The sequence below is a fragment of the Schistocerca nitens genome, chromosome 1, assembly GCF_023898315.1.
Source record: "Schistocerca nitens isolate TAMUIC-IGC-003100 chromosome 1, iqSchNite1.1, whole genome shotgun sequence".
NCBI classification, from domain to species: Eukaryota; Metazoa; Arthropoda; class Insecta; order Orthoptera; family Acrididae; genus Schistocerca; species Schistocerca nitens.
This window is the reverse complement of record NC_064614.1, coordinates 1,082,808,803-1,083,097,160: the sequence shown is the minus strand read 5'-3', so window position 1 is coordinate 1,083,097,160 and position 288,358 is coordinate 1,082,808,803. Positions and strand designations below refer to the sequence as shown.

At 40.0% G+C, this 288,358-nt stretch overlaps 3 protein-coding genes across 6 annotated transcripts; 1 reads left to right on the top strand and 2 right to left on the bottom strand.

The window, feature by feature from the left end:
• Positions 1–20,097: 20,097 nt before the first annotated feature.
• On the bottom strand, positions 20,098–20,880 carry LOC126228018 (uncharacterized). The gene has a single exon (XM_049942274.1). The coding sequence runs from the start codon at positions 20,878–20,880 to the stop codon at positions 20,098–20,100; it is 783 nt and encodes a 260-aa protein (XP_049798231.1).
• Positions 20,881–82,945: 62,065 nt separating this feature from the next.
• LOC126198471 (AT-rich interactive domain-containing protein 4B-like) lies at positions 82,946–241,977 on the bottom strand. 2 transcript variants are annotated; one of them, XM_049934821.1, is made up of 24 exons: positions 241,824–241,977; positions 229,449–229,556; positions 208,846–208,911; positions 176,744–176,837; positions 170,924–171,092; positions 163,568–163,789; positions 162,372–162,451; positions 162,058–162,173; positions 161,806–161,943; positions 160,998–161,122; positions 160,499–160,904; positions 156,725–156,898; positions 151,318–151,767; positions 142,004–142,239; positions 137,246–137,351; positions 130,735–130,887; positions 126,718–126,955; positions 120,693–122,920; positions 103,230–104,270; positions 94,095–94,474; positions 88,316–88,437; positions 86,525–86,911; positions 85,484–85,624; positions 82,946–83,839 (listed from the first exon to the last, which is right to left on the bottom strand). In XM_049934821.1, exons 1-24 carry the CDS (start codon positions 241,827–241,829, stop codon positions 83,805–83,807), a joined length of 7,221 nt encoding a protein of 2,406 aa, XP_049790778.1. In that variant the 5' UTR covers positions 241,830–241,977; the 3' UTR covers positions 82,946–83,804. The 2 variants fall into 2 exon arrangements, with proteins under 2 accessions (XP_049790778.1, XP_049790788.1); XM_049934831.1 differs by lacking the exon at positions 130,735–130,887.
• Positions 241,978–241,987: 10 nt separating this feature from the next.
• LOC126198478 (protein arginine N-methyltransferase 1) lies at positions 241,988–284,045 on the top strand. Of its 3 annotated transcripts, none has more exons than XM_049934853.1 (5): positions 241,988–242,139; positions 253,426–253,653; positions 257,562–257,732; positions 275,036–275,338; positions 283,150–284,045. In XM_049934853.1, the coding sequence occupies exons 2-5, from the start codon at positions 253,435–253,437 to the stop codon at positions 283,531–283,533; spliced, it is 1,077 nt and encodes a 358-aa protein (XP_049790810.1). In that variant the 5' UTR covers positions 241,988–242,139; positions 253,426–253,434; the 3' UTR covers positions 283,534–284,045. The 3 variants fall into 3 exon arrangements, with proteins under 3 accessions (XP_049790810.1, XP_049790800.1, XP_049790818.1); XM_049934843.1 differs by having other exon boundaries at positions 242,006–242,268; XM_049934861.1 differs by lacking the exon at positions 241,988–242,139 and adding an exon at positions 242,383–242,618.
• The last annotated feature ends 4,313 nt before the right edge of the window (positions 284,046–288,358 follow it).

Below are 288,358 nucleotides of genomic sequence, written 5' to 3'. Positions count from 1 at the left end.
GAGCTTAGAAAGAGGAAGAGGTGTTAGTATTGTGCCATGCATAGCTTGGGGGTAAGTATTTCTAGAAAGGAAAAAAAAAAAACCAGAAGGGAAAAAACATAACGTGAAGGTGTTATGTGGAATGTTGGATATTTTTTAATCGTTATTATTATTTATTTCTATAATATTTTCATCAAACCGCTACTCTGTTTTAGCTAAATAATCCTTCAATGTATAAAATGTATTGCATAACAAGTACTTTTTAGCTGCCTTTTTAAATAAGTTTATTTTTGCAATTTCTTTAAACTCCTTTGGTAATTTATTGTACAGTTTTATCCCTTGGTAGAAAATGCTGTTTTGAGTTTTATGTTTATTTTTTCTTGGTAAATGTAAGTTGAGTCTATCTCTTGTTGCATGGTCATGGACAGAGCTGTTTGTGCAGTAATTACGAATGTTATTTTTGATGTGTACAACTGACAGGTAAATGTATTCACATGGAGGCGTTAAAATCCCCAGTGTTCTGAACACATCTTTACAATGAGCTCGACTGCGGCACGGGAAGCCACTGTCCGTTCACCTTGAGGCTTTCTTTTTTCTTGTTGAGGTATTGTCATGCTTGTGTATTTCTATAGCTTCTCTGAACAAGCGGGTGTGATAGTTCTTGTCTACACCAAGAACTTCCTTGCCGGCGAATTTAACTATGTGATCTGTCTCACACAGCGCGTGCTCTGCCACGGCCGATTTCTCTACCCGCCCCAACCTGCAATGCCATTTATGTTCGGTGATCCTGTTGTTGATTGATCGTCCAGTCATTCCAACATTGACTTTTCTGCATGTACATGGTATGCGGTATATTCCCGACACTGCAAGTGGGCCCCTTTTCTTTTCCTCCTTTGCCGATCTGACACACTCTTTGATCTCCTTTGTCGGTTTATAAACGGTTTTGCCGGCCGGTGTGGCCGTGCGGTTCTAGGCGCTTCAGTCCGGAACCGCGTGACCGCTACGGTCGCAGGTTCGAATCCAGCCTCGGGCATGGATGTGTGATGTCCTTAGGTTAGTTAGGTTTAAGTAGTTCTAAGTTCTAGGGGACTGATGACCACAGATGTTAAGTCCCATAGTTCTCAGAGCCATTTGAACCACTTTTTATAAATGGTTTTACTCCGTGTTTGCGCAATATATGGCCGAGTCTGTCCGTTATACTGGGGATGCATGGCAGAAAGACTTACCAGACATTTCTTTTTCCAATGAACCGCTTCGCCGAGTGTTTGTCTCCGTCGCACTTGTACCCATTGCTCCTCAGATCGCTTTTCAGGTGTTGCATCTGGCGTCTGAGGTGCTGCGGCTCATATATTTGTCTTTCTCGCGTTAAGAGCGTATTAATCATACTTCTTTTATGGCTCTGGTGGTGATCTGAAAGTCTGTGCAGGTGTTGGTCCGTGTGTGATGATTTTCGATACACGCTGTGTCCGAGGTGTTCGCCATCCCTTGAGAACAGCATATCTAGAAGGGGTAGCTGTTTGTCCTTTTCTACCTCCATGATAAATTTTATATTTACATGGAGGATGTTCAAGTAGCTTAGGAAGTCATCGAGCTGTTCCTCACCACGGTTCCACACAACGAACGTGCCATCGACGTATCTGTACCACACCATAGGTTTACAACGTGCCAAGTCCAGTGCCTGTGCTTCAGAATGTTCCATTACGAAGTTGGTCACCACTAAACTGAGTGGACTATCCATGGCGACGCCTTTCAGCTGTTCGTAGAAGTTGCCATTCCTCATGAAATAGCCCGTGGCGAGACGCGCATGAAAGAGCTTTGTGAAGTCTCGCGGGAAAATGGAACCGATGTGCTCCAGAGAGTCACTGAGTGACAATTTGGTAAACAAAGAAACAACATCAAAGCTGACCAGGATGTCGTTTGGTCCAAGCTTTAGTTTCTTCAGCTTCTCAAAGAAATGTTCTGAGTCCTTTGAGTCCTTTGTGTATGTGTCAGTCTTTCCGACGTGCGGCTGGAGCAGAGAGGCCAAGAGTTTTGCCAGAAGTTCTTACAGTCGGTCTTACTGGAACATTATTTTTATAGATCTTTGGTAATCCACGCAGCCGAGGTGTTAGGGCCTCTGTGTTGCACAGGTTGCTCTGTATGCCCGCCGAGAGAGAAGACGCCCTATTTCAAAAAAAAAAAAAAAAAAAAAAAAAAAAAAAAAAAAAAAAAAATGGTTCAAATGGCTCTGAGCACTATGGGACTCAACTGCTGTGGTCATAAGTCCCCTAGAACTTAGAACTACTTAAACCTAACTAACCTAAGGACAGCACACAACACCCAGCCATCACGAGGCAGAGAAAATCCCTGACCCCGCCAGGAATCGAACCCGGGCGTGGGACGCCCTATTTAACCGATTCGTATGTTCTGCTGTGTCGGATCCGCCCGGATCTTCTGCTCATGATCTTCGGTTTTCATTACGACGGTCGCATTTCCCTTAGGCAGGCAGAACGAATATATTCTTGTCTGCATTAAGACTCTTAATAGTTTGTAATTCTTTCTTCAGGCTGCAAGCTGGTGCCGTATCCTGCCGGTTTCAGTGCGTGTTTCCTGAGCTCTTTTACAAGGAATGGTTTGAATGGCCGCTTCGGTATTAGCAATTATGCCTTCCATAGGTATAGTTTTCGGGATGATAGCGAAATTCCCTCCTTTTTGAAGAAGACACTGTTCCTCTTTGGTCAATAGTCTTCGGTAGAAATTCGTGCGTCTGTAAAAAGATTGATATGCGAAGTATAAAACAAGTTGCTCCGCCATACCTTAGTGAAAGAGCTCGCCGAGACATTGAGCAAACTGTGGTCTTACATGAAATCGCTAAGTGTGTCGAAGGCTTCTATCCAGTCATTCTTTGATTAGACTAGTGTAGCAATAGAATACACCAAAAGGAAAGCTGAAGTTTTAATTTTCGCGTTTAAGTAATCGTTCACGCAGGAGTATCGTACAAACATACTATCGTTTGACCGCCACACAGACTTCCCCCATGTGGAAGACATAGAAACAGGCAGCACTGGCGTATAGAAGTATTTGAAACAGCTGAAAACACATAGTCAACAGGTCAGGATGGAATACCAATTCATTTTTATAGAGAGTACTCTACGACAAGGGCTCACTTACGAAGTTTGTATTTATCACTTATCTCCCGCGCAGCGCAAAGTCCCGAGCGACTGGAAAAAGGCGCAGATGACTTCTGTATACGCGGAAAACTCATCTTGCCCTTTTCTCACATGATATCCTGCGAAACGTGTATGAAGGACAACAGGCAGATTCCATATTCCTAGATTTCCAGAATGCATTTGACACAGTACTCCACTGCAGATTGTTAACGAAGGACAAAGCGTACGGATTGGGTTCTCAGAAATGTGTGTGGCTCGAAGATTCTTAAGTAATAGAACCCAGTATTTTGACCTTGATAGCGAATGTATGTCAGAGACAATTGTGTGGAGTGTTCCGGGAAGCGTAATAAGACTTCTCCTCTTCCCTAAATACATAAATGATCTTGTAGTAACTGACAATTCGCAATTTTTCACAAACACAGCTTTTATTTATGTACGTTTACAAGGTTGCTGACTGAACAACAAAAGAAGGGTCACTATACCGGTGCCAGTAAAAGTCTCCTAATTGAGGCAAACAAAAGTTCACTTCTAATTTTCCACAAAGGTTCGTGGTAACACCCACACACTAGTAAAAGTCCAATTCAGAGACGAACACGTAATCTTCAGCGGTCGAAGTCCACAAGGTCGGCATCCGGAGTGAACTGAACTTCGGGGCTGGTTGTAGCCCCTAAATAGCTGTCTCCAGCCAATTAGGTTTTGGTGTAGTGTTACTTCCTGCAGGCCGTGGCTCGAGCTCTCCCTGCATGAAGTAATGCTCGGAATGTCTGTTTCCATTATCTTGTACACTCTTTGACATAAAACTCGACCGGCGGCCGGCCGCTTCAGAGGCTAAGTCCGCGCCGATCGCGACATGGGACAAAAAAACTGGCCAACTCGGTAATTCTCTAAGTCCGGTTATCTGCACAATCTGGCAACACTGTAGACTGCGGCACTTCCTGGACGAAAACTTGTCCCATGATAGAGAAACCCTAGGCTGATTACGCCTGTGGTGTAGCGGTAGCGTGCGTTGTTTCTGTTCATAATGTCAGTGGATCGAGAGCAGCTGCCATAAAATATTTTTATAGCCTCTTCTGTCCGAATTCTGAAGACGTGAATGTAATGGTAGCACAGATTCAATCTATTTCGCTTTCTGACACGCCGATATCAAAATTTTATCCATTAACGATTTTGCGGCAGATTTCCTGCAGACTGTCCTCCTCTGGACGCCATATGCGGCAAAGCTCCGGGATCCATTTGCTGCAAATGGAAAATAAAAGGTTGTAGTCAGCGGCTTCTACCGTGATTGGAACTGCTATGTCATATAGTACGATCACTGCAACACACAAGGGAACCTCTGAGCTAACGACACACTGGCGGCAAGAGACGGACTATAGTCACTGCGATGTTGCCTGAGCCTCAAAGCGCAACCTTAAACGCACAAACAGAGGAGGAGGAGATTACTGTTTTAACGTCCCGTCGACAACGATGTCATTAGAGACGGAGCACAAGCTCGGATTAGGGAAGGATGGGGAAGGAAATCGGCCGTGCCCTTTCTAAGCAACCATCCCGGCATTTGCCTGAAGCGATTTAGGGAAATCACTGAAAACCTAAATCAGGATGGCCGGGCGCGGGATTGCACCGTCGTCCTCCCGAATGCACACACAAACAGGTGTTACTTATGTGAAGAACGCCGTTCTTGGAGTCCAGAAATTAAATACACTTTCTAATTGTGTCATCTTACAGTGGATTATATCGTAAGAGTCTTCGATGTGGAAAACGAATGTCAAGTGAATTTAGCGAGGTAATGCCGGCCTACACCCGGAAGTAATGCACTATCAGAGTGTTGACAAAAACTTGCTACGACGCTGCCATTTCTTGGCTCTCTTACGAGGCAGCTCTTCAGCGAAATGCTTGCCGTGATTCTCCGATACGGTTCTTCAGAGTGGGGACGCGCGCGCACGTTTGGTTTTTATGCAGCGTTCTCCCCTGATGGTTTCTGACGTCGCCTTGTGGGCTATGTATACATTTGAGACATTCAATTATCATTAATCCAGAATGATACAAGTTTCAGCTTCCGGCGTGGAAGAAGGCTGTTGACGCCGACATTATGTCATTTCAACGTAGGGAAAGTAAAACGGGTCATTCAGTGTTTCTCATTCAACATAAAGCATGTGAGATAATTTTCCGTAACGTTCATAATCATCTAAAAATGCAAATGAAGTAAAAATACATCGGAAGCTTATTCGAATTGAATATTATGTAAGATACCAAACGCTTTGCACCTCGATGTCGAATTTGTCCACGTGCAATCTTTTGCAGCATACACATAGAATGTCATGATTACCACGAGAATGAAGAAATATGTTGGTAAGGAAGGAAGCAAGAAGAGACGCAGTCAACAAATATTCGATTCCTCATGGCATTCATTTCATTTGACGCGTAAGAAGAGGTAAAGCGGGATATTACTTTCGTTAACACGAAAGATATGCCGCACATATTGATAACGAGGAAGTCTACGTCTTCATGCGTTTCCTCCTTGAAATATGTATGCTCTCTTACAGGGTGTTTCAAAAATGACCGGTATATTTGAAACGGCAATAAAAACTAAACGAGCAGCGATAGAAATACACCGTTTGTTGCAATATGCTTGGGACAACAGTACATTTTCAGGCAGACAAACTTTCGAAATTACAGTAGTTACAATTTTCAACAACAGATGGCGCTGCGGTCTGGGAAACTCTATAGTACGATATTTTCCACATATCCACCATGCGTAGCAATAATATGGCGTAGTCTCTGAATGAAATTACCCGAAACCTTTGACAACGTGTCTGGCGGAATGGCTTCACATGCAGATGAGATGTACTGCTTCAGCTGTTCAATTGTTTCTGGATTCTGGCGGTACACCTGGTCTTTCAAGTGTCCCCACAGAAAGAAGTCACAGGGGTTCATGTCTGGCGAATAGGGAGGCCAATCCACGCCGCCTCCTGTATGTTTCGGATAGCCCAAAGCAATCACACGATCATCGAAATATTCATTCAGGAAATTAAAGACGTCGGCCGTGCGATGTGGCCGGGCATCATCTTGCATAAACCACGAGGTGTTCGCAGTGTCGTCTAAGGCAGTTTGTACCGCCACAAATTCGCGAAGAATGTCCAGATAGCGTGATGCAGTAATCGTTTCGGATCTGAAAAATGGGCCAATGATTCCTTTGGAAGAAATGGCGGCCCAGACCAGTACTTTTTGAGGATGCAGGGACGATGGGACTGCAACATGGGGCTTTTCGGTTCCCCATATGCGCCAGTTCTGTTTATTGACGAAGCCGTCCAGGTAAAAATAAGCTTCGTCAGTAAACCAAATGCTGCCCACATGCATATCGCCGTCATCAAACCTGTGCACTATATCGTTAGCGAATGTCTCTCGTGCAGCAATGGTAGCGGCGCTGAGGGGTTGCCGCGTTTGAATTTTGTATGGATAGAGGTGTAAACTCTGGCGCATGAGACGATACGTGGACGTTGGCGTCATTTGGACCGCAGCTGCAACACGGCGAGTTCAAACCCGAGGCCGCTGTTGGATCACCTGCTGCACTAGCTGCGCGTTGCCCGCTGTGGTTGCCGTACGCGGTCGCTCTACCTTTCAAGCACGTTCATCCCTCACGTTCCCAGTCCGTTGAAATTTTTCAAACAGATCCTTTATTGTACCGCTTTTCGGTCCTTTGGTTACATTAAACCTCCGTTGAAAACTTCGTCTTGTTGCAACAACACTGTGTTCTAGGCGGTGGAATTCCAACACCAGAAAAATCCTCTGTTCTAAGGAATAAACCATGTTGTCTACAGCACACTTGCACGTTGTGAACAGCACACGCTTACAGCAGAAAGACGACGTACCGAATGGCTCACCCACAGACTGCGTTGTCTTATATATCTTTCACATCACTTGCAGCGCCATCTGTTGTTGAAAATTGTAACTACTGTAATTTCGAAAGTTTGTCCGCCTGAAAATGTACTGTTGTCCCAAGCATATTGCAACAAACGGTGTATTTCTATCGCTGCTCGTTTAGTTTTTATTGCCGTTTCAAATATACCGGTCATTTTTGAAACACCCTGTATATACTAAGTAGCCTGATCATTGTTTCAGTAATGTTACCCTCTTGTTTGACCCCGTAATGATGAACAGATTCGAAATGCATGTCTCTGCATGAAAGTAGCTGTTCGAACCCGTCTTGGGTTGTTTTTTTGTGTTTTATTGCTTGGAATTCCTAAAGCAGACCACTGTGCCTTCCCCCCTCGTGGGTTAGGTCTCAAAACTAAACCGCTTTTTATCTAATGGCATAATTTATTCAGACAGCATCAGCACAAGACTATCAAACAAAGCCTTCCATTTACAGTTGCAACACTCTAACCAGCACTGACCGAAGTGTAATCCACGGTCATGGTCCGAAATTAGCAGCTGTCTGCTACTGTGGCAAAGTCCATACTACACTTTCGATTCCGCAGCACCATTTTATCTGGTAACATTGTGTAGTTGCAGGGTTGTGACAGCGTGTCTGTCCTCACACTGTCAACTTTATGTATCTCACTTCTCCTGTAGCGTTGATCACGAGGAGCCGAAGTAAATGAGTGTATTCTGCATGACGTAACATTCAGTATTCCCTTCTTTCATAGCCACTCTTCATGTGCATCGATACCAAATAGCAATGTGAAAACTCTTGCGAGTGAGAGAATGACAATAACAATCGTAACAAGAACAAGCAAATAATGAATGATGTTTATTCCAACGCAGAAGGAGAATGGCTTTAACTATAAAAATCTATTTCTATATCTATATCCATATCTATTGATCTTTGAGTTGGCACAATGCAAATATATTCTTAGCATTTAGCTACTGAATTTAGTTCTGGATGTTTGCAGAGAAAAGGAAAAGTCGGTACTTCTCGCTAGTGTAATATAATGTGAACCAGCAACTACCCTTTCCTTAGAACACGACTCAAGCAGGTCCCCAAGTAGGTACCAAGGCACTGCTGCATTCTGTTCCCTGACATTGCTCTGATGACTGTTAATACAGATAGTTCCGATTATGAAATACAAAACGTATTGCAGGTTAGTTCCTAGGATAGTAACATTAAATTTGCGTCGTAGACGGCACATGAACGTGACGACTATCCATATTACTCATCAATATAAAAAGACAATATTATGGGAATTTAGCAGGATTACTCAACATGAATTCTGAAATTGGGTGACTGTGCCGCACAGGTTCCAAACGTCGTCAAGAGTATACGATGTCCTAATCGCATTAGGAATATGAAGATCGTCTTCGACAGCTCGCAACTTTCACATTGCTTTCTCCACCCTACTCCAGACAGCCCTCGGTGGAGTTTCACTACGTTGCCGATGTAATGGAAGGCCTTCAAACCGACAACAGACCACATATTGAAAAATACAAGCGAATTCTCTTGCAGCGTAAGCTTACTGTAACTAATCTAAAAATTATTGGAGAGGAACATTGTCCTATTCAAAAAAAGTAAAATGTTACGCACTGTTGACGTCAAACGGACATTACCTATGTTCTGTCTTGCGTCCTACTCTTCTATAATATCAAGTGTACTATCAAAATGATTATATATAATGGATGATAATGTAATGCATTGATACCAGATGGTGGGTTCACAACAGTATTGATGCGAAAATAAAACAGAAGTTCGCAAAAGTGCAGTTGTGCATTTTCGTACGTTTTCACCTCGAGATGTACAGTCGTGCTCAAAAGTATCCGAACGACCTAAATTGCATTTCGCCTGATTCGCATGCAACCGGCATAACGCAGCTGTCTAGCAGGTCCTCTAATCGCTCCTTGGTACAGTCGTTTGACTATTGAAAATGGTTCCAACAAGTCACCACTAGAAAACACTGCCATGTATCGCAATAACCCAAGATGTAAAGTAATACCACGATACTACAAATATCAGGGAACACCTTATCACAGATAAGACTGTCCTTAAGGCTTGTAAGCTCACATTTATTACAATAAATGACATACCTGAAATGTTACCACTCTCATTATTACGTCAGATTGGTAATGCACGTAGTAAGTTCGTCGTATTCATGATTTCCTCTTCAAAGTAACATACCGTACTTATTATTTAACACAAAATGACATTAAAAATTTAAGTTATTCACGAGCAGCTAGTTGAGAATATGTATGAACTTCAAATGACACGACGAACCGTCTTGTTCCGCATATGGATTCAAACCCAGCTCATGCAGACTAAGCAAAGGTTTCGTGACTGACGGAAATAACAGTCATTCCTCATTAGGCATACAGAGAGTGATATACCTCGATTTTAGATAGTATCAGTTAGCAAATATCAACTTTAAATTGCATAACGCAAACGTTTTTAACGGACGCGAATTCCTACCCAGCATATATTGTTCCTGTTAACGAACTACGAGGGATGTTAAATATTGCTTCTTCACCAGTAACTTACTTGAAATGCCGTGAGGTAAAGCTTTGTGTTGGACACGGATTCGAACCCAGAACCTAATCGGATTGCTATCGAAGCACAGTCAAATGTGACAGATCGGATTTTCGCGGCAGTAGCTAGATGTTTTAACTGAAATGACGAGACGGAACATTAATTTTTTCCTTCCCAGGCACCAACCCGGCACCTATCGCTGTTATATTCTAGAGAAAACGAACGTTAAATGTGGGTTTGTTGCATCAGCAGTGACATGTGAGCATGTTTGAACTAGAAATAATATGACGAAGAGTTCAGCGCTCACTGGGAATAGAGCCCCACACATATCGTTGTTGACTACACACAAAGAGACGTCAGCTACCGAATTTTTCTCCACCAGCTGCTCAGAATAACATCATGAACTTACAGTCATCTCGCAAATAGTTCTGTGTCTCACTGGGAGTTAAAAACGTCAGGTATCGTTAGTGTTGACAACGAATGAAAATACATTAAAAATCAAAATTATTATCCACCAGCAGATAGGTGTTCTCATGCTAGAGCTTGATAATACATAATTAAATCTTTAGTGCCGGGCCAGGATTCGATCCCGTTGGGGAGATGTTGAGGAATCTGCAGTTTTGAACAAACAACAAATTGTAGCCGAGCTGTATTGTCACGAAGGGATCAAATTCCGCGTTAAGGGCGGTCTGAGTTGCATTCCCAGTTCAGAACCAATTTTATCGACATACAAAAGTTCAGATAAAAGATGGAATAAGTGTCCTGTGACCATACATAGCGTTTGTTTCGTCACTTGAAATAAATAACTTGTATAAGAAAGGTTATTGGTGATAGAGTTTCACTCCAGACTTTATTGTGGCTCAACCTACCGTCTACTTGGTAGAGAAGGAATATCATCTTTAATGTGAATTTTCAGACCACACTGCCATTATATCTTCTTCACTTGGTGTAGCCAGGAGAGAATGGAATCTGTCTCTCCCTATCTAAAATCATTGACAGCAGTGGGAATCGAACAGAGACCATAGGTATAACAACCTACCATCCGTCCAACAGTCCACGAAATCCTCTTCTCTGTGACTCATTTTTCTATCGTAACGCCGTAGCGCCACACTGGATGAGAATTCTGACACACAGGCTCCCTGTAGTAATTTGCAGCATGTCCAGTAAATTCATTTACTTGGTTGACCGAATCACCATGCAACTAGCTGCCTCGGCTACCCAGTGCATACATTCGACTCTATTTTGTAATCACCGAAATAAAATCACGTAACTGCCACCTATACAGAACTGCCAACAGTGTAGGATGCAGAAGTTTAAATAGGAAGTGTTCCTTTCCACTTGAGCTATTCTATTGCGCTATCTGTTTGTAGAAAACGTCGTTCAGTCCAAAAGAAAAGCTGTAACTGTTTGTCTCTCAGAAGTCAAGACCTGGCTATATGCATAATCTCACAGTGCTGTGGAATCCAAAAGTTCTGGAGGAATAGTTGTCGAGCTCTGGAGCTGTTGTAGCTACGTGTCAGCTAGTAGCGTAGATAAGATGTCGCGAGTTCGAATACATTCAGTGCTACATTTTTTAAAACGCAATTCTGCTGTCTGCTGAAGTTATCAATCTAATGGAACTTCGAACATAATTCCCTTCACTTCTCAACCCAAAGTAGTGGCATACGGAAAAAGGGCTAACTACTGTGACATTTTGTTCTATTCAGGTTTAATAGACACCAGGCAGCAAATGCATCTCGAAGATGTGTAGGGAGAGCGCATCGTGCCATAATATGTCAGAAAAGTATTTTCTACATTAGCTGTCGTGTGGTAGTGAGATTTTATTCTTCTTCAAACTTTGTTTGACAGCTTCAACTCAGAACAAGTTTTCTACATGCATGTAATCAATAAACTGCATGTGCATTGTCAGACTGTCATAGGTAACATCAGAGAAGTCACATATATCGTTGATGATTAATTTCTCTCTCATGTTTACTATTGTTTTAACAACACTAAAGGAAACCTTACGAAAATTGTGCACTGTATTATAAGAAATGAAATAAAACTAACCACGATAACCTTACGACGAAAGTCTGTTTTAATAAAACCGAGTATCTGTACACAAGCGTGCCTCTGTCGACACGAATTAGTAAAATACTACTCACTTAGATTTTGATTGGGTCTGTGCTTAATTGGTATGCTGAGGCATACTCAAGAGGTATGCAAATGTGGCATTTCATAAATATAGTTACGTATTTCTAGAAACCCAAAATTCGCTTGTCAGCAGCGGAAAGAGGCGTTACCTGTTGTGCAGCATTGTAAGTTTTTCAACAGTGCACTATGAGCCGAAAGTATTTTCTTGCGATTTCCTTATCGATGTTTGATCCGACTGCTTGTAGCTCTTTCACTGAAGGGATAAAAACGTTGCAATCAGTGAGACTGGAACTGCGAACCATAATAGACACTTTTTCACAGGTCAGCACGTTACCACAGAGCTGGCGAAGAGGTATGGGTCTGACCTTCCTCTTACGAGGGCAATAGTGCCTAGAACTCGTAAACCGCTTTTTAAAGGTCGAGATTAGTTGCGATTTCCACCTGCAACGACTTTCCTGGGCTGAAAACCGTAAATTTACAATCTTTTGTTACACTTCAAGCGATAATAACTCAGATTATTCAATGGAAATGACAGGTAAAATCAAGTGAACTTTGAGGCTTAATTCCGTGCACACCAGGAAGTAACTCGTCGATCACAGTGTTGCCAAACATACGTTGCCTTGTTGCCAAATCTCAGTTACAGTACCAGCAGGAGGAAGACGAACCGATATGATCCTACAGCGGGCTGGGAAGTGACCATAGCTGGTGTCTCCAAGTCGCGGCTGCTACGGCCTGGAATACGTGATGCGTCTGATTCGCTTTCTGTAACTAGGTTTAGGGACTGGAGCGTAGTTACTAATAATACTCAGAACTGACTGCTAACTAAGCATCATAAATCAGTAACTCTCATTGTTGTTTTTATATTTCTTTCGTAAGTGTACTCAAAACTAAGAAACTCATTCACAGGCGTTTTCGTGTCTGTGTTTGTGTGTGTGTGTGAGAGAGAGAGAGAGAGAGAAAGAGAGAGAGAGAGAAATAAAAAGGAATGAGAGAGAGTGTAAATAATTGTTGTAAAGAAACTGAATCATGGTATTTAAAGAAATCTTTTATTAAAATGACACGTTCCACATCATTACGAAATGTCGTATTCATGATGTATGGAACAAGAATTAATCTAATGTAATCTAATCTAATAATATCATATTGATGACTAGCCATGAAGAGTCATGAAGTACCGAAATTTTTTCAATACCAGTAACCAAATCTAAACTTGAAAATAAAAGCCGACAATTTTTGTAATAAACCGTGACTCCTATCAAGACCCTTTCGTCCCTGTTATCTAACCACGGAAGATGTCTGATATACCTCCGTTCTGAAGTAACAAAGTGTGCATGCATTTAAAGATGAAGTGCATGATGTGAAGTTCTGTGACGGAGATACGAACCCAACACGTAATCGGATTGTTAACTAAGAAAAATCAAATGTTACGTATCGGTTTTTCTTACGAGCCGCTAGGTGTCTGAATCTAAAATAAGGATACAAACTTTTGTGTCTAAGCGACAATCGAACTACACACCTACCGTGCATCCACGAATATAGCTTAAGTATCAGTTGCTTACTCATTAACAGTAAGATGTGTGCGTGTCTGACCAGAAATAACGACACCTGTTTCGATTGTTGGCAACACATGAACAGACATTAAAAATGCAAGTTAATTTTCACTAGCAGGTGGTTGTGCACTTGATAGAGCTTGAAATGAAATTATGAATATTTTTGTACTGGATCAGGGTTCAGACCCACATACTTACCTTTGGAGGAGACCTAGAGAAGATTGCAGACTTGGGGAAAGGAACGAAATGATTGAACTATACTGTTCCGAGAGATTCAGATCCTCGAAAGAGGAGATACGAATTCGAATCACAGTCCAGCACCAAATTTTTCAACGTCTCTAGTTTAATCAAGTACAAGTAAAATAAGAGCCTTGGCCCTTTAAATGGCTATGGGTTCATCAAATAAAATAAAATTTTCTGATGTAAGTAAGCTTACTGGCGACTGTATTTCTGTTTACCATGACTTCTGCTATGTCATTTCCCAACGTAAACCGGCTCTGCCCAGTTGGTAATGAAGGAACGTGATGTTTAATGCGGATTCTGGATTATAACGTCTTTCTCTTGAGGTTACCAGAGGTAAAATAAATCTGTTTGTGCCTCTTAAAAGTAAATGCCTGAACCCACGCATTGCACCTGTGACAGTTCGTTCCACCAGACCATTGTGGCCACATTTCCCAGCCCCTGGAGTGTGCTGTAACGGATGATGTGCTTAGCTTACAAAATTAGTCACGGTGGAAAAAATGTGAGTCTATTAGATGGTGAAGTAGAAGCAAGCTTCTGACGCAGAGATTATGCTATTCTCATGTCAGCAGGATGTAAAGACTCTTCTAGGCATCATAGGCTGGATGTGAAGCCATTTTGATTTTTCACAAATTCAGCAAATTTCTTAGTTCGAGAAAATCCACTGTGAAGTGTGAAGTTGCCGGATAAATCGATTATTACTGTTATTATTACTATCATTTTATTAATACCGCTGCTGGAACACAAGTGCTTGAAGATCATTTAAAGCCTTTTGGTCACTATAGAAGTAGTTTCCCAAGAACAGGTTCTTTCCCTGTCTACGGAATCCTTTTCATGTTAATATCAAACATCAGCAATTACTCGTAGATTACATTAAAACTAAAGTAATTGACGAAGACGTTACTTGATAACAAAAACGCGCTGCCTTTCTTCATTTACTTGCGCCTAGAAATGGCTATCGAGTACTGTCAAACCAAAAGGCAAGAGATCTTACTGCCTTCCGATATACGTCGCTGTCAGTTCTTCCACATGATTTGGTCTAAGAGATTTGCTGAATTTGTGAAAAATCAAAATGGCTTCACATCCAGCCTATGATGCCTAGAAGAGTCTTTACATCCTGCTGACATGAAAATAGCATAATCTCTGCATCAGAAGCTTGCTTCTACTTAACCATAAGCTATATTCGTGGATGCACAGTAGGTGTGCAGTTCGATTGTCGCTTAGACACAAAAGTTTGTATTCTTATTTTAGATTCAGACACCTAGCGGCTCGTAAGAAAAACTGATACGTAACATTTGATTTTTCTTAGTTAACAATCCGATTACGTGTTGGGTTCGTATCTCCGTCACAGAACTTCACATCATGCACTTCATCTTTAAATGCATGCACACTTTGTTACTTCAGAACGGAGGTATATCAGACATCTTCCGTGGTTAGATAACAGGGACGAAAGGGTCTTGATAGGAGTCACGGTTTATTACAAAAATTGTCGGCTTTTATTTTCAAGTTTAGATTTGGTTACTGGTATTGAAAAAATTTCGGTACTTCATGACTCTTCATGGCTAGTCATCAATATGATATTATTAGATTAGATTACATTAGATTAATTCTTGTTCCATACATCATGAATACGACATTTCGTAATGATGTGGAACGTGTCATTTTAATAAAAGATTTCTTTAAATACCATGATTCAGTTTCTTTACAACAATTATTTACACTCTCTCTCATTCCTTTTTATTTCTCTCTCTCTCTCTTTCTCTCTCTCTCTCTCTCTCACACACACACACAAACACAGACACGAAAACGCCTGTGAATGAGTTTCTTAGTTTTGAGTACACTTACGAAAGAAATATAAAAACAACAATGAGAGTTACTGATTTATGATGCTTAGTTAGCAGTCAGTTCTGAGTATTATTAGTAACTACGCTCCAGTCCCTAAACCTAGTTACAGAAAGCGAATCAGACGCATCACGTATTCCAGGCCGTAGCAGCCGCGACTTGGAGACACCAGCTATGGTCACTTCCCAGCCCGCTGTAGGATCATATCGGTTCGTCTTCCTCCTGCTGGTACTGTAACTGAGATTTGGCAACAAGGCAACGTATGTTTGGCAACACTGTGATCGACGAGTTACTTCCTGGTGTGCACGGAATTAAGCCTCAAAGTTCACTTGATTTTACCTGTCATTTCCATTGAATAATCTGAGTTATTATCGCTTGAAGTGTAACAAAAGATTGTAAATTTACGGTTTTCAGCCCAGGAAAGTCGTTGCAGGTGGAAATCGCAACTAATCTCGACCTTTAAAAAGCGGTTTACGAGTTCTAGGCACTATTGCCCTCGTAAGAGGAAGGTCAGACCCATACCTCTTCGCCAGCTCTGTGGTAACGTGCTGACCTGTGAAAAAGTGTCTATTATGGTTTGCAGTTCCAGTCTCACTGATTGCAACGTTTTTATCCCTTTTGTGAAAGAGCTACAAGCAGTCGGATCAAACATCGATAAGGAAATCGCAAGAAAATACTTTCGGCTCATAGTGCACTGTTGAAAAACTTACAATGCTGCACAACAGGTAACGCCTCTTTCCGCTGCTGACAAGCGAATTTTGGGTTTCTAGAAATACGTAACTATATTTATAAAATGCCACATTTGCATACCTCTTGAGTATGACACAGCATACCAATTAAGCACAGACCCAATCAAAATCTAAGTGAGTAGTATTTTACTAATTCGTGTCGACAGAGGCACGCTTGTGTACAGATACTCGGTTTTATTAAAACAGACTTTCGTCGTAAGGTTATCGTGGTTAGTTTTATTTCATTTCTTATAATACAGTGCACAATTTTCGTAAGGTTTCCTTTAGTGTTGTTAAAACAATAGTAAACATGAGAGAGAAATTAATCATCAACGATATATGCGACTTCTCTGATGTTACCTATGACAGTCTGACAATGCACATGCAGTTTATTGATTACATGCATGTAGAAAACTTGTTCTGAGTTGAAGCTGTCAAACAAAGTTTGAAGAAGAATAAAATCTCACTACCACACGACAGCTAATGTAGAAAATACTTTTCTGACATATTATGGCACGATGCGCTCTCCCTACACATCTTCGAGATGCATTTGCTGCCTGGTGTCTATTAAACCTGAATAGAACAAAATGTCACAGTAGTTAACCCTTTTTCCGTATGCCACTACTTTGGGTTGAGAAGTGAAGGGAATTATGTTCGAAGTTCCATTAGATTGATAACTTCAACAGACAGCAGAATTGCGTTTTAAAAAATGTAGCACTGAATGTATTCGAACTCGCGACATCTTATCTACGCTACTAGCTGACACGTAGCTACAACAGCTCCAGAGCTCGACAACTATTCCTCCAGAACTTTTGGATTCCACAGCACTGTGAGATTATGCATATAGCCAGGTCTTGACTTCTGAGAGACAAACAGTTACAGCTTTTCTTTTGGACTGAACGACGTTTTCTACAAACAGATAGCGCAATAGAATAGCTCAAGTGGAAAGGAACACTTCCTATTTAAACTTCTGCATCCTACACTGTTGGCAGTTCTGTATAGGTGGCAGTTACGTGATTTTATTTCGGTGATTACAAAATAGAGTCGAATGTATGCACTGGGTAGCCGAGGCAGCTAGTTGCATGGTGATTCGGTCAACCAAGTAAATGAATTTACTGGACATGCTGCAAATTACTACAGGGAGCCTGTGTGTCAGAATTCTCATCCAGTGTGGCGCTACGGCGTTACGATAGAAAAATGAGTCACAGAGAACAGGATTTCGTGGACTGTTGGACGGATGGTAGGTTGTTATACCTATGGTCTCTGTTCGATTCCCACTGCTGTCAATGATTTTAGATAGGGAGAGACAGATTCCATTCTCTCCTGGCTACACCAAGTGAAGAAGATATAATGGCAGTGTGGTCTGAAAATTCACATTAAAGATGATATTCCTTCTCTACCAAGTAGACGGTAGGTTGAGCCACAATAAAGTCTGGAGTGAAACTCTATCACCAATAACCTTTCTTATACAAGTTATTTATTTCAAGTGACGAAACAAACGCTATGTATGGTCACAGGACACTTATTCCATCTTTTATCTGAACTTTTGTATGTCGATAAAATTGGTTCTGAACTGGGAATGCAACTCAGACCGCCCTTAACGCGGAATTTGATCCCTTCGTGACAATACAGCTCGGCTACAATTTGTTGTTTGTTCAAAACTGCAGATTCCTCAACATCTCCCCAACGGGATCGAATCCTGGCCCGGCACTAAAGATTTAATTATGTATTATCAAGCTCTAGCATGAGAACACCTATCTGCTGGTGGATAATAATTTTGATTTTTAATGTATTTTCATTCGTTGTCAACACTAACGATACCTGACGTTTTTAACTCCCAGTGAGACACAGAACTATTTGCGAGATGACTGTAAGTTCATGATGTTATTCTGAGCAGCTGGTGGAGAAAAATTCGGTAGCTGACGTCTCTTTGTGTGTAGTCAACAACGATATGTGTGGGGCTCTATTCCCAGTGAGCGCTGAACTCTTCGTCATATTATTTCTAGTTCAAACATGCTCACATGTCACTGCTGATGCAACAAACCCACATTTAACGTTCGTTTTCTCTAGAATATAACAGCGATAGGTGCCGGGTTGGTGCCTGGGAAGGAAAAAATTAATGTTCCGTCTCGTCATTTCAGTTAAAACATCTAGCTACTGCCGCGAAAATCCGATCTGTCACATTTGACTGTGCTTCGATAGCAATCCGATTAGGTTCTGGGTTCGAATCCGTGTCCAACACAAAGCTTTACCTCACGGCATTTCAAGTAAGTTACTGGTGAAGAAGCAATATTTAACATCCCTCGTAGTTCGTTAACAGGAACAATATATGCTGGGTAGGAATTCGCGTCCGTTAAAAACGTTTGCGTTATGCAATTTAAAGTTGATATTTGCTAACTGATACTATCTAAAATCGAGGTATATCACTCTCTGTATGCCTAATGAGGAATGACTGTTATTTCCGTCAGTCACGAAACCTTTGCTTAGTCTGCATGAGCTGGGTTTGAATCCATATGCGGAACAAGACGGTTCGTCGTGTCATTTGAAGTTCATACATATTCTCAACTAGCTGCTCGTGAATAACTTAAATTTTTAATGTCATTTTGTGTTAAATAATAAGTACGGTATGTTACTTTGAAGAGGAAATCATGAATATGACGAACTTACTACGTGCATTACCAAACTGACGTAATAATGAGAGTGGTAACATTTCAGGTATGTCATTTATTGTAATAAATGTGAGCTTACAAGCCTTAAGGACAGTCTTATCTGTGATAAGGTGTTCCCTGATATTTGTAGTATCGTGGTATTACTTTACATCTTGGGTTATTGCGATACATGGCAGTGTTTTCTAGTGGTGACTTGTTGGAACCATTTTCAATAGTCAAACGACTGTACCAAGGAGCGATTAGAGGACCTGCTAGACAGCTGCGTTATGCCGGTTGCATGCGAATCAGGCGAAATGCAATTTAGGTCGTTCGGATACTTTTGAGCACGACTGTACATCTCGAGGTGAAAACGTACGAAAATGCACAACTGCACTTTTGCGAACTTCTGTTTTATTTTCGCATCAATACTGTTGTGAACCCACCATCTGGTATCAATGCATTACATTATCATCCATTATATATAATCATTTTGATAGTACACTTGATATTATAGAAGAGTAGGACGCAAGACAGAACATAGGTAATGTCCGTTTGACGTCAACAGTGCGTAACATTTTACTTTTTTTGAATAGGACAATGTTCCTCTCCAATAATTTTTAGATTAGTTACAGTAAGCTTACGCTGCAAGAGAATTCGCTTGTATTTTTCAATATGTGGTCTGTTGTCGGTTTGAAGGCCTTCCATTACATCGGCAACGTAGTGAAACTCCACCGAGGGCTGTCTGGAGTAGGGTGGAGAAAGCAATGTGAAAGTTGCGAGCTGTCGAAGACGATCTTCATATTCCTAATGCGATTAGGACATCATATACTCTTGACGACGTTTGGAACCTGTGCGGCACAGTCACCCAATTTCAGAATTCATGTTGAGTAATCCTGCTAAATTCCCATAATATTGTCTTTTTATATTGATGAGTAATATGGATAGTCGTCACGTTCATGTGCCGTCTACGACGCAAATTTAATGTTACTATCCTAGGAACTAACCTGCAATACGTTTTGTATTTCATAATCGGAACTATCTGTATTAACAGTCATCAGAGCAATGTCAGGAAACAGAATGCAGCAGTGCCTTGGTACCTACTTGTCGGTGAATGAAGACTCCTACGCCATCTGTTGGTGTTCTGTTAAGTCTGTACATTGTGCTGCCCTCTGCAGCGGATATATTTGATGAGTCAGTGCGCCGATTTTGGGACCTGGAGACAATCGGGATAACAAGAAATCAAGGACACAGTAAAACTTCTGCTCACACACACCTTTATTCTCACACGTCCATTTTACAGTTACCGTTGAAATATCGCTGCAGAGGGCAGCACAATGTACAGACTTAACAGAACACCAACAGATGGCGTAGGAGTCTTCATTCCCCGACATCCTCCCCACCCTGGTCCATCTCGATGGGGATGACCAGCTGGATCGGTCCACAGATCTTCATACCATCTGGCTGGCGGAGGATGATGCACCGTATTTTACTGTCTCTGCCATGCCGCACTTCTTCTACCACAGCCCTCTTCCACAAGTGCCGTGGTTTGCTGTCTTCTTGGAGCAGAACAACCTCTTCAATTCTCGGTTTCCTCTGGGAAGGGTATCCCTTCACCTCATGATATTGTCTTAGAAACAGGAGGTATTCTGTCTTCCACCTGCGCCAGATGTCATCATTGACCTTTTGTCTGAGTCGGAACTCCTTGGCAAGGTCCTTTCTAGTTGCTGGCTCTGGCCCAGATGGAATTGTTACTAATTTCCCACCATTTAGAAGGTGGGCTGGCGTCAATGCAGTGTCGCTCTCTCCTTGAGTGATGGGTCGTGAGTTTATTGCGGCTTCTATGCTGATCAAGGTGGTGTTTAAGCTCTCTTCATCTACCTGGGAGCGACCAAGAACTTTCCTCAGGCAGCGCTTGACTGAGCCTATCATGTGTTCCCACCAGCCTCCCCACCAAGCCGCACGTGGTGGTATGAATTTCCAAGTGATTCCATGGTGGGCACAGTAGAGCTGTACGTCAGTATGCTGCATGGTTTTGAAAAGCTCTGCCAGTTCTGAGTTGCCTGCATGGAATGTTGTAGCACTGTCTGAGTAGACAGTAACTGGCAGGCTCCTACGTCCTGCAAAGCGTTGCACGGCCATCAAAAATCTGTCAGTGGACATGTCAGTTGCAAGTTCAATATGAATGGCCCGTGTTGTTGCACATGTGAATAGGACCATGTAGGACCCTTTTGTTTGATGTCCAGATTTGACATATAATGGTCCGGCAAAATCAATGCTTGTTACTGCAAATGGTCTTGAAGGCTGAACTCTGTCCAGTGGTAGTGGGGCCTCCATCTCTTCATACCGGCGACTGTGTATTATCTTGCATGGTAGGCAAGAGTGAAGAACTCTCCTAACAGCTTGTCGTAAGGCGCGAAGACGCGCTTCAGCAGTTGTGCGGTTGCAGGAGAGAGGCATATCCTTCTTTAGAGGCAGAGATACAACTCTGCGGCCATATTCCACACAGTATGATTCTCGGAATTCCTGATAAATAGGGTGGTCCATGGGTTTTAATGCTCGCTCTTGATTTCCTGTTATCCCGATTGTCTCCAGGTCCCAAAATCGGCGCACTGACTCATCAGATATATCACTGCAGCTGCCCTGAATAAAGTTGACAGTTGCTCTGTTGATGGTGGTGCTAGATCTGTTTCCACCGAGAACATATCCAAAGATTGTTGGGAGAAGAACCAATGATGGTGATACCTTGATTGGTTGTTCCGAAGTCACGATTCTCCAGTAATAATCAGCTCCAAACAGGATCTCAATAGGTAGATCTTCAGTGTCTCCTTTAGGATCTGCGAGTGGTGTACCACCCCTCAAGGCCATATCTCCTACATCTTGTGGCACTGTTGGTTGCTGTGAAAAATTATTTGTGGTTTCAAAGGCTGTTACTGATATGCAGGAATTAGTGGAGCACCCCATCATATTAAACTGCACCTTCTTCCGCGAGAGTGATGAACTGTAACTGGATTCGAAAGTAGTTATCTCGAGAGTAGTGCTTCCAATGACACTTAGTTGGAGAGATTCGATCAGTGAATGGTGAATGAAACTCGATTGACTCCCTGTGTCCAGGATGGCACGTGTCTGTTTGCTCTTACCGGTGGGTCCTGTGATACTCACACGAGCAGTCTGCAGGTATGTGAAGTTAGAAGTCATAGTTTCAATTGTATTTACTGTTGTGATATGGCTACTGCAGATAGAAATGTGATGCTCCCCCTTACATTTCGCACAGGACGCCTTTCCCCGTTTGAAACACTGACTTCTGTTGTGGCCCCGTCTCAGGCACAGAAAGCAACGGTTCATTGTCTTGAGGGCGTCGATTCTTGCCTGCAAGCTTACAATCTTTTGGTAGTCTTGGCCCCAGTGCCCTCTTTCGCCGCAATACACACAGAAGGGCTCTGAATTCTGTTGTTTCTTCTTGTCCCTCTTCGTTTTAACCTTTACATGGAAGGCAGATGAAGTTGGTACGTAATTTTCGTGTGGTACAATATCTCCACGAATTTTGCGTGTGTTGATAGCTCCTTCCACCTCTTCATTTAAGAACTCCATAAGGTGGGTGAGGTTCCCTTCTTCAATCTTTTGCCTTCGGGCATGAACAAGCCAATTTTTTCAAAATTTCTTCAGGAAAGGCTCGAAGAAGTTTGGGTGCAAGCACTCTCCCATAAGAGTCCACATTTTCTCCTAGTGCTCGTAGTGCTTGGATGCGCTTATGGCACTCAATGTAGGTGGAACCTCTGGACTGCCTGAAGTCGAAGTGTTAAGATTCTCCAAGAAATCCAGGTGACTGGATAATTCTGTTCCTATCCCCATATTTGGATTTCAAAATTTGCTTAGTCTGCTCATATGTATCAGCTGTAACAGCAATGCCATCGACCAAGTCCTTAGGTTCCCCATCAAGGTAACATGCCTGTTCATTGTTGACACCATCGGATTCTCGTCTATGGAAGCTGTGAATTGCTCCCAAAATCGAGGCCAAGCTTCTATATCCCCTGAGAATGCGTGCAGTTTGATAGTAGGCAATTTTATGTCCATACAGGCGTATTGTTGAGCCGCTGACGTCACGTTTCTGTCTCCTGAGCGCGCTCCTCCTAGAAGGCCTTTCGCCTTTCGGAGGGCGCGTTTGCATTTATCAGTATATTCCTCACAAGCTTCCGTGTCGGCTTCGTATTCAGAGTCATCCAGCAAGTCCTGTATTGTATCGTTGAGTCGGGTCAACTCTTCTAATGTTTCTTGTAGGCGTTCCTGGAAGTGTTCTACTTCTTCTGCAGCTGTAGAAACATCGAAGGCGTTTATTTGCTGACGAAACGCGTCGCATTCGATCGCAAGGTCGTCCGCTTCCGGCGCAGCCTCCCCAAGTTCGTAGCTACTGCTTCTGCCATGGTGAGTTGGTGGTTTTGCCTTCTGTCGCGAGAGTGCGTTCAAGGACAAGACGCCCCGTCAGTTGGATGCTATCGCTAAGGGATGGCGCTGTCCTGGAGTGTAAACCGTTAGCAGCCCCTAGTGATGTTTGTAGTTCTCAAGAGATGGCGCGACCGTGAAGTTTTCAACTTCCGCGACCTTTAGTAGTGGTCGCTGTTGCTAACAGATGGCGCTGCAGTCTACCAATACTTTAGCAAGTCTCCTTTGTGCCTTGCAAATAATACACCAACTGCCCTCTATTGCTCTGCCACCAACAAACATGCACCAAGTAACATCACATACAAATCAATCGCCTTCAGTGTCCTTTGCTACAGTTTCAGAGAAATGCCGCAACTTATCTGTGTGAGCTGAACGTGGCGTGACGTGACCGGATTTTGAGATTGAAGTCGCTCAAAACCTTCTCCGCCGGCGTCGAGTCCTCCTTAATGTGTAGTAGCACTCTATCTCTTCGTGTTCTCCCGGGTTTCGGCACCAAAATGCTGCTACACACTAGTGAAATCAAGGACACAGTAAAACTTCTGCTCACACACATCTTTATTCTCACACGTCCATTTTACAGTTACCGTTGAAATATATCCGCTGCAGAGGGCAGCACAATGTACAGACTTAACAGAACACCAACAGATGGCGTAGGAGTCTTCATTTCCCGACACTACTTGGGGACCTGCTTGAGTCGTGTTCTAAGGAAAGGGTAGTTGCTGGTTCACATTATATTACACTAGCGAGAAGTACCGACTTTTCCTTTTCTCTGCAAACATCCAGAACTAAATTCAGTAGCTAAATGCTAAGAATATATTTGCATTGTGCCAACTCAAAGATCAATAGATATGGATATAGATATAGAAATAGATTTTTATAGTTAAAGCCATTCTCCTTCTGCGTTGGAATAAACATCATTCATTATTTGATTATTCTTGTTACGTTTGTTATTGTCAGTCTCTCACTCGCAAGAGTTTTTACATTCCTATTTGGTATCGATGCACATGAAGAGTGGCTATGAAAGAAGGGAATACTGAATGTTACGTCATGCAGAATACACTCATTTACTTTGGCTCCTCGTGATCAACGCTACAGGAGAAGTGAGATACATAAAGTTGACAGTGTGAGGACAGACACGCTGTCACAACCCTGCAACTACACAATGTTACCAGATAAAATGGTGCTGCGGAATCGAAAGTGTAGTATGGACTTTGCCACAGTAGCAGACAGCTGCTAGTTTCGGACCATGACCGTGGATTACACTTCGGTCAGTGCTGGTTCGAGTGTTGCAACTGTAAATGGAAGGCTTTGTTTGATAGTCTTGTGCTGATGCTGTCTGAATAAATTATGCCATAGATAAAAAGCGGTTTAGTTTTGAGACCTAACCCACGAGGGGGGAAGGCACAGTGGTCTGCTTCAGGAATTCCAAGCAATAAAACACAAAAAACAACCCAAGACGGGTTCGAACAGCTACTTTCATGCAGAGACATGCATTTCGAATCTGTTCATCATTACGGGGTCAAACAAGAGGGTAACATTACTGAAACAATGATCAGGCTACTTAGTATATAATAGAGCATACATATTTCAAGGAGGAAACGCATAAAGACGTAGACTTCCTCGTTATCAATATGTGCGGCATATCTTTCGTGTTAACGAAAGTAATATCCCGCTTTACCTCTTCTTACGTGTCAAATGAAATGAATGCCATGAGGAATCGAATATTTGTTGACTGCGTCTCTTCTTGCTTCCTTCCTTACCAACATATTTCTTCATTCTCGTGGTAATCATGACATTCTATGTGTATGCTGCAAAAGATTGCACGTGGACAAATTCGACATCGAGGTGCAAAGCGTTTGGTATCATACATTATATTCAATTCGAATAAGCTTCCGACGTATTTTTACTTCATTTGTATTTTTAGATGATTATGAACATTACCGAAAATTATCTCACATGCTTTATGTTGAATGAGAAACACTGAATGACCCGTTTTACTTTCCCTACGTTGAAATGACATAATGTCGGCGTCAACAGCCTTCTTCCACGCCGGAAGCTGAAACTTGTATCATTCTGGATTAATGATAATTGAATGTCTCAAATGTATACATAGCCCACAAGGCGACGTCAGAAACCATCAGGGGAGAACGCTGCATAAAAACCAAACGTGCGCGCGCGTCCCCACTCTGAAGAACCGTATCGGAGAATCACGGCAAGCATTTCGCTGAAGAGCTGCCTCGTAAGAGAGCCGAGAAATGGCAGCGTCGTAGCAAGTTTTTGTCAACACTCTGATAGTGCATTACTTCCGGGTGTAGGCCGGCATTACCTCGCTAAATTCACTTGACATTCGTTTTCCACATCGAAGACTCGTACGAAATAATCCACTGTAAGATGACACAATTAGAAAGTGTATTTAATTTCTGGACTCCAAGAACGGCGTTCTTCACATAAGTAACACCTGTTTGTGTGTGCATTCGGGAGGACGACGGTGCAATCCCGCGCCCGGCCATCCTGATTTAGGTTTTCAGTGATTTCCCTAAATCGCTTCAGGCAAATGCCGGGATGGTTCCTTAGAAAGGGCACGGCCGATTTCCTTCCCCATCCTTCCCTAATCCGAGCTTGTGCTCCGTCTCTAATGACATCGTTGTCGACGGGACGTTAAAACAGTAATCTCCTCCTCCTCTGTTTGTGCGTTTAAGGTTGCGCTTTGAGGCTCAGGCAACATCGCAGTGACTATAGTCCGTCTCTTGCCGCCAGTGTGTCGTTAGCTCAGAGGTTCCCTTGTGTGTTGCAGTGATCGTACTATATGACATAGCAGTTCCAATCACGGTAGAAGCCGCTGACTACAACCTTTTATTTTCCATTTTAATTAATGTAGTTGCAAACTGCTAGTAAAAATTCCTTGTACGAAATCTGAAGAATGCCTTTAAACATCAATCTTCGTCCGAATTCGACTTAGTAAATTAAGTTAATTTCATGGATGTCTGCTTTGCAAATGCCAAGGTGCTTCACTGTAAAATAGATCCTGAAAAGATTCAAACCGACTGTCAATGATATAAATTTGAGCTTTGTTCGTCATATAGGTCTAACATGTCAGAAGGTTGTTTATGAAGTGCACATGTTGATTAATATAGTTCCCCTCTTCTAAATTTTTGCAATAGCATTTAACTGTAGACGTTTTCTAACACCGGCGTTAGCAATTCCTTTCCGTTCTCTGAAACCTCCAGAACGACAAATTTTTCTGGTTTAAATCTGATGACCTTAACTATCACTTCCGATCAACATTAAATACTTCATGAACACATACATGGAACTCCAAATGTGCAGTGTTCCTGCACTGCTACAGAGCATGCATTGCAAGGTATTCACACAGTTTATCGCATAGACTTACCATAAGGAATGAAACAAGAACTGTAATACACTTTACACCACAGACGCTCACGCTGGCTTGACGAAAACATCCGAACATTGACCAAAAGTTGCACAAATAATGAGTTTGAAAGGAAAAGAAACGAGGTATGAAGCATTTATAAATTCATCGAATGTAGTGAGGTGGCTTAATTTCGTCCCAGTCTATAAAATTAATTTCGGGACATACTCAGTTCTTGCCGATTAATGTAATACGAGGGCCGTTCAGAAAGTAACCTCCGGTTGATTTAAAAAAATACACCAAGTTAAATAAAAATATTTTAATATATACATCTTACAACTTTATCTTTGCACTATTTTTCTACATAGTCTCCATAGCGATTGAGGCACTTATCGTATCTCTTCACAAGCTTTGAAATTCCTTCTGCATAAAAATCACCCACTTGTGCCTGGAGCCAGCCTGTGACCGCATCTTTGAGCTCTTCGTCGTCATCAAACCGCTGTGACCCGAGCCATTTCTTCAAATGCATGAAGAGGTGATAATCACTTGGCGCCAGGTCTGGGCTGTAAGGTGGATGGTTGATAACGTCCCACTTGAAGGGCTCAAGAAGGGCCGTTGTTCTGCGAGCAGAGTGAGGACGGGCGTTATCGTGCAAAAAAACGATACCGGAAGTCAGCATACCATGGCGTTTGTTCTGTATAGCCCGTCGTAACTTTTTTATTGTTTCACAGTACACGTCTTGATTAATGGTCGTACCACGTTCCATGAATTCAACCAACAACACCCCTTTGGCATCCCAAAACACCGTTGCCATGATGGTCTACCACTCCTCTCTTCATCATGAACGTTTTCTCGTCCACTTTTAAATAAATGTACCCATTCACGGACAACTCCTTCACTCATAACTCTTGGTCCGTACACGGCACAAAGCTCACGATGAATAGCTGCTGCAGAATATCCTTTGGCTGTAAAAAACCTTATGACAGCACGCACTTCACATTTGGCGGGGTTTTCTATTTCAGCACACATTTCAAACTGCCACAAAAACTAAACTAGCGCAGGTACGACGTTCACTCGACCACGGCTTGATGCCGACTGACCTGTTGAGTGCGTGAACGCACAGATGGCGTCGCTACTCCCCCCACAACCCGCACTGTGACCAATCGGAGGTTACTTTCTGAACCGCCATCGTATAATACCCACCTACTAATCAGGGCGTCTGTCTCCATTGCTTTTGAGCGTGAATGGAAATTGTAGAAATTTTCTGTGGAGCAACATTTAATAATAAAGCGTTTTAAATCATCAAAAGCGATGAGCGGGAGCAGGCGCTTTCGATAAAGAACGGGGGAGTGCAGCGCCGCTGCTGTCGCCACGGCCGCTTCCGGTAGCCAGCAAATGGATCCCGGAGCTTTGCCGCATACGGCGTCCAGAGGAGGACAGTCTGCAGGAAATCTGCCGCAAAATCGTTACTGGATAAAATTTTGATATCGGCGTGTCAGAAAGCGAAATAGATTGAATCTGTGCTACCATTACATTCACGTCTTCAGAATTCGGACAGAAGAGGCTATAAAAATATTTTATGGCAGCTGCTCTCGATCCACTGACATTATGAACAGAAACAACGCACGCTACCGCTACACCACAGGCGTAATCAGCCTAGGGTTTCTCTATCATGGGACAAGTTTTCGTCCAGGAAGTGCCGCAGTCTACAGTGTTGCCAGATTGTGCAGATAACCGGACTTAGAGAATTACCGAGTTGGCCAGTTTTTTTGTCCCATGTCGCGATCGGCGCGGACTTAGCCTCTGAAGCGGCCGGCCGCCGGTCGAGTTTTATGTCAAAGAGTGTACGTAAATAGCCGGTGTTAACCCTGGTGCTTTTAGTATGCCTTGTACATAGACAACCCTGTCGTCTGTGGTGTAATATGGGTTGCCGGCCCTCAGGGGCTGACGGACAGGATGAGCAACAGTTTGTGGCTGTTTGCTGATGATGCTGTGATGTAAGGGAAGATGTCGTCGTTGAGTGACTGTAGGCGTATACAGGACGACTTACACAGAATTTCTAGTTGGTTTGATGATTGGCAGCTTACTCAAAATGTAGAAAAATGTAAGTTGATGAAGTGAGTAGGAGAAACAATTCTGTAACGTTCGAATACAGCGTTAGTAGGATGCTGCTTGACGCAACCATGTCGATTAAATATCTAGGCGTAAACACTATAGAGGGATATGAAATGGAATGAGTTCTTTTTATTGGGAGAATTTTGGGAAAGTATAGCTCTTTCATAAAGAACGCTAGTGCGACCCATTCTTGGGTATGCTCGAGTGATTGGGATCCCCACCAGGTCGTACAAAAGGAAGACATCGAAGCATCGCAGAGGCGGGCTACTAGACTTGTTACTGGTAGGCCCGAACAACATGCGACGAAGATTCTTCATGAGCTTAAATGGGAATACCTGGAGGGAAGAGAACGTTCATTTCGCGGTTCTCTATTGAGAAACTTTAGATAACAGGCATTTGAAGTTGACTACAGAACGATTCTACTGCCGCCAACGTACATTTCGAGTAAGGACTACGAAGATAAGATAAGAGACATTAGAACTCGTGCCGGCCGCTGGTGGCCGAGCGGTTCTGGCGCTACAGTCTGGAACCGCGCAACCGCTACGGTCGCAGCTTCGAATCCTGCCTCGGGCATGGATGTGTGTGTTGTCCTTAGGTTAGTTAGGTTTAAGTAGTTCTAAGTTCTAGGGGACTTATGACCTCAGCAGTTGAGTCCCATAGTGCTCAGAGCCATTTGAACCATTAGAACTCGTACAGAGGCTTGTAGACAGCCGTTTCTCTCTCGTTCTATTTGCGAGTGGAACAGGAAAGGAAAATGGCTAGTAGTGGTACAAGCTACCATCCGCCACGCACCATACGGTGACTTGTGGAGTATGTATGTAGTTTTAGATTAAACAGTTGCCGAGCAATCACTGGAAGCAGTCGCATTCTTTAAATATCTGGGAGTATGTATACCAAGTAATTTAAAATGGAACCATCACAAGAAACTATGACACACAGATGCCAGACTGATTTATTGAAAGAAACATCCGGAAATGTAGTCCACCCACTAAGAACGTAAGATACAAATTTCTCGCTCTGCCGAATCTTGAATGTTACTCGTCAGTGTGTGATCCGTACATGATAGGACTGATAGATTGAATAGAGAAGACACAAAGAATGGTAGTGTTTTTCCTCATAAGTTCGTTTATTAAGGGCGAAACCGTCGCGGAGATGCCCATCCAATTGTAGAAGCAAACGCTCCAAAAGATGCGTTTTGCATCACGGTATGGAGCGAACTTTCCTGGGAATGTCAACCAATACACTATCTGATCAACTGAATGCGGACACCTCTTTGTAATGTGGAACTGACCACAGAATGATACGACAGCGGGATCCACCAGCATAAAAGGAGGCAGGGAGAATTGTGTTGCCAGCAGAGAAGCAGTAACAGCTGAATGTGTTGGTCAGGAGAGCCCGCTGGCTTCGAATGTTAAGTAGTCATTGGGTGTCACCTGAGCAACAAATCCGTCAGGGACGTTTCAAACCTTCTAAAGTTGCTAAAGTCGACTTTTGGTGATGTGAGTGTGACGTGTAAACGCGAAGGAAAGACTAAGCTTAACCAAGACCTGGCATATCTCATGTACCGTAGGATAGGGACCGTCGAGGATTGCGGAGGGTGTGCTGGGACAGAATGGTTTCGCCAGTTTTGGTCACGGACTTTATTTGGGGTTCCTTACACTCTATTAAAACCGCACGAGACAAATAAAAGATGGGAAAAGGAACATGCAAAAATTTGTAATTTTCTGTAGGTAATGTATGTCTTGTGTATTTGTGCAGATAGTAGAGTACCTTGTACAGCATGTACGGGAGATGGCGGCACTCGTTAGCCCAGTGCGCTAGAGCCAAAGACCATCGTGCACCAGCTGGCCGCTAGAAGAACGACCGACGGCTGTATATCGCTCATTGATAATTGTTAAGGAATAATGGTGGCGTCGTACATTTGTCAACGAAATGGTTCAGCTATGGTTTTATGCCCGAGGAAATGCAGTTACTATCGAGGAGCTTTGAGAAACGCTTAAGAGGAACTAAGTTTGTTTATATAGGGTCGGAAGGACCGTATACGTAATTGCCGTTCGTTCGCTAACTAGAGCTGATGCGGATAGCTACCGATATTAATTAATCGGATTTATTGTGCAGGTAGGAAGTTTCCCGCAGTTTTAGAAGTAGGACGAAAATCGGTGAAGGACTGCAGCAACAGGTATAGGGCTGGATATCAAAGACTGGAAATAATTTAATTTTATTGTGCTCCTCCATTTCTTTTGAAGAATTATCGCAGTGACGTATTCTTCACATTAGCTGAGTGAGGGTTTAAGCTTTGTAGTTGTATCGCGGTTAAGAATTTTCTGAGGATTGTGAAACGTGAACCGAAGAAGTATTTTTTGATTTCAGCGATCGGACAGAAGTTACCTGAGTCGGAGTTCCAGTTATGGTGTATTTGTAGCACGCCTATAAAATGAGTGCCGTGATTAATTATAAAAGTTGAAGGCTTTCTCTGAGGCATAGAGTAACGGCCGTGACTGCATTAGATGGATTTGGTATTTGAGGTGATATGTGAGTATGAGTTTGTGGATACTGAATTACAGCATTTTTGTGCGGGGTTCTCGATTATTGAAGAGATTTGAAGATTGTTACCGAAACTCTCAGACCTATGCTTTTTTTTGTTTTTGATAAAGTTAACCACACTTAGAGTTGCGATAGTAATATTTCGTGTTGATACAGATCCCCAACTGAATCATATTTAAGCGGAATTCCACTGCAAACATTATTCCTGTAGTTAGTAGACGAGTGACATTTTCAAGGATGTTTTATTAGTGGGATCGCGGATCGCTAACACATGAAATGGCTGAGAATTTGGCAATTTGCGTTTTAAATTGAGTTAAAAAGTGGTAGTAGCTCCTAGGATTTTTTTAATTTGTTTTATTACTTCTTTTCGTTTAGAGTGGGGATGTAGTTTTGTTTATCTCTCGATCACTTGTGGGCATTTGTCTCTGTACGTAATTAGTAAAGAGAAGGAAATAATCTATTATTTTGTTTAGAAGTCAAGACCTAGTCCCCAAGTTCTTCAGCCCGCAGTTACTAAATAATTTCTATTTGAGAGAAATCATTCATTATGACAGAAACAAGAGAGATCGTAAACTGTGGAATATTGACAAGTAAAAGAGAGCTGCCAAAGTATTTACGAGTTAAAGAATTTTCGATTCAAGACGGTTTAACTGATAAAATCATAATAAAGTAATTAGGTCTATAGTTTGTGTTTAAAAGGATGTAACAGTGAGTTATCTATTTAAAAGTGCAGAAAACGTTTATTTTTCCAGAATGAAATTTTCACTCGGCAGCGGAGTGTGCGCTGATATGAAACTTCCTGGCAGATTAAAACTGTGTGCACGACTGAGACTCGAACTCGGGACCTTTGCCTTTTGCAGGCAAGTGCTCTACCAACTGAGCCACCGAAGCACGACTCACGGCTGGCCTCACAGCTTTACTTCTGCCAGTATCTCGTCTCCTTCCTTCCAAACTTTACAGAAGCTCTCCTGCGAACCTTGCAGAACTAGCACTCCAGAAAGAAAGGATATTGCGGAGACATGGCTTAGCCACAGCCTGGGGGATGTTTCCATAATGAGATTTTCACTCTGCAGCGGAGTGTGCGCTAATATGAAACTTCCTGGCAGATTAAAACTGTGTGCCCGACCAAGACTCGAACTCGGGACCTTTGCCTTTCGCGGGCAAGTGCTCTACCAACTGAGCTACCGAAGCACGACTCACGCCTGGCCTCACAGCTTTACTTCTGTCAGTATCTCGTTAAAACTGTGTGCCCGACCGAGACTCGAACTCGGGACCTTTGCCTTTCGAGGGCAAGTGCTATACCAACTAAGCTTCCTACCTTACTGGCAGAAGTAAAGCTGTGAGGCCGGGCGTGAGTCGTGCTTCGGTAGCTCAGTTGGTAGAGCACTTGCCCGCGAAAGGCCAAGGTCCCGAGTTCGAGTTTCGGTCGGGAACACAGTTTTAATCTGCCAGGAAGTTTCAGGTTTATTTTTGTTCGAAAGTTTAAAGTTTACGAACGTAGCTTCATAACACAAAGCCATTGTTTATATTACTAACGGGCGTTGCCGCAGCAACAAAATAAGTTGCTGACTCTCTTTTCCAAGTTCGTCACGTAGGTTAAGGAGCGGTCTTGCGTTTTTATTACTAGTGTTGATTCTTTCTTACTCTAAGCGGTTACGAGTAAGAAAATTAAATTATTTCTGTTATAGGAACAGTTTTAGAGCGCTACGTCGTACATACGCGTTTACACAAAATAATTTCAGATTATTTTCGATAAATTTCTGATCTTTAATCGCTGGTATTACTGGACTGTGTACGACACACAATTGCATTTGTCCGTTATTGTGTTGGCGTCAGTACGGGAGGAACTACCTATTAAAAGTCATTGCAATAATAACACACAACGAAAATGTACGAGGGTAATCCCAAACGTAAGGTCTCCTATTTTTTATAAGTACATAGACCTGTTTAGTTCTACAATGGTTTACATCAGTTTACAGCTTGAACATTTAGCTAGTTTTCGACATAATCACCATTTCTGTCGATGCATTTTTGTAGACGCTGTGGCAGTTTTTGTACGCTCAAGTCATACCTGCTCGCCGCCATGCTGTTTAGAAATTTATGAACCTCTTCTTTCATCTCGTCGTCGGAGCTGAATCGCTGGGACCACAATTAACGCTGACAGGTACTGTGAGACGCTGAAAAAACTTAAACGGGCAATTCAGAACCGGAGAGGAGGAATGTTGAGCAAGGGCGTACACATTCTCCGTGACAACGCTAGCCCACACATCGCTCGGCAATCCGTTGCTCTCCTGCAACAGTTTCAGTGGAACATAATCACCCACCCACCCTATAGTCCTGACTTGGCGCCCAGAGACTATCATCTGTTCCTTAGGTTAAAAGAACATTTGGCCGGAAAGCGATTCAGCTCCGTCGACGAGGTGAAGAAGAGGTTCATAACTTTCTGAACAGCATGGCGGCGAGCTGGTATGACATGGGCATACAAAAACTGCCACAGCGTCTACAAAAATGCATCGACAGAAATGGTGATTATGTCGAAAAATAGCTACATGGTCAAGCTGTAAACTGATGTAAACCATTGCAGAAATATACAGGTCTATGTACTTATATGAAATAGGAGACCTTAATTTTGGGATTACCCTCGTACTTAAAAACTGTATCGATAACAATCTGTGCAAATACACTACTGGCCATTAAAATTGCTACACCAAGAAGAAATGCAGATGATAAACGGGTATTCATTGGACAAATATATTATACTAGAACTGACATGTGATTACATTTTCACGCAATTTGGGTGCATAGATCCTGAGAAATCAGTACCCAGAACAACCACCTCTGGCCGTAATAACGGCCTTCATATGCCTGGGCATTGAGTCAAACAGAGCTTGGATGGCGTGTACAGGTACAGCTCCCCATGCAGCTTCAACACGATACCACAGTTCATCAAGAGTAGTGACTGGTGTATTGTGACGAGCCAGTTGCTCGGCCACCATTGACCAGACGTTTTCAATTGGTGAGCAATCTGGAGAATGTGCTGGCCAGGGCAGCAGTCGAACATTTTCTGTATCCAGAAGGGCCCGTACAGGACCTGCAACATGCGGTCGTGCATTATCCTACTGAAATGTAGCGTTTCGCAGGGTTCGAAAGAAGGTTAGAGCCACGGGTCGTAACACATCTGAAATGTAACGTTCATTGTTCAAAGTGCCGTCAATGCGAACAAGAGGTGACCGAGACGTGTAACCAATGGCACCCCATACCATCACGCCAGGCGATACGCTAGTATGGCGATGACGAATACACGCTTCCAATGTGCATTCACCGCGATGTCGCCAAACGCGGATGCGACCATCATGATGCTGTAAACAGAACCTGGATTCATCCGAAAAAATGACGTTTTCCCATGCGTGCACCCAGGTTCGTCGTTGAGTACACCATCGCAGGCGCTCCTGTCTGTGATGCAGCGCCAAGGGTAACCGCAGCCATGGTCTCCGAGCTGATAGTCCATGCTGCTGCAAAACGTCGTCGAACTGTTCGTGTAGATGGTTGTTGTCTTGCAAACGTCCCCATCTGTTGACTCAGGGATCGAGACGTGGCTGCACGATCCGTTACAGCCATGCGGATAACATGCCTGTCATCGCGACTGCTAGTGATACGAGACCGTTGGGATCCAGCACCACCCACCGATTCCATATTCTGCTAACAGTCATTGGATCTCGACCAACGCGAGCAGCAGTGTCGCGATACAATAAACCGCAATCGCGATAGGCTACAATCTGACCTCTATCAAAATCGGAAACGTGATGGTACGCGTTTCTCCTCCTTACACGAGGCATCACAACAACGTTTCACCAGGCAACGCCGGTCAACTGCTGTTTGTGAATGAGAAATCGGTTGGAAACTTTCCTCATGTCAGCGCGTTGTAGGTGTCGCCACCGGCGACAACCTTGTGTGAATGCTCTGAAAAGCTAATCATTTGCATATCACAGCATCTTCTTCCTGTCGGTTAAATTTCGCGTCTGTAGCACGTCATCTTCGTGGTGTAGCAATTTTAATGGCCAGTAGTGTAGCTGCCGTTTGTGTGCTCAGTTGCAATTCTCCGGAACTTGAACTTCTGTCTAGAGAGAGTTTTACCGTTGCATTCCTTCACATTTTAAATCATAATTCTTAAGGCTGTTTAAAAAAATGTTCTCGGTTTCTTCTCTTATTGGTGCTGGATTGTGTCTGCTAGCAACAGGTCTGGTTACGTAAAGTTATAGGGGGCAATTCCGGCACAGTACAAGGGCGGTTGCAAAAATTCGCATTAAACAACGGAACGAATCACTCGTGAGTTCCAAAGTGCTACCAGCCATCCAGGTAGAACAATAACTGAGTTTTAGATAGTTAAAAGAGAATGTGGTACAATGATCAAGCTGTACTCAGTGCTAAGCGATACTTGAGCTGGTGTAAAGAGCGACACCACAGGAGTGTAGATGTCTGGAAGCGAGCTATCTTGAATGGCGAGTCGCATCATGCCCTGAGGCAATCCAGTGGTAGGCTTTGGGTTGACAAATGCCGGGAGAGCCTTACTTGCCAGTGAAGTGTACAGGAGATGATGTTATGGTCTGGGGCCTTTTTTTGGATGCGGTCCCGTTATATTGCTTAAAAACACTGAAGGCGGAAGGATAGGAAGACATTTTATAGCATCCTGTTATGTAGAACAGTTTGGAGACGATGACTGCTTGTTTCAGCATAACAATGCATAAAGCGGCATCTGTGAGGCAATGGTTTGTGGTCAATAGCATTCTCGAAATGAAATTTCAGCACAACAATGCGTAAAGCGGCATCTGTGAGGCAATGGTTTGTGATCAATAGCTTTCTCGAAATGAACTGGCCTGCTTAGAGTTCCGACCTGAAACCAGTGGACCGCATTTGGGATGAGTTATAACGTTGACTTCGCTACAGACCCCTGCGTCCAATATCACTACCTTATCTGGTTTCTAAACATGACGAAAAATGGATTGCCATTCCTCCACAGACATTCAGACACCTCACTGAAAGGGCCCCGAGACGAGTTCAGTCCATCATAATGGCAAAGGGTGGACATACCCCATATTAATGCCCACTAATAGGTGTCCAGATACTTTTGATCAGAGGGTGTATTTTGTTTACTTGTATGTGTACCTCGCGAGAAGACCATAATGCCTTCACAAAAGAAGCTGAAGTAAATATTACAGAATTCGAATCGAGAACAGCTGCCAACATGAGTAACGTAGAAGTAAATATCCTCGGAGTAGTGAAGCAACTTAAATCACTTAATAAAAGCAAGTCTTCTGGTCCAGACTGTATACCAATTAGGTTCCTTTCGGAGTATGCTGATGCATTAGCTTCATACTTAGCAATCATATACAACCGTTCGCTCGACGAAAGATCCGTACCCAAAGACTGGAAAGTTTCACAGGTCACACCAATTTTCAACAAAGGTAGTATGAGTAATCCACTAAATTACAGGCCCATATCGTTGATGTCGATATGCAGCAGGATTTTAGAACATATATTGTGTTCGAACATAATGAATTACCTCGAAGAAAACGGTCTACAGACACACAGTCAACATGGGTTTAGAAAACATCGTTCCTGTGAAACACAACTAGCTTTTTATTCACATAAAGTGCTGAGTGCTATTGACAAGAGATTTCAGATCGATTCCGTATTCCTGGATTTCCGGAAGGCTTTTGACACTGCACCACACAAGCGGCTCGTAGTGAAATTGCGTGCTTATGGAATATCGTTTCAGCTATGTGACTGGATCTGTGATTTCCTGTCAGAGAGTTGTAATTGACGGAAAGTCATCGAGTAAAACAGAAGTGATTTCTGGCGTTCCCCAAGGTAGTGTTATAGGCCCTTTGCTGTTCCTTATCTATATAAACGATTTGGGAGACAATCTGAGCAGCCGTCTTCGGTTATTTGCAGATGACGCTGTCGTTTATCGACTAATAAAGTCATCAGAAGATCAAAACAAACTGCAAAACGATTTAGAAGAAATATCGGAATGGTGCGAAAAGTGGCACTTGACCTTAAATAACGAAAAGTGTGAGGTCATCCACATGAGTGCTAAAAGGAACGCGTTAAACTTCGGTTACACGATAAATCAGTCTAATCTAAAAGCCGTAAATTCAACTAAATACCTAAAAAATGGCTCAAATGGCTCTGAGCACTATGGGACTCAACATCTTACGTCATAAGTCCCCTAGAACTTAGAACTACTTAAACCTAACTAACCTAAGGACATCATACACACCCATGCCCGAGGCAGGATTCGAACCTGCGACCGTATCAGTCCCGCGGTTCCGGACTGCAGCGCCAGAACCGCTAGACCACCGCGGCCGGCACAAAATACCTAGGTATTACAGATACGAACAACTTAAATTGGAAAGAACACATCGAAAATGTTGTGGGGAAGGCTGACCAAAGGCTGCGTTTTATTGGCAGGACACTAAGAAAATGTAACAGACCTACTAAGGAGCCTGCCTACACTACGCTTGTCCGTCCTCTTTTAGAATACTGCTGCTCGGTATGGGATCCGTACCCGGTAGGACTGACGGAGTACATCAAAAAAGTTCAAAGAAAGGCAGCAAGTTTTGTATTATCGCGAAATATGGGAGAGAGTGTCACAGAAATGATACGGGATTTAGGCTGGAAATCATTAAAAGAAAGGCGTTTTTCGTTGCGACGGAATCTTCTCACGAAATTCCAATCACCAACTTTCTCCTCCAAATGCGAAAATATTTTGTTGACACCGACCTGCATAGGGCGGAACGATCACCACGATAAAATAAGGGAAATCAGAGCTCGGACGGAAAGATATAGGCCTCATACTTTCCGCGCGCTATGCGAGATTGGAATAACAGAGAATTGTGAAGGTGGTTCGATGAACCCTCTGCCATACACTTAAATGTGATTTGTTGAGTATCCATGTAGATGTAGATGTAGATGTAGATATGTGTACCTCGCGAGAAGACCAAGAAGGTTAAATTAGAAAGGGAGCTTGCCAACATCATTCTTTCGGGACTGGAACAGGAAAGGGTGAAAATGCGAGTGATTCACAAACTATCCTTCGTCACACACCAAAAAGTGGCTTGAGAAGTCTAGACGCAAATGTAGGTTAAGATCGCTACGCTACGTCTACAGTGTTCATGCCGTCACTCTGTGAGATAGGTCGAATAGGTTTAGAATTTAGTTCAGGACATTGGTGCAACGTCTAGCATTAAGGATCTGCACGCCACTACGTCTCCAAAGTAGCCCGTCAAACAGTGGCAGTTAAAATTTATTTTCCCAGCGGGATTCGAATTAGCTACTTTTGAGCCGAGGGAATCCGCACGACAGTCCATTGGTGACCTCGGCGACGGCAGCGAGTTATACGTAACTTAATAACACTCTAGTGACCTTGTGTGAGCTGCATGAGCAAGCGGGACTAGAAATTGATCGCGAGACGTCGAGTAAACAGCACGCCACCCTAAAGCAGTTACCAGCTTCTGTTCAATACGCATGCTTTCTCGTATCCACAGTCTGCAATGTGTGCGCGAGTATGCTTTACAAGAGGCAATACTGATATGTGGCGCTCTCTCCACGTGCGCTGTGCAGAAGAGCACTCGAACGATAGATTAATGACCGTGGGATACGAACAGAGTAAAGGCTACAGAACACGACTGGATATCTACGACGGCATGCTGAAAAGTAATGCCTTCAAATTTTTATGTGACAACTCTTGAAGCCTTTTAAATAAAATAAACGTTATTAACATTCTACATCTTTATTCTCCATGTTTACACATTTGCATCCCTCTGCCGCTAAAAGGTTCTGAATTTTAGCGTGAAACATGACGGCGTGTAATGTAACTATGTCGTTGCGTGAGAATCAGTGTATTGTAATCGAGTTTCTAATTCGAAGAGTTCGTCCCCAGATGGAGCAGCTTCTCCTTCAGCATGACAATGCAGACCACACACGAGCGCTGCGACATCTGCAACAATCCGACCCCTTTGGATTAGATTAGATTAGATTCGTTTTTCGTTCCATAGATCGGTGCTGAGGAGATCCTCGTGGGTGTGGAACAGGTCAATCTTTTTTAAAGCTGAAATAACAATACTAATAGTATGAGTATATACAATACATCATTTGTTTCTATTAAAAAAATTCGTCAATGGATTAGAAGGAGTTCGCCACTAGTAAGTCTTTCAGGCTCCTTTTAAACTGATCGTTATTTGTAACTAAATTTTTTATGTTTGCTGGCAAATTATTGAAGATGAATGTTGCTGAGTAGTGGACCCCTTTTTGTACTAAAGTAAGTGCTTTTAAGTCCTTGTGCAGGTCATTTTTGTTCCTGGTATTGTATATATGAACTGAGTTGTTTGTCTGAAAAAAGAGATATATTATTTAGGACAAATTTCATTAAGGAGTAAATATACTGAGAGGCACTAGTTAGTATACCCAGTTCTTTGAAGAGGTTTCTACAGGATGTCCTTGAATTTAATCTGCAAATAATACGTATTACACGCTTTTGGACTCTGAAAACTTTTGTTTGACTTGAAGAGTTACCCCAAAATATTATACCACATTACATTATGGAATGAAAGTAGGCAAAGTATGCAAGCTTTTTCATTTTTATGTCACCTATGTCAGCTAACACCCGACTTGCAAATACAGATTTGTTAAGGCGTTTCTGCAGTTCTGTGGTGTGCTCCTCCCAACTGAATTTATAATCAAGTTGTAATCCCAGGAATTTAAGACTGTCAACCTCTTCTATCTGCTCTTCTTCATACTTTATGTATATGCTGGGTGGAAACCCCTTACAGGTTCTGAACTGCATATAGTGAGTCTTTTCGAAGTTTAATGTCAGTGAGTTGGCTTTAAACCATTTATTAATATCCATGAAAATATAATTAGCAGATCTTTCTAGAACTACACTCGACATACTATTTATTGCAATACTTGTGTCATCTGCAAACAAAGTGAACTCTGCTTCTGGCAGTGTAACTGATGAGAGATCATTAATGTACACAAGAAAAAACAATGACCCTAAGATGGATCCTTGTGGGACACCACATGTAATTTCTTCCCATTTTGATGATGACTGATGACTTAATTCACTAGTCCCTTGCACTGACAAAGGTAGGTTCACTGTCATTGATCATTCTCCATACAGACCCAAGTTGGCCCTTACGATTCTCAACTGTTTCCAAAACTTACAGAACACCTACGAGGACGTCACTTGGATAGTGATGAAGCTGTGTATGCAGGGGTGAGATTGTGGCTCTGTCAACAAAATCAGACATTTTATGGTGACGTTACCGGTATCAACAAACTGAGCTCTCATTGGGAGAAATGTGTTTGCCGCGAGGGTCATTATGTCGGGAAATAAATCTTAGACTGGTGCGTAAGTTCGTAGAATTTTTTCTTTGCAGTTGGTATTCCGGTTGCTATGAGTTTGGTTATCGGTTGGCTTTTTTTATTTGTAGTTCATTGTTGCTATTTGAGTTTGGATATTGTCTCTTTGTGCTAATGATAAATGGGAGGGGGGGGGGGGGGAGGTGATAAAAGGAATCTATCATGATAGAAATCTGGACAGGCAAACAAAAGATTAGTTGACACAAGTGCACTTTAAATAAATATATTTTACTCAGTTTGTTGCTGAAGAACTGGTACACTACTGACAACTTGTAGCAGCTGTGGCTAGGTATAACAGGGGGCATGACACGTCTATGCACACTGAAAGTTGGCCAGTAGAGCTAGGTATCAATGGCTCAGTGTAATGTTTCGCATCAACTGGCAACATGCCGAGTAACTCGATTGAACCATGCGAAGAACTGAGACAAAATGGGACACTGTATGTTTTATAGACTCGCAGTTCGAATACTGTGTTCATTATTCCTGAAAGCACAATTTCTAAGTTCTTATGTGACATGGTTACTAAAACACTCAGAATGTACACCTGAAAGTAAGACTTTCATCTCAACAGCCCTGTTTTGTTTTTGTTTTTAATCAGGTTTCTTAGAAACCACCAGTGCTTTAACTATTTCTGTACTTAATTTTGTAAACAATATTTGAAGCATTGTGCAGAACCAATCGTCACTCAGCAATACCTTCATTACTCTACAGTACTCCCTTGTCAACAGGTACCCCAAGGTATGGGGAAAAATCAGGAGGTCATGTTAAAAAATTCGTGTTAGCTGTGGGACTCAGACTTCTATTTTTGGAATACAGTTTTTCCACACATTGTAGCAACCCAGGCTGGCCAGAGCCACTAAAGGTCAGGGAGCCAAGCGGCTGTGTGGGAGTGATTTGGTGCTACCATCAGGGACACTGGCAACACAATGGTATCTGCAATGACATTTTATTGCCAGGATGAATACACAGAGTAACGTAACTGCCTCATACAGTCATGCAGAGTGCAAGCCTCATTGCACTCCGTGGAGAACTGCTGACATGCCTTGTCAGCGAATCACAGTGCTGGTGGCACAGGTCAGTGAGCAGCGGCCAGGGTATTGTCGTGTGGGTAGCACCAGGGAGAGGTGTAAGTATTGTCCATTACAGACGTTCTGCAGCTCGTGGCAGGTCAACACCTTAGCTCTCTTACAGATAGCCAGTCCGTCACTTAAGTGAGGGTAGGCAACTGTGCGGTCCAGGACGACAGTTGTCATGAAGTACAGGCCCTGGCCTCCCACCGAGGGATGACCGAGATGCAGCAGATGGACGGGCTGGAATGGTGGATGGTGTGGGGATGACACCTTGCAGATCATCCGTGCACGACCTTCAGTCGGTGGAAGACTGCAGTACACCAGACTTCTCCACATATACAATGTTCAAACAGGCTGCGACAATAGACCACAGCTGTGGCTTTCATCGAGTCAGCAATTAGGCAGCAGGCAGACCACTGTCGATGAGCTTGTTGTGGTTTCAATGAAACTCGATAAACTATCAGGGCTTTGATATGGTGACCTGGACAGAATAGCAACATGGCTGAATGTGTCCACAAGCCCAGAAAGCTCTGTTATTTAAGCAGCAGAGCCTGCACCTATGACACAGTGGCTGTAGGTGGATGAGCGGATTGGACTTGTCAGCTTTCCTTGTTTTGCTGTAGTGCCTCAATAGAATAATGCTGGCAAAAATACCTGTTCAGTTTAATAAAAAGAATTCGAAGTTCGACCACAATGATTTAAAGTTGGAAGTATGAAAAGTCAACCAGCATCATATTACTGCAGCAAGACGATAATGAATACAAATATGAATGTTGTTGTTGTTGTGGTCTTCAGTCCTGAGACTGGTTTGATGCAGCTCTCCATGCTACTCTATCCCGTGCAAGCTTCTTCATCTCCCAATACGTACTGCAGCCTACATCCTTCTGAATCTGTTTAGTGTATTCATCTCTTGGTCTCACTCTACGATTTTTACCCTCCACACTGCCCTCCAATACTAAATTGGTGATCCCTCGATGTCTCAGAACATGTCCTACCAACCGATCCCTTCTTCTAGTCAAGTTGTGCCACAAGCTCCTCTTCTCCCCAATTCTATTCAATACCTCCTCATTAGTTATGTGGTCTACCCATCTAATCTTCAGCATTCTTCTGTAGCACCACATTTCAAAGGCTTCTATTCTCTTCTCGTCCAAACTATTTATCGTCCATGTTTCATTTCCATACATGGCTACACTCCATACAAATACTTTCATTCCTTGCTATTGCCAGTCTACATTTCATATCCTCTCTACTTCGACCATCATCAGTTACTTTGCTCCCCAAATAGCAAAACTCCTTTACTACTTTAAGTGTCTCATTTCCTAATCTAATTCCCTCAGCATCATCCGACTTAATTCGACTTCATTCCATTATCCTCGTTTTGCTTTTGTTGATGTTCATCTTATATCCTCCCTTCAAGACACTGTCCATTCCGTTCAACTGCTCTTCCAAGTCCTTTGCTGTCTCTGAGAGAATTACAATGTCATCGTCGAACCTCAAAGTTTTTTTTTCTTCTCCATGGATTTTAATACCTACTCCGAATTTGTCTTTTGTTTCCTTTACTGCTTGCTCAATATACAGATTGAATAACATCGGGGAGAGGCTACAACCCTATCTCACTCCCTTCCCAACCACTGCTTCCCTTTCATGTCCCTCGACTCTTATAACTGCCATCTGGTTTCCGTACAAATTGTAAGTAGTCTTTCGCTCTCTGTATTTTACCCCTGCCACCTTCAGAATTTGAAAGAGATTATTCCAGTCAACATTGTCAAAAGCTTTCTCTAAGTCTACAAATGCTAGAAACATAGGTTTGCCTTTTCTTAATCTAGCTTCTAAGATAAGTTGTAGGGTCAGTATTGCCTCACGTGTTCCCATATTTCTACGGAATCCAAACTGATCTTCCCTGAGGTCGGCTTCTACCAGTTTTTCCATTCGTCTGTACAGAATTGGTGTTAGTATTTTGCAGCTGTGACTTATTTAACTGATAGTTCGGTAATTTTCACATCTGTCAACGCCTGCTTTCTTTGGGATTGGAATAATTATATTCTTCTTGAAGTCTGAGGGTATTTCGCCTGTCTCATACATTTTGCTCACCAGATAGTAAAGATTTTGTCAGGACTGGCTCTCCCAAGGCTGTCAGTAGTTCTAATGGACTGTTGTCTACTCCCGGGGCATTGTTTTGACTTACGTCTTTCAGTGCTCTATCAAATTCTTCACGCAGTATCATATCTCCTATTTCACCTTCATCTACGTCCTCTTCCATTCCCATAATATTGTCCTCAAGAAAAACACCTTTGTATAGTCCCTCTATAGACTCCTTCCACCTTTCTGCTTTTCCTTCTTTGCTTAGAACTGGGTTACCATCTGAGCCCTTGATATTCATACAAGTGGTTCTCTTTTCTCCAAAGGTCTCTTTAATTTTCCTGTAGGCAGTATCTATCTTACCCCTAGTGAGGTAAGCCTCTACATCCTTACATTTGTCCTCTAGCCATGCCTGCTTAGCCATTTTGCACTTCCTGTCAATCTCATTTTTGAGATGTTTGTATTCCTTTTTGCCTGCTTCATTTACTGCATTTTTATATTTTCTCCTTTCATCAATTAAATTCAGTATTTCTTCTGTCACCCAAGGATTTCTAGTAGCCATCGTCTTTTTACCTACTTGATCCTCTGCTGCCTTCACCACTTCATCCCTCAAAGCTATCCATTCTTCTTCTACTGTATTTCTTTCCCCCATTCTTGTCAATTGTTCCTTTGTGCTCTTCCTGAAACTCTCTACAACCTCCGGTTCTTTCAGTTTATCCAGGTCCCATCTCCTCAAATTCCCACCTTTTTGCAGTTTCTTCAGTTTTAATCTACAGTTCATAACCAATAGATTGTGGTTAGAGTCCACATCTGCCCCTGGAAATGTCTTACAATTTAAAACCTGGTTCCTAAATCTCTGTCTTACCATTATATAATCTATCTGAAACCTGTCAGTATTTCCAGGCTTCTTCCATGTATACAACCTGCTTTTATGATTCTTGAACCAAGTGTTAGCTATGATTAAGTTATCTAATTTATATTTGTTGCATGGTATCATTAAATGAAAAGCTTCCTCTACTGCACAAAATAGTTTTCTTACAATGCATGCAAACAGCTTAATAGCAGAAATCGCCATCATTAAGTGGGAGGCTTGGTGGCACAAGACTGCGCTAATATTAAGTTTGAATGCCTATGACATGTTTGTTCTGGATGGATGGGTAAATCTGCTTTGGGCTGTTCGATTTGAGCATTCCTTGCCTTCCTGTGGTGCCACAATAGTTAATCTGGACTGCTAAGATCGGGTCTTTCCGCAAAGTTTGATTATTGCAGCGGCGCTCGGGTGCATGGAGTTTGGAAGCATTACTTCATACTGCTCTGTAATGATGTATTGCAGTGTTTGCTCTTTTTCTTGTCTCGCTCGAAAGATGTGGGGTAACACTCACATAATGCCTTGCCTTCTGCTATATCGGCAGTGTGCCATGTTGATATTGCGATTGATTGACACATCAGCCCTTAGCAGGCCTCATTGGCTCTGAGCTCATCAGGTAAAAACTTAGAAAAAAAACCTCATAGGTTTGCACACTGAATACATTCTGGAGCGCAACAACATTAACAATATTAAGTTTGTCATCATATAAAACACTACAGTACCTGCTGTTCTCTTTGTCTTGGTGGATTAAATAGGTGGTTTTCAGTGTTGCTAGGAGCATCAATCTTATTTATAACATCAGTTTGCAACAACAACACAAAAAATTGTTGATACGCACAGATCACTTTCTGGTGAAAAAATCCTCTATATTGCGCTGTCGCAGAAAAGAACAAAAACGTTTGGTAACATCATGGCCAGTTAAACTCAAGGCTTCCATAAAACTAATGGTTATTTTAGATGTTGGCGGGAAGACAGAATTCTCCTCACTTTTTTCTGATGCCATTTCTTGCATCTCAGACGCAACTGTTTGTACATCAATTTCCACTGAAGCACACATGCCAACATCATCATCTGCGTGAACAACTTCCTCAAAAGTAACGTCTGGGTTCACAGCATCTTGAAGGAAATTCCACTTTTCAGGCCAATTGGTATTGTTGTTAACATTTAATTTGCCAGCAGGATTAGCATATGTAAGTCTCCTGGCTTTGCTTAAATAGTTCTGAATGTGTCGTGGTGACACAGATTCCCAGAATGCGATGACATGTTATTGCATCAAGCATACTCCAAGTTGTTGTTTCTATCTTCTTTTCAGCGACGCGATTTGTAGCTCTCACAAGTCACTTGCTATAAGACCTCTTCAGAGAATGCCTTGATCTAAAGGTCGAAGACAAATTTTTGCATTTGGGGAGGAGGGGGAGTAAATCTTTACATTGACTAAATTAAGATTGGGTGTTATGGGATGTACACCTGTTCAATGTTAGAAGAACATGTATATTATGAGCCAGCATTCGACAGTTGGAACGAAGAAGCCACTTCCAGAGTGATGAGTCGTCGGTCCAAGCTTACTTATGGTCAGAGAAGACGCCATGTAAAGTATCAATGTTAATTTTCCTAAAACTAAGTGGTTTCCTGTACTTACTGATCACCCAGGGACAGTCTTTATCAAAAACATTTGAATTACAGACAAATACAACAGTTAAGTAAGCATAGTGGCCCAGAGGGTACAGCACTGGACTTCAGCCCTAAATGACCCAGGTTCAATCCTGGTCCTGAACAGGAGTGAGGATTTTTCCTCATTCCAGTTCTTCCAAGATCCAGATCCACTCAGCTTGCTATCAAATGAGTACCAGGGATCTTTCCTGGGAGCTAAAGGCGACCAAGGTGCTGGGCTCACTATCTCTCTCTTCCTTCTGCTACGGTGAAGAAAAGGTATACTCAATCTACAGATAGACTAATAGCCCAGTCAAGGGCTTGAGCCACAGACTATGCAGATAATTTAAATGTTGCTTACTGTGTGCTCCAAAATGGTACTTGTCGTCTGTTACTTTGAGGGTATGGCTTATTGATTTATCGATTTCATTTACTTCGCGAAAGATTGTAAAGAAATCCAGTTTCTAATTCCGTTCATCCAGTGGTGTCGTCACGTAAACTGCACTTTACACTTCAATATACAATAATGTTCAGTCTGCAGCTGCAGGCAGATTATCCAGACTGCACTTGTATGATGCATACACACCATCTCACACTCACAGACCACGATTATCCAATATGAGTAATAAACTAGATTATAATGCATGAAAACCACTTTCGATATGCTGACCAAGGAGGCCACTGATGATGATTTTATCCTTAATTAGAACTTGTATTATTAATGTAATGAGCAGGAGCCATGCCCAACACTCTCATGCTCATGGTGGCCTCCTCCCCATGAGGTGGCCTCTCCTGCTCTCCATGACACTGGGTAGGGAGATATCTGTTGCCTTGCATCTCGGCCAGACCACGCAGTTGAAATTTTGTGTGACACTATGTATTGCTAACTATCACCACCAATGGCGCTCTCTTACTTGGCTGATGCCAATCCACATCACCAAGGTGTCATGCTGAAACTTCTGTGTCATCCAAAGTTATGTTCCTTCTCAATCCAACAATAGGCTGGCAACATATTGCAGAACATTATGAAATAGCAGGTACCCATTATCTGACATCACCACAAACCACTAATGATGAAACTAAATGTCTCCTTTGGAGATGGCACAGCCAACCAGCAGAATGACTGAAACATTGGATGTTTAAATTTTTTGTAATCTCATTTGCTTTTGACTGAATTTCACGCCCACTTAAAGTTACATTGGAAGTGTGCATATATTTGAACCATCCTAGAAGTAAAGTTTCAATATCTCCATAGCATGAAGTCGTTTACACTTGTTCAAAGAACCAAATGCAGTTACATTAAGATTTTTTTCATGATCTTGAGTACTGTCTTTAATGTAGATTTGGCAAGTCTGCCCTTTTGCTTCAGTACACCATAATCCTGCAGGATTTTTAGATTTACTTGCAGGTCAGGGTCAGTTCAAGAACATTTTTCTACTCAAGCAGCTTATCATTTGGCGCTCTTTCCTTCTTCCCTTGTACAGTTTCACCCCTGTGAGTTTTCACTACTAATTGTAATACCCACTGTATGCAAACCTGTTAGTGGGTGCCCTCTCAGCTTGGTGCCCCAAGCAGCCTCTTCTAATTTTGATGTATCTCGTAGATAAATCTTTCAGTTGTGGTGCCCCTCACTCCCCTCTCAGCCTGGCTCCACAAGCGATCTCTTCTATTTGCGATATCTCCTGTACAGAAATCTTACAGCTGCAGTACTTCTGGCATCCCTCTCAACTTGGTGCCCCAAACAGCCACTACTAACTGTGATACACACTGAATAGAATCTGACAGCTATGGCACTTCTGGTGATCTTCTTAGTTTAGCTCACCAAGTAATGCACTGTGGTACATAACATCAAAATATAGAATCCAATTTGAGGAACTATCAATGCTAAAGTTTGTTAATGGCCAAAACGAACTTCATAACAGATGTTCTTGACAAAATTTGAATTGTAAATTGCTGAAGAAGAAGTGCCATTCAAAAAATTCAAAACTTTGACATTTATTTTCTAGAGAAAACTTATACATCTACATCATACAAACAAAACTATACTTAGGAAGTATTACTCATAGAGCCTTTTTACCATATGCAATGCTTTTTTTCTTTTGAAGTACCAAATAGAGTAAAAAACAAGTGTACAGAGGTGACTTTTTCACTGTAAAAGGAGGGTAATTCAATAAAAAAAATTTTACCAATTCATGTTCTTATTTATTCATAGTGGAGGTTTCTTCTTTATCCAGGTATTGTAAAATCTAAATCATTTCTTGCTTTCAGAAGTCCGGCATTAAGGGCATTATCTGAAATTTTTGGGGTGGAGGGGATGATGATGAAGTCCCATGCTCCTTGACATAGTGTAGGGGAATGATACGGGAGACCTGCACGCCGTACTAGGCAAGGTCCTAGTGGAGGTGGTTTGCCATGGCCTTACTCCGATCATAATGGGGATGAATGATGAAGATGACACAACACCACCCAGTCATCTCGAGGCAGGTGAAAATCCCTGATCCCACCAGGAATTGAACCCGGGACCCCGTGCTCGGGAAGCGAGAACGCTACCACGAGACCACGAGCTGCAGACTGGTGAAGGGGAGGCTCTATTAATTTTTATAAGGACCCAATTTTCACTGTTTTAACTTCAGCCTAAAAATTTATAGACGTTACACAACAGTCAGACTCAGAATAGCTGCTAGCACTTGCAAGTATGGATAATTATACAGTCCATGAAACATATCAAGAAATCGGTACAGATAAATGGCCAAGAACAACATAAAAAATGATACAGTATATGTCCACTCTTCGTCATGTGGTGCACATCTAGTCAGTAGCCCAAATATATCAGGGGTGATGGTAAGAACAGCTGCTGCATTGTAGTGTCACAAGTCTTTGAGGTTCTGTGGTAGAAGTGGAACATAAACATTATCCTTGATGTAACACTACAAGTAATGATCATAATGCATCAAGTCTGATGACTGGGGTGGCCACTCAAGTACCGCCATGTCAGCAGCCACAACACAGCCTACACATTAACTGTCAACATCTGAGTCCTGTAATCCCCTACACAATTCGGAAACGTGGAGATGCATCAAGTTCTTGGAAGGTTAAATTCGTGCTATCTTTCTCTAGTTTGTTGAAAGAGGTGATACCATTGGCTGTTTCCTCATTGGAGAAAAAGGGTCCATAGACTGTCTTGTTGGACACAGTACACAACATCTTAACTTTCACGGTACTCCTGACATGTTAAAAGTTGAATGTGGTTTCTCTGTACCACGCATGTGTTTATTGTGTCAGCTGACCTTTCCAGGAAGACAAAATGCAGCTTTGTCATTGCAGATTAATTTTGTTATGCCCCGAGCCGGGGTCATGTTGTTGTCAGGAGGTCAAGCAAAGAGCAGGGATGAGTGATCACACAGATTGCCAGTGCGCTAATGAAACATTATTAGATTAATAATCATTTATTGGTGAGAGTTTTATAATCAGTCCATCTTCTTCCTGGCACTGCCCAGTAGCAGCGACTTGGCTGAGTTCACGCTGCTTGAAAGCACAAGTTGGTATGTCAGTGCCCAACAAAGAACATGGTGGGTGCAGGTCCTGGCATTGTCCATGGTAAATGCCACGGTTCGTAGGAGTGTGCTGCAGCTGCGCATCTCTGTGGTGCAGCCTGGCTGTGGACATCTGTTAGAGCCTCAGTGTTCTTGATGAGTGAAGCTGCATGTAGGATTGATCCCAGAATACTGCATAGCTCTATAGTCGGTTGTTAAGAGGGCATGAAAGTGGAAGACTCTACAGCAACACGAAAGACAGCCTGAGTGGCAGACTGAGCATACAAATGGTAAGGTGGTGCCTGTACTGCCCCGGTAATGGAGATTCAGGCAAACAGTGCCCAAGTTGAACAGCTTGAAAATAGGCATATCAGTTCTTCATCCAGGGAAAAAAGGCCTGACCCCCATCCTCTGTCAGTCACTGCTGTGGCTGGTAGGACTGCAGCTTGCACATCAGAAGCCCCTCCATGGCTAGATGGCTGTGGACTTGCAGCAGTGGACTCCAAGTTAGCGGCAGCTTGTACACACTTGTTGGATTCACCAGAAGCATCCTACAAACAGAGTTGGCCTTCTATCAGTATCCGTAATGCAGATGGAATGGCCTCACTCTGAGAATGAGCTTGAAGAAGTGGAGGTTTTATAGCAGGCAATGACATGATCCTGCCCTCCTACACTGTTGACCAAATGAGCTCTCATTTTCTTTGCCTGTCAGCACTCTCGACGGCTCTAAGGTTTCAGGGCATTACATTATATGCAGTTTGCATCCTGAAAGGCGTTCTTAGAGTAGCTCTAGGTGAGGTTACTACATTTAGCCTCATTAAGTAGGGCTTTCCACCTGCTTCGCACTGTTGTCAAAATACTGAATCAGGTGTTCTTGGCTTCCCTCTGGAATAGTCTGATAGAGCTCCTAGCTTATTTGCACTTCAGACCTTCCGTGTTGACACTTGATTACCATTGCATAGCCAGCAGACACGTCCCACTTAGCAACATCTCAGCCAGTTTCTAATAGGATTTTATTCCTGCATTCACTTACTGTTTTACTGTGCAACGTTCCCCCATCCTTTATAAAATTTGTCCAGAATTTTCATACCTTTCTACTATTATACATCCCTTACTAATCCATACTGCATGGAATATCCCTGCTATACAAAATCGAAGTCAGTCTCCAAATCATAATCCCCTTAAAATATTGCACTAATTGCTAATCAATTTCTTACACCTTCTTCCTAGTCTTAGGCCTATGATTCACTCTGACTACTCCACAGTACTGTCTGTCATATTACCAAACCAAGCAATAGGTAGCTCATGCATAGGTAACTCTGGGTGTCATATGGTTTTTTTCTTGTAGCAAAAGTGAATTACACAAATGACGACCAGAACCACTATAGTACTCGTAGCTGAAATACTTATGTTTATAGCCTGATTAAACTGTTTATTGTGATACTTCTGGGTGTGTTGTAACATCGGTTCTGCAGAAATCCACCCCTTCTGTGATGCTGTAAGTTGGTGCACTGAGTGAAGGATATTAAGGTTCAGGGTATCATTTAAAAAGTTAGGTTGTGGACTGGCAATATCCCTAACAGGTACTCTGAAGAAAACAGTCTGGCTACAACTATCTCGCCACCTAATTCCTGTAATTGTTTCTGTACCCTTTCAAGATATTCTTTATAGTCCGCTTTGTGCTTCTAGTGCACTGCATAAAATCTGTTGCTAATTCCTGTACCACTCTTGTGTTGTTTAGTACAGCTTGTTCCATGCCCATTGGCTGGATGTATGCCATTCCATCTTGCTCCTTATAATGTCTGCTACTGCTTTTACCTGACCTAATGTATTATTTAAATTACGAATATCTTCGTCTTCTGCTGTTCCAAACGCTGCCTTCAGAAGTTTTCCATTTGCATTTATCCATCCTGTGTTTCTCTTAATCAATGTCTTTGGCACCAGGTCAGTCACCTGCTTCAATTGTTTCCTCAGTTTCTTCTAACAGAGCTGCAATCTGCAGTATTGTTCCTCCATTTCTGCTAGAATTCCCTCTTTCCTTGCTTCTTTCTTAAATTACCCAAAAATATCTTCTAAACTTCACTGTTCATTTCTCATCTTCCACATTTCAGAATTAAACTGAGCAATCAATGTTGACTGGTTAACAAGACGTCATGTTGTCTTGAGAACACAGCTCAAGATTCACCACCTGTTCCCCTCTGTATGAGATGCTGGGGCAGCAAAATAACTGTATTCTTCTTGGCTGCCCATGCTGGTATGCCACCTGAGAGAAAGAAATTTCTCATCATTTTCCCTTCCTCCTTCCAACAACTTCAGTGCACAACAATTTACTACTGAATGCTACACAACATCACAACATGAACCCATTAATCTATCTAGCATAAACATGAACGAAACCTCCAGAACAAAATAAAATGAACCCCAATGGTTGAAACAAAGAAATAGTGTAGGGAAAAAAAAAAAAAAAAAAAAAAAAAAAAAAAAAAAAACTAAACACATGGTCTTAATGTATATGGTACTCTACATGAATGCTGAATAGTTTTAACTAATGGCTTCTTCATCTTCCTAGAGTTTTTATTCTGTATCAGCTGTGGTATTAGAACCTATGGCAAAGCATCCGCCACCCAATTGAAATTGTACTTTCACATTCACTGGTGAGGTCATCTCTACCCCTTAATATGGACTCTGGAACTTAGTTAAAACGTACAACCTCATGTGGTGAAATACCTGTACTACTGTGAATTTTTGAATTGTTGACTGTGAGATGACATATTGAAACACATGTCCCAATTATCATGTCAACTATTCACATAACGACTTAACATCACAATTGCACAGTGAACACATTCAGTACAGCCATTCATTTGCCGATGGAAAGGGCTAATGTGAAGTTTTCGGATATGAAGTAGGCAACACAACTGCTTCAAAAGAACTGACATAAAATTTGTAACCTGATCTTTAATTACAGTATTGAGAAAGTCAAATGTTAGTATTCAGTCACTAACCATCGCATTCATAACTGTGCTTGTTCAGTGGTCCAGAATTGCTGTCATTCGTATGAACTGGGGAAAATGATATATTATCATTAGAATATGCTTGTTACCAGCTCCTGTCCTGTTAAAAAGTCCAAGAATATCTTAACCAAGCATTTGAAAAATTTCTGCAATTGCATGCATCAGTGACTCAAATCTGCTCTTTGTGCACGTCACACAGTCTTTCATGTACTGCTTTCTGGTCCTCCACCAAAACTTTTCTGTTACATGTCTATCTGTCATTCCATATCCTCCATGACCCACCAACAAGTGATCTTGAGCCTGTTGCAACACCTGGTTTGTAAAAGATATAGGAACTACCACACACAGTCCACACTTTATACTTCTGCACAGCAAACTATCATGCAACACAAACTGTGGCTGTAACCTAAAAGCCCAACTGTCTCTGTCTGTTGCTTATGCTTTCTGCCATTCTGAGAAGCTTCTGCCTATTGCCTACAAAGCTCCATATTTTCTGCTTAGCTTGTCTGCTTTAGTATACAGTTTCCCTGTTTTATGCACTACCTCACAATTAAACTCGCCTAATTTCAATGCCCACCATGTTAATCAACTGGAAGTATCTTCCAATCCCCATACCTGCTTAAGGGAAGCATGATCTGTCATTACATCAAATGTTTGTCCATACAAATACTAGTGAAAGTAGATAACAATCTAAATAACAGCTAACATATCTTTTTCTACTGCTGAATAATTGCATTCCGCTTTATTCAACTGTCTCGATGCATAAGCCACTGTATGTTCCTTATTATCCATGATTTGGCTCAAAACACAACTAATTGCTATATTGCTTGCATAACAGGATAGGGTTAACTCTTGTTCAAAAATAGTAAATACCAACGTAGGACTGCTTACTAAAGCATACTTCGATTTCTTGAACATAATTAGACACTATAATGACCCCACAGATTTTACTCCTTTTCTTAATAGATGATTCAAGCACTTTGCAATTTTCACAGAATACCTCTTGAATTGCCATAATAATTACGGAGACCTATAACCGATTGTAACTGTTTTATAATCTGGGGTGATATAAAATCACAAACTGCTGATATTGAGTATGGATCAGTCTTTACTCCTTTCTGGCTAATTACATGTCCCAGATAGTTTACTTCTGTTTGAGGGACATGGCACTTATTGGCTATGAGTGTTAAGTGTGCTGTCCATAGTTTCAAGTGTTCTTCCACATCCTTTGAGAATAAGATTATGTCATCAAGACACACCATGCATTTCTTACATTCCAATGTGCAAAGCACTCCATCTAAGAGTCTCTAAAATGTATCCACTGCATTTTTGAGTCCAAACAGCATCCTACAATACTGGTAATGTCTCCATAGTTTGGAAAAAGCTGTCTTTGGCTGATCTTCTGTAACTACTTCAAGCTGGTGATAGCCACTCTTCAGATATGAGGGTTGCCCAGAAAGTAATGCACGACATTTTTTTTTTTTTCCCCTCAGCTGAAAACAATGCTATGAATGTGAAAAGGTATGTATGTATCATTTGAAGTCCCCTGAGTGAGAATACCAAGTTTCCATCACTTCTGACAATAGCGTAGTTGCAGGACAGTTTCAAAATGTCGTCTGTAGGTGACGTAAATTACAAGCAATATGCCGTCATTGAATTTCTCACTGCAGAGAAAGAAAATGTGGGGAATGTTCACAAACACTTGTGCAAAGTCTATGGAGCATCTGCTGTTGACAGAAGTCACTGTGCACAGAGGGTGAGGTCATCAGGAGGCAGTTTGGCGGAGCTTCACAATTTGTAGCAGTCAGGAGACCATTCATGGCTGTCACATCTGACATGCTGCAGCAGTCTTCCACTTGTTTGGGCCATTAAAGGGTGCCATTCATGGAAGATATTTTGAGGATGATGAGGATGTGATTCACACAGTGAAGCACTGACTCCGCCACCAGGACAAGGATTGGTACCAAAGGGGTGTACACACCCTTGTTTTGCAGTGGAGGAAGGCCGTAGAATGGGATGGAGATTACAGGGAAAAATAGGGTGTGTAGATAAAACACCATTCTTTTGTGTGTGTAATTCTCATTATGTTGAATAAAGACTTGCTGAAGAAGAAAAATGCAGTGAATTACTTTCTGGGCAACCCTCGCACACAGCCAAAAAGTATCTACACTGACACAATTCGTCAAATGTCTCTGTGATGTTTTGTGTTTAAGAAGTGATAACCACAATGGAATCTATATTTTTTAGTGCCATCCAAAGACTTTTTGAGTATAATGCCAATGTTTGCACTCCAGGGAATATCAGTATCCTCAATGATTCCATCAGATAACTGCTGGTCAATGAATTCCTCTATTAGCAGTTGTACTTGCTTTTGGACTCTTTATTATTTCTTGTTCCTTGTTGGTATCCTGTGTTGTGTAATTGGTGTTACCGGTAATGGACTCATTGTATTGAACAAATCCATGAATATTAGCAAGAAAGCTTCCGTGTCTTCGCTATCTTTCCATTGCATGTGTTTAATTTTATAACATAGTGCAGATTTATTAATGGTATGCTTATGGCTGCAGTCATCACCTGACCTAGCAATATCATCCTCTTACAAGACAATCAAGCTGGGCCCTTTGGTAGATACATCTCATCCACGCCAAAATTGTCTAAACTCACTGGAACCATAAATTCTGCATCTACATCTGTAATCGTACTACACTCCTGCAGACTGTACTTATCCAACTCTTTGTTGCACACTATGGTTCATCCACGCACAAAAATTCCTTCAATAAGTCCACATCTACACTAACCCAAGTCAATTTTCCTGTACCTGCTGGTACATTATCTAACAAATTAACTTTTAGTGTATGTGTATGCAGTTTAGCTGGCACTACCTGCATGACAGGTGCACCTTGCGATATTGTTTCACTAGCAGCTTTCTCCCCTAACAGACATAAAGTTCCAACAGGTTCGATCATACATCATAAAAGATCACTTTTTGTGCGATTTTTAATCAGAAAACCGAGCCCAAGAATTGCACAGTACCTCTTACCAATTTATGGGAACACCTCTATACAGGGTGTTACAAAAAGGTACGGCCAAACTTCCAGGAAACATTCCTCACACACAAAGAAAGAAAATATGTTATGTGGACATGTGTCTGGAAATGCTTACTTTCCATGTTAGAGCTCATTTTATTACTTCTCTTCAAATCACATTAATCATGGAATGGAAACACACAGCAACAGAACGTACCAGCGTGACTTCAAACACTTTGTTACAGGAAATGTTCAAAATGTCCTCCGGTAGCGAGGATACATGCATCCACCCTCCTTCGCATGGAATCCCTGATGCAGCCCTGGAGAATGGCGTATTGTATCACAGCCGTCCACAATATGAGCACGAAGAGTCTCTACATTTGGTACCGGGGTTGCCCCCATAAATGAAAGTGAAGAGGGTTGAGGTCAGGAGAGCGTGGAGGCCATGGAATTGGTCCGCCTCTACCAATCCATTGGTCACCAAATCTGTTGTTGAGAAGCGTACGAACACTTCGACTGAAATGTGCAGGAGCTCCATCGTGCATGAACCACATGTTGTGTCGTACTTGTAAAGGCACATGTTCTAGCAGCACAGGTAGAGTATCCCGTATGAAATCATGATAACGTGCTCCACGGAGCGTAGGTGGAAGAAACTAAAATGAGCTCTAACATGGAAATTAAGTGTTTCCGGACACATGTCCACATAACACCTTTTCTTTATTTGTGTGTGAGGAATGTTTCCTGAAAGTTTGGCTGTACCTTTTTGTAACACCCCGTACACTCCCTAAACTTTTCGGCTGCATTGCTAAAAATTATTCTGCTTCATTGTTCCCCAGTCAGTGTAATCTATATTCCGATAACTGAAGTGTCTTCCTACCCAAAATGTCCAGACTAACAACTGACACATTTGTACCCATCACTATCAAGAATTTATGATCATTATTCCCTGTTACACCAATCAAGCAACAATCTGTCCCTTCAGTCATCCTTGCAGAGTACTGTTTTTTGGGAATGATCTCCGACAGTCAAAGCACTCCTCTTTGCATTTAAAGAATGCTTTTTCTTATTGCGCTTCTCCTGCTTACTGTTTCCACAATCATGTACCTTATGTCCAACCTTACCACATTCATAGCACTGTCATTGGTGACATCACCTCTTTATGTGGATCATTTTTCCACATCTGTAGCATTTAAAACCAGAGGAGCAAACACCCCAGTCACTCCTTCTCTGAGTTGCAAGATCTATGTCTTGTGTGTGGCAATTCTGAAAGCAGAGGATAAATCACTAGGATTCTCCATTCTACCCTTTGTGACATATCCACACAATACCCCTCACAAATATGGACAAGGCGCTATTCTTTGCTTCCCGCAGAATTCTCTGCTTATATGTTAATTCATAAGTCAAGTCTATGAGTTCAGCTTACAAATCCTGTCAGAAAGTGCCTCTACACCTCTACTGATTCATTATCTTTCTGCATTAATCTCATGAGTTTTTCTCTGAAAAATCTAGGCCTATTTTGCCTATGATAGCATCAGTTTAGTCCTTTGGCCAGCTGATTAAACGTTTGTGCTTCAGCATGGGTTTCATGGTATATGCCATGCATCATCTGTTAACCATAACTTAGCCATAGAAAGACATGTTGCATCTCGCCAATTCCCTGCATCTGAGCTGCTTACTTGATATCATCCAGAAAAGCTGACACCTCCTCAGATGTTTTCTCAGAAAAAGGTGTAATGAGACTAGCTGCCATAGGGTCAATAGATGGAATATGTACACAACTATGGTCTTGGTATCCCTCCTTGTGCTTGTGTTATCCCAGTTGCTGCATGTAATGCTTCCAGTATCCTTTGCATTTCTTTGCTAGCCCAGCTCCATTCTATTTTATCCTGGAGTAATGCAGCTACCTGATTTTTCAACACTTCAATGGTTTCATTCAAAGTTAGGAAATGCATTTCTGGCCATTGTGCAACCTCCATTTTGAACTACACTTCAGAACAAGTGAGATCCCTTTATATCACCACAATATCAATAAGCAAAAATAACTAGACTGACATTTTCTTCGCATCATACGTAGTCCAGTGAGACTCAATCCTCTGCCATGGTTCATGGCCAAATCATCTACAGGTTTCACAAGTCCCAGGCACTTCCTTAGTATACAGTAATTCATGCCCTGATAAATTACATTACAAAACTGGCACCTAGTCAGACATAAATATCCTGCCCTACAGCTATGCCAGAATAGTGAAAGGTTTGCAGTCTCTTGTGGCCTGTACATTGTCACTTTCAAGCTACCAGATGTCAGTACCTCAGGTGCTCAATGTGTAGGACTGAAAGTTCTTCTGGCGCCTCGCTGCATATCAGAACCACTTACTGATGTGAATATAGTGTGCTAGAACCACTGCTGACACCAATGTCACATCTCAGCTCCACTTCTTGATGCTAGTGCTACGACCTGAGCCAGGGTCATGTTGTTATCAGGAGGTCAAGCAAAGAGCAGCAGTGAGTATCATGTGGAGTGCTGAGGCACTAATGAAACATCATTCAATTAACAATTATTTATTGGTGAGAGCTTTTCAATCACTCCATCTTCTTCCTGGCACTAACTAGCAGCAACCATCCTGAGACTGTGCTGCTTGAAAGCACGAGGTGGTACGTCAGTGCCCAATGAGGAACTTGCTCATCACAGGTCCTGGCATTCTCTGTGGTCAGTGTTGTGGCCCATAGGATGATGCCGTGGTCATGCATCTCTGCAGCCCAACGTGGCTATGGACATATGCCAGGACCTCAGGGCTCTTGGTGAGTAAAGCTGCACTTAGGCTCAGTCCCAGAATACTGCATACTCTTGCACTTGGTTGTCGAAATGGTGTGAAGGTGAAAGACTCTACAGCAATATTAAGCACAGTCTGAGAGGTGGTCCCAGGTTACAGTCTGCAAGGCAGTACTGCCCCAGTAGTGGTGATGCACGTTCCCAGCACTCAAATTGAACACCTTGCAGATGAGCAGATTGTTTCATCATCCACAGAAGATTGGCCCAGCTGCCATCCTCAGTCGGTCACAGTTGTGATTGTAGGCATCTGTTGAATTCCACAGAGCATCCTGCAACTTAACAGAGCTTGTCTTCCATCAGTATCTATGATGCAGATGGAATGGCCTCATTCTGAGAATGAGCTTGAGGAGAATAGAGGTTTTATAGCAGGTGATCCCAATCCTTCCCACTGGTGTCCAAATGTGCTCTCATCTTCTGAGTATGCCAGCGCTCTCGACTCCTCTAGTGTCACAGGCGATGAAACATGGGTTCATCATTTCAAACCAGAAACAAAAGTCAAATCCATGGAGTGGCACCACACCGCCTCTCCTCCACAGAAAAAGTTCAAAGCCACATCTTCAGCTGGTAAAGACATGGTGACAGTCTCCTGGGACTCTGAAGGGGTTATTCTGTTAGATGTCCTTCCCCATGGTGCAACAATCAACTTTAAAGTACATTGTACTACCTTCAAGAAATTGAAGAAATGACTTCAACAAGTTTATCACCACGAAAACACAAATGAGCTTCCCCTTCTCCATGACAATGCCAGGCCTCACACAAGTCTGCACACCCGAGAGGAGCTCAAAAAACTTAATTGGACTGTTCTTCCTTGTCCACCTCACAGCCTGTATCTCGCACCTTCCAACTTCCATCTATTTGGCCCAATTAAGAGTGCACTCCATGGAAAGCAGTATGTGGATGATGGGGAGGTTACTGATGCAGCAATACATTGGCTCCAACTTCGTCAGTAGAGTGGTACCATGTGGGCTACCAGGAAAAAATATGTTGCACTACTTATTGAATGCCCCTCATGGCTTTTCATACATATGCTACACCCCAGGTAGACAGTGCATGTGACTTCTACTCTTCAGGTGTGCTGATATTGACTTTCCATTCTAGCATGACTAACCCGTCAGACATTACTGCCCATGTACTGCTGTTGCTCCAGAATATGCAGCAGGCCATGCAAATGATGGTCGAGAAGGTGGCTGACATCAGCATGATGCCTCTGGAAATTTACAGCTGCCGGTCAAGCATTGATTACCTGTTGAAAGGATTACAGGCGACACCTCCACCATACAAATTGTGTAATATTAAGATCAAGCAAGGGCAAATTACATGGCCAGAATGAAGCTACATTTTCTGGCCCATGGTATCACATGTGACTCTCGGCAGTGTGAGTTCTTTTTGGAGTATGCGCACTACCCCGAGGTATAGTTCCATACATTTTCTTATGAACATTTGAAAGCTTGGCTCCTAGAATATTTCAGTTTTCAGGTGCACGTTGCAGCTGCTCATTACAAGTTTTTCGGTTGCCACAAGCACAATCTCAGTGGACAATCTTAATGGAAGCAGATAGCCAGGTGGCAGGGTCCGTCCAGATAATGTTGGTTCCAATGCGCCAACCCTCAATGTAAACGATTGTACACAGCATACCTAGTCTGGGAAATGATCCTCATCCACTCAACAGATGAAGGACTCTGAAATGACCTCCTGCATCTCAAAGATCCAATGTTGGATACATGCCTGTCCATTATTAGGGCCTTCTAATGACCTATTCTCTGAAATGACCTCCTGCAGCTCAAAGATCCAATGTTGGATACATGCCTGTCCATTATTAGGGCCTTCAAACAACCTCTTTGCAGGACCCCTCCCAAGTGCTGCCTGACCAACTCTCCTGGCTCAACCCCAATCATGGCATTTACATCAATCCAAGTCACCTGTCATGGGAAAATCTCCTATAGAAGTGCAGCACCCACAATGGCTGTCCTCTTGCAGCTATTGTTTGATAACCCGTTAGTGTCAATGTTGCTATTTCTGTTGAGCCAAATGCTCAACCTGCAGCAAAATGAGACACAAAACAGAGATCTGTCAGTCTTCTCTCAAGAGAAACTTAGATTGTCTCCGTCTGGACCCTCCAGATCCAGGTTTAGATGAGGTGAGATGTCTTGCACATCCAGGCCATGCTTCCAATTTCCAACAGACTCTAAACACTTAACAGGGACACCATTATCATTCCATGGTTTTCCATATTGATACAGGTTCTTCTACAACTATTGTTCAATGGGAGACTTATCATCAGTTGGGCCCCCCTCTGCTTCGGGCATTTTCCGAACAAATTTGAAGTTACAGCACTGATGCCATTGAAATTAAAGTCCAGTTTAATGCCGGTGTCCAGTACCAGGCAGCCAATCTCATTGCGAGCATCCTTGTAGTTACTGCAATGGAGGCCACGAACGTTTCTGGTTTAGACATTTTCAATGCCTTGGGTTTGGAAGTTCCTGACTCTGCAAACAGTATCCAGCCATCCATGGACAGCTTGTATGTATGAAACTTCTGCAACAAATATGAGTCTTGTTTTCTTTTCATGGGCTTCTACAGTGTCATTGGGTTTGAGGCTCATGTCACCCAACTCCCATCAGCTACACAACACTTCTTGAAGGCACACAACATCCCTTTCCTTTTGGACTTAGGGATAAGCTTCAGAAAGAGCTCAAAGGTCTGGAGATGAGGGCATAGTCTATAACAGTCAGTCATTGTGAAAAAAACCAAATGGATCACTCTGTCCACAGTTAATGCCAAGTCTGTCATCGATGCCTATCCTATCCTCCTAGTTGAAGACATCATGGCACACCTTGCTAGGGGCATTATCTTCACAAAGATTGTTTACCGCACATGTATCTTCAGCTCCCATTAGATGAGGCATCAAAAACATTTTAGTGACCAAAACCCCATTTGGTCTTTTCTGCTGTAACAGACTTACTTTTGACATCCCAGCACCTCAGCTATTTTTCAGTGATACTCAGAAAATCTGAAACAAGGTGTGTCCAGAACAGTCAACTATCAAGACAACATTATTGTTACGTGTAAAAATGTTCAAGATTTAGTGACCAGCCTACTCCAGCGGACCAGTCGCAAGTGCAACAGGGACAAATTCTGTGTTTTTGTACCAAATGTTGAATATTTAGTCCATGTTTCAAGTACATCGGGGATATGGCCCATACTATAATACATTCAACATGTCCAGAAACTTCAGGCCTCTGATGACATTAAACTACTCCAACTACTTCAGCGCACCTGAAGAGTAGAAGTCACATGCACTGTCTACCTGGGGTGTAGCATATGTATGAAAAGCCATGAGGGGCATTCAATAAGTAGTGCAACACATTTTTTTCTGGTAGCCCACATGGTACCACTCTACTGGACGAAGTCGGAGCCAATGTCTTGCTGCATCAGTAACCTCCCCATCATCCACATACTGCTTTCCATGGAGTGCATCCTTAATTGGGCCATATAGATGGAAGTTGGAAGGTGCGAGATACAGGTTGTGAGGTGGACAAGGAAGAACAGTCCAATTAAGTTTTCTGAGCTCCTCTCAGGTGTGCAGACTTGTGTGAGGCCTGGCATTGTCATGGAGAAGGAGAAGCTCATTTGTGTTTTCATGGTGATAAACTTGTTGAAGTCATTTCTTCAATTTCTTGAATGTACTTTAAAGTTGATTGTTGCACCATGAGGAAGGACATCTAACAGAATAATCCCTTCAGAGTCCTAGAAGACTGTCACCATGTCTTTACCAGCTGAAGTTGTGGCTTTGAACTTTTTTTGTGGAGGAGAGGCAGTGTGGTGCCACTCCACTGATTTGACTTTTGCTTCTGGTTTGAAATGACGAACCCGTGTTTCATCGCCTGTGACAATGTTCAACAAAAGTTTGTCATGAACAGTGTCATAATGTGCAAGCAATTCTGCAAAGATGGCCCTTGATTGCTCTTTATAGTCTTATGTTAGGTGGTGAGGAACCCAGCAGGCATACACCTTTGAGTACTCCAACAGGTGGGTGGGAGCACTACCAATGGAGAGGGCCAGTTAAGAAGTGAGACGTTTGTGACCTGTCAATCACCTCAAATGAGTGTGTTCACATATTCCAACAATGCAGGATTTACAGCTGTGTGTGGCCAGCCAACATGCAGGAGATCGGACAGGTTTGCACTACCTTGTTGCGGTGATGACAGACACCTCGCCCAGTGTCTCGTGCTTTCGTTCACTGCCTGATTTCCGACACATTCTACAAGTGCCTATGAATGTCTGCAATGCTCTGGTTTTCTGCCAAAAGAAACTCAATGACAGCTCTCTATTTGAAATGTAACTCCATTACAGATGCTATTTTTAAGGCTACATATCGCGCTAACACCCATCAGAACTTCATGAAACTATAGGGGCTGAAGCAGGAATATTTTGTGATATCCCACATCAAATGCCACATTTTTTTGACTGAAATACGCTGAGAAAAAAAAGTGTTGCATTACCTATTATATGCCTCTCAAAAGTTCACAGGGAAACACCTTGATGGCACTTGAACCGTCCCATACCAGACGCACAACAAGGACAGTGTCCAGGTAAATAATGCAGAATATGTTAACTAAACAACTTGTAAACAAAAACCTCTTCTTGGAATGAGTTATTTACAGGAATTGCTTGTGGTAGATTGTGGTTATCACTGACTTGACACAGATTTTTAATTGGGCACGTAGCTCCAATAAATCACAAAATCAAAGTCTGAGCTTTCTTTACAAAACAAAATAACAGTGATGCGGCATTCTCTGGTCCTGGCACAAAGGACTCGAAGGAAAGAACTGATCTGGCACAGCTTGGCGCTGGCCTAGATACCCTGGTGGCCCCAGGGTATCAGCTGGATCTATTTGAGGCCTCATGGCCCTGCGAAACAAAGCAGGTCTGTTGGGCTAGTGACCTCTGGTGGCACTCACTCTCCTGCCTTTCAACCTGGTGACAGCTTGAGGTCTTCTGTCTATCATCTGCAGGTGTGGCCCCTATGGCTTTGCTGTGTAGGCCACTCACATGATACTGGTGTGGGAGGGGTTGCTGGTAAGGAGTGAAAATGGTCCACACACAACAACACTGGCCTTTGGATAGGTTGCTTCAATGCTCAGGCAAATGACTTTATGAACTTTCTGTTGAAATTTCTTGGTGTTGAAGTGCATGATGTCCCTACACCAAAATTACCCCCTCACCATAATTTAGAGTGGAGTCTAGCTCTTAGTTATGACACATTCTAGCAACTTGGAATGTAGTGGCTTATTTGAGGGGCAGCCTTTGAGGTTTCAGTCAGGACGTACCATTTTGCAGTTTCTTAATTGATTTCAGGGACTCTTCAGGTTTCCCCAACACATTATGTACAAAGAAGAGTGATTGTTTACCTAATGTACCTTCCACATGTTTAAACATAATTAATACATTGTTTTCCAATGTTACCAACAGCACTTTCTCAACTCGTGTTGATCTTCTCAGGTGGACTACCTAGACCAGGTCCTTTGGGGTTTGAGTACTAATTACTGCCCAACAGGCCACCCAAACCAGTGGGACAGTAAGATGTAGTAAGTTTCTTGGCTGTACCATGAGTACCCAGACAGAGCTCTGCTTGCTTGAGGAAGTCTTATACAACTGCGGCAGTTTCCTTGAAGGTTGTCCACTAATGACTGTTTCGTCTCAACAGTAATCCGCCTCATTAGTGTGCAGTACATTTTGAGGGTACGTACTGTCCTCATGATCATGTTGTTTAAATGAAGATCCCCACTACCTGTTTATTCACAACATTAAGTCACATGGTGGTCAATGAAGCATGCCCAGAGCTTATAGTTACAGAGCACTGGTGGTATTTACCAGTTCCCAGCTCACAGTTCAGGGGCTCTGGGTTTACAAAACCCATACTCAGCCAATGAAGACTGAGCTCTCTGAAGTACTCACCATTTTGCACAACCCAGAAGGCAGATATGGTATAGAGAATCTCGTGAATGCAGCAAGCTTTAGTCGTGGTAGTAATAGTAGTAGGACCTATTAATACCAGTTCCCACAGAGGCAGATTCAGGATGAGAAGCTGTGTGGGGGGAGCAAGGCATGCCTACCCTCTGCAGTACTGGCACTACAAACAGCAGGTTGTGCATCTGCAAAAGTACGACGGTGGCTTGAAAAGTTCTCGGAACCACCACGAGAGGTCAGTGCTAACACAATGAGTTGTTCACATGACATATACTGGACTGTTGCCTGTAATCACTTGCCACATCAGTGCTCTAGGAAGAGAGCTGTGGCAATGAAGTGGCTCTGTTGTTGTTCTCACATAGTGATTTACGAAGATGGAAAAAATTGAGATTCGAGCAATGATTAAGCACCTAGTAAAGAAAGGTATGAAAGTAAAGGACATTCATGCCAATTTCCAGAATACACTGCGGGACTCTGCTACTTCATATTCAACTTTTGCCAAGTGGACAAATGAATTTAAATTTGATCAGGAGAGCTTAGATGGTGATCCGCGCAGTGGTTGGCCAAGATGTGTCAATACTCCAGAAATCATTGCAAAAGTGCACAAAATGGTGATGGAGGATTGCTGATTGAAAGAGTGTGAAATTTCTCATGCTTGCCAGATGTCATCTGAAAGGGTATATCACATTTTAACTGAAGAATTAGAAATGAAACAATTATCTGCAAGATGGGTGCCACGACTCTTGACGCTGGATCAAAAATGCGTGAGAATGAACATATCATAACAATGTTTGGCCCATTTTAGGAGAAATTAACTAGATTTTTTGCACCAGTTTGTGACCACAGATGTAACTTTGATGCAATACTGTACCCCAAAGACAAAACATGTCAAAGCAGTGGAAATATACTGATTCTCTGCCACCAATGAAAGCAAAGACAATTCCTTTGGTGGGAAAGGTCATGGAATCAGTCTTCCCCACTGGGCAAACAATTACTTAAGAATACCATGCTAAACTCCTGGACAAATTGCAACAAAAGATACGTGAAGAAAGGCCAGGTTTAGCAAGGAAGGAAGTCATCTTCCAATCAAGACAATGCGTGCCCACACATGTGCCATCGCCATGGCAGAATTACACGAAGTAAGTTATGAATTGTTGCCACACCCACCTTATTCACCTGATATGGCTCCGCCAGACTACCATCTCTTCCCAAAACTGAAAACTTTTCTTGGTGGACGAAGATTCATTTCAAATGAAGAAGTGATAGCTGGAGTTGACAACTATTTTGCAGTCCTGGAGGAAACTCATTTTCGAGATGGGATCAAGGCACTGGAACATCGTTGGACCAAGTGCATTAATCTACAAGGAGACTGCACTGAAAAATAAAAAAAAAAAGTTTCAATGATGTAAGTACTTTTTTTCTATTCTGTTCTGATAACTTTTTAAACCACCCTCAAAGAAGTCAAGAACGGAAGTAAAACTCACTTTAAATGTTGTTTGTAACTGAACCTGAACTCATCTTATACATGAACATGGCTAATAAATATTCTAGCTGCAGCAGTTAAGTACACTTATTGCGAGGAAAAGAAAAAATTAAATGAGTGTGAAGGCATTGTTGGCCAGGAGGGCCCATCTGGGGAAGTTCGGCCACCGAGTACAAGTCTTATTTCAGTTGTCGCCACATTGGGCGACTTGCATGCCAGTGATGAGGATGAAATGATGATGAGGACAACACAACACCCAGTCCACAAGTGGAGAAAATCTCCAACCCGGCTGGGAATCACTGCATGAAATAGAAATAAAATTTATGACACAATGAATGGCATACTGTTTTTTGCATTTATTGAAGCTGTCATACTTTTTTAAAAAAAAAATCCATTTGGCTATTCACTTTCACTGCCATGATCTTCCATTTATGTGTCTGATTTTTCCTCTATTACATCTCTGTAGCAGGGTTAATGATAATTTCATCGGCAATGGGGTGTATTGTAATATGAATGTGTTTCAAAATACAGTAATACAATAACCAGCAGTGGCCCCATGTAAAGCAATATGGTAGTAATGAAAGGTACAATGTAAAGTAATTCAGATGAAATAGAGGGCTCCCTTAAAGCAATCTCAAAATATCTTAAATGAAGACTCATGTTTTCTTCCCAGGCGTTTTCAGTGATTTGCCAGGATGTTTCCTGGAAACTGTTTGAACATACCAATGCTATTCATGGGAAGTATGTAGCTGCCCTCATGGAAGATTTTTAGATGGGGTAGAGTAATTCTTTCCAATACCTTTCCCTTTGCAGCATTCAATCGCTCACAATATAATTTTGCGAGCGTCGCTACCCAACACTGATTTCTTCATGAGATGGGCCAGGAATTGTCTCATCACTCATGTTGATAACATATTGCACAATAAGAAACACTCAGAACAGTGAAGCGCAAAAAAATAACAAAGCAGGCGACAATAGCTACCTCACACAATATGGTCTGCTACCCAATGTTGGCTGCTGCAAAAAACAAATCACAGTCGACCAAAGCACTCGAACGTTTACCAATTTCTACTGGTTGAGGACTAGAGTATGGTCTGCCAACTAAAAGTTAACACACCGTAATCGTAATAGTGGTAGTAGTAGTAGTAGTAGTAGTTGTTGTTGTTGTTGTTGTAACTGAACTATTAGCAGCTTGGTGACAAAGGTAACAGTAAAATTAATTAAAACAGATTGTACATAACAAAAACTTGTGGCTCTTTTCCAGGTACAGAAGAAGGACATCCAAGTGAGAATGGAAGAAGATCCCACATGAGTGGTGCATTGACAGTGGCATGTAGGTAGGCATCAAAACATTGCATTAATAGGAGTAAGAAACAGAACCAAAGAAAAGTATTATTTAAAATATAGTAGACTTACATTAACATAAACAAAGAAAAATGATATTTTAAATATAGTATACTTAGAGTAATATTTATTGTAGAAACCCACAGTAAAAATGTAAACTACTTGTTGTTACCAAAAAATGGGACTTAACTGAATAAACAAACAATAATAAAATTAATTTAAAAAATTAACTGAAAATCATGGGATCTTCTTCCTTTTCTTGTACCTTCGTCCAACATTTTTGCATGGTTGGCATGGTTACGGTTGGATTTGGCATGGTTAGTTTAAGGGGTGGCCGGATGGCCTTTCTGTTGACATCCCAGTACACAAATGATGAGGACAACACAAACACCCAGTCCCCAGGCACAGAAAATCCCCAGCCCGGCACGGAATTGAACCCAGGACCATGTGATCCAGAGGCAGCAATGCTAGCCACTAGACCATGAGCTGCAGACAGCTGAAGTAATGGAATACCTTCCAATATCGTGTCGGACCTCCTTCTGCCCAGTGTTGTGCAGCAACTCAGTGTGGTATGAACTCAACAAGTTGTTGTAAGTTCTCTGCAGCAATACTGAACCATGTTGCCTCTATAGCCATTCACATTGCGAAAGTGTTCTGGTGCAGAATTTTGTGCACGAACTGATCTCTCGATTATGTCCCATAAATGTTTGTGGGATTCATGTTGTGTGATCTGAGTGGCCAAATCATTTGCTCGAATTGTCCAGAATGTTCTTCAAACCAATTGCAAACAATTGTGCCCTGGTGACATGGCGCATTGTCATCCATTAAAATTCCATTGTTCTTTGGGAACATGAAGTCCATAAATGGCTGAAAATGGTCTCCAAGTAGACGAACATAACCATTTTGCAGTCAATGATTGGTTCAATTGAACCAGAGGACAAAGTCCATTCCATGTAAACACAGCCCACACCATTATGGAGCCACCACCAGCTTGAACACTGTCTTGTTGGCAACTTGGGTCCATGGCTTTGTGGGGTTAGCGCCACACTTGAACCCTACCATCAGCTCTTACCAACTGAAATCGGGACTCATTTGACCAGACCACGGCTGTCCGGTCATCTAAGGTCCAACTGATATGTTCATGAGTCCAGGAAAGGTGCTACAGTTTATGTCATGCTGCTAGCAAAGGCACTCATATTGGTCATCTGCTACCATAGGCCTTTAATGACAAAATATTGCTACAATGTCCTAACAGATACGTTCCTCGTATGTCCTACATTTATTTCTGCAGTTATTTCATGCAGTGTTCTTTGGCTGTTACCAAGTGTAGAAGTATGAAATTGGAATTTGCATATAGATGAGGCTATCTGTCAGTGTAGGGCCTGTGAGACTGCATCTGCAGTGCCATCTGCTTCCTGTAACAGCTGATGATGAATGTCAACACACAGTAACCCAAGTTCTATGCATCAATATCTTTTTCAAACCAGTGAACATGTCAAGTTTTGTGCCTACAAACTACGATTTGCGGGCAGCGTTTGTTTTCTGTTATCATTTGAAGAAAACTGCTGCAGAATCATATTGAATGCTTGCCGAAGCTTTCAGTGAACTTGCTCTTGGGAGAACATAGTGTTTGAGTGGTTCAAAAGTGGTGATTTTGATGTGAGAAACAATAAGTGCAGGAAACCACAAGAAAGTTCGAAGACAACAAATTGCAGGCCTTATTGGATGAAGACAATACTCAAACTCAACAGGAACTCACGGAACAATTGAATGTGATGCACAAAGCTTTTTCTCTTTGCTTGAAAGCTATGGTAAAGGTGCAGAAAGTGGGAAAATGGGTTCCGCATGAACTGAATGAAAGACCGCAAGTAAATTGAAAGACCACTTATGAAATGGTGCTTACCAGATACAAAAGAAAGTCGTTTCTACATCAAATAGTGACAGGTGATGAAAAAATTGATATATTTAGAGAATCCTAAGCATCATAAATCATGGGTGAAGCCAGACAAACCATCAACATCCACTGCAAGACCAAATCACTTTGGAAGGAAGACAGTGTGCCCTGTGTTTGGTGGGATTATCAGGGTGTCATCTATTATGAGCTGCTGAAACCGTTAATACTTATTGCTACCAACAGCAAATGATAAATTTAAATCACACATTACGTGAAAAATGACCGGAATATGGGAAAAGGTAACACAAAGTCATATTGCTCCATAATAATGCCCCACAACACACAGAAAAACGGGCCAGGGAAACGATTGAGGCATTCATTTGGGAAATACTAGGGCATGCGGCTTATTCTCCAGACTTGGCTCTGTCCGATTATGATTTACTTGCACCACTGGGACACACTCTCGCTGACCAACACTTCAGTTCATATGAAAATGGTTCGCTTCAAAAGAAGAACTGATTTTTGGTGTGGCATTCATAGCCTGCTGGAGAGGTGGGAGAAATGTATAAATAGCAATGGAGATTATTTTGAATAATATATTATTTATCTGTTTCAAACAACAGATGTGTAACTATTGCAACCAAATTCTGGTTTTATACTTCTACACATGTTAGCACTGACAACTCTATGAAAACCCACTGCTCTCAGTTGTTATGTGAAGGCCATCGGCCACTGCATTGTCCATGGTGAGAGGTAATGCCTGGAATTTCATATTTTTGGCACACATTTGATTTCAGAATATTGAATTCCCCAACGATTTGCAAAATGGAATGTCCCATGCGTCTAGCTTCAACTACGATCCTGCATTCAAAGTCTGTTAATTTCCATTGTACGGCAATAACCACATAGGAAATCTTTTCACAGCAATCACTTGAGTGCAAATGACAGCTCTGGCAATGCACAGCCTTTTTATACCTTGTGTCCATGATGCTACTGTCATCTATATATGAGCATATTGCTTTCCCTTTGCTCAGTGTACAGTCTTCAAGAGATTGTAAAACTGATCATGTCTCTACTAGGTGTAGTTCTTCTTGCAATTATCATGTTTCTAGCTGAGTATTAAAATTCTGAGCTCACATTGTGGCACCATTCTTGAGTAACCTTTGTAATTGGCCAATGAACTGAGGTGTGCTACCCTACATGTTTATATACATGGTAGTGAAGCGCATTTATAAAAATGGAAATAAGAAATAATCTTTGAAACAGAACTATTCCACTCATCTCATTCTTTTTACAAATTGTCACACAATTAAATACTGACTCAATTCTCACAGCATAACATATTGTTTGTAAATGTCACTCAGTTTAGCTTTAATTAATGATTGTCTGTGGTGAAAGCAGTGTATGATCTCATAAATGAAGTCTTGGAAGGGGTAACTACAAAAACTACCATGCTGGTATTGTCTGTGACCTTGCTAAATCCTTTGATTGTGTCGATCATAAAGTTCTTCTGTGTGGGAAACTAAAACGTTATGGTATTAATGGTGCCGCCCTTAACTGGGTGGGGTTTACCTGCATAACAGGAAAGAATCACACTGGCTAAATTTGCAACGAATTAACATAAACTCAAACTGGACGAACATAAAATTTGGGTTAACTCATGTTCCTAATCTGGATAAATGAGCTTTCAATTATTTTGAAGTACTATATAAAAACTATGATTCCTGGTGACACGAGAATAGCAATTACAAGGTGAAACTCGCCCACTCCCAGTACAGCCCTTATGATCTCTGGAAAATCTTACAACTAGTTCACAGAAAAAAATTAAGTCTTGATCTCACAATTAAGCAATTTCATATGAATGAAAGTGATATGCTAGTGCTGGAAATAAATATTAATGGTCTGATACTAAATGAAATACTGTGTTCAATTCTGTAACGTCCACCAGGAAAACAAACTACAGCCCGTTCAATGTGACAGTTAACTTGGGCTTTGAATGACTGCTTTATGCATCTGCCATGACTGATTTGTTTATGTTTCTATGGAAACACCTCAGTATTGCCACAGTTCCATGCCACTCTGGTTTCATTTTCAAGCAGTACCGATGTCCAACTTTGAGTTCAGTTTATTGATTTACATCACTAATTTCCTGAGAAAATTAGGTTATATATGAACTTACCATTCGCTGTTGCTTACACAAACAATCCAGCTCAGACAATTTCCTGTGTCTTCCAAAACTTCTTTGCACGTTGCAATGGTTGTACAGTAGTGAACTCCTGAGAAGCAAAGAATGCTAACAATGACACACTTTGGAATTGTTGCAAATAAACATAACAATAGAAAATCAAAGCAGAAATAAGTTGGGTAGGTTAAAATTTAACATTCCATTGATAACAAGAACAAGCTCTGATTGAAGGATGGAGAAGGAAAATGGCTATGTCTTCATGGGAGAAACTACCCAGTGTTTGCTTGGAGCTATTTAGGAAAACCACAGGAAACATAAATCTGGATGGCCAAGTAGGGATTTGAACCCTTCTCCTCCTGGACTGAAGACTAGTCCCTTAATTATTATGCCACTGCACTTGGTAAAAGTAGGAGGAAAAAATAGGAGTAAATGAATCTTCAGACAACCATTGTTGTAACAGCTTATGGGTTACAAACAGCAGTATGAAGTAATGTTTTGTGACACACCGACTCCCTTTGTTAATTGATTGGCGACTCCATAGTGTCCTGTGCACTACGACCAGATAATGGGTATACTTGAAAGGAGAGACAGCATTGGTCGTATATTTTTGTTTATTATCGCAAAATCGATTTTCTGTCACTTAGTGACCATCTTCAGTGCTGTAATATATAACTTAAATTAGTAAGCACTGGTGTCAATAAGCTTACGGCGATCACATAGATCGCTGTAAGCTTATTGACACCAGTGCTTACTAATTTAAGTTATATATTACAGCACTGAAGATGGTCACTAAGTGACAGAAAATCGATTTTGCAATAATAAACAAAAATATACTGTCTCTCCTTTCAAGTATATCCCTTTGTTAACATTAACTGAGTAAAGGAACTATTAAAGTATTTATTACAAATTGTTTTGGGAAATTGTGGATACCCAGAAGTGGTATCTTTTCAACTGCAGGCTCCTCTTGATTATCAAATCATAGCCTATCTGCCATCATACATCATTTGTTGGTGAAATTCTTTTTTATTTTATTTATAATGTGGTGCTGGCAAGCTCACCTTGTTGCAGATTGGAGAATGCAATGAAATAGGTGTTTGGAGAGGAAATATGGACAGAGCACTGGAAGAGACAACAAGGAGAACAATGTGGGTGTATATTAATGGGTGGAAGTATCAAAAGAACAATGTGGATATGAGGGAATAGAAGACATGGAGAGAGGAGTGGAGTCAAGTATGGGAGAGGGGTTTGCAGAGATTGAAGCCAGGAGGACTGTGGGACTGAAGGTTATTTTGTAAGGACAATTTCAATCTAGACAATTCAGTGAAAGTAGCATTGAGGAGGAGGATCGCACAGCTGGGTCTTTCAGCACAAAGCAGTGGTAGAACATGCTCCTGAGAAAAGCATTGTTAACTTCAGCAGCTGACACAATCATTGCCTTTTGGATCCTTCCTGTCAGTATCATCTACTCTAAATTGCAAAGATGATATTGTTCAACACTACGACCTTTGATCCCACAAACCAACTGAACTTAATCTCTGCTAGCTCAGTTCCACACCGACCTCCAGCCTTGTCTTAATATTCCCCTCTCCTTCTTTCAAGGTCAGGTTTATTTTTTAAGCAAGGATTCAGGGGTTTTACGTTACATAATCTGAAATTAATCTCCATGTACAAATGTAGTGCAACACTTGACTGATGACACTGTATGGAGGAGTGTTTGCTTTAACAGGCTATTACTGTTACATATGGCTATCATCGTCAAACATACACTACTGGCCATTAAAATTTCTACACCATGAAGATGACGTGCTACAGACGTGAAATTTAACCGACAGGAAGAAGATGCTGTGATATGCAGATGATTAGCTTTTCAGAGCATTCACACAAGGTTGGCACCGGTGGCGACACCTACAACGTGCTGACACGAGGAAAGTTTCCCACCGATTTCTCATACATAAACAGCAGTTGACCAGTGTTGCTTGGTGAAACATTGTTGTGATGCCTCGTGTAAGGAGGAGACATGCTTACCATCACGTTTCCGACTTTGATAAAGGTCGGATTGTAGCCTATCGCGATTGCGGTTTATGATATCGCGACACTGCTGCTCACGTTGGTCGAGAACCAATGACTGTCAGCAGAATATGCAATCGGTGGGTTCAGGAGGGTAATATGGAATGCCATGCTGGATCCCAATGGCCTCATATCACTAGCAGTCGAGATGACAGGCATCTTATCCGCATGGCTGTAACGGATCGTGCAGCCACGTCTCGATCCCTGAGTCAACAAATGGGGACGTTTGCAAGACAACCATCTGCACTAACAATTCTACGATGTTTGCAGCAGCATGGACTATCAGCTTGAAGACCATGGCTGCGGTTACCCTGGACGCTGCATCACAGACAGGAGCACCTGCGATGGTGTACTCAACGACAAACCTGGGTGCACGAAAGGCAAAACATCATTTTTTCGGATGAATCCAGGTTCTGTTTACAGCATCATGATGGTCACATCCGTTTTTGGTGACATCGCGGTGAACACACATTGGAAGCGTGTATTCGTTATCGCCATATTGGCGTATCACCCGGCATGATGGTATGGGGTGCCATTGATTACACGTTTCGGTCACCTCTTGTTCGCATTGACGGCACTTTGAACAGTGGACGTTACACTTCAGATGTGTTACGACCTGTGGCTCTACCCTTCATTCGATCCCTGCGAAACCCTACGTTTCAGCAGGATAATTCACGACCGCATGTTGCAGTTCCTGTACGGGCCTTTCTGGATACAGAAAATGTTCGACTGCTGCCCTGGCCAGCACATTCTCCAGATTGCTCACCAATTGAAAACGTCTGGTCAATGGTGGCCGAGCAACTGGCTCATCACAATACGCCAGTCACTACTCTTGATGAACTGTGGTATCATGTTGAAGCTGCATGGGTAGCTGTAACTGTACACGCCATCCAAGCTCTGTTTGACTCAATGCCCAGGCATATGAAGGTCGTTATTATGGCCAGAGGTGGTTGTTCTGGGTACTGATTTCTCAGGTTCTATGCACCCAAATTGCGTGAAAATGTAATCACATGTCAGTTCTAGTATAATATATTTGTCCAATGAATACCCGTTTATCGTCTACATTTCTTCTTGGTGTAGCAATTTTAATGACCAGTAGTGTATTTGCAAAAGCTCCCAGTATTTAACACCCATTGCAAGAGTATGCATTTGATCTAAATATACATGCCATCTAGACCAGGCATGGCAAAGTATAGCTTGCGTATCATTCTTCATTTCCCTTCCAACTCGACTCATGAGCTGCTGTCATTTCCTCACCACAGACGCAGCCACAGCCAATTGCAATGATGACAGTCAGTCGTCTCGTATTGCAAGCCCTGCCTACTCCCTATAAGCAAATGTAAATTCAAATTAGTTAAGTGATCTATAACATCTGTTAGAAATGTTAATGATGAAAATGAAAAGTAAGCCCTTCAGTTTATTTTCAAATTCCGAAGCATCCGATTTTATCTTTTTATTCAAAAACTTGAAATCTTCTAAGGGGGAAAAACTAAACTGTTTCCTACACTCCACCAATGATTTTTGGAATGCAGAATTCTATCTCCGCTATTGTGTTACCTTCTACCAAGAACTGCTTAAACTTTAGATGAAATTGTGATGCATTTCCTCAGCATGCTATGCATTCTAACACTTTTCTCACAGTGTTTCCTCATGAATAATTCAATGAAAAGTTAAAATATTTATTCCATTTTTTTATAACTGGCCAATGAAGCTATTTATGCTATGGATCACAGCTGCTACATTACCCCTACAAACTGCAAACCAATTTTGAAAACCACTAATTTTGTCAACATACTTTTTAACAGTGTTAAAAATATCCAAAGCGGCTGATCCTAGCAATAGAAGTAAAGGAATTAATTCTTTGTGCACAGAAAAGTAGTCTATTATTATGTGAATAAATATTAATTGTTGACCAAGGTCGGTCTGATCAGTACTCTCTGCCGGCAGTTTACAATTAAATTGTTTAGTTCCTTGCTATGACCCAAATAAGAAGTAGACCTTTTACAGTGTTAGGTTACAAAGCAGCTATTCTTAAAAATTAGCATCATTGTAACCAAACGCTTTTGCCATGCCTATTGCACAATGTTTCATGAGTACCATTATCGATGCATATCTGATCTCTTCTGAATATTAAGCATACCACACATGTGCAGTCAAACACTTTTTTCTAAGACTTGATTGTTCTGCGAACCTTTGTTTCAATTTTTTAACTTGTACACTAAAGCACATCATTCATCATGATGCTAACGTCTGAGTGTTCCTTCACTGCATGAAGAGAAATGTCAAGCAATATTACTACCTTTGTTTTGACTTAAGCACTTTTTCCACATTAAATGTTTGGATTTTTCATCAAAATTGTTTACCGAACTTAAAACTCCACTCATCATTGAAACACAGATTCTAGGTTTTTTTGTGACATTTACAAAAGCCGTAACAGCCACAATAATAACCAGAATTGAAACCAGAGTAATAGCCACAGTAGCAATTAAAACGACAGCCTGAGCAGTAGACAGATATTGAGAGCAAATTGGAATAAATTGCCAAGCGCAACCAATGCCTGTCAAGGTGCAAGAGCATACCAGTATGCTTTGAGGAAGTGGTCAAAGGAAGATGCTACCCCTTGTGACTGCAGATAAACAAGTACATCATATGCTGTGGCGTGGCCATGACCACACGGTGCAAATAGAGCTGGAGAGGGAAGCACGTGCTGGGAGGGAATGGCTTGTGAGCCATGCTTTGCCAGGCCTATCTTAGACAGTACGAAACATTAGCCTACGACATTTATATTGCCTTTGCATCATTATTTGCCATGTACTGTCTGCCTGCTGCTATAACCTAATAAACATTTCCCAAATAGTGCACACTAATACCAAACATTTGGACACCTTAACTCTTGCACTGAAATTTTCCATCTACGGCAAGAAACCATTTGACCTTTGAACATCAGATGGACAGAGTAAGAATATGGCCATGGCAACAATGGATGCTCCATCTCTAGCTGAGTTTATGAAGTGATTCTCCAGAGCTCATGCACTGTCCTCTAATTACATAGAGTAATTATATTGTAGCTGTCCAGAGCTATTCTCAAAGTGAGCTCTTGAGACTCCAAAAACATCTGAATTAATTGATACAGATTACCACTCAGTTGGTTCTAATACATGATAAACTTACCCATAAACAATGACAATTGCTCTTTGGCAGAACCCCAGCAACCAAACCCAACAAAACTCCAGTGGTAAATTCCTTCGTACATGTCATCTTTCTGCTGCAAAAATACAGCCAGTTTCATTGCTGCCTTCACTTTGCTTTTCTCTTAACAGAGTTAAATTATTACTGGAAAACTTCTAACTTGTTCACATTCTTTTGTGGTGGATGAAAAGACTCTTTACCTGGACTGAAGAGTAATTCCAAAATCTTTTTGTATACTTTTCATTTAATCACCACACAACTGTAAGTGTGCTTGGAAGTTCATGAAAGCATGGTCAGTGATGGTTCACTCTGAAGCATTATGTTAAACTGACTCCTTTTTCTACCTAATTTTTGAATATTTAATACCTGCTTAGCGCTGTGATCATAAAATACAAAACATCTGATTTATCAGACAATTCAAGACTTATTGCACATTATTTTGAAGTTGTTGTTATTAAGTTATAGCTACCCTTTCCTCTCTTCACACTATACTATTGCATCAAATCTTAATTTGCTCTACTCTTCTCTTTCTTCCTGAGATATAACTGTACTTAGCTATGTTTTATTTTTTAGGTGATGGCAACTTTCTCTTTATGGACAATCACATTATCTGTGGCAAGGTTTCAGCAGCTTTATAATTTCATACCACTGACATTTCGGATTTGCTTAATCAAATTCAAATTTTCAAAGTGATTGGTGTTAAAATGTACACCATGTACTTGAAGGTAACTTTTCATCTCTCACTGGGATCATACCCAATGTAATGAAGATTATTTTAATCTACAATTGACATGCTGCTTGGCAATCACTAATTTTGTAAAAATCAACTAAGTCTATTCCTTACAGTGCTCACAAAATAACGTTGCTCTTGGCAGAAGTCACATCCTATTAACTACTAAAACAACTTCTTACAGACTTCTTTCACAAAGGTAGCAACATGTTAGCTGTATATAACTAGGATTTTTCTTGGCAATGTGGCTTAAAAGAGGTAGCAATATATGTAAAACAATTATGTTTATTAACTTTTTTACTTTTGTGGCGATTTCCTGTAGATCATATACTTGTTCTCAGATTCTCTTCATTTGGCCTTCCTTGAATGTGAGAAGGACAAAGCCATCTTCTACACTCCTGGAAATTGAAATAAGAACACCGTGAATTCATTGTCCCAGGAAGGGGAAACTTTATTGACACATTCCTGGGGTCAGATACATCACATGATCACACTGACAGAACCACAGGCACATAGACACAGGCAACAGAGCATGCACAATGTCGGCACTAGTACAGTGTATATCCACCTTTCGCAGCAATGCAGGCTGCTATTCTCCCATGGAGACGATCGTAGAGATGCTGGATGTAGTCCTGTGGAACGGCTTGCCATGCCATTTCCACCTGGCGCCTCAGTTGGACCAGCGTTCGTGCTGGACGTGCAGACCGCGTGAGACGACGCTTCATCCAGTCCCAAACATGCTCAATGGGGGACAGATCCGGAGATCTTGCTGGCCAGGGTAGTTGACTTACACCTTCTAGAGCACGTTGGGTGGCACGGGATACATGCGGACGTGCATTGTCCTGTTGGAACAGCAAGTTCCCTTGCCGGTCTAGGAATGGTAGAACGATGGGTTCGATGACGGTTTGGATGTACCGTGCACTATTCAGTGTCCCCTCGACGATCACCAGTGGTGTACGGCCAGTGTAGGAGATCGCTCCCCACACCATGATGCCGGGTGTTGGCCCTGTGTGCCTCGGTCGTATGCAGTCCTGATTGTGGCGCTCACCTGCACGGCGCCAAACACGCATACGACCATCATTGGCACCAAGGCAGAAGCGACTCTCATCGCTGAAGACGACACGTCTCCATTCGTCCCTCCATTCACGCCTGTCGCGACACCACTGGAGGCGGGCTGCACGATGTTGGGGCGTGAGCGGAAGACGGCCTAACGGTGTGCGGGACCGTAGCCCAGCTTCATGGAGACGGTTGCGAATGGTCCTCGCCGATACCCCAGGAGTAACAGTGTCCCTAATTTGCTAGGAAGTGGCGGTGCGGTCCCCTACAGCACTGCGTAGGATCCCACGGTCTTGGCGTGCATCCGTGCGTCGCTGCGGTCCGGTCCCAGGTCGACGGGCACGTGCACCTTCCGCCGACCACTGGCGACAACATCGATGTACTGTGGAGACCTCACGCCCCACGTGTTGAGCAATTCGGCGGTACGTCCACCCGGCCTCCCGCATGCCCACTATACGCCCTCGCTCAAAGTCCGTCAACTGCACATACGGTTCACGTCCACGCTGTCGCGGCATGCTACCAGTGTTAAAGACTGCGATGGAGCTCCGTATGCCACGGCAAACTGGCTGACACTGACGGCGGCGGTGCACAAATGCTGCGCAGCTAGCGCCATTCGACGGCCAACACCGCGGTTCCTGGTGTGTCCGCTGTGCCGTGCGTGTGATCATTGCTTGTACAGCCCTCTCGCAGTGTCCGGAGCAAGTATGGTGGGTCTGACACACCGATGTCAATGTGTTCTTTTTTCCATTTCCAGGAGTGTATGTTGTAAACTGAAATGTTAGACTATTGGTGCACGAATGCTAAAAGCATTAGCTAATTTGTTTTCTTTTTTGAATTGACATAAATGAACAAATTTCTGCATTTCCTTGAGATCTTGAGGGATACATACCTGACAATCACATGTTGTTCTGAGAATAACATCTACCCCAACCTTCCCTCCCTCCTTTCATTGTCTCTGAGTGGTCTTATACTCACAACAAATTATTTATACATTGATGTCTAAAACACAAATGAGCTCAAAATTATGAAGGCTTCCTGCAACAGTATAGCAAGTACAAACACAAGGTGTCTAGTCACGTGTCAATACATGAACCATTCTGGAGGAGAACATAACAGACAAGGGAAAAAAAAGAAGTTTGTTGTGTTCCATTCTTTGATTACTGTGTATTTAATAGTCATGAATCTAGCTTACCATTGCAGAAAACACTTTGAAGAATTATTTCTAACTGGTACTGGTTTTATCTTATGCACATCACACAGTAAATGAGCAGGTCAAACGAGAAAATGTTCACAGCCTCTAACTATCAAAACAGTGTTAAAGCTAGTGTCAACAATGCCTAAACATTTTGAAAGTATCAAAGGCTGACTGTGAATGAACTGCCTATGCCAGCAACAACTGTTGTCCATTTGAAGGGGTGCTATGGGCCTGACAAACACCACAATTTGTTTTACTGTTCACCTCATCACTGCTGCAAACTAAAGTGTTTCCAAACAATGGAGAAAATAAATGGCCCATCAACATACACTTGGCCCTTGCTGCCCATCTGTTATTAATTTGCACCAGTTTCTTCCACTGTTGTATCAGCATTCTCTCCCACAGCCTTTCTTCACCACCTTTTATATTTATTTTATGCATTCTAACAGCAGTTCTCTCTCTTGTTGTTTTCCTTTCATTTCCATTTGCTCTGGCATTTCTTTTGATTATCTCTTCTTTGGCCAGTGATTAGCAGCAACTACACATTAATACTAAGGAATTTGAGGTTTTCATACTAGTCACTGTTACTTCCAACACCTTTAGATTTCTGAGATGATTTTCCTTACCTCTACACCGAAAAGGAAAAAAAAAAAAAAAAATCAATAAATAAATTCCTGGATTCTGTGAAGTGACAGTACATATTCCCTTGGAACTGCAAAACTTATCAATACTTTGAGTGGTTAAGGTTTTATACACAGGTGTAGAATCTTCCGGCACTTTAGAAAACAAACCAGGAGGTGGAGGTTGGGGGGAGGGGTGAAATGCTGTTAAGCAGCGTGCACACACAAATAGGAAAAGTAAAGTTAATGGTTTAAATTAATATACACAGTGTTGCCACAAGAAAAGCTCGGCTTTCACATATAATATTGGTCTCTTTTTTTTTTTTTTTCCTTCTTCTTCTTCTTCTTCCCATGTGGTCCACTTCACACATTAAACTAATATGCCACTAAAATTTTAAATGACAACATACATGTCTGGTCGTCTTCTAATTGTCTGGTTCTCAGTGTTAAGTTTTAAATGAAAATCAAATGCTCTGTGATTTAAGAAATTTAAAGTACATTCGCACATGTAACATAATTCATCTTGTGTAAAATGAAATTTACTTTGGAAGTAGCACTTTTCATACCAACATTCCCAATATTTTCCTGCAACCTGTTAGAATTCGTTTCAGCAGTTGTCAGAGCGCGCCAGAAAACATTACTGTGCATGCGCTGCTGAGTTCGGAAGCCCATATGTTCGTATGTTTATACCATAAGGTCTTCAATTATGTCACAAAAACAACAACATGACATCAGAGGATACCTCAAAAGCATCGGAACTTTGTAAACCATACTAAAATGCATAACTGAGCTCAAAGTACACATTTGTATGTCCAGGTTCATGACATAGTGGGCCCCAACATATTACGCTTTTCAGTGTGGTTTTTGGGATGCAAATTTTCTTGGAGTACCACTACTGTAGTATCTCGTGTTTGGTTCCTTATTATGGCATAATGCCATACGTGTCAGAAGATAAAAATGTGCACTTGAAATTCAGCAAACAGTTGATTCTAGCCAACAGTGTATCAAATAAACTGACAGTCTCTGCAGAAAAGATTAATAAAAGCCAACTTTTCTTCAGAAAATTAACAAAAATAACTTCACTGTTCTGCAAGGCAATACCTGACTGCTAAAAACTTTGAAACAAAATAAAAATCATAAAACCAAAACTAATAATATATTTTAGCCTTCCATAATTATTTGACTATTGTAATTCACTTTATAGCTCCCGGCCACAGAAATCCATTTTGTTTTCATTTGACGTGAGAGCTGTAAATGAAGAGGGAACTAGCAAACCCACTAAACTTAAACACGGGGCACGTGGAGACTACCCTTCTCCCCACTACAACTCCGTCTGCTCTGCACATACGTGAATCTGGCAGCTTAGGCACACAAGGAAAATTTTTCTGAGTAGCATCTGGCTGCTTGTTGCTACTACTGATACAGCTAACCGACACACTTCAAGTAGGCAGAAATGGGACTAGGTACTGCCATATGCGACTCAGCTGCGCATGTGGCTGAACCTGCTGGCAACTGCTCAAACAAACCTAATGTGAACTGCTGTGACATCGTGTTCATTGGAAGCAGTTTGTTGTTAGAAGTCTTGCATAGTCCTCGTTCTAAAGCCTTTGGCACATTTTTCTGTTGGCAGATGCTTGTGTGTGCATGATGTTTTGTTGTCATAAATGGCGCATTTCCTTTGCAACTTAAATTTCATTTTGGTTTTTTCCCTCCTCGTTTGTGTTTTATTGCTGCAGTATTGTTCTGCAATATGGGGCTAAAGTAAAATTGTTTGTTAAAGTATCAGTTCAAAGTACGTCTGTACTGCACAACACCAAACTGAGGACCAGATTCAATGGAAGCAGACAACACATAAATCAGAACCAATTACATAAATTATGGATTGAGTAATGATAACAACTCATTGAATAGTTGATGTTCTGAGTTGAAAAGAGGCTAAGTGAGAAAGAACATATAGGGAGGAGGATGGATGGATGGACAAATAATAGGGAGAAAAGATGTAGAACATGAGACAGCAGCAGAGGATGGATATGTGGAGATATAAATGTGACATGGGATAATCTTTTAATGAGCATATAAACAAAGCTGAAATCTTTTAACACGAACATAAACAAGACTGAAAATATTGCTAGCATTTCACACAAAGAACTCTTCAGAGCTAGAGTGTGCACATGAACATGCTTTCAGTAAGTTGCTACTTTCACTCCTTACAGTGTTTATATTTCACGAACTGTTCTTTCATTACCTTATTTGGAATTAAGTATGTAGCATGATCTAATAATCACATCAAAGCACCAGATGTAGAAGGTAGCAGGATGACCCAACAAGTGGGACTGTAATCTGGAGAACAGTGGGAGCAAAACTGTACAGAGCTGGCGAATGTAACCTGTTGGTTTTATTGTTTATACGACTATATGAAAAAAAAGTTCTTTACATGGTAGTTGTATTAGCTTTTTTTTCCAATATGGAGTGAATTATGACTGATCTCAATGGAAATATTCAGCTGCTTACAATAAAGTAAAAGTTTACACACATGAAATGTAAAAGTTGTTCTATTTCAAATTATAATGTCAATAAAACTACAGTACATGAATTGCTGCAATACTGTCAGTACATTCAAAAAGATAAAAGAAAGACAGAAAGAAAGATTGGAAGGAAGCAACAAAGACAAAACTGATACAAACAAGAATAAATTTTCACAAAATATTTGCTTAATTGTTAATTATTTTAAAAATAAAATATACTGTTATAATTACATGATACTGTACAAAGGTCATGATTCAAACTGTACACTGTAAAATAATGAACGTGAGATACGAAAGAACATTTAAAGGAACTGCAAATAAATACAATCATTTTTGTGCCATTCACAATGGAGAATTGTCAGCATTACATAAAAATATAAATATATGTATACATATATTTTCTTTTTCATATAAAAACTCTCTAACTTTCAACTTTTTCCCATTCACTCTTATCGGTGCCCGATGATTTTGCACTTAATTTAAAATTACAGACAGTAATGAATTCAGCATATAAAACTAAATCTGAGTGTAAACTTTACAATCTATTTTCTCTAACAAAGAGCTTGTTGGAAATGGTTTTCTTTCAGTTAAAAATATCATCATATAATACAACATACATTCACAACTGCAGCAATATGAGTAAAATATTGCTTTAATGGAACTCCACATCTCAACAGTTTAAAAAAAGAATCATTAATGGTTAGAGACATCAAAACATTAGTAAATGTTTGAGAAACTAACTTTGTACATTTGCCAAGAAAATATGTTTTTACTTTGTATAATGTCTATGTATAATATATACATACACAAAATAGAAAACTATTTCATTTCACTCGGGCAGTTCAGACTTGAAGAGCATTCCTGCTGTCGTCATGAGCAAGTGACTTCCTGTTTTGCAGCTTTTTCTGGAAAGAAAATTTCCAGTCATTCAATAAACTGTTAATCTGATTTGATAAGCAAAGAATGTAAAGTGTCCAGTTGTTGAGTGACGTACACAATTCCTATTCAGTAATGTAGCAACAACTTAATCCATTAGCAGCAGGGTGTTAATATTTATTTTAAGATGATGTCTTATTTACTACAAAAATAACATTGCTATTGTGACAAACTTTTTTACTCCACTTTCTGCTATTATTCCACCAACGTTATACTTTAATACATTTTTCCCACTGTCTGAGCAGCATTTAAGTTGCATGCAAACATTCCTCCACATCAACCCACACACATGATCACACAATGGAACTGATTTTTTCCCATTTCAAGGAAAAATAAAAACAAGAACTGTCTGCAGGTTGTTCTCTCTTGCCAGAATGATTTACAGACTCTGTGATCACTATATTGCGAAACTATCAAAGGTCAGAATAGAGTTACTCGGATGAACAATACAAACTCTCAAATGATTCATATAATGTGAAATACATTAATATCTACACTTCATGACACTGTACCCACCAAAATAAACAATGAAATTACTATTAATGCAGGTTCTCACTGCTCCATCAATATGCATTACATGAAACTCCATCGCGTGTAACCAAGTACTGTTAACAAGAAATAGTTTTTTTTTTTTTATTATAAAAACATCCCTTCTGTCTTCAACCAATGCTGAACCCATCTTCAATAGTTTGATGAGAGCTCATTTTGTCATTTTTGTAGGATCTGAATTATGCTGCAGACACTTTTTCAATAACTGATTCAAAGCAGCAGCAATGTAGAGATGAACAGGGCAGTTACTCAAGTCTCAAAATTTCTAAAGTATGATTTTTTATTTCCTGTAGCTCAATCACTGGAAAGGAGAATAGTTTAAGATAAATGAAGTTAAAAATCTGTTGATACAATTTCAGTAACATGAGGAGTTAAAAAATAAAAAATTGTCTGAAGTGTTTCAGCTTTCAACCCACCAACTGGACAATCTCTAGAAGGTACAGGTGGAAGGATCAAAATCTAAGTGAAAATAAATCTGCTTCACATCTTGTGGATTTTATTTCTTTTTGACGAATTATATTACAGGTATTGCAGTCAAATGTTTCAATTAATTAACCATCAAATTTCTTTAACAAATGTTGCTCCAGTTTACACTGATGTCATTGTTTTTGTGTGTGAAGTGTTTAGATCCAAAAATGTAAAAAAATAAAAGGCTGTTCCCTGCTGAAACATGTTAAGTACAGAGTTATTTATTATTCCAAAGAAAAAGTCACTTGAGACAACATGTAAAATTTCAAGGAGACAGAATGACATAATTGTAATTGTTGGAGATAAGTAGGAGCCAGCCATTCTGTCTCCGTGAAGTTTTACTTACTGATTTATTAACAGTTGAAGAAATTTATTGGCAGTAATTAAGAAACATTGTGGCAAACAGCAACTAAGTTTTGCATTTATTACATTATTAACACAAAATTGTATTTACAACATTAGAGTTTTATGTTTAAACGTTTTACAAAAGCAAATCCTACAACAAACTCTCTCAAATTACCTAAAAATATCTGATCAAAAGCAAACTGTTCATATTGGTATCTTTTGTATCAACCTGTATCTCAGCCAATACATACCTTCCCGTTCTCTTCGCCTCAGCTTCTTCCGCCGCCTATCAATACATGCCAGTTCTGCCTTTACATTCATATAGGTCTTCCGCAGCTCCTGAAGTTTTTGCTGAAGCAGAGCAATCCGCTGGGAACCATCCAATTCTGGAGCTATCAGAAAAGCGTAAATGAAATTTTACCTTTTAAATTTCCTCAAAAACTGAATACATCACATGCAACATTCTACTTTTAGCTGGACAAAGGACAGGGCAGTGTTACGAATATTTATGGAAATAGTGAACAATACTATACAACTTTTCAGCTTTGACCAGTGATGCTGTTATGAAAGGACCTATCCACAAGCACTGTATAGCCGCAATGGTGACAAGGGCAACATACAATCACGTTTACAACAATCTCATTATCATTACAATAGTTTTTGGGCAGGGACATTCTTGTTAATATCAACTTCAACTTCACACATATTAAAAACTTGAAAATACAAAACAAAGCAGGGAAGAAAGGAGTTTCATCAGAATGTAAACTTAACTATGGAGCGCAAAATGAGCGCACAAGATTGTCATACCACACACTTTGCCAATTCACAACCAAACAGACCGTCAGCTACTTTACATGTTACAGATCACTGTTACCCCAACCTTCATAAAAAGTGTGTCAACAGTAACTTCACTGTAACATCTGAATGGAAATATCATGAACTCCATCAAGCCCACAGAAATAAAAAAGGAGCTGACTCTTTACACATTTAGTTGAAAACTAAACATGAAAGGCTTTACACTTTTAGTACTTGCTGAAAATTTAACGATCTCATTCAGCAAATAATGAACAATGATGGATCAGTTAATGGTGCCCCTACCCAATGACAGACCACAAGGAACACAACGTATATTCTCGAGAGAACAAACAAAACTGAGTCCGCAAATGATGAAGTATTGACTAAAGGAAAAAGGATGCAAAAAGTCAACACAATTATGTGATTCAGATCATGAGTAGCTGAATTAGTTAACCAAACAAACAATGATCTAAATAAGCACTGCAAACATTACTTACCAAGTTCCACATAAAAGTTGTACTTTGAAGGGCGGGGGGAACGAGTAGCTGCAGTGCTGTCAGGAGCAATACCACTTGCTGAACTCTCTGAAAGCTCATCACTATCACTGCCACCATTAAGGTTGTTCCGTCTGTCTCTTTCACGATCACTTGCACTGCTATTACCACCTATCCAATCTGAAGAGACTGCAACTGAAATGCTGTGACGAGGACTGCGGCCTGCCCTTGGCCTCTTTGCGCTTGTCTCGCCACATTCAGAACGCTTTCTGCTTCTCCGGCGCTTTTTGCCACTTGTTGTGGTAGATTCAGCCACGGGAGAAGTACCAGCTGGCGTACGTGGTAACTGTTGCTGGCATTCACTTGGAACTTCTATGTTTAATAGCGAATCTGAAAATGGAACCATGAAACAATATTTTTACTTCCCAACTGCTAAAAAATAGAGTGAACAGGAAGACAAGAAAAACTGTTTCTAATCAATACCTTATAATTTAAGCTGTGTGTATTAATAATATGACTCCAAAGGAAAAGAGTATCAGTTATAAATTCTTCACTTAATATGTTTTCCTTTACAAAATTGCACTATCCATTCAAACAACACATGCACATGTGAATTTGTGCATAATGAAATTACTCTAGTAATTAATTTGTCACTCATGTAGTTGGATTTGACATTAGATTATCTTCATCCCTTGCTTGTAACTGGAAAAACGTATCCCATAAGCAGTCACTATCACATTCTGCACCTTACTGTTCCCCTTTTCGAGCAGCAGCAGCAGCAGAGAGAGAGAGAGAGAGAGAGAGAGAGAGAGAGAGAGAGAGAGAGAGAGAGGGGGGGGGGGATTTCGTTCATTGTCATCATCTGCAAAAAGAATATATATATAAAAACAAAGATGATGTGACTTACCAAATGAAAGTGCTGGCAGGTCGACAGACACACAAACGAACACAAACATACACACAAAATTCAAGCTTTCGCAACAAACTGTTGCCTCATCAGGAAAGAGGGAAGGAGAGGGAAAGACGAAAGGATGTGGGTTTCAAGGGAGAGGATAAGGAGTCATTCCAATCCCGGGAGCGGAAAGACTTACCTTAGGGGGAAAAAAGGACAGGTATACACTCGCACACACACACATATCCATCCACACATATACAGACACAAGCAGACATATTTAAAGTTTGTCTGCTTGTGTCTGTATATGTGTGGATGGATATGTGTGTGTGTGTGCGCGAGTGTATACCTGTCCTTTTTTCCCCCTAAGGTAAGTCTTTCCGCTCCCGGGATTGGAATGACTCCTTATCCTCTCCCTTAAAACCCACATCCTTTCGTCTTTCCCTCTCCTTCCCTCTTTCCTGATGAGGCAACAGTTTGTTGCGAAAGCTTGAATTTTGTGTGTGTGTTTGTGTGTCTGTCGACCTGCCAGCACTTTCATTTGGTAAGTCACATCATCTTTGTTTTTAGATATATTTTTCCTACGTGGAATGTTTCCCTCTATTATAACCATATATTATATATATTAAATACATGGCAGATTGAACCACATTCTTCCTCAGTACAAATATTCAGTATGTACAACGAACACGCACCCTCTGGAATTGTGCAACATATTACTTCCTCCCAAAAATGTTTCATGAAATTACCACAATGGGAAATTAGAGCTCATATGGAGATTTACTGACAATCATTCTTCCCATGTGCTGAGTAGGGAAGGATGGCTGGTAAAATACAGATGTAGGTGATGAGAAACCATTTATTTACAGACGGTAAAGGGAAAAAATGAGAAATAAACCTACCATCCTCACTGAAATGCTCTCCTTTTGTTCCATCAGCACAACTATCCAAATCAATTTCAAAAGAGTCTCTATGAGATTTAGAGCTGTCATTATCCAGATTTGGTGACAGCCCTCCTCTTTCACTGAAACAGAGAACAAACTGGTGTAAGAAATGAGGTTAATCATTACATCTTTAATTTTTATTTAAACCAATCACTTATACGAAAGGTGTAGGAAGGATAATTTTACACATTATCTAAATGTAAAGAGTACACTAACTGATGTAAATCACAAGAAAGAAAACTGTAAATGATAAATTTATGAAAGTTATTATTTGTCTTTTCGCAAATAAATCAGCTTCCTCTGACGCTTGAAAATAATTTGTTCAATCTATATTGTAAAAAGCGTCACCACTATTTAGGGCAGTATTTCAAAATCAAGCTGTACACAGTGCAAGATTATGTACAAACCTAACCTATACATAAAACAACTATATTCAATCAGTTTTGTTCTAAGTAGCAGTGAACTACTTAATACGATAACTTAATGGTTTGTATGTCTCCAAACATTTTATTTAAATAATGACCTTCAGATTAATTACCACATAATTTATATCAACTGCTCTATTTGTAAAGGAACCAGTAAGCCTGAGGTAGTATGTAACAAAGTGCCTATACTATAACATTTTGAACTGACTTTATGGATAGGCACTCAACATGTAAAATGAAGTGATTACATGATTACAATTATGTGGGGAATACTCCACACATACATCTCTGGGGCAACTGTATGAGCAATTAGTAACATTAGCAACCGCAATACAATGCACTTACTATTTGATGAGAACTTGTGAACAAAAATGCAACACAAAATGATTCTCTACTGAATTTATCTTGGTTAGGAAAAATTTAAAGTTGGGAAAACAACACAGGTAACAACAACACACAAGCCAAAATAATCTATTTTTGAAAATATTGCGTTATTGGATAGACAAAATCTACTCACCAAGTGACAGCATGAGAAAACATATATGAAGGTTAAAGAAATGTGCAACATTTTAGGAGTCAGTGGTTGCTCCTCGTGACAAAAGGGTTGAATGGCAAGGAAGAGGGATGAAGGCAACTGAATTGGAGAGGTTTAGGAAATGGGGAAAGTTCAGAAAAGTTGCCCAGAAGCCTGGGTCAAGGGGTACTTACTGGATAGTTGTCAAGGACTGCACTAAACGAGACTTGAAAAACTGACGGCTTAATAGTGGAAGATAGGCAAGACATAGATTACTGACAAAACGTCATGTAAGACTTACTAAGACAGGTCAGAAAACAGTGTTTCTGTTTCTGTCTCTCTCCAGCTGTCAACCACCGCTCCCCACCTACGAACGAACTTGGCCAACCTTCTTAACATGCCCCGGCCTTCACTATTGCCTCCCACAGCAATTAAAACTCATTGTTACAAGAACCAATCACAACAGTGCAATGTTCTCAACCTCCTGAATTATATGTATTATCCAAAGGTCTCACTTTCAGCAACAATCCTTCACTTAACCATGCTGCTTTGGTGAAAGACCTGCTTCGCTTCACATGTAACATCAACTGGAAACATCACTTTGCGGTCCAACCCCAAAACCTTTCCAACAGCAAACCTGACATTGAACCCAGCCTTGAACAGTTCTGATCATGATTCTAACTCGATCCAATATCATTACCTCAAAATCACACTTTACAACCTTCCAAGAATTCCTAACATCCAGCATTGCGTAACAACCCTTTCTCAGGTCCCTACAACATGACCCTAAACTTTCCTCTGCAGCAATCTAGGCTCTTTGTTCCCTGAAACTGGTGACTCCATTATCCTCCCAGCAGACCAACAGACAAGTGTCTACCATTGTAGTACTTGACCAACAGGAGTATGCAAGAGAGGATCTACCCAGCTGTCTGACACAACTACGTACAGCATCTGTCATCAAGATCCCATCCCTGTGATACAAACTGACCTACTGTCGCTCCTTAAAACCTCTGCTCCCTCACAAGGACTAAAACCTCAGTTCCTATAACTTCTTATCTCACACAAACCACACACCCATACCTTTTACCTTCTTCCTATGATCCACAAACCCAATCACCCTGGCTGTCCCACAGTTGCTGGCTTCAAGGCACTCACCAAACATATATCTACTTTACTTGATCAACACCTCCAACTTATAACACAGATCAACACCTGCAACTTATAGCACAAAGACATCATTCCCATATTAAAGAAATGAACCATTCCCTACATCATCTGAAATCTGTGCCCATCTCACTCCCACCACTCACCGTGCTTGTCACCACTGATGCCACCTCCTCCTATACCAACCCCCCCCCCCCCCCCACATACATGGTCTGTTTGTTGCTGGACATTACCTCAAGCAGTGCCCACCTGATTCCAAATCTAAGATTTCCTTCCTGTTCACCTTAATCAACTTTATACTTACAGGCAACTACTTTACTTTTGAGAGGCAGACAAACAAACATCTCTTATGGGTCACTTGAAGTGGTCTTTCCTGGGATCCATAAGCCTTCAGCTCCTTGTTTGGTTTAGATCAGGGCTGGCCATGGTGTGCCAAACTTCATGCATGCAGTGTGTGCAGACTGCATGCAGGCCAAGGCCCAGCCTGTCACTTGGCTTTGCTCGGTACTTTTCGGAAGTATCCGGGAACAGTGTGACATTTCATTTAGCATTGCACTGTGGTATTCTGCAGTCAGCATAACGCTCCAAGTTTGGCAGAACTGTGATGACAGTGCTGTTTACCCTTCACAATTTGTTCATGGTGGGAAGGATGTTCACAGAAAGAGGCAGTCTAGTGATCTACTGTCACAGACCTTTAAAATGAACGGGAATGACAGAAAAGAGGGATGAGAATTCTCTATTTGCATAAGGGATGTGTACTGTTTATTTGCTAGAAAACGACATTATAATACCACGTAGAAATAATTTAAATTTTTTATGACAATGAAAGAGCAAAACGATCAACACACGGGACTGATTGTTCTGTACACCAAGAAGCACTTTGTGCTAAATTTGCAGGCATGGGGCACTTGGAAGAAATTAGTGGTATGAATAGTAAAACTTCCGAAGTCATACACACTATGCCATTTTCAGTTGCAAAGGTTTTCAATGGAAATGAACAGAGTATGGGGACTTCATATACTACTGCAAAGTGCTTTTGTTAAGTCAAGGGGTAGGTCTGGAATGATTTTCAGATTTAAATCTCGCTATTGTTGAATTTAAGAAGGAAAAAGGCATGCATGAACAAAAATTAGAACATATGGAATGGGCTGCAGACTACGCATATTAAGCTGACTTGACTGTACACTGCCCACAGTAAGACATTGCATGGTTCACTTCTTCCTGATGTGATAGCGATGCGTTAAAAAGAAAAACAAAGACCACACACATTGTAGAAGGTACACATTCTGACAACGACAATCCAGTTCCCTTAACTCACTGGCATTGAAGAAAGTGCGAGCTTTGAAGAATTCACTGTGGCCTTGAAAAAATTACAACAATAGTTTTACAAAGTTTTGGGGGATACTGTCAGTTTTACACCTGTTTTCAAAACCATTTGCTGTTTCAGTTGAAAGCACTCCTGAGCATGTGCAGATGTAACTGACTGACCTGCAAGGTATTTCCAGTTTTAATTACAAATCTTTTTACATTAAAACTGTCAGCCTGTCTACATTGCTTTCCTCAGATAGTGTCTCCATAATGAGGCTGCGAAAGGGTTACATTATTTCGATCAATATATTTGTGTGAAAAACCGTTTTTCGATTATGAAACTAAATAAGTCATGATTATGTGGCAACTTGAGTGCAAAACTCTGTGAAATTGTCCGTATGCCAATAGTTTGTACCAGATAAGAATTACATTATTTCTTCTGCACACCGAAAATAAATAATTAATACTGGAAACTTTTTCCGTTTGTGATCTATGTTGTTGAGAAATATGAAATATAAAACCGAGTTTTAAGCAGTACAACTATACTGCCATTTAAATGCAGCATGTTTTCCTCTCTTCCCGCTCCTCACACTCAGACAGTGTGGCGTGGCAGTGAGGAAAATGTAATTTGAGGCTGAGTGCTTTGGCACTCAGGCCTCAGCAATTTCTCCAAATACTCTCCATCTCCTATAATTTGCCAGACCAATTTCCTTCGTCCGTCTTCCTTCCCCTTCAACCCTTCTATCAGAAGAAGCAGCCATTGGCTCCAAAAGCTTGAATATTTCTTTAACATTCATATACATTTCTCCTCCAGCTGCCTGGTGAGTAGACAACAATAATAGGTTCAAAGGGCAACGAACTGTTTAACCTTAGTGACTCCTGTCACAGAATAAATTAATACATGAAAACCAATAAATGTAATTACCATAGCAATAGTCAAGTAAGATGACAAGGACGACCATCTAGAACCCAAATCAGGAGCTTTAAACTCTCTGCATCTATTTAAAGTAATGTGCTGTATCAATTAGTAAAATGGTTGTTTTGTATTATTGTGTGAACGTATTTAACATGCCAGTTCACTCCGGAGACTAAACTCCAGTCAAAACTGGGGGTCTGGTTAAAGGTGAAAATACGTAAAAAGGGAGAATAATTCGATCTGTGGAAGTATTTATTGGGGGAGGGGGGGAGGGAGGGGGGGGAGAGAGGGAGAGAGAGAGAGAGGGGGGGGGGGGGGGAGAGAGAGAGAGAGAGAGAGAGAGAGAGAGAGAGAGAGAGATCCAAAGGATACGAAGGGTATAATCAGAATTATTTGGAAAAGGATAAATTAATGACAAGCTCTTATTGTACAACAGATCGGCACAAAAAGAAGTTTGTAATTACACAAGAATAAGGCAACTCTCACATCAGCAGATGTGCTGACAGAAGGACACTGGAGGGGTTTCAAAAAATACCAACACTTTTCTGAAAATTTTGGCTTTCCTGTTTCCTACCCTCACAAAGTAAGCTGAAGAAAGAAATTTATATCTGATGAAGAGGTGGCAATTGTAGCAAATTAGGTTTTAGAACAAATTCATTTTATGTGGCAATAACGAAACAGAAGCCTGCTAAACAAAAGTGCTGTGGACAATGAAGATTAAGCTGAGAAAGCATATTAAGAAATGTGCGTCTTATGTTGTCTAATGAACTTCTCACTTCAGTGTTGATTAGCCAGGAATGGATGTTCAGTACAGTCACTGAACATTAAGATTTATAAATTATTGTTGTATAAAATTAAGATTTATAAATTATTGTTGTATAAAATTAAGATTTATAAATTATTGTTGTATAAAATTAAGATTTATAAATTATTGTTGTATAAAATTAAGTTTTGCAATTTTATCTATTTTTGACTGAGGCATTGAGCTAGACATTTCTTTAACAACACTGATGAAAAAGAAGAAATTTACCAAATACTTAAATGCTTTGCTAAGCCTCAAACATTCATAGTGAGAAAAATAATTTAAATAGACCATGAGAATAAATTATTAGAAAGTGAGGTAAAGAGATACTTCCGGCAATTTACAGTAACACCCATGAATGGAGAAAGGAATACAGATACTTCATCACATGTGTCATCAACACAATCACAATAAACATTTACTTTTGGAGAGGAAAACACTTGAGATGAAATTAAATTCTGCTTGGATACTGAAATTAAATAGCCATATTCTACAGAGTAGCTTTTAGTGTAAACCTGGAATGAGGTGTGTGTTGTACAACAAAATAAAACACCAGCACTTTTCACCTCATTAAATCAAATCTTTAACAATTTATTTTCAAAACTTACTCAGATATTGTGGATAGACTGCTGTCAGGTGTGGTTGGAGGTGTATTATCCATGACAGGAGCAGCATCCCTCTTATTTCCAGAGACACCGGCAACTGGTGCTGGGTGAACCGGCAGAGATACTTCAGCTGATGGGGGCGGTGACGGTCGCGAATGACACCTCGACGGGCTGCTGGTGCGTGCTGGCCCAGGACTGGAGCCAGGAACACTGGCAAATGGCATCTCATCCACTGCAGCTATCTGGGAGTCCGTCTCCTCATCTTGTGTTGGCTGAACAGCTGCAGGAGATCCTGGTATAGTTTCCTGACACAACAAAGAGCCCAGGACCTGACAGTCACCTTCAACCTCACAATCTTCTGCGGCCTCTTCCAGTGCCTCTACCTGGAGGAAAATTTCATAGATTTGTGTAAGTCAATCAATGACTGCAAAATGCTACTCTACTACATTAACACGTGAAGTGACATGAGCCTGTTTATTGTACAGCAGAAGAACAGACCCGTTACACTGTATGGAGAACTTTAACCGATTCTCTTTTGCTGGTGGTACAGAACACTACAATAGTAGTTTGTGCCTCAAGGTGAAGATTTCTACTGATGTTATAATGAAATAGGATAGCTACATTCAAAACTTATTTCTCGGACGAATCAGTTGACAGTTATAGAATAAATCAGCAAGTAGTATGCATCTGACTTATTCATCATTAACCTGATGATTTTTCTCTATTACTCTGACAGCATACTATTTTCATTTATGAGCACCGTACACACATGACAGAAGGCCTGAAGGGTTATTACAGTAAGACCAAAATAATGTACAATCAGTATGTGAACGGCAAGTCAGACAATAACAGCTGACAAATTGTGTAGGTTACTTAGGGCAGAAAATCCTAAGAAATTTTGGTCTTATGTCAAAGCGGTAGGTGGATCAAAACAAAATGTCCAGACACACTGTGACCAAAATGGTACTGAAACAGAGGATGACATACTAAAGGCCGAAATACTAAATGTCTTTTTCCAAAGCTGTTTCACAGAGGAAGAGTGCACTGTAGTTCCTTCTCTAGATTGTCGCACAGATGACAGAATGGTAGATATCGAAATAGACGACAGAGGGATAGAGAAACAATTAAAATCGCTCAAAAGAGGAAAGGCCGCTGGACCTGATGGGATACCAGTTCGATTTTACACAGAGTACGCGAAGGAACTTGCCCCCCTTCTTGCAGCGGTGTACCGTAGGTCTCTAGGAGAGAGTAGCGTTCCAAAGGATTGGAAAAGGGCACAGGTCATCCCCACTTTTCAAGAAGGGACGTCGAACAGATGTGCACAACTATAGACCTATATCTCTAACGTCGATCAGTTGTAGAATTTTGGAACATGTATTATGTTCGAGTATAATGACTTTTCTGGAGACTAGAAATCTACTCTGTAGGAATCAGCATGGGTTTCGAAAAAGACGGCCGTGTGAAACCCAGCTCGCGCTATTCGTCCACGAGACTCAGAAGGCCATAGACACGGGTTCACAGATAGATGCCGTGCTTCTTGACTTCACAAGGCGTTCGATACAGTTCCCCACAGTCGTTTAATGAACAAAGTAAGAGCATATGGACTACCAGACCAATTGTGTGATTGGATTGAAGAGTTCCTAGATGACAGAATGCAGCATGTCATTCTCAATTAGAGAAGTCTTCCGAAGTAAGAGTGATTTCAGGTGTGCCGCAGGGGAGTGTCATAGGACCGTTGCTATTCGCAATATACATAAATGACCTTGTGGATGACATCGGAAGTTCACTGAGGCTTTTTGCAGATGATGCTGTGGTGTATCGAGAGGTTGTAACAATGGAAAATTGTACTGAAATGCAGGAGGATCTGCAGCGAATTGACGCAGGGTGCAGGGAATGGCAATTGAATCTCAATGTAGACAAGTGTAATGTGCTGCGACTATATAGAAAGATAGATCCCTCATCATTTAGCTACAAAATAGCAGGTCAGCAAATGGAAGCAGTTAATTCCATAAATTATCTGGGAGTACGCATTAGGAGTGATTTAAAATGGAATGATCATATAAAGGTGATCGTTGGTAAAGCAGATGCCAGACAGATTCATTGGATGAATCCTAAGGAAATGCAATCTGAAAACAAAGGAAGTAGGTTACAGTATGCTTGTTCACACACTGCTTGAATACTGCTCAGCAGTGTCGGATCCGTACCAGATAGGGTTGATAGAAGAGATAGAGAAGATCCAACGGAGAGCAGCGCGCTTCATTACAGGATCATTTAGTAATCGCGAAAGCGTTACAGAGATGATAGATACACTCCAGTGGAAGACTCTGCAGCAGAGACGCTCAGCAGCTTGGTACGGGCTTTTGTTACAGTTTCGAGAACATACCTTCACCGAAGAGTCAAGCAGTATATTGCTCCCTCCTACGTATATCTCGCAAAGAGACCATGAGGATAAAATCAGAGAGATTAGAGCCCACACAGAAGCATACCGACAATCCTTTTTTACATGAACAATATGAGACTGGAATAGAAGGGAGAAGCGATAGAGGTACTCAAGGTACCCTCCGCCACACACTGTCAGGTGGCTTGCGGAGTATGGATGTAGATGTAGATGTAGACATCTGGAAACTGAGTACCTACGAAAACTTAATACCACACCTGGAAGTAAACTTCCAGTACATTTATAACCAGCATGAAGTGCCAGTACTAACTTACAAAAGTGACACATTAATGCTAAATGTGCAAAAAGTACAAAACCTGAGGATAGCCCAAGGTAGGGGCCTGAAAATGTAGCATCTATTTTTGTCAGTATTAGCATCTATTTTGAGAAAAAAAAGCAACTGTTTTTCACAAACTTCGCATCCCTCTTTTTATGCACAAACTTCAACAGTTTTGCCAAAACGGTCTTTGCTTTTCTTCTTCTTCTGGCTCGTTTTATACTTTCGTCAACTGACTGTTCCTTTTGAGACGCAACCTTGACTCCATGGCCTGGTCAAAATATATTGATTGTTTTTGCCTTCCAATTGCTCTACATGTGGCCACTATAATGTGGCTGTTAGACATGAGCATAAACAAATGAGAATTTTGACCATTAGAGGGGAGAGGAGCGATGCAGAGGAACAAACCCAGAATTGCTCTTCCAAGCAATGGGCCTACACCCATGTTCCTTGCTTGTGCGAAAGCAGAACTGATACATGGTCATACAGTTCGCCAATACCTTCTGGTGTTGTGAGAGTCATACTACAAATTAGGAAAGAAAACAACAAGCTATGCATAACCCACAGCAAAATGGAGTGCACAAAGCATCTGGTAACAGATACCACACTATTGTTTGTCAAGGTTGGCAGTCATGAATGACATAGTCTATGCCCAACTTCTACCAGTATCTTATGGAACAATAGTTCAAAAACATCTACTTCCTAATATAAACCTGCAATGTTTTTCCGCACAACAGCAAACAATGATACATGTTTCTTTCTTCTAAAATGCTAGGTCCCATAGCTGAGTCCTCTGTGGCCATAGGCTTATGCAGGATGTATCTTCTAGAACATTCAATGGCCCATAGTTGATGCAGTGCCAGAACATATCTTATGACTATACTGACATGTCATGGCATTTGTGCATAGTTGCAATCTCTATCTTGCAAATGTGTTCTTACAAACGTTCTCTTTGAAAATCAAGTTTCACCTGATTATGTGCAATAACAGTAACTGAAAACTGGTAACTTTTTGGGTTCTATATCTCAATAAGTAGAAATGGAATCTTAGAGGATTGCTTTGTTGTCCGTCTGTCTGTCCATCCTACTGTCAAGAACCCTTTCTCTAAGAAATGGGTATAGGTATAAAGTTGAAATTTATGGCAGTCACACAATATGGCTTTAGCTGCAAAAACTGTGGTCATTGTGTGTGTGAAGGGGGGGGGGGGGCGTGGATAGGTGTGATATCTATTTCTTACAAAGCCCTTGTTGGCCGAAAGCTTACTCTGTAACAGTCTTTTTGTTGTGCCTATCTGCAACTCTCACATCTGCTATATTGTGAATAGAAACTGTCATTTTTATAATATTGTTACATTCCATCCTGATTTTCATTGTTTGAAATTTATGTCAGATACTAATGTTTATGGTCCCTTGGCAGTGTAAAAAATTTAAGCCCCTAAGGCAATGACATCAAAAGATATGACTATTTATGTCATATTTTGATACTCGCAAACTCACCCACCGAAACTCACAGGGTTATTCCGGTTGAATTACAACCATAAAATTAGGCAAAAATCAAGGTTTCATAGTACAAGTAAAGGGAAAAAATCCCAAATTTGTTAATTTGTAATTGTATCATACAAAAAATATTTCTTGCCATTTCTTGTCTGGCTGTTAAAGACCCCTTTTTCACCAGGAATGGGTACATGTACCAAGATGAACTTTCTGTGAAATACTAGAATCTATGGTCCATAATCAAAAGATACAATCATATGTCATTCTGACACTCGCAAACTCACTCATCAAAACTTATAGATGAACTATGTATGTACATGCTGGGCCTGGTGATCTAGTGGTAAAGCACGTGCCTGGAAATGGAGAAGTCATGATACTGAATCTGTTAAGACTATGGGTTTTTCAGTCTTCATTTTAATCTGGCCTTCACCTCTGAATGACTTTCCTGATTTAATGTTAAAACTGTAGTTCCCCATTACCTTCACGCCAGCAGTTCACCACAACAACATATGCGCCTACACAACTTGGGTGAGCTGTACCTGTGATAAATGATTTATTTTTCTATTGAGTGTGGCTGTGTGATCTTAATAGTACAAGCTAGTGTTTTGGTAATGCTGTGAGACTAAGCTAGTTCTTATTGGAAATCAGTGTTTAATATCCCCTCGACAATGCGGTCGTCAGTGGCAGAGCACAAACTCAGATTAGGGAAGGACGGAGAAGGAAAGCGGTCAAGCCCTTTCAAAGGAAGCAGTAAGGCAGGTAATAGTGATACTAAGATTTTGTAATTGCAATACTTTGCAAAGGTAATTACATACAGAAGTGAACAATGTGATCTAGTATGAAATAAGGTTAATGAGCAATTTTTTATATTAATGAATTGAAACAAAGAAATAATTTACGGAGCAGGAGTTTAACAGTATTAGTGAGCAAATCTCAGATACCCAGGCAAGGCTGAATGTATTACAGCAGACTAGGGATGCTAATGTAACTATTGGTTCCCAAACTACTTTTACTAGGTTGGAGAACTGAATAAATGACATAGTCGAGCAGAAGATACAAGAGCAAATTGACTCAACTGTCAGTAAACCTAATTCTAAAGGAGATTTGATAAAAAATTAAAGAGCAGGAACTAGAGAAAAAAATTGAGAACTGAACAAAAGGCTAGTTAAAGATAGTAACAGATTATCAGGAGATTTCAACTAACAAATAGGACAAATTTGTCCAAACAGTTTCCTGCATTTAAACCAGATGGTGACATACATCCAATCTACTTTGTAAGTGTGTTCTCCACATCTTTACCAAAGAGGTGGAAAGATTCCAAGAAAATATATTTTGAACTTAATTACTCAGTAGGTGACATGGCGGAATAAGGGAACCACTCATTCAAAAGACAATTTCCAGAAAAAAAAATCAAAAGAAAGTATTGATCACCTGGTACACAGGATACTAGAATTGCTTGATCCCAAATAATATAACAGAACATGCTGTAGTTATAAGAAATATTCTGAGGGCATTTAACTAGATCTAAATATTTAGATAAGCCATTAGGGGACACAATTGGTAAAAATTTTTATTAGGAGACTACCTTACTATGTGAGGAAAGAAATATGATATCAGGACCACTATCAATGATCTAACCTTTATATAAGGCCAGGATACATTTAATAAAGAATGGGGGAATTACACACAGTCAAAAAATCCCAGCGAAAGCAGTGAAGATAACTGTTACCCATCAAAAATTCAAAACAAAAGAAGAATGTAACTTCTGTCATGCAAATAAAAGGACCAACAATCAGAGAAACAACACGAGATATGGCAAATCAAACAATACCACAAATAATTTAGACAACCATAAATCCTCTAACATGTCTTTTTCTGGATCAGGTGTCTTCAAATGGATCTCACCCTATTCCAATGTCAGGAAACGAGAAACATCCTGATGTAAGGTCTAGGATCCAGGATGCAGCCATAGGCCCGTACACGGTGAGGCTAATTGCTTCCACCCACATCATACCGAAGCACACGTGGTTGTTGGAAGAAGGTAAAAATAAAATGTGAAGACCATATTAAACCAATGATAGTCGAGAATGCATTTGATAATAATGTAACTATTTATACAGATATTGCAGGTGAAGTTTTATTGATACACCAAGATTTCCTAGCAAAATTGTGACACAGGAATGCGAGGTCAATACTACTCTTAACTGGTATATATACAGTGGGGATTACCGGAAGTAAAGAAAAATTAATAAAGGAAGAAATGAATTCATTGATATCAACTAATAATTTTAAATTAGTGGTTCCTAATATAAATCTGAACATACTACTACGGGTAGACTGGTTACTTAAAATATTGTTAAGTATCGAAACTAATGAGCTGTACTGGACATGGGGAGATTCCGTGTATAGAGTAGAGAGTAATAAACAAACAATTAAGCCAAATTTATCAGCAGATAAGGTTCATTTACTAGCAACAGCTAAAGTAATGAATACTAATTGTAACCTGGAGAACTACGAGGAACTCTGAAAACAAATACAGGTAAAATCTTGGGAGTCAAATGTTCTAACAATTGAACAAACACAGGAATTGTATGATTTTTTATTACAATAATTACAGATGTTTCACCAGGTGTCAACCCATGAATGATCCATGATGATTATCCCTTTTAAAACCAAGATCAATGTGGATATGGGATGAGAGGACATCAGAAGTGTTTCAGAATACCAAGCAAGCTTTGATAGAAGCACCCATACTGAAACACCCAGTAATGCATTAACCATTCAAGTCTGCAACTGATGCATCGAAGTACGGGATAGCATGCGAATTACTTCAAGGTGAATAAGATCGACAAGTAGGAGAACACAATACAATCACTTTTTAAAGCAAGAGTTTATTTAAAAATGAATTAAAACTATACAGCAACAAAAGCATAAAAAATTAAATATAGTTATTCGTTATTTAAAGAAAGTAACCTCACAATATCTTTTAACTGAGTGCCAAATAATGCAAGGTACTTGGGCACAGCCCATCTCCAAGACAGAATGATGTCCACTTGCTGCTTGTTTTTAGACAATGTGCTTTGGAGGTATGTTCCAGCCATGAAAGAATGGCACTCACAATAAAAAGTAGTGTCATTGTAGAAGGAGAACAAATGAAGTAGTAAAACTGTCATTCTATCTTACATTCTCAGTCATTTTGCATGTCAAAATGTAATCTTGTTGTGGAAGATATCTGTATCCTAAAAGTGGTGATACGACTATAATATCTCTCTCTCTCAGAATAAGTAACTCAGTGCACAAAGAAGCTTAAATAAATTGGTGTTGAAAGAAGAAATATTGTCGGTCAATACATAAAAATTGAGCAGTATTCTAGCTTTCTTTAGCCTCAGGAACTGTGTGTGTGTGTGTGTGTGTGTGTGTGTGTGTGTGTGTGTGTCCATCTTTAGCAGCACTACTTCACAGATTTTATGTCTTTACATGAGATTTTCAATTTAAAAATTAATTTTTGAAATGAGGTTCGTTTTGATATCTTACTGAGCCTTAACTTAAGTCAGTCTTCCACCTTCTGTAGCAGTGGAACAAAGCTAGAATGAACAACAAGTTTTACATGCTAGAATTAAAAATTTATAACTACACAAAACTTACATGTCACCCTCATTCACAGCTTAATAATCTTTGGACTGCGAGTTGTTCTAAAGTATGATGTAAACTGCTTGATGAAGAGGTTGCTGACATTAATTTGCTTTCACTGGGGGGTATTCATGGAGGTACAGTTTAGTTTTTTGCGCCATGTGCAGAACATAAATGGGCTCAGTTAATAGATTGAAAAAATCTATAAGCTACATGAATATTGGATATACTGTAAAAAATACACAAGAAACCCGGTGTGCACACATTTACATTTTGGAAATTCTAAAACTTGGCAAGTTTAAATGTGTAGTTTAACAGGTACATATATCATTAGTGTAACTTTACCATATACATTATGGTGGTGGAGCAGTATGCCAGGTACACCCAGAGAGAAAGTGATGGACAAAATTGTGAAAGGCCTATGACAGCTAGTAGAGGAGTCAAACCTGATCCATATAACCGAAGAGCTGTCACTAGAGACAGCCAGTAAGATCTGACAGACAGTAAGATCGGCACATTCTTTTCATAGTCGATACAAGTTCGAAGATAAAGTACATTATCCTCCACAAGGATATAATTATTTGACTGTTGCTGCTTTGATATTCACAACTATTTTACTTTGAATTTTCTGAGCGAGAGTTGTGTGACATTAGCATCATTCAGCAAGGAATGAAATAAATTTAAAATAAGTGTTTTGCACTCAGAGAGGGTTTTACTAGTGGGCATAGCAACGAGAGTATTGGTAAACCTAATGCTGAGGTGAGGACATAATTGGCCACGCGAGTGATAGAGCGACAGAATACCATCACTTATCAGTAACATCATGTGTTAGGTCAAACATTTTCAGAATCACCAACATGGAACAAAGCTCTGAAATTTTCTTCACCAACACTAATTTACTTCTCAACACAGCAAGGGAGAATTCCTGAAATAGGGAGAGATGATTGCGAGGTTGCAGATGAGGTTAGAGGGAGTGGGGAACAATTTCTTACAGAAGAATTTTTGTTGTCTTCACTTAAAATTTCATTTTTGTTTGAATTAAAAGTATCACACTCCATTTAGGATAGTTGACATTAAATCTGAAACAATTGGCAACAGCTTGAATGATGTGCAATCAGTGTGTCTGAGCACAGGTTGTTGGGGGCATAAAAGGGTCTCCACTTATGTCTTGCACTTATTTGTAAGTGTTGATGAAGGTTCATCAAATTTATACAGTTAGCAAAGTTCAGCAGCCATGTACCAACACACAAAATATATTCTTCTACTGGAATAACAGAAAGAAAGAGTAGAAAGTGACTGACCTCCTCTGCAACTAATGGCGCAGCATTTTCTGGGAGTAAACATGTAGCAGGATCTGTGACAATACTGGGAGCCATCTGTTTATCTTGTTTGTGCACCAGGTCTGAAGCTTCTGACACTGGAGTAGTCACAGCATTGTCCGACATAGCCACAGGTGACGAAAAACTTGTATCTAACACTTCTTCTGTCCTTGCTTTTAAAAGAATAACATCTCTGGAATCACTATTACTTTCACCACAAACTACCACGTCTTGTTCTCTGGTCCTATTTTTTCGTAACTCTTCGTCTCCTGTTTCATCATTCTGGTGATGTAACTGTTGCTTTTGGTGTTTCTGTTGATCACTCTTTTCATTTTCATCACAATCATCCTCATCATCGCCATCTTCTTCCTCTTCCTCCTCTTCTTCTTCTTCCTCCTCCTCCATTATTTCTTCCTCTTCAACCTCTCTTTCTGCCTCCTCTCCATCCTCATCTTTCCTTTCATTTTCTTCCCACCCACATTTTTGTTCGTGTTTATTATCTTGCTGTTTCTGTGGCGAATGCAATTGCTTCTGCTGGTCTTGCTGGTCAACCTGCTCGTCATTTCCTTCCTCCTTGCTTACTTCACTGTTCTCCTCCTCTCGTTCCTGTTGTTGTTGTTGTTGTTGTTGTTGTTGCTGCTCCTGTTCATTTTCTTCTTCTTCCTCTTCTTCTTCTTCTTCATCTTCTTCCTCCTCTTCTTGAGAGTGCTGCTGCTGTTGCTCTTGTTCCTCCTCCTCATCCTCCTCCTCTTCCTCCTGCACTTGCTGTTGCACTAGTTCATCTTCATCTTCCAGCTCTCCCTCCTTTTGTGATAACAATATGATATCATCCTGCAATATCTTGGTATCATCTGATTTCACCAAAGCTTGCTGTTCAGCATAAGCAGCTTTATTACTGCAGTGGTCAAAGGAAGGAACTTCACTGCAGTCTTCACACTCAGCAAGATCTGTGTCAAGTCGACGCCTTTTTGGGCTCTCTGGCATTACTGCAGTGTCCAGAAGATCTGCTTCACCAACTTCAATCTGTTTCCAAACAGAAAGAAAAAAATTACAGGAAGAAGTCATTCAACACTTACGTTTGAAATCTAAAAATTATGCATCACAAACACTATATTTACCAATACAAGAAAAAACAACCTAGTACAATGGGATACACATTACGAACACAATATATCCATCAAAATAGACACAGTTTGAGCTTTTCATGTACAAAGACCTTCCTGGGGATGACACGACCCCTTCTGCAGGAATCAAAATGGCTTCAACAAACTGTGTTCATGTGAAAGTCAGCTTCCTCTGTCTATCCACAAGATCTTGACTGGAATACATAGCAGTAACTAAGTTGTTGACGTGTTTTTTTGACTTTCACACAGTATCTGATACAGTTCCAGACTATTAGCTACTGAATACAATATGAGTTAATGGAATACTGGGCCAGCTTTGAGTGAATTGAACAGTTCCTAGCAAATAGAAGTTAACACATCATACTCAAAACTGAGAAATGTGAAAATAGTTGATGCTGTTGTACAGAACGTTATGTTCACAAATTTTTCATAGCACAGAACAATCCTCTAAACAAGCAGCTTCTGCCAAACAACTAATTATTAATAATTCCATTAACAAATGCAGGAAGATTTACACAAGCTTTACACTAGGTGCTCGGACTGCCGGCTGGCCCTTTAAACAGCAACATGTGTAATGTAATGTATTTAAATGGACAGGAGTAAGTAGAGTGTTTTAATGAACAAGACCCATTCAAAATCTAAATGTAAGAATAGTGATACAAGACTGGTATACATGGGGAGGACCAGAAGGAAACTGATTCAACGACAACGATTGAAACATACAAAATCCTTGTTTTACTGATTTTATTATTGTTCCTTAGAGTGTGACCTATATTAGGTAGGATTGAAGATAAAGAGAAGAGTCAAACATGATAATTTAAACAGGCTGCATGTTTTGTCAGAGGTTTGTTTATTCAGTACAAGAGCATCTTGGAAATGCTAAATGAACAACAATGAGAGACAATACAAAAGTGTGCAGCAGTAATACCTGCAGCTGTATTTATTACTTATATTTATTTACAGCCAGTTGAAGTGACACGGTTCCCAGCACTCGCGTTAAGTCAGCTTGTATACACATGCCACACGACGACGACACCTTCCCATACACCGCAGCATCGTCAACAGATGAACATAAATTGCTGCTCAACCTGTCCATCAGATAATATATGTATATACAGAACAAGAGTGGTCCTATTACACTTCCCTGGGGCATTCCTGATAACAGCCTCATCTCTGATGAACATTCGCCACCAAGGGCAAGGTACTGGGTTCTATTACGTAAAAAGTCTTCAAGCAACTTGCATATCTGGGAACCTAAATTGTACACTTGGACTTCTATCAACAGTTTGCAGTGGTGCATTATGCCAAACACTTTTCCAGTAATTTAGAAATATAGCATCTGCCTATTACCCTTCAGCCATGGCTTATAGGGTATCACGTGAGATAAGGGCAAGCCGAGTTTTGCACGAGCGGTACTTTCTAAAACTGTGCTGATTTGTGGACAGAAGCTTTTCTGTCTCAAGCAAATTTATTATACTCAAACTCTGAATGTGTTCAAGAATTCTGCAGCAAACCCATGTTACGGATATTGGTCTGCAATTATGCAGGTCCATTCTTTAAATATAGAGGATAACCTGTGCTTTTTTCCAGCTGCTTTGGACTTTGCGCTTTGCGAAAGATTCACAATAAATCCAAGTAGGGGGAAAATGTCACAGAGTATTCTCTGTAAAACCAAATTGGTATTCCATCTGATCCTGGTAACTTACTTGTTTTCAGCTGTTTCAGTTACTTCTCTAGACCACAGATGCTTATTTCTATGTCCTACATGTGACAGTGTGTACAAAGTTTCAAAGGATGGATTGCATGATTCTTGTGTGTGAATGATTTCTTAAAAGCGAAATTTCAGTTTTCCTTCTGCTGTCTTCTATATCCATCCCAGACTGCTCGACAAATGACTGGGTAGAAGCCTTCCCTTAGTGATTTTATGTATGACCATAATTTTCTTGTGTTCTCGGCAACATCTTTCGCTACAATATAATGGTGGAAGTAGTTGTATGCTTCGCAAATGGATCTTTTTACAGATGCATGAATTTCTACTAACTTTTGCCTGACAACATTTGCGTGATCTCTTTTGAACCACACCAATCTGTTTCCTCAGCATTTTCCAAGTTTTATTATTACACCACAGAGGGTCCTATCTGTCCTTCACTCTCGAGTGGGTGCACCTATGTATAAAGTGCACCAACCATAAATAAAATTTGTTTTGCACCATTCCACTGTTGCTTCACAATTACAAGCCCATACCTATTCCTTGATCATTGCTTCCATTAACACAGTGATAAATTATGTTTTCATGCTGTCAAGTGAGCAGTAGAAATATAAAATAATGGAAGAAAAAATTTACAAATGACCTAGATTACGAGATAGCAGCACAACTGCACAATAAGGCAGTTGTCTATGAGGTAATTAGTAATCGAGTAAGCCAATGGCTAGGATCTGATGCAACTGCACTGCTTAATTTTTCGAGCTGGTCATTACTGTGGCCTGTCCACGGCAACAGAATGATATAATGAAAGTTTATTTCATTATTATTTACTTTAACAGTGCTTTAGCTCAGATTATGTAAGTTTATTTTATTGTTGTTTAATTAAACTAATATTAACACTTTGAGGACTGAGCGCGAGTGTGGACGCTCAACCGGCTGGTACTGAGCGATTTCACAGTTTTTCTGAATTTTCTACAGCAGATTCTATACCACAGAAAATAGATTGCTCTTTTGCATTTAAAAACTATGTCCATTCCCTTCAGAGTACTGCAAAGAAATAAACATTTACGTCAGTGACAAGGGTTGTATATTAATTTGAGAGTATGCTGTTTTCCCAGCGGGAAGGGGGGGGGGGGGGGAATATTAGGTTTCACGACCTCTAAGGTACAGAGGATTGAAGTTGTTAGTTTTAAATGAATAACTGTTGAAATATGAACTTTTATTTTATTTAATAATCACACAGTTACATTGGCTTTTGTATGAAATATTTTGAAACATTTTGGAAAACAAAGCCCTACGTCACAGGTTTCACAATAATATCGCGTGTCTTTCCTTGAAACTTTACCATATCTGGCCTGGCTTGTTTCTGCGCTTACTTTGCACCTTCTCTGGGGCCACTTAGACAATTTTGTGGGTGGAATTAATTTTGGAAAATGTCTTCCGCTTAGTCTGTTGATGGGTGAACTATTCTGAGAAGTGCACGAGTCTAAGAGGCCACCTTTGTGAACCAAGTTCTCTGCTAACTCTGTAATGTATTCAACCAGATGTTTGCTTGTATTCCGCGATGTTTTGTACAAAATGTATGAATTTACAGTCATGAGCATGAAAATGTGAAAGAAAACTTTTATCCACCACTTTATTTGTTTTCGTTCAAAAGGATAGTACGCCATTAGCTGTTCGCTATGATCCACACCAGATTTTTTTACTGTTGTAGTCCAAAACACAGTCTGGCTTCATTTTTTTCCACCATTCCAAATTTAGTTTTTACACTGAAATTTGTTGCTGTCATTTTATGCTTTGTTGTCAAAAGAAAAATGTCTCTGTTGACCTTCCATTTTACAAACAGTAAGTGATCTCATCTGCGAAACGGTTTCATTTTTTTTTTTTTCAATTTATGGCCAACAAGATCCCTTGGTAGTCCTTTACTATTTTTCTGCACAGTACCAACTGCCTTAGTTCTTCACCCCCCCCCCCCCCCCACCACACACACACACACACACACACACACACACACACACACACACACACACACAAATTATCCAGTAAATCAGGGCTGGTTTAAAAAGCGGTCCTTGTATAATGTGTGACCTTTATTATGAAACGAATGACACAATCTGTCTACAATGTGTAAAATGCTGTTATCGGCATTACACTGTTTCCAAGAATAAATTTCACAGTTCAGGACATAACCACTTTTACTTTCACATAGCATAAAAAATTTTACGCCACATTTATTAGGCTTATTTTTCATCCACACACTAAAACTCAGTCTACCACGAAAAGGGCAAATTCCTTCATCTATAGTAATATTTTCACCTGGCTTGTAAGCCTTTCCACTTTGGGTCACCCATCTGTCGAATATAGGTCTTACCTTATGAATAGGATCGTGACCTACCAGGTTTTTAGGAATATATGTTGCTTTATCTACGAGATGTAACATTCGTAGAATTGACAAAAATATCTCTCTTGGCAGACACTTTGCCGCAAATGAGGACTGCAACACGGGATTTGTTGACAAGTAGTCAGACAGTTTTGGTTTCTTGACTAGGCACATATACAAAATAATACCAAAAAATTTATACAGTTCACTGAGTTTCACTGTTGTCCACTTACGCCACACTGACTGAGGCTTCAGTTTTCCTGTAGCACTTAGTGTCTCTATTGTCATTCTAGCGTAGCAGTTGTCTCTCATTTGATTAGTCTCACCAGTTCTTCAACGAAAAAGCGCGTGAAACAATCAAACACTGAAGAATGTTGGTCAATCCCATCTTGAATCCCACAGGATTCAGAAAAAATAGGAAGCTGGGGAGTGATTGTATCGTCATCTGTCCACGGGCCAGAAGAATATGGCAAATTGCAATGACCAGTTGTGTTTGTTGTGACAACGATGTCAACAGCCTCATCTTCACGTCTTCCTGACGGTTCACCGTCCAAAGTATCGTTTTCATCTATAAGAAAATTCGTAAAAATTATCTTTTTTCTGACCAGGAATCAAACCACAGAATTACGGAAAATTCGGACAGTAAATAGCTTACCATCACTAATGTCAAAATCTGCAATTTCTTCATCTAATTCTGAACCACTATTGTTCAACAAAAACTGTATTTCTTCATCTCGCAAGGCCATGACGAAAATAAAACGCAAAGCTATCAGCCGACAACAATCTAAAGTTTCGAACTGCCGCGAGCCTGTTGTTAAGTCGAGCGTGAGTGCGGCAAAGCAAATGACTCAAAATATACTCCTGTACCATCTCCAACAGTGACATATGCTGCCATCTATAATTTTTTCTTGGTACTAGGATAACCAGAAAGTACTTTTAAACCTACAGAATATGAAAGTCCTGCGCTGGGAGTCGTTAACATCGCTGATAATCGGCCGACATAGGAGCTACGTCGCTCGTCTCGAAAGTGTTAAATAGTGATTTTGCTAATACATGTTTACCTTAGTAACAAAGACCGCCATTCTTTACATGTGTACAAAGTATACCGCGTACCTGCTCACTTTATGAAAAACAGTGCACCTGCCTGAGGGTTAATCCAATTGAAACTTCCTGGCATATCAAAACTGTGTGCAGGGCCAAGACTTGAACTCGGGACTTCTGCCTTATGTGGGCATTTGCTCTATTGACTTAGCTACCTAAGCACACCTAACAACCCATCCTCACAGCTTTACTTCACCCAGTACCTCGTTCTCCTACCTTGCTGGCCAAAGTAAAGTTGTGAGGACAGGAGGTTCCGAGTTGAGTCTTGGTCCAGCACACAATTTTAATCTGCCAGGAAGTTTCAATTCAGCGCACTCCGCTGCAGAGTGCAAATTTCGTTTTGTTTAATCCTTTACTTGGATCATATGTTTCCAGAGTCTGATTCACAATCAATTTGAACCTTGCCTATAATTCCTATAGGTCTGTCACATTGGGACTAAATTATGTCCATTCTCCATTATCTAAGTGGGTTGCTAAAAAACTGTATCATCCTTTTCTTGTGTAAATAGTCTCCTGGCCTTCTTGACAGATTTATTAATTTTAGTAACCATCGTTGCTGTGATGGGACCATGGTCTCTATACTGACATTATCAAAAAGGTCAGGCCTGTTTACAGCTATAACATCTAAATTATTTCCAATGTGTGGGTTATCTAGCAAATTGTTAAAGGCATTTACAGAAAACATTCAAGACTACTTCACGAGATTGTGTATCTACACCACCTGCAGTGAATACATAGCCTTCCCATTTTATCCTTGGTAGATTAAAATTGCCTCTAGATACTGTATGATTTGGGTATTCCCACATTACTGAGCTTCTGTTATGGTGGAATCATGTGGCCAGTAAAACCATCCCATAATTAAAAATTATTCCATTCTGTCTTGATGTGATGGTATAGCAACCTTCTATTGCTACTACTTTAGAAACTGTCATAGATTGCACAATTCTTAAGTTAATAAAGAATATTGCGTGCGTGACTTATGACTGTTCCTTAAATAGCTCCGATAATTAACTTGAATTTACCTAGGCCTAATACTTGTCTTCAGATAACTTCACAGTCATATTCAAATTTGACCTTGATAGACATATTACTGTTGACATCAATGAACACTCCCCCTCCTATATTTCTAATCTGTCTTTTTGATACATGTTCCTGTCCTCACTTAATATTACGGAGCTTTTTACTTCGGGTTTCAGCCAGCTCTCTGTTCTGAGAATAATTTGAGTGCAACAATTTTCCTGGAGGGCATTACGTTGAACACTTCAACAATTTACTGTTACAATTTTGATGGTCAAAGCGTGTCTACTTCATGTACGATCTGATTTCACTCGTGAGTCAGCCAGATGTCATCGTCACTTCAGCCATCTGCCTGTAGGAACTGAGGATGTCCTCAGTAATCAAGCAACAGGCATCATTGGTACTGACATGAGCAGGAAGTTCCAGACTATTGCACCCTGCACCCATGACAGCTGCAGGCAGGGCCTCCTGCACATCTCTGGTGAAGCCCTGGCAGGTACACCGAGTGCACAATGGAATTTTTTCTGGCCCTGGACGATGTTTCGCAAAGGGCTCCACAATGTGCCTAACACTGGAGCTCCCGATAATCATTTAACTGCTCCCCCTGCATGCCTGCGCAGACCCTGCTGAACGAGCAGACACCTGTCCACTCACAGAGTAAATGGGCAAGACCAGATAATCAGCCTCAACACTAACACCCTGTCTCAAGTGAAGTGACAGTGTAACAATCAACCACTAACCCTGCAGTGAGTGTGGATCCCCACATTGTATATGCTGGAATGGGCTTTGACAGCAGAGCCTGTAAGTGAAACAAGGGACACCTGAAGCTTCACCAACAGAGACCATCAGCTGACTGAGCTATGGTCAACAGTTATTGGCCATTCAAACAAACTGCGCTACAGACTGCACGAATGTACACTTTACCATTATTAAAACACAACACCATACCTCTCAAATACAAAAAAACACAATGAATTTAAGAACTAAACTTTGCAAGCACACAAAAACTAATAAAGAATTTAAAAATTAAACAATGAACAGAAATAGGAAAGCTAAGTATTGCACCAAGTCAGACTTTTTAGTGAATTCAATTTTCCAATGATTTCCTCTATTACCATAGTCAGGAGTTCTCTTCTAATAATAGGCCACAGGGCACTTTCATATTTAGTTGGCTGATTTATCTCATGGAGACATCATCAAGTCACAGAACTTTCATATGCTACAAGAGGTTATGTTGATGTCTACAATGGAGGTAAATTAGCAGTGATGCTGATTTGGTTAGAGGGTGGGTAACACTGCTTGTTTCTTTGTAGTGTTCCAACATTGTGTGTCCATTTCCATACACCACTAAAGAACTTAGTGACTGTTTTGGTGAAGTTAGTACCTGTATATCTTGATCTCAACGGCTTCTTTGGCAACAGAAACCCAGTAGCTAGACACATGGGGAAATAGTTTTGTTTCATTAAACATGATGATCCACTTTTTTATATTACTGTGTTTAGCAACAGTACATTTGTTGAAACAGAGATATTTAATGTAGTTTTCTGTGTACCATTCTAAAACCTTGTGTACTGACTGACCACCACATTCCCAAGAATTTTATATATAGGCCATTTTCCTTCTGTCCCCATTTCATTGGTGTACTTCATATTAGTGTGCATAATATTCACATGACCAATCTACAGTTGAAGAGCTTTAATCCCATGTGACCAGATCATACAGTGTTGTTGACATAACAAAATAAGGGAGATGAAGTAAAGGTACTTTAATTTGAAGTGTGTTCTTCAAAATGTTTCATAATGAAATTACACGCTGCCAGAGACAATGGAAAATACATGGCTATTCTGTCAGTCATTTCAAAAAATTTACCATGATAAAAAAATTAGTGGTCATCAGTGTATGCAGAAACAGTCTGATTATCTCATACAGGCAGCGGTTTGCCATGTCGAACGTCACAGTTGATTTCCCCACCACCAGAGATTGGTGGAACTAGCTACATGCTACGCCATGAGGCTGGTACCATCACCATGATGGCAGTGGGGGCCGGCCGGAGTGGCCGTGCGGTTCTGGGCGCTACAGCCTGGAACCGAGCGACCGCTACGGTCGCAGGTTCGAATCCTGCCTCGGGCATGGATGTGTGTGATGTCCTTAGGTTAGTTAGGTTTAATTAGTTCTAAGTTCTAGGCGACTGATGACCTCAGAAGTTAAGTCGCATAGTGCTCAGAGCCATTCTTTTGGGAGTGGGGACAAGAACGTGGCTTATCGCCTTGCACCAGTTTGGGGTGATGGCTGAGGTGTTTGTGACAGCGGGCTGGGACTGAAGCTGTTGGAGCTAGTCAGTTGGTGGAGTAACCTGAAGAACATGGTTCTGGTTGGAGCAACTCCCATGGGCCTAAATAAACTGGTGCGTGGGACAGTTACTGGATGAGACAATTGTCAGCATATGCGGAGCTTCTGTGTGGAGGACGACCTTGTGGATTGTACTTCCTGGGCGGATGCATAACAATTCTAGTGGAGGTGAACGAACAGCTTTGACAAGTCATAAGGAGCACTACCCGCGTGCTTTCACAACTAACGGTGGCATCCTGATAGTATTGTGATTGAGGTGATACACTGCATTATTCACAAACCGTACACCAAGTGAAAATTCCCTGCATGAAAGTCAGTGGGTGTTGTGTTATTAGCTGTTTGTTGTTTATGGCATGCAACAATGTTTGCTGTCATGCAGAGTAGGTATCATTGTGTCACTATATGCTGTAGGCATGATTTTGTGTATATTTCAGAAATTGGTTGTTTAGGCCTACCACTGTGAATGTAAATCAACTGGTTGCTCCAGTGGTTTTAAGAGTTTATTGTGTTACTCATTTTTGTGACTGAGCCTATGGCTCACTTTCATTGCATTAAGGTTTTGTTATTATTTTTATGTGAATATTTATTGAGTAAGAAGTTATTCAGACATAAGTGTGGGTAGTTTGGCATTGTTGTGGGTAGCTGGCAATTCAATTGTCTGGTGACAGTAGGTGTAGTTAGAGGTTACTTTTACGCAAAGCTAAGTTTTTGGACATAATAAGTTTTACAGTTTTTTTCTGGTTATGGCTGAATGCCAGATATTGTAAATTGTTATGATGGCACAAGACTGAATTTGTTCTGTACTTGTGTTTGTTCCATTATTTTTAACTGTTTTTTTTTTATCTACTTAAAGCTCTTTCAGGCTACAGAAAGATACATTTTGTTCTACTGTAATGGTTTACCATTTTGTTAACTGAAATTTGGATTCTTAATAACAAACTGAGCTCCACATCTGCACAACCCCCCAGCTTGAACCAGACACCATCTAAACCCCACAAAACATTTTGTTAGCAGAGTGTAGTTTCACTGTGCTAGTGAAGGCGCACTCTGATAGCATTAAATTACAGATAGTGGACTGTGTTTTGCTTTCTTGTGTGCTGTTTCAGCCATGGCGGTGAGGGATGTGCCGGACATGGCCTGGCTTAGAGAGAATGGGCTCTTGTATGACGTGGCAATGGAAGGGGAGGTGAGGAGTTTGGGGCAATACGGTGGTGGAGCTGTCCCAGTGGCTTTGGCAGGTCATGCATATGCTGATGCAGTTAACAGCGCAAAGACTTGTGTAGAACTGTCACTGTTGTTAGTTTGGCTCTCTCATAATTTGCACTTCTTGTGCAATTCTCGCAATGTGAATCACATTCATGGGACCAGGTGCAATGGTTACAAGCAAGAGCAATGCATTATAAGAATACAATTAATAATCTGTTAGGAATTGTTGGGGAAGAAAATAGATATGTGTTAAATGGGTGTATGGGAAGCTGACCACGTTAGAAGTAATAATTGCTGAATTATTATTAGTATATTCAGTGCAAAGAAGCCAAACCGTCTTGAATAAAGTGGTGGAAGATGATACGTAATGTTATTGTTTCACTGTCAGTAAAGACTAGTTTATTTAACTGTTTGGCACAGTGAATTTATTTGTGAGGATGTAATGCATTTTCAAAATGAGGTAGTCTCCTGTCAGTCTGAACTGTGTTGTTCCACCTGGCGAAGTACAGTAGTCGGGACAAGTTTGTCAGGGTTCAGTCTGGTGTACTTCTATTGATGCAGCACATGTTGTTGTACAGTCAAGTCTAGACAGTGAAAACAAGAGCAATGACTAAGATTTTAGTATGCGTTATGTATATAACTACCTCCTTGACACGTTTCGTTATGTTTTAAATGTGCCTAACTGTGAATGAATCTAATTTCAAGGTGCTTGACATGATAATGTCATATGTCTGTATCATTGCCTGGAATACTCCGGCCATGTGGGATTGTGTCTCTTTTTACTATTTCCAGACCTGATGTATGTTGTTTGTATGCTGGCTGGGAGGAGGCCCGACTTCAGGAGTGAGGGCAGGATTGTACTGTATCGAATGGGACAGTTGACAGTCGATTTTCTCAACAGCGGGGATTATTTCCAAGTGAAATGTCGTGCTCCTGCTGCTGGAGTGCACATGGTGTATGCACGTGATGGTCACGAGTGCCACCACTGTCGCACTGGGGACAGCTTCAGATGGAGGGAGACAGTTAGCTGGAGTGACTGGAACTAGCAACATCTTCTGAGGGTGGCACAATTACCACAGTGAGAGTTGGGACAAGTTTGCAGCGCGTCACATGGTGCTGGTTTGGCATGGCGGCAGTTGTGTTTTTAACAGCAGGCTGGGCATGATGCTGACAAGAGCTAGTCAGATGCTGGAGTGACATGAAGAATACATTTCTGGACAGAGGCAATTCCACCAAGTGCCTCAAGAAGCTAGTTTGCAGGACAGTTACCAGAAGAGACAACATTCAGCACAGGTATGACTGCCATGCGGACAACAGCCTAGCAGAGCGATTGCTGTTTTTCCGGGGCAGATGCACAGCAATTCCAGTGGAGGTGAAGGAAAATCTTTGGCAAGTCATAAGGAACGCTACCTGAGTGCTTTCACAATTATGGTGACATCCTGGTGGCATTATGATTGAGGCAGTACAAAGTGTTACATGTGAACTGTGCATAGAGTGTAGCTACTTGTTTACAACTTCCCACATGGAAGTCAGCAGGTTCTGTGTAACTAGTTGTTTGTTTATGCAGGGTAGGCGACGATGTATGACGAGAGGCAAAATAGGCATGATCGTGTAGTTATGAGCTGAGGGAGTGATTTACAGTATTAATCCTTTGAATGCCAAGGCAACGATCTATTGTTACACTCTATCAATGCAATTACTGGCATAGTGTCAATTCATTGGTACTCTATTTACTTTCCATTCGCTTATAAAATTCAACACTAGATATTGCTGGTGTTCTAAAGTGTTGATTTACGTGTACACTGATAGTTATCGTTTTCCAGGTGTTGTTGCAGTGAAATGTCAACAACTGGTAATTCTGCTGTTCTGTTGTTTGTTTGTTAACATCGTGTTTCGTAATACTTGTTTACATTTTGTTATTCCATTGGAAGTTTTTGTTTTTGTGCAGTATCGTTACTTAATATTGTTTTGTGCTATTTTTCTTTGAGTTGATGTTTCCAGTTTGTTTATTTCATTCACTTTTCTGATTTTTTTTTTTTTTTTTTTTTTTGAATGTGTCCAAGAATGAAATTTTCAAGTTATTGGAAAATACTAGTGATACAGAGTATTTCTGAGAAAGTATCAGCAGTTCAAAAAGTGAAAATGATTTTCTTGCTGGTATATTGATTAAAAGAGAAGGCAGAATGGAAAATTGAAGTGATTGCACACAAAACACTACAGTTGCTACCTCATCTGCTTCACAATGTGCCTGGGCCCAAACATATGCCACCAGTGGTATCTTCTACAATTGAATATTTCAATTTATTTTTCACTGCACCATTACTTCAGTATAAAATTTATAAATGTCACAATAGCTGAAGTACGAGGTTTCATCACATTCTTACTGAATATTTTACTTAACAATAGACCTACATCATTTTCGTTCTGGAGCACTATACGATCTAAGGCATATCCATGGTTTGGTAAAAGGTGTTCTGTTCTAAAACAGAAGTGTCAGGTGGTACAGAACTGCATACATTGGGCAGACTAATGTAGTGTCCAATTATTATAATAATTATCTCTGTACATAATGGTAAAAAATTTATTTTCTTATATCATTTTCCTAAAAAATTGTATAAATTTTATGGACATTAGTTAGCATTCTTTAAATTGAGTGTAGTGTTAATTATATGGAAACTCAATCAAATTTATATTATTTTTTAAAATAATTTTTGTTTTGACACTTATAAACAATTTAAAGTGAACAAGTGTGACAATCTGTGTATACTGCAATAAACTAAATACTTTCCTGGGTAAGTGGTAAGTTTTTCACATTTTTAAATTGATTGCAGCTTGATATATGGAAATTTAAACAATACTGGATGCCAATATAAAAAAATAATCACTTTTTAGCATCCACTGCTTAAAATGGCTGACTGCAAAAGCGTTAAGCACAAAATTTATTGTTTATCACTGCAAATGTAAATCAATTTGTTACTCCAGTAGTTTTTACAGTTCACTGTGTTATTGAGTTTATGTGAATGGCAATGGCTCACTGTAGTTGCATTAGGATTCTTCTGTTATTGCTCTTATGCGAATGAGTTATAAATGTTATTGTATAAGAAATTATTCAATCATAAATGTGAGTAGTTTGGCAGTGGTGTTGGTAACTGATGTTTCTCGTCGTCTTGTGGCAGTTGCAATAGTAGATCAAGATGAGTTAGAGGTTATCTTTACTGACCCTAGGTAAGGTTAAGTATTCTTTGTCACTGTAAATTTTTGTTGTTATTTATGGTTATGGCTAAATGCAAAACACTGTAAACTGTTATGTTGTGTCCTGTCATCCATTATAGGACAAGATTGAATTTGTTCTGTATTTGAATGTGTTCCATTATTGTTATGGGAATAATTGTGGTATTTTTATTTTGACCTTACTCAAAGTTCTTTCAGGCTACAGAAATATTTATTTTGTTTTATTGTAAGTAGTTTACTATTTTGTTAGTTGAAGTTTGCATGTCTGATAAAATAATTGTTAAACTGAGCTCCACATCTGCACTACCCCCAACCCGAACTCCACTCCACTTCACTTAAATCCCACACTACAGTGATTTGTCAATAGCTTAAATACATATTCCACAGGGATCTTTCATGCACAAAGAGACCACATCCAAACTCATCATAATTTTGTCTGGAGCGATTCAGATTCATTGAATTATGTCTGCAAGCAGTTGGGTATTTTTAATATGACGTTCCCACCCACAATGGCGTAATTTGGCCAACTAAATATAAAGGTAGCACAAGGGCTATTAGCAGAAGTGAAATCCTGAAAATGATGACAGGGGAAGTTGTTGAAAGCCCGAGTTTGCCAACAAATTTGACTCGGCAAAAAATCCGAGAAATACATGTCCAAGAATGTTGCTGTGAATAACTAGGTTCTCACATGTACAAAGAACAAACATGTATCCATACTCAAGAGCTGGTGTGTCAAGTGTTTTTCACATCTGACACACTGCCTCTTGAGTACAGGTACCTGTTTATTCTTATGATGTTCAGCAATTCTGTTGAGGCTGTATTAATAATACTGCCATTGGCTATGAAACGATACATAAGTAACACATGAACTTTAAAGCCCCACACATATCCATCCGCACATACATCCGCTGTGTGTGTGCGGATGGATGTGTGTGTGTGTGTGTATCCCTGTCCTTTTCCCCCCCCCCCTAAGGTAAGTCTTTCCGCTCCCGAGATTGGAATGACTCCTTACCCTCTCCCTTAAAACCCACATCCTTTTGTCTTTCCCTCTCCTTCCCTCTTTCCTGATGAAGCAACTGTTGGTTGCGAAAGCTTGAATTTTGTGTGTATGTTTGTGTGTCTATCGACCTGCCAGCACTTTCGTTTGGTAAGTCACATCATCTCTGTTTTTAGATATATTTTTCCCACGTGGAATGTTTCCCTTTATTATAAAATGTTATTACTGTGGTATGTGCTGGTCAGATCAGCAGATTATCTGATTAGCTATCTTCTGGCTATCAGTCATAAGTCATATACCTCCACCGTGAGTACAAAGACAAGCACTTCTCAGCGAATTAAGAAAAATCCAAGGTCACCCTTTCATTTGTTTGCTGATCCATAAATACTTAACAACTCTGCTCCAGAAATAGAATACGCTACAGAGGCTGTGCACTTACAAAATAACACCGTTGATATTGTGCAATACTGGAAGAAAATTTGGGAAGATAGTATAACTACAGATCTCAATAAATTTCGACGTATCTCTGAAAAACCAACTGGCTCTGATCACCCAAGAAAATCATGGGTAATTCTAAACCAGGGCTTCACAACATACGTGCTCGCAGAGCAAGCTGTGAGCAGCAAGGCGCGAGCACGGAGCAGCGCGAGCACGCTACCCCCACTACCGGACCAGAGCGGAGAGTGGGGACAGTCACGTGGGGTACACAACAGCTGCCGCCACTCGATGTAATCCGCGGCCAGCTGCAGGGATATCACTCACGAATTATTACTGCGACAAATGAAACAAATAAAGGAGAATGTACACGTGCCACATAATTTTATTAGCTTAGTGTATGCCTCTACCATCTGTAGACACTGAAACTAAAGAATTTCACAACAATCCTATATTTTCAACACTTTCTTCAACACTACTTAAAATATCACCTCCAGTTGTAATGTTCTTCATGGCTACTACATTGAGGAGCTCCTCCCTCACCTGAAGGTCTCTGTTAACACCTCTAATAAATATGGCAAGCTGCGCTGTTCCAGTGATATCAACACTTTCGTCCAGAGCTGGAGAATACGCCATAAAATCTTAACAGATATTTGCAAGCTGGCTCTGGACGTCGTCTGCCATGTCCTGTATGCGACGCATAATGGTCATGTTAGATAATGGCAAAATCCGAAACTGTTCAACTTGAGATGGACACAAATGTTCCGCTGCAACTACCAAACATTCTTTTATTAAATCGCCATCAGTTAAGGGGCGCAGGGATTTTGCTAAAAGCAAAGCAATTTTGTAACCCACTCTGAGAGCTGCCTCAGTTGATTTTTCTTCGTCGTCCAGATCTTCTTCGGATAGCTTCCTTTTATGTTTAATAACTTCCTGTGCACGGTCTGGTCAATCACATTTTCCACGTCCGTAGTCTTTCGCGTGGTACGACATATAATGTCGCTGCAAATTAAATTTCGTAAAAGAATTCACCATTTTGTGACATACTAAACATTTTGCAACACCATCTTTTTCAGTAAACAGATAAAATTCCTCCCAATGGGGGTTGAACTGCGAAAGCATGGTTGGGGTTACACAACGGCGACTTCACATGATTCTTAACCAGCGAAGTGACTGTTAAGAGCTGATCGTAGTACTTTAAACGTTACACAGTCGGCGCGAATTCAATAGGCACGCTGCGGCCCTATTCAAACGTGCGCGCGCATTTCCCCTCCCTCCCCTCCCGGCGTACTACACGACCTTGCAGCTGCTCGCGAGCACGTGCCTGAGCAAACGCGAGTACTCGCGCTCAAAACCGGCCAGTTGTTAAGCCCTGTTCTGAACTGAACTGAAACCAACCACCACAAATGTATGAACTCACAGTATAAATGGAAACTAAAAATATCTCCAAAGTGTGACTGTGAAGCAGAAAGGCAGACAATCCAGCATGTAGTGCAGATATGTTCCCTAAGACCACCCTACACAGGACAATTTGAAGACTTCCTGAATATGACATATCAACTAATTGAATTTGTAATCAAGATGCTTCTTTATGAATGTTATTCTTAGTGTAAGTTCATTAATGTGATTGTGATAATGCAGTACCATGAGCAAACAACAGATTATACCACAGAGTGAACATTTTTGTATTTTTTAAATATTAATGTCCCTCTTTAACGTATTTTGCTTTGTTTTGTGTAGATATCTTTAAATATTTCAGTGGTAATGTTTACATGAGGTACATATGTAACAACCGAACATTATACTTTTCTTTATTCTGTTCAGTTTTAATGTTTTCTATTTCATTCCAATTTTACATTAGTAGTACCTACACTGTGCAGTAATTATGAATATTACATACCTCCTGTTGCACAATCTCCCCCCTCTCCAACATTTTCATCTCTTCATCTATGGAGCCACCATCTTGCATTTCACAGGTACTGGAATCCTTTCTGACAGATGCAGCATTGAGAACTGCTTTGTCGTACGCTGAAAATAATTGTGGCATACTTTCCCTAATAGGATTTTCCATAGCACTTACTGAATCGCTTTCAGAGTCATTTGATACTGAGCTTACAGAAGCAGTCAGAGCTTCTCTCTGATGATCAATTGTTGCTGATTGCACATTCTCTTCTGCAATGATTTGTGTTGGTAACGTTTCTATAATGACAGGTGTATCTTCTGAAAGGACAGGCATTTCAACTTCCACAGAATCTGGAATTGTTACTGCAGTTTCTGGAATTGACTTTCCTGCACCTGCCGTCATACTTGGTATGTCAGAAGAACCATCAGTTGAGGACCCCACTTCTGTAGTAGCCTGTGGTGATCCCCTCTCACTACCATTTTCTTCTTCCTCCTCCTCTTCTTCTTCTTCCTCTTCGTCATCACCATCATCTTCCTCCTCCTCTTGATTATCATCCTCATCCTCCTCCTCTTCTTCTTCTTCCTCCTCATCCAATGGTGCTATTACAAGCCTGGATTCTTCATCACTGCTATCAGTATCAGATGAATCCACAGCAGCAGCAAATCTGCTCCTTGCCTCTCTCACGTCAAGTGGAGGAGGAGCAGGTGGTGGTGGTGCAGGGGGTGGTGGTGTTGGAGGTCCACTCTTTCCGAACAGATCTATTTCTTGATCATCATCATCCATAATTGACTGATCAATAACACGCTGAATGGCTGCACTAATTGTGTCATCTTCATATTCTGCCTCTTTGAGAATCATATTCATGACTTCCTCTGGAGACTCGTTTGCTGATGCTGGATGACTATCAGATGACCTGCCGCCCATGTTGCTAGAAGGTGGACGTATCTGCCCTCCAAAAGTAAATTCATCTTCAGAAGGAGGAGGCAGAAGATCCTCATGATTACGTTGTGGGTATGAAAATAGTGGTTCAGATCTAATTGTACCAAGCTGTTCATCATCATTTTCATTGTCATCATCGTCATCATCAATATCAGCATCAGCATCATTACCATCATCATCATCATCATCGTCATCGTCAGCATCGTGACCACAGTCATCACCATCAAAGAGGCTAATACTGCCAATTCCACTGACACTGCTCCTTGAAGCTGGTCTGCTGTTCACTAGTCTGAAAGAAGGTGACACACACAATTTATCAAAAGCATCTTCACAAACTCCATGACTCTTGGAAGAAGATAGTAATGTGTTATCAAGAGCTGAAATAGAATCATCATCCGATTTTTGAACAATGTGAGATAACTTCTTTTTTGTTTCAGAGTCCGAAGACTCGCCATTTTTTGTGTGTGTTGACTTTTTCCTTTGAGGTGATCTATCAGATTTTGGAGGAGACGATGATCCAACATCTTCAAATATTCGAGGGATTACCGATCGTCGACTGCCCTTGCAAGATCTGTCATCAAAAAGTGACGATTCTCTCTTTGGTCGAACTTCCAATTCGAATGGTTCTGGTTCTTTGAATTCGTAAATATCATCTGCAACAGTCTCACATAACTTTTCAGGAAGCTTTCTGAGAGAGGAATTATCAGCTATTAAAGATGCAAGGCTCTTTTCTTGTTCTGGTATGTGTATGGTAACTTCTGTTTTAATCTCAAGAGGAATAATACATTCTTCAACATCTGGTAAGACCTTGACGGTTTTCTCTATGCCCTTCAGTTCAGAGCGTATCTCATTCAGATCAAAATCACGACCTCTTGGTTCATTTTCATCGCTGTCTGTTTCCGTTTTGATATCTAAACAATGAAATGCACGTCTTGTACGTCGTTTACACAAGTTCTGATTTTCAGGCTCAGGAGTAGCAGGAATACTACTATCGTCAGCCTCCTCCTCCTCCTCCTCCTCAAGTGAGGACGAGGGCTCTGCAATGCCTTTACTTCTGAGGACATAGTTACCCCCTATACTTTCATCATCATCTTTGGAAAATGATACTTCAGCCTTACTAATTGCATATTGCTCTTTAAATGATATAGTTTCTTGCTTCATTTCATCATTTTCCACACTTGCTATGGAAGATATTACTTTTTCATTACCACTACGAAGCCTTGCAAGCTCTATTTCCTGTTCAGAATCAAATCCGTCACTCTCTGTTTCAGATGCGAGAGATATATCTGAAATGAAACATAAGCAAACTATTAGGAGTGCAATGACAAGTTTGTGAGTTTTATTATCAACTATAAACAAATTGATAACTGATAGAATAAATAAACACAATCAGCCATCTTGTGGTGGTCCAAGACAGTGGATGGGTACACAAAAAATCCACTGCTCAATGCCTCCCCTAAATGGTGAGTGGTTGTTATTACTCATTTCACTGTTGGTACGCAACCAAGGAATTTTTATTATTGCACAACAAATTCAAATGAATTTAAATTTAAAAGTCCAGCAATTTTTCTGAGAGATGTGAAATATGATGCTAGAATGTTGGGTTCATCCAGGCTACAATCAATCAAGTTATGATTTAAACTAACAGTTCAAAATACAGACATATACAATGTCTGGAAAGGCTCTCTCACAACTGACAACTGTTGCACACTGTGCATATGTCTGTGAATGTCCTGCTTTTCGTATTTTGTGCTTTCTCATCCTCAACTAAATTATTACATTAATGTAGCACAAACTGTTGAACCGAATATTAAAAACTGGCATGAGAAAGATAATGTTAGTCACAGAAAAGTACACAAAAAATAGATGACTACCACTTAGCTACAAAACTTTTATTTTTTGTCACAGACCTTGGCTAACTGCATAACAGAAAGTCACATAAGACAACAAACAAACATTCAATTGAGTTAAGCACAATAATTACGAGGGCGTACTGAAAAGTAATGCCTCTGAGTTTATGTGAAAACCCTTAGAACTATTTACATAAAACGAATTTTATTAACAACCTACATCTTTATTCCTCATTTCTACATACATATTTCTCAACATAGTCATCCTGGTGACGAACACATTTCCCTTAACAAGAGACCAGCTTGTTGACAGCGTCACAGTAGGTTGTCTGACTTCGGTGACAGAGCCACAACCTCATCTCTGTCAATGTGAAGTCCTCGAAGATGTTCTTTAAGTTTTTGAAATTGATGAAAATCTTATAAGGTAAAGCCAGGATTGTATGGAAGATGACTGATGACAGCAAACCCAAGGCGCCGGATTACTGCAGATGTCGCACTGTTCGTGTGTGGTCTGACATTGTCATACCGAAGGAAAGAGTGCTCCACATGCACACAAAGTTTTCTGCGGCTAGAAACTCTATTACGGAACACTTTCTCACACACTGCCACTTTCTCACACACCGACATAATTACATTACACACTGCCATGTTACATACTACAATTTGAAGCCCTCTAATGACAGAGGGTTGCAACTTGCATCATCAGCAAAGTGGCTAAACCAATCGAGTAACATGCATGATATGTAATACCTCAATCGATATTGAGAACAGAATACAAAATTCAGTGGCACTTTTCAGCACACCCTTCAACTAATTTCAAAGTGCCTTTCCATCACACAATGGCTTTGTGTATTGTGAATGATGGTCTGTTGAACATAATCTTATTGCTTACTTCACTAACAAGGAAACCTCCCCATCGCACCCCCCTCAGATTTAGTTGTAAGTTGGCACAGTGGATAGGCCTTGAAAAACTAAACACAGATCACTCGAGAAAACAGGAAGAAGTTGTGTGGAACTATGAAAAAAATAAACAAAATATACAATCTGAGTAGTCCATGAGCAAGATGTGCAACATTAAGGATACTTTGACCTCAAGAGCGCCGTGGTCCCGTGGTTAGCGCGAGCAGCAGCGGAGCGAAAAGTCCTTGGTTCAAATCATCCCTCGAGTGAAAATTTTAATTTTCAGACAATTATTTTGCGAAGCTGCACAGGTACACAGAGCAGTATTGTTTACGTGATCGTGTGTCAATTATCAAAGTTCAGGCACTCACATGTAATCAACTTTGCTCTCTAAAATTCCAGGACATGTTCAGATTTGCTTGGACATATGCAGGATTTGATGGTCTACAAACGGAAAAATTTGAAAACGTTAAAAACATACGTTTTGACAGAGCACAGGGAAAACTGTGCGACTGTGAAACTGTTGCATTCATTTGTTGCAGTTTGTATCATAAACTCTTACGTTTTCATCACTTTTTTAGTATTGATTATCACATCCACAAGAAAACCTAAATCGGGCAAGGTAGAAGAATCTTTTTACCCATTCGCGAAGTGTACAAGTTAGGTGGGTCGACAACACATTCCTGTCATGTAATGCACATGCCGTTACCAGTGTTGTATAGAACACATCAGACGTGTTTTCCTGTGGGGGAATCGGTTGACCTGTGACCTTGCGATCAAATGTTTTCGTTTCCCATTGGAGAGACACGTCCTTTGCAGTGCGGTCGCAAAACACAGACAATAAACTTATTACAGTGAACAGAGACATCAATGAACAAACGGACAGATCATAACTTTGCGAAAATAAAGAAAGTAAAACTCTCACCCGACGATAGACTTGAACCAAGGACCTCTCATTCCGGAGCTGCTCACGCTAACCACGGGACCACGGCGCTCCTTGCCTTATTTTATCCTTGATGTTGCTTATCTTTTGCATGGACTACTCAGTTTGTATATTTTTTTTTCATAGTTCCACACAACTTCTTCCTGTTTTCTCCATTGATCTGTGTTCAGTTTTTCAAGGCCTATCCACTGTGCCAACTTATGACTAAATCTGAGGGGGGTGCGATGGGGAGGTTCCCTTGTAAGAATGATCTTCATAATTAACTATCCTCCTCCTGCAAGAGCGAATGAATACAGAATATAACTTATTAATTGATTTCACAATCATTTATTTATTTAGCAACAAACATTAATTGATCTCACCACTAATCTCAAAGTCAAAAGTTTGAATGTTTGACACCTATCTTAAATGCACAGGTAGCAAAACAAACATCCAGACAGTTCCCCTATTGTTGCCTACCCTCTGAGGCAAGTCTGTTGTTATCTTGACAACTATATTCATGCAAATTTTCAATTCTGTCAATGCCACTAGAAATTGAAGCATGGTACTCTTTATATTTGATGTAAATTCTGCACTTTAATGCCTACAGAAAACTGGCAAGCAATTTGGCTGTGCACAAGTTTTATCTGTGGCCATTATATGGCCAGTCTATTGCAACTATTTCAGATATGTATGACCTGTGCAAATTCTCTCTATGAAGAAAAATGAATTGATTGAATTTTTATGACAAATAAAATTTCAGTTTGTTGTTTATGATGATTTGTTTCAGGAAACCCTCAAGTTGTTTGAAAGTTACGGAAATCTTATGAAACACCTCTCTTTTTATGGAAAACATGGCTGCAGTTGGAATATCAGAAGCAATCTGAATGTGATTCCTCTCATCATTTACGCTGAATTTTCATTGCTGTGGAAGGTATTAATAGCAACTACAGACATTTATTTGACTGTCTACAGAAGGTTCAATATGCAAATTTCAAACACTTGACAACTATATTTTCATTTATACTTGGCATACCAATCTTCACTATTTATTGTCACAGATGCCTTCTTTGAAATTAAACTGACCACTCTTCATATTGGTGGTAAAGAAACCATGATAGTCAAATTAGATTTCTAAACTAGCATGGAACTGCAGCTGCTCAATGTGTATTCAATTACACACCAGTTATGATCAGTCAACGATGTTATCTTTTCCAACAATACTTTCCTGCTAGATGCAGGTCTGATGTAATCTTGACAATTGTGTTAACACAAATTTTTAATTTTGCACACACACACACACACACACACACACACACACACACACACACACACACATTCACACTCTCTCCACCCCCTGCCTAAAAATACTTAATAGACACGTTCTATTTAAAGTGTATGAATTAATTACCAGTATGTGCAGAAGATCTTCTAGTCCTTCGTCGACAGGGAGGTCGCCCACGACCTCTGGTGGAGCTATTTCCACTCTGTGCACAAGCACTGCGTCCACCACTCCCTGGGGATTTGTTCCGACTAGAAGAAGACGTGACAGAAGATGGAGTAGTAGAGCGAGGTCGTGGAGGAGCTGTTGTTGACGAAACAGAATCACGTGAAGGTCTCCCACGGCGGCTAGGAGTTTGACGAGCACCCTGCAAGAAATTAAAGGATTTAAATTTCAATACATACTGTTTCAGAAATACCTCATACTTCTATAAGAGGCAAGGCAACAGGATATTCACTACATTACTTCCTCTTCAGTACTTTTACATAAATCATAGATCAAAATTAACAGTAAAACAATTTTATTACTGAGCAATGTGACCAAGTGGTTAGCACAATGGACTCACATTCGGGAGGACGACGGTTTAAGCCCGCGTCCAGTCATCCTGATTTAGGCTTCCCAAAATTTCCATAAATCACTTCAGGCAAATGTCGAGATGGTTCCTTTGAAAGGTCACAGCCGACTCCCTTTCCTAATCCAATGGGATCAATGACCTCACTGTTTGGCCTCCTCCCCAAAATCAGCCAAGCAACTAATTTTATTAAACCAGCGGTCTTCAGTATTTTCTGGATTATACAAATTCTGTTGTGTATAAGCTTTCACCACAATTACTACTAGTGATGCAAACAAGTTTTCTTCCTTTTCCCTTTTCTCCTGTTTTGCCATGTCATTAAATGTATTATTGATGTATTGTACACAGTGATTTTTTTCCCAGCATGTACAAATCCTAGGGATTAATCGATGAAAGGATATGGAACAGGAAAGGTCTAATGAACTTATGTCTGAAAATGCAAGGTTTCCATGTCAAAGAGAATTTATTCAGTCATACATTGTTACAGAGACTGCACTTTAATGTGTGCTGTACCACACAAACACAGTTACAGCATGTGATGAAAATGGTTTCCATGTGTCTCAAAGCATGTATCTACGCACCGTAGCATGTTCTGTCTCACACGTTCACATCGATCAGGCTGCATCCAAATAGTGTCAAAGGCAGCATGAATATGCTGCTCCAGTGTCTCCACATTTGAAGCAGGCTCTGCATAAATGATACTTCTGAGATGGCTCCATAACCAGAAATTGCATGGGTTGAGAGCTGGTGAATGGGCGGGCCACACAACTGGACTCCCCCTTATCTGAGCCTTCGACTAAGGGAGACATAACTGCGATGCATCCAGCCGTTAATGGCGAAGTGGGCTGGAGCACCATCATGTAGTAGCCACTAAACCATCAAATCATCAACAGAACTATTTCCAGCAGGGGAGGGAAAGTCACCTGCAAGAAATGCCAATAGTTCCAGCCTATTACGCAATATGGAAGGGAGACTAGTCATGAAATGTGGTCGCCAATTATCCTGGCCCACACATTTTGGTTGCACCGATGCTGATGATTTGCTGTCACCATACCAGCGGGTTCTGCATACTATCCCACAGATGATTGTTATGGCAGTTGAAGATACTACTCCACGTAAAGGTGCCCTCATCTGTGAAAAAGATAGATGGTAAATCCCAAAATTGAGGTTGCCTAGTTAAGAAATCAGTGACAAAACTGCTCCTGATGTGGAAAGTCTGTCATTGATAAGCCCTGTACATGCTCTAAGTGATAAGAGTAGTAGCATTTGTCATCAAGAATGTTCCAAATGCTTATCTGGCTTACCCTGTACTGGGAGGCCAACTGCCTGGTACTGACATGGCGGTCACCTTCCATGTGTCAATCATGTTTTCCTCCAAGTATCGTGTCTGAACATTTAGTGTATGTCTCGTTATTTCCAGCTTCCTGAAACGACACTGTCAGGTAAACGGTGAAACACTGTTGCGAACATTGACTGCTGTGGTGGTGGTTGGTGGGGATAGGTCTCCTGATAAAACCTTGCTGCACACTGCCCACGCCCTTTTGCCTTTCCATAAGTAAACACCATGTCGGCAACCTCTCGATTTGAATACAGCTCTATGCTGTATCACATTTACTACAGGGTGAGTCAGCAAGGGAAATGAATCTGACACAAGATTACCAATTATTATGGCAGGAGAGGGTGTTAGGGCATGACGTATGATGAACAGTACCATCCTCTAGGAGGAAACCACGCATACTGTAAATGTGGCTTTTTGTGACAACACCTGTTAGGCCGCAGTCTCTGTAACAAAGTATGATTGAATGATGAAATACACAGAAACCATGCTTTTCCGGACACAAGTTCATTAGATCTTTTTTGTTCCGTATCCTCCCACTGATCTAGCACTAGAGTTTGAACACGGTGGAAAAAAATCACCCTGTATAAAGTATATTTGTTCATCACTATTATCGTCATAACACTCTTGTTTGCAGGCAACATTGTGACTGCAGTATAATTTCATTTCCATGGAAACATTATTATAATCCATTTTTATCTCATACATAACTATGTTGGAGATTTGCTCAGACTTCTGCTACCACCTTAACTATGAAATTGAATTTTTATTTTTTCTTGTAATTTGTCACGTAACACAGGTTCATGAAAATCACTCAAATAATGGAATAATTAGGCTTCTGCAACTTTTTCATCTGTGTCTGATGTCAACTTACAACACCATTTCTCTTTATCTGGTTTATAGCACACCATACCTACCATTCTGAAAGTAAGTTTAGTTTCCTCGAAACAATTTGAAGAATGCATTTATTGTCTCGAAAGTACTGAGTTAATATTAACTCTTAATCTGTAACAACAGTTTTTTTTTATGAGAGCATCAAATTCTACTTTCCTTTGACAACATACAGAACTCAAATGTCAATCACAAACCTACAGGCAGCTTGTCTCAATGCCTACTATATAGTTGGTGGTTGTTCATAAGCAGTGACAATGCTGTCTTTATAACCACGTGTAGCATTCCAGGAGAAATCCTTGTGCACGAGATTTATGTACTATAGCAACAGAATTTGCTTATGTGTTGTATCATCCTCTTTGCAAAATCGGTTTTTGTTTCAAGGGTTAGTTTCTGAGAATATCCATGATGATGTTTCATGTTTTATGATTTTTAAAATACTGTCCTCTGCTTCCTGTCAATTGTAGTCCATGGTTCTCGTTTGCTGAAGCAATGGGTTATTTTTGCTGTTTAACATTTACTTGTATCTATATTTCCTCAGTATGTAATACAACAGACAAAAAGAAGAAGAAAAACCACTAAGTAAAATATTACTTATGATTATACCATCAGACTTTTATTAGTTACATGTAACTTTGTCTACGGCAAAATATTCATGCAATTGAAAAGACTACAAAATATTAACCAAACATTATTCAGACACAAGGAGATGATGAAAATATGGAGTGGGCTCTAAACACAGGAAAACTGCATTTAAGAGAGTACAGTTTATTATTACAGCAAAAAGTCTATTGCAATATGTTGATATAGAAGGAAAACGATGATAAAAACAAAATATTCTAATCTACAGCAGATATTTTAGTCTAAAAGTGAAGGCTGTGCTTTAGTTTCTCCCATACTATGTTACAATCATATACATGCACTTTACGAAGTACTGCAAAGGGAAGCAGTGGCTATAACCAAATGAAAGCTCCATGCTAAGCGTTCTGACATCCTTGGCGCACACACACTACACACACATAGCATTAACCACTCAGCAGGCACAGATAAGATTTACTTAGTGAAGGCAGCTTTCTACTTTGCACTAAAGAACAGAAATCATGAAGAGCAGAAGCCTTTCTTTACCAAAATTTACATGGTATGATAAATCCATGAATGAATAATGAATATGAAAAACAAATGTGCTACTCATTGTGTTCCTGAGGTGTCTTCTGTAATTTTTCACATTCAGACTATCAAGTGAACAAACACTCTGCTCAATGGAAACTGCCCTAAGTAGTTGTGTCAACTGAGTGGTTAAGGGTGGGAGTACTGGCAAGCAGGCGCTGAAAGGGTGCCTTCAATTTACCTGAACCTGTGATTGCTGCTTCACACGTTTCGCTCTAGTTGGACTCCAGCTCAGATTGTCAGCAATTCTGCTACGCTTGATCCACTCATCGTAACGAGTGTTCCAGCCAGTATAATGGACCAGAAACAGATCGTCGTCCTCAATTTCTAGCACCTACAACAACAATGGCTCTTTAGCCAAACCTCAAAAGCAGAGGCAAAACTGCATGAATCTCACCTCATACTGAAATGATTTGCTGTACCTTCATTTCCTATGCATACTAGCAAGTGTGGATTAGTACATTAACCTACTACCCTTCATTTCAAACTGAATTCTTGCAACTGGGTTATTTTGGAATGTGAAAAAACTTGCAAAACCTACAGCAAAATTTAGTAGAACTGGGAACTTCATGTACAAAGAAACTGATGAATTTTTCTGAATGAAACACAGACACAACTAACTGATTCAAACGGTAAATCTCAACCAAATACAGATCATTTCTAGGTCAGTTTGGAGTGTTATATAGAACAGTAAATACAAAGAGAAGATGGCTATGTAAGAAACTACCACTTTAGTAACAGCTTGTACCTAACACCAGAAAACAGAGGGACATATACACAGAGAGTACTAACCATTATCCCCAGTGCCAACTAAACACACCACCCAACATCAACAAACAGCGCATAACGTGAGTGACATAAAGCAGGTGTAGTCTTACCTGATTTTTTTATTTCTTTTTGCACAGACTTCCCCAACATGCAATGCAAAATTCTGGACACAACTAGTGTTATCTTCATGTCTCTATACTAATTTCAACAAGACAACACAAATGTGAATCATTACCCAAAATCTACAAGTGCATTTTTCAGGATTACTCTCCAAATGTACTGGTATAGTAACTCAAACACATACAATATGCCTGTAGATGTATAGGCATTGTACGAGTTAACCTAACTTCACCACATGAGGGAAATGCTGATGAACATGAATGTGCTAGAAAATATTTTGCCCGTGCTGTGGAAGCGAAGCACAGAAGACACTGTAGAATGAAAGGAACATTGTAGTTTTATATAAATACATGTAAATATGGGCTACCAGAAGAAAGCAAGCAGGAGAAATATAAAATAGGGATTTCAAAGGAGGCATTATATGATTCTAATCAGCAAATCACTGTGTGATACAATCACTACAAATGTGAAATATAGTTCTTTTTTTATCTTTTATCTACCTTTATAAAACTGTGCACTGCTCACTTATAGTGCAATTTGAGTATGCAATGCTTAACAAAGAATAATTACTTAATAGAAATTTTAAAATCTGCCATTTAAGCAGGCTCTTCCACTCTGAATAAGCTAGATCGTTACCACCATGAAACATAGACGTATGTTATTGTGTCAACTGTCTTCATTTCATTTACAAATGAAAACCTTTGTGAATCTAGGAACATGTTAGATCACCACTATGGACTTATAAGGAAGATATAGCCACAGAAGAGTAGAAACAACTGATGATTAATAGTAACAATACAAAGATAAAGAAGAGAAGGGCAGAGGAGAAAGCAAGAGGACAGGATAACGCAATTCAGTCTATTTCAAAAAGACAATGATAAAATGTCATGTTTGTTCACTACAGACCTGTGAGAAGCTTGTGATGAAAACGTGAAGAAAATGCTGATGCAATCAAAAAAGCGTAACCACCTGAAGTCTCAGTTAATACTTTCACAATTACCTTTGAAAAATTAACATTATGGACAGCAAACCAGAATATGGAATATTTGTTTCACACCATTCCTATCAAATGAGTCCACTGAAGATTCTATAAAATTTCTAAAATTATGAGCATTCTGAATAGCTCGGAAAACAAATATATTACCTCTAATATATTAAACACATTTTACTACATACAACCAACTAAATAACTTTTTCAATACCACTATAAATATCAATCTGACAGATGACTTAAGGTGTTAATAAAAAATAAGTTTTTAAATAATGTACAAGGCTGGTTTGAAAAGTTCTCGGAACCACCACGAGAGCTCAGTGCTAGCGCAATGAGTTGTGCACATGACATTCATTTGACTGTTGCCTGTAAACATGTGCCACGTCATTGCTCTATGAAGAGAGCTGTGGCGGTGACATCCGCATAGTGATTTGCGAAGATTGGGCGGGGGGAATCGAGATTCAAGCAGTGATTAAGTACTTCGTGAAGAAAAGTATGAAAGCAAAGGACAGGGGACTGCTCCATATTTGACTTGACTGTTGCCAAGTGGAAAAAATGAATTTAAATTTGGTAGGGAGAGCTTAGATGGTGATCTGTGCAGTGGTTGGTCAAGATGTGTCACTATTCCAGAAATCACTGCAAAGTGACTGCTGATTGAAAGTGTGTGAAATCAAGTTTTCCAGATGTCATCTGAAAGGGTATATCACATTTTAACTGAAGAATTAGAAATGAAAAAAATATTTGCAAAATGGGTGCCGCAACTCGTGTTGCTGGATCATAAATGCATGAAAATGGACATGTTGGAACAATGTTTGGCCTATTTTAGAAGAAACAAACAAGATTTTTTGTGCTGGCTTGTGACCACAAATGAAACTTGGGTGCACTACTGTACCCCAGAGACAAAACAACAGTCAAAGCATTGGAAACATTCTGATTCTCCGCCACCAAAAAAAGCAAAGAAAATTCCTTCGGCAGGAGAGATCATGGCATCAGTGTTCTGGGCTGCGAAGGGAATTCTGTTTGTAGATTATCTCTCCACTGGGCAAACAATTACTGGAAAATACTATGCTAACCTCCTGGACAAATTGCAACTAAAGATACGTGAAAAAAGGCCAGCAAGAAAGAAAGTCATCTTCCATCAAGACGTGCTGTCGCCATGGCAAAATTACACGAACCAAGGTATGAATTGTTGCCACACCCGCCTTATTCACCTGATATAGCTGTCAGACTTCCATCGTTTCCCAAAACGGAAATTTTTTTTTTTTGGTGGACGAAGATTCACTTCAAACAAAGAATTGATAGCCGAGTTGACAACTATTTTGCAGGCTTGGTGGAAACTCATTTTCGAGATGGGATCAAGGCACTGGAAAATCGTTGGACCAAATGCATTCATCTACAAGGAGACTACATCGACAAATAAAAAAAGGTTTTAGTGATGTAAGTACTTTTTTCTCTATTCCATTCTGAGAACTTTTCAAACCACCCTCATAGCTCCATTAGATATTAACAAAACAGAAGTCAATGGCAACAAAATTACAATCTTAACATAAACATTTAATGGTTCATTACTTTTTCTGGGTGTGCTTGATTGCTACGAATAACAATACTAGCAATATTTTATCAAGTAAAAAATTGAAACTGGAACTCACCATATAGAAGAGATTGTGACACACACACACACACACACACACACACACACACACACACACACACGACCGACCAGTCTCTGGCAGCTGTGGCCATCCAGAGACAGTGGTCATGTTTTTGAATTTATGTGTGTGTACAGTCTAATTTGGAAGAAGACCTTTTGGTCAAAAGAATATTACTTGTTAACTGTCTTTTTGTTGTGCCTGTCTGTGACAACATTTCCACTATATGGTGAGTAGCAATCTATCCTTTTTGTAATACTGTCATTATTCCATCCTGGATTTCATGTAGTTTAACTTTTAAATTAGAAAGAAGAATTCCTTTCCTGAAAATTTAAATGTTGTTGGAAAGTTCTTGTACAACACAAATACTTTAAAGGAGACCACTCACTGAAAAGCAAAAGTGTTGAGTTATCAACACACACACACACACACACACACACACACACACACACACACACACACACAAATACTTGCTAACTTTGAGATTTAGCCTTTGATGAGCTAGAGTAAAAAACACACACACACACACACACACACACACACACACAGACCTATGCCCATATATGGTTCCACCTAGACTGATAGTGCCAATGCCCTTTTGCAGCAGGTAGACTGGTTGTGGTGGGGTTAGCGCCAGATGGGTGGTTGAAAGGAGAGGAGGTGGGAGGCAGAGAGGGGAATGGAGGTAAGTGGCTAGTTGTTTGAAGGGAGGCGGCCAATATGCTGGCTAGGAATGCGAGAAGGAAGTGTGGCAGGTGTAGGGGCTGGCGAGATTGTAGCAGCCAGTGGGAAGCAGCACACGCTAAAGGCAATGTAGACACATTAATTGGGAGGGGATTTCAGGACAGAGGAAGGGAAGACTGTTGGGCGGAGCGTGTGGGCACAGTCAGTTACCTGAGATTGAGGCCAAGATGATTATGGTATCAGAGGCATACTTCAGAGAAGCTGATAGTGGAGGTAAGGATCTGGACGGTTCTGGTTGCGAAGCAGCCATTGATATTGCGCACGCCAGCTTCTCTGAACTATGAAGACAGGGGTTCTTGTTACAACACACCCTCCGATCCTGTAATCCTCCTGGTCTCAACCTCACATAAGCCAGTGTCCCCACACCTTCCACCCAACAGTTTCCCCTTAGTCCATCCTGTCACCTCCTCCCAATTCACATCCCCATATTGCCTTCAGTGTGTGCTGCTTCTCACTAACTGCTCCAATCAAGCCAGCCCATATACCTGCCACCTCTCCCTCCCGCATTCCTAGTTAGCAAACTGGCTTCTTCCCTATGAGTCACTTGCCGCCCACCCCCAGTCCTCTCCCTTGCCTCCTGACTCCCTGCCATCTGCTCACCCCACCCGACCCGACAGTAGCCCCGCCACAACCAGTCCAGCTGCCGCAGAAGTACACTTGGCAATGTCAGTCTAGCTGGCATTATACAGGGGCGTAAGTAGGTGTGCACGTGTGTTTTTACTCTAGCTTATCAGATGATAAACCCGAACGCAAGCAAGTTTTCTTTTTGTTTCCGCTTTTCAGTGAGTCGTCGTCTTTAATCCTAAAATATTTCTACAGATTTTAACTACAAGTGTACAGGTCATGTGTGAACAAGAATCTTTATCTCACCTGTCGTACCCTCATGGTTTTCCTAAACAATAGAATGGTGCTGTTAGACAATATAATACAAACACCCTGGTGTAGATAATTCATTGCCAATGGTTGTTTCCTGACTGAGCTTTAATGCATTAGCTACTGACTGACCTTTAATGCATTAGCATTATGGTTTTAAGAACTGCTTTTAAAATTATTTATCGGTTATTCATTGCTGGCTTACAATAGCATACAATTCATTAGGTAGTATGACAACCACAGAGTTTTAAGCTGTGTTTTTTATTTTATTTGGGTCAAATACATCACAAATGCTGATCTGCACAATATTCAAAATCATAAGTAAATGACTAAAAAACATTTAAAAACCAACAGGAACTGAATCCTTATACCATCACTTTTGTCGTAAGTGAAATGTGGACAAAATAAGGGGTGATATTACTTTTTTACTCCCCTACAGTACTTTAAGAACTAAGTATTCTGAACTACCAATGTTGTGTTGCAGTGATTTATTACCTTGTCAGACGACCAGCAAGGAAAAAATGGGTGAAGTGGGGGAGGGGAATACCAAAAGTCCACAAATGCAGCAGCTCTTGTTATTTTCTTTATGAAATGTGCTTTTGTGTATTACAAACACACCATAACCAGATATCTTGCTTACAAATTCTCATATTTAAGTTGAAGCCTCATCGAGTGAAGTGTACATTTTAATGTATTATCACACTGTGGGATGGCACTACAGCAAGTCATCCACTTACATTGTACATTCACAGTCATGTGCATCCATCAGAATAACACTGGTTCTGACTTTGAAAACTGTGAAAAGGCACCCTAAGGAGCAGAAATTGTCCTAGCTAGTGATGAAACTTAGCGACTCTGGAAGTGATATTGTTATCAGTTCTAAAGAAACAGTCGACAAAGTGAACAACAGTATGCTTTTATACAGATTGGTGGTCCTAGATAGTCCTCCTGCTCACTGAAAAAAATATTTCCTATATTTAGGATGACTCTATTCCTTACTGTCTCACTTTTTTATATATTGTGAGGAGAACAGCAGTAAGTGTAGACAGTTCTACCATACTTAGGGTTCAATTTTCCATTAGCTCTGAATGCTGAATTCAATTTATATGACTCAGAAACATATTACCGGCACACACTTACTTTAATCGGGCTGTATTATTGACTAACACCACCATACAGATGAGTGATGAAATCTTATTTTGACTTGTGCCCACATAATTTTAAAAAAATGCACTACGTTAAGTACTTATTAGCATTTCCTAATGGAAACAACTGTTACACAGTATTCACACAGATAGTTAATGAGCTATGTATTTAAGAAGTTACAATCCACAGAAATAATGAACAGTAAACTTTGGTCTTAGAAATTTTCTTGAGGACAAAGAGAAAACAAGTGTGACTGGCAATGACCCCCCCCCCCCCCTCTCTCTCTCTCTCTCTCTCTCTCTCTCACACACACACACACACACACACACACACACACACACACACACAGATATATAGCGAATATTGAATTTTTTGAAGGCTGGCATGAATAAGCATCTTACCTTTGCTTCATATGTAACTTTGTTTGAATCTTGAGTTGGTCCATAATACACTTTCAGCTTGTCTCCAACATTAATAGTCACACTATTTCCAATATGGCACAATGCACTGAAATAAAACAGGCATAAATAAAAACAAAAACATGACAGAAAAATGTTCAATATTGATGGAGGTTCAAGACATTAAAGAGAGAAAATAGTGTGTGTGTGTGTGTGTGTGTGTGTGTGTGTGTGTGTGTGTGTGTACACATGCCCATATCTTGAGAATGGTCTAATTGAATAAGCCATATGTATACCTTAGTTTGGTCACATATTGACATGCCAGGGCATTCCTTAATTGAAGTATAAAAATAGAGGATACGGACAAACAGTTCAGGAGAAAAATCAAAGCAGAATGTTTAAATGCAACACTCATGAAATGCAACCATATGAATGTCTCACCAACTTCTCCTCTGGAAATTAAGAAAAATAAAAGCTCATTTGGATTTAATGGCATTTCCAACAGAGTACTAAAGACTTTTTCCCATGTAGTAAGAGGAGTCTTTTTTGAAATCTGTAATGCATCACCAACTCGAGGCATCTTTCCAGAGACATTGAAATATGCTACTGTTAAATTGCACTATAAGAAAGATGATTGGGCAGACATTGGTAACTACTGACCTGTTTCACTACTGACATCATTTTCCAAAATTTTCGAAATGATGTATTCTAGAATAGTATCACACCTGAGCAACAGTAATATCCTCAGTGAATCACAGTTTGGATTTCAGAAGAGTGCTATGGGGGGGGGGGGGGGGGGGGGGGTGCTGCTTGCATATTCACTCAACAGATTTTGCAAGCATCAAACAACACCAGTTGGTATTTTCTGTAACCTACGTAAGACGATCAGACTGAGTCAATCAGTACTCTCCAGTACAAACCGAGGTTTTGTGGATCTGACGGCATGGCCAGGCAAAAGATAATGTTATTTCAAAACAAAAGAATACAGAAAGGTTTACATAAAAATTTAAACAATGTAAGCACAAGAGATTCTTCTTATGGGGATCCACTATGATCAGTCTAAGATCGACTATTGTTTTCCATATAAGCACATAACCTTCCATCTGACATACAACAAACAGAATTATTTCTTTTTGCGGATAACATTAGTATTGTCATCAATCCAAACATACATACAGCAATAGAAGAAATGGTAAATTATTTTCTTAAAAGTATCACTGAGTGATTTCTCCAAATGGTCTCATCCTCAATTTTAAAAAGACACAACATATTCTGTTCTGCATGTCTAGGGGTACTAAACCAATGGTAAATGTAACACAGTGAGGAACTAATGAAAAGGGTGAAAACTTAAATTCTTAGGCACCCATATTGATATGAATGTAAACAAGAAGCAGAACATTTTGTAACTCATAAAACAACGTAATTCAGCCCCATTTACGCTTTGAATCATCGAAAATCCAGAGAGAGAAATCCGTAAGTTGACATATTTTGTGTATCTTCATTCAATGTCATATATAATAATGTTCAGGGGTAACTGATCTTAAAGAAATAAAATCTCCACTGCTCAAAAATGTGCTGTAAGAATAATGTGTGATGGAAACCCACACTCACCTTGTAAACATCTGTTCAACAAGTTAAGACATTTTTACTATCGATTCACAGTATATTTATTGCACCATGTAATTTGTCATAAATAATCCACTGCAGTATGAAAGGAACAACAATGTATGAGGTGGGTTCATTAAGTACTAAAATACAAGTTTTTTCTTTGAAAGCAGTTCCTTTTATTCAGGTCTCCAATACACCATACTATTCCCCAATCTTTTGGCTACAAAACCCTATTTTTCAACATAATATCCATCCAAGGCAATGGCCTTAGGCTACCTCACTGGGAGAGCTGGTATGCTTACATGGTACCACTCTAACTGGTTGACATCGGAGCCAAAGTCTTGCTCCATCAATAACCTCCCTATCATCCACATACTGCTTCCTGCGGAATGCATCCTTCATTGGCATAAAAGGGTGGAAACAGAATGCATGAAATCCAGGCTGTAGGGTAGATGAGGAAGAACAGTCCAATTATGTTTTGTGAGCTCCTCTCAGGTGCAAAGACCTGTGTGAGGCCTTGAGTTGTCATGCAAAAGGAGATGTTCATTTGTATTTTTGTGGAGATGAGCACACTGAAGTCATTTCTTAAATTGCCTGAGGGTAGTGCAATAAGTTCAAGTTGACTGTTGCACAGTGAGGAAGGACACCAAACAGAATAACCCCTTCAGAGTCCCAGAGGGCCATTACCATGACTTTACTGGCTTTAAACTTTTATTTGGGAGGTGAGGTGGTGTGGTGTGATGTCATACTGTAGATTACTGTTTTGTTTTCAGTTTAAAGTGATAAACCCACATTCCATTGCTTTGATGATGTTCGGCAAAAAATTGTCACGATCAGCTTTGTAATGCACAAGCAGTTCCACAAAGATGGCCCTTCGTTGCTCTTTACAGTCTTCTGTTACGCAGCAAGAAACCCAGTGGGCGCACACCTTTGAGTGTCAAGTGATTGGTGAGAGTGTCAGCACTACCACAAAAACATCTAGTTGAGCAGGAAGGGTTCTGATTGTTATCTGACAATCACCTTGAATGACAGTGTCTGCACACTCCAACACTGCAACTATGCGTCGCCGGCCGGCATGTGCGAGATCTGACAGGTTTGCGCTACCTTGCTTGCGATGACGACAGTTGCCTCGCCCATTGACTCACCATGCTTTTCTTCATTGCTGGGTCTCTGTAGACATTCTGAAGTGCCTATAAGCATATGCGATGCTCTGTTTTTTTAAAAAACTACTCTCAATGACAGCTCTCTGCTTGGAACGCACTTGGGTTACAGCCACTATTTTCAAGGCCACATATAGCACAGCCACCTATCAGAATTTCATGAAACTACAAGGGCGAAAGCAATTTCAAATGAAATTGGCCAAGACAAAAAATGCATAACTTATTGAATGCCCCTCATACACATTTACAACAGAAGAAAAAATTACATTCATTACACCACATTATGGTTGTCATTTCAGGTTCATTAATGATCTCTTCTGATCTGGACCCAGGGCTGAGACACTCTCCTCGTTCCTCCACAACCCCAGCATCTCTCTCATCTGCTTCACGAAGTCCTCCTCGTCCCAACACACCACCTTTCTGGACATTGATCCATATCTCTGTCCATATTAAACCCACTATCTACCCACAGTACCTGCATTTTGACAGCAGCCACCCCACCCACACCAAAAAATTGCTCCCATACAGCCCAGACACCAATGGAAACATCTTGTAGCGATAGGAATTCCCTTGACCAGCATTCTGAAGTATCACAAACACCTTCACAGAGAGGTACTAACTCATTCCCAACATAGTATGCAAACAGATTTCCGATGTCATATCCTCACAAATCCCTAATCCTCCCACCATCTCCAAGAATCACATGCACAGGAGGGCCCTCCTTGTCACTACGTCACCCACCCAACCTATGCCACTTCCACTTCCAACCCCTTGGCACGGGGTCATATCCCTATTGACAACCCAAGTTAATCCACCCAACAAGTCCTGCTCCAATTCTTGTAATACACATATCCAATCCCATCAGAAGCTGGGCAACATGTAAAGGCAGTCATGTTATATACCAGCTGTGCTACAATCACTGGACAGTATTTTATTTGTTTATGACCAGCAACCAGCTGTCCTTGAGGATAAATGGCCACTCTCAGACTGTGGCCAAGAACAAAGTTCACCAGCCAATAGCAGAAAATGCTGCCAAGTCAACATGTTTAAGTTTAATGGCTGCTTCACATGCCATGTGGATCCTTCCATCCAGCAACAGCTTTTCTGAACTACAAAGGTGGGCATTGTCCTTGTAAAACATTTTTCACTCCCATAATTGTCTTGGCTTCAAGCCCAACTAATTTACTGTTCCCACACCTTCCACTCACTCACCACCCCCCCTCCCTCCTCCACCTGTCATCCCCTAACCAATCCATGTCTCCACATAATTTTCATTGCTCATCAAACCTCACCAGCTTCAGCAATTGTGTGCCACATGCCTATCTATTGTGCCAGCCACTCTTCTCTCCCGCATTCCTATCCTATGCGCTTGGTGCCTCCCTCTGAGCCACTAGATACCCATCCCAAACTGCAGATCCCACTTGCAGCTCTCTCTCTCTCTCTCTCTCTCTCTCTCTCTCTCTCTGTCTGTCTGTCTGTCTGTCCCCCACCCCACCTGACAAAACCTTCCACCCAGTCCATTGAGTATCAGCTGGCACAATGTAGAAGCACAGGTTTTTGTGTGTGGGAAGGGGGACGAGGGGGGGAGAGGGTTACTTTAGATCGTCAAAGAATAAAGAGTTTCTTACGAAAGCTAGTGAGTTTTCGTCCTATTTTGTGTATGTCTGTCTATGACTCAACCCTTCTGCTATTTAGTGAGTGGACTCCTTTAATCCTAAATTAGTTACATCTCACCAGAACTTTTCTTACTATAGACATAAAATAACTGACAGACAGCAAAGTTAAATTTGAAAATAAACCAAAAAGGATTCTCATTGACAACTTCTATTATATATGGAACACAAAACTAACTAACATGGAAGATTCACAAGACACGTATCTCTTGTCTAGTCGTGTAATGGAACATGGGATCAAGATCAAACCAATTACATTAATCAGGCTTTGGAGAGATTCTAGACTACTACTCTAAGTCAGAGGTTAAGAATTTACTTACTCCTCAAGGTTGGTTTCCGTGTCCTTGCGTTTACGACCTCGCTTTTTTGGACCTGACAATGGTGAATCTGAGGCGAGTACAGCGGAAGAATTGTCCTCTTTCTTCACAGGTGCACGAGGTGAATGTGACATTGGCGCTTTTTCTCTTGATGGTGTACGACTTTCCCTCCCTTGTGGTGAAATTGGAGACTCTTTCTTTGTTTGATTCGATGTATCCTCTTTAATCTTATTGCGTACCTTCAAGGAAAAAGAAAAGGAGATGCATTTTTCCAGAGAGAAGTGTTTGTATAATACATTAATCAAAAAGTATATAAACAGTTCATTTCAAAAAACTTATTTTATTTTAAAGACATTTCTTATAAAGATAAAAGGCAAGCATTCGAAATGCATTAAAATAAACCTTACTACCTATATTCCAGAATGCCTTGATATTATTCTGAAAATTAGATACTAATGAAAAGAGAATAATACCACTAGAATATTGTAAAAGAGGAACTGATAAATGATCTCCATATAGGAATAGACAAATGGAATATTAAATAACCAAGAGAAATGAACAGTTATAATTTTCAATCATTTAAGGTTCCATTTCAGAGTTCTTGAGACTTTAGTTTAAGCTCAAGTTTTGTCTGACAAGATAATTAATTTCAGCTATTTGGAGAGCATGAAATGGCTCAGAAAACAAGAAACTGTACAAATAAGAATGGCAGAGAGTGGAAATGTACACCCATCCATCTTTTCCACCAAATTTCCCCATCCTACTGCCATTCACTTTCTCACTTATAGCCAAACTGTCTTTTCATTCTTCCAGTTCCCTATTTGTTTCTATCTACAATGTTAGCAATCTCTGTACTTGTGCTACATTTATCTTAACACAATCTACACTTTTTTCTGGTAATATTTTTTATGGATACCACACCCTCTAACAAACACAGAAACTGTATCATCTATAGGCAACTTACACATACGATGAGTACAGATACGCATTGCTTTATCAAAGAAGAAGTTAGCAGAAATATCAGTTTGTGCTGGCAACTTCAGATTGTGTAACCATAAATGTCCTGCACATCAATATGTTCATTATGTTTACTACTGGCATCACGCTATACACATGACTGTTAGAAATGTTGAAAGTGACTAATATGAATGTTAGTATATCTAAATTAATTAATGTTCAAGGGTAAACTATGTTCAAGTCTGGTCATACTGACTCAGCCTTGACCGTGTAGAAGTCACTGCTGGTCAAACATAGCTTACTACTGCTACTGTTTGTATGGACTGGTTTACATTCATTAGCTACTAGGTTGGAGAACTTTCTCCCCTTGATGTACTGGTGTATAGGACAATTATTGTCACACAACCAGATTTTGCAACATGAACTTATATTTAGGGTAATTTTTTTTACTGACAAACCAATGTATGTGCATACTCATCATATGTGCAAAGTGTCTACGAACGATACTGTTTCTGTGTTCATATGAGTATTAATATGAATTAGTAAGTTAGATTTTATTATTTATTTTCCTCACGACTAGTTTAATTACAATGAATTTTGGTGGACAAATTATAATAAGAGTTCTCTATTTACTACAACAGCATCAATTTGTAAATATAGTGACAGTACCAGTACAGTCTCTCACGTTAAGTGGCCCTCTGAAGTATTAGCATATTATTTAAGTAACAAAAATGTCAGCAGATATATGCTCAACTGAGCATGTGGTTAAATGAAGCTGCCAGTGTGCACCAAAGGCACAGCATCTAGCAGGTACATTACAAATGTTATGAGACAGGGTCTCCCATTTTTTCTATAACTTTACCTTTCATTTAAATCTGCGACCAACGACTTTTTTTTAGTTCCATCTTTCAATATTTCTCCTAAAAATACTAACAGCCCACTATCGGCACACTGTTATTATGAATTTTTTATTAACCTTGCGAGAGTGTTTGGAATTTCCATAATTAAGGCAATTACTCTAAAAATTTTGAATTCTTGAGATTAAAATGGTTTTTAAAACTGTGTGACCAGCCTACTTTAGTAAAATCTTCTCGGTTTACAAGCCTCATCATTTCAAATAAAACACTCAAGCGTTCAATAGCTGTCTCCACCATCGTCATCAGGAGTTAAAATCGCTGACTGTCAAGACTAGCAGTGTTCTGCTTATACAGATGTAATCTCAGCATCTGGAACCTTCAAGAGGGGTCCAGAGTGGTGCATGCGTGGAAGACAAGTTCGGCAGCTTGTAGCTTGCCTTCCACTCGTGCATCACTCCGGCCCTCTCTTGAAGGTCCCAGATCTACATAAGCAGAACACTGTGCCAGCCCCGGCAGTCAGTCATTTTAACTCCTGATGACAATGGCAGTGACAGTTATAGAAAGCTCGGGTGTTTTATTCGATATGACATAGCTTGTAAACCGATAATATTTTACTGAAGCATGCCATTGTGAAAGACTCCGAGTGCACATCTTACTTCAGGCTTCCTTGATTTATCGGCTGTCACATCTTCTGTCCAAAATCTGTTAATATTCCTTTCCAAAATCTGTTAATATTCCTTTTGAATATGATAACTACGTTCTTAATTGTATCAAAGAGGGAGTTCACTTCAGAAAAGAGTAAATATACATACAGACAGATTGGCTGGCCAATAATTAGATTCAATGGAGCTATTCCAGTACTTATGACAAACATTTTAGTTGTTTAGCCTTCAAGTTGATGGTTGCTTTCTGACTGAGTAACTGAATGCAATGAACGTATGTTATAACTCTGTCTTATTAACAAAATTTTGATGGTTTTTATGCAAAAATATTCGAGCTACAATTTAAACGTACTTCAACAGGAGCATCAAAAACTACCCAAATACTGCTAAGATGATAAGCAAACTACAAGCCAACCCACCATCTCAGTTAATGGATGTGTTTGTGACTGTTTCTACCAGGTAAGTTAGCAATGACAATTTTACAGTTTAATTCTCATTTATAAGAAATGAGAACTGTGAAGCATTCAGGTTATTATAACTGCGGAAGACTGTATTATTATTTTGCCCCAAAAACAATGCACAAGATGATAATGTGACACTAGAAGTGAGGAACATTTCCACCTCTAAGTCTGTCAACAGACCCAACTCCAGTTACTGATCTGAGAGCAAGAGATGTGACAGTGAATGAGTAATTACTAAAATCCACCCAGCCTACACACATCAGTTTACTAGTTTGGGGTGGGGAATAAGGGGGGCTGGGGCCAGGACACAGACTTGTAGTGTACCTGTAATGTATTATAAACTGTCAGCTTTTCTAGAAACAGATAGAAGCAATAACTTCACCAAAGGAATAAAGTGTGACCTGGAAGATAAATATTTCCTGGGTATATTATCTTGAAACTTTACAACATAACTAGTTGGTGTCTCCAGATATCTTACACTTACATTCTTTGGGGATACTTGAAATAACGTAAGTAAATCAATTTATACAACATTGTGCATGAGATACTGCAAGGCAGGTTGAATGTATTACTCCGAACTACAGACTGGAATTCTTGATTGCTTGAGACAGCTTCCAAACGAAATCTATGGTATTTTGGCTCTTTTTCCATAAATTAATGCTGCAAGTACCATAAATTTACCATACAAATTAAATATTTTTATTAATCAAACAATGGAAAATCTGGGATGGAATGTAACAACATAATGAAAAGGAAAGTTGCCACTCACCATATAGCAGAGATGCTATGTTGCAGATAAGCACAAAAAAAAAAGACTGTCACAAAAAATTTGTGACACACACACACACACACACACACACACACACACACACACACACACACAGAGAGAGAGAGAGAGAGAGAGAGAGAGAGAGAGAGAGAGACAACCATGTAACCATGTTGGACCGTATATATTGAGCCTCAAAATTAAATTTCAAAATCTGAGACACAAGAAATTTGGAAGTTCAACATACTGAAGGAAACGTACACAACCAAAATTATATATGCCAATTTTTGCAGATTTTGTATCATACACGTAGTAAGAAAATTACAACAACATGCAAAATATAATCTGTCATGGGAGTTGAAACACAGTACGATGAAATAATTCCCTTTGCTATAATACTACTTATAATGTAAATAACTTCCTCCCTCTTTCTGCCTTGTTTTACATATTTAATACAAATGCCAGGTATAGGGTGTACACAAAGTTCCAGTTTCAAAATACTTTAGAGAGAGAGTGAACCTGAGCCGTGGCTGGCTCACGTCATGCCTTGTTTTCTTATCATTGGTTACAGCCCAGTGGTGTCTTACTTCTTCTTAGGTTACCGCCATAATGTTGCTGTCTTCCCTCTGTGAGTGGCAGCAACAGTGTCTCGATACTAGTACTGCTGTACTATCTTTGGTGTGGCGGATATATTTTCCGTGTGTGTTGTGTGCGAGTTGGTCGGTTGGGGCAGAGCAGCAAGAAAGTCTCCGTGGCGCGTAGTCAGGCCGGAGCCGCTGGCGGCGTGCACGCGCTGTTGGAGTTGTGAGGGTTACTAAGTTCGTCGCCCACCGATCCTTGACACTAAAGTTGAGTGCTCATTTAACCTACTATCAAGCCTCAACTCTTCATTTGATCCTGGTTGTCGCTTTCTGGGAGATTCCCGTGGCCACAACGTATGCGCATTGAAGTTGGCTAGAATTGCAGCCGTCTTCCTGTGTGGTTTTTAACTTAATTTAATTCATGCCTTCATTAATGAAGTGTACCAGCAGTATCTCCTGCCTTGTGGCCATTGACATTCCGGTTACCTGCCCTGGGCATTGACATAGTTCTCGGCAGTGTATTTTCCTCATGTTGATGCTGTCCAGCACAGCAAGTAGTTTGACAACTGAGGTGTTGTTTGTAGTTTTGGGCGTTTATTCTGTCTTGGCTGGATTGGGCACAAGTATCCACTACGTTGTGCTATTTACGTCTTGTCAATTTTGCGGGTCGGATGGAGCTTAAATTAAATGTCTGAAATTTCTTTGTCTGTGCTTTAAGCCGTGAGATTGTTTGGGTTTCGTATGTGGCCTTCAGCCGAGTTTTATGTGAAGCATTTTAGGATAAAGCCTTTAGCCTATTTTGGTTGAAATTTAGAAGCTCTTTCCTTTAGGCCTTAAGTTGTAAAATTGTTTTCTGCATGCTGTATGGCCTTCACCCTAAAGAAGTGAAACCTCCAGAAGAACTTCTGTACCTCAATTCCTTGCCTAGGCCTTGTGTCTTGGATTTTCGACATCGCCTTCAGCCGATTTAAATGAAATCAAAAGAGGTCTTTCGTTAAAACCTCGAGTGTTTGTGATTCTTGCTTGCGTGATTGTGTGTTTTAACGAATAAAGTTTATCTACATCTACATTTATACTCTGCAAGCCACCCAATGGTGTGTGGCGGAGGGCACTTTACGTGTCACTGTCATTACCTCCCTTTCCTGTTCCAGTTGTGTATGGTTTGCGGGAATAACGACTGCCGGAAAGCCTCCGTGTGCGCTCGAATATCTCTAATTTCACATTTGTGATCTCCTCGGGAGGTATAAGTAGGGAGAAGCAACATATTCGATACCTCATCCAGAAACGCACCCTCTCAAAACCTGGACAGCAAGCTACACCGCGATGCAGAGCGCCTCTCTTGTGGAGTCTGCCACTTGAGTTTGTTAAACATCTCTGTAACACTATCACGCTTGCCAAATAACCCTGTGTTATATGTTGAGTGCAACTGGCAGTAACTTATTTTGGCTTCTTTCCACAAATAAAACCTCATCCGCTATGTCCTATTAACACAGGGATTTCAGAACCAGTGCCCAGAATGACATCAAATATAATCATCATATTATTGACATCATGGGGACTGGGGAGGGAGGGAGGGAGGGAGGGAGGGAGGGAGGGAGGGAGAGAGAGAGGAGGGGGGGGGGGAATCAGATACATAGGACCACAGATGTTCCACAGTTTGCGTCCGAGACACCCAACATAACTGTCTCCATGAAGGATCACATGCTGCTGGTAAAGCTCTTTTACAAGAACGGTGAGTGTGTGCCAGTAGCCCAGCAGAAGTTTCTGACATTCAAGGATATGAAAAAAGGCATTGGTCTAATGTCTGCTAAGGGTCTGGAGAAAATGATTACAAAATTTGAAACGACAAGTTCCTGTGAAGTGCAATGTGGCAGAGAGAGGAAAGCAATTGATCCGACATCTGTTAAAGATGTGGCCACAGCACTGCAGGAGGGATTGAGCAGTGATGTGTGAACATGCAGTGAATGGGACATTCCGAACACGGAAATGCCTGTGAGCACGGTGCATTAAATCATATGAACCATCCTGAATTGCTATACATACAAAATCACCCACATTCATGAGTTGCTCCCTGCTGACTTCCCAGCAAGACAAACGTCTGATCTGGAATTTGTTGCTCGCACGGAAGGAGACACGAAATGGCTGGGGAACATTCTGTGGACAGACGAAGCCTGTTACCATACCCAAAGGCATGTCAATATGCAGAATTGCAGAGTAAGGGGAACAGAAAATCTGCACGCACAGCAATAAGTAATATTTCATTCTGCAGAGGTGACTGTGTAGTGCGAGTTGATGGCACCACTTATTTGTATCGCATATTTGCTCGAGGATATCAGTCCTGTGGGTCCCGTTAACTGTATTGTCACCCTTTTGCACACCACTGTAATTATAACTCTTCAATAGCATGGATGTGGGGGTATGATCATTTTTCTGTATATGGCACTCCTCCACAAATTGCACAGCCATTGAAGCGGCTGCTGTAGAAGCATTTCAACTTTTGATAGAAAACAGTGAACAGCACACTGAATATGTCTTGCACCAGGTACAGGACAATTACAAACCAGTGTCACTTTGCCTTTTATGCAGCTTTTGGCCCCAGGACAATTAAACACCAACGTCATTTTGCTATCGAAGTGGTTTCTGGCACAGGACAATTAAAAACAAATTCTCCCCATTTGATGTGGTAAGACCTTGCCATGGTGGATAGGCTTACCTAGCTAACAGTACCACAACTGTTGACTGTCGAATTCGTGCAGTCGTACACATCAAACAGTACAGATAGTGTAACTCGAACCATAGCCATCATACTGTGATTTATGGTAAGACATTTACAGTGCATCTATTTGTAAACTTTGGGTCCCTGGCCCCTACCCTCCAATGAGGTTTCCCCTGCATGAGTAATACATAGTTCAAATTTGATGTCTTTCTGAACAGTGGTTGTCTTTCTAATGTTTTCAAACTGGAACTTTAATCATGGAACCCAGTATGCAAGTAACTGCTTAATTTTTTTCTGAGTTACGCGCACACACGCTTTCATATTACAAACATATAAATTTGAATTCTATAAAACACAGCACCTTAATTTCTGATTTCTGAAGCATTGGAATAGAGATTGCGATGCACTTTTGTAAGCCAATCATAGATCATGGTACATGATCTCACCAGCCAATCATAGAACACGTGATTTGGTCAGCCAATAGTAACATCACTGTTAAGTAGTGCGAACACTCAAATAGGAAAAGTTACTGGTTTCAATTAATATACATAGTGCAGCTACAAGAAAAGCTGAGCATTCACATATAATACAGCTTGTTTTTTGTGTGGGTGACACTTTAAAGATACATCACACAAAGTGCCAGTAGAATTTTATATAATGACATAAATGTCTGGTGTTACAGGCACAAAATTCTTTTAAGTGGCTCGTCCTCAAAGTGTTTAAGTTTTAAATGAGAGTCAAACACACTGTGATTTAAGAAATTCATCTAACATTCTCACACGTAACATAATTCGTCATGCATAAAAGGAAATTTACTTTCAAAGTAACCCTTCTCAAACCACCACCATTCACAATACTTTCCTGTGACCTGTTAGAAATAGGTTTGTTTCAGCAGTTGCCAGAGTGTGCCAGGAAACAGGTGTTACTGCCTGTGTGCAGCTAGAATGACATAGGAAGCCCATATCTTCGTACATATATAGCATTAAGAGATCTTACATTACATCATAAAAGAAACAGGACATAAGAGGCTACTACAAGAGCATCAGGATTTCATACCCATGCTAAAATACATAATTTAGCTTGAAGTGCATAATGAAGTTGGCTCCAGTCTGATATTAAGCTTTTGGGATGTAAATTTTCTTGGTTTAGCAGTACTGTATAATTTCCATGTTTGGTTCTTTATAATGGTATAATGCCATATGTACCAGAATATGAAAATGTGCACTTGAAATTCAGCAAACAGTTGATGTAACCAACAGTGTGGAATGAAACACTGTTTCAAATAAATTGAAAAATAAAATCAGAAATCTGAAACTGCACATGCGTGATTTTTCTGCTTGTTGCTACTGGCAATACAGCTAACGGCAACACTTCTTGTAGCCGGAAGCAGGAGACGGTACTGCTCGTATGCGATCCAGCTGTGCATGCACACGAGCCCATTGGCAACAGCTAAAATGAACCCAATGTAAACAATTGTGGCATCATGCTCATCGGAAGCAGTTTGTTGTTATGAAGTATTGCACAGTCTTCCCCCTAAAGCCTTTGACACATTTTGCTGTTGGTAGACACTTATGTATGCACTGTGCTTTGTTGTTACAAATGGCGCATTTCCCTTGCAATTTAAGTTTTATTTTGTTTTTTGTCTCTTGTTTATGTTTTATTGCTGCAGTGTTATTCTGCAGTAGTGAGAAACAGTAATATTCTTTGTTAGATCATCAGTTCTTACCAGTCAAAATTACAAAACTTTAACCGAAAGCTGAAACACTAAAAAATTCCCGACTTTTTTCTGATTTTGCCACGGACAAAAAAATTGCCAAGTTTTTCCCAGATTTCCCAGTGGTCCCAGGGCATGTTCACCCTTATTTTTCTAACCCTCTTAATTCAGCATATAATTTCCAGGGTACTGATTGCAACAGCATTAACAGTTCGCGTGGAAAAATTTTAAGTAAATAGTCAATAACTGTGACTCATTTAAACCACATGCACTTGAAAATTCTGTTTCCAAAAATGGATAATTTTACTAGACAAAGACAATTATGACCAAGATCTCACCAAGTTGTGATAGTTAAGGAGTTTATTATCCAAAAGTTTATCATCAGCATCAATATGGACAGTGATAAGTATAAAATGAAAAGAAACTTTGATGATGTTGATATGAATTATTTAAAAATTGCTTAAAGCACCTAATAGTCATTAGCTGGACAAAGTAAAAGAAGAATTATGGAACATCAAGAAAGGTTAGTAACCTTACAAAGTTGTCAGTGAGGACAATCCCTGTTCATTTACATCATACAAAACAACTCTTTGTGTAACCTACCTTGTCATCTTCATCCTGTTTTTTGTCTGGTATTTTTTCAACTTTGACAGTCTTCTTGCAAATATCCTCTTCATTGGAAGTGTTTCCTTTATTTTTTTCCTCTACCTGTTTCACAACCTGAATGTTTTCAGACTGTTTCTCTGGGCCAATAGCTGGCTCTTCTTTACGAGATCGCCCACGATCTATTCTACCTCGTAATTCCTTCTCTTTGGTATGTTCCTCCTTACGAACCAGTGCTCTAGAACTATCCCTATCTTCAATTTTAACTTTTTCTTCTGTTTTTATCTTTTCTTCCAGTCTTTTCTCTTCCAGTTTTATTTGCTTATCCTTTTCATATTGCTTTATTTGTTGTTTCTTCTCTTCCTGCTTTGTTTTATCTTCGACTTTTACTTTCTCTTCATTCTTCACCTTTGATTTCTCAGTCTTCTTCTCTTCTTTAGTCAAGTCAATCTGGGGGGAAAAAAATCAAGCTTAAGAAAATCTTTGACCCAAGAACAACATAAAAGCAAATACTGAACATTAACCTCCAATGTACAGCAAACAAATCGAACATTGAGTAAACACTTATTCCATCTGAAAACTCCCTGTTAGCAGCCCACATACATATGGTCTCTCAGCACTTTAATACTACCTCTTCCAACACCCATCTTGAAGTTTCCAAAAAACCTCACTCACCATCAAACTACCAAGTTAATCCTCGCCCATAGCTTCCTTACCTTAGGGTCAGACCTACAAACAAACCAGAAAGCTTTGGAAATCAAACTGACTGCATCCTATGCCAACCTCCTCAAGAGTTTTTTTTTAAGATGGCTTGCTCCTCTGTTGTTCTGCCCTACAAAGCTCCAACATAAAAAAATATAAGGTGACCCCAACCCCTACACTGATCACCCAGAATTACTATGACCTACAGTGTCTCAGAAGGGACCTACACCAGAGCTATGTTTCTCAAGGTAAGCCCAGAAATGTCATCATTTCATCCTGAAATTCTCCCCACACTACCTACTTCCAGTTTCTGTCTGCCTGCTAAAATATGCAACTCTGTTGTCAAATTTTATATTACCATCCTTATCCAACAGTTCCTTTCCCTGCAACTGTTGCTGCTGTAAGACTTGTCCCATGCACCCACTATCTAGCACTTATTTCAGATATACTGCAAGAAAATTTTACAACTACTCAAGATATGTATTAGCTGATTTAGTTACTGCATGGGCTTATAAAGGGATGATCAAAATCAAAACTTATGGATTTCAGAATATTCAAAATCTATTTTGGGTTATTCTACATCACAGATAATCTTATTTCTTCTGAAATCAGTTGCCAACTTCTAGAGGAACTGGGATATAAAGGCATAATACTGTCACATTTTATATGTGAATATATCAAAAATAATGGAATTTCCTGGATGGAGAAAAACAAAGTAAGTGAAAGGCAAGCACTCACCTATAGAGGACTGGCGCACAGCACACACGCAACAGAAAAAGAGTCAATACTAGCTTTCGAACTCTCGCTCTTTTATAGTAAGAGTATTCACAACCACACAGACATTCAAGCATGTGCACGCACGCACAAACGCACCACATTTGGGTGTGTGTGTGTGGGTGTGTGCACTGAGTGGAGAAAGAACTCTAAAGCTAATGTTAACCATTTTCTATTACATGTCTTAGTATGTCAAGTGCAAGTTCTGTACAGGTAAGTGGTTGCCTTTTCCTTATTTTACATAATATATCAAAATGATAGGCATTGGTGCATGAAATGTCTTTCCTTCACTTGCTGCTGAAACAAGGTCCAGAAGTAAACAAGACCACATTTTGAAATCATTGTGCATGACAACTGGAAAGTAAATCTTTGGAAATAATTATGTGGACAGTTTCGTATAGCAAATTTAGAATTAAAATGGTAACTGATGAAAAAGGCACAATGGTTAACAGCACAATTACTATCATGACCTTCACATGGTTTATATATCTGTGACTGCAAAATTCTCTCTCTCCACCCCCCCCCCCTCCCCCAAAAAATCCAAATTAGAAAGTTACAGCAGAAATAGTGAGAAACACAAGGCATGGTGGGAAAGTAAGTGTACTGTGACCACAATTGGCTATTTTTTTTTTTTTGTAGTTGGCAACACTAGACAGGTAGAGGGGGGCATCACCTGACCAGAGTGAGTATCACAGGAACATGGTGGTACATAAACTCATGTTGCAGTATCAAGTTGCATGAAAGATGTCAGTATGAAATTCCGCCAAATGCAAACCACGTGCTGTGGTCTGTTTCCTATTCCTGAAACACCTACTGAAATTTTTTCGCACATCGAAACGGTTTATGATGAAGGCTGTATGAACAGAAGAAATGTGTTTAAGTGATGTAGGGAGTTTAGTGGTGCAGCACAAATGATCATGACGAGCAAAGGAGTGGAAGACCTTCCATTTTTACTGATCAGTGGGGTGCAAAACATTGAGGAAGACTGTGAACTAGCAGTCAATTAAAGTTTTGCAATGTTGCCACAACTTTCCAGAACTCCCTTATACATAGCACTAACAGAAATGCTGGGATGCCACCAGCTGCGCACAAGACCCCAAACAGCTGACAGATGAGCACAAGAAAAATTGGGGTCAACAGACCTGTGAGTTTCTTGGGCAACTTGAACTGGAAGGTCAGGATTATCTGAGCTCTATTATGACTGGAGATGAAACACCTGCTCATTACATGCCTAAGACAAAAAGACATTCGTCACAGTGAGGTCACACCTATTCCCTACCATTCAAAAAATTCAAAACCACAATTTCGGGCAAAAATCATGGCCTCAATGTTCTAGGACTGAAATGAGATAATTCTTGTCAAATTTATGCCTAAACAATACTGTGAGACCCTAAAAAACTCCCCCGGAGCATTCAAAACGAAAGTAAGCGAATGCTGACAAGAGGAATGTGTGTGTTGTACGACAAAGCCCACCCTCAAACAGCCTTAGCCACCAAGGCACTATTGGACACATTTGGTTGCTAAGGCCGGTATTACACCATCAAATTTCTTTGTCCAATATCTTTGTCAAAGATATTTGATAGTGTAATAGGGATCTTTGACAAATGTCGTCCAATATTTGATCAAATCTAGGCCGAGGCCGTATATTTGATCAAAGAAATCGCTTGTCTTCTGTTCACTGCAATGCGATATGTTACCAAGCGGAGCGCTAGCATCGCTGCAGCGTTCTGTCGTCTGTAGTGTTTTTATAACCATTGCCGGTAAATACAATTGGTGTGTGCCGACAACTACAGAATTAATAGAGATGTCTGAAGCTGATGAGGCACTTTACAACGTGAGGCATCCTGAATACAAAAATAGATTAAGAAGATTGGAGACCTAACCTAACATAACATAACATAACATAACATAACATAACATAACCTAACCTAACCTAACATAACATAACCCTCTCCTGTAGCAAGGAATCGGAGTGTTATAGTGAGCCTATCTTCTGAAGATGTAGCAGTTCTTAAGTGAAAATTGTGCTTTGTGATATTAGGATACACTTCATTGAGCACATACAGAAATGTATGCTCATCCATTCGTAAGTAATTGATGTACGACTTGACGTCTTCCACTGTAAACTCACGTAACAAGTTTTGTTGAATGCTTTTATCGTGTCGTCGTAAAACCCACGGCTTCACCCAGATTAGATTAGTTTTTCGTTCCATAGATCCGTGCTGAGGAGATCCTCGTGGATGTGGAACATGTCGATTTTTTTAAGCTGAAATAAAAATACTAATAGTATGAATAAATACATCATTTGTTTCTATTAAAAATTTCGCCAATGGAGTAGAAGGAGTTGGCCAGTAGTACGTCTTTCAGGCTCCTTTTAAACTGATCTTTATTTCTAACTGAATTTTTTATGTTTCCTGGCAAATTATTGAAGATGAGTGTTCCTGAGTAGTGGACCCCTTTTTGAACTAAAGTAAATGTTTTAAGTCCTTGTGCAGATCATTTTTGTTCCTGGTATTGTATGTATGAACTGAGTTGTTTGTTGGAAAAATGACATATATTATTTACGACAAATTTTATTAAGAAGTAAATATACTGAGAGGCAGTAGTTAGTACACCCAGTTCTTTGAAGAGGTTTCTGCAGGAGGTCCGTGAATTTACTCCACAAATAATACGTATTACACGCTTTTGGACCTTGAAAACTTTTGTTTGACTTCAAGATTTACCCCAAAATATTATCCCATATGACATTATGGAATGAAAGTATGCAAGCTTTTTCATTTTTATGCCGCCTATGTCTGCTAACACTCGAATTGCAAATACAGATTTGTTAAGGCGTTTCTGCAGTTCTGTGGTGTGCTCCTCCCAACTGAATTTATTATCAAGTTGTAATCCCAGGACTTTTAAGACTGTCAACCTCGTATGTATGGTTCCATTTTTTCCCCCCCACTTCTTTTCTGCATGTGCACACAATGCAATTGGAGTACGTAGAACTGCTGCGGTTAATAACAAGTTGTTGTCAGCCATCTTGAACTTTGACGAAAAATTTGATGACAATGTAATACCCCTTCTAGCGCTACGTCAAAGATCTTTGTCAAATATATTGGACGGAATATTGGATCACATCTTTGATCAAATCTTTGACAAAGAAATTTGATAGTGTAATACCGGCCTAAGTTTTGAACCCCCACCCCCCTTTGGTATTCCCCTTCTCACCTCCCTGAAGGCACACAAGAATGAAATTAAATTTTCAATCAATGAGCAGAAGCATGAAGAGATTCTGAAGAGGGGGGGAAAGGAGCTGGCAGCAGAGTTCTTTGAGGAGGGCATAAAGAAGCTCATGCACCGGCTCACCACATGCAATGAATGGGATGGCAATTACGTGGAAAAATAGGCAACAAGTGCATCAACAATACCTTGATTTTTTTTTTCAAAAACACTTTTTCTAAAAAAAATACTATCTGAACATGTCTCTACTATTGTAATCAGGTAAATGTTAAATACCCCACGCCTTCAAATCTCAAATTGGGAGAAACTCGTACAATGACACGAGTACCCGTATGCAGTTTAAACAATGAACTGTATTGCGATCACCTGAACTAAGTTGAGAATTCGAAGAAACAAGAGAAAACTATTCTTACCGTACTAAGCATTGTGGATCTTGAGCACAAATTACAAGAACTTCAGTAACTTTTTGACAAAATGTTTGCTCCTGCCCCTCCCCCACTTACTATTTAGCAACAGATGTATCAACTACTGTAAGGAATACAAATAAGCAATCCACGTAAAATATCAAAGACCAGTTTCATTTAAAAAATAACTGTACATATATTTATGGTTAAACAATGTCTGTGTATTGTAAATACAGGGAGTATTAATTTTCAGACCAAAGAGAAATTAAAACTGATGAAGTAGGGAAGTTTGAACATTTCACCTTTTCTTTGACTTTTTCCTTTTTTATTTCTTTGGTCCTGGAAGACTGCTGTTCTGGTGGTTTCTTCTCATCTACTGAAGATTGTTTTGGTTGCTCCTTTTCACTCACTGCAGTCACAGCCAGCTGCTTTGATGTGACTTCTGTGGATTTCTCACTAACTGCAGGTAGCTTTTCCTGTAACAGATAACTGCCATGAATCAAAACTTCTAAAACCAACACAGTTTCTTCCAACCTAATTATATAAAAAGTATCATTCAAAAATTGGATCTGAAGCTTCCCTTGCCATTTAGCTATACAATTAGGGAATAAACAATTCTGTGACAATTTTGAAACTGTAAATGTAAAGATATGACTAGTTTTGAGATTTTCAAAGCTGTAATATTATACAATAAAGTACTTCTCATTTCTTAATTACATAGCAAACGAACTTCAAATACTCCATAGGAATCATGTGCATTACCATAATGATAAAGTCATAATTATAGCAGATTCACAGAGGATATCAATATAACGGCAAATCATACCCTCACATGGTGGTGTGTTCACACTACGTAGACCATCAAAATGAAGTTGGTTTGAACGTAGTATAAGCACTAAAGAAGTACCAATAGCAGTAGCTGAATTTATTAATGATTAATGTAAATTAATAACTTGTTCTTGAAAAAGGTCATATGGTAATTAGCCGGGGTGCCACCTGTCGAAGTACGCAGGGACATGGTGGGGACGAGACAGTGAGCTGCTACGTGCAGCATCAAGAAGCTGTGCTGTGGGAGGGGGAGCAAAGGGTAGAGTAGAGAAGTAGAGAAAGGGAAAGAACTATCCAGGTGCACTGGCAAGAGTACTATGCATGTGCACTGGCAAGATAAAAGGCAGGGGACAGGCAGGTGGGTAACAGGGACTGGTGAAAGTTGAGCCCAGGGAGGTTACTGGAACGGAAGATGTTATAGGGAGAGTTTCCACATGCAAAATTTAGGAAAGATAGTGTAGGTGTGTAGAATCCAGATGGCAACAACAATATGAAAGTGATGGACTGCTACTCACACATTACAAAACTGATAGAAAAATATTCTGAAGCACAAGGGACTAATAGTGCTACTTTTTTGTGATGAACGCTAAACAAAAGAGAGGGTCCTCTGTTTCATATGACAAAGTGCAAAATATGAATATTACTGTATGTTGAAAAAAAGCTACAGCTTCAGTATTGGAAACATCACCAATTTTGTTACATAAAGAATTATATAACATGACAGAAGTATGGGAACATAACTTTAACTGCACATTCTAGATAACTTGGACAACTTTTGTCAGTGAGCAATGCTCTACCACTGCAACGCATTTCCAGTCCATCCATGATGGAGCTTCCACAGTACTGAATTATCAGATTCTATCAGATTCAGATTTGGAAACAAAAAGTGACTTAACTCATATTAAGAGTAGCAAGCGAAGCTGCTGTAGTGTGGGTACATATACACTATGTGCTCAAAAGTATCTGGACACCCCCAAAAACATATGTTTTTCATATTAGGTGCATTGTGCTGCTATCTACTGTCAGGTACTCCATATCAACGACCTCAGTAGTCATAAAACATTGCAATAGAGCAGAATGGGGCACTCAGTAGAACTCAGGGACTTCGAACATGGCCAAGTGATTTTTGGTGTCACTTGTGTCATACGTCGGTAGGCGAGATATCCACACTCCTAAACATCTCTAGATCCACTGTTTCCGACGTGTTTGTGAAGTGGAAGCATGAAGGAACATGTACAGCACAAAAGAGTACAGGTCGACCTCATCTGTTGACTGACAGACCGCTGACAGTTGAAGAGGCTCGTAATGTGTAAGAGACAGACAACTATCCAGACCATCACACAGGAATTCCAAACTGCATCACAATCCACTGCAATTACTATGGCAGTTAGGAGAGAAGCGAGAAAACTTGGATTTATGGTCGAGCGGCTGCTCATAAGCCACACATCATGCTGGTAAATGCCAAATGATGCCTCTCTTGGTGTAAGGAGTGTAAACATTGGTTGACTGAACAGTGGAGTGACGAATCACAGAATACAATGTGATGATCCGATGGCAGGGTGTGGGTATTGCGAAAGCCCGGTGAACGTCAGCTGCCAGTGTGTGTAATGCCAACAGTAAAATTTGGAGGCAGTGGTGTTATGGTGCGGTCGTGTTTTTCATGGAGGGGGCTTGCACCTCTTGTTGTTTTGCAAGGTACTATCACAGCACAGGCCTACACTGATGTTTTAAGCACATTTTTGCTTCCCACTGTTGAAGAGCAATTTGGGGATGGCGACTGCACCTTTCAACATGATCGAGCACTTGTTCATAATGCACGGGCTGTGGCAGAGTGGTTACATGACAATACCATCCCTGTAATGGACTGGCCTGCACAGAGTCCTGACCCGAATCCTACAGAACACCTTTGGGATGTTCTGGAATGTCGGCTTTGTGCCAGGCCTCACTGACTGACATCGATACCTCTCCTCAGTGCAGCATTCCTTGAAGAATGTGCTGCTATTCCCCAAGAAACCTTCCATCTCCTGACTGAATGTATGCCTGCGAGAGTGGAAGCTGTCATCACGACTAAGTGTGGGCCAACACCATATTGAATTCCAGCGTTACTGATGGAGAGCACCATGAACTTTTAAGTAATTTTCAGCCAACTGTCCGAATACTTTTGATCACATAGTATATAGTCCCTGACACAATGGGTTGTGCTTGGAGGCCTCCCTGAGAGATGGATCTGTTCCATTAGCAGGCAGGGGCACTTCTTTTTCCAGTAACCATTTGCAGAGGTTGCGCTAACTGAGCACTCATACATGGAATTACCCATTTGTATAAATGACGGCAACAGTTGCAAAAAGGAAAATGTCTTGGCTTCAGGTGATAGGACAGAATGGAGATGATCTAAGTAATAGTGAAGGCAGCATTTCCATCAGATACAATGTGTACTAAGGACACCAACTAGTACAGAACAGAGATAAAGTGGTATTTTCGATTTACAGGGATAAATATGGTTTCTTTTCATTGTTCTCTTCTTAACTACAAAGTCTATGAAAAATCTGTAATCATTTAAAAAGAACTGCCCAGACAATAATTATTTTCACTGAGTATAATATTAATGGAAAGGGCTGAAATGCAATTTGGTAACTCAAACAGCAATTTAAAAAATGCATGAAAGTAATGATTTAAATGCTGTAACATGGGCAAGATGCTAATGTCAGCAATAGCCTCATAAATTACTCTAAATATTCTAGATAAGGTTTTATTTAGATTTTTTGACACACTACAAACATTTATCAAAAAATGACCAACATACCTGCCAAAAGGTGATGAATAACGGAAAAATTTCAGGAAGAACAATAAAACTATAGTGTTATCAAAACATGAGCTACTGCTTCTCATACTTCGTATCACAAAAAAGTTGTATGGTAAGAGGTGATACTAAGAATAAAATACTTAATGTTGGTGATGGAACTCTTCCTCGAATCAACTGCTTTTTTGACTTTATGAAATTAAGCAAACATAATTAGGCAATACATAATCAAAAGAAAGTGAAGCTGTTACTTGCTTTAAGTTACAAGGTATTTATGAGCCTTAAATTTCACTGGTAACCATGGGAACTGAAAAATCTGCTTCTTGTTGACAGTGATAATGAAGTAACGTAATTCAGAGAGATCAGCAAATTCTTATATTAGCCATTAATCAAAATTTACTAATCAGGCTCAAGTCCACCTAATTCCAAAGCAACAAAGATAACTCACCTTTTCTTTATCTTTCTCCTTTTCCTTTCCCTTCTCTTTTGATTTGTCCTTTTCTTTTGTTTTTTCCTTATCCTTCCCCTTTTCCTTTACTTTATCCTTTTCCTTTTCCTTCTCTTTCTCTTTCTCCTTCTCTTTTTCCTTTTCCTTCTCTTTCTCCTTCTCTTTTTCCTTTTCCTTCTCTTTCTCTTTCTCCTTTTCCTTCTCCTTCTCCTTTTCCTTCTCTTTTTCTTTTTCCTTTTCCTTATCTTTTTCTTTGTCCTTTTCTTTCAAAGTATTGACTGGAGTTGCACGATCTCTATCCCTTATGAGGCTACGGCCTCCACGATGGCGAGCCCTGTTCCCCCTCGGGTGATTAACCATAGTGCAACCTAACTTTCGATAGAAATCTTCAAAGCTATGTAAGAATCTGTTGGCAAAAGTGGTGATGATCAGCTTACATAGAAATGGTCTTCTGCATTCATAAAAAAACAGAGAGAATACATTTAGTTCTAATGTTTACCTTTTATATGCAACTTTAACCAGGTTCGTATTGCCACTAACATCACCAAACCCCAACTTGTGAGTGATTGTCTTCCACTGATTATGATTTGTGACACGATTATATCCACCAAGTTTGTCAACAACCTGCAATGAGTAGCATAAAAAAATGATTTAAGTGTCTCTGTTCCTACTCACTTTGGTCTCCACAAAACATAGAAGCTTCACAAAAATATCTCCTAGCACACTGCAAGCCCTTATTTTCAAGTCATTTTAAATACAGTTACGGTACCATTATATAAATGCTGGTCTGTGAAGTGATTCATGGCCCCAGACTCTCACATTTTGCAATAAATCTAAATCTGCTTAAGCAAAGTCATAAAAACTAATAATTGAGGCAAAAACTTGTGGTAAAAACTGCAGTAAGATAGCAGTTGTGAAAAACAGGATATCTTAATTTACAAGAAAGTTACAGAAACACAACAACAAATTATAAGCATTCTGCTGGCCTACTAGAGAACTGAAGGAGATTAAGGTACTTAGGACCAGGATGAAAGTAGGGTAGTGGTAGCGGTGGTGGTGATAGCACCCAAAACTTTTATTAAAAAAGAGATGGGACAAAAAGCTGAATTATAAAGTAAATATCAGCATAGTAAATAAACAAACTTACCAGAATTTAATAGAAAGTGTTTGTACAACAAATATATTTAACTGAAATTTTCAGAAACATGTGGAATGTTGTTAGTCTGACTTTACAATGTCGCTAATCTTCACAAATTTAGTTATTTGGGTGTCCCCACTTACTTCATATTTTAGCACATGTAAAATACCTTGAAAAGTTTATAAAGGTCAACATCCCTTCCAGAAATAACAGGCCCTTTATTAATGGGAGTGCCACGATCATCCATAAATTTGTACAGCTGGGCCACAAAATGGTCCTTTTCTTCCCGTGGTTCATCATCCGAGCCCTAAAACGAAATATTTATTATGGAAAATGATGAAACTGATTATTATTACTATGACAATATTGTGGAGGCAATATCATAACCATTAAATAACATTACTTCTTGAAGGTTACTCACGTCACTGTCAATTCCATCACTATTTGCACTACTTTCATCCAGACCAAACAGCAGGTCACGGTCCCAGTGAGGTGGCAATTCCTCTTTGTCAAGAAACTGTAATGCCTTTTCAACCGCTGAAAGGAAATGTGCCATGAAATAATAACAGTTTAGCATGACTATATTTTCTATATTATTATGCAATGTAAAAGCAGGCTCCACTTTTGGCAGAGCAGAACAAACAAACAATATTACCATAGGTAGTACAGTTAATAATTTCATGTACAACAAATCAACATATTATGGCATATTCTCTAATACTGCTGTTTACATACCAGTCTTTAGGGTATTATTATCAACCTTCCCTCCTATCTCCCTGGTGAATTCAGTGGCCTCCTTTTTTGGAACTGTAAAACTAAATAAATTTCCAAATCAACATTTCCAACCATGAAAGAGGATACAACAGACAACAAAAACGAGACTGATAAGAAAATGGAACACAGCAATTTGGTGTAACCGCTTTATACACAAAAAATTACAGCATACAAACAGTTAATGTGTTAACTACCTTTAGATGTTTACTAAAATTTATTTTATGAACTGTTCTCACGGTACCTCGCAGCGGACAATTTCTAATTTAAGTGTAAGAGGTTAATGTAATTACTGAGGTAATATTTATTTCCGTAAGACCACAAATCTGATTGTACAATCTTCAATATATCACCAGCATTGTACAGATTACACAATATAAGTGAAGTACCATTATCTGTTAACACTAAGCACAACTCTGAAGTAAACAAAACCATTGACACCATACATTGGAGGATAACATTTTGAAAAAACCAATATGTATAAATTCTATATTATGACAAAAGCCACAAATATCTTGTGCAATAGTAAAAGTTATTGCATGTGTCAGTGACATCCTGATATGTAAGAGAAGCCGTATTGACTGCAGCAGAAAGGAATGCTGACAGTCATTTACATGGAATGCTTCAGCTTAGTTATGGGCACCATAGTTCTACATCGTAGTACAGAGATGTCAAGAAACTAGATTATATCTGATATAACAAATGAAGCACAGACCTGCATGTAACATTTCTGATGGCAATTAGCACTTATGTAGTAAATGAATAAAAATTGAAGCACCACTCATTCCAAAATAATGAAAGTAAAAAGCTTTATACTGTGACAATTAAGAAATAAAAATAAACACAAATGGATTTTACATATTAATGTGGAATTTAATTTCTCTTGCAGTTAAGGTACTTGAGAAATAGTCTATAAGTAACATAGATCTTGCAAAATTTCATAATTCCAGAGAGGTAAAATTTGGGTTTTTTTCAGTTATTTAGAACTCAACAGTCATTCCTCCATTAGGACAGCCCTACTACACCAACAGAGTGTGCACACTTCAAATTCACTACCTTCAATCTTTCAGTAGTTTGAAAACACAACACAATTTTGAAACTGATCCTTTGAAAAACTATAAATATTACTAGAGAATTAAAATTTCAGGAAGATTACTCACTATCTGCCATCCTTGAATGATCGCACTAAATATTCATCACGGACACGGATGCGTACTGTATCTTGGGCAGTTGGTGCCACTACAAGACCTGGAAACCAATTATCTTTCTGTTTCTTTTTGTCTCCAAGCTCTACACAAACAACTTTTCCAATATCAGCTTCTTTCTCCTCCTTCTTCTTTCCCTTGCGTTGACTCTCTTCATCTTCATCACTGCTGTCATCCCTGCAAAACAATTTTAAGGATTGCCATATTTTCTTGCAACTGCAATAGAAGCCACACAACATAAGAAATTATTTACAGTCAAATGTACATATCACCATTACAGTTTCACCTGAAAGTAACACTTTGTTGGTAAACTCATACTCTTGTGACAATAACAAGTAATAGTAGAAAGAGAAAGTGAGACATGCAAGGACGAATTAACAAAAACACATCATAATCAAAGTAAACACACACACACACACACACACACACACACCTACTGTTTCACAAGACAATTACTTTACATGGTAAATGGATCGGAGTCCTAATCTGGGTTACCTTGGGGAAGGCATTTGTGTCGGAATGCAAATTTCAGCTCCTTGCTGCGACTTCAACAACTTGGAATGTAAGGAAATCTAAATTACGAGTAAAATAATTCATAGAATATAAATTAACAAGTATTTTCTGTTTCTATTATTGTTTTTAAGTTTTTTAAATTGTTTGTATACCACACAATTACAAAACTTCAGAATATACAACATTTTCCATTTTTCTGATACTGTGTGGTAAGAGTGAACTCTGAACTACCAGCTCATGAAAGGGCAACATACAACTCGGCTCCCCTACACACACACACACACACACACACACAACGGACTGAGAGAGAGAGAGAGAGAGAGAGAGAGAGAGAGAGAGAGAGAGAGAGAGAGAGATGGTAAAACAATTCCAACGTATTTGAATATCTAACCTAGAGCCTTGCTTATTGTTAATGTAAACGAAACCTTAAAATGAATGCGTACATCAGTTGAGATCACTGGTGTATGAGCTGTGAGAGCTACCTCTCCAGCTGTTGAACATGAGGATAGTAGCTTTCTCATAGTTTTAATCTGGGAACAGATACCATTACAAAGTTTTGGAGAGCTGTGCAGTAGTATTACAGGAATGCTGACTTTAAGCCTCATACCGTGTGGTGGAAAGCCAGCTGGATTCACTGTATTTAAAAATTTGTGTGGAAACAGAGTTGCATCTTCAGTGGTGATTACAGTATTAATTAACTGGTTTTCTTTATCTTCACCTATTACTTTTTCCAAAATATTATTTTTTATTTCAGGTGCTGAAATGTTTCAGGGTGTAACAACTGCTCTTTCACAAAGCCAATGGTATGGATTCTGTACCAAATTGACATTAGGATCAACTTAAGAAATTAGCCAATCCAGGGTGTATACGTGGGCAAGGAAAAAAAAATTCCCGGATTTTTCCCGGATCTCCCAGTTAAAAATACACTTTCTCCTGGGTGGGAAACACTTTCTCCCGGGTGAAAATACACTTTTTCCGTGTTAAGTGACAGTATAAGTTCCCTCGAGGCAGTAAAATTAATGAATCATTTGAATGGTTATGGTTTTATACAGCTGCTTCAAATTTCCTGGCACTTCAGAAAACGAAACTCGGGGAGGAAAACCACATTTTTGGAAAGTTCTTTAATGTGCAGCAACATATACGCTGCATATTTTTATATTATGAAAGTATAAATTCGAATTGCACCAAAAACAGCTTGTTACTTTCCGAAAGATTGAAATCGAGGTTGCAATGTGCTTTTGTAAGCCAGTTATAGCTCATGTCATGTGATCTCACTAGCCGATGACAGCGGATATTCATAGCATAGGTCAAGTGATGTAGTCAGCCAACAGCATCACAGTAGCGCAAACACACAAACAGGAAAAGTTAATGGTTTAAATTAATATACACTGTTTCGACAGGAAAAGCAAAGTTTTCATTTTTAATGCTACAAGAGAAACTAAGCTTTCACATATAATGTTGATGTTTCCTGTGCGTTTTACACTTTACGATGTCACATAAATGTGCCAGTAAAATGTTTAATACCAACATATATCTCTGATCTTCTGGGCTCGAAATTCTTCTAAATGCCTTGTCATCAAAGAGTTGGTTTTTAAATGAGAGTCAAACGCTCTGTGATTTAATAAATTCATCGTACATTCTTGTACATAATTCATCTTGCGCAAAAGAAAATTTACTTTGAAAATAACGCTTTTCAAACCACAATTCGCAATATTTTCCCAAGATCTGTTACAAATAGATTTGTTCCAGCAGTTGCCACAGAGTGCCACATACAAGGCATCCCCGTGCTTGCGCAGCTATGATGACGTAGGGAGCCCGTATGTTCGTATGAGTAAAACATTAAAAGATCTTACATTATGTCATAAAAGAAACAAGACATCAGAGGATACTCCACGAGAGTCAGAATTTCTTGAACCATACTGAAATGAATAATTTGCGTTAAAGTGCACATTCGTATGTCCAGATTCCCAGCGAAGTAGGCCTCGACCTAATATTAATCTTTTCAGTGTTGTTTTCGGGATGTAAATTTTCTTGGAGTACCAGTACTGTATTGTCTCATGTTTGTTTCTTTATTATGGCATAATGCCATATGTGGTAGAATATGAAAACGTGCGCTTGAAGTGCAGTGAACAGTTGAAACTAGCCAATAGTGTGGAATTAAACACTTCGTTTGAAACAAACTGGCTGCCTCAGCGGAAAAGATAAATAAAAGCCGAATTTCTTTAGCAAAGAGACAAAAATAACTTCATTGTTCTGCAAGGCGATTATTGCTTGGCTGTCAGAAAGGTGGAAATAAAATAAAATCTGGAACTAACAACATACTGTAGCCTTCGATAATTATGTGGATGTATTTTAATTCACTTGATAGCTCCCAGCCACAGAAATCACTTTTCTTTCCATTTGACCTGAGAGCAGTAAACGAAGATGAAACAGCAAAATCACTAAATGTAAACACAGATCACATGGATTTACAATATCTCGAATTGATTTTGGTCCAAAAATTTTTTTTTCAAAATCGTATTTTCTTGATCTACAGTCTAATCTATGTAGAGTGTGAATTTTATCATGATAGCAGCTTTAGAAAGGCCTTTAAATTGTTAAACTGATTAACTCTGCACTGGCAGCCACTCGCACCTCTTCCGATATTTGGGAAACTGCTTGCTTCAGCAGAATTTTTGTCAATGTGAAGGCTATTTTCTTTCGATACCTTTGGCTGACATCTATATCTCTCTGGCTGACAACTATATCTTTGACTGAAAACTTTCTTGCAAGTGGTTTATTTACATTTTGACAATACTAACACATATTAATAGGTTGAAGGTTGAATTCACAAACCTTTAGGTGGAAGTCGTGATTTACGCATAATGGGTGGTGGATAAACTGTGTTTAGGAAATGGAGGTTTCATGGAAATCAGTTTACCAACAAAAAAGAGGAAATAGCTTCAGCATCGAAACTTAGGACAGGAGAATTGTACAGGTGCATGAATGATGATATGGATTCCACTGGACTCAGACTTATTGATTTAGAGCTTCTCTGCCAGGCTATGAAGTTTTCATGTACATGTGTTAGCTGCAAAAATACGGAATGCATGATTGTTGTTGAGGAAAGAAGAGTGAGAATAGCTTGTGATTTTGAATTAATTTGTAATTCGCGTGGCTATGAATTTTCATTTTCATCCTTAAATAACGGACACTGGACACTGGTACCTATGAAAGCAATTTTAGGTTAGCATATGCTCTGAGATGCCTTGGACAGGGCAGGGAAGGAGGTAATTTATTGTGTGGTTTTCTGAACATGCCTCCACCTTGTGCAAGGTTTAAAAAAATAAAGAGATGTCTGATGCTATATGTGATACTGCCAAAGTTTCTACGAAGAAAGAAAAGGAGGAACTGGTGGAAATAAACCAAAAAGAAACAGATCCTGGGGTAGATATTTATGACAGTGAATCTCCTACAAATGTTGCTAACCTGCGTGTGTCAGTAGATGGGACTTAGATGAAAAGGGGTCGCACATCTCTGTACGGAGTTGCATCTGTTATTGGTATTGACTGAGGTAAAGTTTTAAATGTAGAAATTGAGAAACTGTGGCAAGATAAGCATGCAGTAGAATGCTCTAAAAATTATAGTGGCTCAAGTGGGGGCACTGAGGCTGCTGCAGTTGTGAAGATGTTTTCCATATCTGAGGACCAGTATGGTGTTAGAAATACTAAATACCTTGGTGATAGGGACTCTCTTCATTCAAAGCTGGAACAGATAAAAATCTGTACAACAATAGGAAAGTTGGAATGTGTTGGCCACATTCAAAAAGACGCTTGGTGGTAGGCTTCGTCACATGCTGAAAGAGAAGAAAGGTGAAGTACTTGAGGATGGAAAACCAATAGGAAGAAAAGGCAGCCTTACTTTGAAAGAAACTGATTCTCTTCAATTCTTTTATGGGAGAGCTATCAGGAAAAACACACATAATTTAGAGGCAATGAGGCATGCTGTGTGGGCAATTTTTTTTCACGAACTATCCACTGACCAAACACCAATGCACAATCTGTGTCTGAAAGACGATTGGTGTAAGTTCAACAACAGAAATGAGAAGTATTCACGTGAACACTCACTACCAGAACCTGTTATGAATGCAATTATGCCCACATTCAGGTTTCTTGCAAACACTGATTTATTGAGGAAGGTCTTCACGGAAAGAGACAAAATGCAAATGAAAGCCTCAATAATTTAATTTGGATTAGATGCTCAAAAAGGACATTATGTGGACTTTAAGTACTCAAAATAGGTGTCTATGATGCAGTTTTATGCTACAATAATGGAAATAATGACAGAATTGAAGTGCTGAAGAGAGTTGGTATAGATCGTGGTGTGTTTACAACAAAGCTCTTACACCATTGACGAGAGCAGCGTCAAGAAAACTAACAGATCAGTGTCTTGCCTGCAAATACGAGCTAGGCCAATTCAAAGAGGAGAGAAGAGAAACTTGGAGGATTTAAAGCATCAGTATGGAGGATTTTAAAATTGAGGTAAGCTTACTACATGTAGAAGTATGAGAAGAAAATCTTTGAACCTCATTTTCTCTGTTTTTCATTTTTTACATTATTAGAAATCTTTTCTCAAAAAGAATATGCGACAATGCTATGAAATTTTCAGGAAATGTTCGCAACATGTTGCTGTCTCCCTGAAACTAAAAAATATGAGATCCTGCAATAGCATCCTGATTTTCAGATGATTGTATATTGAAAAAAAGTTAATTTTGGATGTGCAAATTTAAATATTCTGTAAATGATACAATTTGTACCAGAAATTAATAACTGTACTTCAGTGGTCTTATAACCTTCTCAAGACATTACAATAAAATTTTCAGGTGAATTGCATGGTTAGAATTTGAGTTACGGCTTTCTATAAAAAAGACAAAAAAAATTAAAAATTCCAATTTCTCACAAAATATTAATCCTGCATATTTTATAATATTTTTCCATTACAACACAGCTCTTTTGCTTTACACATGCAAATTTTAGATTTGTACATTAATTAAAATGGCTAACGATTTTTTAAATGTTTACATTTTCGGTTACACTCCCATTAAAAAATATACAGCCTATGTTTGACTGCATGTTTATTAGTGTGCTGTGTAAAAATCTGAATAAATCAGTCAAGAATTAAGATTTTTGCTTAGGTATAGAAGAGAGATAAAATAATTAACAATATTTGAGACGGAAGAGTGCAACTAACCAGTCCCTAAAACAAGAAACAATGGATCTCACAACTGTCAACTTTCTGAAGAGGACCAGTACTCAAGATGTGATTGTACATTCCGAACAATAACAGGAGAAATGGTACAATATGTTATTTCGAGCTGCACGAGTTACTGCCCCTTCCACTTTCTTCCTTGTTTGGTAATGTCTGTAACATACTTAACAGCAACACTGACACCAGTGACAGTTCAGACATCCATTCAAATAAAGTAATGCTCATCATCTCAAAATGACAGGTTTTCAGGTCAATTCACAATGGACATAATGGAACGGAATATCAAAACATTACACAGTGGCTTTTAAACAGTAGTATTCACAAATCTGTTAACAGCATGTGACACAGTTCAATATCGTCAACAAATCTCAAGAAGAAAGTTTTATCACTGACAATATGGTGACAACATTTGCTAGCATTGGAAGGGAAGCTATTCTTGAGACATTCATTCATATTATTGTAATGTATTTTGCGCATGAGTGTGTCCTCAGTCTATGTTGTATTATTTTATTTTCATTACACTGAAAGGATTTGAAGAAGAGTTGATTTTTTCCTATCAGTTTTGCCTCATAAGAGAGATTCATTATCTTAAAGTAAAAATGATTTCACAACAAAGAAAATGCCTACGTTATATGAACACACACACACACACACACACACACACACACACACACACACACACAGATATGGGCATGTGTGCGAGTGTATATCTGTCCCCCCCCCCCCCCCTCCCCAAGGTAAGTCTTTCCGCTCCCGGCATTGGAATGACTCCTTACCCTCTCCCTTAAAACCCACATCCTTTCGTCTTTCCCTCTCCTTCCCTCTTTCCTGATGAAGCAACCGTTGGTTGTGAAAGCTAGAATTTTGTGTGTATGATTGTGTTTGTTTGTGAGTCTATCGACCTGCCAGCGCTTTCGTATGGTAAGTCACAGCATCTTTGTTTTTCGAAAATTTTTTGAACAGTGAAAACGGGAGAGAAATTGTTTCTTTAAACTGTTTCTTTCCCAACATCTGGCAATCAGAAAGAACAGAAGGCACAAAAGATAAAACAAAAAGGTGCTACGCACACACACACACACACACACACACACACACACACAAAATGTTGAACAAATAAATGTTGGAAGATTTTCCTTTGTCAATGATTTTGCTGCAGCCATTATTAAATTTTACTATCATGATAGTCCCTTAATGCTGTAAATATACTGTGACTTTTTGTAAGACACATGATCCCGCATGACCTGCCTTTAATTATTCCATACTATGCTGAGTGTTGTGTCATTATGTTCAAATTCTTTCTAATGTGAACACACAATGAAATGGAAGTGTGATAGGTGAGTCATTATTTTATTTGTTAGCTCCCTCTAAGTAACATAAATATCCAACACAATATGGGCTGTTGCTGAAATCTTTTACCCACACAGTAACCAAAATTTATTATGGTAACTTACTGCAGAACATACTTATTTGTCACAGAACTGAATACTATGATAATAGCTCAATGGCAGCAGAAGCCTACTAATGTAATTAAACGAGTAGGTATAAACTCACTGTGCCTGACGACTTCTTCGACCCTTGCGGCCTCCAATGACAGGATTACCAAAATGCTCAGGATGCGTAAGAGGCAACTGATCCAGAGTTTCACTTTCCGCAAAGTGTCTACCACTCTTTAAACATAATGCACTTCGCCTCAATGTGGTGATATCCCCATCATCAAATACTGTAAAACAAGTACATTTATTAGTCATGTGGGTTATACTTATGTAAGATCTCAAAACATAAAAAGTGATGGGAAAAAAAGATTATGACCTACAGACTGTGTCTCAATAACATGAACACTATTCAACTGCATCAAACAGCTTATACTCACATTAACTCAACAAACAAACTTGTTACCTGAATAACTGTATGAACATTAATAACTGGAGCAGAGGAAACTGTATACACAGGGTGTATACACAGACAAAGAAATATTAAAATTAAAAATACAATTTTCCCTGGGTGAAAATAAAAATTTCCGAGGTGAAAGTACACTTTCTCCGCATTAAGTGTAAAGTATACTTTCCATCGTAACTGTAAAACTTGCCCATCCTTTTGAACGGTAAAGGTTTTATGTAGTAGCAAAGAACTTCCTGGCACTTTAAAGTGTGTGTGTGTGTGTGTGGGGGGGGGGGGGTTAATAAATAAACAAAACAAAAAAAAAATATGAAAAGGATAGTTGCTACTCACAATATAGCGGGAGATGTTGAGTCACAGATAGGCACAATAAAAAGGCTGTCACAATATAAGCTTTCAGCTATCACAGCCTATGTCGAAAACAGACTACACACACACACACACACACACACACACACACACACACACACACAAACTGCATCCTCTGGCAGCTGAAGTCACACTACGAGCAACAGTAGCAATGCATTTCTTCCATCTCAGCATTTCTTCACATTAACTATTCCTTTCTTCACTCAGTTTCAGTTTTCTACATCTTTCTTTTTTGACCTGTCAATTTTTCACCACCCCCCTCCTACCTCTGTTACATACATTAACTTTTTTCACTCTTATTAACTCATTCATGATGTTTTCGCAGTAATCTCTCTTTTGCATATCATCCTGCCTTCCATCTTTAAACTATCGGGTTTTCAAATCTCGTTAAGTGCAGTCCCCAACAATCAGTTTTTCCTTTTCATCTCATCCAGTAAGTCTCTCCCGAAAGGGATTTCTAGGTGACTTTTCCAAACTCTGCCCCTTTCCCTAAACCTCTCTATTCCTTCCGCTTCAATTCTTCTGCTGGAAGAATGAGCCACTGTCTCCAAAAACTTGAATCAGTAAAACCTTTTTTATACCCGTGTTCTCCTGCCACTGCTTGGTGAGTAGATTTTATCTATAAAATTACATTATACTGTCTAAAGTATAAATGTGAATTCCAGCAAACACAGTACATCAGTTCCTGAAGCTTTGAAACTGAGATTGCAATGCACCCTTGTCAGCCAATCACTGCTCACATCACATGATATCGCCAGTCAATGACGGCAGATATTCAGAGCACAGGACATGTGATGACAGCCAATAGCAACATCACTATCAAGTAGTACGAACTCAAAAATAGGAAAAGTTAATGGCTTAAATTAATACACATAAGAGGATAGGTACCAGAAAAGCTAAGCCTGCATATATAGTACCGGTCCTTTTTCGCTCGTGTTATTCTTTAAGATATATCAAACAGAAATGTGCCACTAAAATTTTAAACAATGATATAGATATCCACTCTTCTGGACCCAAATTTTTTCTGAGTAGTTGGTCATCAAAGTGTTAAGTTTTGAAACAGAGTCTATGCTCCATGACTTAAGAAATTCATTGCACATTCTCACACATATCCTAATTCATCTTGCGTAAAAGTAAATTTACTTTGAGGTAACACTTCTTACACCACCATGCATAATATTTTTCCACAACTTGTTAGAAATGTAAACAGTTGCAACATCAGCCTCACACAAAGCAGTTTGTTGTTACAAAGTATTGTACTGTCTTCATCCTAATGTATCTGAAACATATTGTTGCCAGCATGAGATTGTGTGCGCACTTTGTTTTGTTGTTGTAAATGGCACATTTTTGTTGTCTTTAAGTTTTATTTTAGTGTTTTCCCCTCTTATGTTTTATTGCTGCAGCATTATTCTGCAGTTGCGGGCTGGAGTAAAATTCTTTGTTAGAGTATCAGTTCTTACCAGCCACAGTTACAAAAAATTAACTGAAAAGTAAAACAATGAAAAATTTCCTGATTTTCTCTTGGATGAAAAATTTTCCAGGTTTTTCCTGACTTCCCAGTTGTCCTGGGGCATATACACCCTGTCATATGCCATGTTGAGAAAACCATTTTGAAAGGCATATGGTTCACCAGCTCTCACTCTTTCTCATAAACTGTAGTTTCCGTAACTTACTAATCACCGGCATCATAGCAACATTTCATACAGTACACCCAAAAATGTTATAATAAATATCTGAGCCCTGGAAACTACAGGTTGTCCTAACAAGAGCACAATCTAAACCAAGAAGGAAGGAAACACAGTGAAACTGTCAGATGTAAAACAGAAAGGCTATGCCTATCAGAGAGTATACTATAGCACACGTTTACAAGGCATGCAATAAAAGCAGAAAGCAATGACAAACTACAGCTGACTCAAATTATGAATTTCCAGCAAAATAAGGATGCTGAAAGTATCAAACAATGAAAAATCCAGGATGGAATGTAACAATATTATGAAAAGGAAAGTTGCTACTTACCACGTAGTAGAGATGCAGTCACAGTTAGGCACAACAAAAAGACTGTCACCTTACTTTATTTTTGACAGTCATTTTGTTGTGCCTATCTGTGAATCTGCATCTCTGCTATACGGTGAGTAGCAACTTTCCTATTCATCATATTTATGCTGAAGGTATGAATTTCCAGCAAAATGAGGATGCTGGAAGTTTCAAGTAACTTTATATTTTCTGGGTCCCCTTACAGGAAACAGTGGCTACATGAAACGAAAGAAGACAATAATAGTGTAACAATGGAAAGTTCAGATTGGAATATCAACACTGTTAAAAAGTGGATAAATTGCTACTCTTCATGAGGGTGACATATTGAGTTGCAGACTGGAGCAATGTAAAGACATTTAGCTTTCAGCCAAAGTCTACTTCAGAAAAGAAAACAAGCACATGTTCACGCAAGAAAACACACCTCACATGCGCAAATTATCACTATCTCCAGCTGCTCTGGCCAGGATACAACTGTCACTTTGAACAAAAGCAGCAATCTGGGAGGGGGACAAGGGAAGGGGGAGGGGGAGGGATATCAGAATATGGGAGAGGGTGCAAAGATGCACTGTTTGGCGGAGTGTGCAGGGCTAAAATGCAGCAGGCCAAGGCTGACAGATGCAGCATCAGGAAACTTTGGAGGGGTGTTTTTGGCAGCTAAGGAAAAGGAAGTGGAAAAGGAGAGAAGGGGAGAAAGACTTGTGTGCAAGTTGGCAGAGAACTACACACAATGAGTGTGAGGGGATGTGGATCGAGGGGAGAGTAATAGGACAGAGGGTGCGGACACTGTCGATTAGAGGGTGTGGGAACAGTAGGTTACCATAGGTTACGGCCGGGATAATTTTGGGTGCAGTTCAGAAAAGCTGATGGTGGAAGGGAGGATCCAAATGGCTCGGACTGTGAAGCAGCCAATGAAATCAATATGTTATGTTCAGGTGCACGTTGTGGGTCCATTTTACTCTTGGCCAAAAGTTTGGCAGTGGCCTTTCATCCTGGTGGACAACTGGTTGGTTGTCATACCAATATAAAAAGCTGTGTAATGATTGCAATAGAGCTGGTATATGACATGGCTGCTTTCACAGGTGGCCTGGTCTCTGATGGGGTAGGATAAGCCTGTAACAAGACTGGAGTAAGAACTTATAGATGAGTGGATTGGATAGATTTTGCATCTGAGTCCATCCACTGTGGCAAGAGGGCTGGGATTGGGAGTAGCATAAGGATGGACTACGAAGTTGTGGAGATTGGGTGGGCAAAAGGAAACCACTTTAGGAGGATTGGGAAGGAACTCGCGTAGGATGTCCCTCATTTCAGGGCATGATGATAGGTAACCAAAGCCCTGGTGAAAGAGGGGGTCCAGTTCCAGTCTGGGTTGGTATTGGATGACGAAGGACATACATCTTTGTAGCTGTCCTTGGGGGTGGTCTGTATTAATGATGCATGGTGAAAGAGCACAGGAAATCTGTTTGCAACTAGGTCTGGAGGATAGTGCTGCCAGTGAAGACGCTGGTGAAACTTTCCACATACTGGAAAAGGAAGTTCTTGTCACTGTAGATATGCCTTCCTCTGGAGCCAGGCTGTATGAGAGGCATACTTCATTGTGGAAGGAATGGTGAGGTGTGGATGGAGCCATCAGTGATGAGATAGTCAATATACAGGACCTCTCTCCCATATAGCTTGGCGGCCCAGAGACAGACAACAACTCCCTTGCCCAATGTGGATAGAGGTGTGATCAGGGAGGAGGTGGCCAACATATAGCAAATCCTTCTATGCAGCCTGGCCACCGTGGGATGGGCATCAACTCCCTTGCGCAGTATGCTGAACCTCTCACAAAGGCTGTTACAGACAGGCAATATCCCAAGACCCAGTCCACAGACAGATTTCCCATGCCATATCACCACAGACCCCCATCCCCAATCCACCCACCACTTCCAGTCCTATCACAGGCTTACCCTACCCTATTAGAGGGAGGGTCACCTGTGAAAGCAGCCATGTCATATACCAGCTTTGCTACAATCATTGCACAGTTTTCTCTATTAGTATGACTAGCAGCAAGCTGTCCACATGGGTGAATGGCCACAGCCATACTATGGCCAAGAATGTAAAATGGACCCACCCCTGTGGCACAACATGCAGCTGAACATAACATGCTTGATTTCAATGGCTGGTTCACAACCCTGGCCATCTGAATCCTCCCATCCACCGCTAGATTTTCTGAACTGTGCATGTGAGAATTATCCTTGTGAAATTATCCCAGACTCAACATTTGGTAACCTACTGTTCCCATATCTTCTGTCTACCCAACTCACGTCCCCTCACCATCCCATCACTATGCAACGCTCTGCCAACACACCCATCAATCTTTTCCCCTTCTTTTCCTCTTCCACATCCCATTCCTGCCATGCCCCCCCCCCCTCTCGTCCACAGCCACTTGATGCTGCACCTGGCAGCCTTGCCCTGCTACCATCTAGTTCCTGCACAGTGTCTGACAGCACTCTTTGCAAACCCCCCTCCTGGATTGCTACTTTTGTTCAAAGTGACAGTTGTATTCTGAACAGAGTGGCCAGAGACAACGGTCATGTGTGCTTTCTTGTGTGAATGTCTGTGTGATTTCTTATCTAGTCTGAAGAACATTTTGGTCGAAAGCTAAATGTGGAATAGTCTTTCTGTTGTGCCTGTCTGCAGCTCAACATGTCATTTGACAGTAGTAGCAATCTGTCTTTTCCAAAATATTGCCAATAATGATTCATGTGATCAAAAAATATCAACACAAAAACAGCAGTGGGAAGTAACAAACATACACTAAACCACAAAAACAATACAACAACAAATTTCAGGAAGCAGCAACCAGCAGTTGTGTCTAGAATTCTTGTTTTTTTGTTAACTACATATGAAACTAGTAAATCGTAACTTTTGATTTAACTGATATCAGAGCATGCTGCTGCTCCACTGTATAGTATACAATGGTAAAGAAAAAGCCATAATAAAAAAAATTCAAAAGTGATCTCACTCGTTGCAGGGCAACTTTACATTAAATATTGTATCCTATGGCATCATAATTAGGAGTACAGAACTTACCGACTGTGTACTGACTGCAATCCTGAATCTTAGTAATTGTAGCTTCTAGTTGTTCTTTTCTTTCAGGATGCTTTACTTCACATACAGCTCCCACCTGCAGCAATATTGGACAAAATAAAATATATTATTTAGAATCAAAAGAAACACAATGATTAACTGCTATGTAAAGTTAACTAAGAATTAACAATTCACTTGGGTTCAACATCTCAACAATTTCCAACGACAGGTCCAATGTAGCAGTCCTCTGCAAGGCTCTTTATCTCTGCATGACTATAGCAGCCTGCATCCATTTGAACCTGCTTACTGTATTCACCGCTTTATCTCCCTCTGGCAATTTTACCCCATGCACTTACCCTCCAATACCCTACCAATACTTGCTGCCTCAGGATGTGTCCTATCAACAAATCCCCTTTTTTAGGGATGTTGTGCCACAAATTCATTTTTCCCAAACCGATTCAGTATCACTTCATTTGTTATTCAATCTACCCATCTAATCTTCAGCATTTTTCCACAGAAAATTATTTCAAAAGCTTCTGTTCTATTCCTGTCTGAATTGCTTATCATTCATGTTTTGCTTCCAAACAGTGCTACACCCAACACACACACTTTCAGAAAAAGACTTCCTAACACATAAATTGATATTAGATCCTCTTTTTCATAAATGCTTTTCTTGCTAATGCGAATCTGTATGTTATATCCTCTCCACTTTATCACTAATCAATTATTTTACTATCCAAATAACAAAACTCAACAACTGCTTTCAGTTTCTCATTTCCTAACCTAATTCCATCAGTGTCACTTGATTTAAATTGATAACATTCCATTACACTTGTTTTACTTTTGTTGATATTCATCACATAATCTCCTTTCAAAACACTATCTACTCCGTTAAATTGTTTTTCCAAATCCTTTGCCACATCTGACAGAATTACAATGTCATCAGCAAACTGCCAGGTTTTTATTTCTTCTCCATGAACTTCATGTGAATTCCCACAATTCTCCTTTGCTTTTCTTGCTCAAGGTATACATTGATCATCATCAGGGAGACTTAACAATACTGTTTCAATCCCTTCTCAACTACCGCTTCCCTTTCACGCATCCCTGCTATCCTAAGAATTTCAAAATGTGTAATCCGATCAACGTTGTCGAAAGCTTTCCCTAAATCTACAATATTACCAGTAGAACTTCAAAAATGTAATACAGGCCACTTTGTCAAAAGATTACCCTAAATCTACAAACGCTAGAAACCTAGGTTTGGCTTTTTTCAGCCTATCTTTTAGGCTAAGTCTTAAGGTCAGTATTGGCTCACATGTTCCTACATTTCTCTGGAACCCAAACTAATCTTACCAAGATCTGCTTCTGGAAGTTTATCTATTCTTCTGCATACAACTCATGTCGATATTTATAATGTAGGGAAAGACAGATTGCTACTGACTATAAAGAAGGCACGTAATGTTGCAGACATGCACAATTAAAAAAAGACACTTACACAACGTTTTTGGCCAGAGCCTTCATCAGTAAGAGAGACACACACACATCATTCTCTCTCTTAGTGACGAAGGCTGTGGCCGAAAGATTTATGTAAGTGTTTTAATTGTGCCTGTCTGCAACTTGATGTGTCTTCTTTACAGTTAATAGCAATCTATCTTTTCCTACATTATTGATATTCCTACCTGGAATTTCCATGTCAATATTTTGCAGCTGTGACTTACAATACTGATGGTTCGGTCGTATTCACACTTGTTTTCTATGGAATGGGAACTAATATACTCTTTCTTAAGTCTGGGAGTATTTTGCCTGTCTCGTACATCTTGCACAGCACGTGGAATAGTTTTATCATAGCTGGCTCTACCAAGAATCTTAATAATTCTGAGGGAATGTCGTCTATTACATGAGCCTTTTCCTACTTAAGTCTTTCAGTGCTCTGTCAAATTATTCTTGCAGCAACATTCCCCATCTTGTCTTCACCTACTTCCTCTTATATCTCTATAACCTGGTCCTCCAGTTTGTTTGCCTTAGGTCACTCTTTATATTCGTTCCACCATTCAGCTTTACCTTCTTTACTTAGTGCTGGCATGATATTCATACAGGTGCTTCTCTTTTTCTCAACAGGTCTCTGTTTTCCTACAGACAGCATCTATCTTTCCCTTATATATATATGCATTACTCTACAGTCTTCAATTGTTTCCTCTAGCCATTACTGTTGAGCCATTTTGCACTTCTTGTCCATCATCTTTTTTAGATGTCTGTATTCCCTTTCATGTGCATCATTAGCTGCAATTTTATGATTTCTGCTTTCGTACGTTAATTCAATATGTCTATCATTATCCCAGGATTTCTACTGAACTTTAAATTTTTCCGTATTTGATTCTTTGCTGCATTCATAATTTTGTATCTCATGGCTACCCTTACATCATCTACTGTGTTCCTTAGCCCTGTTTCATTCCAGTATCTCCTGATTCTCCCTCAAACTCTCGACAGCCTCTGGTTCCTTGAATTTACCCATATCCCATTTCCTTAATTTCCAACCTTTCTGCCATTTCATTCGTTTCAGTCTGTAGTTCATAACTAATAAATTATAGTCAGAGTCCACATTTGTCCGTGGATATGTCGTACTGTTTAAAATTGGGTTTCGAAATACTGATTTACTATATGATCAATCTGAAATGTGCCAGTGTATCCAGGTCTCTTCCATGTATATAATCTATTTTCATGATTCTTAAACCAAGTGTTAGCAAAGACTAAATCAGGCTCTGTGACAAAATTCCACCAGTCAGTTTCCTTGTTTATTCCTCTTCCCCAGTCCATGTTTTCTACAGTTTTTTTCCTTTTCTTTCTTTTTCTAATACTGAATTCCAGTCATCTATAACAAATTTTCATTGTCTTTAACTATCCGAATAATTCTCTTTATCCCATCATACATTCTTTCAATCCCTTGACCATGTGCAGAGTTAGCATATGAGCTTGTACTATTGTAGTGAGTGTTGGTTTCGTGTATATCTTGGCTACGATAATGCATTCACTATGCTATTCATCGTAGCTACCAATACGCCTACTTTCTTACTCATTATTAGGACTACTCACGTATTATCCCATTTTATTGTGTGTTTATAACCCTGTACTGACCTGAACCCAAGTCCTGTTCTTTCTCCCACTACAATTCACAAATTCCAACCACAACTTCAACCTATCTTTTTTTTCAATCTCTAACCTACCTACCCAACTGAAGGATCTAACATTCCACACACCGTAAAATGCCAGTTTTGGCTTTCCTCATGACATTCTCCTAAGTAGTCCCTGCCCCGAGATCTGAATAGGGGACTACTTTACCCCCAGAATATTTTCACCTAAGAGGATGCCACCAACATCAGGAAACACTACATGCCCTTGGGGGAGGTGAGAGACCGGGGGGGGGGGGGGGTTATAGCTGCCATTTCTATTTGCTTTCAGCTGTTCGCTGTAGCAGCATAGCAAAGCTATGTTAGTTAATGTGACAAGGCCAGATCAGTTAATCATCTGGACTGTTGCCCCCACATCTACTGAGAACGCTGCCCCTTTTCAGGAGCTGTGTGTTAATCTGGCCTTTCCGGAGATACCTCTCCATTGTGATTGCATCTATGATACGATTACCTTCATCATTGAGGCACACGAGCCACCCCACCTCGGAAAGGTCTGCAGTTCACAGGAAGCGGGAGGTGTGGAAACTATCCCTCAGTGTACAGAAAGGATGTACATATAATTCCATGCTTTTGCCTGTGATGGCAGTCCAAATAAAATTATTAAGCATGTCTCACAGTTCCATCCAGTCACTTGTTGACCAGTCTGGTGTGGCAACTGACAATAGCAAAACAAAAGCCGAAGTTTTAAATTTCACATTTAAGGTATCATTCATGTAAGAGAATTGTATGAATATACTGCCATTTGACCATCAAACAGACTCTGGTACAGACAACATCATAATCAGCATCCCTGGTATGGAGAAACAACTGAAAGAGTAGAAAACAAATGTCACCAGGTCCAGATGGAATCCAAATTCAGGTATCCACAGAGTAGTATACAGCACTGCCACCTTACCTAGCTTACATTTACTGCAAATCTCTCGCCTGGCGCAAAGTCCCAAGTGACTGGAAAAAAGTGCAGGTGACTCCGGTGTATAGGAAGTGCACACTAACAGACTCATAAAATTACAGACCAATATCCCTACCATCGGTTTACTAGAGAATCCTTGAACACATTTCCAGTTTGAATGTAATAAATTTTTTTGAGACAGAGAATCTTATGTACACATATAATCATGGTCTCAGAAAGCACTGCTTGTCCAAAACTCAGTTTTCCCTTTTTTCATTATTAACAGCGAACTATGGAAGAAAGGCAACAGACAGATACCGTATTTCTAGATTTCGGGAAAGTCTTTGACACAGAGCCCAGGATGTTGACCTTGATGAGTGTTCATTCAAGACAAGAAGTGCCCCAGGGAAGTGTGATAGGACCACTGCTGTTCTCTATACATAAATGATTTGGGGAAGTGGATGGGCAGCAATCTGCGGTTGTTTACTAGTGATGATGTGGTGTATGGTATGGTGTCGAAGTTGAGTGACTGTAGGAGGATACAAGATGACTTAGACAAAATTTCTATGTGGATGAGTAGGAAAAATAAACCCGTAATGTTAGGACACAGCATTACTAGTGTCCTGCTTGACACAGTCACATCATTTAAATACCTGGGCGATATGAAGTCAAACAAACATGTAAGATTGTGGTAGGCAAGACAAATGGTCTACTTTTGTTTAGTAGGCGAATTCTCTGAAAGGGTTGTTCATCTGCACAGGAGACTGCATCTAGTATGCTAGTGCTACCTATTCTTGAGTACTGCTAGAGTGTTTGGGAACAGTACCATATTAGATTAAAGGAAGCCATCAAAGCAATTCAGAAGCAGGCTGCTAGGTTTGTTACTGGTAGGTTCGAACAACATGCAAGTGTTACGGACATGCTTCAGGAATTCGAATGAGGAGTCCTGGAGGGGAAGTAACATTCTTTTCGAGGAACACTAGTGAGAAAATTTATAGAACCGACATTTGATGCTGACTTCAGAACAATTCTACTGCCTCCAACATACACTGCACTTAAGGACCACAAAGATAACATATGAGAAGTTAGGGCTCATACGGAGGCATATAGACAGTTGTTTTCCCCCCTCTCTCCATTTACGAGTCGAAAACAAAAGGAAATGATAGTACCGGTACAGGGTACCATCCAACACATGCTGTACAGTGGATTTCGTAGTATTGATGTAGATGTACAATGATTAACCTTTGCTATGGTAAATATGACATGTCCACAACTCAGAATTCTTTTCACTTCATGATATAATTAAATATTTCTAAGAACCGCCTTATGACAGAAAAACAGATAAAAAATCAGTGTAAAAAAATTAAGTGGAATACAAGTTGAACAAAGAAAAGGTACGCTGCTGCCCATTAAGCCTGCAACACCAGGATGGATAGAAAATAAGTAAATTTTACTTATTAAACAATGAAAAATCCGTCTACTGTTGGCAAAGGCAAATGGTCGAAAGCTTTAATTGTGTCTTTTTGTGGTGCCTATCTGTGACTCAGCATCTCCGTTATATGGTGATTAGTAACTTTCCTTTTATAAACTTTACTTATTGTGTGTATACAGTAAATTTATGGATGGTTTGGGTGTTTACAGAGTATGAAATTTAGTAGACAGAGCTGTCATCACCTGCGCAACAAAGGCTCTATCCCAGCTGGGCATGAGTCGAACTGAGTATGGATGACAGGTACAGATACCTCACTCCATGCTGCTTCAGCTATATGACAAGAGTTCATCAATTGCCATGGCTGGCAAGCTGCAGCATGTCAGCTTCTTAGCAATCCACATTTCAGTCTCTCTAGTGGGTGATATCTGAACAATGTGCTGGACCCATAATCACATCTCTCTAATGAGTGAGATATCTTATCAGTGTTTTGGCCAGCAGCACAACTGAACACCCTCTGCCTCAAGGTAGGATACGACAGCAGGGGCAACATGTAGTCTTGTATTATATCGTTGAAGATATGTTGAAGATATGGCACAGCCACTGGCCTTAAAATGTCAGAAGGTAATGCCTGCTGTCCACATTACTAGGTTTGGGAACCAGAAGTGGTGGTGATGTGCAATCAATGCCATTAAATACAACCACATGAAAGGTGCTGGGGCTGTGAGGACGACGTGGTGGTGGGGGTGGTTGTTGTTTGGGGGGGAGGGGGTTGGATGAATCTGGCAACATTAATTTCTTCTTGTGGATTCCATCCACTGTGGCGAATGGAGAAGTCAGAACCATCTAAAGAGAGAATGTAGTGTCATTCTTGTGTCCAGTACTGACATTGGACACATCACTGATGGCTTATTCTCTGTAACTATGGTCACTGTGCTTAACAGTAATTGGCGCTCCAGGTGTCATCTCTAATTCTGTGTGGTAGGTTCTCTTGCTGTATACAAGCCCATCACCTGACCCTAAGTATGTGACACGACTGTACAATCTGCACAGTTGGGCAAAGGGCTGCCAAGATTGTGCATGTCATTGAGTTTGCTTTCCTGAGGGCATTCACTCCATATTCATATGACTGACATGGAATCCCGACCAAAAAGGACAGCAATATCATACACTGATAAGCCACAGCCTCAATATGTCACGGCTCTGCTGCTCTCAAATACCAACACTCTCCTCCTCCTTTAGCTGTCATAACAGCATCTTCTCATAAATAACCTCCGTTCAAATGTCATTTCTACTTAATTCTGTCATTTAATTCCTTGTACACACAACGTAAGTGGTGTTACTCCTACCTGCTTTGTGTGGCTGTGCTGAAACACTAAACATTTGCATAGCCAAGCATGTAGTACACATTAGGCATACGCCTAATTAATATTTGTCAGCTGCCAGCTTCATGGTATTGTTTTAATTTTAATGGCCAACAGTATAAATGCCACAGATCAAAGTACCCCATAAATGATAAACTTACTGTCACAAGACACTCTACAGTACTTCAAAACAGACATAACATAGAAATAGAAATTTTTGGCAATCTATTATATTTTGCATCAACATTTTTGAATTTTCTGAATATTTTACCACAGAGTAAAGATAACATGCATTTTAACAGCATTCTGAATATCCACACTAAAGAATACACTGTACTCCCTAACAATTGGCATGTGCAAAACAGCACACCATGTTCTCCCCATGTCCCATCAAAGTTGCTACTTGTACAATTTTGATTAGAAATGGAGGAAATTAGGATTTTTCAAAGATGATGAATTCTATAGCCGCAGGCTCTGGAGAAAACAATTCAGCATCGATTTATTTTTTTGCAATACATGTGCTACACCACTGCACACAATACTGATTTCTGATAGATGAAATTAAAAAGCAGCCTCACTGCAACTACAGAGAAGAATATGGAAAATTAATGTGTTGCAAAAAGCATAACTGAATTAATTTCAAGGGTGAAATCTCTATCAATGTGATTAAAATTAAGTACTTGTGTGTGTTCATATTTTTAACCGATAAGTAATACTTCTATGACATAAATTTATGCTATCATTAGCTAACAGGTAAAGCTTCACTTTGTCTCTACATAATTTGTATTTTCTAGAAACGATCGACACAAAATGGTGCACAGTAACTTGCTCTCAACGAACGAAATCCTTAATTTCGTATTAGGCCTATACATATGACAACCAAAATGTTGTGCTTATGCGAATTTTTGAGAAATTTAAATAATGTTTACGCTGAAGTCACAACCGAACAGCGGCGCTCAATTGAAGGCTGGGGGTAGCAATCAAACATAAAACATAACTCAGTTGCCGTCACGTCTTTATATGTGATAGTGTGGAGAAAAGAAAATAGACGTCTGATATATGAACTAGAGATTAAACGTTTCTCTACATGTTCTCCCAACAAAATAAGAACGGAATCAGACCGTAAAAATAAATGAAGTTCACAGATTTATGTTGTAAAAATTAAACAACGCAAAATGAAAATGCGTTGACCCAAAAAATCTTCAACAAAATGAGCGACTCCATAGTAATTGTGCCGGTTAAAAAATATAATTTATATATACTATTTCATCAAAAAATAAGTGGCGGCTTATTTGCCGCATCCGCGACACGAATTCGAAAAAGATGTAAAAAAAGACACGAACGTCAACGGGGTAAGTCGGGGGGAGGGGGGGGGAGGTACCGTTAAGTGTATTATAATCAATAAGACTAAAATATAGAGAAGTATATAGAGAAGTAGTTACGGTAATTTCTCGTATTCAGCCGCAATGTCACGAAGAGAAAATCGTAATTAATCCGGGAAACTAGCACGCATCGATTGGGCACTACGTCAACAATGCAATGAGACATACCTTAAAAACTACAAACAATTAAAGCAAACAGCACGTGGCGTAAGAATGCAAAGAAAAAGTTTTGAAAATTTTTGACGATACTAACTAAATTACATCACAAGAATTACATAACGTGGGTTTATTTTAATACAATGAGATAATTACTAATATGACAAGTTACACGAGTTTACTGTGTTTTTAACTCATGACGAAACAGCTGCAATAACATTAGCTAGACTTGTCTTATGTAGTCCTAAAATACTTCGCAAATGACGTGCGCAAAAAGATCCATCATTGTTGAAGCATGTGGACAGCGAAAAGGAATGTTTAAAAAAGGATTCTGATATGTACGTGTGCTGCAGAGGGTGTTTACGACATTATTGAAATGGCGACGAATTGCCGAACAGTAGCCAACAAACGGAGCGTATAATACGTAGTGTCATTACGTGCGGACTCAAGATGGCGCTTCCAAACACATTACGGCATGTTTCACTGCGATCGATACGGTTCTCCGACAGCTGTTGTGATAAACTAATTTAGGATTAGTCATGTGAAGGTGGTTACTTGTTCTTTGCAAAAGTCATGCAGCCAATGTAATCACTTCACTGTTGCGAACAAGCTAGTAACAAAATGTTATTTCCATTTAACTGTTGCTGGCTAATACATACGAGAAAAGAAGCACTTGTAATGAACATTTTTCGGTTGTTACTATTACGCAGGTGAGTATACAAATCAGGTGGGGGAATGCAGTAGCAGCCCTAATAATGAATGAGAACATGGAATGCGGGGAGCTAGTACAGTGAACGCATTCTAGTAGCCTAGAGAGCCAACCACAATATGACAAGTTCCTATACCGAACAACTCCGTAGTTGAAGAGACGAATAATGTACGGCGAAGAAAGTACAACAAAATCTATTCAAGTTTTTTGAAAGAGTGAACTGCCATTTGATTGTGTACTGTATAAGTAGATCTTCTGCACTGCCGGTCTCCTGTTTTCGGCTTTTATACCGTTATCAAGTGCAAATCTAAAAGTTATTACACCAGTATTATTCATTGTACTTGATAATGACATAAAAGCCGAAATCTAGATAGTACAGAATATAGTAGTGGTACACAGTCAAATGGCAGTTTACTCTTTCAAAAGATTTTGTACGACTGTGGCTCAATACCGTTGAGAACTTTTTATTCAGATAGTTGAGGGGGACGAAGATTTAATTGTGTTGGAAGAATAGAATTCTTTACGAGGAAAAGAAGGAAACATGGTAGGAGGAAGTCGGGGGGGGGGGGGGGGGGGAGGGGCAATTTAATCATTGTCATCATGAAAAAAATTGCATATGTGGAAGAAAACTGAAGGCACCAGAAGGTTTCTGATAGATAATATACAATCAGATATCAAAATGAAACTGCAAGCCATTTTCATGTGCAGGTATGATCATTGTCATCATGAAAAGATTGCATATGTGGAAGAAAACTGAAGGCACCAGAAGGTTTCTGATAGATAATATACAATCAGATATCAAAATGAAACTGCAAGCCATTTTCATGTGCAGGTATGACCATAATTAATTAACAATGAACTGCAGACCAAAACTGAAGAAAAGTAAGAAATTAAGGGTGTGAGGCCTGCTTAAATTGAAAGAACCAGAGACCGCTGGAAATTTCAAGAGAAAGCATCAGGCAGTGTGTTACCTGTACTGAAAAAGTGAATGCAGAACAACAACAAATAGGCAAGATGACAAGCCCTAGTAGAAATCCTTGGACAGCACTTTGTATATCCAATATAACTGAAGCAAGGAGGAAACAAAAAAATTCCACAGGGAATGATGGCATCCAGAAAGCACGACAGATGAAATGCAAAAATGGCATAATCCATATCACTACAGTCTGTGATGTTATTGAATTTAGCATATGTTAAAATTTAGAAGTAAGACACGTATTTTTTGTTTTCTCCAAAAAAATTCCTGCCCCTAAAGAAAAGCAATGAAGTTGCTAATCTTGGAAATTTTTTTAAAAAGCTGTATCTATATAACAGTTCTAGATGTTCTGTTAGTGTTTTTTTATTTGTAAGATAATTGGTTTATAATTACAATGGTATCCTCCATTCGGACATATCTGTGAAAGTTCTTTTACTGTTGCCTTTGAATTTTATTTATAATTTACAGAAAAAAAATTGTTTTCTGTTGATTAGTACCATGTAGTACAACATTCTCTGTAAATGAGAGCTTCCAGCTTTAAGTTGGACAGGTTTTATTTTAAAAAATCATTTTTTGTAACTTTCAAGGGTAATTTGTGTCTTCACTGAAGTTGTTTCTTACTAATTTCTTTGTTACGCTGTTTATTTATATTGTATTTGTTGCAGTTATTTCTTGCACTTTGTGGTTTCTTGTCAGTTTCTTTGTCATGGTTGTTCATTGCAAGTTTCTGTATTGTAGTTGTTCTGTGCTAATTTGTTTACTGAAGAGGCTTCTAAGAAATCTGAGACCAACCAGGGAGTTCTGTGTTTTCGTGAGGAATTTGCCAGTTGACACAGTTGCAGTGTGTTTTGCGAAAAGAACTGTTTGAAATGTCTTCTGACTGGGGCCACAGGAGAATGAAGTTTGGTGACTATTTGCATACCCATAAAAGAGTGATACATAACACAAACAAAAAACAGACCTTGTTCAGGTTGGGAATAAGTGTTCTCATTTGAAGTCTGTTTCAAAGTGAAGATGTTTCCAGCTATGACTTTCTGAACAAGGTGAAGCCTCCCATGGCGCAGATGATGCAGATTTTGCATCAACAGAAGAAGAATTAAGTCAGTCAACTACAGAGGTCGGTGTTAGTCCTGTTAAGAAGTAGGCGTTAGTCCTATTAAGATACCTTGGTCAGTGAAGTTGAGTCATAAGCTGCTCTGTGCATCAAGAAAGTGCAGAGAAATTACTAAAGCTATGGATAAATACACTACAGCAAAACTGACCACACTCTTCAAAGTAGAAATTCCATCTTCAGAAAAAATGAACCAAAGCACTCCCGCACCTCTTGCCAGGAATTTTTCACAAATATCAATTCAGCTGTTGAATACTGTGCATCCTACAGTGAATAGGTGCAAGTTTTAACTGTTATTCCAGAAACATTATCAAAGAAAACAATTTTGAACCACATTTCATTGGTATCAAAGTAGATGGTAGACAAATCAAGATATGTGAGGTCTGTAAAAGGAGTCTAGGGAAGACCAGATCTGTATTACGGTCATCCTGTTGAAGCAGCTTAAGTGTTCAAGTAGTGCAGTCATTTTATCTGGAAGATAAACGGGACTGTTCTCGCCAGAGTGCCAACAAAAAGAGACACTATAACTGTAACTGTTGAAGGTAAAAATCTTAAAGTAAAGAGGTACATGACTCGCAATATTAAAGAAACTTTTGCAGTTTATAAGAGCAACTGTACAACTTCACATATTGGAAGGTCAAAATTTTATGCACTACGACCTAAGTGGGTATTTCCACACCTATCTCTAGATGTCTGTGTGTATACTGTGTGAATTTGGAACATTCTGTGGTAACTTTGAAGAACTTACTGGAGCACACGACATATGACACCTTGGTTGGGTGTGTGAAGTCATTAGAAGTCTGCGACATAAAGCAAGAGACTTGTTTGTTTCAAGAATGTGTTGACTGCCATGGAAAGGGAGGACTGCTTTACAGACACTTGGCCTGGAAGACGTAGCAGGTAACTCTGCAGAAATTAAATATGCGACACAGGAGGAAAATGAACTAATTAAGAAAACTGTTGCCTTTGACAGTTTCATTGATAATGATGATGATGAGGTCCCATACTCCGAGGAGCATAGGGAACAACGCGGGAGACCCGCACCACTGTACTAGGCAAGGTCCTGGTGGAGGTGGTTTGCCATTGCCTTCCTCTGACCATAATGGGGATGAATAATGATGATGATGATGAAGACGACGCAACACCCAGTCATCACAAGGCAGGAAAAATCCCTGACCCTGCCGGGAATCGAAATCGGGATCCCGTACGCGAGAACAGGACCGCAAGACCACGAGTGATAAACTTAGTAAATAGTCAGTGAAAGCAGTAACACACCAGCATCTGAAGAAATTGCAACAACAACACATTGCAGAAGTGAAAGGGTGTTTACAGGCTGAAGAACTATGTTTGATGCTTCACTGTGATTTTGCTGAAAGCTGGTCTGTAATTCTCCCTCAAGAAGTACAAGAGTGTCATTGGAGCAATGACCAGGTTTTAATTTTTACATGAGTGACATATTTTTAAAATAAGACCACAAGTGTTGCAGCTATAAGTGATGACACAGGACATGACTCAGCACACACTTTGCTAGTAATGTGTCAAATTTTTCAACTACAAACAGGGGCAGAGAAGATCGTCATTATTTCTGATGGTTTTCTGTTTCTACATTCATCAGGTGTCCAACAGTAATGCAATATGTTATACTTGCATTGAAGTTTTGGGGAATAATGGAGAAAATAAAGTTGTTACTCTTTGCACTATTATGTGAGTAACATCCTTGATCGAAGAGTAAGGGTTGTTGTAATACTCTGTGATTGGTGCTCAGGACAGAATAAGAACAATGCAGTGTTCATAGATCATCAGCATCTCACTCATACTGAATTAAGAGATTAGTTAGTGTCAAAGTAGTATTTCCAATAAGAGCACACTAACATGGGATGTGATAAAAACTTTGGTCTGATAAAAAGAGTTACTGCAGAGTTACCAAAATGCCTTTGAAATCACAAGAATGAGTCTAACACCTTACAAAGTCATCCCTGTTCAACAAGAAAGTGTACGTGATTGAATAACCACCTTAAAAGTATGTTACAAATTGCGGTGTTCTTTCAAGACATGGCAACTCAGAGAACATCTGTTTCTGAAGGAATATATGGTGTTCAAATACAGGATTTCTTACAATTGAATTTTGAGACATCGAGCTCAAGTACAAACCACAGGGATCAGACAAATTCTTATGGCTTAATCATGCACATAGTGTTGTGTAATATGAAATTTTTGAAAGGTCAATCAAGATTATTTTGCAATGGAAGAGCAGCTGAACGGAATGGACAGTGTCTTGAAAGGAGGATATAAGATGAACATCAACAAAAGCAAAACGAGGATAATGGAATGTAGTCTGAGAGTATGTTTCCAGAGTTCCTGCCAAGACCTTGTGAAAATATACACACTAGCATTGTGGTCAAGGCGCAAGAAATTTCTGTTCCAGTCTAGCACATAATGAACCAAAATCAAAGACCAACAAACAGAAACTTCCAGTCTTAAACAACACAAAGGAGGGACGAGAGCTTAGCAAAAAGTGATGGACTTACTACGTTCAGTTCAATGATAGAGATGCATGTCTTTTGCAAGTAGTGTATTTTTTATTGCAAAATTTCAATTGTAATTATTTTTCTAGTGTACATCCTCTACAACCATTAAATTTGGCATTTTAATTATATTAGTTACACTTCATTGGAATGTTTTATGTATTTGTTGTAATCTTGAAAGTTTAAATATCCTCTCCTGAGAAATGTACAAACTGTGACTTGCTCTGTTTTTTTCTGTGGGCTGTTCATATATTTTTATTTAGTATGTGTTGAGGGGCATGAAAGGAAGCAGTGGTTGGGAAGGGAGTGAGACAAGGTTGTAGCCTATCCCCGATGTTATTCAATCTGTATATTGAGCAAGCAGTAAAGGAAACAAAAGAAAAGTTCGGAGTAGGAATTGAAATCCATGGAGAAGAAATAAAAACCTTGAGGTTCACCGATGACATTGTAATTCTGTCAGAGACAGCAAAGGACCTGGAAGAGTAGCTGAACGGAATGGACAGTGTCTTGAAAGGAGGATATAAGATGAACATCAACAAAAGCAAAACTAGGATAATGGAATGTAGTCAAATTAAGTCAGGTGATGCTGAGGGAATTAGATTAGGAATGAGACACTTAAAGTAGTAAAGGAGTTTTGCTATTTGGGGAGCAAAATAACTGATGATGGTCGAAGTAGAGAGGATATAAAATGTAGACTGGCAATGGCAAGGAAAGCGTTTCTGAAGAAGAGAAATTTGTTAACATCGAGTATAGATTTAAGTGTCAGGAAGTCGTTTCTGAAAGTATTTGTATGGAGTGTTGTCATGTATGGAAGTGAAACATGGACAATAAATAGTTTAGACAAGAAGAGAATAGAAGCTTTCGATATGTGGTGCTACAGAAGAATGCTGAAGATTAGATTGGCAGGGGGTAAGTTTCATACATGATCTGTTTGGCTCTTTGAGGGACCTTCTTGTCCCAGATTAGATTTTGTACTTGGTGGAAGAAGCTAGATCATTTTGTTATTGTGTTTAAGACTTCTATTTGGAACTTCCAACGTGTGATATGACGCTGCCCAAATAATTGAAGCTTTTCACACATTCAATCTTCTCCCCCTCCAGTATGATGATACGAGGTGTGGGTGTCCTGCTCATCTTCATTAGCACTGTCTTGTTCCTACTCACAGTTAACTTGAATTTTTTAAATTTTGTGTTCCAGTAACCTAGTCTCCTCTGAACCTCAATTTCCATCACTCCCTAAATGGCAATGTCATGACAAAAAACAAAAGCACTGAGATCTTCATTTTCTTCTTCCTTGATTTCTTTCATGGTTGTGCCCGTAAGTGTGATAAAGAGTAAAAGGGAGAGCAAACTGCCTTGCTGAACACCTCTCTCTCTCTCTCTCTCTCTCTCTCTCTCAAACCATTTTGATCTTCCATCTCCTACTTGTGCACTGCTCTCACAACCATCGTACAGCATCTGGAATTTTTTAATTAACCAGGAACATTATATTTTCTCAAGCATTCCCATATTTTATCCCTTGGTACAATGTCATATGCTTTTTACAAATCCACGAGTAGTACTATTTCCTTTTTCCCAAAACATCTCCATTGTTCCCCTATTACTTCTGAACCTGTGCTGTTGTTCCTCTAACTGGTGTTCTAGAATTTTCCGCTATCTTTTTTCTGTGACCTTTTCCATTATCTTAAGGCATTCATCCGGCACTGTTTTCTTTCCATATCAGCCAGTGTAACCATCGTATTCCAAGGATTCCTGCTGCTTTAATCATATCTGCTGTCAGCTCATCTACTCCAGCTGCCTTCCCACTTTCCATCTGTTTCAGGGAATTCTCAGTTTCTAACCAACAGATTGGATTATGCTCCTCCTCTAATTCAATGACACTGGTGTCACTTTCTTGTGCACCTTCCCCATTCAGTAAGATTTCAAAATAATTCTTCATCTCTTCTCTGATACCCTCAATATCCCTGATAATATCCCCATCCTCTGTTTAAATCACTTTTACATCTTCTCTATCAGATCTTTTACTTTTCAATAACCCATATAGCAGTTTTTGGTTCCCTACGTTTTTTAATTGTGTCTTTTACTCTATCATTCCACCAACTGGTTTCTTTGTCTTTCACTTTATGCTTTGTTTTGCCGCATATATGCACAAAACAAAGGGTAAAGTGAAAGAGAAACAAACCAGTTGGTGGTACGACAGAGTAAAAGATGCAATTAAAAAATGTAATATGGCAAAGAAAAACATGGAGTTAGAAAAAAGAAACCAGAACCAGAGGCTGGTTCCAAAAGATATCAATATAACTTCATAAATGTACATAGCCACATTTGAACGACATCAGACGTTAGGCGATTACTGTGGAGGACATGGAGACGTCACATACCCATATAAGAAAGCTTATCAGCACCTAACAGAGTCTGAAAGGAGCGTCATTGTGGATCTCCACTTAACCAGCTGGTAAAATTGTACAATATTCAGATTTGTGGGGTGCTTGGATGAACTTTTAATGGCCAGATTTTGGACTGCACATGAGGGCACGCATAATTGTCGTCAAGATTCTGGTCAACAACATCTGACTGCCACAAGGGAGGAACGCCATACTCTGTGCCAAGCACAGTGTAATCTGTTCACATCTGCACCTGCCATCCGAGAACAACTAATCATCTCCCTGCAACATTCTGTCCTCCTGCACCACTAGTCGTAGACAAGCAGCAGCCAGATCAGGCAATTATTCTGCAATGCATAGAGTGCCACAGACACAAAATGGCTGCGTTTGAAGCTGTACCAGGACTGGGAAGCTTGTAATGCTGATGAATCGTAGTTTCACCCATCCCAAACGAGACCAATACAGTCACCAATATGACCAATACAGTCACCAATATGACCAATACCATGTAGTATGGCAGTGCCCTGGGGAGAGGTCCCATTGTTTCAATGTTTTGGAGAAGCACAGTGGAGTTAGTCATGCTGTCATAGTGAGGGGAGCCATCAGATATGACTTCAGCTCACCACTGGCAGTTATTGAAGGAACTGTGATGGTAAACCAGTACATCACGGATATCCAGCATCCTCATTTGTTACTGTTCTTGGAACCGTGGTGTCATTTTTCAATAGTACAATGCTCATCCACATGCCACATGTCTATGAACTGTCTGCGTGACGTGGAAGTACGCATGTGGTCTGCAAGATCTGACCTTGACACAATATACATGGGACTAGCTTGTATGTCCATTTTCCAGTGCCAGTATCCAGGATGTAAAGAAGCAGTCACAACAGTCGTCAGCCAGCTTGCCTCAGAAGCAGATACACCAGCTTTAAGATATCCTTCTCAACCGAGTAAGTGCATCCATCGATGCTAGAGGGGCAGAAATGTCAAATGATACATGAGCTCAAACTGCTAAGTTCTTTGTAAATTTGTCGTCATCTTGTAATCACTGAAATTACCTCAAAAATTTCTCAATCCATGAAGTTTAAGTTTGTTTCCTTGTCCCTTTCTGAGTATTTCACTTTTTTTTTTGTCACGCATTGCATTTACAGCACCACTGACCTCTTATAATTTTGTCTAGGAATGAAAACAAAGCAGAACTATTGAGATAAGGGTTACTTTCAGTATATTGTAAATAGTAGTCACTGTTTCACTTTAAACTTTTAGAAACTGTAACTTTTAGAAACACATCATCAAGCACATCGGTACTGAACTGGTAGTAACAGTGTCTCCAGTTGCCAGGTAGCACTTGTAGCATTTGTAAATTAATGGGAGCTGGCACGAAGTCTCGCATGTGCTTACCCATCTTTTGTACAGAGGAAGAGGTTGGTTGGGTTGGTTTTTGGGGACGGAGACCAGACAGCGAGGTCATCGGTCTCATCGGATTAGGGAAGGATGGGGAAGGAAGTCGGCCGTGCCCTTTCAGAGGAACCATCCCGGCATTTGCCTGGAGTGATTTAGGGAAATCACGGAAAACCTAAATCAGGATGGCCGGACGAGGGATTGAACCGTCGTCCTCCCGAATGCACAGAGGAAGAGAAGCAGTTAAAAGGAGTGCAGAATTTGTTTCCTTCATTCGAAAATCTAGCATGTTTGATGCCCAAAAATGATTTCTATGATGCATCCACTTTTGTGTCCAATATTTGGAGGAAAAGGAGGGGGGGGGGGGAGGGGGGTCTGCTCTCTCTTCATTAACGTCCAAACTTGATGGTGGGGTTCTAGGGGACTAATGACCTCCGCAGTTGAGTCCCATAGTGCTCAGAGCCATTTGAACCATTTTTTGATGGTGGGGATTAGTGTTCAATTTTTTCTTGTCTGCAGAAGTATGCTTAACAAAAAAAAAAAATGTGTAACAATCAACAACCACAACACAATTCCTTAATGAAGGCCTCTTCTACCTTGAAATGAAGAATACCATCTTAAGTGGTACTCGTTGCCCACCCAACCATGTTCACCGATACACCACTATTGCTCCCAGTTCTGTACCCCATGCACGAATTACTGTGAGGATAACCTATGATTAAGACCACACAATACCACCTATTTAAGACCGTTCATGGGTCTTTACTGACTGATCAAAAGAAGGACTTCGAAGAAGAGGAGCCACTTTATCTACCAGTTTTACCACAACTACTGTACAACCTTACTCATGTGTATTATCACTGCCTAACAGTGATTCACATTTATTAAAATACTTGCTGAGTACCCAGCATTGCCTGGGTATGTATTTATTCTGATCTCAGCATTGCCTGGGCATGTATTTATTCTAATCTTCTGTAAGTCCATCTCCTCCTTCCCCATCTCTCTGTCCATCTGCACCCCCCCCTCTCTCTCCCCCTCCCTCTCCCCCACCCCCCTTCCTCCTCCTCATGTTACCACACTCACACCAGTCTGAGGCTGTTAGTTCTTACCCCTACAACAGTATTTCTTTCCAATTTGGAACTAATGTGTGTTTCCAAATTTGACAAACTGTTCCAGGGATTTAGGGTGAACTTTTTACTCACGAATTCACCCGCATACACATGTCAAATGCATTTCAAACATACACGTATTTAACAACATTCACACATATGTGTACAGTGTACACACATTTCACCTGTATGTCTAGTGAATTTTTCCAGCAGTTTTCATGTAGCTCAGTGTTTATGACATCGTATCTTCTTAGCTGTTAGGAGCGGTACAACGATACGAGGGTAAGTCAATTATTATCTGCAAAATAGCTACAATATTTTATTGTAATAAAATAGGAAACATACAAGAACATCATTTTTCGACATAGTCTCCTTGTGTTTCAATGCACTTGGTCCATCGTTGTACAAGCTTCCTGATGCCCTCATAAAAGAAGGTTCTGAGTTGAGCTGTGAGCCAGGAATGCACTGCTTCGTCGAGGCAAATTGACGGCCCCTTAATGTCTGTCTGAGTGGACCAAACAGGTGATAGTCAGAAGGGGCAAGATCGGGACTATATGGAGGATGATCCAGTACTTCAATACTTCAAATTGAAGTTTCAGCAGTGTGGGCAGCAGTATGCGGACGGACATTGGGCACCGTCGTGCAACAACGCAACACCTTTTGACATAAATCCTCTGTGTTTGCTTTGAATTGCAGGCTTTAGCCTGGCAGTAAGCATCTCACTGTAATGTACACTGTTTATTCTTGTGCCCCTTTCCCCATATTGTTCCAGTACTGGGCCCTGTGCATCCCAAAAAACCATAAGAATTCCTGCAGACAGTTGGGTCTTTAACTTTTTCTTGCACGGCGAATTTGGATGTTTCGATTCCATACTCTGCCATTTACTCTCCGGCTCATAATGATGGATCATGTTTCGTCACCAGTAATGATCCCGTCTAAGAAGTTGTCCCCTTTGTTACCACAGCGATCCAAATGTTTTTTGCAGATGTCCAAGCGCATTTGTTTATGCAACTGTGCGAGTTGTTTGGGGACCCATCTTGCACAAACTTTATGAGACTCAAGTCTGTAGTGGATGATTTTGTAGGCAGAACCGTGACTAAATTGCAGACGACGTGCCACTTCGTCAATAGTTAATCGTCCGTCTGTCTAAAAGAATCATTTCACGTGAACGCTCAATAGTTTCTTCATTTGTGGCGCTAAACAGTCATCCAGCGCCTTCATCGTGTGTAACACTTGTGCGACCATTTCGGAATTTTTCAATCCATTTACAGACACTCCGTTGTGGCAAAACATAGTTCCCGTAGTGTACTGAAAGTCTTCGATGAATTTCGGTCCCTGATACACCTTCAGACCACAAAAAATGGGTCACTGAACGTTGCTTTTCTTTGGTGCAAATAGCGGAGCAGCCTTGATTAACAGCACAGCAGCAATAACGAAACTAACCTAGCAGCTTGAAAATTGCAAAGATACAACAACAAATAAACAAAGCATGCGTCAACATAAAACAACAGTACTCGCAAAATAAACAAAAATATAACTAAATTGCAGATAATAATTGACTTACCCTGATATAATTTTTCAGACATATCTAGTGGCCGTGAAATGTATAGTGAATGGAGTTAGTAGTAAAGTAGTAATAAATTCAAAATGTGATGCATGATGCAGCAGTTTCTCCCGCATCTCAGTGTTTGTGACAGCATATCTCCTGAACTACGTGTCGAACAATAATATACTTTTTTATGTTCATTCAGTGGCAGATGTCAATATTGTTACAGTAAACTGTTGCAAATATGGTTAGCAGCAACAAAGAATAAATTTAAATGTCTTGCATGATGCAGTAGTTTTTGCGAATCACAGTGTTTATGATGTCATATCTTTTGAAATAAATGTCGTACAAGATGTAATTTTTTTGGTACATTGAGTAGTGTACGTGAATACTCTCTGCAACATGTGTCACAAATACAGTTAGTAATAAAGGAGTAATAAATTAAAAGCGTTGCTTTATGTGGCAGTTTTACAGCATGAATAGTGAAAATGTAGTGAGCGATGAACTTTTTTCTTTTACCACTTCATGGGGTCAACAGTGAGAAAAAGTTTTGTAAGGGTTTGAAATTATGCATTAAGTGCTGCAAGTCTCTAAGTGCTCCCTTTGAACTACTGGATGACTAAAGAATTTACATTCTCATGTCGTGAGCTACACCACTTCTTCACCTCCATGCCCACCCCCAACCCTTTAACAGGTGAGAGATTCTTAAACCTTCAGTGATTCTTTCTAGACTGTAAATTATATGTGTGCCAAGTATGACTGAAATTGGACCAGCAGTTTAGGAGGAGATGTGGAACATATATACATACATATAGTTTTATAATTTGTACGGATGCCAGACTATTATGCCGTGGTTCGATGATTTTCTTGTTAAAACCCAACATTTTGTCCCCATCTGTGGAGGACAACTTCAAGGGGGGGGTTGTGGGCTTTTTTTAAAGGTCTGATTAATACTCTGGCTCGCTACTGACTTAAATAAAATTCCATTTCCATGTGCTCCCACGGTGAGACATGACATCACTTTTTGAAAAGTAGAGTGCATTTGTCGTTGTGGTTGCCATTGTCATCCAAATACCACGTAATTTCACAGCCTCTGCCTTCCAATTAAATTATTGGGGTGTTTGGCAATCTCTGTGGCCTCTGAACAGCCTTTCACAGTATCTGCTCATAGCTGCGAGTACTTGAGTCTTATCAAACTGAATCTGGTGGTGTCCTGGGTGCAAAGCACTTTCTACGACAAATTTTGTTTTTCTCCTGCTACAAAACACTTTTGTAGACAAAAGTGACATTCTGTTTCATGAAGACCTTTCCTATGCAGTCACAAATGTCTTCAACGAATGGCATGAAAACCTTATATTTTTTTGCATATGCCTGTATATCACTACAACCTTGACATTAAATTCAGCCAACCACAGATTGTAATATTGGTGCGACATTTTTGGTGCTGTTCATCACACCAGATATTTCAGTACTTGTGTCATCTGGAAGTTGTGAAGATGTTATTCAAAGGAAGTTAATATTTTCATGTGTGTGTGTGTGTGTGTGTGTGTGTGTGTGTGTGGAGGGGGGGGGGGCAAAAGTGGATTGAAATTGGTAGTTAAACATAGTTGCTGTAAATTTTATAACAGGTAAGTTACAATATTTATGACAAATGTAGGCAGGCCTACACTGACTATAAACCCATTAACAAGACGAATTTCAAAATTTGCTTACAGTACAGGTTGCATGAACCAAATTTCAAATAATGTAATATATACAGCACAAATGTTTGCAATTTAAATAATAAAGTTATTTGAATCAGTACAATTAACTGCATGAAAAAGAGGGAGTGTTATAAATAAGCAACAAAGTTAAACTAAGGTCTCTATGTTTACAGTGATCAAAATGTCTGATATGCAGAATGTGAGGCAAGTGGTACTTTGAACTGTGCCTGCAGTATTCTTGGTTCAGTTGAGTACCTCAGTAGTATTATTGCTGGTCCTAAGCCCAGACAAAGCACGATGTTTTTCCAAACCATTTGAAATCACAAAAAGAGTTTGACAGGGAGATGGGCTCCTGACACTCTTTTTCAGCTGTACATTGCAAAAAATACAAGAACCCCACCAGAAACTGAAACTTCATGAACATTATAATTCTTTAAGGATTGTGACTAAGAAGAATGGTGTAGAAACAGAATGGTTAGCTTTTGCAGATGATATAGCCATGACCTAGAAGATTTTGAAATCGCAACAGAACAAATAAATGTACTCAAAGAAATAGTAAAACAAAATGACTTGCAAAAATATCCTCAGGAAAACAAGAAATAATGTCAAATATCAGGGGCAATATAACACACTCAAACACTATACATTGAACAAATATGACATATGAACAGTATCTGATAGAAGCAATGTAAATAAGTGCTAGAAAATGTAAATAGCTTTCCAAATTGCTTCAAACATATAAAATGAAACTTTTCTATAAATACCAAAATTCACCATCACAGCTATGGCCGGTATTACACTATCAAATTTCTTTGTCCAATATCTTTGTCAAAGATATTTGATAGTGTAATAGGGACTTTGTCAAATGTCGTCCAATATTTGATCAAATCTAGGGCCTCTCTGTATATTTGATCAAAGAAACCGCTTGTCTTCTGTTCACTGCAATGTGACATGTTACCACATGGAGCGCTAGCATCGCTGCAGCGTTCTGTCATCTGTAGTGTTTTTATAACCATTGCCGGTAAATACAATTGGTGTGTGCCGACAACTACAGAATTAATAAAGATGTCTGAAGCTGATGAGACGCTTTACAACGTGAGGCACCCTGAATACAAAAATAGATTAAGAAGATTGGAGACCTGACCTGACCTAACCTAACCTAACCCTACCCTCTCCTGTAGCAAGGAATCGGAGTGCTACAGTGAGCCTGTCTTCTGAAGATGTAGCAGTTCTTTAAGTGAATATTGTTCTTTGTGATATGAGGATACACTTCATTGAGCACATACAGAAATGTATGCTCATCCATTCTTAAGTAATTGATGTACGACTTGACGTCTTCCACTGTAAACTCACGTAACAAGTTTTGTTGAATGCTTTTATCGTGTCGTCGTAAAACCCACGGCTTCACCCAGATTAGATGTTTTTCGTTCCATAGATCCGTGCTGAGGAGATCCTCGTAGATGTGGAACATGTCGATTTTTTTAAAGCTGAAATAACAATACTAATAGTATGAATAAATACAATACACCATTTGTTTCTATTAAAAATTTCGCCAATGGAGTAGAAGGAGTTGGCCAGTAGTAAGTTTTTCAGGCTCCTTTTAAACTGATCTTTATTTCTAACTAAATTTTTTATGTTTCCTGGCAAATTATTGAAGATGAGTGTTACTGAGTAGTGGACCCCTTTTTGAACTATAGTAAGTGCTTTTAAGTCCTTGTGCAAATCATTTTTGTTCCTGGTATTGTATGTATTAACTGAGTTGTTTGTTGGAAAAAGAGATATTATTTACGACAAATTTCATTAAGAAGTAAATATACTGAGAGGCAGTAGTTAGTATATCCAGTTCTTTGAAGAGGTTTCTGTAGGACGTCCGTGAATTTACTCCACAAATAATACGTATTACACGCTTTTGGACTCTGAAAACTTTTGTTTGACTTCAAGATTTACCCCAAAATATTGTCCCATATGACATTTTGGAATGAAAGTAGGCAAAGTATGCAAGCTTTTTCATTTTTATGTTGCCTATGTCTGCTAACACTCGAATTGCAAATACAGATTTGTTAATGCCTTTCTGCAGTTCTGTGGTGTGCTCCTACCAACTGAATTTATTATCAAGTTGTAATCCCAGGACTTTTAAGACTGTCAACCTCGTATGTATGGTTCCGTTTTTCCCCCCACTTCTTTTCCGCATGTGCACACAATGCAATTGGGGTACGTACAACTGCTGTGGTTAATAACAAGTTGTTGTCAGCCATCTTGAACTTTGACGAAAAATTTGATGACAGTGTAATACCCCTTCTAGCGCTACGTCAAAGATCTTTGTCAAATATATTGGACGGAATATTGGATCACATCTTTGATCAAATCTTTGACAAAGAAATTTGATAGTGTAATACCGGCCTATGTCAAATAACCAATGTATGTATTTCAACCGAATGTCTGACAGATATTTACTAGTGGAATGAGAAAGAAGGAACATTTTACACAATGTACTGGGACCAAATAACTAAACAGTAATTTATTTAAAAATTGAAACAAGAAATACAGTCTGAAATAAAAAAATTACAGGATTTGGAATCATGGCCATATAAAAATGAATGAATCTGTCAAAACCAAATACATTAACATCAAAGAAGGACTTGAAATGGGCATGCAACAGGAAAATGCACAACACCCATGCATCTTCAGAACAGCGGAATTTATGTTTGATACTTTCCACAATGAGAAATTAGTAACTGGTGCCAAGCAGTCCATTGCTGAAAAAACGTTTGGCTTATATACAGACTAGAACAATGGTTATAAGTTAAATGAGGTTTTTAGATGGCTAACTAATGACATAAATAGAATAAAAATAATTATTTTGTGGTGCAAAATAGTTCATAAGGGCCTGTAGAGTGTGCATTAAGGAAGAGAATGGTGAAATACTAAGTACTCTTCTCACTGGAAGACATGGTCATGTATCTCTGGATCAGCAGTGCTCAAAGTGTGCTGCACAGAGCCCTGAGGCTCCACTAAAATATCAGCATAAAGAACAAATGACATGAGGTCTTGCCACACTTGAGGCACACAACTCTTATAAATATCATATCAATGTTGGTTTTATAAGTTATTTTTCCTCTCAGTACATAACAGCAGAAAATGAGACAATAAATAACAAATCTACAATAATGCTATGATAAAAACAACAAACAAAAGATTTCACAGCTTGTATTCTCTCTCTCTATCTGTGTGTGTGTGTGTGTGTGTGTGTGTGTGTGTGTGTGTGTGTGTGTGTCCCATGCACTGTCTCATGCATTCCACTAAATTCTCTCCATCTCTGTCTCATCCACTAACAACTCAAACTGCCTTGAAGGGTTTTGTAACTTTGCTATCTATTCTTCATGACTCAAGGCTGTACAAACCAACACTGCACAGAACAGAGTAGAGTGACACTGCACAAAACAGAGTACAGTTCCTACTCGAGTTTGTGACTGCAAGGCACAGTTCAATTTGGCAAAGAAAACCTGCACACCACTTATGAATCACAGTATACTTAATTCGTTTGACTACAGCTTAAAATTCATTATCTTGTGGCTATATTATTCTACGTTTGTCATATTGTAACATTACTGTCAATTTTAAGAGATGGAGGAGAGCATTGGTTTAAAGGTGTGACCTGAAGATTCACAGGTGATTCACCCAAAACATGTAACATCAAACTCAAAGATTTCCGATCGAGACTATGAGATTCAAGAAGGTGATGTAAGGAGATCAAGCTCCATGGTTTCAAGAATTAAGATATCTAATGACTCACTAAATGTGAAAAAAGAAAGTATGATGAATCTTACATCAATCTCAGATTTGTTGATTCTACCAGCTCATCTCACTGCCAATTATGCACCTGCTAAGGTGCTCCAACATTTAGAAATATTACACACTGACTGCAAAGACAAAAATGAAGAACTATCATATGTAACAAAGAGCAATGATTAAGAAGCAAAACAAAATCTATGAAGTCTGTGACCCAAACTGTGAGTGAAAAGACCAAAGAGGCATCGTTATTTGATAAATTACTGCTTTGCACAAAAGCACAAGCTATCACTGAAAATTTAATAAAACCATATGTGGCTGACAACACAATGTATGCTTGAGGAACAATCTGCAAAGCATCTTTCTACCGTGCCGTTTCAACCCAACACAAGTCCGTCTTGCAAATTGGTAAATTGACTAATATTGCTAGACTGGGCAGCTTGCTGATAACTGTACAACATCCAAATAAAAATTCACTCAAAGAAGGCTTGCTTATGGGTGCATTGCTGCCTGACTGGTAAAACATTAGGAGCGGTAACACTTAAGAAAAAAGTGAAGTGCCAACTATAGTTCCAGCCATTGTATCCCACATAAACAAGCACTCAAAAAACTCTAAAATTCGTTCTTGATGAAGCAGTAAAGTCAAATCACACTCTTTTCACTGCTGATTGTTTTAAATGTTGTGTGAAGACTATGGGAGCAGACACAAACCACTACTACTCCACAGTGAGGTTACATGGTTACCTCGGGGTAATACCTTGACAAGATATTTGAACTAAGAACTGAATTGTAAATTTTTATGGCAGACATTTCTTTAAATTAAAAGTCTGAGTGATGTGACTCAGTTATTCATAGTAGCTTTTTTGGCAGATATATTTAGACAAATAATGCATTCAATCTAACTTCACAAGGGAAAAGAGAGAAAAATTATATTTCTGGACTGTTTGCATTGGCGAGAGAGAACTGAACACTGGGCGTGTTTGTTAGTTAGACAGCAGAATTAGAAAATGAAATATTTGAGGAATTTGTCCAATGTCTCAATGACATGTGTGCATGTTTCAAGATATGTGTTCGTGAAGAGCAGAATACAAAATTGAAAATGAATTCATGGTTTCCGAATCTTTTTGTGACAAATTTTCAGGAGGCAGAAAATAAGTCAAATGAAGCATGTAAATTCTCTTTAGAAATGACATCAGATACAAGCATGGAATTACTTTTCAAAACTATGTTACTTGATTTTTGGTGCAGACTTCATGATGAATATCCACATCTTGCTACACCACAGGCTGCATATTCATCTCTGGTTCCCAACAACATACTTGTGTGAAATGGGATCACAGCAACAAAGACAAAATACTTCAATACATTGGATGCTTAACCTGACCTGTGTCTTCAACACTCTCCTATCAAGCCTGGCAATCAGTTGGTCAAAAATAAAAGCAAAATAAAAAAACTTCATACCTCCCATTAAATGGAAATAATTTTATCAATTTAAAATGGTATCACTAAGTGTTATTTTGTGCATTGTATTATTATGTAAAGTTTTGTATATTATTGTTGAAGTCAGTAGTGCATAATGTACCTATATTTGTAGATTTCTATAAATGATCATAATTAAAGAACGAACATACAACCAGGTGTTGCTTGTTTTAAGACTCCATGAATAAATAGTATTTCAAAAGGATTCCAATTTCGGTGATCAGGATATATTATTCTCTCTTTTTGGCCACTCATTCTGAAATGAACTTTCTCCTTGGCAATTTGGTAGGTTGTTTTCCTGTATTTCTGCAAGTACTACCATCCAGCAGAATGGAAGTGACTTTCCTTGAATCTAAAATTGCTGGATGTTGTGTGCGGTTCATTCTGCAGGGACACATTTGCTGTCCAATTTCAGAGCACTAAGAAAATTTGAGTATACTAACAAATCCAAATGTTATATAACTCTCTTGCTGACTTGTAGGCTCCATGACATACACAGTGAAGTTATCTGATTCTTAGGGATGATGAAAGGAAATACTGCAGAGCATACTTAACAGTATCATAGTTTGGAACTGTACAGTCTATGCTACAATAATTTTACACTCTACATGTTAAGCTGATGTCAGGCAATTAACAAAGTCATATTCATACACTCAGAGATGAAACAATATGCTGCATTTACCAGAACAAAATACAAGGGTTGTAACTTAAATAGTGGCAACTATTTATTCACAACCGATACAAAAGAGTTACGTGTTGCAACTGTTACTGTCCTTCAAATTAGTCACCAGTGTTGTGTAGAACCATTGCCAGTGATGTGGATGGCGTGGTATACCGTTAGCAGAGCCTGTTCTGTTGATGGTGCATATGGAGCAGTCTACTGCCTCTCGAATCTCTGTAACAGTTCTGAAGCGAATGCCATGAACTGGTTCCTTCATATTCGGAATCAAATCAAAGTCACAAGAACTTAAGTCATATTACTGTTCGTTTTTGGAGCATCACCTGCAACCAGCTTTTCGAAAGAAGCAGCAACGCTTTCTACGCAACCCACCCATCATTTTGTATGATAATGTACGGGTGCATACAGCGCAAGCTGTGGCTGCTCTGTTCGGTTGATGGGACTGGGAAGTACAGTACCATCCACCATGCTACCTGGACTTACGTCCTTGCGACTTTGATTTGATTCCGAAGATTAAGGAACCACTTCGTGGCATTTGCTTCCGAATTGTTCCAGAGATCCAACAGGCAGTAGACCGCTCCATTCACAAAATCAACACAAAAGGCTATGCCTTCCACATCGCTGGCAATGGGCTCTACACAATGCTGGTGACTACTCTGAAGAACAGTAACAGGTGCAAACATGTAACTTTTGTATCAGTTGCGAATAAATAGTTGCCACTATTTAAGTTCCTACCCTCATACATCACCTTCACATGTCACTAATGCTAGAATAACTGTTGTACAGCTGTCTGTCGCACTACATTAGAGTGGGATCTACACTGTAAACGACTTAAGACTAATACTTTATGACATGTGAGGTTTAACAGCTGATAATATTTCCAAGGATTTTGTTCTCCATACCTTAGATAGAAATGCTGCGGTACACACCTGTGAGATTCTTTTCTGTTTTAAGACAGTGACCAACAACGCAAACATTGTGATACTTAAAACTCTTTTTAGATATCTACAATGGAAATTCCTAGATGGAATAATACATAAAATAAAAGCAAAGCAACCACTCACTTATAGCTAACTGATGTGTGGTGCATAGAAACACACAAAAGAAAACAGCATTTACCCTAACTATGGAGGTATCTCTCTTTCTCAAGCAAAACTAGCGCGCGCGCACACACACACACACACACACACACACACACACACACACACACACACACACACACACACACACACACACACACGCTCTCCCCCCCCCCATTCCCTCCCCTATTTTTCCACCCATCTCCATTTTTTGCCTCCATATCTCCCTCTTTATCTCCCCTTTCCTTCCCAGACCTCCTTTTCCTCCCTATACTAACTTCTGTGTGCAATCTCCTCACCACCTTGAGGTAGACACTATATACACACGAAGATGGCCAAAAGATTGCTGTGAAATTATCATGGCAGCAAGTTACTAACATCTGGTATTTCACCCAAAATTTTATGCAACAAGGTGCAAACATTATTAAAAATTTCAATGAGTACTTTTTGCTAAGTCCTTAAGTGTTGCAATATGCTGCAGTCGGCATTAGTGAGTATATGCAGTGTGTGTATATATTGCGTAAACTTTGCATATGGTTGAGTTTAGCTCATACATTGCAGGGTATGAAACGTAGATAAGTTACTGAAATTTGATTTAAAATTCTCAGCAGAGCCATATCTCATTTCATTCTTCAATTATTGATTTTTACATTTGAAGGACCATCACAGACAATGCGATGTGCAGATTTCTGAACCTTCGCACTGGAAATTTTGTGGTCACAACAAGCAGAATAATCTTACTATTTCATAATAGATATAAAAGCAAGGTGGTTGTTTTAATAGCATGCAAAGACACGCATATATTGTAGGATAAATACTAGAAACATTTTTATTCATCGAGATATGGAAGTAACTCGTCGGCAACAGTGACAGGTTGGCATGCAACAGTGAGAAGTTACTTTATTTCTTCCTTACACTTTTTAGCATTTCACTACTGCCAAAAGAAATGAACGTAAAAGGAGAATCACACAATGAGAAACTCATCCACACTATAAACTGAATGTAATAATACAAGTGTCAGAACTTGCACCTACTGAATAATGTTGATACAGAGTATTGGATACAGCTTATTCTGCCTAAGAATTAGTGCAAAGTGGCTCACATGCAGCAATGAAACAAAGAAAACAGCACAACAAGGTGGCTCTAATGTACAGTAAATCAGCACAAGGCACTGTAGTAAAAGGAATGCTTGTTTTTCCACATTAAAAACAAACATGACAAGTTTTTTTTTTTTTCTTCCGAATAACCCATTTGGAGGGTACGATGAATCAACTTTGGCTACTCTTCATTGTATTAGATTTCTTCAGTTTCCAAATTTCCTTCATCCTTTTGGAGTGTTGTTCCCTTTCTTCTTGAGTCCACTCTCGTCTAGTTATTTTCTTTCTCTCCTGAAATTCTGCCTTTTGAAATGCCTTTCTGAAATGTGTTCTGCTTTCTATTATGTCTATTGTAACTCCAGCATTTTCAATGTCCTGAAGTTCCAAAGAAATTGGTATAGTTGTGCATATTCAGATACAGTGATAATAAACAGGCAGAACATAGCACTGCGGTCGGCAATGCCTATGCAAGATTACATGAATCTCTCACACCACAGTTGTTAGATCAGTTACTGTTGCCATAGTGGGATGTTATGAAGATTTAAGTGAATTTGAACATGGTGTTTTAGTTGGTGCACAAGCGATGAGACACAGCATCTCCAGGGTAGCGATGAAGTGGGAATTTTCTCATACGACCACTTCATGAGTGTACCACGAATATCAGGAATCCTGTAAAACATCAAATCTGACATTGCTGCAGCTGGAAAAAGATCCTGCAAGAACAGGACCAACAACTGAAAAGGATCATTCAACGTGACAGGATCATTCAACATGACACGATCATTCAACGTGACAGGATCATTCAACGTGACATAAGTACAACCCCTTTGCGAACTGCTGCAGATTTCAATGCTGGGCCATCAACAAGTGTCAGCATGCGAACCATTCAACGAATCATCATCAATATGGGCTTTCGGAGCCAAAGGCTCACTCTTGATGACTGCATGACACAAAGCTTTATGCCTCTTCTGGACCCATCAACACTGACGTTGGGCTGTTAATGACTGGAAACATGCTGCCTGGTCAGACGAGTCTCATTTTAAATTGTATCAAGCATATGGATGTGTAAGGATATGGAGACAACCTTAGGAATCCATGTACCCTGTATGTCAACAGTGAATTGTTCACGCTGGTGGGGGCTCTGTAATTGTGTGGGGTGTGTGCAGTTGGAGTGATATGGGACCCCTGATATGTCTAGATACAACTGTGACAAGTGACACATGCCTAAACATCCTGTTTGATCACCTGCATCCACTGATGTTCTGATGAACTTGTGCAATTCCAGCGAGACAATGTGATACTCCAAACATGCAGGATTGCTGCAGAGTGGCTCCAGGAACACACTTATGAGTTTAAACACTTCTGCTGGTCACCAAACTCCCCAAACATGAACATTATCTGGGATGCCTTGCAATGTGTTGTTCAGAAGTGATTTCCACCCCCTCGTACTCTTTCAGATTTATGGACAGCCCTGCATGATTCATGGTGTCGATTCCCTCCGACAGTACTTCAGACAGTAGTTGAATCCATGCCACATCGTATTGCAGCACTTCTGAGTCCTCGTGGGGGCCCTACACGATATTAGGCAGGTGTACCAGTTCCTTTAGCTCTTTAGTGTATTGCAGTTGGAATATGTGCATCTCATGTAATTGGCAGAGAGAAAGTCATTTAATTTCCCAAAAGGAACAGTGGAAACAATGTGCAAAATTGTAAATCTTAGCTCTAATTTCACCATGTTACATATTTTTGGATCAAATTTTGTGTTTTAATAAGAGTATTATCAAGTCTAATCAGCTCCTCCATTGGTGTCAGTAAGGAGCTAGACTAATTTTTGAAACTTTAGTCTCATTAAATTTCAAACTCATTTTCTTTTTCCTACCTGCATACCGAAGTAAATATTTGCACTTGCCCTTGTCAGATCTTGTCCAATCACATCAAATTTCACCAATGTATTTCTTGAAAGTAAAATTACTTTATGCTGCTACTGTTCCTGATTGCCTATTTTGTGATTAATGTTTAACTTACTTTTTTTTTTTTGTACATGTATAAAGGAAACCAGAAACATCATTTACAAACCTTGCCAAATGGAAAACAAAAGGTAAATGTGAAATACTTACCCTAAGTGTCCCACGTATATGGTCATCTGTCACTGTCGCAGTTCCCAAACCTTGCTTGAAAGTAACCTGTATTATGAAAATTACTGGCTGTTAGTAGAGTAATACCTTATTTACAAGATAGTCTACAATACATTTTTCATAAAATCTTAGAATATGAAATGGACAAAATACTCTTAACTGTTCTTAATAATATTAGAATATACTTAATAATGGATATAACATTCTTGTTGTTGTTGTTGTTGTTGTTGTTGTTGTTGTGGTCTTCAGTCCTGAGACTGGTTTGATGCAGCTCTCCATGCTATTCTATCCTGTGCAAGCTTCTTCATCTCCCAGTACCTACTGCAGCCTACATCCTTCTGAATCTGCTTAGTACATTCATCTCTTGGTCTCCCTCTACGATTTTTACCCTCCACGCTGCCCTCCAATACTAAATTGGTGATCCCTCGATGTCTCAGAACATGTCCTACCAACCGATCCCCTCTTCTAGTCGAGTTGTGCCACAAGCTCCTCTTCTCCCCAATTCTATTCAATACCTCCTCATTAGTTATGTGGTCTACCCATCTAATCTTGAGCATTCTTCTGCAGCACCATATTTCGAAAGCTTCTATTCTCTTGTCCAAACTATTTATCGTCCACGTTTCACTTCCATACATGGCTACACTCCATACAAATACTTTCAGAAACGACTTCCTGACACTTAAATCTATACTCGATGTTAACAAATTTCTCTTCTTCAGAAACGCTTTCCTTGCCATTGCCAGTCTACATTTTATGCCCTCTCTACTTCGACCATCATCAGTTATTTTGCTCCCCAAATAGCAAAACTCCTTTACTACTGTAAGTGTCTCATTTCCTAATCTAATTCTCTCAGCATCACCCAACTTAATTCGAGTACATTCCATTATCCTAGTTTTGCTTTTGTTGATGTTCATCTTATATCCTCCTTTCAAGACACTGTCCATTCCGTTCAACTGCTCTTCCAAATCCTTTGCTGTCTCTGACAGAATTACAATGTCACCAGCGAACCTCAAAGTTTTTATTTCTTCTCCATGGATTTCAATTCCTACTCCGAACTTTTCTTTTGTTTCCTTTATTGCTTGCTCAATATACAGATTGAACAACATCTGGGATAGGCTACAACCCTGTCTCACTCCCTTCCCAACCACTGCTTCCCTTTCATGTCCCTCGACTCTTATAACTGCCATCTGCTTTCTGTACAAATTGTAAATAGCCTTTCGCTCCCTGTATTTTACCCCTGCCACCTTCAGAATTTGAAAGAGAGTATTCCAATCAACATTGTCAAAAGCTTTCTCTAAGTCTACAAATGCTAGAAACGTAGGTTTGCCTTTCCTTAATCTTTCTTCTAAGATAAGTCGTAGGTCAGTATTGCCTCACATGTTCCAACATTTCTACGGAATCCAAACTGATCTTCCCCGAGGTCAGCTTCTATCAGTTTTTCCATTCGTCTGTAAAGAATTCGCGTTAGTATTTTGCAGCTGTGACTTATTAAACTGATAGTTCGGTAATTTTCACATCTGTCAACACCTGCTTTCTTTGGGATTGGAATAATTATATTCTTCTTGAAGTCTGAGGGTATTTCGCCTGTCTCATACATCTTGCTCACCAGATGGTAGAGTTTTGTCAGGACTGGCTCTCCCAAGATTGTCAGTAGTTCTAATGGAATAATGTCTACTCCAGGGGCCTTGTTTCGACTCAGGTCTTTCGGTGCTCTGTCAAACTCTTCACGCAGTATCATATCTCCCATTTCATCTTCATCTACATCCTCTTCCATTTCCATAATATTGTCCTCAAGTACATCGCCCTTGTATAGACCCTCTATATACTCCCTCCACCTTTCTGCTTTCCCTTCTTTGCTTAGAACTGGGTTTCCATCAAAGCTCTTGATATTCATGCAAGTGGTTCTCCTTTCTCCAAAGGTCTCTTTAATTTTCCTATACGCGTTATCTATCTTATCCCTAGTGAGATAAGCCTCTACATCCTTACATTTGTCCTCTACCCATCCCTGCTTAGCCATTTTGCACTTCCTGTTGATCTCATTTTTGAGACGTTTGTATACCTTTTTGCCTGCTTCATTTACTGCATTTTTATATTTTCTCCTTTCATCAATTAAATTCAATATTTCTTCTGTTACCCAAGGATTTCTACTAGCCCTCGTCTTTTTACCTATTTGATCCTCTGCTGCCTTCACTACTTCATCCCTCAAAGCTACCCGTTCCTCTTCTACTGTATTTCTTTCCCCCATTCCTGTCAATTGTTCCCTTATGCTCTCCCTGAAACTCTGTACAACCTCTGGTTCTTTCAGTTTATCCAGGTCCCATCTCCTTAAATTCCCACCTTTTTGCAGTTTCTTCAGTTTCAATCTGCAGTTCATAACCAATAGATTGTGGTCAGAATCCACATCTGCCCCTGGAAATGTCTTACAATTTAAAACCTGGTTCCTAAATCTCTGTCTTACCATTATATAATCTATCTGATACCTTTTAGTATCTCCAGGGTTCTTCCATGTATACAACCTTCTATCATGATTCTTAAACCAAGTGTTAGCTATGATTAGGTTGTGCTCTGTGCAAAATTCTACCAGGCGGCTTCCTCTTTCATTTCTTAGCCCCAATCCATATTCACCTACTACGTTTCCTTCTCTCCCTTTTCCTACACTCTAATTCCAGTCACCCATGACTATTAAATTTTCGTCTCCCTTCACTATCAGAATAATTTCTTTTATTTCATCATACATTTCTTCAATTTCTTCGTCATCTGCAGAGCTAGTTGGCATATAAACTTGTACTACTGTAGTAGGTGTAGGCTTCGTATCTATCTTGGCCACAATAATGCGTTCACTATGCTGTTTGTAGTAGCTTACCCGCATTCCTATTTTCCTATTCATTATTAAACCTACTCCTGCATTACCCCTATTTGACTTTGTGTTGATAACCCTGTAGTCACCTGACCAGAAGTCTTGTTCCTCCTGCCACCGAACTTCACTAATTCCCACTATATCTAACCTATCTATTTCCCTTTTTAAATTTTCTAACCTGCCTGCCCGCTTAAGGAATCTGACATTTCACGCTCTGATCCGTAGAACGCCAGTTTTCTTTCTCCTGATAACAACGTCCTCCTGAGTAGTCCCCGCCCGGAGATCCGAATGGGGGAATATTTTACCTCCGGAATATTTTACCCAAGAGGACGCCATCATCATTTAATCATTCAGTAAAGCTGAATACCCTCGGGAAAAATTACGGCTGTAGTTTCCCCTTGCTTTCAGCCGTTCGCAGTACCAGAACAGCAAGGCTATTTTGGTTAGTGTTACAAGACTAGATCAGTCAATCATCCAGACTGTTGCCCCTGCAACTACTGAAAAGGCTGCTGCCCCTCTTCAGAGACCACACGTTTGTCTGGCCTCTCAACGGATACCCCTCTGTTGTGGTTGCACCTATGGTACGGCTATCTGTATCGTTGAGGCACGCAAGCCTCCCCACCAACGCCAAGGTCCGTGGTTCATGGGGGTGGGGACAACATTCTTAAGCTTCACATAATCTACTCAACCAGTCAGATGCACCCTAATCTCAACAATGTTGATCAGATAAAACACAGCAGAATAACTAAGTAAAAATCAAATACCAGTACTAGATAAAACTCAAATACCAGTACAGACAGTTAAAAATGGGACAGGTGACAGTGTCTGGATGACTACTTAGAAATAATGGATGATCGTGCCAGCCTAGGACACATTAAAATCTCACACCTAGTATTTTGGTAAGAATTCCAGACATCACACAAAATCTTAAAACACGAACCACACTCACCTCACTACTAGAACTAATAGAGGACTAAAAGAGAGGATAGTTCATGCGGGAGACCCAGGTCAGCCCTAAGGTTGCATAAATCAAATCTAAGTATGTTGTATCAACAGCTGTGTCCCATTTTTGTGACACATTGATGGCTCCTTACAATGTAAGAGAAAGTCATGCATCAATGGGCAATGTCGTACTCTACACCCTGTAAGGACTACTACTTCAGCTTGTTGCAGTTGGAAGAAGGTAAGCCAAGGTCGCACTGAAGGCTTAACAGAACAGAGTTTACAATTCTTAACTTCCTGCCACTGACCCTCCTGTCAACCCGTGGTCTTCTTGGTCACAAATGAGGTAACAGTCTGCAGGGTACTGAACAGTGAGCAGGAGCTGGAAGAGAGTAGGCTCACATGGCAACCACAGCAGCAAGTTCATTTCCCCAGAGCTCTATATGCCCTGGAATCCAGTAGAAAATTATTTCCTTCTCCTGCCTTTGCAAAAGAATGACAGCATCTTGTGCGTCTCATACCATCCCATGTGCTGGGTACATCCAACCTCCATCAAGGAGGCAGGTGTAGTCTCCTGGTTCTGAGAGGCGACAGGAATGCAAGGAACTGATGGGACAACAACTGTTCTCGTAGCAGCAGCGTAAGAGGTGGTCATAGCCACAGGATGCAGACGCTCAAATTTCATCTTGGCCTCAGTGTAGGGCAGTCGGTCCAGGGTCTTATATTCCATGATTTTCCTCTCTTTCTGTAAAATCCTGCAGTCCGGCAAGCAAGGTGAATGATGCTCTCTGCAGTTGACACAGATGGGAGGTGGGGCACATGGAGTATTGTGATGTGATGGACGTCCACAATGTCGATATGTGATGCTGGAAGTACAGCGGGAAGACATATGGCCGAACTTCCAGCACTTAAGGCACCACACTGAGGGAGGAATATATGGCTTGACATCACAGCAGTAGACCATTACCTTGACACTCTCAGGCAATGTGTCACCCTTGAAGGCCAAGATGAAGCACCGGTGGCGACCTGATTATCCCTTGGATTCCAATGGACTGGCCAGACGAAATGCACACCTCGCTGCTCTGAATTGGCGAGCAGCTCGTCCTCAGACTGCAAAACAAGGTCCCTGTGGAATATAATGCCCTGGACCATATTTAAGCTCTTATGGGGCATGATGGTAACAGAAACATCCCCCAACTTGTCACAAGTGAGCAATGCCTGTGACTGGGCAGAGGATGCTGTTTTTATCAAGACTGACCCAAAGCGCAATTTGGACAAGCCCTCCACCTCCCCAAACTTGTCCTCCAAATGCTCCACAATAAACTCAGGCTTCATGGACATGAAAGATACCCCATCAACTCTAAAACATAATACGAGGTACCGGAGCAAATAAGCTTCATTGCCATCCTTAGCCTGGCATTCCTCCCATGGTGTGGCCAGGGAGGGGAATGATTTGGGGTCATAGCACTGAAGTTAGACTTTGCCTACTTAGAGACTGCTGGTGGCGGACCACCACCAAGAGTTGGCATACTACACTTCATGGTGTGTAATCCACCCTGATGTTACCCATTCCGACCAGGGGCCCTCCTCAAGGGCACCACCCAGCCTCAGCAAGGGCCACCTGGCAGGATGGCCATTGCCGGGAATCCTGATGCCCCAGGGAGATGGGCATCTACTCCATGGCATGTATGGGGAGTTAACTGCGCAGGCATCAGCAGAGTGCTCGCTGTGTTGTCAGGGGGCTACAACCAACAGGGCACATGGCGGCCCCACCACAATGGACTAGCTACCGTGCTGGATATGAGGCGCTAACAAGTCCACGGTTATCGGAAAATGCACCCAGGAAGGTGGCCTCGCCCAAGGTATGGAGAATGAGTGGGACTGTGCCGCGACGACGAGGAAGAGGGCTAAAGATCTCAATGCACGATGGATACGATGCACCACATAAGGCACCCTTCCCCAATTGGTTCGCTCTTCAGAAAAATTTAGAAAGACTGAGGTCAAACCTGGCAGGGGCCATCACACAATGGCCAAAACATGACAGATTCCTTTTAGTCGCCTCTTACGGCAGGCAGGAATACCTTGGGCCTCTTCTAACCCCCGGAACCGCAGGGGGATAACAAGAGAAGGATGCTAGCAATTTTGGAACAGATAAAGCCCTGTATGCTTGGCTCACGTAAAGGAGAAGACGCTGAATAGACAGTGGAGGTTCACCAGCCTCTGCACACAGGTTAGCAATAGAACTTGTACAATAAGCCCCTGTTGATAGCCTAATACCCTCATGATGAACTACAACCAGCATTTTGAGGTATGAATGCCTTGGCGATCCCTAAACCAGCCATCCACATTCAAGCTTGGGTCACACAAATATTTTATAAAGTTGGAACACACAAGACCTATGACTGATGCATTAAAGGATGTTAAACCCCTTGGCACATTTCAGTTTTAGTTTAAAATGGTCAGACAGAACATTCATAACCTTGTATCAAAAATAACTGTCGAAGAGGAAAGACTTTAGTATGCCTGCTGAACCCTCACTGATTGAGCTGCAATGAAATACCATGCCTCCATGTAGTGTCATAGTCTTTTTCTAAATCGAAGAAGATACCAATAAGGTGTTGCTTACAGAGGAAAGCTTGTTCAATTGCTGCTTCAAGCAGGGTCAGGTTATCAAGTGTGGAGTGGTAATTCCTGAACCCACATCGGGTGTGACTTATTAGGGGCCTGGCTTCAAGACCCCACACTAGGCAGCGATTGACCATATGCATCAGTGTCTTTCCTATACAGTCTCTCGGATTAATGCTACAAAAACTACCAGGATTAGCCTGTTTCTTCCCTGGTTTTAAAATTGGAGTAAAAATCGATTATTTCCGCAGATTGGGAAAGTCTTCTGTCAGCCAGATTTCATTAAAGAGCTGGAAGAGGACCTCCTTTAACCACACGTCTATCTGTTTTAACATGCTGTACATTCTCCGGTCGTGACTGGGCACAGTATCACAAGCTACTGACAATGCAGACTCCAGAGAGAAAGGCTGGCTGTATTCCTCAGTGTTCATGGAACATAAATCAAAACCTATCTTCTTTTGTGTCTCCCGATAACAACACAAAGCTGTATCTTGGCTAGAACTGACCATAATGGTCTTATAGGATTGAGCCATTGTCTGAGCCATGTCTCTTGGCAATGTTATGAGACACTTCTGCTCTTGTACAGCTGCTATTGGTGCTGTAAAGCATCCATTTAGCCTTTCTGAATAGCCATTTCAGCTTCACTTCAGGATCTGGTCTATCAGGCAGATGAGTCCCAACAGGCACTCCCCATTGAGCAGTGTCCGTGAGGGCACACATGCAGAAGGACAGGTCCGTGGCTGTAGACGAACCCGTAGCAGTGCTAAACTGCATAGCTTGACCCACGTTGATTAATATGATGTCTGTAGTTCATGAGAGATCCTCAAGTATCTGACCCCTGGGGAAAGTGGTGTTAGAAACTCATAGAGCAATGTTTGCATTAAATTCCTCTAAAAGTGGGAAGGGACAGGGTTGTTCATCAAGAAGATGTATGAGGACCTCACTGTCAATGCGCCCATGTGGTGGCACTTACACAGATCACACTGTGACAGCAACATGGGCCACTATCAGAAGAGTGAATGTACTGCTGTGGTGAAGGGCACAGGTGAGGAGTGAAATGCGTCTACCTTTTGCCCTGTCACCAGTATCATCATCTTTTCTGTACTTGTGATAGCCTCCAGTCTGTTTAAAGTGAGTCTCTTAGAGACAGAGGCAAAAAGGTCTGCATTGTACTGAGAAGTCTCAATTCCTCCAGATGAGGCCTGTAGCCATTCATATTCAACTTGAGTAACGGACCCGTTTCAGCAGTGTGATTTTGATGCACCTCTGTCCTTGTGAAGGGATAGTGAGGCACTTGTCGAGCTAGGGGGAGTGGAGGGGCTGCCAGGATCCCCTGATGAGGCATCGGAATCCATGATGTCTTCCTCATCAGTCAGAAGTGTCAGTATGACGTACAATGGCACCTGGGACAGCTTTTACAGAATATAGTGATGCTTTTACATCAAGGATGATGGAAAAGGAGGCATTGAGAGGCACTCTGCTTTTGGTATTTCTTCTCGATACCTACTGCAAAATGTTGCTGGTCTCTACTAAGGTAGCTGCCTGGATCACTAAGATTTTAATCACTTTGCTTTGGCATGTATAGGTGCAAGTACAGGTGATGGTGGTAAATAATGGTGCTCTGGACGTTGTCTGCATCAAAGCATCTATACTGGGAACAGCTTTCTGCACCGCAGAAGCATATGAAGTGGCAAACACAGCTGTCTTGTCACCCTACATCCTTTTCAGCTTCTGTGTAGGGGATTCAGTTGGTCACTTATTTCCTGAATTTTGTGTTCCTCAGCAAAATCAGGGCAATCTCGGCTCCAGACAGATTGGTTTCCAGAGCAATTAATGCATATTGCTGGCAACAAACAGTGTGTCCCAGTTTCATCTGCTACCTTTCCACACTTCCCACAGGTCACTTCACCAGTGCAACTCAGTGTTCAGGCAGCACATCAGTTAACTGAAGGTCACAATGAAACTGGTTATGTTCTCAATTTCTCCATTATTCCTTTTTGTTCTCTGCTCCACATCCACTATCGCCTGTGATTCTCATTCTTGTTTATATCAACGAAAACTATTATTTATTGATAAAATTATTTCATTGGATAGATTTAAAAAATGTACTCACCAAGTGCCAGCGGAAAACACACACACACACACACACACACACACACACACACACACACACACACGACTGTTGTGAGTGGCAAGTTTCAGAGCCAGTGGCTCCTTCTGGCAGAATGGCTGAAGGGGAAGGAAGAAGGGTGAAGGAAAACGGTTGGATTGTGGGAGCAAAGGGACCAGACTGCTATGGTCATCGGTCCCTTTTTCCAAATCCTAAAAACACCCACAGAGAATAAAAACGATTAACAGAACAGAACACAGAACAAGAGAAACGGAGATAAAGACCAGGCAAAACGAAGGAAATCACACAGAGTGTGACGGTGGTTGGCCGACCATAGGAACAAAAAAAAAAGGAAAAGCCAACCACCGAGAACACATTAAAAACCGAGTTTAAAACCGTAGGCCAAAAGCCAGAATCAACACAAAACAATAAAATAAAACACAAACACTCAGATTAAATGATAAAAACCCCCTGCCCGAATAAAACTTAAAACTAAGCCAGCCATAGCAGGGTCATCAGATAAAAGGGCAGGGAGCGTGTCAGGCAGTGCGAACGTCTGCCTGAGCACAGCTAAAAGCGGACACTCCAATAAAATGTGCACCACAGAGAAAACGGAGCCGCAGCGACACAGAGGTGGGTCCTCACGGCGCAATAAGTGGCCGTGTGTCAGCCGAGTGTGCCCAATGTGCAGCCAGCAGAGGACAACAGACTCCTGGCGGGAGACACGAATGGACGACCGCCACACAGTCGTCGACGCCTTGATACGACGGAGTTTGTTTGGTACGGGCAGGTTGCGCCATTCAGCGTCCCATAAATCGAAAATTTTGCGGTGTAATAGGGCCCGCAAATCAGTCGCTGGGAGGCCAATCGCCAGAGGTGGTTGACTGGTGGTCTCTTTCGCCAGGCGGTCAACATTCTCATTCCCGGGGATCCCAACATGGCCTGGGGTCCAAACAAAGACCACAGAGCGGCCGCAACGGTCAAGAGTATACAGGGTCTCCTGGATAGCCATCACCAGATGAGAACGAGGGAAACACTGGTCGAGAGCTCGTAAACTGCTCAGGGAATCGCTACAGATAACGAAGGACTCACCTGAGCAGGAGCGGATATACTCTAGGGCACGAAAGATGGCGACCAGCTCAGCAGTGTAAACGCTGCAGCCATCCGGCAAGGAACGTTGTTCGGAATGGTCCCCTAGAGTTAGTGCATACCCGACACGACCAGCAACGATCGAACCGTCAGTGTAAACAATTCCAGAGCCCTGATACGTGGCCAGGATGGAATAAAAGCGGCGGCGGAAGGCCTCTGGAGGGACTGAGTCCTTCGAGCCCTGTGCCAAGTCGAACCGAGGGCAAGGGCGAGGAACACACCACGGGGGTGTACGCAGAGGTGCCCGGAAAGGAGGTGGAACAGGGAAAAACCCAAGCCCGGAGAGAAGCACCTTGACGCGTACGGCGATCGGACAACCCGACCGGGGCCAGCGGGCTGGCAGATGGACGACTGACTGCGGGAACAGGACACGGTAATTTGGATGCCCGGGCAAGCTAAAAACATGGGCAGCATAAGCAGCCAGTAATTGTTGGCGTCGTAACCGCAGTGGAGGGACACCTGCCTCCACTAGTATGCTGTCCATAGGGCTGGTGCGGAAAGCACCAGTGGCAAGGCGTATCCCGCTGTGGATAATTGGGTCCAGCACCCGCAACACAGATGGGGATGCTGAGCCATAAGCCAGGCTCCCATAATCCAGACGGGACTGGATTAACGGCTGGAAGAGACGCAACAGGGTAGATCGGTCGGCGCCCCAGCGGGTGTGGCTCAAGCATCGCAGAGCATTTAGATGCCACCAACATGCCTGTTTAAGCTGCCGGATATGAGGCAGCCAAGTCAACCGGACATCGAAAACCACCCCCAAAAACCTGTGTGATTCCACCACTGAAAGAAGTTCGCCGGCAAGATAAAGCCGCGGCTCCGGGTGGACAGTACGTCGCCGGCAGAAATGCATAACGCAGGTCTTAGCTGCCGAAAACTGGAACCCATGAGCTACAGCCCAAGACTGCGCCTTGCGGATAGCGCCCTGTAGCTGATGTTCAACAGCTGCAATGTCAGTAGAGCTGTAGTAAAGGCAGAAGTCATCAGCATACAGGGAAGCGGAGACACAACTTCCCACGGACGCAGCGAGCCCGTTAATGGCTATTAAAAACAGGCAGACACTTAAAACAGAACCCTGCGGCACGCCGTTCTCCTGGACGTGGGAGGAACTATATGAGGCTGCGACTTGCATGCGGAAGGTACGATACGACAGGAAATTGCGGATAAAAATCGGCAGAGGGCCCCGAAGACCCCATCCATGAAGCGTAGAAAGGATGTGATGACGCCATGTCGTATCCTATGCCTTCCGCATGTCGAAAAAGACAGCGACCAGGTGCTGACGGCGGGCAAAGGCAGTACGGATGGCCGACTCCAGGCTCACCAGATTGTCAGCGGCGGAGCGGCCTTTACGGAACCCACCCTGAGACGGAGCCAGAAGGCCCCGAGACTCCAGTACCCAATTCAAGCACCGGCTCACCATCCGTTCGAGAAGCTTGCAAAGAACGTTGGTGAGGCTAATGGGGCGGTAGCTGTCCACCTCCAAAGGGCTCTTGTCCGGTTTCAAAACGGGGATGACAATGCCTTCCCGCCATTGCGGCGGAAACTCACCCTCGACACAGAGACGGTTGTAAAGGTCGAGGAGGCGTCACTTGCAGTCCACTGAAAGGTGTTGCAGCATCTGACAGTGGATGCGATCGGGCCCGGGAGCGGTATCAGGGCAAGTGGCAAGGGCACTGCGAAATTCCCACTCACTGAATGGAGCATTGTAAAATTCAGAAGCGTGGGTGCGAAAAGAAAGGCTCCGACGTTCCATCCGCTCTTTAATGGAGCGGAAGGCCTGGGGGTAATTCGCAGAAGCGGAACTCATAGCAAAATGCTCTGCTAAGCGGTTTGCAATGACGTCGGAGTCAGTACAAACTGCTCCATTCAGTGAGAGCGCAGGGACGCTGACAGGGGTCCGATAGCCGTAGACGCGTCAAATCTTGGCCCAGACCTGCGATGGAGTGACATGGAGGCCAATGGTGGACACATACCGCTCCCAGCACTCCTTCTTGCCTTGGCGGATAAGGAGGCGGGCCCGCGCACGCAGCCGTTTGAAGGCGATAAGGTGGTCTATGGAGGGATGTCGCTTGTGACGCTGGAGCGCCCGCCGGCGATCTTTAATCGCTTCAGCGATCTCAGGCGACCACCAAGGCACAGCCCTCCGCCGAGGGGACCCAGAAGAACGGGGAATGGCAGATTCGGCGGCAGTAATGATGCCGGTGGTGACAGATTGAACCACCGCATCAATGTCATCAGTAGAGAGGGGCTCAATAGCGGCAGTGGAGGAGAACAAGTCCCAGTCAGCCTTATTCATAGCCCATCTGCTAGGGCGCCCAGAAGAGTGACGCCGTGGTAGTGACAGAAAGATCGGAAAGTGGTCACTACCACACAGGTCGTCATGCACACTCCATTGGACAGACGGTAAGAGGCTAGGGCTACAGATTGAAAGGTCAATGGCGGAGTACGTGCCATGCGCCACACTGAAGTGTGTGAAGGCACCATCATTTAACAGCGAGAGATCGAGCTGCGACAATAAATGCTCAACGATGGCGCCTCGACCTGTTGCCACTGACCCACCCCACAGAGGGTTATGGGCGTTGAAGTCGCCCAATAGCAAGAAAGGTGGCGGCAATTGGGCTACCAGTGCAGCCAGGACATGCTGCGAGACATCACCATCCGGTGGAAGGTAAAGACTGCAGACGGTAACAGCCTGTGGCGTCCACACCCGAACAGCGACAGCCTCTAAAGGTGTTTGGAGAGGGACAGACTCGCTGTGCAGAGTGTGAAGGACATATATGCAGACGCCACCAGACACCCTTTCATAAGCTGCTCGGTTCTTATAATAACCCTGATAGCCACGGAGGGCGGGGGTTCGCATTGCTGGAAACCAAGTTTCCTGAAGAGCAATGCAGAAGAAAGGGTGAAGGCTGATAAGTTGGCGGAGCTCAGCTAGATGGTGGAAGAAACCGCTGCAGTTCCACTGGAGGATGGTGTTGGCCATGGCTGGGAAAGGCGTGACGGGACGGGGAAGGCAGATTACGCCGCTGGGTCACCTGCTGCCTCCGATGGAGCACCCGTGCAAATGCCATCCATTACGTCCGAGGGACCGGCGAAATCGAGGTCCTCAGCGGACGCCAAAATCTCCACCTCGTCCTCAGAGGCAGAGCTTGTAGGAAGCGGTGGGATGGGTGCCACCGCAATATCGTCGGTCTTGGGGATTTTCTTCTTTTTCTGCTTGTCGTGCTGTGCCTTCAGTGGTTCAGGCTTCATGGGCTTCACTGGGTCAGTCTCAGGGACAGACGACGACCGTGAGGCCCTACGACCAGGGACTGGTGGTTGTTTCAACCACTTGCGGGTGTCCGCTTTTCCACTGGTCGGAACTTGTGAAGGGAGGTCCCCAAGGGATCCCTTCCTGGCGAGAGTAGCCGAAGAAGTCTTACGCTTCTCCGGCTGGGAAGGGGGGGAGCTGATGTCCCCGATGGTTGGGAGGGTGTTGCTCCTGGAGAAGATGGAGCAGGAGCAACAGGGTGTGAAGTGCCCCCCACAATCAAGGGGGCTTTTGGATGCTGACCAATCATAGAACCAACCGTATGGGACGACACAGGAGATGGAAGAACCGTCGTTGCAGCAGCGGCGTATGTTGACGTCATTGGCACAGGATGGAGCCTCTCATATTCCCGCCTAGCCTCAGAGTAGGTCAGGCGGTCCAGGGTTTTAAATTCCATTATCTTCCATTCTTTCTGGAAGATCCTACAGTCCGGCGAGCAGGGGGAATGGTGTTCTCCGCAGTTAACACAGATAGGAGGCGGGGCACATGGAGTATCAGGATGTGAAGGACGTCCACAATCCCGACACGTGATGCAGGAAGTACAGCGAGATGACATGTGCCCGAACTGCCAGCATTTAAAACAGCGCATCGGAGGAGGGATAAACGGCTTCACATCACAACAGTAAACCATCACCTTAACCTTTTCGGGTAAGACATCACCCATCAAGGCCAAGATGAAGGCACCGGTGGCTACCTGATTATCCCTCGGACCCCGATGGACGCGCCGGACGAAGTGAACACCTCGTCATTCTAGGTTGGCGCGTAGTTCATCGTCGGACTGCAGAAGAAGATCCCTGTGGAATATAATACCCTGGACCATGTTTAAACTTTTATGGGGAGTGATGGTGACTGAAACATCACCCAACTTGTCACAAGTGAGCAACCTCCATGACTGGGCAGAGGATGCTGTTTTGATGAGAACCGACCCAGAGCGCATTTTGGACAAGCCCTCCACCTCCCCGAACTTGTCCTCTAAATGCTCCACAAAAAACTGGGGCTTGGTCGACATAAACGATTCTCCATCAACCCGCGTACACACGAGGTACCGGGGTGAATATTCTCCACTGCCGTCTTTAGCAAGACGTTCCTCCCATGGAGTAGCTAGGGAGGGAAACGATCTCTGATCAAATTTCTTCCCGTTGAGGTTAGACCACGATCGCTTAGAGACTACTGGTGGAGGCCCACCAGCGAGAGATTATGTACCACGCTTCATTGTGGGTCATCCGCCCTGATGTCACCTACTCCAACCAAGGGCCCTCCCCATGGGCGCCACCCAGCCACAGCAATAGCCACCTGGCAGGACGGCCATTGCCGGGAGTCCTGATGCCCCAGGGAGAAGGGCATCTACTCCTTGGCATACGTGGGGAGTGAACGGCGCAGGCATCAGTAGAGCGATCCCTGTGTTGTCAGGGGGCTACAACCAACAGGGTACATGGCGGCCCCACCACAACGGACTGGCTACCGTGCTGGATCTTAGGTGCAATAAAGTCCAAGGTCGTCGTCGCAGTGAAAAGCAACACTGCAGAGTGCAGCGTGGTAATCGTACCCAGGGACGTATCCTCGCCCAAGAGATGGAAAACGAGCGGGACACCATGGCAACGACGAAAAAGGCGGCTAAAGGTCTCAATGCACGACGGATACAGTGCACCATGTAAGGCGCCCTTCCCCAATTGGCTCGCTCTTCGGAAAAATTTAGAAAGATTGAGGCAAACCCGAGAGGGGACCATCACATAAGGCCGAAACATGTGAGACTCCTTTTAGTCGCCTCTTACGACAGGCAGGAATACCGCGGGCCTATTCTAACCCCCGAACCCGCAGGGGGGTGAAGGAAAACGACTGGAGAGATATAGGAAAGGGTAGATTTTGGGAACATCACCCAGAACCGTGCGTCAGGGAAGACTTACCATACGAGTTGAGAAGGGAAGACTGATTGTTAGGGACTGCATCGGACAAGATTTGAAACCTGAGAGCTTAAAGGTAGAAGACAGGGTAATATGCAAGACAGAGATTACTACTAAAACAACGTGCATGAGTTAATAAGAGTGGGAAGCTAACTGCATTGTATGTACAAAGATGGGAAGGGTTGGTGAAAAACAGACAGGAAAGACAATGACATACGTAGAAAACTTAAACAGAGTGAAACAAAGAGTAGTTACTGTGAATAAAACCTGAGACGGAAGAAATTAATGTAAATTAAAGTAAGATGGGTGGCGAGAACCAAGGATATGTTGTAGTGCTAGTTCCCACCTGCCGAGTTCTACGAAATTGGTGTCTGGGGGAAGAATCCAGATGGTGTGTATGGTGAAACAGGTGCCGAGGTCATGAATGTCATGTTGTAGAGCATGCTCTGCAACAGGATACTGCAAGTTGCCACTATATACCCTCTGCCTATGTCCATTCATCCTAACTGATAATTTGGCTGTAGTCATGCTGATGTAGAAGGCTGAACAGTGTTTACAGAACAGATGGTATACGATGCCTTTAGTAATATATGTTTTGCCAGTTACAGGACTGTTATAGGTGGTGTAGGAGGGTGTATAGGGAAAGTATTGCAGCAGGTACAGTAACAGGGGTAGGAGCCGTATGGTATGGAGATGGGATGTTGAAGGAGCATAGGGCCTGACAAGAATACTGTGGAGATTGGGAGGGCGACAGAAAGCTATTCTAGGAGTGATAGGCAAAATTTTAGACAGAATGGATCTCCTTTCAGGGCACAATTTTAGGAAGTCACGGCCCTGATGAAGTAGCTGATAACACATTCCAGACCCCTGAAGACATATGGATCCCAGGAAAGCCCCTTCCAAGAGAGCCATGAAAAGGTTGGCGTAGGAAGGAGCCAGCCTGGTTCCCATGGCTGTATCCCTGATCTGTTTGTATATCTGCCCCTCAAAGATGAAGTAGTAGTTGGTAAGTATAAAGCTGATTAAGGTGAGTAGAAAGGATGTTGTAGGTTTGGAATCAGGTGGGCGCTGACTGAGGAAATCTTCAGCAGCAGACAGACCATTACATGGGAGATGTTGGTATAGAGGGAGGTGGCATCAATGGTGACAACCAAAGGTTGTGGTGGGAGTGGGACAAGCACGAATTTCAGACGATCTAGGAAACGGTTGGTACGTTTGATGTCTGATGGGAGTTTTTGTACTAAGGGTTTGAGGTGTTTATCAACTAAGGCAGATATATGTTTGATGGGTGCTCTGAAGCCAGCAACTATAGGATGGCTAGAACGATTGGGTTTGTGGATCTTAGGAAGAAGGTAAAAAGTGGGGGTGTGTGGTTTGGGTGTGGTGAGAATTTCTGTGTATTTAGATGTTAGTCCTTGTGAGTGGCCTGACGTCGTTTAACTTCTCCAATGTCTACGCCCATATAATGGCATGTGATCACACCCTTACTTGAGTTGAGGAAGTTATGCAACTCAGCAATTATGTCACAGCCACCCAATTTTTCTGACAACATAAGAAGTTATACCTGCTTTGCCCTATTAAGGAACCATTTTGTAACCGTTTCATAGACTAAGGTACCAGGAAGCCATGAAAAACCTTTATGAATATGGAAGGGAAACTTTTTTCAAATGTCCCCCCTTCCTCTTCATCACTACAAACACATTCTGCTTTGCAACTCCTTAAGCCCTGAAACTAAATACAATTAGAATAACAGGAACGCTAGCATTCCTCACTTGTTTTGTGTGTGTGTGTGTAAGTACTCCCAGACAGTACTCGAATCACACTGAAAGTTGGAGAATTTAATTTTGGGGGTACCACCTTGATACCATGAGCAGCTAGGGAAATAAGGGTCCTCTTATACAGAGCCCCACTTGCCTGAACAAGCCTTATACAACTGAGGTGCAGCAGGTCCCCAGAGAACACCCCTGATGACTATTCCTTCTAAACAGCCATCAGCCATGTGTGCAGCACACCTTATGACTGAGGGACTTTTTAGAGAGTTTTGTACCATCCTCGCGTACCACGCGGCTATGTCTGTATCACCAGTTCCCGTAACACACAACGTTCAACTACCGCGCCGCACAGTGGTCACTAAACCATGCCCAAATTGTATGGTGATGGAGGACTGGTGGCATTCATTAGTCTACAGCTCACGAAACCTGCCCCTTACCTCTTTTGGTAAATACTCACTCCACGTATCATAAATCTGTACTGCAATATGTCATTTATGCCTTGTTCTGTTTTGCATATAGTTCTCTGCCACATAGTTTTTTTCTCTCTACTATGTACTTCTTCCTACCGGTATAGCCAAACTTCCTTTACAATATAGTGTTCATATATTCTATGTAGGCCGACTGTAGTTTGTGGTAATTAATCTCTGCATTGAGATTTATTTATTCTTTTTAATATAGTTTATGGTTTCCGAGTTCTTTTCCTTTGTTACAGTGCCTATGCTTACTTTGTATTGTATTCATACAATATGTATACCTGTGTGTGTGTGTGTGTGTGTGTGTGTGTGTGTGTGTGTGTGTTTTGGTACTATTTATTTTGCAAACTTTAATTTTATGCCCTTGTATATATACAATGTCATTGTGTTACCACCATCCTGCATCACAATGTATACCAACTGTGTCTCCCTGTGTCAAGATGTATTGTAAAATAAGAATCCGTGTGATGTTTATATTGAAATGTGTCCCACCTATTATGGTGACTATTTACATTATAATTTATCTACTCTCAACTCCTTTATCAATACACTTCTATTTAACTAAACTAAAAGTTGCCAACTATTCTAACATGCTTCACACACAACGTGAATGATGTCAAATATTGTCCTGTCTAATATTGTAACCAAAGATTCTGTGCAGTTGTTAATATCTTTACTTTTCATATTTTGGTTTCTTGCACGCAGTATCTTTGTGGTCACTTGTCAGTTGATACCTACCAACTGAAAAGTAGTAGCATTGATATGTTTGGTAATTAATATGCACAGTTTTTCACTAGTTTTGAATTTTATGTTGAAAGAAATTGTGCTTTCTTCCACATCTTGCCTCTTCCTCAGATCAGATCCTGGATTATTTCACTATTCATCACAAGATACCTCGCTACAGGTGGTGTCTTTGAATTCAGTGACTGCCTGAACTCTGCGTAGAAATGATGTGGGCAATAAAGTGTTCATTTTCTGCTATCTCCTCCTAGATAAGATAATGTCTCAAAATTCAAAAGTTTCCCTGTCACTGCATTTTTCATTTCCATTCATACTTTCCTCATTTCTTGCTTCATTGAGATCAAGGGTGAAAGGACTGCATTTGGAAAAAATGTAATTCAGCTGTGTAAAGGAGCCTACTCTGCCTGTAATGAAAAATGTTCCTGGTGGAAAAAAATTACTGCCACTGACATAGTAAACACAGAAAAACAGCTGTCACAACAAAAAGAATGTCTTGCAGTACAAAGGTACAAATACAGAGTGAACCAGCATCCAAACCTTCAAAGATGATAGTATGAACAAGAAAAAAATGTCTAGTCAGCATGAGCTCCAAAATGTATACATCAAGAGCTATGAGGTATGCTTAGGAGAAGCGACTTGTTTCACAGTAGCGAAGATGAACAAGTGCTCATTGCTCTTAAGGTATGCACCTCAGAGTCCATATCTGTGAACAATACTTTATTATTTTGGTTTCAAAATGTGGAAAGCATAGAGCTTGCAGCATAACAGAGTTGTTTCACAGTACTGAAGCTGAAGGTGCTCATAGCTCTTAATGTGCGTATTTTAGTCATGTTTAGTACATATTTCTCTTGTTTTGCTCCATACTTCCATCTCTGAACGTGTTAGTGGAGTCTCGATCCACCATGTACAGTGAACAAGTTCTGACAGAATGTAAATAACTTAGGAGTAAAGGAACTACTCACCTCATAGTGGAAACACTGAGCTGCCAAACACTCTGATACCTTTCAAGAGGAATCTCTTAACAAGTTACGGCAATATAGAAGTGTTCGATTCTGCCCATCTGCTTTGCCCCATGCCATCATCAAGATGGTGGACACCCCTTTTCCCAGTATATACAATACGGCAATCAGAGTCATTTAATACAACCACAAACAAAGATATAAACCATGTGAAATATTTCATTTCAGAAATAAAATGAAACTAATGAGGCAGGAACTACAGGGTCTTGGGTGGGGACAAGCTACATATACAGTAAGAATGGCACCATTCTAAAACAAACAAAATCCTCAAGAATAAACCAAACAAAAAACCACTAAAAAATCTGAAATCAAATAGCTCATTTGATCCATATAAAAAATTAAACTCTGAACAGGCCATGAAGGCCCAATGGTACCAACCGGCCACCGTGTCATCCTCAGTCCACAGGCGTCACTGGATGCGGATATGGAGGGACACGTGGTCAGACATCGCTCTCCCTGCCGTATGCCAGTTTAGCTCAAACGCAAACAATGACACCCCACACCTCCCCCTGCTCCCCCCCCCCCACTCCCACCTCCCCCCCCCCCACACACACCAAAAAACCAAAACAACAATTACTCAAACATACAGGAAACATTGTTGCATACACTTGCCCCTGGTCTGAAAATCAGATACTTGGCTCAATTTCATAATTTCCACACACTGCTCTGACAGTTCACACATTCCGCCAAGTCGAGAACTTTAATTGTATTCACCATATTGTCACCCAGAGCAGCAAGCAACCAATGACTTGTAAACTTCATTGTAACATCCACTGATAGTACCAAACAAATACGTAATAAAAAGAACTATCAAACCATTAACAACACAATGAACCAACGATTACAAAACCAAAAATAAATTGGAAGCCAATAGCTAACAACTCTGAAGTTACATACTTCCACGGCAGAAAAAAACAAACTCCCACAACATCGAGTAACATGCAGTACAATATCAATATCAAGCTAACATCACTAACAAACAATTTAGAAACAAACAGCTATCACTAGGGTTTACTACTGTTTACTCCAACAAGTACTATGCAAACATTATCTATTTCTAACACAGCATGTCTCAGTGACATCATACAACACAACACAGCTACATCATATGTCAAAGCAGACATGTGGAATCATGGAATCGGACCCTTCCATTGACCCCAAACTAGAGTACAACGCGCGCGCGCCCACACACACACACACACACACACACACACACACACACACACACACACACACAGTTTCACCTACACTGTGTCAGCTGAAGACACAATGCTGGGATTGCAAGTATACCACCTAGTGGCCCAACACACTGCTGAGAACAACATGTTCGAGTACAATGGCTGCTTCACAATCTGTGTTCTCTGGACCCTCCCATCTGGCACGACTTTTTTTTTTTTTTTTTTAAGAAAAACCTGCAACTTTGTGGGTCTAAAACCACTCAGGACACCTTAGGGTCAAAGATGGTTACCCAAGTGAGATGGAATACTTAATTCCCTTCAAAAGCATATCTACCTAAATATATGAACAGGTGAAATTAGTAAATAAAGAATCCAACTGCTGACCAGAACTAAAAAAGTGTCACTATGTAAACCATCAAAGCATGTTTGTATAAATTTTGAATTTCGCAAATATTTTACATTTTCAGGAACTGTGAACTGATTTATATTGTAAAAAACAACAACTGACCTTGCATTTAACACTGCGAACAACCTTGCGAACTTTGGCTTCACAGAAAGCACCCTTGTATTTGGCACTGACTTCCGTGCCAACAGCCAAATATGGAGGATCGTCTCCCTGTTCAAACAGAGTACAACAGATTAAAGTTGAAATGTTTCATTTACACACATATGCAAGCATGCACGAATGTGCGCATGCACACAGGGGCACAAAGAAAAAAAAAAGTGTAAAAATTAATTTTCTAGATTAAATGATTGTGAAATGATACATTTATGACATGAGAGAAAATTTACCTTGCCTGATATGGCCAGGTGTACACAGCAAACAGAACTATAGATACAAGGGGCAGCTTTAGAATCATTGATTTAATTTCACTTATCAGTAAAGCTTCACTCCCACAGTCTTAAACAACCTAAGAATTCAAGATGAAACTGGCTTTTGGGCATTACCTACACACCTATCAAATTTTTTTTTACATACTCCATGGCTGATAAGAACACAACACAATGTGCAACATTTAATGACTGTATAAATGATTATTACTAGGCCACCTTAAATTTATAATACATAATGTAAGGTAAGCTTTTGACAATGTTGACTGGAATACTCTCTTTCAAATTCTGAAGGTGGCAGGAGTAAAATACAGGGAGCAAAAGGCTATTTACAATTTGTAAACCAGATGGCAGTTATGAGAGTCGAGGGACATGAAAGGGAAGCAGTGGTTGGGAAAGGAGTGAGACAGGGTTGTAGCCTCCCCCCGATATTCAATCTGTATATTCAGCAAGCAGTAAAGGAAACAAAAGAAAAATTCGGAGTAGGTATTAAAATTCATGGAGAAGAAGTAAAAACTTTGAGGTTTGCCGATGACATTGTAATTCTGTCAGAGACAGCAAAGGACTTGGAAGAGCAGTTGAACGGAATGGACAGTGTCTTGAAAGGAGGTTATAAGATGAACATCAACAAAAGCAAAACTAGGATAATGGAATGTAGTCAAATTAAATCAGGTGTTGCTGAGGGAATTAGATTAGGAAATGAGACGCTTAAGTAGTAAATGAGTTTTGCTATTTGGGGAGCAAAATAACTGATTATGGTCGAAGTAGAGAGGATATAAAATGTAGACTGGCAATGGCAAGGAAAGCATTTCTGAAGAAGAGAATTTTGTTAACATTGAGTATAGATTTAAGCGTCAGGAAGTTTTTTCTGAAAGTATTTGTTTGGAGTGTAGCCATGTATGGAAGCAAAGTGTGGACAATAAATAGTTCAGACAAAAAGAGAATGGGAGTTTTCAAAATGTGTTACTACAGAAGAATGCTGAAGATTAGATGGGTAGATCACATAACTAATGAGGAGGTATTGAATAGAATTGGGGAGAAGAGAAATTTGTGGCACAACTTGACTAGAAGAAGGGATCGGTTAGTAGGACATATTCTGAGGCATCAAGGGATCACCAATTTAGTGGAGGGCAGTGCGGAGGGTAAAAATCATACAGGGAGATCAAGAGATGAATACACTAAACAGATTCAGAAGGATGTAGGTTGCACTAGGTACGGGGAGATGAAGAAGCTTGCACAGGATAGAGTAGCATGGAGAGCAGCATCAAACCAGTCTCTGGATTGAAAACAACAACAACAACAACGTAAGGCAAGACTAATGGTTTCTGCTTCTATGTTTCCAAATCAGATAACTGACCTAAACTGTAATTTGTCCTGTTGTGGACTGATGCAAATAAACAATGTATTGGCGGCCTTTAGGGTCAAACAAGATTTTCATATTCATGAGTAAGATGATGCATGGGTCCAGGTGATTTGTAGCAATGTACCAGAGTAATCTGCTATCACAACCTCTCTTTTGCATTCATATTCCTGGGCTCAACAAACAAACAATAACCAAACTGACATCTTCTAATTTAATCTAGACCTTGGGCTACACTAGAGATCAATGTTACCACAATCAGGAATTGGGGTGGTGTGAAAGAGGAGAACAGGGCGGAGGGCAGGCAATATCACACACTAACCTTTTATGCTTATACCACCTAAATGTAAAATGGAGGAAAGCTACTATTACGAAAAAAGCTGCTGCATTCCTCAGTTATACGAAATAGCTGCACTTTACATTCTATTGTTAATGTAATAATCACCTGATTTTCCACAAACATAGTTACCTAAATCTGTACAACCCACAAAGTCGTTGTTATGCCTCCCTTAAGATGGGTGGCTGCTCCACGGGTGTCAATAACCAGTGCCCAGAGTCTGTCTCTGTCTCTGTCTCTCTCTTTGAGAAGGTACTAGGTACTCTACTCCACAATTCTTGCTCACATATGCAGTAATGAGTTTAAATCTTTAAAGGGATAAATGTCATCACCTGAAGTTTTATGTGGCTTATTAAATTTTGTTAATCACAATTTTGAATTAGAGAAGTTAAGTTTTTATCAGACGCATGGTTCAGCATATGCTTGGTTTAATTCGTATTTAAGAAACAGGATGTGAAAAGTTACTGTAGGCTACATGGGCAGATATTAAAATGTTGGCCCTAAATATTTTCATCACTGGCCCACTAATGTTCTTGCTTTACATTCAAGATCTACCATTTCACTTGAATCAGGAGGCAGAATTAGTTCTGTTTGCAGATGACAGTTTACAAGAGGTCAACAGTCCCTCAATCCAAGAGTGGTGCACCTGGAAGAAAAGATGTTTACCGCCAACATTTTCTAATCTAGTCAAGAGATCCATAACAGCAAAGGTAAGAAGGCTAAAAAAGTAATGGACATCCTTTGAACCAGCAATAATAATAGCAACATGAGGGAGATAGGAGTAGGTAGGTGTCCCCAGGGTTCTACAGCTGTCCCATACCTGATCTGTAACAGTCAAGAGTGCCCACTATCCAATGAAGTGCAATACCCAAAACAGAAAATTCGGTACAGCAGAAAAGAGGCAAACCAAATTTAAAAGTGATTAAAACAAAATAAAAGCGGGATGAAAGGAGCCTGGTCAAGGAGGTAGGCTTTGGGATCCCCAGACCTATCAATACAATGGGAGATGCCCCATTCCCAACCACCCATTTAAAGACTACACAAACACTGTTGTGAAGCCAAGTAAAGAAGCATCAACAAAAAAGCCACTGACTTTCTTGTCAAAGCTACTGACTGGTTTTGAAGCAATTGGCAAGCTTTAAACATAAAAAAGCTTGGATTATTCAGTTTTGTACTGTCAAAAATGTACATCCTATTACTCTAGAAAACCAACAAAAATAATAAACAGGATATAAAATTCTAAGTTCTTAGGGGTGCACATTGTTGAAATCTTAAAAGTGGAAGAACCATATAGCAGACTTGGGAAAAGTTATGTTTCGCTTCTACTGCACTGATAATGTTTGGTGTTCAGAGGCCTATTCACAAGGAGTTTAGTTTTTAGTGGACACACAGCTCAGAAGTTTAACATATTTTGCACATTTTCATTTGTTAGTATTTTATAGGGCAATAACTACTTAAGCAGAAAATATTGATTGCACAAAAGAAAGTGGGCTTAATTATAACTATGTCTTTGTGGAGGGTTCACGTATGTCTAGTAGGTACCTCTTTATATTGTTGGGAGTATTAACCAAAGTGTGACAGTACATTTATCCGCTTCTAAAATTTTCTACCAACAATCCATGTGAGGGAGAATAACGGAGATAATTACAAGCACAACACTATAAAGAAAAATGATCTACACTACCTTTTAATGAAATTAATTTTGGCATAGAAAAAGAGACGATGAATAATACTTTGACAGCCAACCCATGGCATAAAATGTATGACAGGTATCAAAAGTGTTTTCAAATGTAGATTAAAGGTGTGTATTTTTAAAAACTCCTCTGTAATGCAGAGGAATTCTTGGATAGAGATTAGTTGTTTATTCAGAGGAAAAAAAACTTTCTTGATAAACGTTAGTTGTTTATTCAGAGGAAAAAAACTTTTACACGACTAGCAAGTAGCAATATAAATATTTCTTTAAAAAGTGTGTTCTATCCTTATCCAGTTGACACATTCTATTTCATGATGCTTATAATGAATATGATCTACATAACATGTAACCAACTTCTACTTGTCACACAGCTTTCCAATTAACGTAGCAACATGAAGTTAACACTCCCCCCCCCCCCCCCCCCACTTCTTGACTGTGGACAATCAGACAATTTGTAACAGTGGTTAATAAGGTATACTCTTAATTTTCTTTCAAACTGGTAGGCGTCAATTAATTGCTTTACCTTAGACATGAGTCCTTGCACCAAGTTACATGATCCAACTTCTGAATTGTTTCTGGAAGTGAGTGTAGTAATTCTGAGATCCTTAAATGTATCTATGAAAGATGTAATTGGATTTTTGTTGTTATGTCTATACAATTACATTATATTGACAAAAAACTATTATCTTCATTGTTCTATGAGAGATGTGTTATTCCAACTTTCATGCAGACTTTGCCTCTTTCACCAGGGCTCAGAATGGAGTTATGTACTCTGATGACAAGATATTTAATAAACTCATGTCTAACATCAAGAAAGGAATTGGGAATCCTTAGCAATTCAATCGGAAATAAAAAACATTCCTAACATACACACATGGCTAATGTAGCCACTCTTCCTACAAATTATCTGAATGTCTACATCCAGGAATTGGGAAGACCTGTTAGTTACATGGCAGACAGATATATTTTTTTTTATAAAACTGTTAGTAATATTACAGTATAAATATTAGTATTTATAGGTGTACAAAACTTCTAGGGAAAAACACTATAATCAAGTAAACATTATATTGTAAATAATATTAAAAAATGTAAAAATGATTTATTTGCACTACTGCAATGGCAGTGAGGCATTTTTCAAGCACTACAACTAAGCTTTAGCTCATTTCAAAAGCTAAGAATCTTCTGACTTGTAGAAATGTCATTGTTGTATCCCTATGTTAATATGTATCACACTAAGGCACTTATGTCTACACTGTCTACATGACAACCTCAGCTGTTGTCACCATAGGTAACATATTAAACAGGAATCACACTAAATGATGTGATTCATGTTAAATATGTTAAAAATATTAAAAGGCCCAACAAACAGATATGACAATCACAATGTGTATAAATGTCAGATGATTTTTACTTTTTAACAAGTGCTGAAGCACTTCATAACAGCCTTACGACAGAAATTTTAAACCTTTTCCAGTCAAAAGTGACTATGATGCCATTTACAAAATTGTACATGGCTGTAAACCCCAACCATGAGAAGTTAATCAAGTAAATATTAAGATAGTAATAGCAGATGAGCAATGGTTATATACTAAAACTGAGGAGGGAGCAGTCTTTTTTTTATATTAGATTTCAACAAATCCACTCAATTGAGTTTAAATGGAATAACAATGAATAACATTACGCAGTATAATGACAGATTACTGTTAATATAGTAAGCTATATACATTAAGTTTCTATGGTGTTTGTGTTATGAAGCTTGACTCATTCCACATTCCTGAAGGTTATCCTTCTTAGGAGAATCTATATAACATGAGGGACGTATCAATGGATGAATCTACTTTATGTATTTAGTGTTCACTTCTGTTGATTACATACTTTATTTACTATAAGTGCACTGCCTCAGAAGATAATGCCGAAAGACAACAGATTTAAATATCCCAGAGGTCAACACACTTATCTTTTTAAACAGAATATGATACTCTGAAGAGCAAAATGCACTGAATTGAGCTTAGCATTGTCAAGCCACATCCAGAAAGTACAAGGCAAGTTAATAAGTAAACATAAATTGTTTTTGCTTTATAAGTTAACAGCACTGACTCAACAATGACATGCCTTAACATCACTGTTGTTGCTGTTTTGGTATGGACAATAGCTGCATTTTATTACTACAGCCTGCTGCCCTTATGTACAAAGGAAGAAATGAGGGGAGCTACCCATTCTCTGTATTCTGAAGGGACTAAAGATGCAGAAATTATTCGCACAATGCAGCTGCAGTATGGCGATAATTTTCTTAATGAACAATGTACATTTATAAGTGCACAAGGCACTTTAAAAGTGAATGCTTCTCTGTGGCAAAGAGTGTCCTGGTATGACGCCACCTTCGAAAACAGTCAGGAACACTACTGTTGAGACAATCACTTGTAGTGATCATTGGGACAATACTGGTGCAGTTTCACACAAGTTGAAAAAAGTCATGGTTCAAATTTTGCAATTGATGTTGAAGCCCCCATTTATGGCATTCTGAATGGGGAATGGAATACTTTCTCAGTCACACAGTAACCACTGCTGAGATATGGGTCCATCATTACAAACAACAGAGTAAGCAGTAGCGCAGGAGATGAAAACAAGCATTACCTATAACAAAAAATTTCAAAAACCCATTTCGGAAGTGAAGTTGGTGTTTCCAGACATGAAAGATCCCCTATTGATTCTTTACAATCCTAAAGATCTAATAGTGAATTGAACAGTTATTGTGAGTCACTACAAGATTTGGAACTCAAAATCAAAAAGCAGATGAGAGGAATCTTTCAAGAGGTGATATTTTACTTCAGGATAATGCCCATACAGCTGGGAAATCAATCCAGTGCATTTAAAATCTTGATTTTGAGCTGCTAGAGCATCCACCATATAGTCTTAACCTAAGTCCAGCTTAAGATATGTATTGGAGCTGCCATCCTTCCCCTCTGAAACCTTGACTCTGGTGCCAGACTGGTCTATAGAGCAGCCTGATGTCTAGGTTACGTTGGATGGTGACAATTTACTTGACAGTTGGCAAAAGACAATGAACATGAAAGCATAATATACGGTTGTGGTAACAAATGGATCAATAATAAAGTCTAATGTTTACATCCACGCCATAGGCTACTGAAAAATAATTGTGTGTGTGTGGGGGGGGGCAGTTCAATACTGTATGTAACTTTTGCCCTAAGCCCATGTAATTTTCACCTTTCTGCCCACACAAGAGTACCTAACCTACATGAATCCAAATTTAAATCGAACAACAGGATTGTGAAGACAGTGCAAGAGCGGATGTGCCCAATGTATAGAGCTGCTTCGTTGGTGGAAACTACGCAGATAAATGATATTACTTGCATTGTTTCCTCAATAAAAAGTTTTTTTAGAAATGGCATAACATTTCAATTTATTGGCATATTGACTGGACACACTGCAATTAGTTAATTTTATAAAATGAACAGTGGACAAAGCAAAATGAGCAAAGAACTTTTTTAGGAAATAACATAAAATACAGAAACAGTGTCCTGTAATCAATTAAGATTAGATTTGATTTTTCCCAAAGGTTAACTACTGAATAACTTATTCAGTTCCACGTGATGGTGATGCAAAGATAATGGTATCCTGGAAAGCATTCAGAGCAGAGATTTAATAATAAAGCATGGTGAATAAATACTTCTAGTAACTTTACCTAAGCACCCTAAACATAAACATTAAAGGAAACAAAAATGAATAAATACAAAGCTTAGGCCTACTGCTGGAGATGATGTACTGAGCTGAACAATATAATTCTACCAGTACATAAGTGGTATGATATATACAAAATCTTATGCGATGTGCAACTTGAAGAAACCAGGTAAAATATTTTCAATTACCATGTTCCAATAATCCACGAGGAAAACTAAGACCTGTAAGTGCTACTTAAATTTGGAGTTGGAGCCACAGCTCACGAAAGAAGAGCAATGAAGGTGGGGACAGAAAAATCCAGAACGGTATACTCTGCCATACTTGGAAAACAACTGACTATAAATCTAATGCTTCCACCAGTGACAGTGCACTTTGTGTAAAAACACTGTAGAAAAATTATAGTCTGGACAAACAAAAACAAATTGTTCAATAGACCTGAGTAAACCACACTCAGACCTGAAAATCTATTATCACAATGTCCAATCCTTGAGCAACAAAACTGATGACTTAAGCATTTTGCTGACCAGTGAACTCAGTGATATCTCAGTAGTATGCCTAGCAGAGCATTGGCTCTGCACTGATGTGGTTAAGCTAATCTCACTACCCAACTTCAAATTGTGTGAACACTACTCCAGATCAAACGATGGACATGGTGGGGTTGCCATCTTCATCAAACAACACATTGAATATAGCCCACTTCCTACCCTAAAGGAAATAGGAACAGATAAGATCTTTGAATGTGCAGCCATAAAGCTTACAGATCTAAATCTAATTGTAGCTACAATCTACCGTCCCCCCTCCAGTAGTATTAATGATTTTCTGTTAAAAATGGACTTGTTTTTATCCAAAATAAGTCAGTGGAAACAGGAGGTGATTATATGTGGTGACTTTAATATAGACTTTCTCACCCACAACAGAAACAGGGAAACATTGATTAACACTGAAAAAACTTATAATCTGCATGGCCTTGTAAACGAGCCCACTAGAATAACACCTACATCCAAGACAGCTCTAGATCAAATTTTTGCAAATAGAAATAAACTTAACCCAACTCTAGAAGTATACAATGCAGGATTCAGTGACCACCAAGCTGTCATTCTAAAGGTCGATGTTAGCAAAGATACCTCAAACCCAGCCCCACCTAAAACTTTACGAAGGTTTTTCACCCAAGAGAACTTGAACAAGCTAAATGCCCTCCTTAGTAAAGAAAAGTGGACAGAGATGTACACAGTCAAAGATGTCAACACGAAATTCAACATATTTCTTGACAAAATGATCCACCACTTTGAAGAGGCCTTTCCGCAAAAACCAGTAAGAATAAATAATAATAGAAACAAGAGTTGGATTACACCAGCTATAAAAATCTCTTGCAAACATAAAAGAATACTCCACATGTTATGTAAACAAAGTAGTGACTCCCCCCAACTAACAGAATACTATAAAAACTACACATGTATCCTAAGAAGAGTGATAAGACAAGCAAAAAGGATGCAGAATGATGAGTACATTGACAAATCGAGCAATAAAGTAATAGCAATGTGGAATATCATAAAAAGGGAAAGAGGGGAAATGAAAGCTTCACATACGAACATAGAAATCAAACTCCACAATGAATATATACCTAATCCCGAAGTAGTGGTGAACTCATTCAACAATTTCTTTACAAGCATAGCTGAAAAACTGGTCCAAAATAATCCTAACACAAATTACCAACCAGCAAACAAAAAATATCACACATGTGCAGAGTCAATTTTCATCACCAAAGTCACTGAAAATGATGTTGCAAAAGCCCTCAGAGAGTTAAAAAATTCATATTCAGCTGGAATTGATGGTATCCCAGCAGTTGTAATCAAAAATTGTGAACACACAATTGCTGAACCATTAACTCACCTCTGTGACTGTTCTTTCCAGGCAGGTATCTTCCCTGAAGCTCTGAAACTTTCTAAAGTAATTCCTGTCTTCAAAAAAGGTGATAATAAAGATATGAATAACTACAGGCCTATCTCAATCTCATCCTGCTTTTCTAAAGTTTTTGAAAAAATAATGTCCAAAAAAATGATGGACTTCATTGAAAAAAAAAGGTTTACTAAGTTTAGCTCAACATGGGTTCAGAAGCAACAAATCTACAGAAACTGCAGTATATGATTGCATAAATACGCTTTTAGAACTGTTAGATAGAAAACAACCCACAACAGGCATATTTCTGGATCTGTCAAAGGCTTTTGACACTGTTGACCACAAAATATTACTGGAAAAATTAGAACACTACGGTATCAGAGGAATTGCAAACAACTGGATTGCTACATTCCTAACCAATCGGACGCAGAGAGTCAGCATGAAATATACTAATAGACAAAGCAACTCAATAACCGAAATACTATCAAGTAATAAAACTGTAAAGCAAGGTGTTCCACAGGGCTCAGTATTGGGACCCCTACTTTTCCTCCTGTATATTAATGACTTGAGCCTGAATGTTGATGCACACAAAACAATAATTTTTGCTGATGACACAACTGTACTCCTCAAAGGGGAGAATACAGAGGCGGTGCAAAAAGCTGTGAACGTGGCTACTGATCAACTCAGCAATTGGGCAAAAATCAACAGATTAACCATCAACACCAAAAAGACAGCTTCCATGAATTTCCACACAACACAAAATGCAAATTACTCTCAGCCATCTGTCACTATAAATAACCAGTCAATAGATACCAACACTGTTTTCAAATTCCTAGGTCTGTGGGTTCAAGATAACTTGAAATGGAATACACATACAGGAAAGGTAAATGCCAGGATCTGTACTGGCTGTTATGCATTGAGTGTGCTGAAAACATGTACTAGCCTGAAAACATTAACCAGTGCATACTACGCTTATATACAAGCCCACCTAAAATATGGTGTAATATTCTGGGGAAATGCTCCAACTGCTCTGAGCACATTCAGAATCCAGAAGAGAGCATTAAGGATTATTAATGGGAGCAAACCCAGAGACTCCTGCAAACCCATCTTCAGAAAGTTAGAAATCCTAACACTGCCTTGCCTCTACATTCTTGAGACTCTAAAATTCTTCAGAAAACATATAGTGCCAACTGACCCCAGAGTCGTAAAAAATAATCAAATACATGAACACAACACCAGGAAAAACGCAAACCTGCATGTTATACGAACAAATACTCAACTGTGTCAAAAGGGAGTTTTCCACATGGGCCTCCAACTGTTCGACAATCTTCCCACTAATATTAAGTCCATTGAAGATAACATAGAATTTAGCAAAGCCGTGAAGTCATATTTGTTGTGTCACTGTTTTTACTCTGTAAATGAATACTTAGACAAGTAATCTTGCTGTTTGTGCTAAATTGAAAACATTGAGCAATATAATACATTAGAATACTATAGGCTTACATTAATACATGTTAACAATGTTAAATGACATTTTCCGACATCTGCAACACACTGTGTACCAACAGATCACATGGAATAAATAAATAAATAAAGACTGTTATGTGATACCAAGGAGAGCAGTCAAATGGTTCTTTTCCACCTTTACAACCTATCCCTCATCAATAGTTATTAAAGCTATATTGTTAATTTTTGAATAAATCATTGTGCAACTGGATAATCACCGTTTCTTCTGGTACAGGGCTCCTTTGTCCGCATGGTGTAGTGGTATCAAATGCATACTGAAATAGTGCTTGAAAATAGAAGAATCCAACAGCAAGAAACAAAAACGTGTAGTTCAGTAAAAACACGCTGTATTACTCACCTACCTGACATTTATGTTCACTTAAAAAAAATTGGATGTTGGCAAAGATGTGATGATGGTACAGTCTCTTTAACAAACTGAACATTATACAATAGATGAAAACAACAGAAGAGAAACTAATTCTACAATTTAAGACAAAAATTAAGATAAGCTTCCTACTACAATTAAGACATCAAGTGCTGATTTACTGCCAAGGAAGTTGACTGAACCTTTCAATGTGGGCAGTGATCTATTCACAACCAATGTGGGCAGTGATCTATTCACAACCAAACGTGGTTAAAGTGAGAAGTAAATAAATAATAAGAAAAGTCATAAACATCGTGCTACCGAAATGTACAAATAATCAAATGGGATGTTAGAACAGAAGAGGCCTTATATTAAGCCACTGATGAGAAAATAAACGAATGGAAAATATTCAAGTTTTTCATGCAGTGATAGGTAGATAATTTCTTAAGAAATGTATATAAACAAAATGCAAATATCAGTTGATCTATGAGCCGTAATGTATGTGTAAGCATTACACTGCACAACTCCCTGGCAGACTTTTTTAAAAAAATAAGTTTATATGCTGTCTTCTAATGTTACAACACTATTTTTTGCCAAATACTGCTACATAAACGCTTATTTAAGCGGATAAAAAATAAACTAACGTTTATTTTTTGCAACACACCATACAAATGGGAAAGATAATATCTTCCTCCCATTCCATACAAATTTTTCTTATTCAATATTCTTCAGACGAGTCATCAAATGTCATTCTCTTGACAAAATGTTTTCGGTTACCTTTTGCGTCGGCAGTGGCCAACCGAGGGCCCAGGCCATAAGCTTTAAATTCCGCAGCTGCAGCGAACACCAAATATTGAAATTAAATGTTACTGTAAATTCTCGGATAGAATACTTTCGCAATAAAAATGAGCACAATCTACCGACGAAAGCTACGAAACTGAATTTTCTACGAACCATAACACTTGTTCAGCCGTACCATTCTTGAAACAACAGTATTGGAAAACGTTTGTGTTAAATGGCAGGATTATAATCACGAATGGAATATTCAAATTAAATAATCAGTATACTGAAGTTATTGGCTTTCTATTATCAGTAGTTCTCTAGTGATGCAGTGGCTGTCTGCAGAAACTACTGATGTTACCTTAAAATAGCTTGTCGATTTTTCCTAAGTTTTTAAGCACATAAAACTGAAATTACCTGCATTTTTTGGCACCTGTGTACTTCACCGACCCTCACAACGCTCTTGAAACTTTATATCCATCGAAACTCAAATTGTCAATCATATAAACAACACATCTTGACCTCCTTCCCAGCCATCTGCAAGCTGAAAACTGAAAAACAACTTGTCACTTGAAAATCGATCCTGATTGGCCGAAAGTCACGTGATATATAAGAAAGCGTTTTCCATCGTTCTGTACATTTTTGCAGGAATGTAATTTACTTCATGTAAAAACTGTACATGTCTTGGGTGCTAATACCGGCAGGATCATATTAGTTGCTTACAACAACAAACGTGCGTAAAAAATACATTGGTGCATGAAACTCAGTATATGCAGTTACTGTATAAGGGAATATGGCGTCTAGTCTAGTAAGTTCGCCCATAGTAAATAACGAATTGGATGCGAATAAAGTTGAATTGCTGGTGAGTACAAATGATAAGCATTTTGGAACAGAAGCTCATACAAAGTCGAATTTTTGAACTGCCAGCTTCTTGTTGTTCAAATGTATGGAGAGTGTCTTAGGTTTAATGTTATATTGGGATAGAAACCTTTGGTTGCATTTACGCGTAAAGACTGAGAACGACGCTGGAGGAATTGCTATTACTTTCATTGTGTTTCTGTTATTTGTGCAGTGATTCGACACCGTAATAGGGAGGGGTTTAGAAATATTTTGCTTTGCATCTGTTTATACATTAATTACCTAGTGCAGATTATTGATTTGTCCGGCGTTCGAATAGCGGTGCACGTGGGTGCGCGGGAAACTGGAAGTTCAGTAAGTAACTAGGTAATATGAAATTTGTGGAAGAATAAGTTAATAAGAAGTACTGTTATAACACTTATACTAACAAGGTTAAAAGGATAATTACGTAACTTTAAATAAATATATCATTAGAGGTAATCCAGCAATGTATTGCTAACAAGCGTGTAATAAGAAATTGACTTATTTATTCTAGTTCACGTAGCATATATATTGTGGACATTAAAATAAGCACTGTTTAACAGTGATGATAAAACGATTAATGAATTGCGATGTACCGTTAAGAGTACCGTCGTTTGGCTTAGCCCATGCGATGGACAATAATTCCAAACAGTGAAATCAATTTTGTGTGTTCAGGAAACATTGTCGTCGGTACGCAGCAACAAAAATGAAAGGCCTCCTTACCACAATTTAATAGGAAACAAATGTTTTTTGTGGTGAGGTGAACGTGGGAGGGAGGTAGTAGACTTACATTTCGAAGTTCACGCACTCGTGGAGGCCATGCCTATATAACTTACATATTAATACTTGGAATTCTAAAAAAACGTTGATTCTAACCATCACCTTCTGTAACATTTTATTAACTGTTTTGGATAGTCTCTGAACTGAAACTTTCAGCTTGTATCTATAGAGTGGAAATTTGGAGTTTTTGTAGTGTAGACTTGCCTAGAACCTGTGAAGATGTTTGTATTTAAGCTTCTCTGAAGAGAATATACTATCTAACGTTCAGTCATAGTCTATCATTTTGCAGTGATTGTTTTTATGTTTTGTGCAGAAAATTGCAGATCAGTCGGTGATTATTGCAAAGAGCGACATTTATTTCTGAAACCTAAGTTGATGCTATTCACTCAAGGCAAAGTTAGCAAAAGGTTTTATTTGAGATTTGATAAATTAAGTTTCCAATACATTCAGTCCCAGGTATTATATAATAACTGCACAAGACAACAGTGTGAATGGCAGGAATGAAGAACGTTGCTTTTATCAGCAAGTAGACTGGGCCACATCAGGAGTCGAGCAAATGACCACTGTGTGATACAATATATTTACCATATGCTTGATTTGCTATGTAGTGCTTTTCTGACTTCAGCAGAGTGTCAAATAATAGTCAATCATTTAGGCAGTTGCTTAGGGGGTACTGTGTAGTTTTACTCTCTGTTTTACTGGTCTATATCACATGTCCTATGTAATCTATAATGGAATTGAATAATTTAGTTCTCTGTTTGCATAATTATTTTGTATTAATGCAACTGCTCCAGTAAGTATTAGTTGATCACAATATTATTGAGAGTGAGGGTGCTTTGGCCAGTTTATCATGAGTTTTTTTATCATGGTGTTTCACAATGACACACTGGAAGTATTCACAGTGCAATGCATGTTCCTTGGTTGCCATAGAACAAGTCTACAGTAAGGTCAGCGCATGTTTCCTTAAACGGCCACAGAAGGCCAAGTAGTGCAGTAACATTGTGTTCGAATGCTGGTCATTGAAGAGCTCATTTTACCAGCTCTTCCATTACTGCTATATGCTGTAATGGAGTTTACGTATGGATGTGAAAAATCATTGGCTGTTGATGTCCTGACATGATATCAATTTCCATAGTGTTACACTCCTCTAAGACCATTTGTTATTCCAACAAACTGATAACCTCACAAGATTACCCTCTTGGTTTGTTAATGGAAATCCACAGACGAGAAAATATTCGATACCGTGTGTCGGCTTTGACCAGGGAAATAATGTTAATGGCTACTTTGATGTCACATTTTGATGGATACTTAAATAGTATGGCTGAGTTTATGAAATAGTATGGCTGAGTTTATGAAGCTAATGAATGTGAAATCAAAAATACATGCTTTTGGAGATATCAGTTGGTAGTTTAGCCCAAGCTCTAGGTTAGTAAATGGCAAACTCAAAGTGTGTGGGAAAAAAAAAACTCCTTGAGGTGCAAGATTGATCTGTAGTGTAGCTTGTTCGAAAAAATCACCAGTGATATTGGTCAAAGCAGACAGCCAGTATTGAATAGACCTCTTTTCCCAGTGCCCTCCCTGATCATCTCAACTTAAATTTTGCTCTGATCTGTAGTGTGGACTGAGGTGTAACTTAGATGATGGCTAATGGCATTTCTGGTTTTCAACAGAATCTGTCATTGCTAACTAACTGAAGTGGAAGTTAATGCAAAGTCCTGGTGGGTAATCGAAGAAGTAAATGTAACAACTCATTGAATATTAGACACTGGGTTTTTGAAATGCTGTTAAACAAGGCTGGGAACTTGTGTGCCTTTCAACGACTATAGGCTATGTGTACTATTTTTTACCTTTAGCCCTTAAATTGTATAAAATCAAATGGTAAAATCAGAATCATCATCTAACATAGTTGAGGAACTTCAAAAATGAGATGGTATGCTTTGTACATGTAATGTACAGAAACTGTGTAACATGTTGAGAGGGGAAGTGTTTATCTCCTAAATGCAGTGTTTTATTCAAGCATTTTTAGAACAGTGCTTGTATATGAAAGAGTGGTAGGAGACATGAACTTATTGGTCGGGAAACTTGTAACAGTAAAAGAAAGTTGTCGTTGTGCATCTGTTGACACATTTGTATTGTGATATATGGTGTGCTCATCTATCTTAAGATTTCACCCATCAGCTGTGACCTGTGACGTCCTATCAGATCCAAGACAACACATAGGTGCACACCATAAAAAAATCGTGCCATATTCGGGAAACAAAAACCAAATATTGTGAGAACTAAGGTTTCACTCGCAGCAATGGAGCTGTGTGTGTAGGGCCCTTCCTAACACCACATTCAGAAATTGATGTATTCAGAATAAATAGCAAAGTTTACACCAGTTACGACCATAGATAACATTTATTAGCAGGCCGCTTACATCCTTCACAGCATAAACTCGTGATTTAATGAGTCAATCAACTTAGACGTTCACATCCTGCTTTTCATGTAGAATAATGTTAAGTTATGCGCCTTGCAAAATATAAATTCACCTTTGACTAAAAGGTAATTGACCCATAACTAGATGTCGTACAAATACGTGGATGTCAAGTTTAAATATGATGTAGGATAAAGAAATGCTTTCAGTTGTAGGAAAAACAAGCAAACAACAGGACTCGGTTAATGGAGAAGCTGCAGTTTCCTTGTAAAAGAAGTCATTTACAAAGTACTTGGATGAGCTGAACTGAAATATTTCTCAAGTTTGGAGTTTTTGTAGTGTAGACTTGCCTAGAACCTGTGAAGATGTTTGTATTTAAGCTTCTCTGAAGAGAATATACTATCTAACGTTCAGTCATAGTCTATCATTTTGCAGTGATTGTTTTTATGTTTTGTGCAGAAAATTGCAGATCAGTAGGTGATTATTGCAAAGAGCGACATTTATTTCTGAAACCTGAGTTGATGCTATTCACTCAAGGCAAAGTTAGCAAAAGGTTTTATTTGAGATTTGATAAATTAAGTTTCCAATACATTCAGTCCATATTAGATAGTTCAAAGGAGATATTGGGTGTGTAAAGGGCACAAATGCAAATAATCAGAGGCTTGTGCAGAGGAATCAAAAGCATAAAAAAATGCTGAAAAATTGTGAATGGCAGGCACTGGAAGAAAGATAAGTCTATCTCAGAAACCACCTCAGGTATTCTAGAAACTGAGTTTCAATTAGACTAATAACAACTTTCTTAAAGGTGTACAAACAATCTGTAAATTGAATGAGATGAAGCCTTAACATACAGTAAAAAGAAACACGCCAGTCTGATGTGATTACAGTGGAATGTCCTCTTTGTGTATAGTATCGGCAATAACTCACCAGCTGCCATGTTAGCTAGTTGCTTTGGCATATTCAGCAAAAAAGGTCCAATTAATTTATAAAATCTAGGTGAAAAGTAGTGCATTTATAGTTTTGTAATACCGTAGATTGGCTTTGATCCATTATGTCATCGAAATACCTGACACCCGTATTTCAAACTTGCGCTATTGTGACCTTGCCCTCACTCATCTCACTTAAAACACACACACACACACACACCAAACAAAATTCAGGATCCAACGTGACCTAAAAAAATTGTGTTGACACCAGTATTGATGTACAAAACACTCCGCTATACACAATAAACACATACCTAGTATAGTACAGAAAGAAACAATAAAACGATACTTAACATCTAAAGTCAACTGGTACACAAATCCAGTAATCTAGCAGTAGCAAAGTCTTCAGCACAATTTCTCCTTTGTCCAAAATAGACATCTCAAACCAGAAACCCCTCTGGATAAAATGTCATACATTGCCCTGGTGACATCACATATGCGGTCTGAAATGCAGCGCCATTGGTCATAGTCATACCTTTTCTACAAATGTTACATTTTACACACTGGACAGTCAAACTGAGTAACTATGAATTTAGTTGGGGTCAACATGTCATCCTCCGTTGTGTTATTGAGAGACCCACTTGTGAAATTTGTTGTTGTATACTTAATACCCCCCCCCCCCCATGAACTATGGACCTTGCCATTGGTGGAGAGGTTTTCGTACCTCAGCAATACAGATAGCCATACCGTGGGTGCAACCACAACGGACGGATATCTGTTGAGAAGCCAGACAAACGTGGTTCCTGAAGAGGGGCAGCAGCCTTTTCAGTAGTTGCAGGGGCAACAGTCTGGATGATTGACTGATCTGGCCTTGTAAGATCAATTAAAACAGCTTTGATCTGCTGGTACAGTGAACAGCTGAAAGAAAGGGGGTACTTACAGCTGTAATTTTTCCCAAGAGCATGCTTCTCTACTGTATGGTTAAATGATGATGGCGTCATCTTGGGTAAAATATTCCGGAGGTAAAACAGTCCCCCATTTGGATCTCCAGGTGGGGACTACTCAGGAGGATGTTGTTATCAGGAGAAAGAAAACTGGAATTCTACGGATCGGAGTGTGGAGTGTCAGATCACTTAATCGGGTTGGTAGGTTATAAAAATTTAGAATGCAGATGGATAGGTTAACATTAGATTTAGCGGGAATTAGTGAAGAGGAAACAAGACTTCCGCTCAGGTGAATACAGGGTTCTAAATACAAAATCAAATAGGGATAATGCAGGAGTAGGTTTAATAATGAATAAAAATAAAAAAAGCAGCTACTATGTGAACAGCATAGTGAACGCACTTTTGTAGCTGAGGTAGACGCGAAGCCCCGACCTACCACAGTAGCACAAGTTTGTATGCCAACTAGCTTGGCAGATGATGAAGAGATTGAAAAATGTATAATGAGATAAAATAAATTATTCAGATGGTGAAGGGAGATAAAAATTTAATGGTCATGGGTGACTGGAATTCGATAATAAGAAAAGGAAGGGGAGTAACATGGAATGAGGGTAAGGAAATACAACGGAAGCTGCCTGGTAGAATGTTGCACAGAGCATAACTTAATCGTAGCTAACACTTGGCTTATGAATCGTGAAAGAAGCTAGTCTATGTGACAGAGGCGTGGAGACACTGGAAGGTTTCAGATAGATTATGTGATGGTGAGACAGAGATTTATGAATTAGGTTTTAAATTGTAAGACATTTCCAGGAGCAGATGTGGACTCCGATCACAACCTATTGGTTATGAACTGTAGATTAAAACTGAAGAAACTGCAAAAAGGGTAAATTTAAGGAGATGGAATCTGGATAAACTGAAAGGACCAGATGTACAGAGTTTCAGAGAGAGCATTAGGGATTGATTGACAAGAAAAAGGGAAATAAATACAGTAGAAGAAGAATGGGTAGCTTTGAGAGGTGAAATAGTGGAGGCAGCAGAGGATCAAGTAGGTAAAAAGACAAGGACTAGTAGAAGTTCGTAGGTAACAGAAGATATATTGAATTTAATTAATGAAAGTAGAAAATACAAAAATGAAGCAAGCGGGAAGGAACACAAATGTCTCAAAAATGAGATTCCTTGGGAGAGTCCTTAGAAAATGTAGTCCATCAACAAAGGAGGTGGCTTACAAAACACTCGCTCGACCTATACTTGAGTATTGCTCAACAGTGTTGGATTCATACCAGATCGGGTTGACGGAGGAGATAGAGAAGATCCAAAGAAGAGCGGCGCGTTTCGTCACAGGGTTATTTGGTAACCGTGATAGCGTTACGGAGATGTTTAGCAAACTCAAGTGGCAGACTCTGCAAGAGAGGCGCTCTGCATTGTGGTGTAGCTTGCTTGCCAGGTTTCGAGAGGGTGCGTTTCTAGATGAGGTATCGAATATATTGCTTCCCCCTACTTATACCTCCCGAGGAGATCACGAATGTAAAATTACAGAGATTCGAGCGCACACGGAGGCTTTCAGACAGTCGTTCTTCCCGCGAACCATACACGACTGGAACAGAAAATAGAGGCAATGACAGTGGCACGTAAAGTGCCCTCCGCCACACACCGTTGGGTGGCTTGCGGAGTATAAATGTAGATGTAGAAGTTTAAAATGGCCAAGCAGGGTTGGCTAGACGACATATGGAAGGATATAGAGGCATATGTCACTATGAGTAAGATAGATACTGCCTACAGGAAAATTAGACTCTCTTTGGAGAAAAGAGAATCACTTGTATGAATAGTAAGAGCTCAGATGGAAAAACAGTTCTAAGCAAAGAAGGAAAAGTAGAAAGGTGGAAGGAATATATAGAGGGTCTGTACAAGGGCGCTGTACTTGAGGGCAGTATTATGGAAATGGAAGAGGACGTAGATGGGAGATATGATACTGCATGAAGAATTTGACAGAGCACTGAAAGACCTAAGTCGAGACAAGGCCCTGGGAGTAGACAACATTACATTAGAGCTACTGACAGTCTTGGTAGAGCCAGCCCTAATAAATTCTACTATCTGGTGAGCAAGATGGGTGAAACACCCTCAGATTTCAAGAAGAATATAATTATTCCAATTCCAAAGAAAGCAAGTGTTGACAGGTGTGAAAATTACCCGGAACTACGAGTTTAATAAGTCACGGTTGCAAAATACTAACGCGAATTCTTTACAGACAAATGGAAAAACAGCTAGAAGGCGACCTCGGGGAAGATCAGTTTGGATTCCGTAGAAATGTTGGAACATGTTAGACAATACCGACCCTACGAATTACCTTAGAAGATAGATTAAGGCAAGGCAAACCTATGTTTCTAGCATTTGTAGACTTAGAGAAAGATTTTGACAATAGTATACTTAGAAAGCTTTTCACAATGTTGACTGGAATACGAATTCTGAAGGTGGCAGGGGTGAAGAAGCACAGGGAGCAAAAGGCTACTTACAATTTGTACAGAAACCAGATGGCAGTTATAAGAGTCGAGGGGCATGAAAGGGAAGCAGTGGTTGAGAAGGGAGTGAAATAGGTTTGTAGCCTATCCCAGATGTTATTCAGTCTGTATGTTGAGCAAGCAGTAAAGAAAGCAGAAAATTGGAGTAGGAATTAAAATCCATGGAGAAGAAATAAAAACTTTGAGGTTCACTGTCAACATTGTAATTCTGTCGGAAACAGCAAAGGACCTGGAAGAGAAGGTGAACGGAATGGACAGTGTCTTGAAAGGAAGACATAAGATTAACACCAACAAAAGCAAAACTAGGATAATGGAATGTAGTTGAATTAAATCATGTGATACTGGGAGAATTAGATTAGGAAATGAATCACTTAAAGTAGTAGACAAGTTTTGCTATTTAGGGAGCAAAATAACTGATGATGGTTGGAGTAGAGGGGGTATAAAAAGTAGACTGAAAATGGCAAGGAAAGTATTTCTGAAGAAGAGAAATTTGTTAACATTGAGTATTGATTTAAGTGTCAGGAAGTAGTTTCTGAAAGTATTAGTATGAACTGTAGCCATGTATAGAAGTGAAACATGGACAATAAATAGTTTAGAAAAGGAGAGTAAGAGCTTTCGAAATGTTGTGCTACAGAAGAATGCTGAAGATCAGATGTACCATCGCATAATTAATGAGGAGGTATTGAATAGAATTGGGGAGAAGAGGAATTTGTGCCACGACTTAACTAGAAGAATGGATTGGTTGGTAGGACATGTTCTCAGGCATCTAGACATCACCAATTTTGTATTGGAGGGGAGTGTTATGGGTAAAAATTGTAGAGGGAGACCAGGAGATGAATACACTAAGCAGATTCAGAAGGATGAAGATTGCAGTAGTTACTTGGCGATGAAGAAGCTTGAACCGAGTAGAATAGCATAGAGAGCTACATCAACCCAGCCTGTGGACTGAAGAGGAAGAAGAAGACATCCTTAATAATGATAGAGGAAACTTAACATCTACATATATACTCTGCAAATCACTATAACGTGTGTGACGGAGGGTGCGTCCCATTGTACAGGTTATTAAGGTTCCTTCTGGTTCCATTGACATATGGTGCAAGGGAAGAATGTTTTAATGCCTCTGTGCGTGTATTAATTATTCTGTTATCTTCACAATCCCTATGTGAGTGATATATACAGGGTTGTAGTATACTCCTAGAGTAATCGTTTAAAGCCGGTGCTTGAAACTTTGTTAATAGACTTTCTCGGGATAGCTTACGTCTATCTTCTAGAGTCTTCCATTTCATTTCCTTCAATATCTCTCTGCCACTCTCTCACGAATTAAATAAACCTCTGACCATTCGTGCTGCTCTTCTCTGTATAAGTTCAATATCCCCCGTTAGTCCTATTTGGTATTGGTCCCAGACGCTTGAGCAATATTCTAGAACCAGTTGCAGGAGTGATTTGTAAAGCAGTCTCCTTTGTAGACTGATTGCAGTTCCTCAGTATTCTACCAATGAACTGATGTCTACCACCTGCTTTATTCATGATTGAACCTATGTGATCATTCCGCTTCATATCCCTACAAAGCTTACTGTTAATATTGTCTGGAAGCCCATTAACGTGCAATATGAACAGCAGGGGTCACAACACACTTCCCTGAGACACACCTGAAGTTAATTTTACATCTGACGATGATTCCCCATCCAAGATAACATGCTGTGTACTCCCTCAAAAAGTCCTCAATCCAGTCACAAATTTCACTTGATACCTCATATGATCTTACATTTGACAATATGCATAGGTGCGGTATCGAGTCAAAGGCTTTTAGGAAATCGAGAAATACTACATTTACCTGGTAGCCTTGAACCAAAGCTATCAGTATCTCCTGTGAGAAAAGTGCGAGTTGTGTTTCACGTGATCAGTGTTTCGGAATCCATGCTAGTTGGCACTGAGGTCATTCTTTTCAAGATACCTCATTATATTTGAAGTCAGAATATGTTGTAAGATTCTACAACAAATCAATGTCAAGGCTAATGGATGGTAGTTTTGTGGATTACTTCTACTAACCTTCTTGTAGCCGGTTGTGACCTTTGCCTCTTCAAGAACTGGGCACAGATTCCCCCCTCCCGAGGGATCTACAGCACATTAGTTAGAAGAAGGGCTAACTCAGCCACATATTCAATATAGAACCTGAAGAGATTCCATCAGGGTCTGGAGCTTTGTTCAGTTTTAAAGATTTTAGCCGTTTCTTAACACAACTGACATTATACATATTTAGTTCATCTCTTTACAAGGACTAAACTGGGGCAATTTTCCTGGGTTTCCCTTTGTGAAGGAACATTTGAAAACAGAGTTAAGCATTTCAGCCTTTGCTGTGCTACCCTCATTTTCTGTTCCTGTCTCATTCGCTAGGGACTGAACGCTAACTTCGGTGCTACTAATAGCGCTTACATACGACTAGTATTTCTTTGGGTTCTGTGAAGGATCACTTGACAGTATTCTGCCATAATTAAATCTCCATCCATAAAAAACTCTGGCAAACAATTCCAAACCCGTAAATAAAACTGTTGCCCGTAACAGCAAACATCAACTAATTCACTGACAAATATCCACAAACTGTTGTAACATTATTCTTGCAGGCAGCACTTAAGAAGTCCAATGAATTATTAACAGCGCTCTCAAACCATTTAAAAACATAAACATCCCACACTACACAGTGTCATTGCATATACTCAAACATGATCCTGTTTCAAGTAAACTGCTCAGTGATGTCACTCACTGCGATACAGTTATGTCACTGGTCAAAGAAAGCAAGCAGGTGATACTGCAGACTTTGGTTGACCTATAATTTGTGATGCTATTTATTCTTCAGAATGGTTTAGTGATGGCATGGCTAAAACTGAGATAGCGCGAAGATAGTGGGCTTCTATTCAGAAAGAAGTGGGTTTTAAATCTGACCATCGTACTTAAAGTTTTTTGTGATTTCCTTCACTCAGGTCAGGCAAAACAAGATTTATTCATTTTAGTAGAAAAGATGGTGATAGGTTCTCTACGCCATCTTTTTTTAAGTAGTTTTGTATTGGGTGAGCTCATTGCCTATTCAACATTAATAATTAATTTTCTTTCCTTAAACCCTTAATGTTTCTTGTTAAAATACTTTTGCCTGTATTGTGTGTCTTCTAAAAAGTAATTGACAATGTTCATCGATACCATTAAATTACCTGCCTTCACAGGCATTAATATTCTCAGATTGTTGCTATGCTATTACAGTTGTCACCTTTTGAGCCCATTTGGAAGTTGGCCTTGCTTTTCCACATTTATCATTGTGTGCTGTCTGTTGGTCTGCTTGTGTACTACTACTACTACTACTACTACTACTACTACTACTAATCTCTCTATTTCCCACCTCCTCCCCTCACTCATCTGTCCGTTGTTTTGTTTATTGTAGTTTATAGTTCTTCCAAATTAACAATATTTAAAGCTTTCTATCTATTTTAGAGGCTGTAGAAATGTTGTTGGCGAGGGATCTGTTGAACTGAAATATTCCTTAGAACTGTTTTCTTTCTTTGCAACAATTAGGGTACAAGCATGGAAAACATGGAAGTTAATGCTGAGAAAGTAGAAAGCCTAAAACAAATGGCAAATGATGAGAAGAGTGCCAAGGAAGTTCATGTGGATGACATGACATCTAGAGATTATTATTTTGACTCTTATGCACATTTTGGAATACACGAAGAAATGTTAAAGGATGAAGTCAGAACACTGACCTACAGAAATTCAATGTTTCACAACAAACATTTGTTCAAGGTAATCATTTCTAAGTATGTAGTTTAAAGTTCCATATAATGTTGCAAGTATTTCTGAAGACATCAATACAATAAGTCTACTGACGCCAGTGTTAATAAGTTCTAGTAGTAACTACTTTTTCAAAAATGCTGTGCCAAAAAGTAATATGTTTTTGTTTTCTCTGAGGCTGCAATTAAACTGAGGCTGAACACGAGAATAAATGTAGCTTTAAAAAAATCAGAAATAAATGAGATTACTTCTATGAAATGTTAAATTTTATCTGCCAAAATATATTAAAATGTAAAAATTAAGGAGAGTGTGGTATTGAAAAACAGAGATGCCTATGATATGAAGAAATTGAGCTAATCGACAATCCAGGTAGTATATTATATATTCTAGTCATTTTTAATGTTAAAATATATTTTACTTTAAGCGTTTTATAATTCCCGTGATTTTATAATCTGTTGATTTAGAAATCTTGTTATAGCTCTTTCAATTTCTGGTGTCTTATGTATCTGATGTAAAAGGAGTGTAGGATGGGTGGTTTGTTTAGCAATATTTTGGGAAGTATAAATATGAGGTACACATACTACTCAGTGGCCCTTGCAGTGTCTAATTAAGGCTGTACTGCTAATCCAATGGCTGATGGCTTCAATTTCCATGATAGGTACCTTCAATCTTTTTTAAAAATATATCCTTTGTTTTATTGCAAAAGTATAAAGGGTTGTCAAATCTCAAAGAAGAGAATATGTTTGGAAATGAGAACACGTTTACTTAATTTGTGATGAAATGTGACTACACACCTGCAGACACTTGACTACCTTTCAACTGCTGCTTTTATACACGTGCAATCTTTTGTCTTCTATTGACCAGCCCACCATAAGACAAATTCTTCTGGATCAAGAAGTTGTTGTGTATGAACCCCTTTGTCATAGTTAATGAAACACATTGTGATTAAGTGCAGCTAATTTCTCACAGAAGATGCAACAGAATTTTGGCTATAAGTCAATAACACTCACTTGTGGTGGGGAATGATCTCCCTTAGATTGAGAAATTAAGTTTAATGCTTATATTTGACATAGTACCTGAAAAATTATTCACACAGTTTCATTGATATTACATGGTAACAGACTGACAGTCTATTGCAGCGAGTTGGGTCCGCAAGCGCACCATTCCTTCTGGGACAGAAAATGACATTACACGAGCAAGGTCAAATAGTTGCATTGTATCCCTTTTAGTCTATTTGCATTTTTCTTAGACCATTCCTCATCATCAGCAGGCTATTCATGGCCATGTCATTGCTCTCGTGGAGGAAGTTAATTTGACAGTATTGGAGATGGTGGTATGGTATGGTATGGTATGGTGTTTCTGAGCATTCAGTGCAGTGATGGATAAAACTTTGTGGAGAATCCAGCAGTTGTGTGGGAAATAGACTTTGGCATGTAACAAAGTGTGTCCAGGATAGTAAACTTGTCAACATGTCACGGCTGAATTACTTTTGTAAATGTGATGCAGTTGAAAACACTACTGCAATTCATGGGCTGGTGGATATTGTTTGGTGCCACACCACTTACTGAACGTGTGGCTATCAATGAGTCTCTCCTTGATGATCCTCAATGCTACTTATTTCATTAGCGTATGCTGAGGACAGTGTTAGTTGTGACTGTTAGAATGGGATATTTTCTGTCGAAATGATATTGTCTTCGAGAAATGACGGTCCAGAGCAAGTGCCCATTTTGCCACAAAGACATCAACAGGTCATATCACAGTGGCGGTGTGTGTGTGTGTGTGTGTGTGTGTGTGTGTGTGTGTGTGTGTGTGTGTGTGTGTGTGTGTGTCAGGTGTCAGTTTGGAGCTGTGCGTGTTCCTGTGGACTTTTGGAATGCTTCAATAGGTAGATGGTTCTCTTGATGTTGTCCAGTAGACACGTATTTTGATCCCATCAGTGCGGCAACCATATCCTGAGGGAGTAATCTGTTTCTAACAGAACCAGTATTCTATACATATGTCAGTGATATTGCAAGACTGCTTTGCAGAACAGAATGAGAGTTCTCTTCTCAACTGTCCTTCTCCTGTACCAGACCTAAATCTTATTGAAAATGCATGGGCAGAGATTACCCTGAAATAAAAACCTCACATCATGCCAAGAACTCAGGGTTACCGTTTGAATGTGACCCTAGTAGTAGTTGGGGAGAAAATGAGAAAGCCATTATCCACCTTACAGATTCCTTTCCTTGCAGACTGCAGACAGTCTTTGGTGTTGAAGGCCTTTGGATGTGGTAAGTGGTAAAGAAGACACATACTTTGCACTTTCAGAGGTCGAAAATACCTTAATAAGGAGAGTGAACTGTTCATTCTATTACTTGCTTTTTTATCTACTGTTAAACAAATTAATGGAGTAGTAACACAAAAAGAATTGCAGTAAGAGCCAAATATGAACCAAACCTTGTCATCGGGAAGTTGCCTAAAAGACTGTCGATTAAGCCATTGAGCTACAAATGCATTATTCCACCATGAGTTTAATAGCTGTACTTCTGCCATTTATTTGTAGACACTAGCGCAGTTGAAAAGTGGTTGGGCCTTCTGCCTATTTATGTGCAATGTGGTATACTTAATTTACATTAAGTATCAATCGCCAGTCCCTGTACCAATTGTTCGTTATAAGTATTCCAGTATTTCACTATTTTCTGCCATTGCTTTGCAATTGCCCTATATAATCGTCATCCAAGAACTGCCTCACCGAAACTATCCTACAACATTCTGTGCAGGAATTCCTAAAGTTATTTTTACATCTGACAATTTAGTCTCGTTTCAGAAGTGTAGGGTCGTATACGCTACGTCATAAAGCCAGTCACATAACTCCCGTAACCCCCCCCCCTTCCTTCTGGAGTCTGTGGCTACATACAGAATATGTGTGTATTATTTATTTAGTCTAATGAAAGTCAGTTTTGTTACAGCTTTGTTTCAGTTTATTTTGATGCTTAGGTAATATTTGTAAAATATTGTCTCATCTTCAACTGCATGTTAGATGTGCTTCATTATTACATGCCATATCTGTTCATTTGGCACATATAGTAGAGGATGTTTGACCTAAATTACCAAACGGTTTGGTGGACACGATAAAGGCATCCCTGTTGATGGAAGAACAGTCATGGTACTTACGGCAATAGATTAAAAACAAAAACATGTCCAACAGGTACCTGAAGATGAGACAATATTGTCCTGAAATTGATTGTATGTACACAAGAGAAACATCAAAGTAAAATAAAACTGTAAATTGTCTTCTTCAAACAGAGACCTAACCAATTGTAAGTTTGAACAGTTACAAGAAAATAATGTAGCATGTCGCCTGCTTTTTTTATTAAGTACCCACATTCACCTACCAGTGGTGCTGTAATTCAAAAGTGGCTGTTTCAGCTCCTCTTCATTCATAAAATAGGAATGCAATCAATTAGTGTTAGGGCAGGTTGTGAAGTTATCAGCATGACAGTAAAAAAAACTTATTCTTGTGTTAAAAATGTGTTAGCTGTTTGCTCCTGCCTTTTAGATGATGTCACACTATCAAACACTTCATTTTATTTTTAAGGAATATTTAATTCAACACGTTGGTGCTTATCTGTTTCTGTGCCTCTGTCATTCCAGTTAAAAACTATCTGGAACGTTTTGCATTGTCAAATAAATCAGTGTTGGGCCCTTGAGAGCTCAGTATAAATGATAATTATTTAAATAATTTTCATGTAAACATCAAGATTTGAATAAAACAATTCACAATGTAATTAATAAATAACTATCACATCTTGAATGTTTCAAAGAGAGAAGATGTGAAAGATAGTTGTAACATTTTTTTTAGTACTAGTTAAGTTTAATATCCAAATTCAAGTTGATTCTTTCTGTGCAGACACAATCCTAATTTTGTGATTATGCTTCAGGGGAAGACTGTTCTGGACATCGGCTGCGGGACTGGTATTCTGTCAATGTTTGCAGCAAAAGCAGGTGCTGCGCGTGTTATTGGTATTGACTGTTCTAATATTGTTGAATATGCAAAACAGATTGTTGAAGCAAATCAGCTGAGTGATATCATCACAATAGTGAAAGGAAAGGTACAGGATAATGTAAATTTTAAATTTTATTAGAATTTAAGTTGATAAACTCTGATGACATTTTGCCATTGTCAAAATTTTTAACAATGCTCACCCTATTATTGTGAAATGTAGCTTTATTTCATGACCTTGGCTACACAATTTCTGTTTTATAGCTTATGATAGTATTATAGTTGCAGTAACAGTGCTGTTGAACTACAAGGTGTAAGTTTGTTTATTTGTGTTGCTGAAATGCAGTTTAAAAATACAGTTATATAAAATTAGTATTTGTGTGTAACAAAAATATGGAACTACATAAAAAAAACCTCACTAAATGTCAATATCTAAGTTCCTAATCCATATCAGGACTGTATCATCAGCTTTCATGAGGTTGCTCCAAATACCCGGATAGGAACGCAAGGGGCATTTATCTCTAATGTGCGTGATTGTCTGGTTCAAAGCCCCACAGTCACAAACCGGAGACTCTGTGCCACCCCATTTGTAAAGTGTCTGCGCATAGTCCATGTCCAGTGTGAGCTCTGTTCAGTTTGGCCCATAGTTCTGTCGAATTATGCCTCAGCAGTATCACAGTTATACTCTCGAAACCACTCACGCCCTTCAGGATTTTCAATAAGTTGACAGTTCTGATCCCACAGGTCTCTCATCCTATTATTACTGGCATTTAACTATTCTGCTTGCCGTAATGGTGGGTTTCCTAAACAGAGTCTATTTCATCGCAGACTTGGATGTCCTCCTGTACGGGTAATTCCAGAGTACTCCTGTAGCTTGCAGTATTCTGTAAGCACAGCCCCATTTCTACAGATTGCGGGTGGATAGATGCTGCTCAGCAGAGGAAGCCAATAAATCAGTGTTAGTCAGATTGTCCCAATTATTAATCGCATAGAGTAGTTCAACTAGAAGTCGATAAAGTAGGTGTGGCAGCTGTTTAGCCACACTGGGACACAATATTCGGCTGCTGAGAAGACCAGTGCAATGGATGATATGCACAAGATATCTGCTGAAGCCCCCCACGCCATTCCACACAATTTTTGAATAATAATGCTAAGAGTTTTTATCTTAGCAGCAGAATTTACGAAATGTTTTCTATATGAAATGGTGTGATCAAAGGTGACACAAGGTACTTCAGGTACTTTTTATCGCAAAGTGTGTTTCTATTAACTTTCACTTTGAGCTCCGTGTTAGCTTGCTTGTTGTTCAGATGGAATGTACATACTTCAGTTTTACTTGTACTGGATTAAGTCGCCACTTTCTAAAATAGGAGCATGAACGTCTAGATCTTCTGCAAGAATTCTCTCTGCTTGTCCTAGATCCTTGGTTCTACAAACAAGAGCAAGATGGTCCTCTTAGCAAAATTTGATGACCTGATATTGGGAAGACTGAAAATAAATAGGTTGAATAATAGGGGCTAACACGGAGTGCTGTGGTGTACCATTCCTCTCCTTGCTCACATTTCCTTTCAAATAAACATGGAAATATCTATTATTTATCATGGTGTTGATGGGAGTTGCAGTTTTTTCGCATCTGATTGTTTTTAGTAATCTGGATGTCATCCCTTCTCTCCAGGTTAGGTCTATGAATGTGACAGATGTCTTCACATTTACTTGGAAACCAGCCTCTATGAAAGATGTTAGAGCCATCTATGAAAGTTTTTATGGCCTGTACGTTGCCATAGCAACTTCTCTGTGGCCTGAAACCCACTTGCTCAGCTAGGATATGTTCCAGAACGAATCCACTAATTCTATTACAAATGAGCCACTCAGAGTTCATAAATACACCTCAAAAGGGAAAATGTATTGAAACTTCAAGTGTGGTCAGTTGGTTTGCATGGTTTCAAAATGGCCACTAATTTTGTCCTCTTTAGCTTGTTGGGCAGTGATTGACTGTCTAGGATGTTAGAGAGGAAGCAGACTTTTCTCCATCATTACCCATGTTTATCAGAAATTCTCTGTGTGTATTATCCAGACGCGGTGATTTACCATGTTTAGTTTGTTTAAAGGCCTCATCCAATTCGATTTGTGTAAATGAAGAGAAATTGGATTTGTTTGAGCACTGAGATTTCAGATAGGAGAGTTCTCAGTTTATTTTGGAAGTGTGTTGTTTGTCACGGGATTATCTAGATGTTTCAATTGGTTATCAGTTTGGTTACTTAAAATACCAGGCTTCTGCCTGGGTTTATTGGAGGCTCTGCCAATTGTACACAGAAGACTCCATGCTTTTCAACCTGAATGTCTGAAGTTTACATTTTCTACCCCCTTACAGCATCATACTCTTCTAGCAGTCCCAAGAACTGGGAGGAGGTCATTACAATGTTGCTGTCGCCAGTTTCACTATGTTGTTCATATAAAGTTGTTTACAATGTTCATTCCACCCTGGTATATATTCCTTTCTGTGTCCATGAGGAATAAACTTCTTAGCAGCAGTAAGAACAGCCCTGACAAATCGAGGGTAGTTTCTAGGTTCTGGTGGAATAAAACTGATATATTTACCTAGGTTGTCAGAAAAACTCTTACCAATCAGCCCTGCGAAAATTCCATCTGAGTTGTGGTAAAGATCTCACTATTGGGACAGAGCACCCCATATCAAGGGTTATTGACCTGTGCTGGCTGTGTGGGAAATTACGTATGACTTCTCTGAGTATATGCACTGGGTGCCCTCTGCAGTCACGGGACACAAAGCAGAAATCTGGATTGTAATCTCTTCACCAAGTGGCCATTCTGAAAGTTCCCAAATCTTTGGCATTATAAACCATGTAGATTTTCATTTTCAGCCCAGTCATTGAGCATAATACCACTCTCATTGTTGCGTCATACTTCCAATGACCATGGAGACTATTAAAATTTTCAGCATAAATCAATGGCTGGCCAGTAAATGGCAGAACATCCAGTGACCACTGCACATTTGGTGGCTTCTAAGTAGAATAAATCGGCATCCAGGCTAGATATTGGATTTCCTGGTTACAAAAATGCAGACAAATCAAAATAAAAACCCTTAAAAAATGGACCTTTTCAGGACCAACTTATTAAAAAGACTTGACTCTTCAATCAGAGTATGCCATTTAAAAATAGAAGGCATTAGCCGAGCTAAAAGCAAGTACCTATCTACTACAGGAAACACATGCTCAAACTATTTAAGACCTGCGTAAAAGAAGTAGGATCCATGGCTACGATCTTATGAGTGCTACATATCACAGTGTGTACACTGCTGCTACCTATGTGAGAAGCAATATTGAACATGCTCACCTCGTTTTGACATGTTTCGATATACAAGTGCAGGGGACCATAATAAATAATACAGTAAAACTTGATTTATACGTTTTTCAACAGACTACAGAAAAAAGGTATAAGTGTGAAAAACGTATATATGAAGTATAACACCATACTACCAAATTAATTGGTAAAAACAAATGGAAAAATCCAGTAAATAAAAAGTTATATGGACTTACTAGGTAACATACTTAACAAAGATACAAAGAAAAATGTAAACCTCTGAACAGAAGAAAATGTCATTATGTAAAAAAAAGTGTAATTTTTGCTGCTTTTTTTTCTTTGATGCAGCAATAGCGTACACTGTACCCTTCAAAATGAGAACTCTGTCATTATTTCATCAGAAACATTGTGGCGCATCACAAATTGTTCAATTACTTCTGATGTATTTACTGCATTGTTAAATGTCATGGAGGAATGCTGAGGCTCTTCTGTATCATCCTCATCGTCAATTTCTTCCTCGTCCAGGTCCCACAATGCACATTGAAATATCTCGGCTATAGTCACAGGTTCTGTAGTGACGAGGTTTTCGTCAACGTTCGCATAATCCTCAAATGATGCCTGCTCTTCAAGTCAATTCCATTCTTCATCATTAGATGAAATATCGTCAGTATGATCGTGGACTTCATTTCGAAATCCGGCTTTTCAGAAACAGTTCTGGATGGTATCATCTGAAACTCTGTACCATGAAGCTGCAATGTAATTTGTTGCCTATCAGAAGAAACAAATTCATTAATAATTTCTCAAAGTGTTCTTCGGCTCTGGTGGCACAACATGAAATAAATGGCAACTAAAAATCCTACCTGTAAAAGGTGTATTTTCATTTCTTCCTTTTTGCGGTGTTTACACTCCTGATGGTATGCTGCACAAGCATTTTGTGATAATGCAACTTGAAATTGTGTATTACTCAAAGGTCAAGTGCGTAGAGCTCACTCGTGGAATTTGCTGGAAAGCATTGGGCCGCTAATAGGAATGCCTTCTGCTCTGTGTTGCCTGAACCACTGCAACAATCTTTCACGTCTTCATTTTTCCCACCCTGAATGATTGTCTGCTTACTAGTAGAAATTCTGAACACACACATGCACCATCTGCAGCTTCCTTTGCCTTTGCTACTATAGAATTTAAAGTAGACGTGGAAATTCCTAATTCCTTGGCAATATCCACTTGCTTTCAATTACTGTTTACTTTCAATCTCTCAAAATTTCATGGCTTTTCCGCAATGGTAATGCTTTTCATTTTTCTTCCACTCATGTTACCAGTTCTCAAAATAATTAGAAATACAGTAATACGGTACTATAGCCTATACAGTATTAGGTGTTGTGTGTTTTGGGATTCCTGAGTGACGTGCAACAATTCTTGTCCAATTGTGCGCTAGTTCGGCAGAAGTCATGTAATTTTGGAAAAACGAATGAGTGCTACCACCAACCTTCCCTATGGCTATCACCAATGCCATAATAGTAAGCTTCATACGTTATACTGTACTTTCCAATACTGTACAGTCTTTGTATAACATCTGGTTTCTGTGACGGCTCTGTTATTGCAGTTTATACTGTCATTGCGTATCTGTCAACCTATAAAATAATCTCAAGACTGTCACATTAAAAATTAAGTGTTAGTTGGATTCGGATGCTCACAACAAAGTTATTTTCTGGTTGGCAACCAGGGTGCCGTGTTAATAGATGGAGCTTAGGCCGGTATTATACTATCAACTTTCTTTGACAATGATCTTTGATGGGGTGCTAAAAGAGTTATTACACTGATCAAATATTTCGTCAAAGTTCCTTCATAATGGCAGACGATGACTTAATAGTAATCTTTGCAGTTTAATTTTACTTAACGGCATCAACAGTGTAGTGTGCTGATGTTGGCAACACCATATAATGCAAATGTTTTGTTATGAAATGTTCATTTTATGAGTATAACTAATTTACTGAGCAGGCAAGGGTACATACAAGAACCTGTCAAGCACAGAGAAAGAATGGATTTAATTATTTACTTTGTGGTGAAATGAATTCCCAGCAATGAATGGTAGTTGCCAACATCAACAGACTACAGCACCGATACCGTAAGTAAAATTATACCTGGTTTGCAGTTGCGTGCACTGCAATTGCAATGTCATTGCATTTTCAAGAGAAGCAGAAGAAAAGGAAACATACTTGGGTGAGTCGTGGACTTCACGGCAAGATGCTAAAGGTATACAACAAAATGTACTACGGGAGCTACTAGTAGAGGACGTAAAGTTGCATGAAAATCCCTCTGGGAATGGATGAGAGTACGTTTCAATATGTGCTCAAGAAAGTTGCTCCTCATATTATGAAGCTGAACACACTCCTCAGAAATGCTACATCTGCAAAAGAAAGACTTACCATAATACTGCGATTTCTAGCTAATCTAGTTTACAGCACCAGTATAGCACTGTAATGCTGCAGTGCACATTGACGAAAATAATACCAGAAACATTTGAAGCTACTTATAATGCACTGGAGGAGGAATATGTGAAGGCAAATAAATTTAATGTGTACTGCAGTCATGGAAAATTTTTTATTTCCACAGAAGTTGTAGATTTTCCTCTTTTTGTTCTTAGGGGTATACAGGGTGTGGTAGATAAGTAATGAGACTGGCCGCCGCGCGGCGCCCCAGTCGCTCGCAGGGCGGTCTCCACCTGTACGACACGTGGTGGGGGATCTGAGCTAACAATAGAACCGGTTCGCAGTCGCGTCGGAGCTCTGGTGCAGTGAGGGTCGAGCTTCGCGTATTACGTTGTTTGTGTGCCCGTGACACTTGTGAAAACGCTGAAGATGGATCGCTCGATAGAACAGCGGTATGCAATCAAATTTTGCTTTCGCTTGGGCAAAACTGCTTCGGAAACTTTTGCTATGATTACGGAGGCCTACAAAGAAGACTCCCTATCAAGAGCTCAAGTGTTCCGGTGGTTTAATGAATTTAAAAACGGGAGGGAATCAGTTGAAGACATGGAACGATCTGGACGCCCTTCAACGAGTCGTTTGGATGAAACGGTGGCCAAAGTGAAAGAACTCCTGGACTCCGACCGTCGTTTAAGTCTCAAAATGATCGCCGATGAGGTCTCCGTGAATAAATTTACGGTTCACCAAATTGTTACGCAAGATTTGATGATGAGGAAAGTTTGCGCAAAATTGGTTCGCCGAGTGCTCACCGCCGAACAAAAGCAACAACGAATGGACGTTTGCCGTGAGATGTTGAATGATTTGGAAAATAACCCACACTTTTTAGACAACGTAGTAACAGGCGACGAATCGTGGACATTCCAGTACGACCCGGAGACGAAAGCCCAGAGCTCGGAGTGGCACACACCGGCATCCCCGCGGCCGAAGAAAGCAAGAATGTCAAAGTCCCGCATCAAGACAATGCTGATTGTGTTTTTCGACAAGCGGGGGTTAATTCACAAAGAGTTTGTCCCTCAGGGGAAGACTGTCAATGCCGAATTCTACAAAGAAGTCCTTCAGCGATTGCACAGAGCCGTCAAACGGAAGCGACAGGACCTTGCTCAACGCTGGCGTCTCCACCACGACAACGCTCCGGCGCACACAGCGTTCCTCGTGACCTCCTACTTGACTCGAATTGGAGTTGAAGTTGAAGTTTTGCCACAGCCACCATACAGCCCTGACTTGAGTGCTCCTGATTTCTTCCTATTTCCGAAGGTCAAAAGATGCCTGAAGGGTCATCGTTTCGACGATATTCCGAACATCCAACGTGCTGTCACGAAGGCACTAACTGGGATAACTCAAACGGACTACAGTGGGGCCTATGAAGCTTGGAAAACGCGCTGGCAACGTTGTGTCGACGCCCAAGGCGAGTACTTTGAAGAATATTAACGTTTTGTACTAATTGGATCAATAAATTTGTTTTTCTAGACTGAGTCTCATTACTTATCTACCACACCCTGTATCCTGGCCATACCCCATGGCTAATAGCATACACAATTTTTTTATAGCTCTCACTTGTTATTGTGTTTTTGTATTTGGGATGTCATAAGCTGCACAGTGCTTCATCTGTCTCAAATATTTCTATCATTTCTTTATATATGCGACGCACCCTGTAAATTTGGGAGTCATATTGATAAACATTGTGTGTCAGACAGCTGGAGTGAAGCTAGCGCTGCCGGCCGAAGTGGCCGTGCGGTTAAAGGCGCTGCAGTCTGGAACCGCAAGACCGCTACGGTCGCAGGTTCGAATCCTGCCTCGGGCATGGATGTTTGTGATGTCCTTAGGTTAGTTAGGTTTAACTAGTTCTAAGTTCTAGGGGACTAATGACCTCAGCAGTTGAGTCCCATAGTGCTCAGAGCCATTTTTTTTTTTTTTTTTTTGAAGCTAGCGCTCCAAGCTGTTGATTTCTCCATACACTAAACATAAGACGAACGCTTCCTTTGATCAAATCTAAGCTGAGGCACTAGATTTGATCAGAGAAAATTTGACCAATGCCTAACTTTGACAAAGTTCCTTATTACACTATCAAATTTTATTAGTGTAATATGAGCCTTACCAATCTACTTCCCGCCAACCCACTCTGAAACGCTGCATTATAACTCGTGCACACTGTGGATAATCAGCCGGGACACGAAAAAAAGAAAAACAAGACATATAAGTGAGAGAAAAACGTATAAATGAAGTTTTACTGTACACGTGAAGTATGTTGTTATGAACAGGATTGTTTTCCTTCTCCTATAAATGTGTGTATTATATGGTTTAGTCTGTACCAAGATTTCATGTACTGTGCTTATTCACTTTCGCACAGAAATGACTTGTAGATTGAACTCCAATACCCAGAATTTAGGACAGCAATGTGCGTGTAAGCTACTTTGCAAAATTTTTCCCTCCTTTAAAAATCTGTGATACAGCAATATTCCATCTTGTAAAATTAATTCCTGGTTACACATCATGTTAATTTATACACGATGCAGTTTTTGAGTACTTAAAAGGAGTTGCGAAGTGTTTTCAGATTTTGCATTCATGAATTTGACAATTGAAATGTGAAAAAAATGATAACCTACATATCCTAATAAGTTCAAAATACCAGAATTGAACCTGTCAATCTTGCAATGTTCACTCCATCTGGAAGACTACTTATAACAACATTAATCACTGTCACTCGCTCTCTGTCCCTCTAAAGTGCATGGTGGAGCACTGCTGTAACTTGATTTCTTAAGTACTTTGTGATTATGTTTCTTGAAAGAGCATCTTGGAAATTTGAAGGCAAAATTCAATCCAAAAGATCATCAGAGTGACCCACAAAGTTAGAAGTGAGTGGTTGCCAATAAGACGAAGACCGAACTTGCTGAGAGAATTTGTACTAAAATTGTTTTGTTAAACCATCATGTAGATTTGGAGATTGGGAATATAGAGAACCTACCATGACCGAAAGAAAGGCTGCTTGCATTACTTAGCACTTATTTGTTGTAATGTAAATAGAGTGCAGTTGGTTTTCAACATTGAACGCAGAGCAGTAATTTTTGTGGAAAACCTGGAATTCTCAGAGAATTACATTTTACTCGGAAAAATAGAGGAAATCTCTGGAATTTACTAAAGCTCAGGGAATTTTGTGTTTTTTAACCTAGCATTGTTGTTTAATTTTATTGAGCCGTATAAATCGCAATTTTTGAAATACAGTCAAACGGGGTGGTTTCTGACACCTGGGCGAATTCGGACAGTGTGGCTTATTTGCTTTTTGCCAATGCATAGAAACAAAGAGTAACTTATTTTATCGTCTGTGTGCCAGTTATATTAGGCACAAGATTGCATTTATCGCTTTCCACAACTTTTATTTTGAGTCAGTTGTTTCCCTAGATGAATAATTGACGAACAGTCTCGGTGTTAAAAATCAATGCATTATCGTAAAGTGGAAACTTCCCATTGTTGCGTCGAGCGGGAAGTTATTGTAACTGTAATGGTTGCGCGCTCTGTAGCTAACAGCATTGAGACAATATCTGTACAAGTTTGTCAAGTTTCTCGTGCAAGGTTATAAAATAACGACAGTTTTAGTAAAACTGTGTACTGTGTGGGGTGATTTCGGACAATGCCAAGAACGTATAAGAGCAGGAGAGGTGCTACAGTAGGGTGTAATTATGACCCGGAACTTTTAGATAAAGCTGTTCGTGATATTCAGAGTAGTAAATTATTGTACAGAAAAGCATGTGATTTGTGTGGTATACCTAAATCAACGCTACAAAAGAAAGTGCAGGAAGCACATCCGAAAAAAATAGGGCAACCAGTGCTAAATAAAGAAGAAGAAAAAAATGTTGAAGCAAGGTATCTTGAGGGCTGCACATTGGGGATTTCCCTGCACTAAGTTGGGTATTAGATATTTAGTTAAAGGCTACCTTGATAAATTTGGCCAAAAACAGAAGAAATATCATAATAATTTGCCAGGAGAATAATGGGTGCATTTATTCCTCAAACGACAGTCAGAAGACCTTTCCGTTCGCTTAAGTGAAAATATTAAATAAGCTTGTGCAGAAGTGAACAAAGAGACTGTTAAGATGTTTTTCTCCAATATCAAGGCAAAGCTGGAAAACCTCCCACCTAGCAACATGATCAACTATGATGAAACCATCATGCCGTATCACTTATTCGTAACAAAGGACTACCTTAAAATGTGTAAAATGTCATCAAAATCAAATAAAAATCATGTAGAAGTTTAAAAAAGGCAGCAACTGTCCGAATTCACCCTCTATATACTGTAACTTCAGACACAGATTTAAAAAAAACATCCAATCCTTGAGGTGGCTTCAGACACTTTATTTAACTGCCTCAGATAAATATGCCTACACTTACTTTCTGGTTCTGGGATATTTTATTCGTTACTCATATACCCTACCACTTCCATAACAGTCAATTTTATCTAACAATATAAACGAAAGTTACAATCAAAATAAAGACAAAACCACCCGGAATCACCCCATTTGACAGTACTTAATATTTCAAGTGTGTTAATTACATAAATATTAGACCTATTCTATACAAATTATCAGTTTTAAAAGCTGCAGCTAAACCAGTCTCATGTGGCATAAGATTTGTTGTGACCTTACGTGGCAGCTCATGCATTGGCTCCCTTGCAGGCTGTGTTGTCTGCTATCCGGCTGCCCAGCAGGGAGCTGTGCTTGATTCCCCTGATAGCTCCAGTGCAGTTTTCCTTGTGAGGCCTTGTTGGGTTCCCTAAATGCTAACAGTGCTGGCCAATCAGGGGTTCTGTCTGATGTCAGAGCGTACAAGGCAGGAATTCTGACAAAACCACTTAACCCTTGAGACCAAACAGAATGTCCCATGGCCACCGGCCTTTCTGCGATCTTTCTCAAACTATTGTAAAAGAACTATTTGGTAAAAAAAAAATATTCTCTCACATTTTATAGCTTCATTTGTCAGCTTCATGATGAGCTAGTTATAGTTTGAGTAATAATCACAATTATTGTGATACTTCTATATTAGGTAAACTACTGCAAGAAATTCTTAAAAGTTTGCAGTGAAAGAAGAGGTCACTATGAACTTGAGTTTGGTGCGTGTTAGGTCATATGTTGCAGTGCACGAAATGTAGCTGTTATATTGAATTATCCTCTAAACTTGGAAGTGGTTGCTATCTACCACCAATCCTGAGAAAATTGATTGTATGTAAAGCACTTTGTCTGGAACTTGCTCACCAGTAAAAAAACCAAGAACGAAATATTCACAGAATTCCTTGTCTCCTGTGAACAGCTTCAGATATCGAAACAAGATTTTGGCAAACGATCGTACAAGAGGAGGAGAGCATTTTGCCATATAATTAATATGCGAAACTTTCATATCTAGTGCAATATTAAAGCAACTGCAGATTTTTTTCGTGGGTAATGTAATGTAATATTTTAGTGCGTCAATAGCTGCTGAAATGAGAGTTGCTGTGATTTTGGAACAATATATGTGAAGAAATTGCAGTTTATTTCGATATTGAGAATAGGCATTTTCATACATTATTGACTTGTCTTTCCCTGAGTTCTTAGTTCAATAATATGCTCGTTCCTGCTTCTTTTGCAATTTCAACTGCGTTAAAACGTTAGAGAGATTTTTAAGCTCTGCTGTATTTTGCCAAAAGACAGATTTTTTAACGTGGCGACGAGGAGACTTTAGTATCACTCAAGACTTGTCACTTGCATCATATATATATATATATGTATATGTAAAAAACACTTTAACTTACCAAACGAGAAAGCGCTGGTATCTTGATAGACACAATGAAATAAAATAAAAAATTAAAAACAAACACACACACACACACACAAATATTCAAGCTTTTGCAACCCATGGTTGCTTCATCAGGAAAGAGGGAAGGAGAGGGACAGACGAAAGGATGTGGGTTTTAAGGGAGAGGGTAAGGAGTCATTCCACTCCTGGGAGCGGAAAGACTTACCTTAGGGGGGGAAAAGGACAGGTGTGTGTGTGTGTGTGTGTGTGTGTGTGTGTGTGTGTGTGTGTGTGTACCTGTCCTTTTTTTCCCCCTCCGCTCCCGGGATTGGAATGACTCCTTGCCCTCTCCCTTAAAACCCACATCCTTTCGTCTTTCCCTCTCCTTCCCTCTTTCCTGATGAAGCAACCTTGGGTTGCCTGATGAAGCAACCTTGGGTTGCGAAAGCTTGAAATTTGTGTGTGTGTTTGTGTGTTTTTTAATTGTTTTCATTGTCTCTATCAGCATACCAATGCTTTCGTTTGGTAAGTTACATCTTCTTTGTTTTTAGATATATTTTTCCCATGTGGAATGTTTACCTCTATTATATATATAATGATAATTCTTGGGAAAATAAATTGCTACTTCTGTTGAAATTTCTGTAGAATGAGGTACCTTACAGTGTTTTTTTAATAACAAATTATATGAATTGAAACTAGCCAATGAATTGTATTTCTGTAACTCTGAAAACGGAATGGACAGTGTCTTGAAAGGAGGGTATAAGATGAACATCAACAAAAGCAAAACTAGGATAATGGAATGTAGTCGAATTAAGTTGGGTGATGCTGAGGGAATTAGATTAGGAAATGAGACACTTACAGTAGTAAAGGAGTTTTGCTATTTGGGGAGCAAAATAACTGATGATGGTCGAAGTAGAGAGGATATAAAATGTAGACTGGCAATGGCAAGGAAAGCATTTCTGAGGAAGAGAAATTTGTTAACATGGAGTATAGATTTAAGTGTCAGGAAGTCGTTTCCGAAAGTATTTGTATGGAGTGTAGCCATGTATGGAAGTGAAACGTGGACGATAAATAGTTTGGACAAGAAGAAAATAGAAGCTTTCGAAATGTGGTGCTACAGAAGAATGCTGAAGATTAGATGGGTAGATCACATAACTAATGAGGAGGTATTGAATAGAATTTGGGAGAAGAGGAGCTTGTGGCACAACTTGACTAGAAGAAGGGATCGGTTGGTAGGACATGTTCTGAGACATCGAGGGATCACCAATTTAGTATTGGAGGGTAAAAATCGGAGAGGGAGACCAAGAGATGAATACACTAAGCAGATTCAGAAGGATGTAGGCTACAGTAGGTACTGGGAGATGAAGAAGCTTGCACAGGATAGAGTAGCATGGAGATCTGCATCAAACCAGTCCCAGGACTTGAAGACAACAACAACAACAACAACTACTACTACTACTACTACTACTCTGAAAACAAATAACAGCACATAGTACACTGTTCTGGGGTTTCAACACTTATACAGAATGATGAATTCTTCTTCATCACAAACATCTTCTAGTTCATCAGACATTGGTAATCTGTTTACACCTTGATGGGTTTTTACAGGACTTTGCAAATTTAAACATTTTCATATTTTTCAGATTATTGAGATAAAGAAATGAAATTATTTGACCAGTTTCAATCCACATCATTCATTATTAAAAACACATTGAATTGTACGAGTCCATTGAAATTTCAATAAAAATAGAGATTTATTTTTGCCAGACTTCTTATTCCCTTAATTCTTATTCAGAGAGACGTTATTAATGATGAGTTTTGAGTAATACGCAAGTTCCCTTGTTGCCATGTTAACACAACAGAGTTTATAAATATTCATCTCACTAACATTCTAATGCCGCTGAAATTGCGATGGAAGCACAAAACAGCAACTGATAGAAAGATAAATCAATAGTTTATGAGAATGCCCATTGTCGGTATAAAAATCAACTGTTACTTCTTCACATATATTATTCCAAACCCACAGTAAGTTTTGCATATTAAGCATATGGTGAAATACTCTCCTCTTTGTGTACTATCATTTACCAATACCTTGTTCAGATATCTGAAACTGTTTGAGATATAATGAATATGGTGAATATTTGATTTTGGCTGTTTCACTGGCATGCAAGTTCAGGACAAAGTGCTTTACGTACATTCCATTTTCTCAAGCTCAGTGAGAGCAGTATGCTTCCAAATTTAAAGAATAATTCATTGTGTTAGCAACACCTCATATGTAAGAACACGATACCTAACAAACATTGATAGCAACTTCCCCTCCCCCCCCCCCCCCCCCCCCCAAACTTTCAGAAACTCTTGCAGCAGTTAACTTAATCCTGAAATCTCACAATATTTGACCATTAACAAAATGATCGGCACTTAATCGTGAAGAGATGTGTAAGAATCTCGCCCCCTCCCCCTTCGAATATGTTCTTTACAGTTGTTTGAGAAAGATCGCAATTCAGCCAGCTTGTGCATCTTGCCACTGATGAGTCAAACTAGCCAGCCAGCTTCCGCACCGAATCATACGCTGTGTGAGAGATCAAATGCATGAAGTAGCCATCACAACTACCTACTAGCCTGCAGTTAAGTGTGCCATGTAACAAACTTATGGCAAAGCTTGCTTTATGTGAGATGGGCTTTAAGCTACTGCTTATTGGCTAGTATGCCTCAGCCTTTCAGCCTTGGGTTAAACATTTTCTTATCAGAGTACACATAGATTTGCCAGAGTGATATAAAAGAAACTTGCTAAATTTTACAGAATAATCAAGAGTTATCATGCCTAAGATTGTTGGAAAAAAAATCAATATGAAAATTATTTGTTTCTGAAGCAAGGAAGGCTTGTAAGTCACTAAAGAGTAAGCTATCAGTTACATAGCTTATGATTATGCAATTGTAGGCTTCCACAGCCATTTCCATCGTCAACAAAAAGTTTGCAGATATGTGCCAGCATTCTTACATTTATTGTAAACCACATGTTTTGTCCACTGTTGCAAGTGACTGAATGGCCACGAGAATCTTACTGTAGCAAAGACTTAAGTCTGATCCCAATTCATTAGTATTCTGGAATGACGTATATTCTGTTAAGAGAAGGCATTCTGGCGATAATCATAGGATTCATCTTTGATCAGATTGATTTAAGAAAAGTTCAAAGAAGAGTTGTGAAGTTCTTGATCTTTTACTAGTTTAGATTAGGTTATCCCCATTGCTTTCCAACATACATACTGTGTCAAGACTTATTGATGTTATTCTAGCCCAGCCTACCTCATTTTAAGCCTCTTTGCTCGGGTTATCTTCCTGCCTTTAAACTAGCCCATTAAAGCACAGTTGACCATGATGTATTGTGAGTCAAGTAGTACGAGAGATCGAGAGTGTACCAGAGAGAAGCATCGGTTAACTTTCTTCGTACTCAGGCTGGCTAAAATTTCACACATCCACACTACTGAATAATATGTAGATACGGTGTGTGTTTAGGCCTTCTGTGATAGCAGTGCGTAATCTGATGTCGAAGAATACCCTCAGGATTTACCAGCACATTAAATTTCTGATAATAGAGCTTTTACCACACCTTACAGCATATTGCGTGAAACAGATGTTTTTGTAAGTTCCCATTTTTCTTCTGGGCGTATAGTTCAACAACCTGTGCACGATCAGCACATTGTTAAAATGGTGCAGCATAGTCCTTCAACCAACACACGGCGACTCCTTTCAGTGGTAGTGCCCATCGAACAGGTATATAGGGAAACTTATTTGCAGAAAACTTGCACCTATTTCATATACAGCATGTCCACAATCTTCACATTGGTAACAGTGCCACATGACTTGAGTTTTGTTACTGGTTAAATAATGATTGTCATTTGCATCCGTTAATACTATTCACTGATGAAGTTACACTTTACTGAATGGAATCAAGGACACATGTAATAATCATCAATGGTCACAAGAAAATCCTCATGCCTCTGTGGATTTTAATCAGTGTTTGGTTAAGAGTGATGGGACAGGATTACATGACCTGTTAGGAATATTCTTGTGTTGCACACCTTGAGGGCCACGCGGACTGCATTTTTGTTCCAGCATGACGGAGCCCATTCACATTTTACAAGACGTATGAGGGATGAACCGTACTTGCTGTAACCCCTTTACTGGTCGTAGTAATACAATTAATTGACTAGAAAGATTGACAGACCTTTACGCCATTAGTTTTTTGTTTTTGAGGTTGCATAAAGTCTGAGGTGTGCAAACAAAACATGGATAAAGGTGGTAAACTACTTTGTGGCATCACAACATGTTCTTCCAAGATTGCACAAACTCATTCAAGTTAACTGAGGGGATATTTGAACATTTATTAAGAACTATGCAACAGCTGTAATATGACAATAATGATTAGAGATGAATGTGTTAAAAATACATATTTTCAATAGATGATGTAAAATGCATATTGTAATGTTGGTAATTTCCAAGAATGATTGCCTATTGAAGTCACGGGGTCCAAACGATACATATCGAACATGCGATTGTAAATCAATCATGCGACTGGTGGCGGGCATTATGAGTATATTTACGGTGTTCGCTACAGCAACGACAAAAGAAGAGAGTAACAAAATTACTTATGATTGAAAAGGAGACGACTTACCTTGCTCGTCGTCGGTGGTGTTATCATGTGAAACTCCTTTACAGCGGTCTGGATGGATAATTTGGAAGAGTTGAACCATGTATTCTTCCTGATACTCGTTCGTTTTCCGCACTGTCTGCAATGAAATTGTAACGGTATTTCAGCATTGAAACTGTTCGTACGAAGTTTTACACACTGCGCACCGCCACATTCTACACAGTCCCTTCTTTCCTCGTCCGGTAGTACTGCATATTTGCGCCAAAAAGTCGAACAATCTTTTACGCTAGATAAACATGCGATTAGATTTTTCCAAGTGAGAGAATCTGCCGAAGGAACGCCAAGAACACCAGATATCCCTCTCACTAACGACATAAATTATCTGGGATTCCCTAGCAACTCACAAATAATTTGCGGCAGCATGTAATTTTGAGCAACTAAGGGAATCACGGAAAACAGATAAAAATGACGATCACAAATAATTGATCACAATGCCCGCCACCAGAGCGCATGATCGATTTGCGATCACACGTTCGATATGTATTGTTTGGACCTCGTGACTAGGTAGGCAATCATTCTTGGAAATTATCGTAATGTTTATTATCTACATGTGTAAGCTTGACATATAGTGGAATAATACAGAAAATAAATAATAATGCATGTTAAATGTAAACCATTTGGAATAGGGCATACATCCATAACAAGCTTTTTGCTTCAAATAATCAGTCCTACCATGTCCCTGAGTATTGACCATTCCTCCTGGGGCACCTGGAATGTCTGAATCAAGAATATCCAAATAACTGACAGCTATTGTTTACAAAAGTTACCATAGAAATAACCAACAAGAGAATCACCTTGCTCCTGCGTTCTATTTTATTAGCTGTTGTTGCTCAGCAGACAACAATAATTCACTGCTAAGCTCTTATTTCTTTTCATTGCGTGCTTTTTTTTGTGTGTGTGTGTGTGTGTGTGTGTGTGTGTGTGTGTGTGTGTGTGTGTGTAAAGGGGGGGGGGGGGGCAGCAAGAAGAAAAGAGAAAAGTGATATAGATATTGTGATCCTGGTAATGTATGGATGAATTCCTAGTTTGTCTATGACATATTCCTTATAGTCCTACTTCCCTTTGAAGTCCTTCGATGTCAAAGATGTCTGTAACTTAATAATTATTTATATTTGCCAATAATACAACCTCTGTTTCACTTTTCAGGTGGAAGAAGTAGAACTTCCCCATGGCATTGAAAATGTGGACATCATAATCTCAGAGTGGATGGGATACTGTCTCTTTTATGAATCAATGTTGGATACAGTTCTCTTTGCTCGAGACAAGTGGCTTCGTCCTGATGGTTTACTGTTTCCAGATCGTGCAACGTTATTTATTTGTGGAATTGAAGATCGCCAGTACAAGGATGAAAAAATCAATTGGTGGGATGATGTTTACGGTTTTGACATGAGCTCAATCCGTAAAGTTGCAATCAGCGAACCACTAGTGGATGTTGTTGACCCCAAACAGGTGATTATTTCTTTTTGTGTGTGCGCGGGGGGGGGGGGGGGGGGGTTACTGACTGCATGCAGTCATTCATGTATCATGTTATGTACGTACCATCAGATAAAGGAAAGGAGACTTCAGGGACTTATTTAAAAATCCCCCATGCTAGCGCTACTAAAAATATGGCATGATGTGTTGCTTTATCAGAAATCTTACTCCATATTCCTGAAGGCTCTCTCCTTGATAGAATGTATGTGTAACGTGATGGTAAATAAATGAGTGCAGGGGTCAAGTTACATAAAATAGTACTACAAGTTTAAAACAAGAAAACACATATGTGGCCAGTTGTGTAAGACACACTATACCGGTCATAGAAGAATGCTGTTTATTGTTTAGGTGTCACACACAATAACAAATATAGTGATATTTTTTCGTGTGTGGTGTTTATCCTTCAAGTGGCTATCCTAGTTTGTTAATGAATCCATTATCATAATTTGGATGTCTTTGGCCACAACCACAAATGCATAACTTGGCCCTAGCAAATCCTAAAATTTGTATTAACACTGCAGAGCTTCCGCTAACTCTGTAGGCATTATTTTGAAGTTTCCTGTAAAATTCCCAAAGGAAAAAAGTCCTACGGTATTAACCTTTATTTCTCTAAATAAAAATCAAGAATTGTTTGCTTTTTCCTTTCTATAGAGTCCAAAAACAGTTGTTCCTGTAGCTAGTTGCTATTGGGTAGAACAAATTCATCTACACAGAGTGAGAAAAAATAGTTTCTAGCAGCTGCAACAAAACTTAGTGCAGTGAAAGCCTCCTCATCAGAATCTTCTCTCCCCCACCTCCCTCCTTCCCGTCCTCCACATAACCCTCTACCCCAGCTTTATTAAAGCATCATCCAGTCACTTGAATCTGACATGCAAGTCGGGATGTCATGATCACAACGAATTCCTGAAATGCCACATTTGCTGCCATATCTGTGACAGAATTCAATGAAATCAAAAGAAACCGATACTGACCCATAGCCGACAGGAGTTAAACAGTATCTCTGGGGTTAAAACATTGTAAAATATTCATTCTTATTACATCCTTTCCTTTGAGGAATGGACTTGATCTCTGCAGAACAGCCATTCTTTATTTAGCCTTTGTAGCATGAATTGTGCCCTGGTGTAGAGGCTACAAGGGACTTCTGCAGTTAATAGGTAGAAATATCTAAAAATGACTTCAGGAATGTCATTACTTTTGAATGTGATCTGTCAATAGTAAAGTTATTACACAATTTCCTGGGGTAACTACATACTTCAGGCAAGCCATCCAATAGCACAATCATCAGCAACAGTTCTCTCAGGTAATTGGACAGTTTCGCACTCTTATCACTGGACCTCAACCACCTGCTCTCATTGTATCCATGAAAAACATGCACTTTTGGATTGAAGGTTTCTGGAATCTATCTGAACATTGGGATATAAAATGTGTTCCATATTTTGATTTTGAGGAAAAAGTATCCACGAATGATATTGTAATGTAAACATTAAGACTTTGTTGCATGACGGAACTCCTGATGGTGTAGTGAAGAAAATAAAGTACTTTAAATCTTTGTGGAAAGAACTAAGAAAGTAAAACATCTGTACCCTCAAAACAATCTGCACCACCTTTTCTTCTTCTCCATTGTCACTTCGTTGTCACAAATGCTGCGTGGAACGTCAGAATTGAGAAGACTGATAGGAAAATATGAATTAAGGACACACATCTCTAGTTCAGATGACTGTAAAGATTTTGACACGAATGGATAACTGCACAATTAAACTGAAATTGTTAATGATACGGGGTACCGTAATTTCCTACAACTATGTACCACTTTTGACATATTTTAATGTGTAACTTTATTGTATAATCCCTGAAATTCACAAAACTTTTTATACAGATACTAGGTTTGTAAGACATTAAGTTACTGTGAGAGTTGGACTCAACACTATCAATGTGTTGGTGAAACATTATACCAAAATGTGGTACATTGTTGTACATCAAGTGCACAACAGATCACTATGTATTTTATACACTGGATCAATTATGCCGTTATTTCAAGCCATTTATTTTACTCCTTTTTACACGTCTGAGGATGTAGAAATATTGTAATATAGATATAAATCGCAATACAAAGGAAAGACCTTCTCAAATGTTTCTAAGCACAGATATAAGAAATCAACAATCTACTCCTTTATACACCACTTGTCTTTTAGCTCTGGGATACTGTACGAATCCCTTTTTGAAGAGACCTTCACTGGCATACAAATTTTACTTACAATATCTAACATTTTGTATTTTAAAATGTCTTTTACAGTTGGCCATTTCCAGAAATTCCCACTTCTTTCCGTACAGCTGACTGTCTGATTTATGCACATTCAGTACAACACCAGACCAGTGTTCCCCCGCATACTGAACTATCACATTATCACCCACTTCAGGCACATATGCTACTGTTACATCAGCAGACTTCATTAGACCATCATCACTTTCTTCTGATGTGCTCAAGTCAAAGGTATCATCATCATCTGATACAAATGATGATGTATCCTCATCACTACTAGTGCTCACAGTCTTCTCAGGAATCTGAAAATTAAAACGTACTGTAATATGAATCTCATTGCCTTGATGCAAATAATAAAAATAAAGTACAATAATGTAGGTACCGGTATGTGACATACACTTACTGTAAATCTCTTTTGCTTCTTTGAAATTACTGAAGGTCCAGGTATATCTTCTTGGCCACAGTTGGCTGAATGATAAGCAAGATGTGTAGCACATACACTCTTCCCTGGCTTGACATTGACGTTTCTTCTCCTTCTCAGAGTACCAGAGTTTGTACAAGTTTCTTGTGCCCTCACTGATTCAAGATGATCTATGAATGAAGCACTCACTAATGGTAGTGAGGAATTGAGTTCATTATTCGGTAACCTATTTAAAACTTAATTTCTGTTGATAGGGTACAGGCCTGATTTTCTGAATCCAGATTTCAGATTAGAAGGTCCATTGGCCTCCAACCTATCCACCAACTTCTTTAACAGCGAAGGGAAAATGTCATTTGGGATTGTTGGGTATTTTCTTCCGCAAGATGTACATTTGTATTCATCTAGTATCTGACGCCAATAGATTTTCATAGGGCGAAAATACGATAAGTCCAGTGGTTATGTCAGATGTGTTGTGTTTGGTGGTAAGGCAATGAATGAAATATCATTGTCTTCACACATCTTAATAACCTTCGTGCTAATGTGGCTGCTTAGGTTGTCCCCTATAACAACCTCCTTTCCTTCTTTCTTCTTCAGCTCAGGTAAGAGTGAAGTCATGAACCAGTCCTCAAAACTGGTTCTGTCGAACCAACCACTTTTTGTGCGGTTATATCTGGCTCCTAGAGGTCCACCCTCTGTCCAAGTATCCCACATTTTCTCAGCCTTATAATTGATATATGGTGGTAAGATCTCGCCAGCCACATTGCCGCACATCATGATTGAGACCGACGCTTTGCTTGAATTAATTATGACTTCGGGATATTTACAACCCCGTTTAGTTAAGACCCTTCTCTTTCCTGTGTCATCAACCAGGTTTGTCTCACTGCAATTGTAAATATTTTCAGGGGCAATACCTTCCTGTTCCTTATCAGTGTTATCGAAGTATACATTTATGATGTCTCTTGTCACAGCAGCTCTACTCCTCTTAATATTACTTGCAAATCTTTGTGATAATCGGTCAGTGTCTCTGAACAAATGATTCAGCCCAACTTTTTCCAGGAAAATTGTTGGTGAACCTTATTTCTTTACGACCACATGAATCTAGATACATTTTTACAATGCAGCGAAGGTCAATTGTGGAAATAGGAAATCCGAACTCACTCAGTTTGATAGCGTGCTTTACAAATGATTCCTCCTCTTGTGAAGTAAACACACAGCTTCGTCCAGTTGGTGCCACATTGTTTTCCCGTACAGCTTTCATTTTAAGAATTATAGAACTGCGTGGAATTCCATAGACAACTGTAGCCTTGTAAGAGGAAATTCTGCAGTATTTCTTGATTACATTGATATATACATTATAGAGTTCAAATTAAAAATAACCTATATATACCAGATTTTAAAGTTTTGGTCATGTGTGCCGCCATGCCCACTTTATTTCTGTTACAGAAACCAGTATTATGTTGAAAAGAACTGTGAACTTTGTTTTCAGCAATTATACATATGATACATTGTATATATTGGTAACAGTACAGGTTTGTAGTGTCTGTAAATGATTATCTTTGCTAGTATTTGCTTTTGCTTCGCTGAAGCAGTTTGTTCACGTGTTACTGAATGTTCGTTGCCCAAATGCTACATATATTTGTGGAAGTACATAACCTTTAGTGTGCAATAAATACGAACTATCCCACACATCAAGAAACTCAACAAAAGGAAATTCTGTGGTAACCAGTTCACAAACACAGCAAGCCACACTGTTGAAAGTAACCTATGTGTCAGTTCTTCAGGGAAGAAACTCCTACATGGCACACCTCCTGGTGATTCAAATCTTTGTGTTAACAATGGCGCTGTTTGTTGTGGATTTGTTGTTGTTGATATGGGCATCTTATATTCTTTGATAAAGGAAGTGGCAAAATGTAAACAGTGTGATGGTGTAGGCTGTCTGGAAATAACTGAACAACAAAGTAGCAGAGAGGGTTTAGTGTTAAAAAGTTGTTCTGTGTAGATCCTGCAATAAATCTACCTCAAAAATGACTTTGAACATTGTGCATAATTCATATGATGTGAATTTGAAGTTACTGTATGTAATGCGTGCAATTGGAAAAGGAAAAAAGGCTACCCAAACGTTTTGTGGTTTGATGGACGTTCCTCCTCCTCCCAGTAAGTTCAGCAAGTACATAAAAATACTTTTAAGTGCCTTGACAGTTGTGTCTAAAGCATCTATGAAATGTGTGGTAGAAAAAACTGTAAGTATTAGTGGAACCAGGGAAATGGTTGTTCCACTAGATGGGACATGGCAACATTGAGGACATCGTTCCTTGAACGGTGTTGTAAGTGCTACTTCTCTGGAGAATGGAAAAGTTGTTGATGTTGAGTGCTTATCTAAGTACTGCCATACCTGCCATGGTAACACTGAAGGACATATTGAACATCAGTGTTCTAAGAATTATGATGGTTACAGTGGAGGTATGGAGTGTGGTGGAACTCCAAAAAATATTTCAGAGGTCAGTGCCCGCTTATAGTGTTAGATATATGAATTACCTACGCGATGGGGACTATAAAGCTTTCAATAAAATTAATTAGTTCTATTTTTATGGTGATACATTGTTAACAAACCTGGAGTGTTGTGGACATGTGCAAATGGGGGGTGGGTGCTAGATTGAGGAAGGTATGAAGAGAAATGAAAGGAAAGTTGCCATCTGATGGAAAATCTCTGTCTGGCCGAGGCAGATTGACAGAAACTGAAATAGACCTCCTTCAGAGTTATTAAGGACTGGCCATTAAGCAAACTACACCTCTGAATGATGTTACAGCAATGAGAAAAGCTGTACGGGCATCCTACTTTCATAAGTTGTCCACAGATGACCACCCTGTTCAGACTTTACCCTAAAGAGCAGATTCTTGGTGCAGTTACCAAAAAGCAAAAGAAAGTGGTCAGATACACCATCATAAGCATTCTCTTCCTGAACCTATTATGAATGAAATAAAACCAATTTTTAAGAGACCTAAGTGATCCTGTTTTGCTTAGTAAATGTCTTCATTGGGGCACTCAGAATACAAATGAAAGTTTCAACCGTTGCACATCGGGAAGATTACCCAAGAATGTTTTTTTTTAGAACTAAATACATTAAAAGTTGGTGTACTCAATGCAGCGATATGTTTCAATGATGGAGTGATAGGAAGGTTGGAAGTCCTGAGAAATTTAGGCATAAAATGTGGCTCTAATATGGAAGATCAGTTGCTTGTGAGTGACACAACGGGTGCATGAAGCTGAAAGATTTGCTCATTAAGTTACCAAAGAATCAAGAAGTGCTAAAAGGAATTCCAAGAGGAAGCTTGAAGATGAAGAAATGCTGCAGGATGAAGACTATGCTTCACGAATGTTCTGAGGCACAGTTTAATTGGACTCATATCTTCATTCGCAATTTCCCGCAAGTTGTATTTTTCAGTATTCAGGTACAAATATTTTATAAAGCATTACTCTTTTTTTTTTTCTTCTCCTGTGACTTGCAATAGTCCATACTCATATAGTAGACCTAAGCTTTATTGCAGACTCAACAAATTATAGAAAAAATTACATTTTTATTAGGAAAAAAATAAAAATTAAAATGTAAGATATGATTTTTTTATCCTTTTAATATGCATAATAAGTGGAATTAAATAGGTCTAGTACCTCAGCCATCATTTCATGCATAATTGGTAAAAATTTGGTCTTCTCCAAATATATAACATTGGATTTAATGCTTCCTCAATTTGAGGAAGCATTTTGGGGAAAAAATGCATCAATTTCTGTGTAATTTTTTAATAATCCAAAGCAGGTTCAAAAATATTCCAAATACTTCTAATTTGTTTAGAAAGTGTGCTGCATTACCTGATATCAACAAAAAATCTGTAAAACATATACATTATAAACGGTGCCTGAAAGAAATAGGTGTAGATTTTTCATTTTATTGAGCCAAAAAGAATCCTGTATCCTTAAGAGCCCTTTAAATGATGCACAGATGTTCTCCCATTTTAATGCAGGTGGCCCTTGAGTTTCAGGATACATTCGTTCCTCGGAGTATACCACACAAAGAAAATTACACCAAATCGTATTTCTTTGTCTTGGCAAAGGGCTGGATATTCAAATTGTCTTTGACTTACAGTGTAGAATTAAAGACAATATAGTCAGCCAATCAGCACTGTGGGACATATAACACAAATGTTTTCTGTAATGTTATACACCTAACTTGGTTACGGAAATCTGCAATTGTTTCAAATTGTTAACCAAATTTTATGATCTACCTATTGACAGTAAGAATCCTTCCTCTATCAGATATTTAATGCAACTTGTCCAAAAATGTTAGGATTTTAGTGATAACTGGGTTTCAGTTTGCAAATTGTGTAAATATTTAATCTTTAAAAACAGTCTGTTTCGTCAAACGAGGTGCATTAAAATCAAATTTTGGTATCATTGTTCTGACGACAATTTCTGTGGGCCTGACAGAAATATTTGTTAAAAAACAGATGTGCCTTAAAAGTCCGTTTGTTAATGTGCTGTTTTACTGTTAACATACTTTAAAAATGGAATCGGTGTTACGTTGCAGTGGCATGTAAGATACCAGACGAGAGGCTTAAGATGAATTCTGCTTACAAATTACTTTAGTCAGTAGGCCAGCTCATTAATACTCAAAATTAAAGTCTCTCTCATGAGTTATTGCAACATTTTTGTGTAAGGAAACTCTCGAGGAAAAAATCTGAATCTCGGGGTGTAGCAGCAAAGTATCCAGCAATATTACGCAGTTGCAAAGTCGTGGTCATAGGTTGGTTGGCTAGTTTTTGTAATATCAGACAGTGAAGCATTATTATGGATTGTATTGTTTCTGAGGGAATTTTTTGGAGCAATCTAAACATGATTGGAAAGGCTTATACCTTTATTGAAGCAAGACTGCTCGACAAAAAAATTAACTATTTTGTAGAAGTGTTTAAATTTGGTCTTGAATGATTATAATTTCAGACATTTAAATGTAGTGCTCCATTTTTTTTGCATACATTTTTTAGAAGCAGTAGAAAATTTGCACTAAAGACACAAGCGTGTGGAATGTTGTTGAATTAAATGTGTTTCTGTTTCAGGTGGTTACAAATGCATGTCTTCTGAAAGAAGTTGATTTGTACACTGTTCAGAAAGAGGACTTACATTTTACGGCACCATTTCATCTTCAGGTGCGACGGAACGACTACATTCAAGCGTTAGTGACATTTTTTAACATAGAATTCACAAAGTGCCATAAACGTATTGGTTTCAGCACTGCTCCAGAGGCTCCGTACACTCATTGGAAGCAGACAGTATTTTACTTTGATGATTATCTTACTGTGAAGAAAAATGAGGAAATATATGGTGTGTTCTCAATGAAGCCGAATGCTAGAAATAATAGGGATCTGGATTTTACCATAGAGCTGGACTTCAAAGGCGAGCTCGGTGAAGTGCATGAAAGTAATGTGTATCGCATGCGCTAGGTTGTCCTATTTAAATGGAATTGTTATTTAAGTGACTCAGTGGCCCGACTTGTCAATTTTAGTATTGAAAGTTGTTAATAACTTTCAGTATGTGTTTTGAAACACAAACATCCATGTGCCACGGGGTCTTCATCAGAGTATAGAAGCTAGCGTGATACGTATCCCTTTTTTGAAAAGTAAATATTTATAAGAGACAAAAAGTGAAATGCTGCCAAATACTCTTGATCAGATTTTGTGCACATGTAAGTTTGATCTTCCATACAACAAATAAAGATCATGGACTTCTTACAGTATTCAGAGAAACACTTTTTACAAGTTGTCTTAAATTTAAAAAATACAAACTCCAGTTTTTATAAGCTGATGTAAAAATCTTGGTGTGAAAAGAAAGGCTGAGAGACAAATCTTAGAAATTATGTCAAATAACTTACAATAAAGGCTGATGAATGTCATATTGATTACATGATCTGTTTAAAGACTTTAAATTGAATTTGAAATATAAAGTAAAAAACTTATTTTTGTCATATTTGAATTAATGTGTTCTCTTTCCGCAAAGAAATTTAGTACATGATGATGCTAGATATTATCAGTAGTACGTATTTATACACAGATGCAAAGATAGATAGCAGGCAAGCTTCAAACTTCGCAAGTAAATGCGATGAAAGAAAAATTTATGTTTAACTGTGTTGTCAAAGTCCACAATGACTTTTGAAATTAACTGCACCAGCCTTCTGAAAGTCACAATATTTAGTGTAGAAAGGAAAGCAGTTTCGCCGCATTACGGATTTGGTAAGCAGCATATATTGTGCCCCCTATACTCCCACCCCGCTTTCTCCTGCAGTTCTTGTGGTGCCTTATATTGCAATATAGCATGTAGTCTCAATCAAAGGACACACAGAGAAGAATCATTTTTTAAGTATCTGATATTTGGTTTATTTATGGAGTAATTGTTATTTAACGTGAGATCGTTGGCTTTTCCCAGTGAATCAACTGTTTGTACTGTTGTCAGGTGTCCAACCAGGTTGTCGTTTTCATAACAAGATTTTTTGACAGTGTACCGTGCTATCACCTTCATATGGCACCTGTAGAATTAGCATCCTTGCTAATCCCATTTCCTACAGGATGTAGCAAAGACACTTCTTCTACAGGTATCACCTGAAGATGGCTGCAAAGTATGCTGTCAAAATGTCATGTTACTACACCCAGCAACAGTGCAAACAATTGCTGTTTAGGTGTTTAAAATTAGGTTTGTGTTGTTTGAACATGAATTTTGTCACTTGAGGTAATGTAGTGAAAGTAAGTTAACACTTGATTGCTGTTGATAGGAAGATAGCTGACAGTGCCTTGCATATTTGTTTAAAGGTGGTTGGTAGCTATGCTGAAATGGAGGTATAGAAATCAGAATATATAATTCTCTTCATCCTCTGGGCTTCAATGTATTGCAGAACTTGGCTACTTTTGAAAGCAGCTGAATCCTGATAATATCGTGACAAAACTAAATCTTTCCTCAATCGTAAGTTTAGATTGACCATCAATGTTGTGCTAGGCACAGCATGGTCTTGTAGGAGGTGGTATACCATTTCTTTCCCAGTCCCTTATGGGGTAAGGGGGTTACAATTTCACATGAACACTGAACTAATGTGTGTAATGTAGCATTTTTCACGTCAACAAGTCATTGGTGAAAGTGATTGAATCCCCAACCCTTTGGATTTTAAATCCTGGTTACCTAGGGAGAAATCAAATTACAGTGACATTTTTGCATAGGTAACAGTAAATTAGATAGTTTTATTCATATTATCACAGTAGATATCTGCAAGCTCTTACTTAGTGTGACTGCTTTATTTTTTATTTTAACCTTATCACTTCTAGATTGTTTTAATTCTGCTTTGTGTGTGTGTGTGTGTGTGTGTGTGTGTGTGTGTGTGTGTGTGTGTGTCACCTAACTGCTGCCTCGCATATTTCCGAAAATAAACAAAACTAAAAAATGAAATTGGTCAGGGAAGCACCTATGCCTTTGATCACACAATGGGCAGGAATGCATAAACCATGTATGTTTTTTCTACAGAAATGAAAGCTACAGGCGTAATAGGTGATGGCAGATGTGGTTTCACTGTTCTAAATCTCATACATTGTGAAATAGCAGGTGCTGCAGTTTCTACTGTAATGTGCAGCGCAAGGGTTGCCTGCACTGTCCTGCAGCCTGCTACAAACAGACCGCTATCAGTACGTATGCTTTACCTACCCTGTTCAGTCTGTTAGTGTGTCCTGCTCGGGCCTGCTATCAGTGTCAAACAGGAAACTATCCTGTGACACATGGAAGTAATGTTTTAAGCTGTAAAAGTTACGTATAGGGTCCCCCTTGTATTTTTGCATTTTATGTATGACATGTACATAAAACATTTTATGTATGACGTACATAAGAGGCATAAAAATACACTCCTGGAAATTGAAATAAGAACACCGTGAATTCATTGTCCCAGGAAGGGGAAACCGCTCACCTGCACGGCGCCAAACACGCATACGACCATCATTGGCACCAAGGCAGAAGCGACTCTCATCGCTGAAGACGACACGTCTCCATTCGTCCCTCCATTAACGCCTATCGCGACACCACTGGAGGCGGGCTGCACGATGTTGGGGCGTGAGCGGAAGACGGCCTAACGGTGTGCGGGACCGTAGCCCAGCTTCATGGAGACGGTTGCGAATGGTCCTCGCCGATACCCCAGGAGCAACAGTGTCCCTAATTTGCTGGGAAGTGGCGGTGCGGTCCCCTAAGGCACTGCGTAGGATCCTACGGTCTTGGCGTGCGTCGCTGAGGTCCGGTCCCAGGTCGACGGGCACGTGCACCTTCCGCCGACCACTGGCGACAACATCGATGTACTGTGGAGACCTCACGCCCCACGTGTTGAGCAATTCGGCGGTACGTCCACCTGGCCTCCCGCATGCCCACTATACGCCCTCACTCAAAGTCCGTCAACTGCACATACGGTTCACGTCCACGCTGTCGCGGCATGCTACCAGTGTTAAAGACTGCGATGGAGCTCCGTATGCCACTGCAATCTGGCTGACACTGACGGCGGCGGTGCACAAATTCTGCGCAGCTAGCGCCATTCGACGGCCAACACCGCGGTTCCTGGTGTGTCCGCTGTGCCGTGCGTGTGATCATTGCTTGTACAGCTCTCTCGCAGTGTCCGGAGCAAGTATGGTGGGTCTGACACACCGGTGTCAATGTGTTCTTTTTTCCATTTCCAGGAGTGTACTTATCAGGGACTTGTTTATCATGTAACAAAAACTGCTGATATAACTGGAACTGATAACTGTCTGGGAAATAGAAATGTCTGGCTCAATTTCATAAATCATAACCGTTGTTTTTGGAAAGCCTGCAGCTGTCATTCATTATTTAAATAATGAAACACTGCACCAGGTACGTATTGTTTCATGCTTAGCATGACATGTTACGAGAATTTTTTTCTCGTCAAGTACAAATATTTACACAAGGATTTTGTGTGGTGTTTTCCTATGTGATGATTTTCAGACATGTTCCGCTCAGCACGAAAAAATACATAATTAGCCCTGTTGTTAAGCAAAAAACATTTGCAAAGTGAGTGAATGTGTCAACTAGCACTAGCCAAGTGACCACACAATGAAACGTGCTAAACCTGGTTCGACAAAGGTGTCGTGATGGTCACAACAATCACAAAATTGTGCATGTGCAATAGAGACAGTTTGTAAATGGTTGATCTTTATTTGAACAAACCTAGTTACTCCCATCAGCCACCACACTGAGCAGAAAATGGCAGCAGGAGGAGATACTGCATAAATTGTTCAAACTTCTTCACATTTACCATTTCAAATCTGCTGAGTAGAGGGCCCTGGTGTCAAGAAACTTAACCACGTAATGTTTGTAAACACTACGCGATGACCAATGTTGTGCCAGTATCCTTTTATGTCAGTTTTTGACTCCACAATATTTTTTTCATAAAGCGTAAATCATGGGAAAATTATGAATACGTTGATGCAAAATCGGGTGCGAATTAACATTTTTGGACAGGAGCGATAAAGAAATGTCATAAACTGCGAGAAAACATTAACCGGAAATGTAAAAGTCGAGATATGCTGTAGCTTGTGACATTTGCAGTCCTCTCATCGCTACGCCCACCTTCAGTAACGAAGAAAAAAGAGTGATGATGTTCATTTACGGTGAATGCCACAGAAACAGAACCACAGCTGTAGCAGTGTACAATGAACGATGTGTGTATTGATGGACCCTTCATATTGTACCATTTCCAGCATATGCACATTGCTCATAGAAGCAGGTGGCTCGGCACCCAGAATACGTCAGTGTGCAAACACAGCAACTAACAGTGACGACAAAATTGCTGTTCAGGCTGCTATAGTGTCACAATCCTGAGGTGGGTGTAAGACAGATTATATGTGGTTCTTGAATAAGCCGTAGCATTGTGGAGAAATTTGCATAGGCAAACGTTTCATTCATATAATATTTCCCTCCACCAAGAACTGTGTGCGAATGACTTTGAATCACACATGGAATTCTGTTGCTTTGTATTTCAGCGATTGCTAGGCCACCCTGACTTTCTGCACGATACATTGTGTACGGGTGAAGCTTGGTTCACAAGTCATGTTCATGTTAATCTGTGGAACATGCACTAGTGACCTGTACAAAATCCCCGCTGGCTTTGCGCAATTGCTCATCGTCAGTGGGGTGTCAAACTGCATGTGCAGCAATAACTGCGCAAACACTACAATCTGTGCAACACTCATTTGTTCACCATCTCCACAACTTTATAGTGATGCAAACAGTGGGCTC

Excerpts from the sequence above, each read along its gene's own strand:
- LOC126198471 (XM_049934821.1), bottom strand. Across the intron at positions 163,790-170,923 it reads CGAAGAAGTCGTCAGGCACA|GGATGACAGCAGTGATGAAG; the intron begins GTGAGTTTATAC and ends ATTGTTTTGCAG. Across the intron at positions 86,912-88,315 it reads AGAGCATTTCAGTGAGGATG|ATTCGCTATTAAACATAGAA; the intron begins GTAGGTTTATTT and ends TTCCATTTTCAG.
- LOC126198478 (XM_049934843.1), top strand. The coding sequence starts at position 242,200 with ATGGCGTCTAGTCTAGTAAGTTCGCCCATAGTAAATAACGAATTGGAT. Across the intron at positions 257,733-275,035 it reads TCACAATAGTGAAAGGAAAG|GTGGAAGAAGTAGAACTTCC; the intron begins GTACAGGATAAT and ends TTCACTTTTCAG. Across the intron at positions 275,339-283,149 it reads ATGTTGTTGACCCCAAACAG|GTGGTTACAAATGCATGTCT; the intron begins GTGATTATTTCT and ends TTTCTGTTTCAG.
- LOC126228018 (XM_049942274.1), bottom strand. The coding sequence starts at position 20,880 with ATGTCCACTGACAGATTTTTGATGGCCGTGCAACGCTTTGCAGGACGT.